At 46.0% G+C, this 288,358-nt stretch overlaps 3 protein-coding genes and 3 long non-coding RNA genes across 16 annotated transcripts; 3 read left to right on the top strand and 3 right to left on the bottom strand.

Annotated features, from left to right (window-relative positions):
- Window positions 1-12,919: 12,919 nt before the first annotated feature.
- On the bottom strand, window positions 12,920-14,362 carry LOC308579941. Its single transcript, XR_014004653.1, has 2 exons — window positions 14,024-14,362; window positions 12,920-13,589 (listed from the first exon to the last, which is right to left on the bottom strand). It is a non-coding gene; the product is annotated as an uncharacterized lncRNA (long non-coding RNA).
- Window positions 14,363-71,445: 57,083 nt separating this feature from the next.
- RPL38 (ribosomal protein L38) lies at window positions 71,446-77,786 on the top strand. Of its 2 annotated transcripts, none has more exons than XM_081181181.1 (5): window positions 71,446-71,550; window positions 71,755-71,782; window positions 72,952-73,012; window positions 76,522-76,644; window positions 77,708-77,786. In XM_081181181.1, exons 2-5 carry the CDS (start codon window positions 71,780-71,782, stop codon window positions 77,731-77,733), a joined length of 213 nt encoding a protein of 70 aa, XP_081037307.1. In that variant the 5' UTR covers window positions 71,446-71,550; window positions 71,755-71,779; the 3' UTR covers window positions 77,734-77,786. The 2 variants fall into 2 exon arrangements, with proteins under 2 accessions (XP_081037307.1, XP_081037308.1); XM_081181182.1 differs by having other exon boundaries at window positions 71,511-71,606.
- Window positions 77,787-108,151: 30,365 nt separating this feature from the next.
- On the top strand, window positions 108,152-191,475 carry TTYH2 (tweety family member 2). 3 transcript variants are annotated; one of them, XM_081180895.1, is made up of 14 exons: window positions 108,154-108,393; window positions 146,394-146,566; window positions 157,801-157,912; window positions 160,285-160,505; window positions 169,027-169,122; window positions 169,622-169,694; window positions 172,800-172,869; window positions 174,890-174,945; window positions 175,682-175,774; window positions 176,647-176,739; window positions 176,859-177,001; window positions 177,561-177,746; window positions 181,838-181,916; window positions 189,564-191,475. In XM_081180895.1, exons 1-14 carry the CDS (start codon window positions 108,262-108,264, stop codon window positions 189,642-189,644), a joined length of 1,608 nt encoding a protein of 535 aa, XP_081037021.1. In that variant the 5' UTR covers window positions 108,154-108,261; the 3' UTR covers window positions 189,645-191,475. The 3 variants fall into 3 exon arrangements, with proteins under 3 accessions (XP_081037023.1, XP_081037021.1, XP_081037022.1); XM_081180896.1 differs by lacking the exon at window positions 108,154-108,393 and adding an exon at window positions 109,588-109,702; XM_081180897.1 differs by lacking the exon at window positions 181,838-181,916 and having other exon boundaries at window positions 108,152-108,393.
- A 7,691-nt stretch (window positions 191,476-199,166) lies between these two features.
- Window positions 199,167-200,881, bottom strand: LOC308579903. 3 transcript variants are annotated; one of them, XR_014004620.1, is made up of 2 exons: window positions 200,728-200,881; window positions 199,167-199,569 (listed from the first exon to the last, which is right to left on the bottom strand). It is a non-coding gene; the product is annotated as an uncharacterized lncRNA (long non-coding RNA). The 3 variants fall into 3 exon arrangements; XR_014004621.1 differs by having other exon boundaries at window positions 200,738-200,881; XR_014004622.1 differs by having other exon boundaries at window positions 200,744-200,881.
- A 34-nt stretch (window positions 200,882-200,915) lies between these two features.
- Window positions 200,916-283,646, top strand: LOC308579856 (dynein axonemal intermediate chain 2-like). 6 transcript variants are annotated; one of them, XM_081180886.1, is made up of 32 exons: window positions 201,126-201,402; window positions 203,458-203,648; window positions 205,892-206,053; window positions 206,201-206,322; window positions 207,734-207,876; window positions 209,154-209,267; window positions 214,727-214,866; window positions 217,838-217,960; window positions 220,605-220,828; window positions 222,498-222,633; window positions 223,256-223,402; window positions 224,293-224,526; window positions 225,212-225,256; window positions 238,609-238,689; window positions 254,851-254,961; window positions 256,636-256,723; window positions 257,921-258,057; window positions 263,122-263,247; window positions 265,073-265,267; window positions 266,764-266,910; window positions 268,105-268,227; window positions 269,572-269,719; window positions 270,667-270,841; window positions 271,039-271,237; window positions 271,437-271,707; window positions 273,941-274,062; window positions 275,476-275,630; window positions 275,729-275,834; window positions 277,728-277,824; window positions 279,739-280,139; window positions 281,633-281,792; window positions 282,626-283,646. In XM_081180886.1, exons 2-32 carry the CDS (start codon window positions 203,466-203,468, stop codon window positions 282,778-282,780), a joined length of 4,770 nt encoding a protein of 1,589 aa, XP_081037012.1. In that variant the 5' UTR covers window positions 201,126-201,402; window positions 203,458-203,465; the 3' UTR covers window positions 282,781-283,646. The 6 variants fall into 6 exon arrangements, with proteins under 6 accessions (XP_081037011.1, XP_081037008.1, XP_081037007.1 ...); XM_081180885.1 differs by lacking the exons at window positions 201,126-201,402; window positions 238,609-238,689; window positions 254,851-254,961; ... (15 more) ...; window positions 281,633-281,792; window positions 282,626-283,646 and adding exons at window positions 200,916-201,015; window positions 232,767-232,827; XM_081180882.1 differs by lacking the exons at window positions 201,126-201,402; window positions 238,609-238,689; window positions 254,851-254,961; ... (15 more) ...; window positions 281,633-281,792; window positions 282,626-283,646 and adding exons at window positions 200,916-201,015; window positions 228,563-228,725.
- On the bottom strand, window positions 228,736-230,952 carry LOC308579909. Its single transcript, XR_014004628.1, has 2 exons — window positions 229,626-230,952; window positions 228,736-229,187 (listed from the first exon to the last, which is right to left on the bottom strand). It is a non-coding gene; the product is annotated as an uncharacterized lncRNA (long non-coding RNA).
- Window positions 283,647-288,358: the final 4,712 nt, after the last annotated feature.

Here is a 288,358-nt window from a genome sequence, read left to right as displayed (position 1 = left end):
AAAGTAGGAAGTTCCAGCTGGGGGACTGAGACAACCTTCATGTCTACTCTAGCAATGTTGTGTTTGACTGCACCTGATTCTTACATCCCACACATCTTATTTCAGGGTAAATCAGAAGCTGCCCAGCATGTGCAAGTCTACACTTTTTTTCCTTAGATCTATGATTCCTAGCCGTGATTGGTCAAGCTAAGGGGCGGGGTCAATTCATATGTCGTTTTCTTCCATTTTTCTCCTTTGTGGCGGTGGCGGGCTTTAAGCTTTCCAGCCAGACTTCTACCACTGTACCCACACATATTTGCGTGAGAGCCCTTCTGAGCCGCCCTAACCATCCACCTGAATTTAAGAGAGCAAGGGAGGCAGGGGCACATTTATTTGACTTGTGCCAGAACCAGGAGTGACTCCCAAACCAGCCTGATGTAGTTTTCAGCAGCTGCACAGGCGGTGAACGCAGCTGTTTTCAAACTGGCATTTGTTCAGGGCTGCCCTGCATTGCCCGGCAACTTACTGTAACAACTTCATTGTGAGTTCCATCATATTCCAGCATTACGAAAGGTTGGACTAGATGAGTCCCTTCCAACCCTTCAATTCTATTATTTATGAGCTATTTTTCTTGAAAAAAAGCACTGGCGTAACTACAGATCTACCCGGTACTCCTTAAAGAGTTTCTGATTCTGTGTTACTACTATCAAGGAGACATGAACATTTGTGCGCATTAAGGCTGTGTACATGTTGTCATTTCTCTGGGGCAAAAGGAGTCGCTTCATCCTTACCAGCTGCAATAGAAGCAATAACCCTAATATCAGTAGCTTAATATCTGAACCAACGTAGTGGATTAAAGGAGCGAGCCCTTCTGCAAGGAGAAAAGCCTGTTGATCGCTTTCTCTGCTTTCAAACTGCAGTGACTTCAACAAGCTGCTTCACCGTGACCCTTGCGAGTGGGTAGTAAGATGAGATCTGGAAGAGACCGGATTGAAAGTAGCCTCCAGTCTAGTTAATTTCACATACAAAAAGAACAAACACAGGAAGTTATGCATATTTTACTCCTACGGGTCTAGATAAAAGCGTATGTGGATATGCTCTCATCCCGCCTAACAGCCTTCCAAAGTAATTTTTAAAACCAGGTCCCAGCAGCACTCTGTTGAAAGGTTGCTCATGATGGAAACTGTCCAATAGGCCCACGAAAATGTACACACATTTGTTTCAGCAGCTCTGATCATAGTTCTGCAGAACTTCTTCCAGCTTTTGCAAAAGACAGTGGTACCTCGGGCTACATACACTTCAGGTTACATACCCTTCAGGTTACAGACTCCACTAACCCAGAAATAGTACCTCGGGTTAAGAACTTTGCTTCAGGATGAGAACAGAAATCGTGCCACAGCGGCACGGCGGCAGCGGGAGGCCCCATTAGCTAAAGTGGTGCTTCAGGATAAGAACAGTTTCAGGTTAAGAACGGACCTCCGGAACGAATTAAGTTCTTAACCCGAGGTACCACTGTATGTATTGAGACTCTGCAAAACCACTTTGCCTGGAGGTCAACATGCCTTATAATGTTATACACCTTTTCAGGGTATATACCCCATTTCTTTCAGCTCTCTGGGGGACAGTGATGCCGTAAGAAGAAGCAAGGAATTCTCGCTACAGTGGGAGGGGAGGGGTCAAGTTGGTTTAATTTTGCTGACCTTGCTGATTCAGCCCTAGGTGAGCTGCCCCTGGTCCCACCATATTACTACGTGCCTCCCAAACAAATGTCCCACATCACTGGAAATATTCCACAAAGGATCGTCTGAAGTCCTTAGGCACCCAAAACCTTTGGTAGTTCATCTGCTTCTAATTTTCAGCATAAGCTTCTCTTTCCTCCACCTAGTGCCTGACCTTCACATTAATCAGTATAATATTTTTTAAAGCACTCTGCAGATGAAAGTGATCTATAAGTAGCAGAATCTTTATTATTTTAACAGCCTTGGCAATATATCACAGATATACCCTCTATCTATGGACTCTGCCCAGGCACTGGGGATGTACTTGATGGCAGTTCTTAAGAATGAATTTTTTTTCCAGGGGGCTTTGAAATAAGGAGGAGACCTTTGGTTCAGGGGCTGTCAGGTACACGTCAGTGCTAAAGGCTCTGTTCCTCTCATACTGCTTCCCACAAAACAGGGGTCATATAGGATATAAATGAAGCATGCGCACAACGCACAGAAAAATCTGTGGCTATTGGCATATTAGGGCAATGCAGTGGCTGAAAGGTTTCATCGAAGCAGAATAGTGTCCAGATTGTGAGAAGTTATAGGACTCTCTTCTGCTTTGGTCAAAGCTCACCTGGAGCATGCTGTCCAGTTCTTTCCTTTTTAAAATTTATTTAATCAGTTTTTTCATACAAACATCAACCACAGAAGACACATACAACAAAAACCATAATAACAGTAATAACACAATTTGACAATTCAGATTTGGATACACTGATATACCTATGACTACACCTTTTTTAACAATATCTTCCCACCTCTCTCTCCTCCCTCTACTTCCCACCGCTATCCGCCTAATTGCTTAAACATTCATTCCAGATTTCTTCATATTTGCGTCGACATGCAATTCGTTCATATGTAGCTAATCTCTCCATATCATCAATCCATGTGCTCAATGGAATCTTTTTGCGGCTCTTCCAATTCATCAAAGCAAAATTTTTTGCTTCTAATATAGCACACTACATCCATATTTTTTTTTTTACCCATTGAAATCTCCCACATTTCCTGAATATAATTAGAATTAAATTCAGTTCCCCTAAATAACAATTTCTCTTTATTATTCTTGCTATAAATATCCTCACCTCTCACTAAAATGATCTTACCAGTTCTAGGCACCAAAATTTATGGATACTTGACCAACCGGAATGTGTCTGGAGCAGGGCAACAAAGGTGGTGGCACAGGGCCTTGTGTTCTGATGGTACAAGAGGGCCACATATCATGGATGTGTAACGGCAGGTTCCTGCATCAGCAGGTGATTGGACTGGATAATTTTATAATTATAAACCCTGCAGAATGGGATGCTGCAAAGAATCAGTTGTCATCCAAGGAAACGGGCCTATCCGTGATGCTCTCCAGTGGGGCTACTATCTGCTACAAAATTTGGAGTGCAAGAAACTGTACCTGGTGGAGGAATAAGAATAAGAATAGGGACACAGGTGGTGCTGTGGGTTAAACCACAGAGCCTAGGCCTTGCCGATCAGAAGGTCGGCGGTTCGAATCTCCGCAATGGGGTGAGCTCCCGTTGCTCGGTCCCTGCTCCTGCCAACCTAGCAGTTCGAAAGCACGTCAAAGTGCAAGTAGATAAATAGTTACCACTCCGGCGGGAAGGTAAACGGCATTTTCGTGCGCTGCTCTGGTTCGCCAGAAGCGGCTTAGTCATGCTGGCCACATGACCTGGAAGCTGTAGGCCGGCTCCCTCGGCCAATAAAGCAAGATGAGCGCCGCAACCCCAGAGTGGGTCACGACTGGACCTAATGATCAGGGGTCCCTTTACCTTTACCTTTTAAGAATAAAGAATATGCCACCTATTATAAGAATATGCCACCTATTTGACTGGTTTGCCCCACCCCCTCTGGGCAGCTTCCATAAAAGTTCAAAACTACCAATAGTTAGAGGTGCCCACCAAGAGAAGCAGGAAGGCAGGGGATCCAGGGAGGGTATTGGGCTCTGGGGAAATGAGGGGTGCTATGAGCTGCATTGTTACATAAAAAGGGTAACAATGATGGTCAGTTGCGTTTTCCTTTAAAAATGTCAACAATTTTGGGGGTGTCTGGATTTTTACTTTTTGAAATATGGTGAGCCTACTTGAAGGAGTCACAGGGTTAAGAGACTCGGGTTACAATCCTATGCTCACTTACCTGGGAGTAAGTCCTAATGAACTCAGCAGAACTCACATCAGAGGATACTATATATATAGGATTGCTCTTGAAAGCACCGCTCAGAGACACTTTAGCCTTTCAAATGTAATTTGCTCCACAAATATTTTTGAGAACTTAATGCGGGGGGGGGGGCGGATAACGTAGGCAGAATTTTTATTTGCAGTCTTGTATCATGCAAGAATTGGGATTTATCTGGCTAAATTAACAGGCAGTGAAATAAAATTAATTCTGTTAAGTGTAGTGAAGCTTCGCAAGTGAAGGCTTTGGTATGAACGGTTTCACCCATTGCACCACTAATCTACGGAACTAATTGCCATGAGGAGTTATTAATGCCAGCAGCCTAAACTAGATTTTTCTTTTTTTCTTTTTTAAAGGTTGGAAAAGCAGAGGTAGGAAGACCCATAAACAGCTGACAGGAGTAATGCCAGGTGCTGAAATGTCACATCCTGAGGCCTAAGCTGCATACCACTTTGAATATGCATTAAAGCATATTCAAAGCATGTTTTTCCCCTCAAAGGATTCTGGGCACTGTAGTTTATCCCCGACAGAGCTACAATTTCAAGCAACCCTTAACAAAGCCACTTCCGCCTTCAGAGGAGGTGGGATTGCAGGCTGCACGCCCCCACCACACGCGCGGTGGCTGGCTCTCAGCTTCTGCATGATTGAGGGAATCCCTGGCCGCGTAATCCCCTGGACAGGCAATCAGCTGGCTCAGGGTGTGTGGCCTGCCCAATTTAACGCAGGGATGGCCAGGTATCTCCCTCTTTTGCTGCTGCTCCAACTGCTCACATCTAATAAGCCTGGCATAGGCAAACTCGACCCTCCAGATGTTTTGGGACTACAACTCCCATCATCCCTAGCTAACAAGAACAGTGGTCAGGGATGATGGGAGTTGTAGTCCCAAGACATCTGGAGGGCTGAGTTTGCCTATGCCTGTAATAACCTAACATGGGCCATTTGTAGTCAGACCTCAGAGTCATTTGGAGGACAGAAGAGAAGTGAAATATCAGTGTCTCCGATTGGCCAGCTGTATGAAGCCTCTGGATTGGCTAGCTAGGCCTGGTATTAGAAGCAATTCTTTTGGTCAGCAGCCTTTCAAGCTCCACCTTCTATGACTCAAGCCTCCTGACAGACCTTGGAACGAAACTAGGGCTGAGCTAGGCTGGGATGCAGCTACTTTTGGCCTTGACTACCATCCAGTTTTGATCAATATTTCTTCTTTGCTGTCGTTGAGCTTCTGGCTGCTAGGGGCTACTGGTAGATAATTGGGGGGAATGAATGGATTGCTCTCTGGCTGCCCTGTGGCTTTCCATTCATTTACTGGGAGGCAGTGGCCACTATCTGAGAAAGGAAAATTGGCTAGACTGAGCCACCGGCCCACCCTGGCAGCTCTCAGGTTCTTACTCATTCTTCTGAGCGACTCCACCGGCAGGGAGAGACTTCATCGATATTGAACCTAAATCTAACTAATTGCCTCTTCAGCCCATTCCTTCTTGATGAGGCTGTGGTGTCCTCCAAAGTACACAGCAGCTGAACAGCAGGGAACGGGGCTTTTGCCGCCACCTCCCCCCATCCAATTTTCAGCAGCATCTGGACCCCAGCATGCCAGAGAAGCGATTCCACAACCCAACGCAAGCCCTAATTAAAAGCAATTTCTATGTCATATCCTGTTCGCCACCATATGCTGTCGCCATTTGCTAACTTTCACAACAGATAAGCTTCTGCTGCTCAGCTCCAGTGCGCGAGCCACCAGGAACAGGCTTGACTGCCACACTGCCGGTGGGGTCTTCGTAACGTTCCCTCTCATCTCCCTCTACCTCCACCTCCTGCCTGCCAAACTTGGGAGCATTAGTATTCAGTATCTCTTCTCTAATGGGCCCTTTTCATGCCGGTTTGATTTTATTATTATGCCAAGAAGCTCGCTTAATTCTCTGCTGTCTTTCTTCTGCACTGTTGATTTACACTGTTAGTGTTTTAATTATACAATTCAGCACTCCTTAAAACATGAAAAACTGCTCAACTTTTCGAGCAATTAAAAAGCAGCAGAGTATATCAGGCGATCTCAGACGAGATAAGTAAATCAAGCAATTAAAAAACTCGTTTAGTTATATAAAAAAAAGAAAAGCATCCTGCAAAATATACTCTCCTTTGTGTTTTTTTAAAAAAAGGAGAAAAGTGCTCACAAACAGCAAATTCGTTTCGTTTGGTGACCTTTTCAAAGTATCATTTTGGGTCCTCAACAGTAAACTGTAAAACATGCATTACTCCTCTGCAGTGCTATTTTTCTAGAAAAAGAGGTGCCAGAGCTCACCATGAACGTCTCCCTTGTTCTCTTGCAATGGCAATGGCGCCCACCTGAGAGGCGCTGGAGTTGAGTTCTGGTGAGCTCCAGCTGAAAAGAAAAAAAGCCCTGCTCCTCTGCCTATCCATACATAAGAGCACTTACAAAAACATGGCATGTTCTCACAAGCCAACACCCCCAAAACATGAGGCCATGGTCATTTACCACAGCAGCACATAGTTCATTAAGTGCCATCCTTGCGTGAGCTTGTATCCTCCGATTTATTTATTTTATAATTTTATTGAAATTTTCAACATAACAGGTTATCCAACACATATCATCCTCAATTTTTTATCCCCCCCCTATTTTTCCCTCCCACCTCCCCAGAAAAAAGAAATAACTGCCTCCCACTCACTCCTCCAGAGACTTCCCTCAGCCACCTGCAACCCCTTGAAAGTCTCTTTGGACGGTTGGGAACAGCTGGTTGATGTGAGATGGTGAGTAGGAGTCTGCTGGAGGAAGAGAGGATGGGAAGCTTTCCTTCCATGAACTTCCTTAAGATAACTCATCTTCAAATCCATGCTATCATCATGTACACCACAGACAGGGAGCCTGTGGTCCTCAACATGCTGTTGGATCAGCAACTCCCATCATCCCAGGTGTTATCTGCTGAAGTTCTCACCCTGGGCCAGCAGGGGGATACTGTAGATAGTTATGCAAATGAAGGATTGAAAATGACATTCAGTGATTGGATAGTTTTTATGCAAATGAAAGATCAAAAGTGACGTTCAGTGATTGGATAGTTTTAGAAAGTTGCTACAGTAACATTGTACAGTGGTGCCTCGCAAGACGAAAAGAATCCGTTCTGTGATTCTTTTCGTCTAGCGAAGCAAACCCATTGAAGGATTAATGCTATTAGCGCTATTAGCGGCTTTTAGCGGCTTTTAGCGGCTTATCTGCTGATCGGATCAGCTGATAAGCGGCTTAGTGGCTTAGAAAAGGGGGGGAGGGGGAAAAACCAGCAGGAACTTGCAAGACATTGTCGTCTTGCAAAGCAAGCCCATAGGAAATTCGTTTTGCAAAGCACCTCCAAAACGGAAAACTCTTTCGTCTAGCGAGTTTTCCGTCTTGCGAGGCATTCGTCTTGCGGGGCACCACTGTACTGGAGTTCTATATAAGCAGGCTGACTGAGCCCTTCAGTTCAGTTCATTTCTGTTCTGGCCTCTGAATAAACAAGAGCTGTTTGAAGAACTGCTGTGTCATCTGATATGTTCACCCACAACTTAACACCAGGTCATTGGCCACATGCTGGCTGGGGCTGATGGGAGTCTTAACAACATCTGGAGGGTTACTCATCCCTGGTGAGATATAGATGTAGGTGTGGAGATATGTGAACCACAATTTCAAAATCAGGAAGGTGGATTGGTTGTGGATTTTGCGCTTCTGCTTCTCACACCTCCTGATGGTCATATGTCATGCTCTAATGCAAATCTTATTCTCATAAGGATGAGGAACTACCACTATGGAGAGGAAATACTCAAGCATGCAAACCTCGTAATGAAGAGTCCTCCACACCATAAAGTTTACAGGCTAGATGGAAGCCTTCATTTACAGAAAGGAGATGAGTTTTAGCCACCCAGCGTAAGGAAAACGTATTAATACTAGCTGACAGAGGTAAAGAATGTGGATGGCACATGCTCCCCCCCAAAAAAAAATACATATCCAAAAATAAAAGAGGTACACCAGTTCATCACACACACATGAGGAAAATATTTAATTGGGCTAGAAAGGACTAATTTTATTCTCAGTCAGGGCAGGGGAGCCAGAAAAAAAGCAAAACTTTATTAAGTGGGCACCAGCAAAAAAATAAAAATAAATGTGCCAGGCTGGAAGATCACTGTTATCACTAGTATTGGAAAAACTTGTAAATATATATTTACATAAATTCAAAAATCTATCCATATTCCATGTGCATGAATCTGGATATAGGCAAATTGCCTCAGGACAGACAAAGTACTTCTTCATAGCAGGCATGTCAATTAACTTACAGAATTCCCTGCCACAAAATGTGGTGGTGAATAATGCAACTGGTTTTTGAAGAAGAAGTTGGACATTTCCTTGGAGGAGGGTAAAGCTTTCAACAGCTGATAGCCACGGCTACCATTTCAAATAAAGTTTTTGGGGGATTATATTATTATTACTCTCATCATCATCATCAACATCATCATTTACACTTTATACCTCTTTGGACTAATTCCATTAGATAGCAATGAAACCATTATGTTCTTCCAATGGTCATTGGCAGAGGCAACGCAAGGGTGTTTCTGTACACAGGAAAATGTCCTGTACAGAACGTGGGAAGCTAAGCACTCTCCATCCATCATGCTTACTGAACGAAAGGTCAATCTGCCACCTACACCGTGGGACAAGGCATTTTTGAGGAGTCTATTTAGCTACAAATGGAACATAATGTGAAGAAGACAGAAGCAGCAATCGTCTACCATGCGCTGTCAGAGGCCACAGAACCTGGACCAGGAGATGACCAGTTGAGGCACTGATTCTGCATTCTCAGCATCACTGGACTTGCAGGTCAGATGATGGTGTTCCACCTAAAATGCTAAAGCAGAATCCTCTTGGTCCTGGGCCTCAGGTGATCCTAGAGGGCCTGTCCCATAGTAGTACAGCATTCCATCAGCTTGAGTGACTGACAGGTGCCTCCAAGTTGCCTGCCTCATTTCCCTGCTTCTCCTCCAGGAAATTGTTGGGTCAGCTCAGAAACCAAGGCCTTCTGACATCCCTGTTCAGGTAGCAGATGTTTGGGAGTGGGTGCTATCTGGCCTGGCCCACAGGAGCAACTGTCAACAGAAATGCCCCATTCCCCATTGGTTGGGCAGGGCTTGCCTCCAGCTGGGCCAATTTGCCTGAACATTTTTCCTTGCAATGTTGCCCATGTTGTCATTAGCAAATGGATGTCCTGGTGAGTGAACGATAGCGCCAGAGGCTTATCAGGGGACACCCGGCAGGGTGGCGGGGCAGCTCAAAAGAGAGGGAAGGAAGCATTCTGCAGCTTTGTTTCCCCACCTTGGGGAATTTAAAGTCCAGCGGAGAGGGTAATTTGGCCCTTTATCCTTGCTTTTAAGCCTGCTTTAAATAATGCAGAGAGCTCTCCTCTCCCGAAAGCTCATTTACGCAATTGTAACAGGAACTATATTTAATGTAAATGGAACAAGCAAAACCAGAAGGATTTATGATAATAATAACCCAAGTGTAATAATGTGGAGTAGGTCACATACCCAAGGAGCAATGGATTAAAAGGGGAAAGAGAATTCAGCTGCAGGATAGGAGCCAAGAGCAGAAGCAGTCTGCAAGCTTATTAAACACAACGGCCATGCCTGTATTGTTGCAGTAGCTTGCAGTCCTTTAGAAGTGGCTGGAGGCTGTGAGAGTCAATGCATTTAGGTTTTCCATCCCCTACAAAGACAATCCACCAGCACTTCATTGTAGCATTTCAGGCTTCCTGAACCATAACCCCACTATAGTCGAATCATAGGGACTTTAAACTTTGCACCGCATGTATAAATGTCGCAAATGAAGTGTGCAAAGTTATTGCAAAAAAAGCATTCATTTATTGAACATAATTTTATAATATAAGCACTTACTAATCCCGTAACTGCTATTTTGTCAGCTTTCGATTGGTTGGCAGGGATCACATGATGAGAAGCACGTCAGCTGGCTGAGCAACGTTTAATATTCTAAAGACCAGGCTCTTCAAACTGTCCGACCAAATCATCCATAAGACTTGGCTTCATTATGAATCAAACTGACCCAATCTAATTATATCAGAGATCATAAACATCTTCAATTCATTTTCAAACCAAGATAGGTTTGTGTATAAATGCACATCCTGGAATCTGTGGCTGGGAAAAACATTATCTGAGTCAGTCACAGAGACACAAAGCAGACACCGATTACCTTTCCCTAAGGCCGTTAGTTCTCCGCCCATCCAGCTCTCCCTCCTTCTACCATTCTAATAATCTCTTTGGATAATTAGAAACCATCTTCTCAACCTCTGGCAGATGAAGGAGAGGAAAAATGATGGATCAGTGAAACTACCTTCACAGCACCACAACAGGCAGTGTTGTCTACTGCTCCTCATTCTCACCTGCGCCATCGTCTGGGCCAGTGTGAGAGTTGGGTAACCAGGGTCATTGCAGTGGTGGCGAGGAAGAAGAAGAAGAAGAAGAAGAAGAAGAAGAAGAAGAGGCCCAGCATAGTGCCTGTCAGTGCGCCCCCTACTGGACACTGGGGGGAAGCTTCAGTCATGTGGACTCTTGTTTCTGCCCCTGTATGGTTGTTTCACCTTTCAGACTGTCTTACAAGGCAGTTAACAAGAAGGAATACATACATACATACATACATACATACATACATACAAGAAAGGGGTAAAGAGACCCCTGACCGTTAAGTCCAGTTGCGGACGACTCTGGGGTTGCGGCACTCATCTCGCTTTACTGGCCGAGGGAGGCGGCGTTTGTCCGCAGACAGCTTCCGGGCCATGTGGCCAGCAAAACTAAGCCACTTCTGGTGAACCAGAGCAGCGCACAGAAATGACGTATACCTTCCCACCGGAGTGGTACCTATTTATCTACTTGCACTTGACATGCTTTTGAACTGCTAGGTTGGCAGGAGCAGGGACCAAGCAATGGGCGCTCACCCCATCGGGGGATTTGAACAGCCAACCGTCTGATCAGCAAGCCCTAGGCTCTGTGGTTTAGACCACAGTGCCACCCGCGTCCCACATACATACATACATACATACATACATCATTTTATTTGTTTGCCACCTTTTCCTACTTAAAGACATGCTCAAGGGGGCTTACATCATGAAAACATCATGTTAACTCTAAATATAACAAAAACAGTAATAAACAATAAATGAAACACTTTGAAAAAGTACACAACCCAAATGCAATGATCACCATGAGATCTAAAAATAAAGATACAAAAGTAATATCAATAACAGCAACAACCCACCCCCCTTAAAAAAACCCTAAACAATACTACAACCCAAAAGTCTGTTCAACAGCCTCAGCTTTTGTAGCTGGAGTCAGTCAGGGCCAAGTGTGAAAAGGCTAGCAAGGCAGGGAGCAGGTGTTCTGGGCAGTAGCATAGCATGGGTTGCCAGTGCCCAGAGCTATGCAGAGGGGTGGATGGAAGGGAGGGAAATGGACAGAGTATGCATGCGCATTTAACTGTCTTATGGTGTCTGCTTCACCCAGAAAATCACAGCTGCAGAGATGAGACAAGAAAAGTTGTTCCGTTATCTGGAGAGGTGACTTCCTGGTTCGCATGGAGAAGCTGTTTTCAACGGAGCCCAGCAAAGGAAGCATGCAGCTGTATTGAGGCAGCACCAGGTATTGAAATTTTGCACCCCCTAACCATTTTGTACCCAGGGCAACCGCCTCTGTGCATAGCTCTGGGCACTAGCAATCCACGCTATGCTACTGCCCATTCCCCCTTTACACTACGCTACTTCATCCGATACTCACAGCCAAGATGAAATAAAAACAACAAACTCTAACAGAATAGATGGGTAAAACAGAAAAGTTAATAATCTACTAAAAATGAATCAGCACGCATAAAGCTACTCACAACAGGCCTCCTTGAATCAAATATTTTCAACATGTATTTTAAAAATGCAGAGAGAGGGGTGGGTTTTGCTGAATATCCCCAAGGAAGAAATTCCATAAGCTTTGGGTATTGCTGCAGATGTCCAATTCTGCAAATCATGTTCAGGAAGGTTGTGAACAAGCCCACATGTTGGAGGGCTCACTCAAGCCAAAGTTTCTTGGGTGGACACAACGGCAAGCTGTGGGTTGATACAACTAGTAGTTCATTAAGCCAACTATGGTTTGAAGGGGCAGAAATGTTACATGTCAATGCAGCCAGTGGCTTCTCTTGGCTCAGCTTCTCTTGGCTGAAGTGTGTCAAGTTTGTGACCTTCAAAAAATTCTCTCCTTTCAATTGAGAAGGAAAGGAGGCAGTGCATGCACTCAAGAACGTGTACAGCAGCCACACCCTGCCCTGATATAATTTATTTCTGACACCCACGATGCACCGATCTGGTGACAACCTGATTCTGAGACCCATGTCTGCTGACATCAGATCTGGCTTGAGTAACTTTTGTTAGAATAAACAGCTCGACGGGCCTGCGGATGAGGCTTGCATGCCAAAGATGAAATCCCTTTGCTCACATTGACAGCTTTTAATGAGATAACGAGTTTTGACATAATGTATAAGCACGCCAAGCACCCTAAAGCACTTTATCAAAACCAACGCTAAATATTTTACGAGGCTTTCAACACTTTCCTACGATGCGTTGTTATTTACTTTCATTCATTTAAAACACTTCTATGCCACCTTTTCATTGAGAATCCCAAGGCTACTCACGATAGTGAAGTTAAACAATTCAGCAAAATCAACATGGAAACAAGAGGAGAACAATATCCAGAATAAAATATTGAAAGCGATGGCAGTAATTATCTTAAGATGCACAGACTGTTTCTGCCGCTTGATTGCGGTGATATACAGGAGGGAGACTTTAAACTTCCTAAGAATGCATATACAGAGAGAGAGAAATCTGAAATCCCACCAGCACTCACCACATTGCAACTAGATGGAGGCGGTGTGGGTCTTGTTAAGTTGTGGGCGAACATATCAGACAACACAGCGATTCTTCCAAAGCAGCTCTTTATTTGTAAGCTGGAACAGAACTGAACTGAGGAGCTCAGTCAGCCTGCTTATATAGAGCTCCACTAGAATGCAACAATAACCATTTTCTGTAACTAGCCAATCACTGAACGTCACTTTCGATCCTTCATTTGCATAACTATCTACAGTATCCCCCTGCTGGCCCAGGGTGAGAACTTCAGTACATAACAGGTCTCATGTCCAAGAAATCGGTCAGTTGCCTCCCCTGGATGGGATTGCACTGCCCCTGAAGGAGAAGGTTCACAGCGTGAAGGTGCTTCTGAATCCAGCTTTGTGTCCCGGGGCTAAAACTGCTGCAACTGGTACAAAGCAATGACCATTCCTGGACCAAGAAAGCTTGGCTGCAGTAGTTTGTGCATTGGTTACTTCACTATTGGATCCCTGTAACTCACTGCGCTTGACCCAGAAGCTGTAGATGATGCAGAATGCTGCAGTGCGGTTGCTGACAGGAGTGAGACCACATCAGCATATAAGCGCCTGTGCTCAGAGACCTGCGCTGCATGCCCATTTGCTACCGGGCCAAGTTCGAGGTGTCGCTATTGGTACAGCTTGGGACCCAGGTTTAAGGTGCTGATTTTAACTTTCAAAGCCCTATACGGCCTAGAACCCTCATACCTACGGGACCGCCTCCTCTGGTATGCCCCACGCAGCGGCGTAGCGTGAGTTGTAAGCACCCGGGGCAACGCAAGTAATTTGCGCCCCCTAACCCGGGGCAAGGCAAGTAATTTGCGCCCCCCGCTGCCGCCCAAACGACGCCGCTTGCCCGGAGGAGGAGGGGGGCAGAGAGGCGAGGAAAATTCAACGGCCCAGCTGCTGCAGCAGCAGCGGCGGAGGCGGGGCTGTGAAGAGGGGCTGCCTGGCGCGTCCTCCGCGGCGAGGGCTGAGAGCCGCTGCCTGCCGGGCGCCTTCAGCCCGGATGCGCGCACAGCTCGTCGGTTCCGCGAGACATGCGGCTCCGCTACAGCCTGCGCTCGAGGCTCTTCGGCGACTCCGGAGGCAGCGAGCGCGCCCCCCCCCCAGATGTTGCGCCCGGTGCGGCTGGCACCCCTGGCACCCCCCACGCTACGCCACTGGCCCCACGGAGGACCTTACAATCTGCAAACAATAACACTCTGAAGATCCCGGGCCTCAGGGAAATTAGACTGGCCTGGACCAGAGCCAGGGCCTTTTCGGCTATGGCCCCGGCCTGGTGGAACGGTCTCCCACAAGAGACTAGGGACCTGTGGGATTTGACATCTTTCCACAGGGCTTGCAAGACGGAGTTGTTCCGCCAGGCCCTTGGCCAGGGAGCAGTCTGACCTATTTTCCTTTGTATAAGAACAAGCGTGAATGAGCCTCCCATCCTGTTCACAGGTCCTTATATCAATGAATCATCAATGAATCAATGAAAACAGTTGGTCCTGGCAAGTATTAACCGCTCTCAGTCTTAAGCTGATAACTGCCATTTGTCAGGATTTTAATTTGTCTGAATTAATTTTAAGATGTGTTTTAATTAATTGATGCCAGTTTTTATGTATACTGTGTTATTTATATGAGGTTAGCTGCTCTGAGCCCGGCTCCGGCCGGGGAGGGCAGGGTACAAATAAATTTTATTATTGTTGTTGTTATTGTTGTTGTTATTAGCAAGGTCACCTTATCCCCGTATATGCCCAGTCAAGAGATTCAATCTGTGCAACCCATTCTTTTGGTGCACCCAGACTTTGAAACTCCCTGCTTATTCACATCAGGCCACTGCCTTTGCTGTACCCTTTTTTTCAGCACCTACTAAAAACATTTTCATTTAAGCAAGTCTATCTAGACATGTAGATTGTTGACATGTGGCTGTTCATCTGGATTTTAACTTACCATTGATTTTCGGAAGGTTTTAAATAGTTGTTTTCAACTGTATTTTACTGATTATTTTATTGCTTCATTTTTTTTTCATTGACCACATTGAGGTTTTATTACAATCATGGAGCGCATACATCTTGTGAAATACATAATAAGCTAGCCAAAGCTTAAAAGGGCCCTTTAAATGCCCTTGGGCTCATTTCTTGTAATTCTACACAATGCTCCTTTGAAAGAAGGTTGCTCCAACTGCCTTTCTTCTAGCACTGACAGGGATCCCCCTGATTTTTCTGCGACACTTTGCAAGCTTCTCCTTTTATATCCCTGATTTCCCAGCAGTGTGACATTTAATTTAAGTATAAACACGCCTAACCTCAGGCAATTTAAAAAGGGGGGGGGGAGAGAAGGAAGGAAAGAAGCACCCTTCCTACTGTTGCAAATTAAACCCCATCCCTTTCCTCAGCTTCATGTGTAAAGCCGGAAGATCACAGAGACTGAATTAAAATCAATAGCGTACAATTTCGCGAGCGATCCTCTTGGTGGCACATGATGTGGGGCTTGAGGGAGGGGGTCACTCTGCCGGTAGAGCGGCAGGGGGGAGGGAACAGAAAGAAAGAGTTGCGTCTCATCCTGGGAGCGGTAGGCTTTCTTAGGCAAATTGCACCTTTTAATCTAAATTTGATGAAACAAGTGTTGCCGCAGGGCACGGATGCGTAGCTGAGATGTTTGTGTGTGGCTTATATATATACTGAGCCCTTGTAGGAGAGAAACAGAGATCACGTGGCATGGGGGAAGGGGGGAGGAAGGAGCCTTCAAACACCAGGGGAAGAGTGCCAGCAGATTCTCCCTGGAGTGCAAAGTCTCTTGTTTTGAAATTTTTAATTTTCAAATATGTGTCGGAGCTGCCATGTGCAAGTAATGAAGAAGGAAGCTGTTGTTTTATTTAGAACCTGGGGTTATTTGCTTGCTGTAGATCCCTCTCTACCACCTCTTTGTTTCTTGCGGGCCTTGGCATAATTTAGAGGCAGGTTCGGGCTCAGGGAAAAATCTTTGGCTAGAACTCAGGCTAGGGGGAAAATATCTGGTTGAGTTTGCATTTGAAGCCAAATCTTTCAAATTCAACATGAGAATAAAATGTGAAGAGAGAAATACCGCCATCCTTCAAAATCCTCACTTTGTCCAAATGTTGCAATGCAGTTCAAGCTTTTTCAACTGAGAGCCAGTGTGGTGTAGTGGTTAAGAGCGGTAGTCTTGTAATCTGGTGAACCGGGTTCGCGTCTCCGCTCCTCCACATGCAGCTGCTGGGTGACCTTGGGCCAGTCACACTTCTCTGAAGTCTCTCAGCCCCACTCACCTCATAGAGTGTTTGTTGTGGGGAAGCAAGGGAAAGGAGAATGTTAGCCGCTTTGAGACTCCTGAAGGGTAGTGAAAGGCGGGATATCAAATCCAAACTCTTCTCTTCTTCTTCTTTTTAAAATAAAAAATAAAAAGGCTTCCTGGCCTGCGTCCTGGTCAAGTATGCACATAATTTCACTCCGTGTGATTGAGAGACCTGTTGTTTCGGCAGGTTTCCTGGTCTCGCATGCAGAACCTCTGTGCACACAAGCTATTTGCCCGCTGGCTCTGCCTAGACATTGATCCAAATCCACAAAGGTCAGCACTGGGGCTGTCGTCCCAATCTTGCTCTTCTCCACATACTCGGGGCATCCTGTTTGTTCTATGAATAAATATAGTAAGTCACATGCATGGGAAGTGCAGCTGGATTTTTGAAATTTGAAACTTTGGGGCTTAAGTCCTTTTGGATCATAAATGCTTTAGGGCAAGAATGTCAAGTGTTAGCCGCAAAAAATGGCTAGTTACTTCAAACCAATGAGAAATTCAACCTCCGGCCCCTTCACTGCTCCTTTCTGTCCCCTTGGAGACTGTAGAAACTATGTACATAAAGGGAGCAGTGATACTGTATTGGACACAGGGTATCAATATAATAGAGCAAATCACAGTATTTTAGACATTGCATGCTTTGCAACATGTATTTGAAGTAGAGGGGGATTTGTCTTGCTGGCTATGAATTTCAAATGGGGAATATCAACTTAAACGTGTGCACATAATGAATGAAGTCTCTGTAGAATTTCTCAGTTTTCAGTGAAATCTATCTTTTCTGACAAAGCCAATGTTCAAGCTGGGATATGGACACAGAACTGTGTCCTGAGCATACATGCCAAATTTCATTCCAATCTCAATATTCAAGGAAGGTTATTCTGCTTCATATAAATGGAGAATGACAAGCTGGTATTTCACTCAGCCAATAAATAAACTTAATATTTTGCATTGGGAACCTAAATACTTAAGATCAGCTCAAAGCGCATCTATCGGAAAGATGATGCTTTTGATAAGCCAGATTAACTATGACTCTCAGGTGTAGCTCCATAGCTGCACATGCCTGTGTGTTACCAGCAGCAAAGGATAGCAAACAAATCCTTCAATCAATTTATTTAATAAATGCCTGACTTCCAATTCACACCCCTTAAGAACTTTTTGCATAAGTTGCATAATACACTTTCCTCATCATCCTTCAATTGCACTGTGTGTGGATGTTTGATTAACTCCTAATGCGCTCGCAGCAGAAACATCCGTTATTCAGATATCACAGTGGCAAAGTATTATTCACAGAGTCCTAAAGTTACAAAATATTTTGCAGCTTGCAATGAATGACATTGATTTAGACTGCAGGTGGTCTCCTTGTACTGACCCTGAGGTCAGGACAATAAATTACTTTCCCTGATACTTCCTTTGGTGGTACCAGTATGTTGATTTTTTCCAACATAGGCTGTTTACTGTTGGAAAGGTAGGTACTGACTCTAGGGTTGCCATACGTCTGGAATACTCCTGTCTCTAGCAGTTCCCGGGAGGAAATCGGCAAAGTGCCCGGGAAAATCCAGATGTATGGATGTATGACAGCCCATGGCAGTAGTGTCATTTTTGCAAACAAGAACAGCTTTGCCAAAAAAGCTCAGCAACTTTTCTGTCCAGATTTTCACTGTTCGAAATATGGCAACCCTAAAACATGTGTTTTCTTTCATGTCTATTGCTGCTGTTTTGGTTTTGATTTTATTTTTCAGCTACAATTCTCTGAGTGGTTTAAAAGTCATTCCCTCTGGGAATTGTCACTCTGTGAAAGGAATAGGGGGCTCTCCTACCAACTCTCAGTGCCCTTAACCAACTAGACTTCCCAGAATTCTTTGGGAGAAGCCATGATGGTTTAAAGCAGTACTGCTTTAAATGTACAGTGTAAATGGGGCCATGCTGGCTGCAAATCTGAATGTTACAAATGTCACACAGAAGTTGCTGGAATGAAAGCAGCAGGAAGAGAAGACAAGAACTCAGGTTATCGTTAACTAATATTGCCAACTAATGCTAGGAACCAAACAGGAAATACTGTGAGATAAGGGGTAGTAACTTTTCATCTGAAAATGGCCTTGGAATGTTGCTTCCCCCCACTCCCCCAACCAGAAACGTGCCAATAATATCCTATCTAATACCCTTCTCTGATTACCTTCCTGCAATTTTACTGACTAATAATAGTTTTGAAAAGAAAATGTAAAGTACCTGCAGCTAAAAGGGGGGATTAGGTCCCAATGGGGGAATTAAAAATATGCTTAAATAACTTCCATTGAAAGCAAAAGGGCTTACAAGAGTTTATCTTTGGTTAGATTCTTGTCTGTGTGAGAGAGGGAGGAAGGCAAAAAAGAGGGGGGGTTGTAAGGGCTTTTTCTTTACTGGATTCCGTGTTAGTGAGGATTCATTTTGTTCTGCGCAGGGCAAACTAAACATAGAATCATAGAGTTGGAAGGGCCCCAAGGGTTATCTAGTCCAACCCCCTGCAGTGCAGGATACACCTCATCACATGCTTGAGAAGGGATACAGCAATATGTAAAATTTGGCTCTCTTAGTTTCTCCTTTTTCCGCATTTCTTCAAGGAGTTGTAGAATTTGTAAGATGTGAATTTAGTAGATTCGGTTTTAAATGCAAACAGGATCGAATTTCTCCTCCATCCCTAATCTTGAGTGAAGATCATATTTGTGTCTTCTGGATTTCTGGATTTTATGGTGGAGTAGTATTGTAAATGTTGTATCTAATCCCATTCCATCCTTGGAAGCTGTGAACTGTACTTCTGTGTGAGGGAGGCAGAGATCTCTGTTACAGATATTAATTTTGCACAGTTTGAAGCGACTGGAAGCATAAGAACTGACTCCTTTTGGAAATGAAGAATTGTCCAGACCCATTAAAAAATTGTTCAAACTTGTACAGGCATAACTCTTTAAAAACAGAACATAAGCATCAAAGATACATCCAAAATATCCATACAGTGTCTTGTGCTGTCCAGCACAGGCTCAGCATCTTAGAAAATATGAACTAATCCAAACAGACCTAGAAGCAGAGGTCTGTCTCTCCCCACAGCCTCCATGGGCCTTAGGAAGCTTAATTTACATCCTCACTCCATGGAGTTTGAGAGGCAAAGACTCAAAGGCAACTCACTTCAAAATGGAGATTTGCAACCCAATACTTTCATCACATGATCTAAGGTTACAACAATCAGTTAGTTAATTATCAACTCAGCAAGAGCTCAGAGTCCACTGTGGAAAAACCCCAATGTTAGCAACACACATTTAGCCATTTTCCATTTTAAACCTTCATTAATACACATACATTAATTAAACCAATTATACTTAACATCTCTAACACTTTTGCCCTTACCAAATTACATCTCCCAACATGCTTTGGAGGATGCCATGGCAAAAGTTATTTCAAAGGCATTCCAAAGATTTGCAGTGCATATAGCACCACCCTTCCTTATGGAGCATGAGGTGCCATATATCGTTTTATCCTCCCATCAGTCCTAACAGGTAAGTAGTGTATCAGAAAAAGAGAATGAGCAACCAAAGTCACCCAGTGAGCTTCATGCATCTGTGGGAATCTGAACCCAGGACTCCCCAGCCTTAGTCCAACACTCTAACCACTACACTGCACAGCTGACTGAAATATAGCTGAACTTCTTCTTTTTCTTCTTCTTCTTCTTCTTCTTCTTATTATTATTATTATTATTATTATTATTATTATTATTGCCTAAAATGAAAAATTTCAAAAAATATTTTTTAATCAAAAACTCACTACGAATAATGCTTTTTTTAAAAAAATGAAGAACTGAAATTCTGTTGATAAATCTGAAGGGAATCACATCATCAGTACATTAAACGCCACACCATCACCTTTGTTTCCTTGTCCTAAATTCAGCAACATCCATAACAGGGAACGTTAAGAGGAGGCAAACACATGAGAATATGAACTTTAATTTACAGCACAGTTTAAAATCCAGTGGTAAGCCATCCATTTGTTTGGACGCAGGTGTGAGTGACCAATATGAAGGAGAGGATTCCCCGGAACTCAGCAATGTCAAAAGTGAATCCATTAATCAGAAGGTAATTAGCAGATTGGCTTTGGCACAGAGTCAGTTTTCCCTGTGAAAAACATTTTCTCTTCATGGCGGATGGATAATATTTCTTTTCTAAACACACAAGTACGTGCACGCACAGAGGATTTTCTGGGTGTAAATTTGAGGCTCAGTCAATAGTTTTTTACTTCCAGAATGGCTAATTAATGGCTAATGACAACTTGTCAACCCCTCCGCCCATGTGCTGTATCCCCTCCTGCAGAAACACTAACAACAAGGCCGGTGGCTGCATCTGACAAGCTAGATAACCATTTCACAGTCCAATAAAGACACAGACAATGAAGAATCCCGACTCTAAGCCAGTGAAAAATAATCATAGTATTTACCGGTCGTGGTATGAGAGAGTGCCTTGCTCTTAAGCTTCCTCATAGTGATTAAAACAAGACATTTCTTTAACCAGGGGGACATTTTCAGTTAAAAGATGCATTTAACAATTGCGGCAGAGAGCAGATGCACTCACAGGCCAGACACAAACCCCTAATTCCAAGTCACCTCTTCAAAGATTAATGATACGAGTGACCATCAAGAAGGTTATTGCTGTTTCATTACAGCTACACCAAAGCAGGGGAACTGCCTCTTCCTTCCATTCACCGATAATGGAAGCAAGTTGTTCTAAGCTAAAAGCAGTATCAGTTGCTTGAACATCTATGATTTCAGAGCCTCCAAGTGTCCCTATTTTCCAGGGACAGTCCTGGTAATTTTACTACCTCAAAGGGTTATATCATAAACCAGGCATAGGCAAACTCCAGCCCTCCAGATGTTTGGGACTACAATTCCCATCATCCCTAGCTAACAGGACCAGTGGTCAGGGTTGATGGAAATTGTAGTCCCAAACATCTAGAGGGCAGGAGTTTGCCTATGCCTGTCATAAACTGAAATGAAACCTGTTGACTCTGATTCCATAAACTATACAAAATCGAAATCAACCAATTTAGCATCGGCTTTTATGTGCCCAATTTGATTTCTGATCTCCTGTCACTAGCATGATTCCTTATTTTAATTATCACATAATTTGTCTCTTTTATTACTTGTTTATGATATCAACCTGCTATCTCTACCACACAAATTGTGCTGAAGCGTTCATGGAACATTTTGTCAAAAAGAATATTTTAAAGGGAAGTGTTGTTGTTTTTAAAGCCTTAATGCGGTTTTAGTTGAAGCCTGCCCTTCTCGCTACGAATTCTTCTTTGAATAATATGACTATGAATTCATAAAGAATATGAATTAGAACAAGTCAAAATATGTAATTATCTGGGATTTGAGGGGAAATGCTTATGGTAGTGCCATCTGCCTGCTGGAACCAAGCTGGGAGCTGTTAACACCAGCCAAGGCAGCAGTGAATTTTTTCCTGTCCTAAAGAAAGGAACTAATTTTACAATCACTTAAGGGTTTCTTGGATAAAGTCCTTCCATAAAAGGGGATTACCCAACATTCCTCTGGAGCCCATGAGATCTGGGAACTGAAGTTGCAAGTTGCACTGTTGCTATGACATTGATCCCCAGAATTTAGGATTGGTGACTTTTGCCCCAATTCAAAGTTATCTTAAAAAAAGAAGCTTTGTGAACATTGTGTGCAATCTGATCTTCAGTTTTCCATGCATATTACCCCGTTATAAAAACAACTAAAGAGTTCTTAAGGCTGCAATTCTAAGCATACTTACCTGGAAGTAAATCCCACTGAACTTAAGGGGGCTAACTTCAAAAAGAACAAAACATTTCAACCCGGTGTCCTATAGATGTTTTGGACTACAACTCCCATCGTCCAGTGGCCATGGCAGCATCTGGCAGACACCATGTGAGGGAAGACTGATGTAAATGATTACACTGTTATATGCTTGACCTTCTAGCTCGCTCCATTGGACATTTTTGACCCTAAGGTTGGAAGCAAGGCCACCTCATCTTGAGGGATGATATTAAAATATGCCTTTAGCATCATGGCTCTACAATTGTGGCTCACCTTGTGTGAAAAGTATAGGCTCTTCTTTGCCTTAATGTACAACAAACTATGATCTAAGGGCCCATCCAGATGTGGTTTTTACTGTGCATTCATGATGATCTGTGCTCATGATGGTATCGGGGCAGTTATACCACTTTTAATACTATTTATGCCTGGATAAGTTTCAGGGCATGCATACTGCCTTGTTTCCTTTCAGTGCATGTCCCATAACATCTTGCTGAAATGCTATCACTTTTTATACCACAAGTGTTTCAGGTTAGTTTAGTTTTTATGTCCCACTTTTGTTGCGCTACAGTGCAAAAGTGCCCCTCTGGATAGCAATAATGCAGTAAAGCAAAATGATGTGTGGACAGTCCAGTACAGTGGAACTTTGTGTTACGGACTAGATCCATTCCGGAGACCCATTCAAAACACAGAACTGACGGAAGCTGAAGCGCTGCATATGCGCATGCGCATGGTGTGATTTAGCAATTCTGTGCATGTGCGAAGTGCGTTTTAACGCTTCTGCACATGCACAAACGGTGAAACCCAGAGGTAACCCATTCCGGTACTTCCAGGTTGCCGCGGGACGCAAGATAAAAATACGCAACCTGAAGCGGACGCAACATGAGGTATGACTGTATAAATCCGCCGCTAATGCACTATTACTGTGTCATATGACATATTGCAGAATCTCCTTGGGTGGTGGAAAACCCAGAGTGGAGGCACCCTAAGAAAGAAATATTTTTTGGATTGTCAAAACATATTCAAAATGAAGATGAACAGTAAAGCTGAAATATGTGATTTGTACAAATACGTTAGCTTCAGGGTAGCTAGATTTTTCAGTTGCAGCATATTTAGAAAGAATCAGGTGATTTATGGAAATCAGTGCCATAGAGTCTGTAAATTATCTTTCTCTTGAGCATTTGGTTACCACATTTCCTGTTTAGAAAGTTATTTTTTATTGCGACGCTGCTTTTAACAAAATGTTTTATGCTACCAGTTTTTCCGTGTTTTTTATAGTAATGTTATTGTTATAACCTCTCTGGCTAAACAGTATTGTTGATTGATTGCTATTTTCCATATGTAAAAGTGTGTGTGTGTGTGTGTGTTAGGTAAAAGTCTTTTTAAAAAAAAAAACAACTCACAACTTCTCTGAAAAGGCATAATTGCACTGAAAAACATACATACTGGGAGAAAGTCAAGCCAGAGGATCTTGCAACTTTGCTGGAAGAGAAATGCCACGTGAGTGTAGAGGAGCAAAGATCACATGCTGCGTGGCAGGTATTTCTGCAATCAGTTTATTGCTGCCCACACTCCTGGATTTGCCGCATCACATTTGTCATAAGAATGACACACCAAAGGCCTGGAAAAAAAGCCTGTCCCACTTTCTGATTGATGCATATGGCTGTCATAGCTGTCAAACCTGCATGTAAAGGATCATGGAGTCCCATGCCACTTTTAGTAGGGCGGGCACACACAAGGGACCAGGAGAGAGAACTGTCAAGGTATTTTTGACTGATGGATTCAAACTTGTCAAATGTTCGCACTGCTAAAAAGGTACAGGCAACAACAACACTGGTCCCAGGTTAAAGGAGGGGGGTCTTCTGAATCTCTTTGTGCAAATGGAGTTGCCCCTTCCTTTTAAATTCAGTAGTGGTGGTGTGAGAGTCCCGTGTGAAGAAAAGAGAGCCCCAAAGAAGGCTGCATTAGGACATAGGATTTTATCAGGCAAACTGCTTCTCTTTCCCCCACACCCTTTAATTAGGCATTTCTGGTACTTCTTGCATTGGCAAGAATGGACAACTGAGTTATCATCTCTGCATTTTCTTCCAGATGGGTAGCAACTGTACACACCATATAATTAAGGCACAGCCACCCCAAAGAATCTAGGGAACTGTATTTTATTAAGGGTGCTGAGAACTGTAACTCTGTCAGTTCCCAGGATGATGGAGGAGGAGCAGGGTAATGTGCTTACACAGCCTAATGCCATGAGAGGAGGTTTTGAGTTCCTTCCATGAAACTGTGGGGCATCTGTACAGCAATAGTAGTTGACGTTTGCTTTCCAGATGCTGGATCGCCACCCGTCTTCCAGTGGTTAGTCTACAGACCAGACCAGTGAAGGCTCTTCACTCGCCCACCAAGACTGCAGTGAAAGCCACACACACCACTCCCCATGCGGAACTAAGAGTCGTAGCATAGCATGGGTTGCCAGCACCCGGGGCCAGGATGGAGAGGATGGGTGGAAGGGAGGGAAATGGACGTAAGTACGCATGCGCATTCAACTGCCTAACACAGGATGCCTCAACTTTTCCCAAAGAGGGTCAGTTTTGATGAAGTGAACATGTGTGAGGGCCAACCAAAGTTGCTGAGCTTTTTTTACGATTTTACCCCAGGACATATACTACCACGGGGGCCAAATTAAATTGACCGGCAGGCCAGATTAGGCCCCCGAAACGGACTTTGGACATACCTGGCCTAACAGCATCTGCACTGCCCAGAATATCACAGCTGCAGAGATAAGAAAAGAAAATTCTCAATAAATATCTATTTAAAGAAAAGAAAAAAAGAAAAGAAGAGTCGTTCCATTGTCTGGAGAGGTCACTTCCTGGTTCTCATCAAGAAGCCATTTTCAACAGAGCCCAGAGACAGAAGTGATGCAGCACTGACTGTTGAAATTTTGTGCCCCTAACCATTTTGCACCTGGGGCAAGAGCCCCTGTGCCCCACCCCACGGTATGCCACTGGCTCAGAGCCATAGGGAGGAAAGTCCCTATTGGTGCCATTGAGTTGTTGTTGTTGTTATGGCTTTTCACTGAGGGGGTCTAGATTCATTTGGATCTTAAAGGACAATGGGGAGATCAGCCTCCCCTTCTCAGAAGCTTCATTTAGAGTCAGAATAGAGTTGATCCTTCCTTTTAAAACCAGTAGGGTAGCCTTGTGGTGTAAGAGACCCTTGTGAAGGAAAGAGAGCCCAAAAGAAGTCTGACACTATGAGAAAAACCAGGATGTGTGGCTGCCTGCCTGCTTTGTCTTCAAGCATGGGTCTAGTTTGGCGCTAAGAGGTGAAGCTCCTTGGGTTCAGCCCATAATTAAATGTTCTGTTTGCTCACTTGCTTGTAAATTCTGAGGACAGCCTTCCATCCAGATTGGTGTACAATGATCACAACTGCAAATTGCAGCCAAAGCAAAGCATAATCCATCATTATCATGTAAAATAGTTTTAGACAGCTTCACGTGGGAGGTCTATTAACTTTTATTAGTCTTTATAGCGGGGGGGGGATAAGAATCTCCATTTTCAGTGACAGAGTACCCCTGAGTACCAGATGTGGGAGGAGTAATAGAGAGGATGGCTCAGTAAGGCAAGTGGAATTTCCTTTACCTGGAAGTCAGAGTTGCATCCAACCATGTCATCTCGATCATGCAAATAATCCTGCTTGCGCAATGAAAATTTCCCTCCTCTCCCTCCACACGCCCCCCAAATCTGTTCTGAGGCTTTCCCCAAGTCTACAGAGCAGCCTGAGAAGAAGAAGAGGAGTTTGGATTTGATATCCTGCTTTATCACTACCCTAAGGAGTCTCAAAGCGGCTAACAATCTCCTTTCCCTACCTCCCCCACAACAAACACTCTGTGAAGTGAGTGGGGCTGAGAGACTTCAGAGAAGTGTGACTAGCCCAAGGTCACCCAGCAGCTGCATGTGGAGGAGTGGGGAAGCGAACCCTGTTCACCAGATTACGAGTCCACCGCTCTTAACCACTACACCACATTGGCTCATTGAGGGGGCATAGGGGGAGAGGAGAGGGAGGGGAAATTCCACCGTGGAAGTGGAACTCCTTGCACAATCAGGACAACATCATTGGATGTAGCCCCGCACCTTCACTATCTTAGAAAGGTCTATCCTACAGCTGGGACTTCTCACACTCATCTATATAAATCAGCCAAGCTGCAAGACACCCAACTTGGGCTTCATAGAGGCAACCCATTTCTGTAGGTGCCAGGTGCAAAGCAGAGCTGAGCTGAATTTTAGCTAAGGGAGGGCTGTGGTGATAGACCATGTCAAATGGTTATCTCAACATGCCACCTTCTTGGTTCTTGTCTAGCTACGTATTTGTATTGTATTGTTTGCCTGTTAGACGGCTTTCTTCTGGAAAGAGAACCAGCCTTCCTGACAAGCTTGGATTTAATTTAACATGTGGGGAGAGAAAGACTTTCTTCAAAGCAATGCATAAAGGAGGCTCAAGAGATCGCCTCCTTGTAAAATGTGGGGGTTTTTAATTAAAAAAACAGTAGCGATTTGCTAAACCCACTTACTGGGAAGTAAGATTCTTCAGCTCAAGGAGATGAATTTATTTGACCCTATCTATCTAAATCAGGCTATGCTCTATCTTTGTCACTAAACTCCGAGTATAAATTGCACACTGTATTAATTGACATTGTTTTTTTGATATATTAGTGGCCATGTGATGATTTTAGCTTATAAATTTTATTGTTTAATGTCTTGATTTGTATATTGGGGTACTTTTATAGCTCTGTTTAGAGTACGTAATGTTTTGATAATATAAATGTTTTAAGTCTTTTCTATCAATCCAGTATATTTTCTTTTAATTGTCGAATGACTCTGTGTACATTGCGGCAGCCTTTGGCTATGCGCAATAAAACCGACTGACAATGCAATGCAATGCATACAGCAAAAGGTAATCTGTAAAACTGTTTCCAGACCATGCTACTTCAGAGCTGAATTGTTCCCTGCATAGGGGGGAATTCTCTATGAACAAAAACTAGTATATCAATTATAGGGGAGAGCCAGTACAGTAGTAGAGCACATAGATTGTAACTAAAAGGTCCCGTGTTCAATTTCCAGGGGAAAGGACCAGGTAGCAGGTGTTGTGAGACCTCGGACAGCAGCTGTCAGTCATAGAATCATAGAATCATAGAGTTGGAAGAGACCACAAGGGCCATCGAGTCCAACCCCCTGCCAAGCAGGAAACACCATCAGAGCACTCCTGACATATGGTTGTCAAGCCTCTGCTTAAAGACCTCCAAAGAAGGAGACTCCACCACACTCCTTGGCAGCAAATTCCACTGTTGAACAGCAGTCAGAGCAGTGAATTCTTGGATGGTGGCTCAATGTTCTAACACCATATAATGCAGTTTTGTATGTTTAAGGATAAACTAGAACACTCTCCCCCAAGCTGTTTTAGACTGCAACTCCCATCAGCTCCAACCAGCTTGAGGATTGTAGTTCTGAATATCTGGAGGGCACCAGGTTGGGGAAAGTAGGGATAAAACCTTTTACTCCAGCATCTATTTTTCTAGAGACACTGGACTGTTTATATGGAGGAGCACTTAAGCATTCAAGTGCCTGTCTAGCAATCTGAAGTGATAGTAATTAACACACACCTGCACATGGAGAGCAGGAACCAAATAATTAAAGAATGGATTCAAATTATTGGCGTGCTTCGCTGGGCAGGAAGCAATTAAAGGCACAAGCTGTGAATGGGAAACTTCTAATTAAAAGCACAGCAGCCCTGAAAATCCTCAAGAGTATTCTGCCAGTCAACAGCAGAGAAGCCGACACTGCAATTGCACTTTATGTGGGGAGATAAATTAATTCACAAATTAGGTCTGGAAAAAAGACAGGAGAATGATAAAGAAAGCAAAGATGCCACAGGTCAGAGCAACCAAATCTAGATTCTCCATGAAAGCTGTTGCATGCCTCCAGTCAGTAGAGGGCAGCGTAGAGACAAACAGATTGTCTGGGAAAATATACTTTGTGGTTTTCCACTAAACGGCTGTGCTCCGACCTTTCCTTTCGCTCGCTCGCTCTTTCTTCTCCATCCTTCTTGCACAAGGATGCTGCAGAGGTAGCTCCAGTCATGTAGTGTAGAATCTGAAGCCGTCTTTGCGAATATGTAGTAGAGTGGTACCTTGGAAGTCAAACGGAATCTGTTCCGGAAGTCCATTCCCACTTCCAAAACGTTCGAAAACCAAATCGCAGCTTCTGATTGGCTGCAGGAAGCTCCTGCAGCCAATCAGAAGCCACGGAAGCCCTGTCGGATGTTCAGCTTCCAAACATAGTTCGCAAACCGGAACAGTCACTTCCGGATTTACGACGTTCAGGAACTAAGCTGTTTGAAAATCAAGGTACGACTGTGTCTGTAAGTAAAGAAGCTTTTTATTTCTTTTTTTCTTTCCCAGCATGAATCCTTTGTAGTTTATTTTATCTTTTTAAATGGTGATGTGTGAATGAAACAGACAATGGGTGATGGAGTAACTCCAACTTCCAAGCTTTTGAACTCTGCTACATATATATAGTATTCTATCTCTATTCTAAGACAACCAATTTTATTTCTGAAAAACCCATCACAGTCTGAGTAGATGGCCATTACAGTCTAACTGTCTAGTCTGAAATCAACCATGGGCAGCAAAATGGGGAAACTGTAAGACAAGAACAACTTGATGCTGCAAGCTGGAAATAACTTATGTGTCTGTGCGAGGAACTCAGGCCTGGGTGAGAACTAGGCTTCGGGCTAGACTTGAATTGCTGGAGCTCTTGAGCAATGCATCAGAGTTACATTTATGGGCATGGTAAATAAGATTATGCTAATCTGTCTCCTTTCCTGGTTATCATAAAAAAAATATGAGGAGAGAAAATGTCTGTTCATGCATGTGCTAACCTTGGCCTGACTTTCAGCTGAAGTGCGATACACACACACACACACACAGTCATACCTCGGGTTATAGACGCTTCAGGTTGCGCATTTTCGGGTTGCGCACTGTGCTGAACCCGGAAGTACCAGAATGGGTTACTTCCGGTTTCAGCGCTCATGCATGCGCACAAGTGCAAAATTGTGCCTTGCGCATGTGCAGAAGCACGGAATTGCGACCCGCGCATGCACAGACATGGTCTGCTTGTTGCGAACACTGCGGGTTGTGAACACTGCGAGTTGCGAACGTGTCTCCTGCATGGATTACATTCACAACCCGAGCGTCCACTGTATATATAACCCCCACATTGAGCAATGGTATGGTCACACAGTGCACTTGAAATTGCTGAGACAGCTTATTGAGCAATGCACTAGGAAGAAAGGAATGGACCAGATAGTTTATTTGGTTTTCTGGTTATCTTGGCAGAGCATTAGAAAGAGCAGCTGGAAATCTTCAGTTTACAAATGGCTTCCTTTCCTTTCTGCTTTAGTTCCCACATTTCAAAGCGCAAAAGCCAGCTGTCTCCAGCTGAGCAAGGACTTTGCAAGAGTCGGCCGGTGTGTGTAGGACTGAGCCCATGACAGTTCTTGAGATCCCAGCTGTGTGCCTCCCTGGGCCCTTCCCGGATAGCTCTGTGAAACATTCTGTGTTGCTCGCACATCAAACCAGCACTCCAGTATCAGAGGGGGGCTGGGCTCGCCATCTAAAGGGGAAAATGAGTGTTTTGAAACAAGGAGGCATTCACATTGGTATTGGTAGGGAGCAATCAGAACAACATCTGGTATGCCTTGGAGTGATGACATTGGCATCATCCAATAGGAGCTGTGCAAAACACATTCCACAGAGCATGAAAAGGACAAGAAGAGCAATGGATTTCGTGTTTGGATTACCAGGAAATTGCCATCCCTCCCAGAATGGAAGCACTAGTTGAGACAACATGATTTGGGTTGTTTAGTGGCCGCTGGGCTGCTATCTCTCGCCAGGAAAAGTCTCCCCAGACAGCTAGGCTAGTTCAGAAATGCTGGGGCAGCCAGGATCCATATCTCAGTGGCACAGAACAGCACACACCTTGCCTTCAGAAGATCCTAAGTCCACCCCTTGACGTTTCTGGTTAAAAGCATTTGCTACCTGATCCTTTTGGCTGGAGATGCTGGTGGCTGAATCGAAAGGATTCTGCCTGTAGTGCACACACTCTTCCCCTCCCCCCGCTCTATGGTCCCTCCCAGCTGGGATAGACAAGGGGAGCTAAATCTCTGCCTTAGATCCTGGAGAGCCACTGCCAGCCAGAGTAGCCAGTGCTGGCCTGAAGAGACCAATCATCTGATTCTCTATGGGCACTTCCAGGGGAGTCCATAGGGCTGCATACACACTACCAGCTGAAAACCAGCTAGCTTGTTCTTTTTCTCCATTCAGATCAATGCTGCCAAACGCTGTATTTGGTAAGAAACAGCAAGGTAGCTACAGTATAGGTATGAATACACCACTACGGTGTGCATACACCACTTCCCAAACCATTGGATGTACACACTGAATGTGTGCACAGCCTAGATCACCAGCTGACCTGGTTCGGTGACAGCTCTAAAATAGTTGAATGAATAACAATCACCCCTGCAGACAACATTACTGGGAGATGTTTGCAACCCACCTTTTCCTTTATTGCAGCACTTTAGTAACTTGCTGTAGCAACGTAGTATATGCATAGTCTAAAGCAGAGCCCTTTTTCTGGTGATGCAGTACTGTCACCTTTCCCCACCCCCCAAATCAGAGCCTCACACCTCCTTCCCAAAGCCCAGGAAGCTTCTTCCTGTTAGAATTCCTGCTCCATGATTGCAGTCATGGGATTTTTGTCTCATCACATGAAGGTATATGTTTTGACTCCACAAAGTGGGGAGTGACGGAGACAGGATGTTTGTGTTACTGTGTTCCATGAAGTGGGATTATTGTCCTTTGTTCTTTCTCTCTTTGCTGTCTGGTGTTAGAGAGAGAGGGAGCCATGTTGCAGTGCTCCGTGTGTGTTTATATGTAAATGAAGTAGATTAGCCAAAATGCTGAGTTGCTGAGGTCTGTTACGCAAACTGCGCAAACTCTGTGGATCCCTAAGTGTGCCAGTGTTGGTTGGCATCGGTTGCTTTGATGTTCGGGCAGAAGAAAGCTTATGAAGCTCCCGAACGATCAACCAGGAGGGAAGGAACATGCCAGTCGGGCATGTGTCTCTGCCAGGGTCCTACTCAAGTGTAGGCTGAACTCCTTACACTTCCCGGCTCAGGGAGGGAACTAAGCGTGATGCTCTGTCAGAATCTGAGAGTCCTTCCTTGCATGGTGAGCACTGGTCTAAAGAAATAATAAACATGTCACGATATGCTTTCAGCCACTGTCAAGTTCCTGTGAAATTGTGTCGTATCTCTGCTAAAGGTCAACTTATGCTCCCCTGGCATTGAACTGCTACTCCTTGTTGGCCGTGAATCGTGTTGTTAGAAACGTCGCCCCTGTGGAAATTCCCTCTTCTGCCCAGTGATTACAGGCAAGTACTGTATAGGAGACCTGGGCCTTGCTGAAATATGCCAGCCTAGATGTGTTTCGAATCAGCCCATGTGTACTATTTCGTAAGCAAGAGAGGGCAAGGACTCAAGAGAGATTTGGGAGACTGGAAGGCAGCACCAGAGACTGTGTGATGGCCTGGGATTCCGAGTCTGAGAGTGAACCGGAGGAATCCCAGCCGGCACAGGAGTCCCCGCCTCCAGGGCCGGCTGAACTGGGGCAAGGCCTAGATGCTGAGGAGCCTGCACCTGTGCCAGATCCTCAGGGGCAGGCACCAGGTGAGACCATTCTGGCCCCAGAGGTGCTGGAAGACTCAGTGGCTACAGGTGAGCCTCCCCCGGCAGCGGCGTAGCGTGGGTTATCAGCACCCGGGGCAAGGCAAGTAATTTGCGCCCCCTAACCCGGGGCAAGGCAATTAATTTGCGCCCCCTAACCCGGGGCAAGGCAAGTACAGTAATTTACTCTCCCAAGCAGCAGCAGCGAGGCTTCTCTTTCCCCCGCGCTCTCCTGGAGCTGCCTCTTTTCATTCCTTACCGCAGCGTTTCCTGGCTGCTCCCCCCCCTTCCCCTCTCTCTCCTCCTCGCTCTGCTTGCCTTGCCCTGCCCTGCCTTGCCCTGCCCTGCCTGAGGGCGCCCTGAGGAGACTCCGCTCTCTTTTTTGACCAGGCGAGGTGGAAAAGTCTCTTCCCGCCCCCTCGCCAGACTCCCTGCTCGGCTCGGCTCACTACTCAGGCGGCCAGTGGAGAGAGAGCCGCAATTACCATAAAGCTCCTCTCCCTCCGCTCGCCAAGCTGTCAAAGCCCCGGCAGCAGCGGCAAAGGCAGCAGCAGGCGCAGCCAGACCCCAGCCAGCCCGCCCGCCCGCCCGCCCGGCTTCCTCTCCTTTTTTTGCCCGCGGCAGAAGGCTTCGCTCTCCCCCTTCCGCGACCTCCTCGCCAAGCCGTGGATTTTAGTAGGGGCAGAGAGCTGCTAGTGCGAGCGCGCCCCTGCCCATGTTGCGCCCGGTGCGGCTGGCACCCCTGGCACCCCCCACGCTACGCCACTGTCCCCCGGGGCCCAGTAACCCTTCGGCCTCTCCTGAACTGCAGAGGCTTAGGGCAGAGAGGCGAAGGGAACTGGTTTCTCCCAGGAGGAGTGCTCGCCTTAAGGCCAGGAGAGGCGGGGCTCCTGGGGGCCGGGACCGCCCCCGGCCTTAGAAGAAGATAAAGGCCAGGCAGCCCGGTCCCAGATGGCGGGAGCAACGTCGTTGTGGAGTACCTGCTTTACCCAGACCTGGATCTGCACTCCCAGTGTGCCTGTTCCACGCCCGGCTTCCTGCTACTACTGTCCGGTGTTCCTGTTCCTCGCCCGGCTGCCCGCTGCTGACCTACCCGTGTTCCTGTTCCCCGCCTGGCTTCCTGCTGCTGCTCTACCAGCGTTCCTGTTCCCCTGCCTGGGTCCCTGTTTCGGACCTCGCGTCTCATCTAGTGTTCGTCTACCCTGCTAGTGACTCTGGACTGAACTTCGGCTACGGTATTAGTACCTCCCCCCCCCCCCCGGGACCAGCACAGACTGCCTGCAGATGCCTTTCTTGCTCCCAGATGAAACCTGAAAGAGAAATTGTGCTTCAGGGTGGATGAAGAGTGAAGCTTCTGAGAGGCACTGAGGTCTGGGGAATGACTGCTCAACCCTCTCTGTTTTTCCCCCCTTTTGAGTCACTTCTAACAAGGCTTTCATTAACTTATTCCTATAAGGCCAGGTGTCAAAGGCAGAGCTCTGCACAAACTAAAGAGAGAGTCCATTCCTGAAGGACTTGGCTATTGTCAGCCTGCTCACACGGAAGAAGCAGCTCAATTACTCTGCTGACAGGTGGCAAGCAAAGCCTGAGAGACAGACTGAAGGCCAGGCCTGGTGACAGAACCGTGGGGCTGCTAAGTAAGCAAGGCAGGAATAGGCAAATTTGTTGTGTGTGCGTGCATGTGCGTCTGTTCAGCTTGACACTCTCCCCATACTTTCAGGAATATCCCTTAATCTCAATGTCTTAAGTATCTGGCATTCTGGAAAATTGCATCTGGATTGATTTGAATAATAACTACAAGTGTCAATATTGTCTTCAATATTTTGAAAATCCCTAACCCAAACGTTGCTTTATGTAAACTGCAGCTTTGAAGTTGGTTTTTTGTTGGTGTGTGTGTGTTTACAATTAAGCAGATGTTTTATCGTGTTTTTAATATTATGTTGGGAGCCTCCCGGAGTGGCTGGGGAAACCCAGCCGGATGGGCGGGGTATAAATAATAAATTCTTAGATTATTATTAGATCATGTAATTCAATCAATATTTCTTCCCCGCATGGGGTTGATGGGTGGGCAGCCGAGGAAAGGACACACTACGATACCTTGCAAATGTCCTGGGGGGGGTGGGGAACAGGACATCCCATTTTTACCCCCCGCAAGAGCACAGTGGACATTTTGGCTGCCATGCTCTAGTGAGATTTCACGCCAATATCTCACCCCCAAAAAGCATGTCTTTGGGGCTCCGTGAGCTTGAATGGGAGCACGGACGGGAAGATATGTGCCCCAGTTTGGGGACTCAGCAAGTTGGAGGGTGTGCACCACTAGCCACAATGGCTGTGAGTCAATGTGCTCTTCCACAGTTCATAATGCTCTTGCATTCATGCTTCTCATAGGCATGGCTACTGTGGGAAAAGGATTCTGGAGGGTGGGCCACTGAATTGATCCAGAGGGGATCTTCTTATGTTCTGGGGCTGGGGTGTTGTTCATTGGGATGGGGTTATTGCTCTTGTTGATGCATCTTTTTGTATTTTATTTCGGGTCTTCTGATATATGTGGAAGTTGTTCAATTTGGTCATGTGCTTTTTGAAGTTCTGTTTGTTTGTTGAATTTAATACCGCCCTATACCTGGAGGTCTCAGGGCGGTTCACAGAAAAGATCACATTACAGTCATACCTCGGGTTGAATGTGCTTCAGGTTGAGCGCTTTCGGGTTGCGCTCCACAGCAACCCGGAAGTAACGTGTTGTGATGTGGGGTTTGTGATTTCAGCTCTCTTGATATAACATGCTGGAGACAGTTCTCTAGTAACACTTCTTTATTAAAGCAACAAGACTAAAGACTGGGGAGAGGAAAGCTACATTTATAGGGACAGGGGACTAGCAAGAAAGGATACATTTTGGAGGGAACAATATCAGGCAATCACAGTCCTGCCTTTTGGAGGGAACCAATAAGACAGAGGATCCAAATACAGCAGCTTAAATGGACCAATAGTAGCTGTACCCTCTGGAACCAAAAGGCAGTTACTTTACCCTAATGCAAATACAGACAATAATAATACAGATATAAAATCCTTTGACTCAATACACAACACCCCTCCCCCCCTAGTGAGCACAGCAGACGTAATCTCTCAGATACTGTGGGGTCCTACAACTTCTACTTGATCTCCTGACAACAGGTGTTGCAGGTTCTGGATTGGGTGTTACCTGTGGTAGAGGGGCTGCTCTAGGGGTTTCGTCAGGAACAGATGGAGTCCCAGACATCTCAGGGTCCCCTACCTGTACCTCGTCATCATGAGGACTAGCAGACCCTGGTTCATTTGCTGAAGCCCCTGGTGACTGCACCTCTGGGCCATTTTCACTCTGGTCTTGCAGCTCTGCGTCGTTAGCCAGGGATGAATTATCTGGCTCCTCCCTGCTGAGCGCCCGGCGCCTCAGCTGATCTATATGTCTCTTCCACACGTGCCCATTTTCCAAGGTCACATAATAGGACACAGGTCCACTAGCCCGGGTGACCACACCAGCCACCCACCGCGAACCTCGTGAATAGTTCCTCACCCAGACCAGATCTTCAGGGGCGAGATACCTTGTTGTGTCAGTCTCAGCCTGGGGGGTTGCTCTTGAATTACGGTTTGGCATTTTATCCGGGTGGACATAATCCAGCACCGTTACCAGTCTCCTACCCAAGAGCAGCTCAGCTGGCGACTGTCCCGTCGCGGTACACGGCGTCGCATGCTGCAAAAATAACATTCGCGCGATGCGAGCTGACCAGTTACCCTCCATTAAGCGCGCAATGGATTCTTTGGCTGTTCTTACCATGCGCTCAGCCTGCCCATTGGAGGATGGGTGAAAGGGCGCGGATGTGACCCCTCTTATGAAGTTATCAGCCAAGAATGCCCTGAATTCTTGGGATACAAAAGCTGCCCCATTATCTGATACAATGGTCTCAGGTAACCCGTGGGTTGCAAACAGCTGCCTCAACACCTTGATTACGGCAGCTGATGCCATGCTAGGGACCATCGCCACTTCTAACCATTTGGAATATGCATCAACGATAACCAAAAAGACCTTTCCTTGGAATGGCCCAGCAAAATCTAAGTGCAGCCGGCTCCAGGGAGATCTGGACTGCTCCCACCAGTGGACTGGTGCTCTGGCCACTTCTGGCCGCACCTCTTGGCATGCCTTGCATGTTCGTACCCATTGTTCTATGTTCTGGTCCATTCCAGGCCACCACACATAACATCGGGCTAGCGACTTCATCCTGACCATTCCCGGGTGTCCCATGTGAAGCGTCTCAAGAACCCTGTTTCTCAGTGGTGCTGGGATGATCACCCTCTCTCCCCACAACATAACGGAGCGCGTTACTTCCGGGTTTTGCCACTCGCGCATGCGTAGACGCTCAAAATGATGTCTCGCACATGCGTGGAAGCGGCAGAACTCGACCCGCGCACGCACAGACGCGGCGTCACGTCTTACGTTCCATTCAGGATGCGAACAGGGCTCCGGAATGGATCCCGTTCGCATCCCGAGGTACCATTGTATATAAAATAAAAACAATAACAATAACCCAATAACCCAATAACACCCCTCCCTCCCCAAAAAAGAGAGCCGCATTTTTAAAGGGTATAAGATGTTGATCAGGTCAACCAAAGGCCTGGTTTAAAAGGGACGTTTTTGCCCTGGCGCCTAAAGGTGCGTAATGAAGATGACAAGCAAACTTCCCTGGGGAGAGCATTTCACAGACGGGGAGCCACTGCAGAGAAGGCCCGTTCTCGTGTTGCCACCCTCTGGACCTCTCGAGGAGGTGGCACATGAAGAAGGGCCTCAGAGGGTGATCTCAGGGTCCGGGTAGGGTCCGGGCGGTCCTTGAGGTATTGGGGTCCTGAGCCGTTTAAGGCTTTATAGGTCAAAACCAGCACTTTGAATTGGGCCCAGAACCTAATTGGTAGCCAGTGCAGTCGGACCAGGATCGGCGTAATATGCTCAAACTGCCTTGCTCCGGTGAGCAACCTGGCCGCTGAATTCTGCACTAGCTGAAGTTTCTGAACCATCTTCACAGGCAGCCCTACGTATAATGCATTGCAGTAATCTATTGTTTATTGTTTATAACTGTTTTTCCTGTGTCTGTAGTTACATAATTTTCTGCCTGTTGCAAGCTGCCTTGAGATGGCTTTAACTTTAGAAAGGCAGCATACACATAAAATGACTGATTGATGTTCTCATGTGCTTCAGCCTGGGTTTCGCTCGGCTGCAGCCTTCCCCTACCTGAAAGCTTCCAGAATGACTGCTCCCCACATTAAATGGGGGCACCCTTTGCGTGGTCGCACACAGCCCCCTGGACCCTATGTGGCACCATTAGCACAGGCTTGGCTTCGCCTTCCCCAGGTGGGATACCTGGAGGTCTCCGCCTACCTCAGCCAGTTGCTCAATCCCGCCTGGGGAGGCTTTGCCAAGGGGAACAGGCCAGATAGGGGGAGGGACCACTTGACCACACAATAGGGGGAGGATCTTACCTGGGAATCGTCAGTTGGCTCCAGAGCTTCTCCCACTCTACCCACCATCAGTTGAGACTTCTTTTGCAGGTTAGCCTTTTCTCCATAGGTATGCGGGCGCTGCTACGTCAAGGTCGCTGTTGAAGGAATTCTCCTGCATTGGCAGGTTTGTCTTTCCCGTAGCAAAACATCACAACTTTGGCGGTATCAGGCCTTGGGCGGAATCCTTTAGTCTATCTTCCCTACATGGGGGAGGGCGTGCAGCGGTGACCCACGCCCCCTCCTCTTTGCGGTGGCGATACCAGGGTTCCCCTTTAAAGGGGTTGTTTTGAGAGGAGGCTTTGGCCATAGAGGTTGTCATTGCTCTCCCCCGCGATAGCGGTGTAACGAGGGCGGGCTCTCTCTGCTTGAACATATGTTCTCCAGAGCCAGCCAGCCCACCCACCCCCCAACACTGGATAACCCTGATGTTCCCCAGATCCCCGGCAGGGGACTGGGAGGGATAAACGCCCAATGCCTGAGCCAAGGTCTACCCACATATGAAACATAATAAAGTTGTGGCCAATTTTAATCCCATAGCACGTTGTCTTGAGTCGTTATTCCACATGGGGGCCTCCCTGGGTTTGGGGGACTCCGCCTGTCCACGCAATGTTGTTGGACTCCCAATTCGCATCATTCCCAGTGGTCAGGGTGACAGGATTTGTTGTTCAACGACATCTAGAGGGAGCTGGATTGGGAAAGGCTGTTCTGATGCGACGTAAACCACGTGAGAAATCTCTTACAAGGGCACATGCAAGGGGATTTCTTTCCCTAAAATAAACCTGGCTGGGAGGGGAGGGAACACACTTGGCAATGGCATTGCCGTGGTCAAAGCGGAACATGCAAACAGAGCCTCACAGCTTTTGCAGCGTTGTTGTGCAACTGAAAAACGAGCCAAGGATTTATTGGCGCCTCTGCCTTGAAACGCTTCACAAAGAGCAGGCGAAGGATGGTGAATGCCTGGCATCATCGCTGCTGGGCTTCAGAATTGCCTGGGCTTGTTGATGAATCTGCGCTCTTTCTCTTTCGCCAATTCTCTTCCTCTCTAACAAGGTAGAGAGAGAATAGCAGGCAGCTTTGAAGGCAAAGATGGACTCCGTGGGGAAGCTCATTGTAGCTTTCTTCATCTCTCCTTGCACCAGTAGCAGCCTGAGCATCAGGATACAGAAGGGTTGCTCAGAAGGGAAGACGGGCTTCTCAACAGAGCTGGTGTGAGTGATTGCTCACTTCTCTCTTTACACCACTTCTCTCACTTGAATCCTTCTGAGATTCATTCGCAAAGGCCTTCTTTGGAACGCGAGGTTGTCGCCCGGTGCAGATCCAGGGGCAAAGGAGATTTCGCAAATAGAAGTGTTTGCATGTCATCAGCGCACAACATAATACTAACGTTGCTTGTTATAATCCTGCATACAAATTAAGTAATTATTGGCACACTTGTATGTGTGTATATACACCATCTAAAATCACAAAAGTATAAAAATAAAAGGGAACCACACGACCCAGATATCTGTACCTTCATGCTTTGTATGAAGGAATATAAGCAGGAATGTTGCTAGAATATGGACAATTAAGATAACTGTAAATATGAGAGTGTTGCGAGTTTGGGCAGGGGGGTAGGCTGTATGCCTGAGCCCCTTCTAATTCCTGGATCCAGCATTAATTCCTTGGTGAATTAAAGGGACCCCTGACCATTAGGTCCAGTCGTGGCCGACTCTGGGGTTGCGGCGCTCATCTCGCTTTATGGGCCGAGGGAGCCGGCGTACAGCTTCCGGGTAATGTGGCCAGCATGACTAAGCCGCTTCTGGCGAACCAGAGCAGCGCACAGAAACGCCATTTACCTTCCCGCCGGAGCAGTACCTATTTATCTACTTGCACTTTGTCATGCTTTCGGCCTGCTAGGTTGGCAGGAGCAGGGACCGAGCGACGGGAGCTCACCCCATTGCGGGGATTCGAACCGCCGACCTTCTGATTGGCAAGCCCTAGGCTCTGTGGTTTAACCCACAGCGCCACCCACGTCCTGTATGGTGAATTAATGGCTCCCTAATATGGGTCATTAGGGTAACAAAGGAAGTGGCTTTGTGCCAGAGAGCAAATGGGTGGGCTCTTCTCCCTCGCCTGACTGTCGGTGAGAAGGACAAGGGCCAAAGGTGTGAGAGAGAGCTGGGCTAGAAGCAGGCTGCCGGCAGAAGCCTGAGAGGGAGAGACATGTTTGGTTTCTGCTTGAATCCAAGGCTGTGGCTATGGGAGGAGAAAGACTTTAATGCTGTGAGCCCCTCCATCAGAGGCTCAGATTGTATATACCATATTTTTTGCTCCATAAGACATACTTTTTTCTTCCTAAAAAGTAAGGGGAAATGTCTGTGCATCTTATGGAGCGAATGCGTGTTCGCTGGAGCCAAAGTGCCCAGGGGCTAAAAGCAGATCATGCTTTTGGGGGGGGGGGGAGGGAAGTGGGTGTTGAAACAAAGCCGCTGATCGGCAAGTGATCGGAAGCGAGATAAGGGACGCTAGCAATAAAGGAGGCTGCCTGGGAAGGGGGAGGTAAAGATAGTGAACTTGCAAGGAGAGGAGACAGGAAGACTAAAGCAATGAGGAGAGAAATTAGAAGAAAAGGAGGAGCAAAAAAAACGCTCCAGCTAAGGAAAAGACACTAAGGAAAAGACACAAGAGGGAAGGGAGTGTTGAAAGGAACCATATAAAGTGGTACCTCGGGTTACAAACACCTCGGGTTACAAACACTTCGGGTTACAGACTTCGCTAACCCGGAAGTAGTACCTTGGGTTAAGAACTTTACCTCAGGATGAGAACAGAAACTGGGGCACAGCAGGCCCCATTAGTTAAAGTGGTACCTCAGGTTAAGAACAGTTTCTGGTTAAGAACGGACCTCCGGAACGAATTAAGTTCATAACCAGAGGTACCACTACATCATAAAGACACCACTGTCTCCACTGTCCCTCATTCCAAGGAGACTGACCCCTGGAATCTTGCAGCTCTCGGAGACTGGGGTGGCATGCAGCAATATGTTTCGAGCTACGAGTTTGAAAGTGCCTTTCCTGTGTTCAGTATGAATGTAGCCTTTTCACCCCGATTGCTCTTGCAAGACACTTCTACAAGTTAGCAGTGTGGGCATTCTGGGCTGGGTGGAAAGGAACAGCTGAATTGGCTAGTACCTGTGACATCACAAACACATCTCCTTCACCCAGCCGCCCCAGCCAATCATCAAAGAGGTTCTGTCTCTTTTATGTCTGTTGATGCTTATCTATTTAGGTTTTTACAAGATGAATAACAGACCTGTAAACAAATAAACATACTAGTGCTGTTTTTATTTTTTAAAAATTGTAAAAAGGCAGACATTTTGTCCAATGCATGAAGGGAAAGGGATGAAGTGACAGCTGAAACACCCTACAATTCGTTGGAGTGTAGGTTTCTAATGCAATTTGCAAATCTGGGCTTAAACCACTTGCAAAGAACCTGCTGTGTTTGCTCTTAAAAGCCCTGGTTAAATCACCCTAAGTGATAAGTAATGATGCAAATTAGCTTTTGCCCCTTGACTAAGAGCTCTGCTCAAAACATGCAGGGGCGCCTAACTCCTGAATCAAGAAATTAAGAGTATTCTGTGGCCTTTGTCCTCCTGGAGCCATAGTGAAACCACATTCCATATACCATATCCACTCATTATTGTTGTGGTTTTCTCAGAATGTGTGCATCACACTTCACCATGCAATATAATGTTCCCTAAGTGGGGCAAGTGAGGGGGAATTTTCTTTTCATTTCACATTTAATTTGTATACCACCTTTCTATATTACTATATACAGTGGTACCTCGGGTTAAGTACTTAATTCGTTCCGGAGGTCCGTACTTAACCTGAAACTGAAGCACCACTTTAGCTAATGGGGCCTCCTGCTGCTACCTCGCCGCCGGAGCCCAATTTCTGTTCTCATCCTGAAGCAAAGTTCTTAACCTGAAGCACTATTTCTGGGTTAGTGGAGTCTGTAACCTGAAGTGTATGTAACCTGAAGTGTATGTGACCTGAGGTACCACTGTATAAGGCAGTTTACAAGCTGAAGAAACCACAAACTAGGCAGCAAAGATAATAACAATCTGATCCAATGCAAAAAAAGTCTCAATAACTTTAAAATAAACAACTTATATCAAATAAAACAATATTCAACAATCCATTAGAATATAAAACAGTAAAATTAAATATCAGCAAATAATCATTAAATGGTTTACACTTATCAGTTACAATAAAGAATTGCTAAGGTATAATCAATAAAAGTAATGGCAAGTTGCAGTGCATAAAATACCACAAAGCCATGTAAAAGGATCAAATGGAGAAACAAGGGCGCATAACTTATAATTTTTAAAAATAATAATACACCCCTGAACTCCTCTCTTCCCAGCTGCTTCTCAAAGTCTTGGTCTGGGAAAGGCTCCTAGGGCTGGATGTGTGTAATGTGATGCCTCTTTTTCAGAATAGATACCTTTAGGAAAAGCCTCTGGATGGCTTGCAGCAAATGAAAGCCAACAGGCTGACAAAACCCAAACCCAATAAAAATGATTATCAGGCGAGACTGAAAGTCACTTGGTGCTGGGCATGTTTTATCTGCCCAGATCCGTCCATCGTATGCCACAGCTCTTCCCCACATCAGCCACTTTAGCCTCCCTGATTTAATTATCCCCAATATAGAATTACTGTTCGTTTCATTCTGCATTTATTTTGCAAAGGGAAAATGCCTTCTGACCCCAAAACTCCTTCCCCAAACAAGGATATGCAGGAGCTCAGCTAGGACTTTAGCGATGCAAGGAGGTGACCCCATCTATGTTCAGAGGCACTCTTTTCATTGCTCCTTGGCTGGATCTACACTGATATGTAAAAACGTTATTAACTATAATGTTATATAACTCTCAGTGCAGTTTTTCCATCGTCGAAGGCTCACTGCTCTGCAGCTCCCTCTAGTGTCACATTTTTATAATGCATTTCTAATGTTCTAACCAACGAGTGTAGATGAGCCCTGACTCATGGTCTCAGGATGAACTGCACTCTCATGTCTAGACGTTATGTGATGCAGGAAGGCAGCCTGTAAAATATTGACCTGCAGTCCGCAACAGGTGCTGTTGGACTAGAATGCCCATCAGTTCCAACTGTCAGTCATGAGAGTTAATATACAGTTAAGAACTTAATTCATTCCGGAGGTCCGTTCTTAACCTGAAACTGTTCTTAACCTGAAACACCACTTTAGCTAACGGGGCCTCCTGCTGCCACTGCGCCGCTGCTGCACGATTTCTGTTCTCGTCCTGAAGCAAAGTTCTTAACCCGAGGTACTATTTCTGGGTTAGCAGAGTCTGTAACCTGAAGCATCTGTAACCTGAAGCATCTGTAACCCGAGGTACCACTGTATTATATTTATGCCTCACCCATCTGACTGGGTTGCCCCAGCCACTCTGGATGGCTTCCAACATATATAAAAACATAACAAAACATTGAAAAACTTCCCTATACAGTCGTACCTCAGAAGTCAAACAGCATCCGTTCCAGAAGTCCATTCGACTTCCAAAACGTTCGGAAACCAAAGCACAGCTTCTGATTGATTTCCAATTGCACAGGCTCGCCGGAAACAATAGCAGAAGCTGCACAGGACATTTGGCTTCCAAAAAAACATGTTCGAAAACCAGAACACTCACTTCTGGTTTTCAGTCGTTCGGGAGCCAGAACGTTTGACTCCCAAGGCATTCAGAAGCTGAGGTACAACTGTATAGGGCTGCCTTCAGATGTCTTCTAAAGGTTGCATAGTTCCTTATCGCCTTAGCTCGGCGGTCACATAACATATGCTCCAACATTTCTCAGATGAAAATAGGAATGCCTAAAGGAAAAGCAGGGCATTCTGGGATCCAATCAGAAACCGGGACGGCTTCTGTAAATCTGGGACTGTCCCAGGAAAATAGGAGGGTCTGCCATCTCAGTGTGTGCCAAATTGAGATGTGCATTGATTCCACCTTTGGTATCTGCAAAGTGGCCCAGAGCAGAGACTGCTTTGAGCATTTCACATGCCCCAAGCCCAGCACTCAAGCCACTGATCCAAGCTGCCCCCACTGTTTTGGCTACGTTTTCTTTTGGTCTACGTTTTTCCTCTGCTTGGGTCGCCCGACATTGGAAGGGCAATGTTGGATCTTATCACTCACAAAGGGGGCGGGCGTCTTTTATCTGTTTTCACAGCCAGAGCGCACAAATGGACCTCAGTTCTCCAGGGTACATTAATATCCTGAGACATTATTGACGTGCTCACATAGGCTTGTCCTGAGGAGCCTAATTTGGTTCCTTTCCCCATCCATTAATACACACTGCCACCTAGCGGCCACATGGAGGCTCAGCCTGTTGCCATCTGCTGTAGCCCACTTGAATTTCGGGATGCGGCGAAATATCCCAGTTCATCCTTGATCCTCTTAAAACTTTTCTGACCCTCTTTCTTAAAAAACAAAACAAGGACAGCAAACCTGCTAGCCCACTGGCATCCAGCCTCTTTGATTAAAGTAAGAAGCTTAGACAATGCTGGTGCCAATCACAGTCTCTAGGACCAGCAGGCCTCTGGCAGAAAACAGCATTCTACAGAGGCGTCATTCTAAAGCTGTGCACACACAAACATGAGATTTCCACTTACAAACTGGAGGCCACTGTATCTGAAGAAAAACTGAAGTACAATAGCATGACTATTCCTGCACTGCAGGGAGTTGGAGAAGATGAACTTTGTGGTCCCTTCCAGCTCTGCAATCCTATGACTAATCGTCTGTCATCCCAAAGGTAACATTAAAAAGAGTTATTTCCCACCTTGAGTAAGATGGGATAGGGATAGCCAGCATAATGCTCTCCAGACTAAAAATGTCATCATCCCTGACCACTGGCAATGCCATTGGGGGCTGATGGGAGTTTTAATCTGCAAGATCTGGAATAATAATAATAATAATAATAATAATAATAATAATAATAATAATTTATTATTTATATCCCGTCCATCTGGCTGAGTTTCCCCAGCTACTCTGGGAGGCTCCCAACATAATATTAAAAACACAATAAAACATCATGCCTTCAGATGCCTTCTAAAAGTCAGATAGTTGTGTATTTCCTTGACATCGGATGGGAGGGCGTTCCACAGGGCGGGTGCCACTATCAAGAAGGCCCTCTGCCTGGTTCCCTGTAACCTCTCTTCTTGCAATGAGGGAACCACCAGAAGGCCCTCAGAGCTGGACCTCAGTGTCCAGGTTGAACGATGGGGGTGGAGACGCTCCTTCAGGTATACTGGGCCGAGGCCATTTAGGGCTTTAAAGGTCAACACCAACACTTTGAGTTGTGCTCAGAAACACATTGGCTATCACCATCAAGGATGGGTTGTGATCTTCTGACAAGGCAGCAGCCCTATCAAAGCATAAGATTTTCCGCATGTGTGGAAGACTGCAGGCCACGAGGCAAGGGTGTGTCCTTTCTGCAACCAGCTAGCACCTCTATATTTGAGAAAACACATCTCTGGAACTTGTGGACAAGCCTTTGCCTTTTAAATACATGTGTGATCCATCTATGGAAAGAGAAATGACTACAAAACAGAAGAAGCTGAATTTCAACAACAACAACAACAACAAAATCTGTATTTTGCTTGGATGTTCCCCCACATTGTAAATGAGATTTTGAAGCCTTATTTACCTAGGGATCCATTAGCCACGCCATCCCCTGGACCTCGGAGGGAACAAAAGTACCAGGAAAGCAAAATCTTCTTTGGAGAAAAAGAGTTTATTAAGATCTGAGCACAGAGACGAGGTCTGTACTCAGAGACAGCCAACTCGATAGTTCCTAAAAATGTACTGGCTGTAAAGCAAGACATTTCAGCAGACTTTCTTATACCCGCAGACTTGCTTGCTAAACACATTTTTATTGCTTGCTAGACATTCCTGTCTTTCTGCTAAGCCAAGCACTCCCTCCCACCTCCTTGTACACGTGTCTTCTTTTGCTAGCTAAGCTTTCCCTTCGTATCTCTTCTTAAAAGCAGAAGTAAAGCAGGAAACATCTTGCTAGTGGTTTTTCGGTTAACAGCAGTTTCTGGCTAGGCAGGAAGCGACCTTCTGACCTGTAGCTAGCATCAGCAGTTTCAAGTAGCTGGTTTAGGCTTTTGCAAGCAACTGCAATTTTTGGGCTGTTTTTGACCCTCCTAGCAGAGTGCAGGAATTTACTATGTGTAGATAATATATGAGAGCAACAGAATAAAATATTGAGAGAAACTTTTCCCATCTCCCTTTACTCCGTCCTCTTCTTTTGAACAATCTATTACTTAGATTCGTTCTGGGGTAGGGGTCTATATTCTCTTATTACAGCAATCACGCGAGGTCCCATCATGCGAGACATCATCTTTCCCATCATATGTTGCAGGCATTGCATTAAGCAGGGTATACAGAAGCAGAAAAGCAATAGAAGCATTATTGGGCCTATTCTTCCCACAAATACGATACCGTTCATGCCAACAGAAATACGAGAGCATCCATATGACAAGGGCGGTACATATTACTCCTACCCACCAAACCCAATATCTCCATGGTTCCTCCCACCAATATTCAGGGGGTGTGCTCATTGTTGAAGAGCCCACTGATATTTATGCCCGACTACCTGTTGAGCCTCAAGGATGAGAGCCCACCGGTGAGCTGATGCTCCCACTATGTGGGTCAATTTTTCTATTAGCCCTGTTGGGTGGATTGAACTCTCGTGCTGCCTCCCTAGTGACCAAAGCATATGGAAGCTGAAATCCTGGGGTGGCAATTCTTACTGGCACTTGTTTAGTAATTTCAATGCACACCTGGCTAAGGCTCCCACCCCTGCAATACTTGCATTAAGATAGGTTCTGTCTCATCTATGACCTGGGTTAAGAGTAGGACCTGGTCTATCAAATGAGGTTGGTACAGTGCTTTACCTTCCAGATAACAGTTGACTACCCTCCCACAACAGCAAGAGCGGTACAGAACTAAATAGATTTCGATCGTCTCTGCAGCTTCCCGTAAGAGCACTGTCCACGCGTGCTGGTCAGTGGTGTGGGAGAGGAGCCACAACGGGGTAGTGGGGTGTCTCAATACGGTAATCTCATCAAACCCCAGTTTCCAATAGCCAAAGAGCACGCCATCTCTTACCACCGGCAAGACGAACCAGTCGTAGCAGAGGCCAGCAGGCCAATAGGGTTGGTATGGTTCGGTAGGGTCAGGGCAATAAGACATAGAGCAAGTCAATAAAGAAAATAAGAGAGAAAAGAGAAAGTCTTTGTAACTGTCCTTGTGATGATTAGTCGCAGGATCGCGTTGCCCGTGGCCTAACGCTTTTTCCTGGTAGCGTCAGACACAAGGTGATGATCAACTTCAGAGGGTCAGCAGGATTTCTCTTGCAAGTCCAGACACCCTTCTTCAGATGCGTGTGATGTACCCAGGGGATCACCTCGACTACTTTCACTGCAGTTGGGGATGAGGGGGTCGCCAGACGCTGTCACTCAGAGGGACTGGTGAACCGGCTCAGCGAGACTGCCGCGGGACTGCAGGTGTACGCTCGAGGGAATACCTGGAAAGAAAGCAAACACACACAACAAACACAGGGATTGCACTTGTTCTTGGGTGATGTGATCTCCCATCTGCCCCAAACTGGCGGGGATGTCTCGGACGAAAGGGGTTGGCCTGCCATATAGAAGTTCAAAGGGTGATAGTTCTCAGTCTCTTGGTTGGCGCACAGGGCACATTTTGGGATATAGCAGCAGTTAGATATAGCAGCAGTTAGTTGAGGTAGAATATTCACCCAAGGTGTGCTTTAGCAGCTGGGCCTCCCAAATGGGTGGACTCGTGGTAATTCTTTACAATTGTGCTGGCCAGATGTTGGGGCACAAAAACACGGCTGTCTGGTCCTTCCTGGAGCGTTGCTCCTTCTTGGCTGGTCCACTGCTGTTCATCAAGGGTGTAACGTGGTTCCACATCGTCTGGAGTGAGTTCTGGTACCAATATCAAAAGTCCTGGTGGTGCCTCTAAATTGGCTGGAGAACAAATGTCTACGTTGGGGGCGCTGCCTGCGGGCGCCCCTCCCATCCAATTCTTCACCGTGCGTAGAGATATCAGCCTCTGGAGTGATATCAGCAAGGCAGTCGTCACTGGAGGGGATCTTCAGGGTGCTGAAACACAGTCCAATCTGAAGCAGCTTTTTCCACTTGAATGTGGTGGACCCAAGGGGTGGTGCCAGCGATCTTCACAGCTGTGGGTGTGGAGAGCAGATGGGCCCTTCCAGCACGGTTGCAGTGGTGCCTGGGACCAGTCTTATCCACACCTCGTCACCTGGCTCAAACTGGTCACGCAAGGAGTTCGGGCCTGGGTTGAGAGAGAAAATCTCGAGAGAGAGACTGTACATAATTGTTCAATTCCACATCTTGAGCAGGGATAGGTGAAAGCATGCACACATAAGGAACCGGTCTTCCAAACATCACTTCAAAAGGATGACAAGTGAATACGTTTCAATGAGAGGCTACAAACTCTAAGCAAAGCCAAGGGCAACATGAACACCCAATTAGACCCTGTTTCTTGGGTCGGTGGTTTTTCAAAGTCCTGTTCTTCCTTTCCTTTTTTCCAGAACCTCGGGGCCTATATGCAGTACCCACCATCTTCCTTCTTCACTGGCAACAGTGGGGTGTTTCACTGTGATTGGCATTGTTTAAAGATTCCATGTTGAAGCAATCGCTTCAAATGCACCCACACTCCTTCAGCTGCCTGTCGTGGGATGGGGTATTGGTTTTTATCTTCCGCCCATAGTCCAGGGTCAACATCATGAAGCAGGCTAACAGGGAGGATTCCCTCCTCTTCTTTTACCATCATCAAGCATTAATGGTCTCTCAGGGGTATTTCTAAAGAAAACTCTCCTGCTGGTCCAGTTGTCATCATTACTTTCCCCCATTGGTTGGAAGGAAATCTGGGCTTGTAATTTTGTTAACAAGTCTCGGCCCAAGAAAGGAATGGGACATTCTGGTATATACAAAAATTTGTCTAGGCAGCAGGTAACAGACTGCAAAAACGGGGCCTTTTGTGATTTACCTGTGGCTCCAATTATATTAACCACTTGGTTTGTGGGTTTTGTTACAGGCACAGGTAAGACTGAGTGGGCAGCTCCCTTGTTCACCTTCTCCTACCTGTAATAAGGTAGCTAGGTTAAGGGCTGTGGCAACCTGAAACTTCAGGCGTGAATGTAATAACAGCATCTGGCACTTCCTCTTGGAGTTACACAGCTAGTGTCCTGTCCAAACGTGAATTTATTTGCCTTTGTGAGTAGGGTGGCCACTGCCACAATCACTCTCATAGAGGGGGGGGGCAATCTCTGTTCTGTTGGGGTTAGCTTCTCTGACAAATATGCAACGGGTTGCTGCCAATTTTTCCAGTTTCTGGCATGAGACTCCCTTGGCTACCCCCCTGGTCTTCATCTGTGAACAGGGTAAAAGGCTTCTCGGGGTTTGGATGCCAAGCACTGGGGTTTGTTGTAATGTCACTTTGAGATCCTGAATAGCCTGCTGCTATTCCCTGCCCCATATAAAAGGATCCTTCTCTATTCCCCTAGTTGACTCATGCAGGGGCCAAGCAATGCTTCTGTAGTTAGTAGTGAGTCCAGGGGATATTGTTCATCATCATAAGTGGGATTATAGGTTTAAAAAAAAAAATCCCTTCAAACAATTTTACAATCTTTGCTGGATTCTCCTCAAAAGAGGGGTTCTGATTTCTTCAATTACAAACATCTGCACTTGAAAGGGGTATATGCTGTCTGTGCCTCCGTTTGTCCAGCTGGGACAGGGGCTGGTGGATCATAAACCCTCTGAAGGGGCATTTCTCCAGCTGCCTGATCCTTCCTGGTTTTCTCATACTGTCTGTGAGACATAACTCTCTTCGCCGCCTGTCCCCACTTACGTTGCCATCTCTTCCTCTTTTCAGGGGTGCAGCATTCTGCTGCCTCAACTAACAAGGGGCTTACATCCAACTTCTCCCTCAAATGGCTTTGCAAACTCCTTTAGTCTCTTTTTCTGTTTTTCTGTCCACATTTTCTTTCCTTGATTCATATCATCTAGTGTCTTCCTAAATTCTTCCTCTTCTTTCGTCTCACTATCCTCCTTCGCAGGTCCTCCTCCCCCTACACCAGCACCTCCCTGTGCTTCTTGATCTTGGCCTGGGGGGGGGGTTGGAGGGGCTGTTGGTGGAGTGTAAGGTGGTGGCTTAATCACTCCCCTCTCCTCATCTTCTGGGTCTTCTAACACCAAAGGCTTCACTGTACAAATCCTGTTCTGTGTGTTGCTGTCACAGCAAGACTTTAGCCATGGTAGATTCTTTTTTTTTTACATTGGTCTTCCATGTAGAGATATAGGGGATCTGGTCTGGGTGGACATTTAATATATTTTGCCACAGGGGGTTGATTAATTGCAAATCAAAGCCACGCAGTTCCCTGGGTTGGCAAGTCCACCTCACATAAAGTTTTGAGTCTCTGTTTTTCAATTTGAATCATCACTCTTCGTGGCTGTTTTCCAGTTATTTAAAAAGCATTCCAGAGGAATACATTGGCTTGCTCCAGACCCTATTTTTTTCAGATACTACCGCTCCTAACTGGGTTTCAAAATTCTCTCACACTCCACATGCTACAGTTTGTCAGAAAATGCACAACCCTACAATCGCTCGGCCAAGGGGACACTAAGCCTTAGCCCTCATTCAACAATTCATCCACTGGAGTATCTGACACACAACATATCAACAAAACACTCAATTCCCTCTGCCCCATTCCCTTTCCCAAACCTTTACCAATTCCTTTCCTGGTGGCATTCTTACTGCCGGGCACCCTATTGCCAACTACCAGGTGAGGCTGATCAGGCCTCTGGCCCTTTCCCTCGGGCCCCTAGCCCTTTCCTTCGGGCCCCTAGCCCTTTCCTTCGGGCTTACCTTTTCCGCTGCGGACCTGTCCCCTCGGCGCCGTTCTGTCCTCTTATTCTCCCTCAACCAGATGTCTCCGCTCCAGGACGGTGTGGCAATCTCCCCCTACAAACTGGCAGGGTGTGCACTGGAAATGCGAACGCCGATCGGAGCTGTTCACCTTGGTTGAGCCTGGCCCTCCGGTCCGTATTTGGAGAGGGGGCTAATCCCGAGCGAGCCCCCAGAGAGATGAAGCCTTATTTACCTAGGGATCCATTAGCCACGCCATCCCCTGGACCTCGGAGGGAACAAAAGTACCAGGAAAGCAAAATCTTCTTTGGAGAAAAAGAGTTTATTAAGATCTGAGCACAGAGACGAGGTCTGTACTCAGAGACAGCCAACTCGATAGTTCCTAAAAATGTACTGGCTGTAAAGCAAGACATTTCAGCAGACTTTCTTATACCCGCAGACTTGCTTGCTAAACACATTTTTATTGCTTGCTAGACATTCCTGTCTTTCTGCTAAGCCAAGCACTCCCTCCCACCTCCTTGTACACGTGTCTTCTTTTGCTAGCTAAGCTTTCCCTTCGTATCTCTTCTTAAAAGCAGAAGTAAAGCAGGAAACATCTTGCTAGTGGTTTTTCGGTTAACAGCAGTTTCTGGCTAGGCAGGAAGCGACCTTCTGACCTGTAGCTAGCATCAGCAGTTTCAAGTAGCTGGTTTAGGCTTTTGCAAGCAACTGCAATTTTTGGGCTGTTTTTGACCCTCCTAGCAGAGTGCAGGAATTTACTATGTGTAGATAATATATGAGAGCAACAGAATAAAATATTGAGAGAAACTTTTCCCATCTCCCTTTAATTTCACTGTATCTAAATTTGAACCATTTAGTCTAAGTAATCATTAACCTATAGCAAAAACATGGTTTTTCTAAATCTGGAATTATTCGTGCTTTTCCCCAGCAAACTGCTTCCAATCTAGATATATTCTATATCCTGGCGTCTACAAGGTTGGGTGTAGCTGCTTATTATACTTTTGAAAACCCTCTCCTTGATTCACGCCTTTTCTTCCCTGCATGTGCCCTGGGTGAATGAAGAAGGAAGGGGTGGCTAACAAAGTTAGTATACACCCACCAACGACATTATCGGGCAGGGGTGGCTAGACCCCCTCCCTATTGCTGGGACCACCTACATCCATTTTCAGGTGGACACAATGCAAGGTCTCAAGAGTCACTTTTCAGGGGGCAAAAAATTATGTAATCCAATGCTCCGGTGCAGAGTGCTGGACCATAAGATGCTCATTTTCTGGCCTCGTGCTGTGGCGCAAATCAGCTGGCTCCCGCAAGAGATTGGAGGACCCCCCCTCCAAAAAAAAGACTATCCCAATTTTGATCAGCGGGACTTTGGAGATTATGTGTTCTGCAACCTACTGAATATGAGCAGTTGTTGCAAAAATTAACAACTTACGATACAATAATCTTTATTGTCATTGTCCCATACAGAACAACAAAATTGAAAAATCTACATCAGACATTCAAAAACCAACAAGCCTGCTATCCCAGCCTGGTCAGCCCCTAAAAACTCTGATACCCCATAAGTGAATACAATATACAGTAGTACCTCAGGTTAAGAACTAAATTCGTTCCGGAGGTCCGTTCTTAACCTGAAACTGTTCTTAACCTGAAGCACCACTTTAGCTAATGGGGCCTCCTGCTGCCACTGCGCCAACGCTGCACGATTTCTGTTCTCATCCTGAAGCAAAGTTCTTAACCCGAGGTACTATTTCTGAGTTAGCGGAGTCTGTAACCTGAAGCGTATGTAACCTGAAGCGTATGTAACCCAAGGTACTCACACAGAGACTACCTTACCCTGCGTTTAAAACCAAAATTGCATTTTGATAGAAACTGTTTTTCAGGTGGCTAGTCCTAGTCTTTATAACCCTGTACCTTCTTCCAGAGGGCAGAAGCTGAAAGAGATCATTTCCGGGGTGTGAACTATCCTGCACTATCTCTGCAGCTTTCTTATGTCACCTGGAAGCATAGATTTGATCCAAGGTGGGAAGAGTGCACCCAATTATTCTCTCTGCAGTCTTTACAACCTTGGACAGCATTTGAGACAACTTTGAGAAGAAGAGCGGCAGAGTGGAAATAGCCTGGATATTCTGCCTGGGAGAGTTGCACTTAGAGAGTAGCCCTCAGGTGGGGACTCACACAGTGTATCAAGAGCCCCAAGATATTTGGCTGGGGAACTTCTGGGAGCGTGTGCTAGGCTGCACACTCCAGGGATCAGGTTTCAGCCTTGAGGGATTGTTTTGCCCAGACCTCTTTTTCCCCAGGAATCCAAGACCTCTTCACCTTCCGAGCGGATTTTGGCTTTGCCTGAAGCACACAGTACCTCTGGATCTCCTTCATTGGGATAGACCAGGGGTCCCCAAACTAGGGCCCGTGGGCCGGATAAGGCCCGAGGGACTTGTTTATCCAGCCTGTGGCGACCCCCGCAGCCCGCTGCCACCACCCACTCTTACCGGCGCTACGCTATGTGGCTGCCCACTTCTGGGTCGGAGGAGCACTGGAAATAGCTTGTGCACATGCTCAAGCGTTATTTCCGCATGTGCAAGCATTATTTCCGGTGCACATCTGGGTCAGAGGAGGCCTGTGCGCATGTGCACCCGGAAGTGCGCTGGAAATAGTGTATGTGCACGCGTATAGGCACGCGCTCCCCCACCCTCTGGCCCGCCGTGCAATCGGTGCTGGAGACACCAGCCCAAGGTGCGGTAAGTTTGCTGACCCCTGGGATAGACTCTTGTGTGAGGTCAAGTAGAAAAGCCTCACTCAGGTGGGTGTTGTGCAGGCGTGTGTGTAGTCCAATGCATGTGGGGAGAGTGCGAGGGTCTGCCTACCTCTGTCTCCCGTTCCAGCCACATGGCCTGAATTATTCATCAAAAGCCACTCATTAGATTCCACCATGCAAAAGGAAAAGTTTCCTCTGGCTGGGAGGGCGCTTTTTTAATGTTTATTTTATTTCTTTTCATTTTGCTTATGAACCTTCCCAGGCTCTGATTTATAGCTTCTTTGTGCTAAAATCACATCCATTAGCGAGCATTTAAATGCAGTCTTAGCCAAGAAAATGTGCAGCGAGGCAAGGCAAGTACCAGTGTGTGTGTGCTTTTTGCGGGGTGGAGGGGAGCAAGGAAGCAGGGATATATGGGCTTTTTCCCCCATCTACCTCTGCATTACCAATATCCACAGATCCCTGGTGGCACCAGCGTGATAGGGTGGACTTTTGCAATTAGCTAAACTGAAAGGACAGGGTTACAAGCTGTGTATCTGTGTATACACACACACACACACACACAGCACAACCAGATTCTCCGCCCTCCCCACCCCAGCATACTTAGCCTCATCAAGAAGAAATTCTGAGCCATTAAAATACAATAAAAGATAAATTAAAGGTAATCGCTCTGTAAATTATAACTAATGGAAATATCAATTGTGGCTTTTATGATCAGCATGAGTGATATCCAGAACAGGGATCCACGGCTACAGGAGAGGCACCAGCAAGGCAAAGAACATAAACAAAGGCTAATCACCGGCAGATAACTGGCGCGAGCTGCCAGCCTCCTGGTTTATAATACCCAGAGCATCCAAAGAAGCTGCCAACGTCAGGCACTCAACCGCATTCACACATGCATAAAGGGTGGCAGGGGTGCCAACTTGAATAAAATATTTGAGGGAGGCAGGTAAGCCCCACCCTGCAAAATCAATTACAAGATGTGGCGCGCACACTCTGTTTGAGCCCCCTCAAATATTTAATGGGGGTCCTCGGTGCCTAGGAGTTCGCTACTATGAAATGAGGTATCTATGAGTGGACCAATAAAATGTGGTATCTATGAGTGGACCAATAAAAGACCAAACCTCTGGGTGTAAGTGAAATATACTCGGTGTGGATTTCATGCTCTTTATTCAGCTCATAGTAGAGAGGAATGCAATTTCACCCGAAATGACTGCTTTATATACATTATTTACACAATGGGCCCCACATGATTGGCTAATTCCAGGATTCTCCTGTGGGCCAATCAGGTTGCGAATTCACTTCCACCTGGAGTTGGATTGGGTGGCTCCTGAGGACCAATCAGACAGCTGCATTCTGGATCCTATTGTTCTAGGACCAATCAGACTGCTGCATTTTGGATCCTATTCAACTCAGTACATAACAGTAAGCAAAATAATTGCAGAGTCTCACACACACCGAAATGCTCGTGATCCAGTGTTGGCAGCAGAGAAGGCAGGAAGAGGTTGTTAGCAGGATGTGGAGAGGTAGAGCCAGCGTCTGAAAAGGCCAGAGCAGGGCTGGGTCTGAGGTCTGTGGCTGTGCAGTCTTTTATTCCCGCCCTCTTGAATACTCATGCTCAGGATGTTTGATCCATGAGGGCAAATGGGAAACTGTCCCACCAGCTTCAGTCTGCCCTTGGGAAGCCCCTTCTTGCTTTGCTTAGAGACAGTCAGTGTGTGGCACCACCTGTCACTGGCTGTGTCTCCACATAGATTCCAATGTATAGTTAGCAGAGTAAAAACTTAAAACACGTTGCAGGATTCCCAAAAATAGAGCACAGGCAATTAATATTTCATCCAGCAGAGCTTTACTGCTACAGAAGGCAAATGGGCATAATGGTCACATATCCAAATACATTCAGGATTGACACTGTCCATAAGAAATCCAGTTGCAGCAGACTTCTTCTTCTTCTTCCTCCTCCTCCTCCTCCTCCTCCTCCTCTTCTTATTATTATTATTACTATTATTATTATTATTATTATTATTATTATTATTATTATTATTAATACCCCGCCCATCTGGCTGGGTTTCCCCAGCCACTCCGGTGGCTTCCAACAAAAGATTAAAAGCACAATAAAACATCAAACAGGGCTGCCTTCAGATGTCTTCAAAAAGTGTGGTTCTTTATCTCCTTGACATCTGATGGGAGGGTGTTCCACAGGGCCGGTGCCACTACCGAGAAGGCCCTCTGCCTGGTTCCCTGTAACTTCACTTCTCGCAGTGAGGGAACCGCCAGAAGGCCCTCAGTGCTGGACCTCAGTGTCCAGGCAGACACTTACAATAACTTATAAACTTACAATAACTTATAATAAGTCTAAACCTTAACTATATACAGAACACCACACCAGAAGGAAAAAAGATAGAAAGAGAAAGAAAGTGAAACCCAGGCTTCTTCTGGCCTTACTTTTATAGTCAGCCTGACCTTGACAGAAGAGATACGTGAACCAGTTTAAGCCAGCTGTACTCAGCTTCTCTGAAGGTACAACCCAAGCATCATGAACCTACTGCTTGTTTCTTTCACACAGAGAAGCTTCCAGAACCCTCTTGAATTAAGTAGAATAGGAAAGATCTCTACACCTCAGATCAATACTTTCTGCACTAAGAAATGCAAACTGACACATGGATCTCCCTGCCCTTCCACCCTACCCAGTGGCATAGCGTGGGTTGCCCGCACCCGGGGCCACGCATGCAAATTTCAACTGCATAATGGCATCTGCGTCACCCAAGAGACTGCAGCTGCAGATATATGAAAAGAAGAGTTTTTTCCGTTATCTGGAGATGTTACTTCCCGGTTCTCATGGAGAAGCTGTTTTCAGCAGAGCCCAGCAATGGAAGTGTGCAGCTGTATTGAGGCAGAGCCAGGTGTTGAAATTTTGTGCCCCTAAGAATTTTTTGCCTGGGGCAACCACCCCCACGCAACACCACTGACCCTACCTGTCGCAGTGGACACCAGCCACCACTGTTCCGGAGACCCAAAGCTGAAGTTTGATTTACACTTAGTCCAAGACATCACCGCTGCTATTTACTCACTAGGGGGTTCTCATGTCAAATCAGTAAACATGACATTTTGTTGTCTTAATGATTGAAACTTGGAATGTACAGGGCGCATCGAAAAAGCACAAAACCAAGCCTTGCATGGGCTGAATGTGTATACACAACCAGAGTTCCCACATCATGTGCTTTGTCCACCCTCAGACTAGAGGATGGGAAATTGCAGTGGCAGCTCATAATGTTTACGGCGTAATACATGCCTGCCAAAGCAGTGCATGTAACGTAATGGAGGGTATGGGAGCACCCCCTTCACTCACTTTAATAAAATGTGGATTGAGAGAAGTGATCTCCAGCAGCAGTCAGGAATGATCTGTGCTTACAGAAAGCCAGCTGTGTATATATATAGCATATAACAGCCTTAAAAGTCACCTGTCTTAGCCATTGGCTGAGCTTCCATGATATCATGGAATGTTCATAAATATTCTAACTGCTCAAGATTGCTGATGCCAGGAACAGCTGTCTGGACTGGCAAGGGACTGGAGTCAAGAAGGAAGAGGGACTGGGAAAATCTCAAATTGGACCACAAAATAGGAGAGCCTGGGTTCTCTGAGAAGAAGAAAGTGGGTGACAAGGGAGATTTGGGATGTAAGGGGAATGCAGGTTGGGGAGCCATGGAGGCAATGAGAGCAAATGGGAGCATCTAAAACCCAGGTGCTGATCTAAACTCATCTTGGGCTAAAAGTCCTGAAGGAGCGTCTCCACCCCCATCGTTCAGCCCGGACACTGAGATCCAGCACCGAGGGCCTTCTGGCGGTTCCCTCACTGCGAGAAGTGAGGTTACAGGGAACCAGACAGAGGGCCTTCTCGGTAGTGGCACCCGCCCTGTGGAACGCCCTCCATTCAGATGTCAAAGAGATAAACAACTACCTGACATTCAGAAGACATCTGAAGGCAGCCCTGTTCAGGGAAGTTTTTAATGTATGACATTTCAATGTATTTTTGGTCTCTGTGGAAGCTGCCCAGAGTGGCTGGGGAAACCCAGCCAGATGGGCGGGGTACAAATAATAAATTATTATTATTAATTATTATTATTATTATTATTATTATTATTATTATTATTATTATTATTTAGAGCTGACAAACAGCACGGCAGAGCAGACACTTCACTTGCCAAACAGAGGCCACTGCTCATAGCTCCCTCAACACAAGTCACTCTATCGGTTGCTGAAGCAATGCATATTGATAGGATGAAGATGCCCATGTAGTGCTTAAAAAGAAGCTGTGAGCTGAGGCTCTGAAAAGCTGGAATTATATGGACTAACTGGAGAGATTTCTTGCCACTCCCCCAGCAAAGGAAACAAGGGAGTCAAGATCCAAAGGCTTTCCTGCCATACGAACAGCAAAACGGAAGGGTCCCAGAGGAGCTGTAATTCCTTGTTCTCTGTTAAACAGCTTTGTTTAATAGGTTTGCAACGACAACAAAAGGTAGATTTTAGTGAGTTATAAACGTCTCCCCCAGGTACACAGCCATAATTACTGCTGCACACCAGCAATCTGTCTTTCTGAGCATGCCCCTCCACAGATTACTCTGGGTGATGAGAAATTCGGGTTTTATATCCTGGGGGTGCTTTGGAATCTACAGCTGGGCCTTTAGAAAGTCGGGTCGCGCTGGTGGCCAAGGACACATCCGGCCACCCTAGCTGTGGCCCTCCCTAACTGATGAGGATCTGGCAATCATCATTCATGCTACTATCCCATCAAGACAAGACCATTGCGGTGCACTCACCTTGAGGCCACCCTAGAAAACTGTTCCAATAGTGCAGAAGATTGTGGCAGCCCTCTTCCCAATAAGCCACTCATAAACTTCCAGGCAGAGAGTGTTATGTACTGAAGTTCTCACCCTGGGCCAGCAGGGGGATACTGTAGATAGTTATGCAAATAAGGGATCGAAAGTGACGTTCAGTGATTGGATAGTTTTAGAAAATTGTTACAGTTACATTGTACTGGAGCTCTATATAAGCAGGCTGACTGAACCCTTGAGTTCAGTTCTGTCCTGGCCTGTGAATAAACAAGAGCTGTTTGAAGAATCGCTGTGTCGTCTGATATGTTCACCCACAACTTAACAGAGAGTTTTCTGAGCTTCTTTTGAAATCGCTTGGGATTCGAGGCAGTGGCAGAATCCGCAACCCTCCTGCAAAATTCCAAATGTGTCCATGGGCCCAAAAGGGTTGAGGACCTTTCCCTATGCTAACCTTTGACTTGAAAGACTCCCTATCACCTCATTAGTTTGCCAGAGTGTGGCTCAATTGCCCTGGCATTCCAGCATTCCATCATCACTCCTACTTTGAAAAAAAAGTTCTCGAATTGTGTGCGCGCACACACACATTCACCATCCACTGGCTATAGATATGACTACAGTTTAGGCTAAGCAATTGGCCTAAGATCACAAGCAGAAGTTATGGCAGGAGTAGCCTTTCGGATATGGTTGGACAGTACTTCCTGGCCATGATGGGAGAGGTAAGAGCCCACTGACCAGCAACAGTTGGAAGGTATCAAATTGGCTACCTCTGAAATGTAACATAGCTCAGGATAAAACCTAGATCAGTTCGGGAGTGCTACCCTCTTTCCCTTGGAAAGTGAAAACCATGTTTTGCATCTTCACAATATGTCACATTTGGATCTGTGTCTGGACCTATCAATTCCATGCGCCTAATCTGAGTACCAGAGTACTAGATGGCTGGTTTGATCTTCTTGCAGTCCATGGGACTCTCAAGAGTCTCCTCCAGCACCATAATTCAGAAGAATTGATGCTTTTGAATTATGGTGCTGGAGGAGACTCTTGAGAGTCCCATGAACTGCAAGAAGATCAAACCTCTCCATTCTGAAGGTAATCAGCCCTGAGTGCTCACTGGAAGGACAGATCGTGAAGCTGAGGCTCCAATACTTTGGCCACCTCATGAGAAGAGAAGACTCCCTGGAAAAGACCCTGATGTTGGGAAAGATGGAGGGCAAAAGGAGAAGGGGACGACAGAGGACGAGATGGTTGGACAGTGTTCTCGAAGCTACAAACATGAGTCTGACCAAACTGCGGGAGGCAGTGGAAGACAGGAGTGCCTGGCGTGCTCTGGTCCATGGGGTCACGAAGAGTTGGACACGACTAAACAACTAAACAACAACAATCTGAGTACCATGAAATCTGATGGTGCAGCAGTTTATATAATATGCAAGCGTGCTGGCTCTTTAAAAATTGTTGGTAGCACATGAGAATTTTCATCCCTCTCTAGAGCGATTCCCATGTCTTGGTCATTAAGATCTGTACAGGACAGGGGTCAGCAAACTTTTTCAGCAGGTGGCCGGTCCACTGTCTCTCAGACCTTGTGGGGGGCTGGACTATATGGGGGGGGGGGAATGAACGAATTCCTGTGCCCCACAAATAACCCAGAGATGCATTTTAAATAAAAGCACACATTCTACTCATGTAAAAACACGCTAATTCCCGCACCGTCTGTGGGCCGGATTGAGGAGGCGATTGGGCCGCATCCAGCCCACAGGCCTTAGGTTGCCTACCCCTGGTATAGGACAACTGCTAAAGCTTGGCAACTCCATGGAGAGACAGAGTGATGCATTAAACAGAGTGCAGACAGGCCTAGTGGCACAATGAAAAGCATTTAATGAGCCAATCTCATTAAAACTCTCTGCTCTCCCATTGAGCTTCCTTTGTAATCTTGGGCCAGTCACTATCTCTCAGCCAAACCTTCCTTACATGGTTATAGTGGTGACGGAATAGGGAAAGCCAATACGTACACTGCCCTCAATTCCTTGTAAGAAATGCGAGGTAGAAATGGAATAAGCTGTCCCTGATTACTTCTTCCATTTGCTGAGATTTTTTTTTTTCAATAAAAAAAAATCTTTTCAAACTTCGTGAATCATCCAATTTTCTCTATCTAACCCTTTTAATATCTGCTCTTGACTACGGGAACATCAAATCCAATTGCCTTCCGTAAGAACAGATCAGCTGAATGCACCGCACCCCCTCCCCCTTGTCTGGAATTGGATTTCAGTTAAAATTATCGCTCGTTTTATTAGGACACCTGACATCTCCCTCCCCCCCCCCCCAATTTATTGCAACGCAGTTTGGACGGACTGAGGCTTTCTCTCTGCTATTTCATCCAAAGTCCTTCGGTAATTACACTATTGGAGGCTTTCTGTGGAAAGCAATCGATAAAAAGGGAAACCAAAATACTTCTGTTTTGCAGAGATTACATTTGAAAAATCATTCCGTCTCTGCTTTTAATTTTCTCTTTTGCCTGAAGCTGAGAAACTGAGATCAAAAGCTAAATAGGGGAATAGATTGCATAGGTTCTTTGATGTGGGACCTATAAGCAGAAGCTGGACATCAATGATCAATAAATGCAGGGACAACCAAAATGATCAGATGGGTCAGCAATGGATCTTTCTCCCTACCGATTTTTGCGGGACATGGCCTTCAAACGGATCAAAGTTTGCCTTGTGGATTTTTGAAATTTGCATTTATGTTCTTGCACATATACGGTAATAAGATAAACTGGCTTCCACAGTTTAAAGACATTAACATCCCGGAAGGGATTCATGGAAGAGCTACAAAGATTTGGGGGGGGGGGGTTAGCTGTTTTCCCACTTGGACCATGCCCACTTCGACCACACCATTATTTACACTGGCCGTGCCCATTTTAATATGTGGCCTCAGGAAGGTTGATCAGGACTCAGTGCAGCACTCAACTCCAATAACATTGAGCTACCCCTAACCCAAATGATGGGTTAACCAGCCATGGCAGACTGGTTAAAAACCACTGGTCTAGAGAAAAGAAGAAGCATCTTAATTCTTTAAAAAGAAGAGAAAGGACCATTTGCACCCAGTCAACTGAGAACAGTGCCAACAGCAATTAATTTAAACTACAGATAAATGTTCTAAGTTGTGAGCGGAGCCCATGGAAGTGTTAGAATTCCTGCTCCATGACTGCAGTCATGGGATTTTTGTCTATCACATGACGGCGTATGTTTTGACTCCACAGAGTGGGAAGTGACGGAGACAGGATGTTTGTGTTACTGTGTTCTGTGAAGTAGGACTATTGTCCTTTGTTCTTTTTCTCTTTGCTGTCTGATGCTAGAGAGAGAGGGAGAGCCATGTTGCAATGCTCCGTGTGTGTTTCTATGTGTAAATAAAGTAGATTAGCCAAAATGCTGATTTGCTGAGGTCTGTTACGCAAGCTGCGAAGACTCTGCGGATCCCTAAGTGTGTCGATGTCGGTTGGCATCGGTCGCTGTGATGTTCGGGCAGAAGAAAGCTTTTGAAGCTCCCGAACGATCAACCAGGAGGGAGAGAACATGCCAGTCGGGCATCTTTCTCTGCCAGGGTCCTACTCGAGAGGAGGGTGAGCTCCTGACAGGAAGAAGATATACTGACTTGTGGAGAACATTTAAGAATCTCTTTTCTTGGATATTCAGAGTGGGATGTGTCAGGGATGTCTTCAGTGTGAGATATCCCATTTTTGGATAGGCGAACAAAGTCTAGGAGGGGTGGGAATGGCAATTTTACTGGCCACCACTAAAAAAAAACAAAAACAACTTGATAGGGTTTTAATTAGCTGGCTCCGTTCAAAGAATGCTTCGTGTCCTGCCCCAGCTAATAGCTTGGTATTAAGGCTGCCAACATCTGGGCTTAATTAAAGGATGCTCCTTCACTTTTAATAGCAGTGTGAAGCCACGGGAGTTATTTCTCTTTCACAGCACTATTTGTCATAGGAGAAGTTGCGCCCCTGAACTTTTCCCATGCAAAAAAAGCCCCTCAGTCATTTGCTATCAGAAGGTGGCCACTGATATCTAACCTTCTTTATGTTCCCTTTATGTTCTGCATCTGGAACCAGCTCAATGACTTCATTTCCTCCCCCCTACCAAGTTCCAATATGTATTACTGCATGGAAGAATTCCCCCCAAGAAAATCACTTTTATGTGGATGGCATATATCTGCTATTCCATTCCAGCTTCTGGAGCTGTTTACCCAGTCTGACTAAAGGAAGATGATTCACCCCACTGATCTCTGAGCATCTACTATGGTGGGTCTCATCATATGAAGCCACTGACATTCCCGGTGTCTGCCTTTAGATGGGATCTGGGTGCTCTTTGGGAACGCTGGCGTCCCGTAGCGATGGTCTCGGTGCCTTGCTTGCTCCCCTATAGCAGGTGATTTGCACAGCCTTGTCCTTATATTAAAGCAGGCTTTCATTTGAAAGCCAGCCACTATATATATAAAAAGATATTTTTAATCTCCTCACCTTGGGGACTGCACTGACGCTCCAGTAATTACTTTTGGAATATATGGCCATTGCTTTTAATTACTCGGACCTGTTGCCTGAGTCGGTTGTAATACACTGAAGACATCACTCTGTTAATCTCTTCCTGGGTTCTTTCTTTCTTTCTTTCTTTCTTTATTGAGAGGTGTGTGTTTGCACTGAGAAACAGGAATTCCGCCTGTGAGGAAGCAAACCAGAAGCCTAGGAAGATAGACTGCAGGGACACTAGCTGATTAGAGCTTCTTTTAGTTGATTAACTTTAAATGCTTAATCAATGGGGAAAGTCTACTAGGGGATCTATAAGAATAGCTCCAAGAGGGCTCTTTAATAGAATGCGGATGCCCCACAGTGGCCTTTAGCTCTTCACTCCTGGCCCTGGAGCAATCCATCAATGGCTTTTACAGGCAGCCCTACATATGGAGCTTTTTAATGTTTGTTGTTTTATTATGTTTTTATATGTGTTGGAAGCCACCCAGAGTGTGGCTGTGGCAATCCAGCCAGATGGGCGGGGTAGTAATAATTAATTAATTAATTAATTAATTAATTATTATTATTATTATTTTGAAGAGTGCAAACCTCATACCAAGAGGTTCCTGGGCAGACCTACAGAACTCTTGCCGCAAATCTCACATCCAGGGCTCAAGAAACGGGGAAACAACACATTTTGCTTGAGAGGCAACCTGTAAACTACTTTGCAGTGATAGTAGATTCCACACCAGATTCCTTTCCATACTGAACAAACATCATTTCTTTGGAGATACGTACTTTTGATAGATACGCACTATGAGATTTCAAGAAAGATTCCTCCAGTTTGCCGATCGTAGCAACAAAAGAGGCAAATAAATTGCTCCGTTGAGCTGTTCGACAGTGGAATTTGCTGCCAAGGAGTGTGGTGGAGTCTCCTTCTTTGGAGGTCTTTAAGCAGAGGCTTGACAACCATATGTCAGGAGTGCTCTGATGGTGTTTCCTGCTTGGCAGGGGGTTGGACTCGATGGCCCTTCTAGTCTATTCCAACTCTATGATTCTATTCTATGATAACTCAAACATTGAAAAGAACGTACTTCCTCTCAGCGATTGTAGCGCTCAAGCCTACATAATGGGGCAAATATAACCCGAAAATACAACAGCACACCAGCAAAAATACAAAAGCAATGCTCAACAGTAATTGTTTCATCTTGCGGCTGTCAAACACTCAACTTACGTGGAAGTGATGTTGCTAAATGCATATCTGAAGCAATCACCTATTTTCAGAACAATTCAAGGTGTGTACTACCTGTTCATTTCCAGTCCTAAGCAATGGGAATTACTACAAAAAAAAACACCTGTATTGGTTGTTCTCTTCATGGTATTTGTGAAACAAGATGGATAGGTTGTGTGATGGCACTAGGCTCAAGAGGGCAAGGCATCATGAAAACAGCATACCTGGTTGCAACTTGGAAGAAATGAATGGCAGAAATGATACTCCAAAAGAAGCCTACTTCAGAAAGTGTGTTTTATGTTTTGTGGACAATGTTATAGCAGGATTAACTGTCTGCTTCAATGCTGTTAGCAGCTGGGGGGGGGAGAGATTTCCTGTGGAAATATCTCACCATGTGGAGCAAATAGAAAAGCTTTGTCTATCAGAGCAATATCCTGCTGACCTTAATGGTGACGATTTCTAGAAAAGAAAAAGCAAATTTTGTAAATGCACAGTTAAAACCATTAGATTTGTTGAACTTGTTAACAGAGTACAGACTTGGTTGCCTGTTTCCAAATGTTTGTGTTAGCTTAAGAATGCTGTTAACAATTTCAGCTACAGTAGCTTCTGCAGACAGGTCCTTTAGCAAACTTAAGCTAAATAAGATTTTTTTTTTAAGGTCTACAATGTCTCAGGAATGCCTTCTGGATTCGGCCAGACTAAGTATTGAATCAAATATTGCGGGAACAATTGGTTTTCATGCTGTGAATTGTATTTTTTCACAAAAAAGGGCAGAAAAGCTCTGCTTTAAAAGTAAATAGTAAGTTTATCTAACTTTTTTTTTTTTTACTAATACTAATGTCTTCTGGTGATCTAATCTGCATTGCCCTATAAAAGGATGTTTCAGTGTGAATTTTTTCTCCTTATCTGTACTGTAGAATAAACAATGATGTTCAAATCAAATATGCTTCCTTATCTCTGATCCTCTTCTATTTTATTTGTATGTATTTATATTTATCATGGAGGAAGTATAAGAGCATAAGGCCTCAAATGCAGAAAACTGACAGAGCACTCTGCTCCATCCCTATCTCGTCTTCCATGCCCTTTTTGACCTGTCAGGCTACAGCATACTTTCAATATTTCTCCAATGAAAATAGGGACGTCCTATTCCATCATCATCGTCATCATACCCCACCCATTTGACTGGTAAAGGTAAAGGGACCCCTGACCATTAGGGCCAGTCATGACCGACTCTGGGGTTGCGGCGCTCATCTCGCTTTACTGGCCGAGGGAGCCGGCATACAGCTGCCGGGTCATATGGCCAGCATGACTAAGCCGCTTCTGGCGGACCAGAGCAGCTCACGGAAACGCCGTTTACCTTACCGCTGTAGTGGTACCTATTGATTTACTTGCACTTTGACGTGCTTTTGAACTGCTAGGTTGGCAGGAGCTGGGACTGAAGAACAGGAGCTCACCCCATTGCGGGGATTCGAACCGCTGACCTTCTGATCGGCAAGCTCTAGGCTCTGTGGTTTAACCCACAGTGCCACCCACGTCCCATATTTATCATGGAGGAAGTATAAAAGCATAAGGCCTCAAATGCAGAAAATTAACAGAGCACTCTGCTCCATCCCTATCTCGTCTTCCATGCCCTTTTTGACCTGTCAGGCTACAGCATACTTTCAACATTTCTCCAATGAAAATAGGGACGTCCTATTCCATCATCATACCCCACCCATTTGACTGGGTTGCCCCAATCACTCTGGATGGCTTCCAAGATATACAAAAACATAGCAAAGCATTAAACAACTTCCCTATACAGGGCTGCCTTCAGATGTCTTCTAAAGGTTGTATCTCCTTATCTCCTTGGCTTATCTCCTTGGCTCGGTGGTTGCATAACTCCATACCCTCCAAAATTTCTCCGATGAAAATAGGGACGTCCTAAGGGAAGTGGGACATTCAAGGATCAAATCCGAAACTGGGACAGCTTCTGTACATCCGGGACTGTCCATGGAAAACAGGGACACTTGGGTGGGTCTGCTGCAGCTCATGGCATGAAACTACGGTGGATAAAAACAGAATGACTAATGGAGAATGGAAGGGGCCCAAAAGGAACTTTGTACCCCCTGATAAATTCCCTCTGAAATCTCATGTGATGACTGGTGAACCTTTTCATACCCCTCAACCGTCCCGATTTAAGCTGTGTCAATAGATTCCCCAGAATAGCGGGTGGTAGGGGGAAAGGGAAGGTTGCTCCATCGGGCAAAGACAAATGCTTGTGCTAATGCAGCAATCCCCTCAGCTATGGTTGCCATCCATCCGGATTTTCCTGGACATGTCCTCTTTTTCAGAGGTAAAATCACCATCCGGGCAGATTTTTAAAATTTTGCAAAATGCCCGGGTTTATTATTACTTTGTACCATTGTTTATGACACCCGTAGCCAGCGGAGTGAGTGACACAGAGTGAGTGACTGGGGCGACCTTCCCGTGGCCACTCTAGGACTCATGCCTTCTCCAGAAGTGGTGAGGCCTCATGTGTCCTTCCAAGGGCCACTCCAGGGCTTGCGCTGTCCCCAGCGGCCACCAAGCCTGGTGTAGCCTTCCCAGGGCCACTCTAGGCTTTAGGTCCTCTTTTTTGCTCTTCAAAATATGGCAACCCTACCTTAAAAAGGTAAAGGGACCCCTGGGCATTAGGTCCAGTTTTGACCAACTGTGGGGTTGCGGCGCTCATATCGCTTTATTGGCCGAGGGAGCCGGCGTACAGCTTCCGGGTCATGTGGCCAGCATGACTAAGCCACTTCTGGCGAACCACAGCAGTGCACGGAAACGCCGTTTACCTTCCCGCCAGAGCGGTACCTATTTATCTACTTGCACTTTGACGTGCTTTCGAACTGCTAGGTTGGCAGGAGCAGGGACTGAGCAACAGGAGCTCACCCCGTCGCGGACATTCGAACCCCCAGCCTTCTGATCGGCAAGCCCTAGGCTCTGTGGTTTAACCCACAGCGCCACCTGCATCCCTGACCCTACCTTAGTGCTACTTTTAATTGCACCCGAACCTAGAGAAGTTAAGCACAATGTGCATGGTTTATTTTAGGCAGACTGTTTGGGTCTCCTTGGCACAAGCAAGTTCGGTTTGGTTTGAGTTCCCTGAGCCTTGCTGAGTATGGTGATGTCTGTCAGTAAACTATTCCAAAATAGCGGCTGTCATCCAATGGTCAGCTGGTGGGGGGAGGGGATGACTTCTCCCTGGCTCTGAATGGTCTCTCTGCTGCCTCCTCCTCAGCCTGGAGCCACCACTTCAAAATAGCCCTTTATGCTGACATGTAAGCCCCAGCAAAGCAGCGACAGCGACGCTAATGCAATCCCTCCCTCTTTTTTAAAAATTTAAAGGGACTGCTCTGTCAGTAACTTGTTCTGGATTTTGCGCAGGTCGCTGTGATTTATGGTCTTTAATTTTCTCCGGCACTTGCTCTTCTTCCTGTCTTCCCCCTCCAGCATGTCAGATGCTTATCTCCCCTTCTCTCTCTCTCTCTCTCTCTCTCTCTCTCTCTTTTTTTTAATTTGAAACATCCATCTGGCGATTGCCATGATTGGAGAGTTTGCCATACTGAATGCATTAATGGCCTGACAGCTCTATCGATTTCCTCTCTCCCGCCGCAGAATGCGAGATATATACAAGCCGATAGGCTGCCCCCTTGTCCCTTACTCTCTGAAGGGCTGGTACACTTCTCTGTAGCTAATGTTCCCTTTCTCCGTCACATTTTTGATAGATTGGGAGATGCCATCTCTCTTTTAGACCGAAGATGGATGCTTCCCTGCTCCAAAATCATTTCCCTAGATGCGCGGAAATGTCCTCATTTCCTTTCTCACGGCAGATATGGCATGGGTGGTTCGGAGCTTTGGAGTCTTGGGAGACAAGAGATATCTTTGCTGTCCCCTATTCAGAACTTGGTGGAACAGTTCCCATTTAGATCCCATTAAGATTAGTATTTTTGAAAAGAAGATTAATCTCCACTTTAAAGGTTGCAAGTGATGGCGTGCCTCCTGCCTCTGGTACCCTCTAGGTCAAAATTCATGTGCTCCAATTGCACAAAACAGGCGCTTCTTGCTCAAAGGTGAGGAACCTGCAGCACGTCAGACACTGTTGGACTCCAACTCCCATGATCCCTAGCCATTGGCTATACTGACTGAGGCTGATGGGAGTTGGAGTCCAACAACATCTGGAGGGCCACAGGCTTTCTAGCCCACTTGTAGCTGCACTTATTTTCAGGTGGTACTTGATACCCACACAGAAACTATAATAATGCCCACGTTGGTTCCTACTGGTCCAAACAGCAGACATGGGAATCAATGAGATCAACATGTGTAGCACACAGCCAAAGTGGAAAAATGTCCGGTCATTGTTGCACAAAGCCCTTTTGAAGCTTTGCACCTCTTTTTTTTTTCCCCTTTCCAGGCTACCTCCATTTCTGATTAAGCATTAGGTTGTTGAACTACTACTGAACTATTACACCGGTCTTGAAAGACCTACATTGGCTCCCAGTACGTTTCTGAGCACAATTCAAAGTGTTGGTGTTGACCTTTAAAGCCCTAAACAGCCTTGGCCCAGTATAACTGAAGTATCTCCACCCCCATCGTTCTGCCCGGACACTGAGGTCCAGTGTCGAGGGCCTTCTGGTGGTTCCCTTATTGCGAGAAGCAAAGCTACAGGGAACCAGGCAGAGGGCCTTCTCGGTAGTGGCGCCCGCCCTGTGGATAAACAACTACCTAACATTTAGAAGACATCTGAAGGCAGCCCTGTTCAGGGAAGTTTTTAATGTGTGACACTTTAATGTATTTTTAATCTTTGTTGTGACACTTTAATGTATTTTTAATCTTTGTTGGAAGCCGCCCAGAATGTCTGGGGAGGCCCAGCCAGATGGGTGGGGTACAAATAAGTTATTATAATAATTGCTCGCTTTTATGCAGCCAAAGAGCACTGCACATACATTTTACCACTCCTCCTTTGGAAGAAGCTATGCAGATTGCCATGGGTGAGATGCTGTGCAGCTGTTTATATGGGCACAAGCTGCTTTTGAGCCTGTATAATCACAGCAAAGACAGTATTTCTACATTGCTTTGCCAAGAACAGCTTTCAGGAATGACCCCAGATTTGATTTGATTTTTGGTCCCCATGATGCCAGTGGGTCCCATTCCCAGCTCCGCCCTCTCCCGTTTCCCAAAACCAATGTTATAAGAATTCTAAGGTCCAAATATAAAATAAGAGTTCATAAATGTACGAGGCAAACAATACATGTGTCTGAAATAGTACAGGAGAACAATCCTGAAGTCATCTTGACTCTCCCAGTGACCTCAAATATTTCTCTGCAAGGAGGAAGGAAATGGGGAAGCCTCTCCCTTGTTTTTTGCTTACCTGTCTTAAGGGCATACATGTGTATGAATAGGGTGAGTCTGTGACCTGGATTGAGGAATTAATTTACCATCGCAAAAGAATGGCCAGGCTGCCCAGGTAATGCAATCAGTGACCATTATCAAGTATCCTGGCAGACAGCATTTCTGCTGGAGACCGCTTCTTTCTGTGATGTATATATGATGTTTTTTTTGGGGGGGGGTTGAGCTACAGGGTGGGCAATTTCAAAAGTCTATTTAAGAGCTTGTACACCATTGTTCTGGGTTCCTCTCCTCCCTCTGTGGCAGTGAGCACCCTGTTGCAACAGTTAATAAAGATCAGGCTTACCAGCTGCCTTGCTTCTCAATATTCTCTGGTTGGCCTCTGTTATTTTCTCCTTCTAATAAGGTACCTACTTAAGGACTTTATATGGGCTCTTGGAAACCCCATAAGGGAAAAGGAGCTGTTTTTTCTTACAACAGTTTCTTATAACACCATCTACACTGCAGTCCAGTAGAAACTCTGGTGGTTGGACCACAGATAGGATTGTGTGTTGGTTTGTGTATGTTGGATCCTGAGTTCTAGCAGTTCCTGCTTCTCCTGTTGCAATAAATTGGAACCATTTTCTCTTTCAAGCAGATAATTGTTTGTACCAGTGAACCTACTGAAACCGTATCATAGCCAGAGAGTTGCCAAGGAAGGACTGTCTAACACCAACGTTATGGCTAACCGCCAACCTTCTGATCAGCAAGTCCTAGGCTCTGTGGTTTAACCCACAGCGCCACCCGCATCCCATAATGTCACACATACCTGGCTTCAAACACCGGTGGTGGGAGTGCACAGGAGCCAGAGTAAGCTGTCATGTATATGTAGCATATGTCTCTCAGTGTCTTTTGCAAATGATTTTACAGTGCACTAGCTCAAGTTCAATGAGGCTTACCCCTACATAATAGGTTTGCGGCTTTCATTCCATAAAACACCAGCTATGCCCCAGTCCATTTGTGGACACAGAATGTTCCTGATACCTAATGAGAGAGAGGGCCATAGCTGTGCTCTGCATGCAAGAAGTCGCACATTAAATTCCTGGCATCTCCCTACCAGTGTTTACAAAACTGAGGTGGGTGACTTAAGCATCTGACAAGGTACAAGGCAACTTCTTATGTTCCTAATAGGCAACTAACAGAATGAACCGTTTTCTGTGCAGACAGGGTGAACTACTCTACAGGTATGATTACTTTCGCTGCTGGGTGTGTTTGTTTGCTTTTTAATTTTCCCAGTTTATTTAAAAATTGTGATCGAACTGCCCTCTTGTGCCTTGCTTGTGTTATTACATACACTTCTAAAATGGAATAGGGCTACACATCAGTTGCACTCCTCTTTCTGCTCTGCTGCATAAATGAAGTACCCCATCACCACCACAATCTCCACCTGGGTCCCTGCTGTACTGTCTGGATGCAACTTTTTGAGGTGTCCCATTAACTGTTAAGAATGGATTTCTGTTTAATCTTGAAATGCTGATATTTAATATTCTATATTATTTTAATGAATGTTGAATGTTATTTTATTTGTATATTGTACTATGCATATTGTCTGATTTATATGATGTTAGCTGCTCTGAGCCTGACTTTGGCCGGGGAGGGCGGGATACAAATAAAAGTTATTATTATCATTATGGGTCACTCGAAACACAGCTATTGTTGAGAGCTAAGGTGTTGTAGTGGCTAGTGTGATGGGCCATGGGTTCAAATCCTCCCTGGATGATTATGGTTTTGGCTTTGGTTCTTTCAGCACAACCTGCTTTACAGGTTTAGGAGTACTGAAGGGAGAGAGGACGACAGACCATGCATATTGCCCTAAATAAGTTTTCCCAATGATTAGGACCTATTTAAGGGAAAGCTGGCATGATTTCTTAGTTAAAGCTATGTACACATTACCGGCTTAAAATGCATCTAGGGTGTTCTTACTCTCAATTTGGACCAAAAGTGGGCTTGAAGGTAAAATACATGAAAAACACGAAGTATTTGACAAGGAACAAGAAGAAACAACAGGATAGGTGTGGATTGTGGCTAATGTCGTGTGCACACTGCTTCCCTGGAGGTTGAGCAAACAGGTGTGTGTGCATAGCCTGAAAATGTGAACTGGCAAATTCCTGGTTCCAGCATCACCCCAACCATGCAGGTCACGGGTGGGGAACCTCTGGCCCTCCAGATGTTGCTAGACTCCAAACAGCTGGAGCTCATGGGGGCTCACTTTGGATGCCTCCCCCTCTGCTCGGCTAATTGGGTGGAGAAAAGCCAATTGTTTGGGATGCAGAGGGCTGCCAAACAGCGCCCTAAGAGCTGCCCTGCTGCTGTGAAATAAGCGGCAGATAACCAAACACCCCATCGATCCAAAGAACCGTGGTTGCCGGTGGAATAAGATTGCTGTTGCCATTGGAATCCTCAGGACTCCCATTCTAAAAAAAAACAACATCGCGGTCTGAGCCAGCTTTGCCCTCCTTTAACAATTCTGACCCTCTTCTGTTTCCGTAGCCCAGCCCACCCACCTCATGTAAGCTGGGTTCAATTACCCGGATGCGGAAGTGCTTGCTCTTTTCTTGCTCGGGTGCTGCGGCCGAGAAGTTCAGCATCTCGGTAAGAGGCGTTTGAGATCCGGCGCCATCCGCGGTAAAGCTAGATTTGGGGAGCCGGTAAGAGGGTGGTGATGGGGCGCGGGAGGTCTTGAGGGCCTGGCGGCGAGGTAATTGGGGGAGGGCCTAGCAGAGATCCGGCGGCCAAGACTGTTTAGCGCGCAGCGTCCGAGTAGCCTCTTCTGCCATTTTGATTTCTTTCTTGCAGGTAACCCTCGCCAGAAGCCGTCGCCATGGTGAGTGAAGCGGGAGAAGCGTCTCTCTCCTCCCCCCCCCCCCGTCTATTTCCCTCACGATTCGGGCGGAGGTATCGCGAGTTAAGGGGAAGGCAGCCGGTTGTAGAGAGACTTCTCTGTTTAATAGAGTTGGGGGGACACGTGTGTTTTGCAGCAAGCATGACTATCATTCATACGGAAGAGGGGACACAGTATGCGTGTCCTGGTAGCTGGACATGTTTGCTGTTGCCCTTTTTGAATAATAATAATTAATACATTAATTTGTTATTTATACCCAGCCCATCTGGCTGCTCTGGGCGGCTTCCAACAAAATATTAAAAATACATTAAAACATCAGTCATTAAAAACTTCCCTAAACATTGTTGTTGTTTAGTTGTGTCCAACTCTTCGTGACCCCATGGACCAGAGCACGCCAGGCACTCCTGTCTTCCACTGTCTCCCGCAGTTTGGTCAAACTTATGTTGGTAGCTTCGAGAACACTGTCCAACCATCTCATCTTCTGTCGTCCCCTTCTCCTTGTGCCCTCCATCTTTCCCAGCATCAGGGTCTTTTCCAGGGAGTCTTCTCTTCTCATGAGGTGGCCGAAGTATTGGAGCCTCAGCTTCACGATCTGTCCTTCCAGTGAGCACTCAGGGCTGATTTCCCTAAGAATGGATAGGTTTGATCTTCTTGCAGTCCATGGGACTCTCAAGAGTCTCCTCCAGCACCATAATTCAAAAGCATCAATTCTTCGGCGAACAGCCTTCTTTATGGTCCAGCTCTCACTTCCATTCTCTAAACATAGAGCCTGGCCTTTAGATAGTGTCCTCTTCAAAGGGCTTTGGAGCCCTTTTGAATGAAACCAAGAGTGCCTCTAGCCCAGCTTCTAATTCCTAGCAGTGGCCAGCCAAGTGCCCACCAGCAGGTCTCTGAAGATGTCTTTTTAGGGAGCCTTACTCCTCCCCAGTTCTTCTGCAGGCTTGAAATTGGGAAGGCTCTTGAAAAGAAAACAATTTGTGTTTGCAGTTCCTCAAATTCTGCACGCTTACAAGCTATTGTGGGTATTTGTTTGAGATGGGTTTAAGTGCCAAAGGAAAAGGTGTCTAGGCTGCAGAACTAAGAATTGAAGATACCGTATATTTGTGCAAGGCATCCAGCTCATATTTAACGTTGTATTTACTTAATTACAGCCTCGCAAAATTGAAGAGATCAAAGATTTTCTATTGACAGCCAGAAGGAAGGATGCAAAATGTAAGTAGCTGTTTATGACTTAACTGTTTTGTCCCTATTTCTTGATCTTTTCCTGGAGGGTTTCCCTGTCTAGATTCCTTCTTTATTTTGGCTGGTGCTAAAAATCTAGCACAAATTACTTGGAGTTGCATTATTTATTATGAAGTGGCAGCACTGCGCATTCTGCCCTTTACTTCCTACCATTTCCAAGTCTTGGGCAAAGATACTGTTCTTGCCCAAGACTTGGAAATGGTACAGAGGATTAAAGATTAAAGTTACTAGCCTGCAAGAAATAGTGCTATCTTGTTGGACTAGTAGAAAAGGGAGTCTCCCACCCCTTTCTGTGTTGGGCATGGAGAAGGAAGGTTCTCTCCACTGGCAGCTGTTTGGTTTTTATGCCAAGCATAGCGGAGGGTTGCAATACATAATAATAATAATAATAATAATAATAATAATAATAATAATAATAATAATAGCAGCATACTGACCTATATCCATAGGTCTCAGGGTGTTTCACAGGATAAAATTACAACATAAAAGCAAAATACATAATCAAAAGTGAAACACAAACAGCCCAATAACCCCCCAACACATTTTAAAGGGGCATTGGATGACAATCAACCAAAGGCCTGGTTAAAGGAGCATTTTTGCCTGGTGCCTAAAGGTGTATAATGAAGGCACCAGGCAAACTTCCCTGGGGGGAGCATTCCACAAGACTTCTCCAAGTCCACCATCCTGCTCACTCATATCCATTACTAGAAAAGGACTTTAAAATGCAAGGGTCATCTAAACCCTGCAGCTAATATACCTAGAATTTCCCAGTGTGGGTGTACCACATATACAAAGAGAAAAGAATATAGGGAGCATCCCAGCAGCAGGCTGGCTTACCAGATGCGCTACAGCTTGCCAGAAGAGGTGATATCTGCATGGTACAAACACACCGGTGGACCAAGTCTGGTGCTGTCACTGGTGCATTTGCAACTTGTCCTCTTCCAGTAAGCTGCACTGCAAACCAAAATACAGTGGTATCTCAGGTTAAGAACTTAATTCGTTCTGGAGGTCTGTTCTTAACCTGAAACTGTTCTTAACCTGAGGTACCACTTTAACTAATGGGGCCTCCCACGCTGCCGCCACGCGACTTCTGTTCTCATCCTGAAGCAAAGTTCTTAATCCGAGGTACTATTTCAGGGTTAGCGGAGTCTGTAACCTGAAGCGTCTGTAACCCGAGGTACCACTGTACCAGACAGACTCATAATATTACTATGTGCAATGATGAGGGTGGGAGAAAAGTAACATAAATCTGATCAAGTCAAACATTTTAATCTATTGTAATCTATTGTCATGTCATGTCGTGAATGCGCTTTCTGGATAGAATAATTCAAGTTCTAATTCAATACCTAAAATAGAGCATAACTTTGAACTTTTTAAAATGTAAAATGATTGGTAATATGAATGAGGGCGTATCTGTTCCATAAAAGCAAATTTTTTTGACATGGCTCCTCTAACTCCCCAGACTTGGAGGTGTTAGCCGGATTTGGGTTATGGTGGATTCGAGGTGCACAGTTTTTTTGAAGAAGAGAAACCAAGGTGTTTTTAAACAACAAACTTTTCTATAACATCATAATTGTAACATTTTTGCATTTTAAAAAATCCCAGTGATATTTGTGGTGAAGCCAATGGTAGTTGAAGTGCCTTTATACTAGCAATATTTTGAGTTTCTTAAAACAAACTCTTACAAACAGCTTACAGTATAAATTGTTTTTATTTTACCCATTCGTACCCATGAATGATTACAGTCTGGATTAACTGCTACATGACTAACTGAAGCAAGGGAAGTTAAATTCCAAGTTGTTAATGCACATAGAAAAAAAGTTTTTCTTCTCTAATAATCCTAGAACATCCAACGAGGCAGAACATTTGAAGATTCAGGACAGGCAAACAAAGATACTTCTTCACACAGAGCATAGTTAAACTATGGAATTTGATAGTGATGGCCACCAACTTTGATGGCCTCAAAAGAAATTGGACAAATTTGTGGAGGTTTATCAATGGCAACTAGCCATGATTGCTGTAGCCTTTCTCCCCTGTTGGAGGCAGTATGCCTCTGAATACCAGTTGCTCAGAATCACAAGTAGGGAAATGCTATTGTCCCCAGGTTCTTCTTGAGGGCCTCCCATAGGCTTCTGGTTGGCATTGTAAGATCAGGATGCTGGAGTAGATGGGCTATTCGCCTGATTCAGCAGACACTTCTATTGTTATGCTAGCTAGTTTATCCAAACTAGAGCCTTTAACCTGTGAGGTTTTCCCCAGTAGTCGATAATTGAAGTTCTAAATTATTGTAGCTATTATGGATTCTCTGTATTTCTCCTAATGCTGGCTCTGAAATCATGTGGCCTGATAATATATATAGTTTGCGCAGAACTGAGTTTTTAACTGTTCATCTTGCGCAAAAAAAAATCGGGAGTAATGTATGCAAAAGTGTTCCATTCTGATGGCATAGCACATTGCTTTGTATTCTGTTAAACTAATGCTTAGTAGTTTTTTGCTAAATAGCATCAAAAAGACTTTCATGTCAAGCTTAAAGAACAACACAATTTTCTAAAGTGTGTGTAACCTCTGGTTTTAAAAGCAGCACTTAACAATTACTTGAATTGCAAGCAAAGCAAGAAGGTTGTACAAGTGCCTAATTAACTATGAATGTGCTTCAGTTTTCACACTTCTGAAATTAATGTAAATTGGATTTTTCGCTGTTCAGGTGGGCTTTATATATGGCATGGAATTGAAAATAACCCCTCTGGTGTCAGTGCATAAGAGTCAGGTAGATAGATATCATTGCTTGTGAAAGATATGTGAGAATTATAAGCAGTTTATGCTTTTGGAAGTTTAATGAAACTTGACACCCTAGCCAATTTGCAAGATAGTTTTAGTTAGTATCTTTTGAAGTGATGCATTCAAACCCATACAACTTTATGTACCCAAAGAGCCGCTCAGGACACCGAAATCTGATTATAAATGTTCCATGAAGATCATTTCTAGAAAGAAACTTAAATTCACATTATGTCCAACTATGCACCTTTATACAATTACTCACACTGGTCTTGCTATCTACTTCTTTGTAATAGATTTGGAGAGCAGAAATAACAAAGCAAAGCTTTGTAAACATTAATAATTATTATCATTAAGTCAAAACTTAATGGATCAAATAATAGCACCAGTCTGGAATTTGGTTAGCTTTTGTGTATTTTTTATGTATGTGTCTTTTTAGAAAAGCTTTTCCCTGATAAACAAGTTCGTTTCAATATTAATATAGTGAGGGGCATTGTCGTGGCGGGAGACTACATGCATGGGAACAAAATAAATGGCAAAATGGCACTGATGTCACTTGCTTGTACTCATTATGGGATAAAGCAGGATTTAATCAAATTGTTTGTCTTTAAAGGAGAGTGTATCGTACTAGTCTCTGATTCTGGACAGCCTATTGCTTAATATATTGAGGGTATGTTGCTAACTTCGGTGATATTACATTGTAGCCGTCAAGATCAAGAAGAACAAAGATAACGTGAAGTTCAAGGTCCGTTGCAGCCGGTATCTGTATACGCTGGTCATCACAGACAAGGAAAAGGCTGAAAAACTGAAGCAGTCTCTTCCACCAGGTAATTGAACCATGCAGGAGATTGTTAGTCATGGGAGAAGACTTGGGTGGTGGCAGAGTAGCATCTGGTGCTTCCTGATAGTAACAGAAGGTGGTGGGTATTCTCATGTGTATTATATAAGAAGATCCCCCTTTGAAAGCAACCATGTATGTGATGGTATCCTGTAAAGCAGGGGTCAGGAACCTTTTCTGACCAGCAAGATAGAGATCTCCAACCCTGATGGGACAAATCTAACAGAGTAGGGCTGCCCACCTGTTAGTCACTATGATGTCAGGTGATGCTGTGCTTTGAAGTCCCAATAGTCACAACTTCAAAACGCAGCATGGGGCCTGGTCCAGCTCAGCCCCTCCCTGTCTCAAGAACCCTGTTTTGTAGTGTTATGGGTACCACCAATGTGGAACCCAGTGGTGGCACTTGCACCCATTTGGAAAATTCTGATACAGCTAGGTAAAGTAACATATTCAAACCCCTTTCCCCCTAGCCAGGTGTGAGAGGAGGGTTGAATCATTACTAATTCTGTTTCAGTTGTGCCCTGAATAGCTACGCTTTGTGGTTAACAAATCCACATTTTTCTTTGTGCCGCATTCTTGTACATGTAAAAACAAGCTGTAGTTTGAAGTGTTTGATAGACACGGATTCAAGAGTTGCATCAATTGGGGGCAGGAATTCAAAGTACAGAAAAGGGAACACCATTCCCTCAGTCGTGCATTCAGCAGGAAGTGTTGGCCTAATAAGGTTGGCTTTTAAAGACTTGTCTAAATGTCACTGGCTTACAAGGAAAACTACTGGACAGAGTAAAGACACTTTGGATATTCAGTGACATTTCATACTAAGCCACAGTAGCAGTTCACGTATGAAAAGCCCTGTGAGTGTTCAGGTCACCTGGTTCACAAGCCTGAAAGTCATGCTTCTTTGCACGCTCAGACCTGCTAATAAGCTTCGCCAGCTTGTATCTGGGATATAGATGAAAACCTCTGAGGGTTTGCCAGCCTGATGAGCAGAAGTAATGAGATCAGAATCTGTCTCTTCAGTTTCTCAGCCTCTTTTTCTCCCTTCTCTTCAGGTTTGGCTGTGAAAGAGCTGAAATGAACCAGTCATGCTTGAAATCTTGGCCGTGGATTGTAATAAAGGACTGAACTGTTCTTTCTTCTTGGTGTCCTCTTTTTTCCAAAGGGAAGCATGGGCAGGCTACTGTTTAAGCAGCATTGTTCCTTAGAGGGGAGCAGCTACCTGTCTTCTGCAGGGACTGTGTGCTCTTCTCGAGAGAGGAGGTGTTGTGATCTTCAGTCAGCTTGCTGGTCCCCTCTTCATCAATCTCAAATTGAATCCAAAAAAATAATGGGGTGCTTTCAGTAATCGCTAATAGCTATTCTGGATACCAGTAGAATATATGGCCAACAGTTTGAAGATTTAACAAGCTGATAAACTTGATGCACTGCTCTTTAAAATTCCAGAGTTAAAAGATCTGCAGAAAAACACAAGAACTAGCACCCAAATTCAATATGTTTCACAAAACAGGCCCCAGGACATTTGCAGAATCTCTAGTGTGAAATCCATGAGCTTAATGGAGGAAGAGAGAATGTTCATTGCTAACTTGGGAGTTGGGTTAATTGGGACTGTTCCATGTACAATCTGACCCTGCTGCTCTCATTACAGCGACAGAGTTGAAGAAACACTCTAATGCGGTTGACATGTTTTATCAAGCATATGGAATAGAGGCATCCTATGTAGATTCTGCTGGAATAAGTAGCATGTGATCCTTGGCATCACATACTGATTCTGATATCACACTCTATTTCAGTGGAGTCTGCTGTCTAAAGAGACTTGTGATCTACCAGGGAGGAAAACATTAAACTCTAACATGGCTCATTCTAAATGGCCAGAAAGTAAAAAGTGTTACTAAGACCACACTAAGGTTGATGTGGCTGGTTTTTGTTTTTTTAAAAGAGTTTTAAACGCTAATTTCATTGGCTCCAGTTCTCTTGCAAGCCCCTTTCGGGCCACATATCCGTTGCACCTGGGAACAGAGACAAAAGTAGCAGAGCAACAAGTAAATTTTACTTCTGTACAGTAGCCTAGTTTCTGCATACACTTGTACGCTCCTTTCTATTCTCCATCCAGGCAAAAATGAAGGGCATAGCATGGGGAAGATTGCATGACATCCAGAGGGCTAACGGTTTGTATACCTCCCCTCATCTGTAAATATCAGGGAGGTACACAACATAAAACTAAAATGGAAAAACCACAACATACTTAGTAAAAATAAGAACAACCACAACCAAATATAACAACGCCTTTCAAATGGCATTAGATGTCAATTAGCTAAAGGCCTGTTTTTGCTTGGCATCTAAAAATATATAACGAAGGCTCCAGTGGAACCCTGGGGAGAGCATTCCACAAAACGGGAGCCACTGCAGAAAAGGCCCCGTCTCAGGCTGCCACCCTCCCAACCTCTCATGGAGGAGGTACAAGAAGAAGGGCCTCGGAGGATGACCTCAGTTCCCGGGCTGCTTCATATGGGGAAAGGCAGTCCTGAGCCGTTTAAGGACTTACAGGTCAAAACTCAGATGTTGCATAGTGCCAAATACAATTTGCAGTAGAGTTTTGGTTTCTGTCTCATCTGCAGCTGGGGAACAGAACAGGCCTGTTTTAAGACTGGATTTATCATTTTGAAAGACCTAGTTAACCCTAGAAGTTGTTAATAGATAAGGACATCGATGCTCCAGAGCATATAAAAAAACATTTCCAGCAACTCTCCGGATGTGCAATTTGATGCCAGATCTCTGTTTACCAGGTGTGTGTTCTGAGTCATTGCTAGTGGGGAACCCTATTCACTCCAGGAGATACATTTCCTCATGGGTAATGGGGGGGGGGCCTGCATGCCAGGGGCAAAATGCTTTGGTCAGACTACACCATGCTTCATCCAAGCAAGCAAGTTGCCTCAGCTAAGGCCTCGCTCCAGCAAGGTAAAATCTCTAGAAGGCAAAAAGGAGGATGAGTGATGGGTATGGCAGGGGCAGGGAAGCGTTCTCAGCCAAGGAAAAAAAAATGAGAAGTAATTGGGCAGTTTATAAAGATCTATTGGAAGAAAAAGAAAACAACACTAAAAACAATTTGAAGAAATTAGGACACATCTGACTGACTGGTTGCAGTATTTTCAGCTAAATGAAACATTTCGAAAGAATAAACAGGATTCTCCAGGGAACTCTCAAGATTAGAAAAAGACAATACAAATAAAACACTCATATGTATAAACTTCTTGACTGGGAGGTCAAGGAGGAAGAAGTGAAATCTTATGGTGCAATGGACTAGAGACTTTGGCTACAACATCCAGATGGAATCATGGGAGAGGCTGTAGAGGGAGGACCTTAAATTTACAGCTTGCTACGATTTGAAGGAGAACTGCATGAAGATGCTTTACAGATGGTATTTAACGTCTGTAAAACTCGTTAAAATGTATAAAGCTAAATCAAACATCTGTTGGGAAGGCGGAAGGCACCATGATCCATATGTGGTGGAACTGTAAAAAAATTAGGGATTTTTGTGAAATAACTTGCAATGAACTTTTAAAAAAATGTTTAAATACTTCTTCCCAAAGAAGCCTGAAGGCTTCCTACTAGGCATAATGAATAATGAAATCCCAAAAAGATTAAGGAAAATATTCATGTATGCGACAGTAGCAGCTAGGGTAGTAATTGCTAAAATATGGAAAGGGGACTCCGCGCTCACAAAACTAGATGTTAGAATATGCTGAACTAGCAAGATTAAGAGCAAAATTCCAAGACCCTACAGATCAAATATTCAACAGAGAGTGGAATATTTATTTAATTTTTTATTTTAAAAGAGATTATTAAAAAGAGATTATTTAAAAGAACATTGTAATATTACCAGTTCTTTGGCAGGCTTGGATTGATTTTCTGCATGAAATAAGAGATTGTTATAGATTTGAAATGATAGAGAATTTAGGAGAGATAAAATTAAATGAGCAGTGAAAGGAAACTTAGGAACAGTGGGGAGACTAGAAGTCATATTAGAATTAGCGACGGATAGACTTAATTTTGTGTCTCTTTTGGGTACTTAATGAGTGTTAATTTTGAATTGAGCCAGTGTGGTGTACTGGTTAAGAGCGGTAGACTTGTAAGCTGGGGAACCGGGTTTGCATCTCCGCTCCTGCACATGCAGCTGCTGGGTGACCTTGGGCCAGTCACACTTCTTTGAAGTCTCTCAGCCCCACTCACCTCACAGAGTGTTTGTTGTGGGGGAGGAAGGGAAAGGAGAATGTTAGCTGCTTTGAGACTCCTTAAAGGGAGTGAAAGGCGGGATATCAAATCCAAACTCTTCTGAATTGCCTTTTGTTGATTGCTATATATTGTTTGATTTGGTCTTTTGTTATTTTTTTAAAACCAATAAAGCATTTTTTTAAAGGAATTCTTCCTTCCAAAAATTGTGTTAAACAAATTATTAGATTTACTGAGAAGCAAAAGAAAATACCTCATTTACAGCTCTGAATAAGAGATAACAATAGAATTTAAGGACATTTGTTAAAACTATTGATCAAGGAAGGCTCTAAGTGTCAATTTAAGAAGCATTACATAAAAACCATGTTATGCTCCAAGGTATTTGAAGAAAGTTAGGATTTTGCTTGTTACAGTAGAGGTTGTAGAATCTGATAAGATTCCATGTACAGTGGTACCTTGGTTCTCAAACTTAATCCATTCTGGACGTCTGTTCCAAAACCAAAGTGTTCTAAAACCAAGGCTCGCTTTCCCATAGAAAGTAATGCAAAATGGATTAATCCGTTCCAGACTTTTAAAAACAACCCCTAAAATAGCAATTTAACATGAATTTTACTATCTAACGAGACCATTGATCCATAAAATGAAAGCAATAAACAATGTACTGCAGTCACACAATCAATCAATCAATCAGTAGCTGAAGTGGGTTCCATACAGTCACGAAAACAAAACAAAAAAGCCGCAAAAACAAAAATGCAAAATAAATAGCAAAAACAGACAGACCTCAGTGTAACACTCAAAACGGAAATGTGGCACTCAAATTGGAAGCATAACACTCAAAACGGAGCACGTTCAGCTTCCGAAAAATGTTCGCAAACCAGAACACTTGCTTTCGGGTTTGCAGTGTATTAGTTCCAAGTTGTTTGAGAACCAAGGTACCACTGTATAGAATAAGCCTAGTATTCAGCCCTTTTTATTCCTCTTACCCACAAATATATGTGTGCAACTTAAAAGTTTTTGTATTGGTCATTTCCAATTGTACTCACCGTTTTTCTCCCTTATTTGGCAAATCCTCCATCCGGCGTAAAATGTTACGTGCAAAAGCTGCCAGCCAGGAAACCTCTGTGGTTGGAGAGTGATGGAACCATGTGGCTAAGGTGTGAAAGTTGCTGTTTCTGAAATAGCACAGAGCGAGTCACTCATTTTTATCTTTTTTTTTTCCAGACATCTTTATTGAAAGTTTAAAAGTACATAATTATATGTGCACTAAACACGGTGAGACGTAAAGAAAAGACAGAAAAGGAAAAAGAGAAACAGCACCCACGTAGAAGGGAAAATAAAGGGGGGAGGGGAAAACCCAAAACCATACTATACAAAGTTGTTACAGTGGTACCTCGGGTTAAGAACTTAATTCATTCTGGAGGTCCATTCTTAACCTGAAACTGTTCTTAACCTGACATACCACTTTAGCTAATGGGGCCTCCTGCTGCCGCATGATTTCTGTTCTCATCCTGAGGTAAAGTTCTTAACCCGAGGTACTATTTCTGGGTTAGCAGAGTCTGTAACCTGAAGCGTCTGTAACCAGAGGTACCACTGTATTGTACTTCACCAGATCTTAACCTGTTACAGTATTTGTAAGAAAATGGATTCCAAATATCATTGAATTTGTCCATGGTAAGTCTGTGTTTATATGCATGTTGTTCACATGTTGCGAGTTTGTATAAGTCTTCAATCCAATCGTAGAAGGGAGCCACATTTTTATTTTTCCAATTCATCAGTATCAGTCTTTTTGCTGTGGTAAGGGCATGGGGAGTCCACTCATATTGTCCTTTTGTAAGATTTCATATGCTGGGTGTTGTAAATAAAAAGATGCCCTTTTCCCTTATGGGGTATCCAAGAGCCCATATAGAGTCCTTACATAGGTTCCCTATTGGTAGGAGAAAATAACAGAGGCCAACCAGAGAATATTGAGAAGCAAAGCAGCTAGTAAGCTTGATCTTTATTGATCTGTTGCAACAGGGTACTCCCCTCACACGCAGGAGAGGAAGAGGACCCAGAACAATGGCCTGCAAGGCCTTATAAAGACTTTTGAAATTCCCCTTCTCTAGATCAGGACCACCCCCAGAAACATTATGCATACATCACAGAAGGGGTGTAACCTAAGACCACCCCTCAGATACATCCCACCTACATCACAGAAATTTAAATGTTGTTTTTCTCTTGTCCTTGTTTATCTCCTGTCTAGCAGGTAACTTGATTGGATTTTCTGGGGAGCCTGGCCATTCTTTTGTAGTGCTAAAATACTTATTTCCTGGGCCAGGTCACAGGCTCACACCTTATTCAAACACAGATTAAAGGAAGAGACAATGGGGAGGCTTTTCCATTTTTAACCTTGCAGAGAAAGGATTTGGTCAGTTTAGGAATCAAAATGGTTCCTGTGCTGATCTATGTATGTGCAGTTATGAACATTACTATATATCTAAAACCATAAAATTCCTATCACAATATTCCCCCCTTTGGGGCTAGAATTTTTCTTAAAAATTTTTGCCCCACAAATAATAACATCGTATGTTGTAAATGGATGTGTTTGTATAAATATATCATAAAAATAACACATGTTGCGTTTTGCTACTAAATTACTTGTGGCATTCTAACACTTTGGGAGAGACCATTTACTCAATAGTGTTCTATGCTTTACACCTAGCAGGAAGGTAAGGTCCACTAATGACTGAAAAGTGCAGTTTGCTTCCCCCCCCGCCATTTTAGTGTTCTCAGGTGTCAAGGTAGCTCTTCTGTGGTCTCACACTGACATAGTGCTACAGCAACACATCCCTTCTGTTGAATCCCCTCAGGGCTTTCATTTGACCATGTCGCCTGGCATTCACCATAGCTGGCACAGGTTTTGGGCATCTCGTGAGGGAGAGGTCTTCGCCTTGGCCTTTAGCTATGGGATTTTATTATAGGCTGTGGTCTTGCACTCGCACAATGGGAAGTTGCTCACTTGCACTTAAAGGACCAAAAGCTAATTGCAGCCTGGATACACTTGCCCAATTCGAACTGAGTCCAATTTGAATTTATCTTGCCCCATGGTTCTCAACTCTTCAAACCAATCTGTTAAAAGAAAACCATTCTTAACAAGGGCAGTTGTCCAAATAAGTCAATTTAAGTCTATAAGGGATCATTCCTGCTAAACCAAAGCATATCCACCTTCATGTTTCTTAGAAGCTTCTCCTTGGTAAAGCAAGTTTTAGCACATTTTTTTAAAATGGGTAGGGAAGGTTGGCATAGTGCCAGGTGGGACAACGAATTGTGGTTATCTAAACATTGGACTACACAATAGTGTGAGCTATTGGAAAGTATAAAATGCATGAGAATTCTCCACTGGTGTGTAAGGAATAAGACATTAAACATAAAAACAGTTACACACAAAAATTGCCCCCCCCCTTTGTGGAAATCACACTGTCAGACTCATTTCAACATTCTTACATAATAACACATAATACAAAACAAAATAATTAAATATCTGTTGCATATCTGGACACAATTGTGATCTTTTACGTATGTATCTTTTGAATCCTGGAGCAGAGGCTTGAGGTTCAAGTGAAAAAATGTCCTTGCAATTTAACTCCTCCCCCCTTTGTCAGGTCCACTCCCCCCTTTGGCAGTCTATATCCTTTGAAAGAGATAACTGTGGGCACTTTGAAAACTCTGGTGTTGCAGGTCTTGTGAGTTGAGGGGTTGTTGCTGCTTTTCATCATTGCACATCTGTAGAAGTGATATCCTGTAAGGGGGCAGGGTTTTGGGAAGACTTAAAAACACAGTTACACAAGAAAGGGGCAAAAGGCAAAAAGGATGTCCTCCAGTTTCCATGGGAAGCTGCAAATATCACATTTCCATATAATTACAGTTATTATCTGCTAAGTTTGTTTGCTTTCCTTCACTTAATTTTTGTTGTTGTTGTTCTTTTCATATTATAAAATAAAAAATTACTCCACATGTATAGAAAGAGGACTGTAAAAAATACAAAGGTTAAAAAATAAAAAGGAAAGCAAAAAATTAGATTACCAGTTAGATGAAAACAAACTTGACACAAAAACATCAGATTCAGAAAAGAACTATTATTAAATATATTATCAAAACCACGCAGATTACTACTAGACTGAAAAAAAATACAAAGGTTAAAAAATACAAAAGAAAGCAAAAAATTAGAATACCAGTTAGATGAAAACAGACTTGACACAAAGACATCAGATTTAGAAAAGAATTATTATTAAATAATACAAAGATATTATCAAAAACCGCACAGATTACTACTGGACTGAAAAAATGGGAAAACAATGGGGAAAAACTTAAAATTCACCATATGCTATCTGATAAAAGAACTTCATGAAACTGACTTTCAACATGTGATGAACATGTCCCCAAAGTAAAACACACACACACAAAATGAGCTATGAGGAACCAAAAATAAATAAATGCTAAGACACACAATTAATAAGCAACCTGAAGTAACCTGAAGTAATCTGTTTTGGCATTCTAACATCCCAAATGAAAATAAAAGTGTTTCTTGATGTGACATCATCAGCTGTAATGTTAATACTGGGAAATGAGTTAATACCAAGAAAAATGAATGGCAATTTAAAGTTGTGCAGGTACCTTGCACTAGCCAAAATGACAGAATTAATAAGAAATGCTCAGGCAAAAAAGGTAAACAAATACCATTCCGCAAACAATGTTTGGTTGTGCTTCGATTAATTTCATATATATAATGGAAGAACTGATAAAACGAACTTAATAAACGAAAACAGATTATTTGTAACCTAAAAAAAATGTCAAAGCCACAAAGAGAAAGAAATCAACCAATATAGCAGGGATTCAGACTTGTTTTGCTGAACAGAAAGAAAGTGACTGTTTGGCTTTAAGTGAAGAAAGACAAAAGGAAAAACAAATGCATTTACTTTTTATAGAGTATTTAAATCACTGTTTGCATCCCTTCATTATCATTTGTGCTGTGGGAGAAAAGAAAGGTCACTCTGTTAAAAGGGAAAATTATTTCATGTGAGAGGTCTGTCAGGAAATGCTGTTCCTAAAATGCATAGGCATATACACACCTGTTGAAAGGGAAAATTATTTCATGTGAGAGGTCTGTCAGGAAATGCTGTTCCTAAAATGCATAGGCATATACACATACACACACACACACACACACAAAAAAAAAAAACTTATGAAATTTAAATCCCATTGGGGGGGGGGGAGAAACTACTCAAGAGAGGAACTCACAGTGGGAGTGCTTTGATATTTACCTGTGAAAAGAATTTGGCATGTCCAGTACTTAACTATTGTCTTCCTGGAGCAAAACACATTAAGGATGATTTCCCTTAATGGTTCCAAGTTTTACATTTGAAAGAAACCTCCTCTCCCCCCTTACAGTTCCCCCCTTCCTCTTTCTCTCTTCTTTAGCTGATCTAGCCTCTGTGCATGTGCAGAGTTCATGTCTCAGCAAACCTTTTATACCATTGAAAATGTTGCATCTTTTGGCTCAATTAGAATAAGGAAGGGAAAGGTAAGGAGTAGATTTTAAAAATAGGGTTAGATTTTAAAACAAAAAAGAGAAACTCAGCAATTCAAGTATTCACCATTCAGCCCAAGCAAACTGAGACTGCTTCCTTTATGTACAGGAAAGGGCTAATATCCCTCTGGCCATTCGCGGAACAATCAACCGCTCTCTTATTTATGAGTAAAAATGGCCAGGCAAGGAGTAGATTTTAAAAATAGGGTTAGATTTTAAAACAAAAAAGAGAAACTCAAAGCTAGCAATTTCAGCCCAAGCAAACTGAGACTGCTTCCTTTATGTACAGGAAAGGGCTAATATCCCTCTGGCCATTCGCGGAACAATCAACCGCTCTCTTATTTATGAGTAAAAATGGCCAGAGAGTTAGAATTCATAGGATTTTTTATTTTTTTATTTTTTAACATTCTCAGTCATGGTCAAGGCTAATTCTACTTAACTATATGAATTTTTATGTGCTTAAACTTTTAATAGACTTTTAAGTTTGATTTTTTTTTTTTAATAGTAGACAAAATGATAAATACTGTAATCACTCAACTGCCTGATATCACCAGTTCTGCTTCAAACATCATGGCTTCACCTCACACCTTTTAAAAAAACAAAGAGCAAATCTGGGCTGAATTTCAACTCATCAGCCACAAATTGGGAAAGTTGAAAGGGACCTGGGGTCATCTAGTCCAACCCTAAAATACAGGTTTCATAGCAAGATTTGAGCAAATCTGGGCTGAATTTCAACTCATCAGCCACAAATTGGGAAAGTTGAAAGGGACCTGGGGTCATCTAGTCCAACCCTAAAATACAGGGTTCATAGCAAGATTTGTACTACCAGAAACACACACATTCACCTCTCACCTTTAAAAACAAAGAGCAAATCTAGGCTGGATTTCAACTCATCAGCCACAAATTGGGAAAGTTGAAAGGGACCTGGGGTCATCTAGTCCAACCCTAAAATACAGGGTTCATAGCAAGATTTGTACTACCAGAAACACACACATTCACCTCTCACCTTTAAAAACAAAGAGCAAATCTAGGCTGGATTTCAACTCATCAGCCACAAATTGGGAAAGTTGAAAGGGACCTGGGGTCATCTAGTCCAACCCTAAAATACAGGGTTCATAGCAAGATTTGTACTACCAGAAACACACACATTCACCTCTCACCTTTAAAAACAAAGAGCAAATCTAGGCTGGATTTCAACTCATCAGCCACAAATTGGGAAAGTTGAAAGGGACCTGGGGTCATCTAGTCCAACCCTAAAATACAGGGTTCATAGCAAGATTTGTACTACCAGAGAGACACACACATACTTATGTACACAGACACAACTGGGGAAGAGACCACAAGCCATGCGCCTATCATGTACTAAGGAAGAGGAAAATAAAAGTACCCAACCCTTTTAGCAGATCTTGAAGCTAGTTTGAGTGAGTGTTTACTTCCTTAGACTAAAGAGTGAAAGTTCCTAGATAAATTATCTTTAAAGACTGAAGTGAACATTTTTCCTAAGATAGGGAGAGGATCTCTTATAAAGCATAGTTAAAACAGCCATAGATTTGATTTAAAAGGAATACAAAAGTGGCAATTTTTCCTGAACTTGCAGAGGAATAGTAAGCCTAATCTATGCCCCCCCCCTTTGCAGTTTCCTTTAAAGGAAGCTTACTCGGGAGTAAATTTACCTGGCACAGAATAAGAAGGAGAAGGGGAAAAAAACAAAAAAAAAACCTGAAAGAGACAGAATGAAACTAGGGGGGGCATTTTCTAAGAAAAGAGGCCAGGACGTATCAGGAGCCTTACAATAACTCTTCTGTCCAACCAAATCAAAGTTAAAACTGGACTCACATATTTTTCTTAGAAGGAACACCATACTTTCATAGGCATATGCTTAATGAAGTACATACAAGGAGGAAGACTCTTTTGAGCCTCTCTCAAATAACAAACATTTGCACACTTCATTCTCATTTTTTGTCTTTTTTAAGATTGATAAGGCCCAACATGGCTTTCTTAGATTTAAAATTTTGAAGCAAGCTTGCATTTTTATTTTAGATGGCACATTTAAGATAAGCAGCTGCTGGATGTTACCTAAGTACAATTTAAACACTGGAAAAACGCTTCTTAAACACAAATTGAAGGGGACTGTCAGAGTCCAGGCGGGAAGTAAGCACCAACTGGGCTTCTTTCCCATCAGGAGTCTGTGGGTTCATTTCTTTTGATTGAGGTGCACCCATTTTAAGAATTTTTTTTAATAGCGCTAGCTTTTACTGCAGTCAGGGTTTTATCCCCACTTTTCAGGAAACACAATAAATAACCCACAGTACACTCAATTTGGACAACTCCGAGAATTAGTACTGTGACACACCGCCGTTCGTCTGGCCTGACTTACTAGGCTGGTACAGCTGTTGGCCTTTCCTGGCTACTAAGCTAACAGTGCGGTCAGCGATCTCAACCCCCCCCCTTTGGTCATTACTCAGCCAGGGAGCCCACAGCAACCTCCTGCCTTTTACAATCTAACCTGAGAGTTCCCTACTGGACGCTTGCGTAGCGCAGTGCCAGATTGGGACTCAGAAATGACAAAGAAGGAAAGGAATCAGGTGCCCTTGCTTTCTCTGCTCACAGGTCATCTCTAACAAAGATCGCCATGGCAGAGGTGCGGCTGCACCTGGGAGTTATAGTTTTGGGAATTATAGTTTTCAGTGCAGAAGAAATTGCACAACCTTTCTGGGCAAAACTCCGAAGGAATAGGTTGGCATACAGAATTAAGTGGAAGAAATCACACACAACCTTTGCCTGGGCATACTCCGAAGGGCTAGGGCTGGTGTTGAGATCGAGGGGACAGAAAGAAGAAGGCAATTTTTAGATGAGGAAAAAAGTAGAAATTTTAGATTTGAAGGGAAAAGGAAGAATTAAAGAATTTTGGTTGCTGTGGTTTAGAGACCCCAACCCACTACCCGTGTTTCCTACTTAATACTCACTTCCGCATGCGCTGTTCCTGGTGATCCCACGATGTCTTGACTGGTTGTTTAAGGCCGGCCTGATCAAGATTTGCTTCCTCTGGTTAGCCCCGCTGACTCCAAGTTATTGCCAGACCCTGGGACCGATGGAAGACTGGTTATTCCTCCTGGCAAACTGCCTGGTGCGCGCTGGATAACCAGTCCTTCCTCGCTTCCAGAATCCGGGTAACCAAAAGTCCCTTCGTGCGTGGTCGCCATCTGTTGTAAATAAAAAGATGCCCTTTTCCCTTATGGGGTATCCAAGAGCCCATATAGAGTCCTTACATAGGTTCCCTATTGGTAGGAGAAAATAACAGAGGCCAACCAGAGAATATTGAGAAGCAAAGCAGCTAGTAAGCTTGATCTTTATTGATCTGTTGCAACAGGGTACTCCCCTCACACGCAGGAGAGGAAGAGGACCCAGAACAATGGCCTGCAAGGCCTTATAAAGACTTTTGAAATTCCCCTTCTCTAGATCAGGACCACCCCCAGAAACATTATGCATACATCACAGAAGGGGTGTAACCTAAGACCACCCCTCAGATACATCCCACCTACATCACAGAAATTTAAATGTTGTTTTTCTCTTGTCCTTGTTTATCTCCTGTCTAGCAGGTAACTTGATTGGATTTTCTGGGGAGCCTGGCCATTCTTTTGTAGTGCTAAAATACTTATTTCCTGGGCCAGGTCACAGGCTCACACCTTATTCAAACACAGATTAAAGGAAGAGACAATGGGGAGGCTTTTCCATTTTTAACCTTGCAGAGAAAGGATTTGGTCAGTTTAGGAATCAAAATGGTTCCTGTGCTGATCTATGTATGTGCAGTTATGAACATTACTATATATCTAAAACCATAAAATTCCTATCACATGGGTATATAATTCAAAAGGATATTTTGCTCTGTAAATGTAAGCTTGTTCCATAGTTGATAGCTTGTTGATAGTTTCAGTTACCTTCTGCCAAAAAACTTTCAATATAGGACAATGAAAAACATACATTTTAGAGAAGCACTATCCCTATTGCATCTCCAACAGTTAGATACCTTAGATAGCCTTTTTTAAAACAAACATAATGGGGTCTAGTATATTCTAAATATTTTGTTTGTTTGTTTGTTTGAGCTTCAATTTAAGGTCCTGAAACACCTTTGTTATGGCACTTAAAACAGTTTCCCACTGTGTGGTTGAAACTGAGATATCTAATTCTTTATTCCATTCCTCTCTCATTACCTGTATATCAAATAGATTTGCTAGTAACAAATCACTGCAGATGGTGACAGCAGTCACGAAATTAAAAGACGCCTGCTCCTTGGGAGAAAGGCGATGGCAAACCTAGACAGCATCTTAAAAAGCAGAGACATCACCTTGCCAACAAAGGTCCGTATAGTTAAAGCTATGGTTTTCCCGGTAGTGATGTATGGAAGTGAGAGCTGGACCATAAAGAAGGCTGATCGCCGAAGAATTGATGCTTTTGAATTATGGTGCTGGAGGAGACTCTTGAGAGTCCCATGAACTGCAAGAAGATCAAACGTATCCATTCTGAAGGAAATCAGCCCTGAGTGCTCACTGGAAGGACAGATCGTGAAGCTGAGGCTCCAATACTTTGGCCACCTCATGAGAAGAGAAGACTCCCTGGAAAAGACCCTGATGTTAGGAAAGATTGAGGGCACATGGAGAAGGGGACGACAGAGGACGAAATGGTTGGACAGTGTCCTCCAAGCTACAAACGTGAGTCTGACCAAACTGCGGGAGGCAGTGGAAGACAGGAGTGCATGGCGTGTTCTGGTTCATGGGGTCACGAAGAGTCGGACATGACTAAACGACTAAACAACAACAACAGTAACAAAGGTGTATATATATTGATGGCCGGTTTTTTTGTTGTGTAAGAATTAATTAACTGCTTCAATATCTCTGGGGCCTCTGAGGTTGTAAAAGCTGATGGTCTGTAGATAGTGGTTAGCAAGTATTTTATCTGGAGTCACCTATTTTTAAGCTTCTTGTGGAAATTCCCCACCAAATATTTACTCACTGGAAGCGTATAGCAGCTTTCCCAAAATGGCAGCTACTTGTCTGTGGCTTCAGCCAATACCTTCTCAAGGCATTCAAATTAGTCACTAATGATTATTTGAACAGAAGGCAGATAGGGACTCTATTGATTGCACGAAGAACCAAGTTGCACTATTAAATACAGTACTGTAAACTCACAGTGAATGCTATTCAAAATCGTGCCTTTAGATGGTGCTGTATGTTAAGAAGAATGTTTGATTTATATCATAGAACCACATAGGACCAAAAGGATCGTCTAGTTCAGTGTTTCCCCAACTTGGGTCTCCAGCTGGTTTTGGACTACAACTCCCATCAGCTGTTGCTAGCAGAACCTGTATCATGGGATCATGGGAACTGTAGTGTGAGACAATAGATGAAAAGTTGTGTTGGTTATAATGGGTTTCGGGGTGGGATGGGAGAATCAAATTTGCCAAATCACAATGCATGCTTGGGTTTTGCTTGCCTTTTGCTGGATATAGCTGAACATTAACTGCAATGGAAGGAGAGGCAATCTGTGTGAAGCTCTAGCTTAAACTACTGTTTCATATCCCAAAATGTTTCACACTGATATCTAATAATAGACGCCTAGCTCTTCCTCTGGCACAAAGCAGGCCTTCCCATTGTGTATTGTTTCACGCTGGGGAAACATTTGCTAGATCAGTGTTTCCCAACCTTTTTTGGGCAAAGGCACACTTGTTTGATGAAAAAAATCTCGAGGCACACCACCATTACAGCCCCGTGACGTCAGCGCGCAGCGTCACGCCGGGAGGGACGCACGAAAGTGTAAGTTTCAATTTTTTTCCCTCCCCCTTGCCGGGGAACCTCCAAGCTTTGGGGGTGGGGGGGGAGGAGGCAGCAAAGCGAGGCAGGAAGGAGAGCGCGGCTTGGCTGGGTGAGCTTTGGCAGGGGCAGGGAATGAGAGCCGCGAGGCGGGCGCTGCGGACGGAGGCGCTGCCCGGCGAGCTCGCAGGCAGCCAGGCAGGCAGACGGCGAGAGCCCCGCGCTGGGCGGCCTCTCCTCGCCGCCGCCGCCCCGCCTCTCGCCGCCCGCCTCGCCCGCCTCCCTCCAGGCAACATCTCGCGGCACACCAGGTAACATCTCGCGGCACACTAGTGTGCCGCGGAACAGTGGTTGGGAAACACTGTGCTAGATAACATTTGCTCCAGAGGCTTTTTAATTCGCCTGCAGGAATTAATGCTTATTGTTTCTGTTCATTGTGCCGCTTGTGGAAATGAAGGAGCATAAGCAAATTCTGCATGAGAGAAAAGCAAAAGCAGAGTGTGACCCTGGGGTTCACCAGCAGCACATGAGAGATTTTAATCCAAATGTGAACTTTGCCTCTCATTTCCTCTAGAATGGTGCTTTTAAATATAGCTTGATTCACATCATAGAAAACCATCCTCTCCCCCCTTGTGTTTTCCAGTACACTCTGCTATACATAATACTGGTGGGTTTTTTTGGGGGGTTGCAATAGCCATGAATCTCATTCGCTAACTAGCAGTTAATCATTCCCGTCTACTGAGTGTGGGAACAGCTTTTGTAGGATTGAGCTGCCTTGCAGTGGTAAATGGGTGGTTTCTTAATCATTTCCGAAAGCAGGATCCTGTTTGCCTCCAAAAATCACAGCACCAGATCACCATAGATTGTGAGTGTGTGTGTGCACATGTTTGTATTTTTTCCAATTTCGGTTGATTCTCATAAAATCTTATACCTTTCTGAAATTTGACTCCTACCTCCCCCCTGGCTGTAGTTACTGCTACAGGTTGTTAACACATGCTTGGAAGAAATTCTGTTTGCACTTGAGGAATGAATACAAACAGGAAGCGATAATACAGAAACAAAAGACATTGTGCTGCTGAGAAGTCAAACTATTTTTCATAAGCTATCTCAGGTGTACAGACGATGGCTTGGATCCAGACTTGTTCTTGCGTGTGGTGGTAAGAGCTCCTTCCAACCACAGAAAAGTACAGTATCTGATTGAGCAGGGGACTCTGTAAGTGGAAGGGAATTTTCAGAGATTTCACCCTGCAACATCACCTGGTGTTGGGTGATGTACATTTGCAGGGTGCTGCAGTGGAGGGGGGAAATAGTAAATATAATCAGCCGTCTCAACAGCAGAGGCACTGCATATGTGCCCTTCAGCTCACAAGATATCTGGACCCAAGTTTATGTTGATAAAACCAGGAAGCCCAAATCTTTTGAAACATTTCATGGGGAAGTTCAACATGCTTAGGAAGTTGTCCAGGTATATCATAAATACACGCTATTCTTAAGAGAACATCTGGTTTTGCTAGGATAACTCAGGCTGATGGGTCAAGGTAAAGGTAAAGGAACCCCTGACCGTTAGGTCCAGTCGCGGATTACTGGGGTTGCGGCTCTCATCTCGCTTTACTGGCCGAGGGAGCCGACGTACAACTTCTGGGTTATGTAGCCAGCATGACTAAGCCGCTTCTGGTGAACCAGAGCAGCACACGGAAACACCATTTACTTTCCCACCAGAGCAGTACCTATTTATCTACTTGCACTTTGACGTGCTTTTGAACTGCTAGGTCGGCAGGAGCAGGGACCGAGCCACGGGAGCTCACCCCGTCGCAGGGATTCGAACTACTGACCTTCTGATCGGCAAGCCCTTGGCTCTGTGGTTTTACCCACAGCGCCACCCACATCCCAATGGGCCAATGTAGCCATTACCTTTTCATCACAGATTCTAGGATTCCATGTGGTTGTGTATATAAGGTCTGGAAATTGCTTGGCTAGTTCCATATGGCTTGGCAGGAACACAGTAATAAAAAATGTATTGAAACAGGTGACCTTTTATGGTAGGCTTGTGAAGGCAGCGTAAGTGGTATAAGAAGATTAGTGAAAATAAACAAGTTGATCCTCTGAAGTATGTCTATATCTGTTATAAAGGTACCATCAAGACCATTGGTAGTTTAATAAGGGGCATTTAGATGTAGCATGAAAACATCTGATGCCTAGTCTTCGAAGTAGGGAAAGATTGTTGTTTATTCATGCAAATATCACTTGCGTTTTACACAATCCTGGAGTTGTCGAGAGGGCCATCTCAATGGCAGTGTGATAATTACCATTCCCTATAAAGAAGCCTTGAGTTGGGAGAGTGTGAAAGATTCATTGCATCAGGCTGGAGGTCATGACATCATGCTGAAAAAGCTTTGGGATTTATACACTCTATTAACCAAAGGCGTAGGAAGCTATAAATACAGCTCACGGCTACTGTGATTCATAGAGGCTACAAAGCCGGATGGGCTATTATGTAGTCTGGCTAATTTCCTGCTGAGCCACTGCTCAATATTTTCCTCCAAATGTAGGTTTTTCAAGAGCTTCTTCACAAATACAGCTTGTTTCAAGGAAGTGTTTAAATGTCAGGTAAAGTTCAATCCTCAAGTGAGCTGTGTGCAGAGATGGAACAGATTGTCACAACATTAGGGGAAAGAAACAAGGGCGGAACTGCAGCCATCACTCAGTGGCAGAGTGTCTCTTTCGCAAGCTGAAAATCCCAAGCTTCAATTCCCAGCATCTCTAGGTAGAGTTGAGACATCCTTTGTCTGAAATCCTGGAGAGCTGTTGCTAAGTGTAGATAATATTGAACTTGATGGACCAGTGGTCTGACCCACTTAAGACAGGCAGTTCTTTTTGTGATGTTGGAGGGGGAAGCATGTGGCAAGGTTGCAAAATAAATGCTTTTCCTCCTTAAGACTGGGTGAAGTATCAGGTATGGCTACAACTGGGTCTGAAATGATGTCAGAAGAAGCAAATGGTTGTTAAAATACTGGAAGCATTTTATTGGGATCGGGGCAAAAACATTTATTTGTATTAAACATTATATACACACACAACACACACACACATTATACAAAACATCAAAGCCTTAAACTGTGCAGTCACTATATGTACTGAAGTCTTACATTTTAAAAGGAGTCGAATCTTATTATTTTTAAGTGAACTAAAATGTGTGATTCCACAGCTTACTTCTAAAACAGTAGAACTTGTAGTACCATCCAACATCATAAGTGCTCTAGGTACATATTTTCAGTTTTCCCTTTACACTTTATAGAATAGATGAGCACTGCATTCCACAAGTGTGTTTTAACAAATATAAAAACAGAAACCAATATTGTTAGGGACTAGTAAAAGGTAAAGGGGCCCCTGACCGTTAGGTCCAGTTGCGGACGACTCTGGGGTTGTGGCGCTCATCTCGCTTTACTGGCCGAGGGAGCCGGCATACAGCTTCCGGGTCATGTGGCCAGCATGACTAAGCTGCTTCTGGTGAACCAGAGCAGTGCACGGAAACACCGATTACCTTCCCACCGGATTTATCTACTTACACTTTGACGTGCTTTCAAACTGCTAGGTGGACAGCAGCCGGGACTGAACAACAGGAGCTCACCCCGTCGAGGGGATTCGAACCGCCAACCTTCTGATCGGCAAGCACTAGGCTCTGTGGTTTAGACCACAGCGCCACCCGCGTCCTATGGACTAGTATCTCCAGGCAAATGTTCTGTGTTGGCAATCCAAGAAAATCAAATAATTGAGAATTCGCTTTGTTCTTTTTCTGGTATCAACTAGATGGTCTTACTAGTTTTTCTGCAGTTGATTAATGCAGCTACCCTCTAGAATCAGTGAGAAGAGTAACTAAAGATGGTTTTCTGCAGGCAGTATTCCCCAGTGATGGACATTTTGTGTTCTAGAATGATTCAGAGAGAGAACATGTATCCCTCTGTCTGCCCAAGAATTTGTGCTGCTAGAAAGTGAAAAATGGCTCTTCTCCCTTTCCTTTGACTAGCAGCTCAGATCTGGTTTAATTAACTTTTTTTCTTATTGATTTGCTAGGGGGCCTGCCCATTTCTGCACTACATTGATAAAAATGTCGATTCACAATATGTAGCCCAAGGTCTCGCTAACTCCCAAGAGAATTCCAGAGGCTGGCAAGATGATCTGAGATCATTAGGTACTAAGTGCTGTATGGCAAAGCCACTTCCGGGCCTGCCCCAGGAGGTGGGGTTGCGGGCATCACGCCCTTCCCCACGTGAGCGGGGGCTGGTCTCAGCCCCCGCGAGAGCAGGGGAATCCCATCCGGCCACGCCTCCCGGCCAGCCAATCGGCTGGCTGGAGGGGCGTGGCTTGCCCTATTTAGGGCCGGAGCGGAGGGGGCTCGCCCTCTCTTCTCCGGCTAGCCCCACGTTTCCAGCTGATCCTTTCGTCGTTGGAGCCTTCTTTCTTCGGACACGTGGAGCTTCAGCGCAACAGGAGCGGATCTTTCTAAGCTTAGCTGCCGATCGATAGGCGCCCCGTGGTCATTTTGTAGGAGCACTGAGGAGCGCTCCTCTACCTCTGAGCTGAAATCACTTGCAGGGTATTTTCTCCCTGCCGGCTGGCGTGCTCCGTTTCAACGCGAGCCAGCCAAAAGAGCTGAAATCACTTAAGGTTTAGCTGGGGGGGCTTATTCTCGTAGGTCTTCAGCAGCGGAGGAAGGATCGCGCATCGCGTCCGCAGACCACGTGCGGCAGCGGCACCTCCGAGAGCTGCTGGGCTCCGGCAGCCGCCAGCCAGCTGATTACCTTCCTCCTTCGCTCCAGCCACGAGGCTCTGCATTTGGGCTCCGGCAGCCGCCAGCCAGCTGATTACTCCTGAACAGCCTCCCTACGGCACCTTCCTCCTTCGCTCCAGCCACAAGGCTCTGCAGGGATTACCCTCACACCGCCGGGAACAGGTTGTATCGGGTTAAAGGGATTGAACTTGGCGGGAGGTTGAGCCACTGGTCCTGGGAGCGCGCTGTTTCCCTGCTTGCCGTGTGGGCGCTTTTCCTGGCTGTTGCGGGCCGTTTCTCTTGCGGGGTTTGGCTTCGCCTACAGGCTGCCCTTCAGTTCGATCTCGGGTTTCGGCAGACCTTGCCTTTTCAGGGCCAATCTACGCCGTCGCTAGGCAACGGGATAGCTTTGCGGCCGCCATTTTGGGTGACCACGTGGCCCTTTGGCGGCGGCCATTTTGGCAGAGGCAAGCCACGTGGGAAATAAGCCTCCTTTGTGCGTAATAGCTAATTCAAAGTTGGCAAGGCTTTGGGAGAAGGGCTGGCCTGCTAGCTCCATTGCTTTAGAGCAACAGTCTGTTATTATTGAACATCAGGCATTTTGCTGACTGCTACCACGTTTAAACGAAAAGTTTTATTAAGCGACAGTACTATTCAAAGTGCTTTAATTGGGAAAACAATTTATCTGAGGTATTTGGTTTTGTGTTATTATTATCGTTATTATTATTTTCTTCAGTTCTGATTGGTTTTTCCAGCATTTCATTCCCAAGGCACCTCATCTCCATTAAATAATAATTTAATAGTTTAATTCAACTCAGACGAGCCACCTCCGTTCTTTTATTGATAGTCTAATTTTATTCTAATTTAGCGCAGAGGGATTTCATTAGCAAGTTAAAGAGTGTATTAATTTGGCTGGTTGGTTTTAAATTCGGAAGGACTCAGGGGATTTAATTGCATAACGGAATTAATGCTGGGGATTTTAACTGCATAAGGTGCTGCATAAATTAAGGTTCTGCTTAAGGTAGGGGCCATTGTAAGTACGTAAATTGCTTCTTTAAGGTCAGTCAGGTTAACTTGGTGATTGCTTGAAATTCATTTGGTGAATCAGGCGCAACAGCAGTTTAGTTAAAGTGCTTTAGCATCTCACGGTTATACTTAACATATAGATATAATTAATTGATTAGGCTTGCATTGAAAATCAACTCATTTGCCTTTCACAAGACAATTTACCTACCTGCTCCAATTTAAATTGAAGTCAATGATATAAGAAGCAGGAGCCTTAAGTTCCAATACATTTTATTGCTTTACTTGATCTAAACGAATTTTAATTGCGACATAGTTGCAATCAATCTATTCGGCAATACATAGAAAAACAAATAATTAAATAGTATACATATATAATAAAGCGCTCTTTGGTGGGTATCCAGGGAAGACAATTCTGAGCAACTGGGTCGAGTGCGGACAATACTGAGCTAAAGTCATTGTCTGGTGTTACTGGTGCACAGTATTGAACAGGAGTGGTTGGGTGTGTTAACTATCATTCCATTAAGGTTTGCTAGTGCTGACGATACCGAGCTACACACATTAGCCGTACTACGTGGTTGGTTTTCTCACTGATCAAGATAAGCAAGCATCTAGATCACATCATGTCCGGCCAAGGTAACCAAGTAAACTCCACCGCGGCTGGAGGGCCTCAGGGGAATCTCGAGGAGCCCCAACCTTTTGTAATCCCAAGTAACCCTCAAGCCTTGGCAGAATTTTTCACAGCATTTCAAGATTTCTATAGGCATAGATCTTCAGGACAAGGGGCGGCGACACCGGCAGCGCAAGTGACAGCGCCACCAGGACTGGCGCCAGGGGCACCATCGACAGCGGCACCAGTGGTGGCGGTACCTGTGGCGGAGGCACCAAGAGCGTTCACACAGGATTTCATTCCAGACACACAACTTAACGAGGTGCAACTTCCCGGCACTTCTGCAGCCGCGGTGGCAGCGCTGACAGCAGCCAAGGAGTCAGCACCACGGCCCAAAAGGAATACCCGGGCACAGTCAACCGGCCCAGGCAGGGCAAGAGGGGCCCCGAGGGGAGGCAGAAAGGGTAAGGCTTGCGTTCATTGTCCTGGGTCTACTAATCTGCAAAAGGATCCAGGTGTTCCAAGTCTCTTTCAGAACCCACCACTGCAGACAGCACCAGCCGAGGGTGCCTCAAGTTCTTCTTCCGACGAGGAAGCCCAGGGGACGCAAGCGGCGCAGGCGGTAGCCGTTCCGGATCAAGCCATTCCTGAGAGCCAATCGGGGAAGAGGAAAGAGAAGAGGAAGCACACCTCAAAGAAGAAGAAGAAGTGCAGGCATTCGGATTCAGAGGATGATTCAGGTACCTCTTCTTCTTCCGATTCAGATAGCGATGCTCCTAGGGAGGAGTACTGGGGCCACGGGGAGGACGTTGTGGGTCTCCCTTTATGGGTGCATGAGAGGAGGGCCAACTCCTACAGGAAATCCTTTAACGGGACCCTCGAGTGGAAGGATGGCGCATTGCTGCAGGATGTTAAAACGTCCACTAATCTCTCTACGGATTTCATTGTAGGCTCTCACTTATCTCCGAGAAAGAGGAATAAGATCCTCAATGGGGACTTTATAGATATTTTCAAACTGATACCTCCAGCAAAGCTTATGGGTAAAGGGGAGAAGAAACGCAAGTATGGTAATCGCAAGTACAGGACACCCAGACCCGAACGTACTTTTGACAACTGGCTGGACGGGTTCCAGGTGTTTATGGGCGTCGTCAGCGCGGCTTATCCAAAGCGGGCGATGCATTTGGTTGCGTACTTGGCTCATGTCAGGAGGGCGCGGGATTTAGCGGGGGATATTGCTGCCCTAAATTATGATGAAGATTTCCGCAGAAATGCATCACAGTTGTCTTCCACGCGCTGGGACCTGAAGGACCAGAATTACTGGTCAGAACACGTGGGTCCCTTCGTTGAAAAGAAGCCCCAGGATTCGTCAAGATCTTGGAAGACCGCTCCAAAGCAGAGGCGGCTGTGCTGGGAGTACAACAAGGGGGTTTGTGCACGGGCTGTCTGTAAGTACAGCCACGAGTGCGAAAAATGCCTCGGTAACCACCCTGCCACTGCCTGCACCAAAGGGAGGCAGCCCTTTCGGGGTGGGAGAGGCGCCTATAACTTGGGACCGAGAGGGGGCCATGGGGCGCCATTTGGACCCCAAGGTGGCAGACAGTAATTTCAGCCTGGGCTTAGCCTGGTCCCCCATCAAGTTGCCCCCGCTAAAAAACCTCTTAGACCTTTACCCTAACAAGACGGCAGCACAATACCTATGGGAGGGCTTTAGTAACGGTTTCAGGATCCCAGTAGCCTATCCCCCCAATTCAAGTGATCCTCCAAACCAAAAATCGGTGAGGGAGATGCCCGAGGTTGCCCAGAAGAAAATTAGTAAGGAAATAAAAGCAGGAAGGGTAGCCGGCCCCTTCTTAGTCCCCCCAATTGAAGGCCTCCATATATCCCCGCTAGGCATAGTCCCCAAAAAAACGCCCGGTGAGTATCGCATGATCCACAACCTCTCCTACCCAAAAGGGGGGTCCGTCAACGATGCAATACCACAGGAACTCTGCACAGTTAGATATGCCACTTTTGACCAAGCGGTACAGCTCATACGCAAGTTCGGTAAGGGTGCGCTGCTGGCAAAATGTGACATTGAGTCGGCCTTTAGACTCTTGCCGGTTCATCCGGAAGATTTCCGGTGGCTTGGCTTCAAATTTGAGGGGGCGTATTTTGTAGACAAAGCAATGCCCATGGGCTGCTCTGTGGCCTGCGCAGCCTTTGAGGCATTCAGCACCTTCCTGGACTGGGCGCTTCGCTTTAGAACCGGCGCCGAGGGCGTGTCGCACTACCTGGATGACTTTATCCTCGTGGCCAATAGCAGGGTTAAGTGCTCAGAGCTCCTTGAAGCCTTCATATCACTAGCAGGGGAATTGGGGGTTCCTTTAGCCGCCGACAAAACTGAGGGTCCGGCTACGACCATGGTTTACTTAGGTATCGAGCTGGACACTGTCGCTCAGACCTCAAAACTTCCCAAGGAAAAACTCATCGCGCTTGGCGACCTGATTCGGCAGCTGCTCCCCCTAAGAAAAGTTACACTCAGGCAAATCCAGTCACTGTTAGGCCACTTAAATTTTGCTTGCCGCGTGGTTTCCCCCGGCCGCCCATTTTGTGGCCGCCTTGCGAAGTTGTCAGCAGGGCTACGTTCCCCTCACCATAGGGTGCGGCTATCCAAGGAAGTGAAATCCGACCTGGAAGTCTGGTTGAAGTTCTTGCAGAACTACAACGGCATTTCTCTATGGCAGGACAACCTGTCACTGCAGGTTGACTTCCAGGTCCATTCGGATGCGTCGGGCTCTCAGGGGTTTGGCGTTTACTTTAGGGGCCAATGGTGTGCTCAGCGCTGGCCCGCCGACTGGCAAGGGGGCCCCATTACCAGAGATTTAACATTCCTGGAATTCTTCCCGATAGTAGTGGCGGTGCACCTGTGGCCGGAAACCTTTAGCAACCATAGGGTGTGCTTCCACACCGACAATCAGGCCGTGGTGGCAGTACTTTCTAGGCAGGCCGCGCGGTCACCAAGGGTAGGCGTCCTCCTGCGTTCCTTCGTTCTCCGGTGTTTAGAGCTCAACATCCACTTCTCTGCAAAATTTGTGCCTGGTGTAAATAATGACATCGCGGACGCCCTATCTCGCTTTCAGATGGACCGCTTCCGCTCGTTGGCACCGGATGCACAGCTTCTGCCGCAGCCGTTCCCGGAACATCTGTGGAGTCTTGGGGACCTGAGGCATGGGGACCAGAGGCCTGGGAGCCAGAAGTGATTCAGGGAGTAATGGCCTCATTGGCACCTTCCACTTTGAGATCGTATAAGAAGGCTTGGTCAGATTTTTTACAATTTCGTGACAAAACCCGAACCATCAAGAGCAATGCCCCTCCCGTCAAGCCTGAGGTGCTATCTTACCTAGTTTACCTAAGACGATTGGGCCGCGCCCCCAGAACCCTCAACCTTCAAGCCGCAGCAATTTCATTCTTTTGCAAGGCGGTATTTTCCACTGACCCTTGTGACGATTTTGTTATACGAAGGACGTTAGAGGGTTGGCGCAGGCTACAGCCCCCAAACTGCGATACAAGAAGGCCGATATCATTCGACATCCTTTCCCAAATCCATAAAAAATTGCGGGCATTATGCTGGTCAAAGTACGAGGCCCGCCTATTTTCAGCGGCGTATTCCATTGCCTTTTTTGGAGCTCTGCGCGTGGGGGAGGTAGTTTATGAAGCAGGTTGGCACGGTTCCTCCCGGGGCTTGCTTTTAAGTGATGTTACCCTGTCACGGGAGGACCTGGTAATACGAATACGTAGCTCCAAAACAGACCAGCACGGGAGGGGGGCTCTCGTTCAGCTGATGGCCACCGGCAGGCCTGGCCCATGTCCAGTAAAAGACACGAGGCGCTTCTTATCCCTGAGAGTCACCTCGGCAGGGCCTCTATTGATTCACGCAGATGGTTTACCTTTGACGCGTCACCAGTTCACGCGGGTCATGCGCTTAGCGCTAGCGGCATGCGGCATCCCCGCAGCAGATTTTGCAGCACACTCCTTCAGGATTGGAGCAGCCACCACGGCAATGCACCTGGGTCTTACAACAGAAAGGATTAGGGACTTAGGTCGTTGGAAGTCTGATGCGTACAAACGTTATTTGAGAAAGAATCTGTGATGGTGATTGACCGTGGCCTTTTTTCTCTCAATTTCTTACAGGTGACAGGGGGGTGCGCGTCTGGATTATCGGGCACAGTATTGTGCATTGGGCCAGGGTCCGCGCCATTAATTCCGGTCTCGGGCCAGGCCTGGGCTTTCCACCTAACATCACCATTTCCTGGGTCTCCCGGAGGGGAATGCGCTGGGCCGAGATGCTTCCGGCAGTTAAGGCCAGAGCGGCAGTAGAGGGGCCCCCAGACGCTTTACTTATACAATTAGGGGAAAACGACCTAGCCTACAGGAAGGCTATTGATTTGCAGTGGCACATTTTTAGCGACTTCGAGGAGCTGAAGGCAGCTTACCCGAATATCACAATTATTTGGGCCTCGCTGATGGAGAGGCGGGTTTGGAGAGATTGCAGGTGCCCGATAGCTATAAATAGGGCTAGGAAAGCCTTGGATCGGGCGGTGGTGCGTAGAGTGGCAGCCCTGGGGGGGTTGGTCATTGGTCACCCAGGCATTCGTTTCAATCTTGGGGCCCTCTACCGTTATGATGGCGTGCATCTTTCGGATGCTGGTAACGATGTTTGGCTGATGGATATTGCTAAGGGGATAAGGGAGTGGATTCAGGCATGAGAGTATTGGCGGCGAGCGGCTGCTCGGTGGCGGTAGGCATTGGTAAGAAGGGGTTAAGAGGATGTGTGGGGGGGAGGAACGCCATCACCTCCCCCCAGTGAACGAAGGGTGGTCCGTTAAAGGACTCCGGGGGGCGTGGCCCTGTCCGAAGCCTATGGAGGTGTGGGCCAAAGGCACGCCCCAGAGCGGTGACCCGGGGGAGCTCTTAGCCGACGTGCCTCAGCGGGAGACTCCCCCGATCAGTGTTAACCCTTCACCGTGTCTCCAGCAAATGGGCTGGAGCCGGATAGTCGTTAGGACCAATGCCTAAGCCAATGCCTCTCATTCCTGAATTCAATAAAGTTGTGGCCTAATTCGCCCAATTAACCTTATTTATGGTGTTTCGTGTGTTTATTTATCTTGGTGGGGGGCGGGAACTCGCCACGCAAAGCCACTTCCGGGCCTGCCCCAGGAGGTGGGGTTGCGGGCATCACGCCCTTCCCCACGTGAGCGGGGGCTGGTCTCAGCCCCCGCGAGAGCAGGGGAATCCCATCCGGCCACGCCTCCCGGCCAGCCAATCGGCTGGCTGGAGGGGCGTGGCTTGCCCTATTTAGGGCCGGAGCGGAGGGGGCTCGCCCTCTCTTCTCCGGCTAGCCCCACGTTTCCCCACCCTCCCTCCCTTTAGTTGGGCTTTAGGTAGGTCTGACTTTGCTATGGGCTTCGGCCTGTCGCCGCAGGGGGCATGGTAGGAATTTTTCCCAATTGGCAATTTCCAGCCTTTTGGTTTTTCGCCTACCTCGTAGCAACTCGTCACAACTCTTCGGCATTGGCGGTAGGCATTGGTAAGAAGGGGTTAAGAGGATGTGTGGGGGGGAGGAACGCCATCACCTCCCCCCAGTGAACGAAGGGTGGTCCGTTAAAGGACTCCGGGGGGCGTGGCCCTGTCCGAAGCCTATGGAGGTGTGGGCCAAAGGCACGCCCCAGAGCGGTGACCCGGGGGAGCTCTTAGCCGACGTGCCTCAGCGGGAGACTCCCCCGATCAGTGTTAACCCTTCACCGTGTCTCCAGCAAATGGGCTGGAGCCGGATAGTCGTTAGGACCAATGCCTAAGCCAATGCCTCTCATTCCTGAATTCAATAAAGTTGTGGCCTAATTCGCCCAATTAACCTTATTTATGGTGTTTCGTGTGTTTATTTATCTTGGTGGGGGGCGGGAACTCGCCACGCAAATGACTAACTGAGATCTGGGGTAGATGCTGCTTTCTCTTCCTCAGCAGCCTCCTCCAAATGTCAGAAAGAGGATTTCTACAGGGAAGAAAATGGTGCTGAAATAAGCTGAGCTAGCACTGCTGCATTCCTTAAATAACAGCTGCTGTTTGGGGTCTGTATGATTTCCCCATCCATTGTTTCTGCTGATGCTGAGACCTTGAAGTGAGGTGGAGATACAGTGTCATTGCAGAAGCTGGGTTTAATCTATGTCATTTCCTCAAACTCCAGCCCTCCATGCCTCTCATTCAGATATTTAAAAACTGCTGTCACACTGATGTTTGAGGATAATTGGCCCTGCCAGATTTCCATGGAACTGACAAAGCTCAAGTTCTGGTAATGGGTAACACTACCCTTCCCATGTTGCTGCTGATCTGTCGCTTCCTGAAAGCATGGACACGGTCTTGAATGGAAAGCATGAAACAAAACAACTCTGTCCCTATACACTTTCTTCCTGCTTCTTGAGTTAACCTAGTACAGTGGTACTTCGAAAGACGAATGCCTCGCAAGACGAAAAACGTGCAAGACGAAAGAGTTTTCCGTTTTTTGAGTCGTTCCGCAAGACGAATTTCCCTATGGGCTTGCTTCGCAAGACGAAACGTCTTGCGAGTTCTTGTGAGTTTGTTTCCTTTTTCTTAAAGCCGCTAAGCCGTTAATAGCCACTAAGCCGTTAATAGCCACTAAGCCGCTAAGCCGTTAATAGCCACTAAGCCGCTAATAGCCGCTAAGCCGCTAATAGCCATGCTTCGCAAGACGAAAAAACCGCAAGACGAAGAGACTCGCGGAACGGATTAATTTCGTCTTGCGAGGCACCACTGTAAAGTCAAAAAGGCAGCATGCTTTGGCCTGCCTGAGAGGGTCTGATGAACAGTCTGGGATACAAAGGCTTGCTTCTCTACTGCCCTTAAATAAGTTATAAAAATAAGGTTTATTGATCCTTCTCTATAACACAGGATATCCCACCCACCCACATGAAAGTGTGTAGACAACTGAGGCACTACAACTTCCATATAGACTTTAATTCATATATTGAAGGCATTATAAAAGTAATACTGGCAATAATCCAGAGGCCAGTCAGGGTTGGGTTAATAATCAGTGAGGGAGAGGTTTTTTATGAAAGTATGCATTAAATCGCACCCAAGTGTTTCAAGTCCTGCACAGAAGGCTAAAGGTGGGGATAACTGTCATGTAGACACTACCATTCAATGAACACATGAATGAAGAGTTGCATGTGGCTGAATTTTGTGGCAGGGGGGTTGGTGTGGTTTTTTGGGAGGGTGGAGTCAACAGCCCTTTCTGAGTAGAGAATTAGCAGTTGCTGGTGTAGAGACAGGGATCAGAATGGCCATTACCATCTTGCACTGATTGGATCTCTGAACATAAATTATGTGTGTGTAGGTTTCCAGTACATGATATGTCCCTTGCAGAATGCACCCAGTGCTTGACTTTGTGAGGTTTATGCTTTACAGTGGTACCTCGGGTTACAGACGCTTCAGGTTACAGATGCTTCAGGTTACAGATTCTGCTAACCCAGAAAAAGTACCTCGGGTTAAGAACTTTGCTTCAGGATGAGAACTGAAATCGCACGGCGGCAGCGGGAAGCCCCATTAGTTAAAGTGGTACCTCAGGTTAAGAACAGTTTCAGGTTAAGAACGGACCTCCAGAACAAATTAAATTCTTAACCCGAGGTACCACTGTATTTTTAAAAAAATGGGAAGAGAAACTGCAAATTAGTGCTTTTGCGACATAGCAGGCAGCAGTATGTCAAAGTAGTGATTTTCTGTAAGTTAGGAAGCAGTTAGGCTCTGTAAGTTAAGCAATCCCTAGGCCAATTCAGAACTTCCTCATTACTAACTGAGAAACGACAGAGAATTCCTATTTGTGGTCATAAGACATAAGGCAAGTTTCAAATGCAGGCGTTGGGACCTTTAATGTCTCTCTTCTTGGAACGGTTTCTACCAATGTTGCTGGTGACCAATGTTTTAGTTGGTTAGTTTTAGTCGTGGCTAGTAGCGTTTGATAGCCTCATCCTCCCATTAATTTGTCCCATCTTTAATTAAAACCATCCAAAATGGTGGCTGTCGCTACATCTAGTGAGGGCAAAATCCATGCTTTGTTGTGTGAAGAAGTCTCTTGCCTATCCTGAATCTTCCAGCTTCCCCTCACACATTTCTCCCTGCTGACATGCCTCTTCAGTTACTCCTTGAGGCAAGGTGTGTGCTTTACAAGTTGGATTGAGGGCAAAGGCTTTGTGGGAAAGGTGTGGGGGTTTGTTTGTTTTTAAAGAGAGAACTATATTTAAAACATTTGTGTGCTGCATTTTGCTAATGATTTCCAAGGAGGGTTATAAAAATAAAGAATAAACAGTACATGCAGGAAATACAAAGCACAATAGACAGTAGGAGAGTTTGAAATATTTAATATAGTAAACATGTTTTGAAATGTCTGAGTGATTGAGTGAAATGACTGTGTGAAAAATGAGTGAAGATAATAGATAGATGATAGATAGATAGATAGATAGATAGATAGATAGATAGATAGATGGTGTTATGTACTGAAGTTCTCACCCTGGGCCAGCAGGGGGATACTGTAGATAGTTTTCACTCAGGTCCACATATGCAAATAAAGGATTGAAAGTGACGTTCAGTGATTGGATAGTTACAGAAAGTTGTTACAGTTGCATGGTACTGGAGCTCTATATAAGCAGGCTGGCTGAACCCTTCAGTTCAGGTCTGTTCCGGCCTGTGAATAAACAAGAGCTGTTTGAAGAATCGCTGTGTCGTCTGATATGTTCACACACAACTTAACAGATAGATAGATAGGTACAGCTATGGCCCAGTGACTAAAAGACAATGAAGTTTGTGCCAGGTGTATTTTCTTGGGAGAGGATATTCCATAGTTGGGGCAGTCTCTCCCTTGTAGATGTTTCGCTTCCCCTCACTTGGAGATGACATTAAGAGGAAGAACACAGGATTATGTTTGCATGAGAGTCAGAGATGCACACCCCGCCCCACCATAGCCAGGGGGACAGTTGCCCCCATCCAAAAAAAATCAAGTAAATTAATAAAAATACTTTTTTTAAAAAAAAAGGAGGAAGATTCGGACAGATTTTTCTCAGCACTTGAGGTCAAAAGAAATCCCTAACATGCTAGACGGAGTCAGACAGAGGATGATGACAGGTGGGTGTCCTGCACCCCCCCCCCCCATATAGCATAAATCCTGCTGCGACCATGCGCCCCACATAAGGATTGAAACAAACAAAAAAATCACTTGCGGGGGGGGGAGAGAAGGAAGACGGAGTGCTGCTGTGAACTTCTTTGCAAGCATCGCCCCCGCCAGTCGGGCGGATCCCGCAGGGGGCGTCCGCTCCCTCACAGAATGGCCCGGCTTGCGCCCCCCGCCCCGTCCCCGCCCTGCCCCGCCTCCCCATCGCGGAGAATAGAAGGGGCGGCGCTTGGCGAGCGCGCTCCGCGACTGCGAAGGAGGCCGGGCCGCGATCGGCGTGCGGAGAGCGGACGCGGCACGAGAAGCGGCAGCAGCGGCAGGAGGAGCGGGTGCCTGTCCGGGGAGGCGGCGAGCGGCTGCAGCATCTGCAGCCGGCAGGCCCGGGGTCGCGATGTTGCCTGCGGCGCGGGCCGACTACCTGGCGCCCTGGTGGGCGTCGTGGCTGCACGGGCTGCCCCACTTGAGCCTCCGCCTGCAGCCGGTCTCCAGCGCCTTCCGCCCGAGGGACGCCGACTACCAGCAGGTGCGCTGCCCGCCCGCCCGGTGCATGATCCCCTTCCCCCGTAGGGTAGAATGAATGGAGCGCCCTCCATGCAAAACCCCACTCCAAACCCACTGCGGCGCTTGGCTGGGCCTCCCGCGCTTCCCAGCGCGACCTTCAGCTCTGGGGTGGTTGCCAGGTCCTGCGGTGGGAGCCCCCCGGACTGGATCTCTCGGCCTACCGAAGAGGGAGGGAGAGAGATCCGGAGTGCCCCCCCCCGTCGGTTTCCCACAAAATGCCTGCCCTCGACAAAACGCCTCCTCTAATGGAAGGGGCTTGCAACTCCGTCAAGTGCCGTCCTCGCTGCCCCGCTTTGTTTCTACCCCAACTCCTAGGGGCCGAGGTCCGTTCGCCCCCCCCCCCAAAAAAATTTGAGCCCCCCAAGTTGATGGGCATTGTTCAAATAGTGTGGGTGCCCCACGTCTTGTGATGGATGTATGGATTATTGGGGGCGGAGCTTGCCTCCCCCCCCCCTATTTTATTCAAGTTAGCACCCCTGCGCTCATTCATCCGCACCCCCGATGGCTATTCTGAGCGTGGTGGTCTCGTGAAATCCTCGTGGGCGGTTGTTGCCTTGCGCACCTTCTTATATTCTCCTGTGCGTATCCGATCAGGACGCAAATGACTCGTGGCCGCCGGTCCTGTACTCCTTTGGAGTAAAGCAGACCAGCATCCAGTCTCCCGCAGTGCCTCTTTTGACCCCTTTTTGCGGCATCCCAGCCAATCGCCTGGGGGGGGGGGCAGCCTGGGGGAAAAAACCCAAACATGCCAGGTCCTGTGTCCTCTGTGCTGTGGGCAAGATTCAGTGGCTCTGATTTTAAATATTAAGCTGTGTAGCATTTTATCCCCTCCATCCGTCACCCACCCCACCCTTTTGGGGGAAATTGACCTGAATTGCAAATTAAAATAGACGCGCGCATCCGATGATGAGAGTTGTCATTTGAATTTTGCAAATCTTTTTAAAGAAGCAGGCGTCTCTGTGTTAATAAGGCATCTTTCTGAGTCCTGCCTGAAGGTTATGTTTCGCTCGGCTCTTGCACATGCAAAGGCAGTTACATTTTCCATTGGCTTCCCCAAAACTGGATTCTGCCCCCTTCTCCCCATCTCCCTCAGGCCCACAAAATATAACACTCTCCCCCCCCCCGCAACCCCCCCCCCGGCAAAACTAACCCTCTCTCTTATTTGCATGTGTGATATGCTAGCAACCCTCCTTGTCTGCTCTTCAGATAGCTGGATCCTTTATCTTCCCCCTCAGTTCCCTGTGCATCCTTGTTTGGGTGGAAATCTATTTGTAAGTAGCGATCCCATTAACTTCCGTTGATTAGCTGAACGCTTCAGATACGCTGCTATCCATTCTGGATGCACAGTGTTTGCTGTATTTTGTCATCTCCGTATTTGGAGCCAGTTCTGTTGTGTTTCCTTTGCTGTCCGTATACTGGTTTGCCTTGGTAATGATGTGGCAGAGTTCTTCATTGCTCTGGGTCTTCATTGATTGCATTTCTGTTTTTTCTCCCACCCCCCTTCCACTGCCAATTTCAAGATGGCATACATTTTATCCTCACACCAAGCCTGTTAGGTTAGGCTGAGAGATGGTGACTTGATCATCTGAGGGTCACTCAGTGAGAACTTCATGGCTAAGTGGGTCTTCTTAGGCTGATAGTCAAGAACAGTGTTTCCTAACCTGTGGGTTTTGACCCAGAAGTGTAGATGGGTTGCGGGCTTTATAAGTAAATCCCAAATATCACTTGCAGCTTTTAACTGGCATGAAGGAGTACCTCTTACAGCTGTTTTACAGTGGTGCCCCGCAAGACGAATGCCTCGCAAGACGAAAAACTCGCTAGACGAAAGGGTTTTGCGGTTTTTGAGCTGCTTCGCAAGACGAATTTCCCTATGGGCTTGCTTCGCAAGACGAAAACGTCTTGCATTTTTTGCAAGTTTGTTTCCTTTTTTTTAACACCGTTAATACAGTTGTGACTTGACTTCGAGGAGCAACTCATAGAACGCGGTGTGGTAGCCTTTTTTGAGGTTTTTGGCGATTTTTGAAGCTTTTCCAAAACTTTTCCGACAGCGTGCTTCGCAAGACAAAAAATTTGCTAGACGAAAAAACTCGCGGAACGAATTAATTTCGTCTTGCAAGGCACCACTGTATTGGCTTATTATAATGCTGTGTTGATGCTTGTAACCGCATGTCTGAAAGATTCTGGTAGAGCATGACACTGCTTAATCTCTGGGTCGTGAGTCCCGTGTTGGGTGAAAGATTCCTGCCTTGCAGGGGGTTGGACTAGATGACCCTTGTGGTCCCTTCCAGCTCTTCAATTTTATGATTCTGTGATTCTCATTGGCCAGTTCTCTGCTGGCTGGTGATGCTTCTGGGGACGGTTTCCCACAAAGTGCTAACAGAGCTTGCATCAGAGGCAAGCTGTAATACTCAAAAAACTCCCTGTATGAGCACTTTCTGGTGAACCATCTCAGAACCCGTTAATAGTCAAGGGTAATTTGTAGTTTGCTTAGAAACAAAGACGTTTGAGTGTATGTGAAGCCCATTTGCAACCAGATCTCACCACTTGTGCAGAAAGAACAATGGCTCATTGAACTATCATGTGACAGGACCCTCAAAGACAACAGCATTTCCAAAAATTGTCAGAATGTTGGTTTCATGTTGCCATTGAGTAGCCTGAACTTGTTGATGAAGAAGTAGTATCTGCGCTGCTGCCATTTGGTAGCCCATACCTTTGGGAGGCAGGATTTTCAGCAACGACTGCTATGAAGACTGAAATGCAGAAGCAGGCTATGTTTCGGGAAGGATCTGAGACTGTGTCTGACAACCAATAAACCCTGCACTCACCTGCTCTTTAGCAAAATGCAAGCTCTGTCATCCCATTGATACCTGCCAAAGTGAACTTCATCATGAAAAAATTATAAGATATAATGAACTACAAATATTTTTAACAGGCCTTGTGTAACTGCGTTTGTGGAATGAATTTATAAAGTTGTTGCAATCTCTCTGTCTCGAGACAATGGAGTGTGCCTCTAGAGGTCAAGCACCAAATTTATATTACTTACCAATCAGGTGTTGGTTGTTTTTACACTCCCATGAGCACAACAATGATTATCTTTGTAAGCCCTATAAATATTTCATCAAATTCTGTATGTTGCATATACGTCTCACATAATGGTTGTAAAATAGGCAGACTTGCATTTTAAATGCACAAAACCAATGGCCACTGAAGACCTGTGGTCCAAAATTCATGTGACAATATAGCGATGGGTTACTGCACAAAGTAAATTTGGGCTTATGGGTTGCCGTACAAAAAAAGACTTGAAATCACTGCTTTAGGAAACGAACATTTCTTTTGGGTGGCTGTGTGCTTGTTCCAAACATGGAAAAGTGGAAAAGTAGTGTCCGTAGAAACTATCTGTAGAAAGAGGCTTTGTCCAATGTAAAAATAAATCGAGTAGCTTTGTGTCCTTAACCATCCCTTAGGCCTGCTTAGGTCACTTCTATGCTCTCTTGGAAATTATGGAGTGTGATACAGTGGTACCTCGGGTTACAGACGCTTCAGGTTACAGACTCCGCTAACCTAGAAATAGTACCTCGGGTTAAGAACTTTGCTTCAGGATGAGAACAGAAATCATGCTCCAGCAGCGGCAGCAGGAGACCCCATTAGCTAAAGTGGTGCTTCAGGTTAAGAACAGTTTCAGGTTAAGAATGGACCTCCAGAACGAATTAAGTTCCACTGTATGTGTTTAGCTGGTATCGCTTTGTCGGCAGGAAGTTGTGTACATGTGTGCTGCTCCAAGTTCCAACTGGGACTTGACCCTCACTGTGGGACTTGTCTCAAAGTTTCCCTGTGTGATTACTTAACCTGTGATAACAATGTTTAGTGCTCACTTTGCCTTTTGATGTATTTGGGAGTCTCTTTCCCTGCTGGCAGTTCCTCAAAATTACTATTAATAACCAAGGGTCCTGCAGTTATGTAAATGTGCCCTTAATTAGTTCAGAAAGCCGCAAAGGTGAGAACCATTCCCTTTCCCTCTCTAATAGAGGCTGTCTGATTCTCATCATTCTTTCAGAGCCTGGTGGTATGTAGGCCAGCTCATTGCAATTGCTATGAAGATGTCAGTGACTTTTTTTACAACTACCTTATTGCTGTCAATTTGTTAGAATATGGGCCAGGAAAAGCAGAGTACTTAGGCTTTGTATGGAAGATGCTCCATTCATGAGTACCAGAGGAAAGGTCACTCAAGTTCATTCCCTGGAAACTGTGGGAACCTCAAGCTTGAAGTTCGCCTCTGGCTGAGATGCTTTTCTGCCTGAAGGCGCCTTCTGTGCAACTTAAAGCCTACTAAACCTTCTCTAACATAGTTGGCTCAATAAAAGTTATTTTCTTAAAGATTCAAGTCAGGTTCGGCATAGTATTTACCTAGGTTGTTTTTTTACCCCTCTGGTAAAAAACTAGTTGGAAAGAATCTTAATTCACGAGTCTGTGTAGGTCAGGCAATAACACTTCCTTTACTTTATAGTCCTTTATGAATTCATATATTCAGTTCAGATTACATAAAGCAATAGATTTATCTATGGATTGTACATAGCTGGCAGGAGTTTGAATACTGAGCACTTAACACCTGCTGGGCTAGATATACTTTCGTTTTCCTTTTGAAGGAAGCATACACTACTGCAAAGCCTTGTGAAAGATCTAAGAATTCGTGCTGCTAGGCAACGCAGTATTGCCTCTGCTGTCACTTTAAGAATTGTATTGGCAAACCCTTTAGTAGAGATCATCAGAAATTCTGTTTTCTATTCCTTCTGCTGCGTTTTGCACACGCACCCACACGCATATGGCTTGCCTTATTCACTTTTTATTTCACAATTTCTGCATCTAATAATAGCAGCCTACATGCTGGTTAAAAGCTAGACATCTGATGTGTGTGTGTGTGTGTTAGTATAAAGGGTGAGCACATTTTCCCATTAAAAAAACACAAATCTTGCAGGCCAGGTCTCAGCACCCAATCCGTTTCCACTCAGTGCACACATGTATTTTAAGGGGAAACTAGACTTTTCTTATGTCCAATACATGTACAGTGGTACCTCGGATTACATACACTTCAGGTTACATACGCTTCAGGTTACAGACTCCGCTAACCCAGAAATAGTACCTTGGGTTAAGAACTTTGCTTCAGGATGAGAACAGAAATTGTGTGGTGGCAGCGCGGTGGCAGCAGGAGGCCCCATTAGCTAAAGTGGTATCTCCGGTTAAGAACAGTTTCAGGTTAAGAACAGACCTCCAGAACGAATTAAGTTCTTAACCCAAGGTACCACTGTATAGGACTGGCACAAAGTACAAAGAGTAGTTTAAGCAGTAGCTCTTTTCTTTTTTCCTAATTAATTACCTCAGCGTGGTGATTCTAATGTAGAGGAACTACTGTTTGTTCCTTTGGAAGTTGCTACCTACCTAGTTGAATGCCCACGTGAGTTCTTCTCGTACGCTGCACTGGTCAGATGTTACCTTCTACCTTGGCAGGTGGTTGTGTTTCATTGCGGCACTGCCGTAGTTAATTTTTTATTCACGGTGTAGTGCAAGTCGTACTACCTCTGGTTGCACGTCTCAAAATATTCTGTCCACGGAAGGTTTGGCAGCTTGCGGGTGAAACCTTGTTTCCTGCTTGGCAGGGGATTGGACTTGATGGCCCTTGTGGTCTCTTCCAACTCTATGATTCTATGAAAGCTTTCCAATTCCGTTGGCAGGAATGCTGAATCCAAACTGGGCTAATTGAATCCAGGACTTCAAGTCATTCCCCGTGTGGCTGAGGCATGTGATTGGCTGCGATTCTAGCTTGAGGCATAAGTTGGTAATGGCATTGGCAGATCCGTAGCAGGAAAAGGCGGATAATGGCATTGAACTGGATATGACGGCAGCCAGTCTTTAGGTGTTTTCCTGGAAAAGAAATGAATGGGGCTTGGGTTCAGGAAGCAAAGCCCCAACATTGTTTACATAAAGTAGACCATGGGTATTCCATAGGCACAAGTACAGTGGTACCTTGGTTCCCGAACAGCTTGGCTCCCAAACGCCACAAAGTGAGTATTTCGGTTTGTGAACTTTTTTTGGAAGCTGAATGTCTGCGGCTTCCGATTGAGTGCAGGAAGCTCCTGCAGCCAATCGGAAGCCACACCTTGGTTTTCGAACTGTTTCAGGAGTCGAACGGACTCCCAGGATGGGTTAAGTTCGAGAACCAAGGTACCACTGTATTCTTCGCTATACTTTTATTCCACAGAGAAGAGTCAATCCAAAGGGCAGCTGCAGGCTACAGTGGTACCTTGGGTTACATACGCTTCAGGTTACAGACTCCGCTAACCCAGAAATAGTACCTCAGGTTAAGAACTTTGCTTCAGGATGAGAACAGAAATCGTGCTCCGGCGGTGCGGCAGCAGCGGGAGGCCCCATTAGCTAAAGTGGTGCTTCAGGTTAAGAACGGACCTCTGGAATGAATTAAGTTCTTAACCAGAGGTACCACTGTAGTCCCTTCAAGGCAGGAATATGCAGCTGCCCCATGCGGCAGCTAGACTGGCGACTGGGAGTGGCCGCCGAGACCATATAACACAGGTCCTGAAAGACCTACATTGGCTCCCAGTACTGAGGTTTTTCAGCCCCACTGCTTTCTCACTGCAGTCCCTCACATCCCCCGCAAAAAAAACTCCACGTGCTCCTGAAGGTTTGAAGGCCCTTGTGGAGCAGTAAATGTAAAGGTACCTCTGCCCGTATGGGCCAGTCGTGTCCGACTCTAGGGTTGTGCGCCCATCTCACTTAAGAGGCCGGGGGCCAGCGCTGCCCAGAGACACTTCCGGGTCACGTGGCCAGCGTGACGAAGCTGCTCTGGCGAGCCGGCACCAGCGCAGCACACGGAAACGCCGTTTACCTTCCCCTAGAAAGCGGTCCCTATTTATCTACTTACACTTTAGGGGTGCTTTCGAACTGCTAGGTGGGCAGGAGCTGGGACCGAAGACGGGAGCTCACCCCGCCGCAGGGATTCGAACCGCCGACCAAGCGATCGGCAAGCCCTAGGCGCTGAGGTTTTACCCACAGCGCCACCTGCATCCCTGTGGAGCCGTATCAGAGGTGAAAGAGAGGGTCTGCAACTCGATTGGAGAACAGCTTGCAGTGCATGATTCCAGCCTTAATATCTTGAACTGTGAGTTGGCACTCACAATGACAAGATACAGTTCAGTTGGTTGGAGCGTGGTGCTGATGGCGCCACAGTTGCAGCTTCATCAATCCCCATGTGAGACAGCTGCACATTCCTGCACTGCAAGGAGTTGGACTCTAGATGATCCCCAGAGTCCCTTACAAGTCTATGATTCTGTGATTTGGCTTTTATCTCTCCACATTAAGGACTGATGTAGATAAGCAATCGCCAGCTAAACATTACGGATGTGGTATGTTTTGTGGTGGTTTCTGCTGCCCTAAGATAGGGCGTGCTCAACCTAAAAGAGAATGCAGCCTCCTAATGTGTGCCCTAGTTGTTAACAGATTCGCTGCAAGCTTGTTGTCACAAGACGGATAGCTGGTAAACATCTCTTTTGCAACCTGAAACAGGGTTTCAAGATACAGCTACAAGGCATTGCTGGTAATAGAGAATTCAGATCACAACATGTGTGGGTCAGGAATGGCACAATTAAACTAACACATTCTCTCGATTTTAACTAGAGTTAATCGACCCTTGGGTATTATATTTGACCTCTCTGAATCCCAATCTGTTTGAATTTGCAGAAAGCCCCAATTAAGAATAAGCATAATTGCCTGTAGAAAATAAATGTGCTTGGTCCAGAGGCTCCAGCATTGGTCAAATATTAGGAACGGAAAAAAGAATCTGCTCTCTCATAAGTTAGTATTCAAGGAGGGTTGGATCTCTCTAAAAATAAGGCTTCCCTTAATTCACTACAAAATTGCTTGAAACGGCAATGCGGTTGAGATCTGAGTTGGCCTTTCAGAAGGCCATTCAGAAGCTGGAGAAAGCAACATGGGATGGGGATGAGGTCTCTACCTCTGCCACCATCATCCCTGTCCCATGAGTATGACTGTCTGAAGCAGTGAGCCTGCTTCTCCCAGTATGGGCTCCCCTTTCAATAGAGAACCCTGATTTCCCTTGGTTCCCCATCTTGCGGACACCTGCACATGTACTGGAGGCTTTCTTGCTTCAGATAATCATCCTGCAATTTACGGAGGAGGACAGGGGTGCATGTGGGTTGAGCTAGTGTGTTCTCTCCAGCTGCTAAACACATGACGACCGCTGGAAGGATGCTGCTACAGGAAAGCCAGCAAATGCAGTGCAAGGAAGACGTTGTATTAAAATGCTATGCAGAGCATGTGCAAAAGAGATCCAGTTGAGAGTAGAAGTGCCAAACAAGGTGGGAGTAGCCTGCTCCTGGCTGCTAATGAATTTGCAAAGTGAGATGAATAGCTTCTTCCCTGTATGCTAAAGAGGGGCAGTTGCGTTCAGTAGTGAACCTGTCACTCCCAGTCCTTCTTGAGCCCAAGTCTGATAGGATAGAATGAGCACATGAATTCCAGCTTGGCAGCTTTAATCTCCCTTTGAAACCTTTTTGCTGAAGTCTGGCAAGTGTCTTGCTGAATGCCCAGGAAAACCTGAGTTGCTTCTGTGCTGATTTCTGAGTGTTAGCTGTTTTTAATGTCTGATTTGGGTACATCCATTCTCTTGTACAGGTAGCCCGGCAACCTACATGGCAGGAGGGCATTGCTGGCACACATCGTCTTAGGAAAGTAGTGGTGGCATATATCATGTTCAAACATGTAAGGGTGAAAGGGCCCTTGGTGGTAAGGTTGAGGCCACATGATAAGTGTATCTTGAGTAGATATGAGGGCCAGACTTGGCATTGGGGTTGTTTTAGGGTGGGGGATGCTAGTTCCTGGGTTATATTCCTGATGAATGATGTAGTGCTACTAGTGAGCCATTGCATGTGAAGTGTGTGTGTGTGTGTGTGTGTGTGTGTGTGTGTGTGTGTGTGTGTTTGGGGGGGAGTCTGTAAACCAGGCATAGGCAAACTTGACCCGCCAGATGTTTTGGGACTACAACTCCCATCATCCCTAGCTAACAGGACCAGTGGTCAGGGATGATGGGAATTGTAGTCTCAAAACATTTGGAGGGCCAAGTTTGCCTATGCCTGTTGTAAACAGTCCCAGACCCTTTCATCTGCATAGTGGAAGACTCCTCCCTCAGAGTTGGCTTGTAGATCCTTGATAATGCATTTGACAAAGCCTTATTTGGGAGCAGTAGCTGGTGATTTGTGATGGGACTATGTGATTTATTTATTTTTTACTATTATTTATTAAATTTCTATATAACACAGACTTTTAGATTTACTGCATAATAACCTCTCTCCCCCTCCCCCCCCCCATTCCATCTCTGCATACGAGGGCTGGGCAATATCTGGTTTTCAACATTGCAATATATCACCAGCTAAAAACATCACAATATACCGAGCTATCACGATGTCTGAAATGAAGATGGAGCTATGTAGAGGAATTGGCTGGCTTCACGTTTCCCCCCGCATGGTGGTTTATGCATAGCGCGCGCACACACAGCATGATATGTGATATATTGCCAGGTCAAAAATTATGAAACCGATATCACAATGTGGACTTGAAACCAGTTTTGCCCAGCCCTACTGTACACTCAAACACACACGGACAGTAACATGGTGTGTATCTGAAGTGACCCCTGGCCCTGTAAAACTTCTGCTAAGATTCATTTGTTTAGTCTTTTAAGTTGCCACCAGACTGTTCAGCTTCTAGCTGCCCCAGATAAATACAAAGTTGTCTGTTGTTTAGAGGGGATGTTCCTGTTCTGATTCATTTCACCACTCTGAAATGCCCTTCTTTAGGGCCGTGCTGTCATTTCTAGGGAGTGAAAGCCAGGCTGGTAGGATGTAGTTTGGGACTTCTTGCAGTTGCGGGGTCAGAGTGCTTTGCCCAGAAGAAAATAAGTGGGAAGCTTGTTTTTGCTGGCTAAGGGAGGGAGGAGCTGGGCTTCCCCAGACTCATAGTGCTGAAGGGGCATTTGGAATCATGACCTCTTGCAGATTGCGGCGTGAAACTTGTTTGTGTGGGACAGAATTACTTACCAGCATCCCAGGAGAGAGATGCTCTGTGCTTCGTCTAATTGCTGCTGAAGGTAATGTTGGTTGTTTATCAGCAGAAAGTGGGAGATACTTATGTCTCCATTAAGCGGCTAATGTGAAACCTCTGTGGGATAAGTACCAATGGCTCCTGCAGTTCTATCAGATGCACGGGCTGGTTTTATAAAAACAGGCCGTGAAATAATGCAAGGTAGTCAGCATTTAACAGCCAGCAATGATGCCTTTCAGAGGTTGTTGGACTCCCATTGTCCTAATCCACATGATCAGGGGCTGATGGGAGTTGGAGTCCAGCAACATCTGCAAGGCACCAGGTCGGATACTTCTGATACTTGTAAGAATTGTTGCCTGCAAAACCACAACAAAAAGAATGGAGGACAATGTTGCAAATCTTTCACTGAGCAAACAGGGATAGAAGGTGAGAATGCAAACTCCCGGTTTAACTCTACTGTGATGTTTGGCGCTTTTTGTGTCTTGACTACAATTCTAGCAATGCCCCCTCTTTGCCTTCACGTGTGCATACAGTACATGTGCAGAAGGAGGCAAGTTGTAATTTGGAAACGTCTGCAAGACCAAAGCTTTTATGCATCAGTTTGCAAGAGAGCTTTCTGCGCCACTATTCACATCATAGATGGAATCCGACATAATGCTAAGTCTCTTGTTCTATCATTGAAAGGATTTCCCTTTGCACAAAAAAATGTTTCCCCTCCCCTAATGCGCCCTCTAAATTTGTTTTTAGGGGTTTTCCCAACCTTCTGGAGCAGATTTTAGGAGGGTGCATGGGAGCAGGGAGCCCTGTTACGTGCTGACAGGTTGCAGTTGGTGAATGTCACTCAGTGTCTTTGAGTCTTCTCTTATTATTTTCATTAATTACGGTAAACTGTTTGGGGTACTGTGACTGTAGGGCAGACCGTGGGACATTAGGCTAAGCAACCAACACCTTTGTTAAAGCTTGTAGTTCCTATAAAGTTCCATGTGCAACCAGATTGCTATGCCTGAAGAATGCTTTTAAAAGTCACTGATAGTGTCCTTATGTCCTTCTGATGGCAGACGTAAGAGTGTTCCAGAGTGGATGTTATATTTTATGAAGTCAACTGCATTGTCATAAATCAAAAGTGTATCACCCAGTATTGGGATTAAATCCTTCACACTTATTGCTTGAGAGCTGCTCAGTTCTTTCTCACTTTGGACGAGAGAAGTTATCTGACAGATGCTATTAAATAAATGACAGTTTTTTATGCCACATTTTGGACCAGCGTGATGGACAAAAGCCTACAAAAAAACTTCATGTACACTGTGTGTGATGTGTGTTTGTGCATGCAGATAACATCCAGGTTGCTGGGATTGCTGCAAAATATTGTATTGGAAATTTCACTGGTGATTGGTGTGCTGGTTTCAGCTGCATGTGTTAGGAGTGGGGGGTATGTGGAAGAGTAGTAGTATTGTACTAAAGCATATTGACAGGAAGGAAGCACTTAGACAATGCACAGTTGTATTGGGCTTCTTGCTTGGCACTTCTGACCTCTGATTCACAGGCAAAGCTAGGAGAGCTTCTGGTTTTTGTAGATTAGTGTAAGACTTCTTTGCTTTTGCACTGGTAAGTCATTGTGCTGCTAGAGGGGTACAGTCTCAAAGTGCACCAAACGTAGGCATAAAACAACAACCAGTGAGGATCACCTCATTCCTATTGAAAACTATGTCATTTGTAATTATGTCACCCAACTTCTACAGGGATAACTTATCCTCAGAACCCCAACTTTAACTTGTTCCAACTTTGCACACCATTCACTGTGCAGATGCATTTGAAAGGTTGGTTAAGGACATGGAATCCAAGAGAGTTCGTGCTAGGGCTTCCAGGAGAGAACTGCAAGTCCCAATCTTAAAGTGGGGAGGCTTGCAAAAGCCTTTGTGAGCCTCTCTCTCCCCCCACTTTATAATCGGAGGAAGATTGGGAACTTGGGAGGGGACTTGCGAAAGCTTTTCTCCTTCCAAGTCCAGTCTAAAAGGCTTCTTTCTCCAGCTTTAAGATCTGAGCAAACAGGATTGTGGCTGTCAACCAAAATAATGTCACATGATTGCCAGGTGAGTGGCTCCTTCCACCTGTTAATTTTGGCTGGATAGTCAGGTCCTGATAAGGATCTGGGCCGTGGAGCCAAAACTGTTTCCCACCCTCTGGGTTATCTGAACCCGGGTTTGTGGTTTAGCTCTCCCCAAACAAACTGTGAGCTGCAACTATGGTTTGTCCTTTGGAGAATGAAACCCCTAGCATAGGTTGGGACAACAAGGTAAGCCAAACGGTGACTTAGCACAGCAGCAGAATGACCAGGCAAGATCAAAGCAGCTTCAAGTCTCTCTTCCAGAATCCCATACAGTAGAGTCATAGAATTGTAGAGTTGGAAGAGAACAATACAGGAATCTTAGCTAAAGTATCCATGCATGACTTAGAATTATATACGAATGACAACTGTGTGTTCATGAAGGAACTTGGGTGAGTGACATTGTGAAATTAGCCGCCCTTTCAGTTTCCCCAGTGCCATTGTGGTTGACTTTTCGGGATAACTATAGAGTTGTTCTGATTCTTCTCCTTCTGCCATTCCTGCAGCAGACATGAGCTGCAGAAAAGCTAAAGGCAAGAGTTTGGTGGCGTTTGAAGAATAAGGTGACAATTGAGATTGGGAGTAGTAAGTAAGGGGTCAAAGAGAGGGAAAGGTGATGGTTCACGATGGCTGAGGATATCAAGTGAGCTCACCTCAGGGGTCAGCAAACTTTTTCAGCAGGGGGCTGGTCCACTGTCCTTCAGACCATGTGGTAGAGCAGACTATATTTTTTGGGGTGGGGAATGAACGAATTCCTATGCTCCACAAATAACCCAGAGATGCATTTTAAATAAAAGGACACATTCTACTCATGTAAAAGCACACTGATTCCTGGACCGTCCGCGGGCCGGATTGAGAAGGCGACTAGGCCCCCGGGCCTTAGGTGGCCTACCCGTGGCTCAGCTCATCCTTGCCTTGCTATGATGGGGAGGTAACAAACTGGGGAAGGGCTGTGATAGAACATCTGCTTTGCATGCAGAAGCGCCCAGGTCCAATCCCCAGCTTCTTCAGATAGGGCTGAGAGCAGCGTTTGAAATTCGCCAGGCACATTTTGCACTTGGGTATCAGCCACTTGTGTCCACGTGAAGATGCCTTGGTGCCAGGATGACGCCTGGCGTCTCCACCATCTGGTGGTGCATGCCTGGGGACCCTTGAATCTTGCCTGTTTTCACATACTAATACCACATTTTTAGAGTTCTATCAGTGATATTTTATCTGCACAATCAGAATGAATTTCACGAACCAAAAAGTCATAATGGGAAAATACGACTTTCGAGCCGCCTGGCCCCAAAATGGCAAATAGACATCCCGTTTTGGCGGGTGGTGCTGTGGTCTAATCCACAGAGCCCTAGGGCTTGCTGATCAGAAGGTCAGCGGTTCGAATCCCCATGACGGGGTGAGCTCCTGTTTCTCGGTCCCTGCTCCTGCCTACCTAGCAGTTTGAAAGCACGTCAAAGTGCAAGTAGATAAATAGGTACCGTTCCAGCGGGAAGGTAAACAGCGTTTCCGTGCACTGCTCTGGTTCGCCAGAAGCGACTTAGTCATGCTGGCCACATGACCCGGAAGCTGTACGCCGGCTCCCTCGGCCAATAAAGCGAGATGAGCGCTGCAACCCCAGAGTTGTCTGTGGCTGGACCTAATGGTCAGGGGTCCTTTTACCTTTACCTTTAACCCTGCTTTAAGGAACCAGTGGGCTCCAGGCTTATATATTTGAATTTCTAACACCGGCTGAGAGAGACTCCTGCCGGAAACCCTCAGAGCTGCTGCCAGTCAGTGTAAACAATATTGAATGAGAACCAGCATGCCAAGGTTACTGTGATTTGGGATGTTTTAACAAAAACTGCCCTTCTTCCCTTATGGGGTATCCAAGAGCCCATATAGAGTCCTTACGTGGGTTCCCTATTGGTAGGAGAAAATAACAGAGGCCAACCAGAGAATATTGAGAAGCAAAGCAGCTAGTAAGCCTGATCTTTATTGATCTGTTGCAGCTCACATACAGGAAAGGAGGAGGACCCAGAACAAAGGTGTGCCTGCCCTTATATAAAGGTAAAGGTACCCCTGACCATTAGGTGCAGTCACAGACGACTCTGGGGTTGCGTGCTCATCTCACTGTGTAGGCCTAGGGAGCTGGCATTTGTCCACAGGCACCTTCCAGGTCATGTGGCCAGCATGACTAAGCCGCTTCTGGCAGACATTTTAAATTCCCTGCCTTGGAGCTCAAGACCACACATCCATACATCATACATACATTGCAGAAGGGGTGTAACCCAAGACCTCCCTCCACAAACATCATACCCACATCACAGAAAAGGCGGTCTACAGCAGAAATTTGAGTGTTGTTGTTTTTCCTGTCTGGCAGGTTTTCTGATAATGCCTTAACTGATTGCCTTTCCTGGTGGTCTGCCCATTCCTTTGAAATGGTGATTACCCACTTCCTGAAATAATGGGAAAGTTCCCTCACCCCCTCCCTTTTTGCAGAGAAAACATTTGGTCACTTTGGGAGTCAAAATGGTTTCAGGAAAGTCTTCCTGTGCTACTCCAGACATTGATACATTTATGAACATTTATTATATACATATATATGACCTTAAAATTCTTATAACAGGCACTATGTGTGATGACCATTCTAAATACAAAGGTTTCTACAGAGTCCCATGTGGAGGCATGCCTTTTGCAAGACCACAGAGTTTTCCCTGCTTGGTGATATTAGGCCACATTGGAGAGGACTTTTGGGGGCTGAGTGCGCGGGGCGCCGTGCCAGGATGAAACTGAGCGGCCATTTATCAGCCCTGTAGCTGGCGGTTGGGGAAAGGAAGCGGGCAGAGTTATTTCTTCCTTCTCTTGTTTCTCCTCCCACACACCCACCCCTTTGTGAAACGCTGCTCTGAGCTCAGGATTGGAAGAGGCCCAAGTGGGAGCAGATACAGGCCAGGCTGCGGACCGTTGCCTCTTGCAAACTTGGCACAGCTTGGGATTATTGGTGCCAGCAGGGAAGCGGGCTTTGGAGCGTGGCACAGCAGCTGCCCACTCTGGGGGATCCCTGATGGTAATTCTTCCCTTCCCAAGGGCACTTGGTGGTGTGAGTGTTGGCGATGAAACGTGCACTGAATGCTTCTCTTCGCAGGCAGAGAATAAACCGGCGGCGGGGGTCTGCTGCCAATCAAAGCCATGTGACTGCAGCATCCTTGTCATTCTGTTCTGCCTGTGGCAGGTGACTGCATACTGTGTCTTGAGCTTTGTCCTCCAGTGCACCATAACTCAGTACTTCACCAACTGCTGTGCAGTCAAATATAGTATTGGATCCTTCCAAAACGCAGGTCTCTGTAATCACAGAATTGTAGAGTTGGAAAAGGACCCTAAGGATTCTCTAGTCCAACCCCCTGCAATGGAGGGATCTCCAGGATAGATGACCATCCAACCTCTGCTATAAAATTTCAACTGTCTTATCCCATGTGCGTTCATCCATCAGGTCCCCACCTCTGCCAGTTGCTGTTTCTCATTGAACTATACACAGAGGTCAAAATTGCCAGTTACCGTATTTTTCGCTCTATAAGACGCACCTTTTCCCTCCTAAAAGGTAAGGGGAAATGTGTATGTGTGTCTTATGGAGTGAATGCAGGCTGCTATCCCAGAAGCTAGAACAGCAAGAGGGAGCACTGCGCGGTGATCCCTCTTGCTGTTCTAGCTTCTGGCTTAGCTGCGCAAATCCTCTTCAGGGCACGGGGAGCCTTCATCCCACTGCCCTGAGGAGGCTTCACACGGCTATCCCAGAAACCAGAACAGGGAGAGGGATCACTGCGCAGCGCTCCCTCTTGCTGTTTTAGCTTCTGGCTTAACCCATCAGTCCCTTCCCCCACCTCCTGGAAAAGCCCCCAAGAGCCACGCGAAGCGTGTGTGCGGCTCCCCGAGGAGGGAGAAAAGCCTGCAAGCACCACACACATGCTCCACACGGCTCGTGAAAGGGAGCACTGAGCAGAGCCAGTGTGGTGTAGTGGTTAAGAGCGGTGACTAAGGAGCCTCAAAGCAGCTAACATTCTCCTTTCCTTTCCTCCCCCACAACAAACACTCTGTGAGGTGAGTGAGGCTGAGAGACTTAAGAGAAGTGTGACTAGCCCAAGGTTACCCAGCAGCTGCATGTGGAGGAGCGGGGAATCGAACCCGGTTCACCAGATTACAAGGCTACCGCTCTTAACCACTACACCACACTACACCACATATTTCTATCATATTTTGACCACTGCTTCAGTATAGACTAAGCCAGTGTTTTTCAACCACTGTTCCGCGGCACACTAGTGTGCCGCGAGATGTTGCTTGGTGTGCCGCGGCGGCGGCGAGGAGAGGCCGCCCAGCGCGGGGCTCTCGCCGTCTGCCTGCCTGGCTGCCTGCGAGCTCGGCGGGCAGCGCCTCCATCCGCAGCGCCCGCCTCGCGGCTCTCATCTGTTTAACCTTGAAGTCCCCCCCCCGGCGCGCTCTCCTTCCTCGGCGCTCCAAGCGGCGCTCTGGCTCCGGGGGGCGGAGGAAGAAGCTCCCGGGCTCCGGCGTGTCTTTCCGGGCGAGCGCCACTCGAGAGCCGCGAGGCGGGCGCTGCGGACGGAGGCGCTGCCCGCCGAGCTCGCAGGCAGCCAGGCAGGCAGACGGTGAGAGCCCTGCGCTGGGCGGCCTCTCCGGGGAGCGAGAGGCGCCGAGGAAGGAGAGCGCGCGGGGGGGGGGGGACTTCAAGGTTAAACAGATGGACGTTGTGACCACAATCAGTTTGAATCCCTCTTTTTTTTCTAAGAAAATAAACATTTTACTGTTTTTAGGTATTCTCGTCTTATACCCATTCATGCAGTCCAGTGTGTTTAAAGAATAATTGGGTAAACAGGGTGGGAGCAAAACACCCCTTTGGAATTATCCTGTGAGAGGATGTTATTTTAAAGCACCTGTGTGCCAATTTGGGATGTCTGTAGAGTTTATTTTTCCACATTATAAAAATATGATACTCTCTCTTCTCAAAGGCAGATGTAATATTTTTAACAAATATTGTCATGAGTAAAAATAAGCCTAAGGTTTTTTTTTTAAAAAAGTCAAATTTTCGCCCACTAGGCGGGCGCCGGACTGTGTCCACCCTATTTTCCATCCGTCCTGGGTGGGGATCAGATCGGATGGGATCGGATGAGAGCGGACAGGCGGTCTGCTCTCATCCGATTCCCCATAGAGAGCAGCGGGGCTCTGACATCTCCCTCTCCGCACACAGTGGTGGTGTGCCTCGTGATTTTTTTCATGAAACAAGTGTGCCTTTGCCCAAAAAAGGTTGAAAAACACTGGACTAAGCAACCTCTCCTGCACAGAGAGCATGGGTTAAAAGATGGTGCTGGTACATTTTATATTTGGTTCATTACCAAATTTAAAGTGTGATCAAAAGGCTCTGTGTGTTTCTGCCCCTCGCTCTTCAAAATACCTTTCATCAAAACTTTTTCACAATGCTGTATTAATTCATGTTTTTATTCTAAATTGCATACTCTAGATTGTCAGTTACTAGGCTATGGAATAATCATTGTCTCCTTGAAATGCTTTTTACAGAAGCAGATAAACTCACCCCTTAATATATATTTTTAAAAAACCTACCACTGAGATTGGATCCTTTTCTCTTTTTTTAAGGCTATTCAAACTGGTGGAGGGAGAGGAAGTGAATTGTGCGGTTTAGATCAGAGGAAGCTATGACAAGATTACAGGTTCTTGGTGTCTGCTGTAGATAGCTTGGAGGGTTGTTGTTTAATTTTTGCTCCCGAAGCATGAAAATATCACACTGAGCAAGGCCTGCCTTTGTTCTTCTGTCCTTTCAAGTTAAAGGTCTCGCTTGCCACAGAAGGCTCTCTCTGTTAACAAACACTTGCTGTTTGTTTGCCATTGGACTTATGGGTCTTGTGGGGGGGGGCCTTTTATTCCCCTGTGTGACCTTGCAAACCTTACAGCCTCTCATTTGACTTTCCACATAATCAGAGCTAGGCCTTTTTTGCTGTCAAGTGACATTGTATGGCTATGTGCTTTGATGGTCTGCGCCTCTCTTCACCCCTGTGTTCCAGCGCTGGTTTGAACCTGCTGATGGGAGCCTCTGATCTTAACCCAGTCTGACAAAGCATCCTTCTATCCCGTGGGTGGAAGAGAGGCCTCTTGACAGCGGCTAGGAATAGGCCTGGAAAAACTGTTCTGTGCCTGAAGCACTCCTTGCAACTCTTTAAAAAACAAAAACCCTCTTCTATTTTTTTTTGGGGGGGGTGTTTCGTGTTTGGCCCCTCTCCTCCACAAGACCCTTACTGTTTCCAGGCTGGGTTGAGGAAAAGCAGCCCCACACAGCCAGCCTCTGAAGTGAGTGGGCTCAATAAAGCTTTATTGAGGGAAACAGCGTGGGAGACTGCATTGATGTGTCAGTTCATACATTTCCCCTTCTCTGCCATCATAATTCCGTACAGCTTATATGTGTGTAGCCATTTGTGTATGTATAAAAGGTAAAGGACCCCTGACCATTATGTCCAGTCGTGACCGACTCTGGAGTTGCGGTGCTCATCTCGCTTTATTGGCTGAGGGAGCCGGCATACAGCTTCCGGGTCATGTGGCCAGCATGACTAAGCCGCCTCTGGCGAACCAGAGCAGCACACGGAAACGCCGTTTACCTTCCCACTGGAGCGGTACCTATTTATCTACTTGCACTTTGACGTGCTTTCAAACTGCTAGGTTGGCAGGAGCTGGGACCGAGCAACGGGAGATCGCCCCGTCGTGGTGATTCGAACCGCCGACCTTCCAATCGGCAAGTCCTAGGCTCTGTGGTTTAACCCACAGCGCCACCCGTGTCTCTTGTGTATGTATACGTATGCAAAATATTTCTTCCTGGGTTTACTGTTCTCTTATAACTGCCCAGAATTTCAATGAATTCCATACACCGTAGTCAGGGATTGAAATTAGCCAGGAGCCAGGCACATTTTGAGACCAAGTGAAGATGTCTGGGCGCTAGGATGGAGCCTGACATCTCCGCCACCTGGAGGTGGATGGGGATCATTGGATCTTGCCTGTTTTCACACACCAATACCACATCCTGTACAATTCTATCCGTTATCTTTTTTCTCTGCAACATCAGAATTAATTCCTGGAACCAAAATGCTTTTTCTGTGCAGCCTGAGCAGGAGCAGTTATAACAACGTTATAATTAATGGTTGTAGCTTGTCTCCACTTACCCCACCCCAGAGCCCTGCTCACGGTTGTGAAGAATATTATTACATTATGAATCATCTGTGTCAACATTAAGAAAAAGAGCTTGGTATATGCCAATATCTATGTGGACTGTCCCTGGGGATCAAGTGACTTTTCTTCTTTTAAGTTCTCAAAGTTCTTAACCTAGCTCAAGGTTGTTATCTGAACCAGCCAGGTGTTTAACTGATAATCAGTCACAGTCCATCATTTGAAAAATAAGGCTTGAGAGCTGGCGACTGTGGCCTTGGTTTAAGGAGCCATTTGGCACCTAGCTTATAGATATGAGTTTCTAATACTGAATGTAGTTAACCACTTCACAGGCTGTTACACTTATGAGTTGTGAATTGGGAAGTCTCCCTTCAAATCTCTGGTCAGCTTTCATGTTCTGATGTGAACCTTCGTTTTCTCTGCCTCAGTCCCTTCCGCCTCCCATCTGGAGTAAGGAAGAAAATAATAATAATGGTGTACATTAGAAAGTGGTGGTTATAAGAATTGCTGATCATAGAATCATAGAATCATAGAATCATAGAGTTGGAAGAGACCACAAGGGCCATCGAGTCCAACCCCCTGCCAAGCAGGAAACACCATCAGAGCACTCCTGACATATGGTTGTCAAGCCTCTGCTTAAAGACCTCCAAAGTAGGAGACTCCACCACACTCCTTGGCAGCAAATTCCACTGTCGAACAGCTCTTACTGTCAGGAAGTTCTTCCTAATGTTTAGGTGGAATCTTCTTTCTTGTAGTTTGGATCCATTGCTCCGTGTCCGCTTCTCTGGAGCAGCAGAAAACAACCTTTCTCCCTCCTCTATGTGACATCCTTTTATATATTTGAACATGGCTATCATATCACCCCTTAACCTCCTCTTCTCCAGGCTAAACATGCCCAGCTCCCTTAGCCGTTCCTCATAAGGCATCGTTTCCAGGCCTTTGACCATTTTGGTTGCCCTCCTCTGGACACGTTCCAGTTTGTCAGTGTCCTTCTTGAATTGTGGTGCCCAGAACTGGACACAGTACTCCAGGTGTGGTCTGACCAGAGCAGAATACAGTGGCACTATTACTTCCCTTGATCTAGATGCTATACTCCTATTGATGCAGCCCAGAATTGCATTGGCTTTTTTAGCTGCCGCGTCACACTGTTGGCTCATGTCAAGTTTGTGGTCAACCAAGACTCCTAGATCCTTTTCACATGTACTGCTCTCAAGCCAGGTGTCACCCATCTTGTATTTGTGCCTCTCATTTTTTTTGCCCAAGTGCAATACTTTACATTTCTCCCTGTTAAAATTCATTTTGTTTGTTTTTGCCCAGTTCTCTAATCTGTCAAGGTCGTTTTGAAGTGTGATCCTGTCCTCTGGGGTGTTAGCCACCCCTCCCAGTTTGGTGTCATCTGCAAATTTGATCAGGATGCCCTTGAGTCCATCATCCAAGTCGTTGATAAAGATGTTAAATAAGACCGGGCCCAAGACAGAACCCTGTGGCACCCCACTAGTCACTCTTCTCCAGGATGAAGAGGAACCATTGATGAGCACCCTTTGGGTTCGGTCAGTCAGCCAGTTACAAATCCACTGAGTGGTAGCAGAGTCAAGACCGCATTTTACCAGCTTCTTTACAAGAATATCATGGGGCACCTTGTCAAATGCCTTACTGAAATCAAGGTAGGCTATATCCACTGAGTTCCCTTCATCTACCAGGCTTGTAATTCTGTCAAAAAATGAGATCAGGTTAGTCTGACATGACTTATTTTTCAGATAGCGAATGCAAGTGAGTTTTGGTGAGAGCGTTGGTTATGGGGTCGTCTAGAAGCACTGGGAGTAAATATGTGAAGAGCTTTGTACATTTTGTGGAGGGGAGAGACTGCTTTGCAAATCAAATTGTTTTGTTAAAAAGTATGTCAGGCAGCCCCTTGGGGGAGCATACTCCAGAAGTTCCGGCATAAATATTAAACTGATGACGAGATGAGAAATACAAGGATTTCCTGCAAGCACCTGTAGGGAGAAGAAGCACTAGCCTAGAAATGGAAGGAATTAGTACCACCAGGAAGGGGGTAAAAAAGGTAAAGGACCCCTGACAGTTAAGTCCAGTTGCGAACGGCTCTGGGTTTGCGGCACTCATCTCGCTTTACTGGCCGAGGGAGCCGCCGTTTGTCCGCAGACAGTTTTTCCGGGTCATGTGGCCAGCATGACTAAGCCGCTTCTGGCAAAACCAGAGCAGCACACAGAAACGCCGTTTATTGGTCTACTTGCACTTTGACGTGCTTTCGAACTGCTAGGTTGGTAGGAGCAGGGACCAAGCAACAGGAACTCACTCCGTCACGGGGATTCGAACCACCAACCTTCTGATCGGCAAGCCCTAGGCTCAGTGGTTTAGACACCAGCTGCTTTACAAGGTGGCCTAGGGAAAAATGTTAAGCAATGGAAGAATCATATGAGCTATATAAATCTCACAATGATAAAAAACCAAGGCTAAAAGGCCTTTTAAAAAAAATCAGCATTCATTAATTCATAATTGTATTTGTATGCCACTTTTCCATGCCAAAATAAAAATAAAAATCATGCACAAAGTGGCTTACAACAGAGAACAGGGATGCAACTGCAAAAACAGAACAAAAAAATTATTAACAACATAGTGAAACAACAAAATTGCAAGTATAACATACAGAAAACAATGTTTCAGTACTATAAATAACAGCAAAGATTACTTTAACAACAAAATAGCAAAAAATAACAAATGGCAAAATAACAAAGGAGCGTGTTGGTTTCACCTTGGTCCTAGAAATGTTGCTTACGGTCCCTCTCCTGCAGCAACTTGCAAGCCTTCCAAAGACAGGGGGTGGGAGCTGGAAATCCCCTTCCCATGGTGTTATTATGCCAGCAAATGAAGATAAAATAATAATAATAATAATCCAAATCAAAAGCATGTTCAAAGCATGCTTGAACATGCAGAGAGAAGTATTTGTTGAGTTTCTTCAGGGAGAGAGGTCTGTAGTCCAGGGGCCACTGCAAAGTAGGTCCTGTCTCTGGTGCTCTCCAAATCGGTCTGCTTCAGCAGGAGACGAGAGGCGGGCTTGGGAGGAAGGTCTTTAATACTACAAAGGTTAATATAGGTGTAGGCAGTAGTTAATGGGGTCCTAGGTCAAGCAGAGTGCGGTTGGGGGAGCTGTGGCTTATCAGATGTTGTTGGCATACAAATCACCTTGTCTCTGACCACTAGACATGCTGGCTTGGAGCTGGGAGTCCAACAACATCTGGAGAGCCACAGATTCCCCACACCTAGTTTAGGACTTCAACAACAGCATCTTAAAATGAGCACAGAAGCAAATCTCTTAACAGTGAGCACATTCGGATGTGGGTGTTATTTGAGTTCATTTTCCCGGTGAGAAACTGGGGCAGAAGCGCTGGCATTATAATGTTCTTTTTAATGGCGAAGTACCTGTTGCATTACAGAACTGCGGCTTTTGGATTGATGCAGCGCCGTGTTACAGTAAATTTCATTTGCACCAGCAGGCGTGGTGTAAGATACAACAGAAGGTATCATCAGCACCCTTCTTATGCCTGTGCAATTAATTCTGTCCATGCCCCCTCCCCAAAAATACCCAGGGGGAGAAACTTGCATACCTGGAGTGCTGCCCCAAATTTCGTCCTGTGATTTTCTGGGTTAACAGGGTTGCCACATGGATTTTTTTCTTCTTCCTGGAAGCAATTTACATGGAAATGAGTGCTGAACTTCCGCTAGAGTTCCAGAAATGGTTTGTATGTTGTGTGAAAGATCACATGGAAAGTATCATATAGGCAGACACCAGGAAAACGGAAGAAATGTCTGAATCCAACCATTGTCACTTGTGCAGGGTGAGTGAGTGTTTTATGATCGAAGTCCGCAACCCCAGAGTTGTCCACGACTGGACCTTACGGTCAGGGATCCCTTTACCTTTACCTTGTTTCTACTGACATCCTACTGCATTTGTCCCTAGGATGGCTGTCTCGCTGTGTCATGTGCTGTGCTCCTGAGGTGTTTGTTGCCAGCTAGAAATAATCACACATGGGTGGCGCTGTGGGTTAAACCACAGAGCCTAGGACTTGCCGATCTGAAGGTCGGCGGTTCAAATCCCCGCGACGGGGTGAGCTCCCGTTGCTCGGTCCCTGCTCCTGCCAACCTAGCAGTTCGAAAGCACTCAGTGCAAATAAATAAATAGGTACCGCTCTGGTGGGAAGGTAAACGCCAGAAGCGGCTTAGTCATGCTGGCCACATGACCCAGAAGCTGTACGCCAGCTCCCTTGGCCAGTAAAGCGAGATGAGCGCCGCAACCCCAGAGTCTGTCACGACTGGACCTAATGGTCAGGGGTCCCTTTACCTTTAGGGCAAAAATAATCAGACAGGACTTTGCCGCTTTCCCTAGGAAGCTAGTGGGAGAGGCAGGGTGCTCCAAATTCCATCACTCACAGTCCTTGCAGAACTCTCCATTTTGGAATAGCCCTCAATGAGCTCCCCCACTTTCTCCAGACTCCCTCCTAGTTTCTCTACGGTTATCTCTTTGCTTCTGGCCGAATTGCCATCCGGCTCTGGAACCAGCTAGTACCACGTTTCCACCCTGTTGTGGTGTGTGGCAAGGAGGGGAGAAAGAGAACTGGGCATTTGGCCGTCTCGCTTTGTTTCAGAAGTTATCTGCACGGAAGGTTAAGGCTGTTCAGACCTAAACTTGGCCACTTGCAGGGAGCAGGGGTGAAATGAGAAGCAGCATTCATGGGTTTCTGAGTCATGGGCCATGAGACAGTTCTGACCCCTTTCTCCAGGAAATGGTTTGTTTGCTATTTAGGAGGCTATTGCTGGCCTGAACCGCTGCACAGCTGTGTTTTATCACGACCGAGAATCTTAAACAGAGAGCAGGGGCAGCGTATTGGCAAAGTGCTCATCGAGCATATATCTCAGTCTTTGGCTGCCCACATTAAATCACATTACCCAAAATTTATGTTTCAGATGTGCATTTTTCTGTATGATGTGGGGCGCTGAGTCTAAGCTGCCCTGAGTATTTGTTCTGCTGAGGAGCTTTTTGGGGCTGGGTGGCTATAGAACAGGGGTCAGCAAACTTTTTCAGCAGGGGGCCGGTCCACTGTCCCTCAGACCTTGTGGGGGGCCAGACGAATTCCAATGCCCCACAAATAACACAGAGATGCATTTTAAATAACAGGACACCTTCTACTCGTGTAAAAACGCCAGGCAGACCCCACAAATAACCCACAGATACATTTTAAATAAAAGGACACATTCTACTCTTGTGAAAACACTCTGACTGTCCACAAGCTGGATTTAGAAGGCGATTGGGCCGGATCTGGCCCCCGGGCCTTAGTTTGCCTACCCATGCTATAGAAGCTGAGTGAATTAGCATGCTTGCTTGCCATCTCCCTTTATGCTCAATTCAAGTGCAATCTTTGGGATTTTCACAGATTTTGGATGCGTTAAGCAATTATTGTAGCAATAGATAAGACTGTGCAAGCTTCAAACGAAGTAGGAAAAGTAGAGGCAAGAAGTGATTTTTTTTTTACCTGCTGAAATGTTTCTGTTTCAAAAAAATGCATTGTTGCACAAAATTAATTTGTGGCATTATGGATGTATACAACACCAGTCAAGCTAGGAAATTTCAATGCTACAAATTAGTATATATATTTTTCAGGTGACTCTTCCATGGAAGCATTCTTTCATATATCATCTGAATGCTCACTTTTGGGGGCATGCAGAAATTAATTTTCAGGGCCTCATTTTTCTCCTTGAAAATCCGAACAATTTAAAGGACGCATAAGCTGTTTGTTTGTTGTGTATTAAAAGGTTTTACATTGGGCGGGGATTAAATCCAGCTAAGTTGTTGCATGTGTGAAACGAGGTCCGCTTGCACAATAGGGGTTTCCCTCCCTCTCCTTCCCCTGTGCCCCCAAATCTACTCCGGAGGGTTGGGGGATAACAGATTAGAATAGATTTAGGGGATACGTGGGGAAAGAGAACATGAAAAGTCTCATTGTATGCCTGGACTTCATTCCCCATTCACATACCCCACTTAAAATTATGTCAAATTCCACCCGTTTCAGCAAAAAGCAGTTTGCATGACATGCTTTTAAAAGGTTATGTTTGTGAAATACAAGTTGGCTCAGTCTGCAGAGCAGGAGACTCTTAATCTCGGGGTTGTGAGTTCAATCCCCATGTCGGGCAAAAGATCCCTGCATTGCTAGATAGCCATTGTGGTCCTATTGAACTCTTATGATTCTTAAGTCAAGTATGCTGAATCAGTTTACAGTCACTGGAAAATTTTCTGGAAAAGCTTCTGCTTTCAACATTTCCCAGAAAAATCAACATCACTGGTGAGAGGTATGAAGGTCCAGAGCAGGCATGGGGAGAACTTTGGCCCTCCAGATTTTGCTGGACTAAAACCCTTTTTTAAAAAAAAGTTATGGATGTGTTTGCCGCCCTGGGCTCCTCTGGGAGGAAGGGCGGGATATAACTTGAATAAATAAAACTCCCATTGTCCCTGGCCATTGGCCATGCTTGCTGGGGCCGATGGGAATTGTGGTTTAGCAATATCTGGAGGGCCAAAGGTTCCCCTCAAGTGGTCTACAGTTCATGCTGCAGATGCCATGGGATAATGCCTAATATCATGGGTAGGCAAACTAAGGCCCGGGGGCCGGATCCGGCCCAGTCGCCTTCTAAATCCGGCCCACGGACGGTCCAGGAATCAGCATGTTTTTACCTGAGTAGAATGTGTGCTTTTATTTAAAATGCATCTCTAGGTTATTTGTGGAGCATAGGAATTCGTTCATTTCCCCGCCCAAAAAATATAGTCTGGCCCCTCACAAGGTCTGAGGGACAGTGGACCGTCCCCCTGCTGGAAAAGTTTGCTGACCCCTGCTTAATATGGTCCTAAGGCAAGTGTCAAAGTTCTTATTACTGAAGCTAAGCATTGAGCTACCTAGATGGAGAACTATAAGGTGTGCTTTGGAGGAAGAATATTGGTGTAAATGCAATTATAATAATAGCTTTATTGGGGCAATTGGAAGAGGGCAAGGGAAGCAATGAGGCTCCCAACATATATGGAGAAGGGGGGATTTTCCTTTCGCCTTTCCAAGCAGCTTGGCAGATGGGAGAAGGGGAGCCGAGTGTATTAGCTTCCGCCTGCTAAGCAGCTGTGCCCTGGACAGCTGCAATCCATTTGACATGAACTATAGGTCCACCTCTTAAAGCCAGCGAACTCTGGGGGTTTGCCTGTCAGGTTGTGCCCTTCCACAACAACCGTTTTGTATTGCAAATTGGCGTTTGTTGCACAAGTGGACTACTGAGCAATTAAAACGCACGCATAGAATTGCATCCGGAGTGTGTGCTGCTGCAGAATATGTACAAGAAGTTTGCAACCTGTATAGTAATCACTCCTAGTCAGTTATGGCATCACTCTCTCCATTCTGACTTCAGGGGGGTCTGCCTTGAAATATAATCTGCATTGCATAGAGAAGAAAACACACAGGGTACATGAAGTGCTAAAGGGAGACTCTGAGTGGAATTCTGAGCAGCTTTCTCTTGAGTAATTCTGTGTCATCATACATGGTGGCTGCAGTTTCGTGCCATCTTTACAAGGTGGTCAGGAAAGAAAAACCTCTAGTAAATAAGGGTTATTGGCATCCTGATATGATGCAGTTATCCTGGATTTTTGGCCACAGTTATTTTGCAAACCACTAGGCTATAGCTCCCGTCCAGTCTTTCAATCTGCAGGTGTCCTCAGAGGCTAGCTATGCCATGCCAATTGTCGTACCCACCAATATTTCGTGGCAAAATGTGTCTGTTCTACACTTTTATGTTGTGCCAAACGCATCTTCTCTTTCATGCATGAGAAACCTCTTTTCGGATGTATTTTATAGGCAAACGGCCTATAAATTGAAAACTGCCCTGAGGTTGCCCTGAGCGTGTGTTGCATTAGTCTTAACCTAGGAAATGGCAAATATGCCCAGGGGATTCATGTCCCTCACCTGTTGTCTCTGAAGTCACAATGCACTTCCTTCCACATGGATAAATCCCAGTTAAGTGGCAATCAATCATGACCCATCACAATAGATCTCATTATAATGTGCACAATGTGTGCACATAGTTTGCTTGTTATGTTCAGGTTCTAGATTGTGTCTATATTTTCTGAATGTAACCACCAAGTAAAAAATTATTATTAAAATAAACCAAACACCTGACATTTAATTCCTGATTGGCCAAGAGAGACCCAAAGGAAAATACAGTGGTACCTCAGGTTAAGTACTTAATTTGTTCTGGAGGTCCATTCTTAACCTGAAGCACCACTTTAGCTAATGGGGCCTCCTGCTGCTGCCACGCCACTGGAACACGATTTCCGTTTTCATCCTGACGCAAAGTTCTTAACCCGAGGTAATATTTCTGGGTTAGCGGAGTCTGTAACCTGAAGCGTATGTAACCTGAAGCGTATGTAACCTGAGGTACCACTGTATCACTTTTCATTGTCTCTTTTTGGAAAGGAGAATATTTCTCTCTCTCTCTCTCTCTCTCTCTGTGTGTATATGTGTGTGTGTGTGTGTGTGTGTGTGTGTGTGTGTGTTAGAAATCACCCATCTGGGGGAAAATGCTGTCTATCATGGACCAATCCAGTTGTGGATATATGAATGCTGATTCATACATTCTAGAAACTTTACAGCTGGTTCAGCAAATGACCATCAATGTAGAGACAAAGCAGAAAATTAGAATTTATATGCCTCGCTTGCTCTGCTTTCTTTCCTAAGCTGTGTTCATTGATGTCTGTCTGTCTGTCTGTCCATCTCCATGTTTACCAATACAAATATCTCTTTCAGCTAAAAGCTTGAGACGAGTGTAACACTGCAATTTCAACTCCTAACCCCACATGGTAAAATAAATAAACTGGCCTGGAAAGCAAGGACCACAACAGTAGAGAGTGAAGGCTGTTGGTATGGGGGCCCTTCTGAATTATTTCTTCCAAAGGAAATTCATACACTGGAAGCTACATTGTAATAGCCATTTAGAGATCTAATTCTATTTGCGGCATATTACAGAGGATTAGATTAGTCAATACCTACCAACCACAGAAGCCTGAAACTTTCAGGTGAGGAGGTTTGTGATGGAAGAAGCTACATTTGTCTATATAAGTTCTCAGAAGTTGCCTGCCAGCCCACACGTCTTCAAAAAATAGTCATTTATAGCACATCAAAATTGCCTGCAAGGGAAGAGAACAGCCAAGTCTCCTTTTTCTGCTTGGTTGCTTGGAAACAATTCTTATTTCCTACAGACAATTGGGGGATTGGCTGTTTATAAACATGGCGTAATGATTTTAATGCTTGACTGCTAAGACACAGAAAGGCTGTAGTTCTCTGTGCTGTTTAGTTATTCCAAAAGCTGCTGGTGTATTTAGAAGATTGTTTTAACCACTTCCATCAGATAATGGTAGGCTTCCACTCAACACCCCCTCTCCACCCCCAACATACTCATTTTTAGAAGGGGTCAGATTCTGTGTTGGTGAGTGTGAGGGAGCTTTAGCTGGCTAGTACAGAAATAAATAGCGTATGTTAATTTGCATAGGTTATTTTCACTTTTGCCACCCTTCCACTAAGGAATATTAAACATGAGGATTATCCTACTTTATCTTCACAACAGGTGAGGTGAGGTAGGCTAGGCTAGGCTAGGCTATGCAATTGTGATTGGTGCCCACGAACCCTCAGCAACTTTAATGGTAGAGTAGAAATGCAAAGCCAGGCTGCAGATGAAAAGTCAAGAGAAAGAAAGAGTGAGCTTGATGCTTGTTCTTAGGTACTTGAATGGAGTCACCCTTGACATACCATTTTCATTTTCATAATTTGCATTATTTACCCACCCGCCCCCATCCCAAATCCTGAGTATATTCCTGGCATCCTCCTAACTGAGGGTACTTCCTGGCAGTGGGTGTCTAGAGATAATGAAGATTAATTCACTGGGCTTTGGACCAAGCACCCTCAATTTATACCAGGCTCCTGGGTGCATGATTTAAACATTCACAGTTCAGAAGAAAATGCTCTGCCTAATATGCTTTTGTTCCAAGAATCTAGGAACCAAAGTATCAAAAGATGTTTGTTCAGGCAGATATCCTAATATGTGGCAGGTTCAATGTGCAAAGCCCACTGTGTTCCTGGAAGGTTGGAAAACAAGAGGGCTTCAATGCTGTTGAGGAAGCAATGGAAACTAAAAGTTTCAAAGACCAGCCTCCCCCCCAGGTCTGTTGCTTAGGCACATAGCTTGTCAATAGCTTTGCCGTTCATAATTTTATTTAGTCAACCTTGAGCAGGTTGAAGTCTGTTCCAGGCAGTGCTGCGGATAATTTCTCAGAAAGCGCCTTTGGGGGAAGAAAGAGGCATTGGCAGCTGTGTTCACATCCTCCTAACTGAGGGTACTTCCATTCATCCCTTGACCTCAGAGTGATCTTTGACCAAGTAACTTAATTAACTCTGTGCCTTAGTTGTTCCCCTTTCAAATGCATTGCCCTACTTTATGAAGATAATGCAGGAGGATATGCATGTTTTCAGATGCAGGGTGCAGAAAGTGTGGTCTGGAGAAGAAACTAAGGTGCTATAGACAAGATTGGCAGTGGGAACTACAGTTTTCAAAACACCACTTTGAAAACGTAAGCCGAGAGTGTTCTCTAACCTGCACAATTCCTCCTAGATTGGTTCACTGTGTGTAAATCGGAGAAGACAGAGCTGCTTACTTGCACAGAGCTTCTTCGTCATGGGAATCACTTGAAAAGTTGAGAGTATCTATTGTTTTGTTAATTGTATGAGTAATTCAGCTTGGTAATATCCTGTTCACACTTTTCCACCTGCCGAGCATTGATATGGTGGCGAATGGCATGCTACTCATTAAAGTGTGTTGGATTTTGATGTTGACTGAAAATAGCAATCTGCCACCACATTTACCATTTGTTCCTTTGCTCATTGGTTAGCAGTCTTTTTGGAACATGATAGAAAGACATGGCTTCACTGATCCTGTGAACTGCCTAATGTCATCCCTGGTGTTTTGTGATCCTTTTCATCATATGGAAGCACACAACTGCCCAATTGTATCATTTCCTCTTTTAGGAACCACAAAGGAGTAAGATGAGGTCAACAGGGTTTTGTGCCGAAATCTTAAACACCAGGAGATACCACCCCTCTACCCAAATTGTTCCTTAATCCTAAGGTGATTGTGGGTGTTGCACAACAACTGGGAATTTAGTTTATGTGGATCAAAGCACACCTTTCTTATTTACTCTCAGAGGCCTTGTGAAACTGTTCCAAGCATCCCTTCCTGAAGTGCCGATTCAGTAGACTAGTGATTGCTAGCACCAGTATGGAATGTTCTGCAATAGCCAAAACCAGGCGCTGCAACCTTCAAACAGCTTGACTTCACCCTCAAAGGCACACTCTTCCATTGTCTCCTGAGACAGACGGATGCTCCAAGCCAACGGATGCCCAGGTGATCTCCACCAGTGCCATACATGGCATAAGTTAATGCTTCATGTTTAGGAACCGGCTGAGTATCTCATCCAGGTCTGCAAGCAGCAAATGTGTGGTAAGGGACCGAGATATTGCCCCATCTGCATGATGTTGGGCCTTCAACTATTACAACAACGCCATGGATTGTAACCACAGGAAAACTCCTCTCACACCATGGTTTTAAAAGGAATGTGGGTCTGGGAGGTGGGGAGGGCAGGATCCTGTTGGAGGGAGGAAATGAGAACAAAAGGGAGAACCAAACAGCTCTGTGGAGATGTAGAGAAGGCAGGGGGAAGCTTTGCTTCATGGTTCCAAGGCATGAGCAGGCATTCGGTCATCCTAATGAAAAGGCCACTGTGTGCTCTGGGATGGGATAGGAGAGGCTAAATAACAAAGCAGCTCTCTGAGGAAAATATGGCTTGTGTTTTATTCTTTGAGCTCACTTAGCACGGAAGCCTTGCATATGCAACACATTAAGATGAGGCAAGCTCTGCACCATATTGAGAGCAGTCCATAGTTTGAATTACCCGATAAAAAATACTTTCCCGTTGAGAATATTGATATATTTGCTATGGCTATATCAAATAAAACTGAGCTTGCAATGTGCCTTCTAACAGAGTGGTCAGACTTAGATTCCCATATCCATACTGTGCAGAGTGTTTTGCAGTCCTTGTTCCACATTCTAATTGATGTATATGGTAAGTGGCCTTGGTTTCTCATAACTGGATTCTTATTTTATAGGTGTTCTATCTTGTGAGTAAAATAAAGCTGTGGTGTAATTTGAATCCATGTCTTAAGTACTTGTAGCTTTCTCCATAGCTCATGGCTCATATGTTCAACTCTTGCCTGTTAAAAGCTTTTTATACACATGAGGCTTAGCTCATAATGGAAATGTAAAACCTACACTCACTGCCCCAAATGTACACCTGCTTTTTAACATGGTCCTCATGCTTTCTGCCCTTTCTGAATAATGCTTGCATTAGGCATCGAGGGCCCTGTCAGAAACTCAAACGTGCTTCTTAAATGTTGGTTGTGAAATATGGTTTGAAGGGATAGCTGAACATTGGTTGTTTGAAGGAAAACATCATAGAATAGGTTTGTTCAGCTTCTCCTTCAAACAATAATGCTGTGATATGTGGCAAGATTCTCCAGGGATTTCTGATATACAGATCTGAGAACAAACGTTTGGAAAACCAAACCACTTCTGTTTGACAAGAAGTTGTTGTGGAGGAAAGACAGGTGACAATTTTTTACATGTGCAATAGTTGTGCACGTGTAAAAAGTACATGCACATGGTACACCAACAAGCTCATGATTACTACATGTCTTTGGCCACATGAAGTGGGCAGCATTTTCAGGGGAGTGTTACACACTGTCTGCCAGTGTCCCCCAACCCCCAGGCCTGCCCACTGTGGTTGTGCACTGGCTGGTGGTGGGGGAACAGAGCTGGGGGGAAGGGGGCTGCAGAAGAATAGTTAATTGTCCCTCTCATCCTACCCAATAACCATTCTCTGCAAATGTAGCTCCCCCCCTCTACTTAGAAAGCAGATAGTTGGGAACACCTATCTCTGTCCTTACAAACAAACCCCTGCCTAGCTAGATACCATATTTTTCGCTCTATAAGACGCACTTTTCCCCTCCTAAAAAGTAAGGGGAAATGTGTGTGCGTCTTATGGAGCGAATGCAGGCTGCACAGCTATCCCTGAAGCCAGAAAAGCAAGAGGTATCGGTGTGCAGCGATCCCTCTTGCTCTTCTGGCTTCAGGGGTAGCCACGCAAAGCCTCTTGAGCGCAGTGGGAGCACTTCTCCCTCTTCGCTCAAGAGGCTTTGCGTTGCTTTCTTGTTTCTTGTTTTCCTCCTCTAAAAACTAGGTGCGTCTTATGGTCGGGTGCAACTTATAGAGCAAAAAATATTGGTAGCTTCTTTCCTCTATTTCCTAAAAAAAGAGAGTAAAAATGTTAGACAATTGTGAACCCTGGCAAGGAACCAGGAAGTGCAATACAGTGGTACCTCAGGTTAAGTACTTAATTCATTCCGGAGGTCTGTTCTTAACCTGAAAGTGTTCTTAACCAGAAGCACCACTTTAGCTAATGGGGCCTCCTGCTGCCGCCATGTGATTTCTGTTCTCATCCTAAAGCAAAGTTTTTAACCCAAGGTACTATTTCTGGGTTAGCAGAGTCTGTAACCTGAGGTGCATGTAACCCGAGGTACCACTGTATGTCTCTTACAGTCCTTCATTCTGCAGCTCAACTTTCCTAGGCTTCCATGTAAAATCTGCCTTGCCTCTCCTCTCTTTCTGTGTTCCCTGCTGCCAGATGTTCCTCGAATGCTGGTAGGGACTGTTTTTTGCTTGGAGTAAAATACGTTCACCGGTACGAGAACGCCTCGTGCTACATCCCATTCCCAGGACCTCACTTTGCTTGACTGGAAACGTAGCCTTGCCCACAGGTCACGTGGCGAGCTGGAGATCACGTGATTTGCAAGCCTGCCCTTAGCCAGGCGGGTGTTAAGCTTTTCTTCCTTGCTTCTGAATGTGTTTAATCAGAGCAACCCTGTGCTGCTTCTCTGCTTAATTCCTGACCTCCTTTGGATTTTAGCACCGGGCCTCCCCGGAACGCTTAAGCTGTTCAGATGTTTCAAACGCAGTGTGGCTGTGGCTACAAAAAAAACAACAACTGTTTTGTATGTTGGAATGTTTGACTGGCTGCAGACGTTCCAAATTTGATGTTTCAGCCGCGAGAAGCAGGTGCATGCTCTTGGGAACGACTGATAAAACAGTAAATAAAAAGCAGGGGTTTTTAGTGTTGTGTCAGAAGGGAGCTTTGAGAGAATCCACACCAGTAAGACTAAGGTACTTTCGAGAATGTATAACTTGCTGCTTAAATGGAACACGCAAGATGAGACAGTTAAATCAGCCATGATAAAATGGGCTCAGGACATTGGGTATAACATCATGTTTGAGGACTGGGAAAGGTTATGGACCACCGGAATGAAATTCACGGCATGTAATGCCTTGAAGGAAAATATTATGAAAATGATATATAGGTGGTACATGACCCCAGTCAAGCTTGCGAAAATATATCACCTGTCTGATAATAAATGTTGGAAATGTAAGGAGGCTGAAGGGACATTTTTTCACCTCTGGTGGACTTGCCCTAAAGTGAAGGCCTTCTGGGAAATGATCTATAATGAGTTAAAAAAGGTATTTAAGTATACCTTTACCAAGAAACCGGAGGCCTTCCTCTTGGGCATTGTCGGCCAGAAAGTGTTAAAGAAGGACAGAACCTTTTTTATGTACGCGACCACAGCAGCAAGAATACTCATCGCAAAATATTGGAAGACACAAGATTTGCTCACACTGGAAGAATGGCAGATGCAATTGATGGACTACATGGAACTGGCTGAAATGACTGGCAGAATCCGAGATATGGGAGAAGAAACAGTGGAAGAGGACTGGAAAAAATTTAAGAACTATTTACAAAAACAATATAAGTTATATGAATGTTAAAAATTTTCACGATTCGGAAACTATAGCTTCAGCAACTAAAGTTGTGAATTAGGAAATTATATTTTAAGTAAGAAAAGGTTAAATTTTAAGGTAATATGTTTAATTTAGGATATAGGTAATTGATAGAAAGTATGAAAAATTTGAGGTATAGTATTTGAAAAGTACAAAATAAGGTACGAAACAAGGTAATAATTTGCTGATACTTTATTATAAAGAATGCAGGGTAAGGGAGATGCGAGGAAGTCCAGTTAGTTATTCAAAAATGTGTTGAAAGGTTGGTTTTTCTTTCTTATTTCTTTCTTCTTTTTCTTGTTTCTCTATGTTTACAATCTCTGTATCTGAAAAATTGAATAAAATATTAAAAAAAAGAGAGAGAGAGAGAGAGAGAATCCACACCAGCAACTTCATTTTAGCAATGGTGGCAAAGTCTAGTGAATGGACTCTGTTTACATTATATTTGGCTCGTAAAAAGCCACTTAACTTGGTTGCCTGTGGCAAGTATGAATTCTTGGCAATCAAGCAGGGGTGTTTTTGCAAGATGAAAATCAACATGTGGCGCTTGGTTTTTCTTTGCTTTTGACCCTTTGTGGCACTAATATATTGTATCTAATACAGTGGTACCTCAGGTTACATACGCTTCAGGGTACAGACGCTTCAGGTTACAGACTCCGCTAACCCAGAAATAGTACCTTGGGGTAAGAACTTTACCTCAGGATGAGAGCAGAAATCGCACAGCGGCAGCGTGGTGGCAGTGGGAGGCCCCATTAGCTAAAGCGGCGCTTCAGGTTAAGAACAGTTTCAGGTTAAGAACGGACCTCCAGTACTTAACCCGAGGTACCACTGTATAGGTACGTCTCGGCACACCTAGTATCTGTGGGCTACTAACGTTTGTGACTTTATTTGCAAGGCTGAAGTAGTCACTGGGACTATGGATCTCCACGGTTTTTATCCTCCATGGATGAAATTGGCTAGTTTTTCACGCTTCGTGCGGAAGCTTTCTGTGTCCCCACGCAGTATGCATGTTTCAGATCCGCTTCCATGTCTTCGCAGATTTATGACTTCCTCCATTTTACATAATTTGTCCGTATTCCATGTGGTGTATTTGCAAATCTAATGTAGCTTGTTGTCTGGCGCTGAGACTAGGCTGCAAAAATGCATTCTTGGAAAATGAACATCATTTGCATACTGTGATGCTTCCTCCCATAGGCTGATTTTTAACCCCCTGCCCTTTAAATAAAGAAACCTTTATTTACCTTGTTTGTTCAACAGCTCCCTGGATGATGCGATGCTTTGCACTGTAAATAAATAGCTATGGAGATGCTGTGGCAGAACTAACAGCTTGCTTTGAGTTAGCGAGGTTTTTCTGTGCCGCTGTTCTGAGGCTGATTCTTTTCTGCGGCACTGGGCTGCCTTGATTAGCTTATCTGCAGAAGGAGAAGGAGAAGGAGAAGAAGAAGAGGAGGAGGAGGAAGAGGAAGAAGAAAGAATTGGGCACAGCTGTTGCTCACAGATACAGATGGGGTTTTTTGCTAAATTAGGATGCTAACTTTGATTAGAATGGAAGAGAAGTAAAGCACCCATGGAAGTGGGATGATCTTGTGCTCTAACTTGGGAAATATTTCCCAAGGCTATTGGAAGTGAGGAGCACACAATAGACTGCATGACAGACTTGCCTGATACATCTGTACATGCTAGCAGAATCCTTCCCTTAGTGACTGTCTAAGTAGGGCCGCTTCTTCCCGAGGATGCAACTTTCGGCCAATGTAGCTGCTTTGTCTGTTGATGTCTCCTAGAATAGAAAGGGTACAGCAAAGGAGTCCCTGTTGTAGGTGCTGCCAATGGGTGCTGCCTAGTGACTCCTTGTTTATGAAATGTCCTCCCTTGTGTGGTGTGTCTTATCTCCCTCATTATTAAAATCTATGTGGAATTTTGGGACACGGGTGGTGCTGTGGGTTAAACCACAGAGCCTAGGACTTGCCGAACAGAAGGCTGGCGGTTCGAATCCCGCGACGGGGTGAGCTCCCGTTGCTAGGTCCCTGCTCCTGCCAACCTAGCAGTTCGAAAGCACATCAAAGTGCAAGTATATAAATAGGTACCACTCCGACGGGAAGGTAAACAACATTTCCGTGCGCTGCTCTGGTTTCGCCAGAAGCGGCTTAGTCATTCTGGCCACATGACCCGGAAGCTGTCTGAGGACAAACGCCGGCTCCCTTGGCCAATAAAGCGAGACGAGCGCCGCAACCCCAGAGTCAGCCACGACTGGACCTAATGGTCAGGGGTCCCTTTACCTTTGCCTATGTGGAATTTTAAAACATTTCTGCCCACCCAGGTCTTAGATAACTGAAACTGGCTTTGAAATCCCCCAGGCGTATTCTGCACCTGGCTATCGGCCACTTGTGACCAAGCAAAGATGCCCAGGCATCAGGATGGGGCCAGATGTCTCCATCACCTGGAGGTGCACACCTGGGGGTCCTCGGATCTTGACTGTTTTCACACACTAGCAACACATCCTGTAGAATCATATCCATTATATTTTATCTACACAATCAGAGTGAATTTCAGGAACCAAAAAGTCTTATTGAAAAAATACAACTTTCGAGCCTTCTGGCCACCAAAATGGCAACTAGGCATTTTGTTTTGGTGACTGTTAAGCCTGGTTTAATTAGCCATTGGCACCTAACTTACATATCTGATTTTCTAACACTGAGCTGCACCTAGACCTTATTTAGCTGGGAGGATGTTTTTAAATGTTTGTGTTGTTTTGCTGTTTTTATTGTTTGCTGCCCTAGATTTCTTTGGGAAGGAAGGGCGGGATTGTTATTTTGAAAAATAATATAGAGGTGTCCTACATTGTGGCTATTGGAATATATAGGGAGACACCTCCTTCTCCTTTCCTGCGTCATATACTATACCTTGAAAGCACATTCAAAGCAAATCCTTTCCCTCAAAGAATTCTGGGCATTGTAGTTTTTCCCCTCGCAGAGTTACGAATACCCTCGGCCATTAACAACCTGCAGTGCCCAGAATCCTTTGAAGGGGAAAATTGTCCTTCACATGTGCTTTATAGTGTGTACACAACCGCAGAACGGCACAGGCGCTTCAGGAGATAAAGTGTGTTTGCTTTGCAGAAAACAAGCCTTAGATACACAGAAGGCAAAAATCTCCTCCTCCAGAAGCTTCTCATTCCACTGGTGGTGAGCAGTCACTAGTTCTGCTGCTTTGGGTTAGTGCTTGGCTGAGTATGTCAGTGCTGCAATCTTTTTACAAAAGGGCCCTTTTCTAACCGGAGAAAGACAAACGACGGCCACTTTGCTTGCTAAGGGTTATTAATAGATGGAACTGGGGAGGAAATAGTGTTCTGAAGCAACGGGCTTTTCATTGGTTATCTTTTGCAGCCTCAAATGTAAGTTTCTGAAAAGTGGAATGAGGGGATACAACTTGTTCTCTGTTGGCATAAGCAGATGCTCATCATCTCTCTCTCCCTTTTTCTCCTTTCCTAGTCCCTGTTGCTCTTGGCTCTCGTGGGAGCTGTCTTTCTGGGCCTCAACCTGGTATTCCTTGGTATTTATCTGATCTGTGTGTGCTGCTGCAAGAGGGAGGAGGAGTCAGAGACGAAGAGGCCCAATTCGTGCTGCATCACCTGGACTGCTGTGGTAGCCGGCCTCATCTGTTGGTGAGTTCATTTGGAGCCTAGAGAGCAGAAGGCCCATGGGTGATGGAGCGGGTGGGTGGTGTCTGAAAGCTTGGGTTCACGGGTAGGGTTGCCACCTTTGTACTGACAAAATACAGTCTGGGGCCTTCCCCCCCCCCCCTCCAAATCTTGTACTGCAGTGACTTCAAAGTAACCTATTGCAATCTATTGCAGCCTAACAAGATGGCTCCTCTGGAATTTGTCACACATGCACGTGCTCATGAATGTGTAAATCTGTCTGTGCTTGGCTACCCAGAGCTTAAATATATGACCTTTCACACAAGCAAGGAGCCACCGCGGAAAAGGCCTTGTTCTCACGTTGCCACTCTTAGGATTTGAGGCACCTGAAGAAGGGCCTCAAATCATGACCGCAGGGTCCAGGTTGGTTGACATGGAGAGAGGACATCCTCGAGGCATTGTGGTCCCGAGCCATTCAAGGCTTTATAGGTAAAAACCAGCTCTTTGAATTGGGCCCGGAACTTAATTGGCCACCGGGATCGGTGTACAGTGCTCCCTCTGGTTACGAACTTAATTTGTTCTGGAGGTCCGTTCTTAACCTGAAACTGTTCTTAACCTGAGGTACCACTTTACCTAATGGGGCTTCCCTCTGCCGCCGTGCTGCCGGTGTGCAATGTCTGTTCTCATCCTGAGGTAAAGTTCTTAACCCGAGGTACTACTTCCAGATTAGTGGAGTCTGTAACCCGAAGTGTTTGTGACCCGAGGTGTTTGTAACCTGAGGTACCACTGTAATATGCTCAGAGGTCAAGTTCCATCTTGGAAAACTGCCTGTAGGCCATAATGCGTGGCGCATGCCTCTGTTTTGTTGCATGCATGCATGGCAACTCGCACTCAGTTTGTCCTATTGCGTTTCTCTCACCCTTAAAGAAACAAAGGGTCCACAAGGGAAAGGGAGACAGTTCAGCTACTGTTTCAGTGCCTGTTTTGCTAAAGGGCATGGTTTGACAGCTTCCTATTCCTTGATCCAAAGACTCGTGTTTCATCTTCCACCACCAGTCCCCTAGTTTGGACATTGCAATTCAGTGCTCTTGAAGGCCCTTCCCTATCTCTCTCAAGAGCAGCAAGCATGCTGTGCGCATTTGCAGATGCTCCTGGGTCCCACGGCCTCACTTTAATCGCTGTTTCCTCGAGAGGGCTTCTTTGCTCCAGTATTCATTCCTCTTTTGGCTAATCCCAAGAGGGGGAGGGAGATTGGGGTGTGGAGGAGTCCTTTAGCTTTTAATCCCACCCCTAAGCAGATGGCACAGCTGGCTGTCCGGGGTCACGTGAGGCTTGAGGTTAATTGTGTATGGAGTCTGACTCAATTAAAGGAGGGAGAGCAGGGTTGGCGGTCCCAGGAAAGGGAAAGCCCTAGGTTCTGGTCTATTGCTTTCTCTCCATCACCTATACCTCTCCAGGATGAAGAATACTTTCCATCTAGAGCAGTGGTTCTCAACCTGTGGGTCCCCAGATCTTTGTTGGACTACAACTCCCATCATCCCTGAGCTCTGGCCTTGCTAGCTAGGGATGATGGGAATTGTAGTTCAACAACATCTGGGGACCCACAGGTCGAGAAAGGATGATCTAGAGGCTTCCTGAATGTCTAGGGTGTTATTTCATCTCTCAGTTGGTTGAGCAAGTCCAGAGGTAGATACTGCATGTGGCAAGGAATCGTAACGTCATCTTTTCATAGAAGAACGGAGGCCACTGGTGGACTATCTGTCAAATTGTAATTATTGTATGAAATCACGTGCAGAATTTGATATGGGGGGAAGAATGTAGAGAACGGATTTGGGGGGCTTAGAAAATAAGTGTAGATGTGTTTTAAAGCAGCTATTAAGGGGGAATTAAAAAAAATCAGGGAAGGAGGGATGGGAAGTCAAGAAGGGGGGGGGACCCTAATAAATACAACTGGAGTTATGTAATAAATTGGAAGATTCAATAAAAACCATTAAAGAAAGAAATCGTCACTTCACCCTAAGTTAAAGCAACTGATAATAAGCCCAGCCCACTTCTCACCCCACCTGACCCCAGTGATGTAGGCAAGTGATGTTAGCAAAGGTCATAGCTACATCACAGATTTGCAAAGTCCAGGGGCAGAAACCTGCAACCCTGCGATGTCATAGTTGGTGCCAGACTATAGCTCCCATTTTCCCTGACATTTGGCCATGCTAACTGGGGCTAATGGGAGTTGGAGTCCCTCAACGTGTAGAGCGCCACAGGTTCTCCATCCTGCATCAAGTCTACCCACTGCAGAATCTTCCAAAAAAAATCTAATGGTTGAACATGTTTACGATATAAGGCACCATCCAAGGAGTTATGCGGCTGGTAGTGCCGCTGCTGCAAGTTGTTGGAGGCCATTGCGCTTCACTAGTGTTGCGTGTTGCATGCAATCATTGGCAGGATCATCATTGGTTGTTGCCTGAATTGATGGAGCTCATTGGATGCAACAAGAAACTGAGCCTTTAGTTTCAGGGGTTCTCAAAGGGTGTGGCAGGAGAGGATGGCAAGTGTGGCAGGAGGATCCAAGCACAACCAAAGAAATATTTAAACATTTCAGTGTAGTGTTGCATAGAACAGTATCAAAATAAAATAAACAATAATTTGCAGAATATGGATAAATATCTTTTCAAAATGCAGCTCTGCCAAGAGTTGTTTCTTTGTATTTCTTACCAATAAAAAAATTGGTACGACCTGAGCAACTTTTTATTCTGAAAAGTGTGGCCCAGAGGGGAAGAAACCTGCTTTGGTGTCACCAGCCCAATACTCTGCCAAATACTCTTGTGGAATACTCTGCCAAAAAAGATCAATCAGTTGCTTTCTGTTTCAACTTTTAAATGCCTTCTAGATTCTCCCCCCCCCCCCCCCCCGCTGCCTTTCTGTCAGGCTTATGCAGGCAATAAATAATGCATCTTTCCATTAATAGTTTGCTGGTTTCTGTTTTTAACTTTTTGTATGTGTGGTGGTTTTTTTTTTTTAATTGGATGGTTTCATATATAATTGCTGTATACACTCTTGAATTTTTATGAATGTAAAATTCATAAATATGTAAATATGTATGTAAATATTTTTTTATATAAATACGTAAAACAGAAAGACAAGGAGTGCTTTGACTTGATCAAGCCATACCAGCATCTCTTGTGGTGTGTGTGTACACACACACACACACACGCACAGCACAGCACAGTTGCCAGTTAATTTAGCTTTTTGGGGGCGGGGGATTGTATCTTGGTAAAATAATCAGTGCAAGTGAAACTCATCAATTTCCCCTGAGATGGGGGAAATGTTTAGTTGCTGAAATGCCGCCTTGCCTTCAAAGGGGTCCCCTTTCTCTCTGCTCCCCCAATTTAGGGCTGGGGTGCCCACCTGCCTTCCTAATTGCAGCTACAATTTGTTGTGTCCCTGTGCTGGCTGCTCCCTTCCCACCGTTACACAAGTTACCCGACTGCACCACCTACAGAAAATGAATTCTCTTGCTCACAACTGCCAAGCCACCCCTTTGTGGAAATGGAATGCAGAATTTTGCTAGTGCGTTACGTGTGAGTTAAGTGCCACAGACGAAAGGGGAAAACATTTGTACCACAAGTGGAGCAGTTTGTGAGCGCATATTCTCATTTCGCTTCCTGTTCGTCTTTTTCCTTCAGTGTGGCTTGTGTTGGGCAGCTGCAGCTGTGAGGCGAGGAGAGCCGTCCATTTTGGGCACTGATGGGTTCTGCCTCTTTCGCGTCGCCATTGCGCAAATCACTCGGGTTAGATAGGGGGGTTCATACGCAGGTTGGGAGGTGGTTGGGATGGCAATCCTGGGCGTACTGGAGAAAACAAAGCCTCTTCCCCCATTTTTTTACACTCTTAACTCTGGCCTCTGCCTGAGACACGTGGTTTCATCCCAGGTGGCAGATCTGCGCTCAATTCACCTTGCTTCTTGCAAGGCAGAGTGATCAGATGAACTCGGTTGCCTGAGGCTTTCACAGTTGGGTTACTTCTGGCTGTAAGGATGAAGTTGGGAGTGGGGGTTGCCCATCTTCAGGCCCTGATCTTCCTTCTACTTTCTCAGAGATTAGAAATAGTAGAACTAAGCACATGGTTTCGACATCTGGCCACCCATAGCTGCAAACGCAGAGGAAATAACACCGCTGTACAGTGGTACCTCGGGTTAAGAACTTAATTTGTTCTGGAGGTCTATTCTTAACCTGAAACTGTTCTTAACTTGAGGTACCACTTTAGCTAATGGGGCCTCCTGCTGCCGCCACCCCGCCGAAGCACGATTTCTGTTCTCATCCTAAAGCAAAGTTCTCAACCCGAGGTACTATTTCTGGGTTAGTGGAGTCTGTAACCTGTAGCGTCTGTAACCTGAAACGTCTGTATTAGATCTCCCCAATTCGTACATCTGCTAGGAATGCAGGGTGGCGTGGTCTAACCGCGCCTCTTGGGCTTGCCGATCAAAAGGTCGGCGGTTCGCCTCTTGGGCTTGCCGATCAAAAGGTCGGCGGTTCGAATCCCTGCAACGGGGTGAGCTCCTGTTGCTCTGTCCCAGCTCCTGGCAACCTAGCAATTCAAAAGCATGCCAGTGTGAGTAGATAAATAGGTACCGCTCTGGCGGGAAGGTAAGCGGTGTTTCCGTGCACTCTGGTTTCCGTCATGGCGTCCCATTGCGCCAGAAGCAGTTTAGTCATGCTGGCCACATGACCCAGAAAAGCTCTCTGTGGACAAATGCCAGCTCCCTTGGCCTGAAAGCAATAAGAGCGCCACACCCCATAGTTGCCTTTGACTGGACTTAACTGTCCAGGGGTCCTTTTACCTTTTACCTACATCTGCTGGAAGGTTTTCATGGCACTCTTTTGGCTTCAGCCATTTACTGCACAAGCCCTTCTCAATCAGCTCATTCAATTCTACGTTCCAGGAACTTCCAAAGGGCTTTAGTGCTTAATAGTTTGAGGGTGATCTTTTATTCGCTGAATGGAAGTATCTGTATCTGGGAGTAAACATGCTGATTAAACCGGCGTGCTGTTCCCATGACTTGCCTTCTTCCCTAACCCAAACACATGATCCCCCCCCACCCCACCCCTGGGGCTTTAGGCTTGTTGAAATTCTGGCTATATTGTCTCCTATCCATAAGCTTTGGATGAGTGAGATGAGGGGTAGGCAGAGTAATAAATATCCTAAGTGCTTTTCAGGTCCCCAGGGCGCTTTGATTGCGAGTGCAACAATATAGAGCAGCTCTTGCACTGACTGCTGGGCATCTGGTTCTTCGAATCTTAAATGCGTAGCGAGAGCATCGATCAGAGCGAAGCTCCCCGCCTGTTACGCTACACCTAGCAGACTTCTATTTTCTGCTTGCTGTATGCTATAAAATGGATGATTTAGGGAAATCTGTGGGAATGGAGAATCCTGAGTTTCAGGTTCGTTCTTGCTCTTCAAACCTATTACTTTAGATCAGTCAAGCTTGCCTTTCCAGGCTGGAGCTCCTTCCTTATATAAGCAGACCCTCTTTGTGCTTACAGTCATTTCACGCTGCATTCTCCCCTATCCCCCCCACCCAAAAGAATCTTCTTTAGTACTAAAGGCATCAGTGAAGCCATACAAAAACAAAAAAAACCACCCACCTGCAGAAGAACAGGGGAAGTATGTAGACAAATACAGTGGTACCTTGGGTTACATATGCTTCAGGTTACATACGCTTCAGGTTACAGACTCCACTAACCCAGAAATAGTGCTTTCAGGTTAAGAACTTTGCTTCAGGATGAGAACAGAAATTGTGCTCCGGCGGCGCGGCGGCAGCAGGAGGCCCCATTAGCTAGAGTGGTGCTTCAGGTTAAGAACAGTTTCAGGTTAAGTACGGACCTCTGGAACAAATTAAGTACTTAACCCGAGGTACCATTGTATTCCTCTTCTGCCAGCGAAGCTTACAGGTTTCCTCAAATAGCCATCTAGCACCCGCACTCAGGGCTGGTTCTCACTGTACACATCTCACGGTAGATAAATCTAATTAATTCATTCATTAATTAAAATGCTGGAATAGGTAGGTCTTTTGCTCTGATCCCAAAGGGCTGCCATTATAATCAGAAGGGCTTCCCACCCGCTTCTCTTTAAGGGAAAAGTAACTGTTTTATTACATTACAATTTGCAAGCGTGCACACTTCATATCTGATGGGAGTGTGGCAGCATCTCACTTCTCTCCCCCCCCCCACCCCGCACTTGGTATTGGCGTGCAAATACCAGCAACCGTGCAAGAAGTAGCCTTTAGATGCAGAAATGGCAAAGGAAAATGGAATGGGGAGGCAAGCCTAATTGGGGGGGGGGGGGTTGGATTTTTTTGCAACACGCGCCATTATTAAAAAGAGCAGAACCTCTCAAGGCTTCTGCTAAGCATTTGCAAACAGAGTCCTAAAAGTGACAGCAGAGAGACCCGCTTACACTGCCCAGTAGTTTGAATTTTTAGATCTATCGCAAGCATTCCCAGCAATGTAAACGCACACAACTCAAATCCAGGTATTCAGGTGTATTCAGGCTGGCTTTCAGTTGTGTGTGCGTGCACCCCTGAGGTTTGCGCAATTTGAAGTGTAGCTAAAGCTGGATTGTAACTCACAGTAATGTGACATGTGCGAATAAGAGTTATATTAAAATAGGAGCTGTTAGTGCCTCTCCAGGTGGGAGAACCTATTTTTCTCTTGGTTAAAAATGGTGCCTTGCTAAGAACCATGCCATCCCTGACCACTGGAAACAGTTCCCCTGCGTCAGAAGCTCTGCTTTGATGCCATTACTTCTGAGGTGCATCAACCACATGAATTTAAGCTACAGGGAATTTCCATGCCGGTGGAGCACATTCTTATCCACTAAAGCACGAGTTTTCATGGTGCAGTTGTGCTGCAGCCTCCCCATGGAAGCAGCATCAGCAGGCTTCCATAGGGAGGCCATAATTTCGGAGCTAACCTTCAACGTTCAGTGAACAGCGGAAGCAGCAGAGAGAAGCTTAGCCATAGCCGAGCATCGCTTTTGTTGTTATTTACAGCCAGAGATATGCTGTAGCCAAACAGCAGGGGCCCATTTGAAATAGGGAGCTCATTCAAAGGCTAATAGGGGAGAAATGGCCAGGATGAATCATTTTTATTGCCAATGCAGCAAGGAGAGTCATGAGTCGGAGTCAACCAGCCTTCCTTATTGGCTGCTTCTGCTGAGCAGTTAGGAATGGGTGCGTTTCACGAACCTACGTTTCCAGCGCCCATTTCAGGAATCTAAAAACCTGATTGTAAAACTAGAGTGTGTTAGCTGTTCTGAATGAATGTGAATTGTAGTATTCTGCATGTGTTGGTGTTAAATTTATATACAGTGGTACCTCGGGTTAAGAACTTAATTTGTTCTGGAGGTCTGTTCTTAACCTGAAACTGTTCTTAACTTGAGGTACTGCCTTTCATCAAGGTGGTTCACAGAATAAAATACAAGTAAATAACTAACCAAAACAACAAAACAGTAATGCCCCCGGGGCCCTTCCCATAGATATAATGTGATTTATCTGGAAGAAGGGGGTTTGCCAAAGGCATCTTTTTCCCCCACACCCATCTCCCTTCCATAAATAAAAGAGCCATCAATTTACTGTCCTGATCTCTGACTCCGGGTCCTTGGCATTTACCCTGGCATAGAGGAATTGTTTCTGGCTGGAGTTTTCCAGAGACCCTAGAATTCTTTCTTGAAGGTTAAACCAAGGAGCGGCTGTAATCCAGAGGAACATTTCTTTCAACAGATTCTGATAATCTGCTTAGGGGCGGGGGCGAGGTTGGAGGGGTTCCCCCCGCTGCAGCCGCCGCTGCCTTTTGGCCTAAATCTCTTGGGAGAGAACTCGCTTACAGCTCAGTGTGTCGCAGGCTTGTAGCATCCTTTTTAAGCCCCAGAGTTGGAGGGAGTGATTCTGGTTGGCAGTGCTCTGTTGTCAATTGGCAGGGGACCACTAATGTCTTAAAAGGCCAAGAGAGGAGACAGTTTCTACTGGCACCTTCTCAGCACTTCCGTTCTCCTCTCCCTCCAGAACTGGCGCATCTCCCCCCCCCCCCCCGCTAAATCATGGTCATTCTCTGGCCTCTCTCTGACCCCAGTCCTGCTTATCTAATGTAAATTGTAAGCTCTCTCCAAAAGAAGCTGTTTTAGCTGCAAACTGGCAAGGTTCTTACATTATTACAAATGTGAAACAATTATTTCCTATTTGGCTGCTACCGGCGGCTTAAAAACATCTCTCTGTTTGGGTTAAACACTGTGGGTTGTAACAAGACACCTGAAATATGTGAGCAAGTTCTCTCTGGCTTTCTTCCATTTCCAGTATTGACTGTCTTGCAGCAATTGCTCTTTTGCGCCGATACATAAAGCACACTTCATAGTGGGACTCATCCAGACATCCTACGATCCTGCCGTCAGAACGTTTGGTTGTTTCTGGGGCAAGTTGAGCGAAAAGGGCTTGGCTTAGCTCAGCATTTATTAAAAAAATGGAACCTCAAGACCACCCAGCCACCTCCTCAAATTGTACACAGGAACCTGTTATGGGGGGGGGGGGCGGACTGCTCCTTTTCCCTTATGGGGTATCCAAGAGCCCATATAGAATCCTTAAGTAGGTCCCCTGTCGGAAGGAGAAAATTACAGAGGCCAGCCAGAGAATATTGAGAAGCAAAGCAGCTAATAAGCATGATCTTTATTAAACTGTTGCAACAGGGTTCCCCGCTCCCCCCACGCAGAGAGGGAGGAGAGGAACCCAGAACAATGGCGTGCAAGCTCTTACTTTTGAAATTGCCTAGCCTTTGGCTCAAGGTAAAGGTAAAGGACCCCTGGCAGTAAAGTCCAGTCGTGAACAACTTTCGGGTTGCGGCGCTCATCTCGCTTCACAGGCCGAGGGAGCCGACATTTGTCCCCGGACAGTTTTTCCGGGTCATGTGGCCAGCATGACTAAGCCGCTTCTGGCGAAACCAGAGCAGCACACGGAAACGCTGTTTACCTTCCTGCCGGAGCGGTACCTATTTATCTACTTGCACATCATACATACATCACAGAAAGAGGTGGTCCCCAGGAGAAATATGTCACGGGGGCAGTCTACCACAGAAATACATCACAGGGGCGAGGTCTACAGCAGAAAACCTGTCTGTCAGGATACCTGATAATGATCAATCATTGCTCTACCTGGGCAGCCTGGCGAATATTTTGTGATTGTAAATACTTAGTTCCTGAATCCAGGTCACAGGCTCACCCTTACACAGGATTTGTGAGCAAAGGGGAGAATATTTGAGGTTACTGGAAGAGTCAAAATGGCTTTAGGATTGTTCTCCTGTACTATTTCAGACACGTGGTTTATATACTTATGTGTGTGTTTGCCTTGTGCATTTATGAATGTTTATTTTATATATATACACAGGACCTTAGGATTCCTATAACAAACCTACTCCAGGTGTTTCCTAGTTCTTACAAATCACACCCATTATACAGTTGCAGTTCTGAGTTTGGAGGGGTTTCTGCATTTCCTCTTTGGGCAGATTGGCTATCCTGGTGAATATCTTATGAAGCCACTTTAAATCTGTTGCGGGGCGGGGGGGGGGGGGAGAGAAATTTCACTCCCTCCCTTCCACTGCTGTCAGTCTAGGTAGGCCATTCCCCTTGACTCCTAGATGAGAAGGCTTTCCAGGGGTGCAAAGCAAATAATTGCAATGGGAATCAAAGAGAGCATTTATCTTGCCTGCCTCCCGGACTGCTTTATGATACAATGCAATACGATACGATACAATACAATAATCTTTATTGTCATTGTCCCATACAGAACAACGAAATTGAAAACATCTACATCAGACATTCAAAAACCCACAAGCCTGCTATCCCAGCCTGGTCAGCCCCTAAAAACTCTGATACCCCATAAGTGAATACAATATACAGTGGTACCTCAGGTTAAGTACTTAATTCGTTCCGGAGGTCCGTTCTTAACCTGAAACTGTTCTTAACCTGAAGCACCACTTTAGCTAATGGGGCCTCCCGCTGCTGCCGCGCCGCCGGAGCACGATTTCTGTTCTCATCCTGAAGCAAAGTTCTTAACCCGAGGTACTATTTCTGGGTTAGCGGAGTCTGTAACCTGAAGCATATGTAACCCGAGGTACCACTGTACTCAAAGACCTTACACTGCGTTTTAAAACCAAAATCTCATTTGGATAGAAACTGTTTCTCAGGCGGCTAGTCCTAGTCTTTATAAGCCTGTGCCTTCTTCCAGAAGGCAGAAGCTGAAAGAGATCATTTTCGGGGTGCACACTATCCTGCACTACCTTTGCAGCTTTCTTATGGCACCTGGAAACATAAAAAAAATTAAAAGAGGATTAGTCAACTTCACGGAGGAGAGGACTATAGAGGACTGCCACTCTGCCTCCACAGCTGGAGACAGTAATGGTTCTGAATATGCATTGCTGGAAACCACAGCAGGGGAGGGTTCTTTTTTGCTCAAATCCTGTTTGTGGATTTCCCACAAGCATCTGGCTGGCCACTGTGAGAACAGAATGCTAGACTAGATGGGCCATTGGCCTGATCCAGCAGACTCTTATATTCTTGTGTCTCTCCCCAGATACCAGCGTAGTTTGATTTCTCTGTCACTACACACACACACACACACACACACACACACACACACACACACACACACCATGACTCAAGTTGATCTGGGCGTCTGAGGGGGAACTTACCTTTGAGTCTGGCAGAAATGCACCCCAAACTCCAACATGAAGTTGATTCAGAATAAAAGGACTGGAGGACAAAGCTAAAAGCAGAACGGTGCTTCTAAAAGAAAGAAAATGTTTCAATTCAAGCCTGTCCTCTCGCAGCTGCTTACAAACATGCACTTGGTCTCCTCATGTGTAATGCAGCAATGTTGATAGTCCAGCTGAGGGGCTTAGAGGGACAAAGGACTGTTTGGCAAGGGCCATATTTTCAGTTTCGTGATTGACAGGTGGCTCTGTCAGGGAAAGTGTTTTTGACACCTTTTGGAAATCGGAAGATGGGCTATCCTCCATCTCCCTGCCAGACAAAACCAATTATGTGCTTTGTATATTCAAGGGGAGGTGTAACTTCTCTGTTTGTGGGGAATTGAGAGTGGTATCTTAAAGTGACGCGTTGGCCTCAATGAGGCCTTTGTTTCAGCCCTTACCCTAAATAACACTGATTTTTATTCTCTCCTCTTCTAACCCATATTTCTGTGTTTCTTTCATTCCCAGTGCTGCTGTTGGCATTGGTTTCTATGGCAACAGCGAAACCAACGATGGGGTTTATCAACTGATCTACGCCCTAAATAATGCTAATCGCACTCTTTCGGAGATTGATTCGCTGGTAAGAAATCTGATGGGTTGAGCCGATATTATTATTCTCCCCCCCCACCCCCACCCCTTTTCATCTAATGCAAGCGCTCCGGTCCTGATGAATTATCTGGAATGCCTGAGATTGAGAGCAGCTGTCTGAGAACAACAATGTCTCTTCCTAGGGAGAGCACAGAGGCTGGTGCAAACAAGCCAAACATTGTGTTAAAGCCTCCTTCATCTATCTCCATTTTAATCCGGAGGAGAGCATGTGCTCTCTGCTGTCAGAATTCACAGCCTGACCCTACTTTCTGCGTTTCCCAGAGGCGAAAATGGAGACAATTTTGTTTCAGAAATTGAGACAGGGATGGGAAGCACAAAGCGGTTCTACTCCCCTCGGTCAGTGTTGGGTGCAGATCATAGCTTTTTCCTGATAACCTTTGGAAACCCAGTGTCTAGAAAAGGCAGAACTTGAGATCTGTTGGACCCCAGAATCACAGAAGACTGGAGAGTCCAGTGCTGAAAGCACAGGGTTGGTGGGTGGGGGCTATAGTTTAAGCTGGTGGTAGTAGTAAATTAGAGTATTAAAGCCTGGTGCCTCCTTTGCAAAGCCCTGGAAGCTTCTGCCCAGCTTAGGGGGGCCGGCGTGATGCTCACAAGCATGGCATCCCCCTCCCCTTCCAGTAGCCATCGCAAGCTGCCCCCCCTCTATCCCTAACTCTTCCCTTGCCAAAAATGTTGCCGCACGCCTCTGATTCTGGTGCTGTTGAGAACACAGCTCTAGAGCAATTCAGATGGCACCGTGCCCAGGGAGAACCAGTAGCGTATCACCTGGGAGTCTGTTGGGTCCATGCTTCTCATGACTTCTGCAGGAATTCCTGGCAGAAAGCCACAGCTGAAAAAAGACAGCAGCGGTGCTTAAGACCTGAGATGGAAACTCCCAACTGCAAAATGACAACAACAGCAAACTACTACCAAAAGGTGACCGGTTTGGGAATGAAACCTCTCTCTCCATCTAGGGGACTAATGGTACTCCTAGCATCTTGGTTTCATTTGTGTTTCTCCTGGGTTTACTTCACATATACACGCACTGGGTTTTCTGTTTCTGAGTGGTGGTGGTGGTAATCCAAAAAGCCTAGCGATATTTAAGTACTAGGCAGTGAACACAATGTATTCAAATGATGCCCTCAGTTTCAATATATATCCATGCCCTGTAGTTGGCTTGCTTTCACTGGTTCTTGGAGCGCCTGATCGTTTTAGCGTGCCAAGCTCCTGTTTATGCCTAATAATAATAGCAATATGTACCAACCTTTCACCCTAATGACTCCAGGTGGGTTACTCACTTTTAAAAACTACTATGAAAATGTCAATTATGGATTTTCTGACTTCGCAGAATATCTTGAAGGGAGGAGGCTCTGCTGTGTAAAGCTTTGTCCTTGCTTCCTTGCTGCTTTGACTTCTGTGTGGCCAGAAGGAGGCCTATAAATAGATTCCATAGCAGCTTTTGTATTGGAAAAGAGTTCCTTTTTGTGGGTGCCAGTGCAACACCAGTAAACAGGGAGATTATTTGGAGCAGACTTTAGCCATCTTCGTTGCTCACGTAATGGAGGCCATTCAAGTGGTTAAACTGGGATATAAACTGGGATAGCTCAGTCGCTGGAGAATAATCTCAGGGTTCCCACATTGGGTAAAAGATTCCTGCATTCCAGGGGGTTGGAGTAGATCAGGGGTAGACAACCTAAGGCCCATGGGCCACAAGCAGACCACGGGGTTGTTTAACCAGCCCACAAGCCGCCCCCTAACCGAGCCGCCCTCTCTGCAAGTCCCCACACATTGCGCTAAACCGCAGTGCAACCTAGGGACTCGCTTCTGTGGTGCCTGAAATTGGGTCTGCGCATGCTCAGACGCTGAAAATGCGTTTGCACAGATGCAGACACCGGAAATCGCATCTGCACAGACGCAGACACCAGAAATTGCATCCGTGCATGCGCGCGCGCGCACACACACACACACACACACACACACGATCCAGCCCATGGAGGGATCTCCACTGGAATGAACCAGCCCAGGTGAAGTAAACCTTGCCAACTCTACAGTTCCATTATTAGGGTAGAGTTTTTTTGGTCTGTTCTTCTAGTGCATGCATATGTAATTTCACCAATCTGCTTTTGGGATTTGGGCTATAGAAACTGAGGTGGTGGTGATTATTCTGGTTTCAGCGGATCTTTTCCTTGAGTATTTGAAGAGATTTGGTCAAAGTCCTGTTTGTGCACGTGATGGAAGCCGAAGGAAACTCTTTGACTTTGAGCTGTTCTTGGCCGTCCCTTCTACCCATAGAAAACATGACTGGTTCAGAAAGAAACCAGCTTGCTGGTTCTGAATGGTCTGTCTGCTGACTTTTCCCAGGTCTCAAACACCTCTGTGCAGATGAAGGTGGCTCTGGAGCAGCACCTGGCGCGGCTGAACGAGATCTTTGCCACCCGAGGCGACTACGTGCAGACGCTCAAGTTCCTGCAGCAGATGGCTGGCAATATTGTGCTGCAGCTCTCGGGGCTCCCTGTCTGGAACGACGTCACTGTAGACCTGTCTCAAGTCGCTGGTGAAGTTGGTTACGTGGAATATTACAGGTAAGTTGAGAGGGGATATTGTGGAGGGCGGGGTTCATGGCCCATTGGGAGACTTCATGGAGTTTGCTATGCAGCCTTGCATTTCCTGTCAAAAGCAGAGCATCTCAAAGACAAAGGTAAAGGTACCCCTGACCGTTAGGTCCAGTCGCGGATGACTCTGGGGTTGCAGCGCTCATCTCGCTCTTTAGGCCGAGGGAGCTGGCGTTTGTCTGCAGACAGCTTCTGGGTCATGTGGCCAGCATGACTAAGCCCCTTCTGGTGAAACCAGAGCAGCACACGGAAACGCCGTTTAGCTTCCTGCCGGAGCGGTACCTATTTATCTACTTGCAGGAGCTGGGACCGAACAACAGGAGCTCACCCCGTTATGGGGATTCGAACTGCCGACCTTCTGATCGCCAAGCCCTAGGCTCAGTGGTTTAGACTACAGCACCACCTGCTTCCTGTAAGAAAATGGAGGGGTGTTTAATCTTAGACTTATGGAAACTGTTACATCATCACGGAGTCAGGAGGCGGGGATCCCCTTGTTCATCTCTCTCCTCCGCTTTGGAATCCCTCCCCTAGGATGGGGTGGGGGCCTTCCAAAAATTGTTGGACTCCCAATTCCCAGCAGCCGCAGCCAACATGGCTGGTGGCCATGGTAAGAGTTGCAATCCAATCATATTTGTAGGTTCCCTGTTCTTGGTGGTGCCTTGTAGGAAAGTGGTTGGGAAGATAACAGGAGGAACATGGGCAAGAGAAAGGGGCTGCAATCCACTCAGCCATTCTGTAATAGCAGGGGCATGGGGCAGTAAATAAGGCCACTTTTTGGGGATCACTCACTTTGCACCATGAGGAGGTGATTTGCTCAAAGCGCTATAACGTTTTCATCACATCAGTGCATCGTAGCAACAGTCTTAATCCGCACTGGTAATGCTGAATACAGAATTGAAAGACTGTGATTATTTCAGCAGCAGAAGTCAGTCTCACAATAGGGAAAGAGCTGCAACACTAGTTTCCAGCTGCAGGGTCATGGCTGAGGTCAGCATGGTGTGGGCACACGGGCAGAGCCTGTATCCAGCAACTCCCACTGATGCAATCTCCCTGCCACCTCACCTCTCATTCTCCCACTGAGTGTCAGCAGCGCCTCCGCTGTTGGGAAGCTAGCATTACATCTCCACTCCCACCAGGTGAGCCACTTCTGTACAGCCATAAAATGGGGAGGAAGAGTCGTGAGTTACTGTCCCCATCCTTCAATGGTCCTTTTGGGCAGAATAAATGGAAGCAGGATTATGTCTGAATGGGATGCCCACATGTTAGTCGAAGGGTGAGGATGATGGCTCAACTCGAGGACATCTTTCCTGTTGTGCGAACCCTCGGGGCATTTGTTAAGGCAGTGAGGGCACCAGGAAAATATCTGTGGCGTTGAGCAACTGTGGGTCTTGCAAGCACACTGTCCTAACCTTGTTCTCAGTCAAACTCTGCCGCCGCCCCCTCCTCTCACTGCCTCCAGGGTTTTGCCAAAGCAAATATGTTTTGAGTTATGTATCCCTCTCAGCGCTTAGCGGCACCCTTTAAACGGAAGGTGTTTCTTCTTAAGAGGCAAACCTAGCAGCCCGTCATGATGCTGGCACTTGTGACATTTCTGCTCAGGAGGAAACGTTAGCATTGCATAAAGGCAGATGGCACCTCTTTGCATGGGCTCTGGGTAAAGGAGCCTGTGGTGCTTGGGGAAAATAACTTTTGGTGGGGATTCTACTGTACTCAGATGTAAGGGTAAGTTGTGTAAGTATGATTCGAAGGTAGAAACTGAGTATGCCTCTACAGTTGAGGGAGAAGGCAGGCATCAGAAAGATCTCTGGATTCAAAAATGCTCATGTGGCTGTTGCACAAGTTTGAATGCCTCTGTGCACTTGGGGTTTGGGTAGAGCTTGAATGCCTGGGTAGCTCAGTTGGTTGGAGCGTGGTGCTGATAATGGTAAGGGACCCCTGACCATTAGGTCCAGTTGTGGCCGACTCTGGGGTTGCGGCGCTCATCTCGCTTTATTGGCCGAGGGAGCCGGAGTACAGCTTCCGGGTCATGTGGCCAGCATGACTAAGCCGCTTCTGGCGAACCAGAGCAGCGCACAGAAAAGCCATTTACCTTCCCGCCGGAGCAGTACCTATTTATCTACTTGCACTTCGACGTATGTGTGTGTGTGTGTGACGTGCTTTCAAACTGTTAGGTTGGCAGGAGCAGGGACCGAGCAACGGGAGCTCACCCCATTACGGGGATTCGAACCGCCAACCTTCTGATCGGCAAGTCCTAGGTTTAACCCACAGCGCCACCCATGTCCCAATCCCTGTATAGGACAACTGCATATTCCTGCATTGCAGGGGGTTGGACCAAATGATCCTCAGGGTCCCTTCCAGTTCTGTGACTCTATGAATTGTTAGTGAGGGGAAGAGTCTGTTGAATGAGTGGTCTTCTGAGCCGGTCATGTGGTGCAGCAGCAGGTTGTGGCCGCCAGATCCAAGGTCTTTGATTCGGGCTTGAATGACTGGCAGTTGCACAGCTTTGTTTATCTGAAAGGCCGTCAGAATGTCTAGAATGATGCTTGCTTAGTAAAAGACTGACGTAGCTAAAAGGGCTTCCTAATTAAAAGAGGCATGGCTTAATGTGAAGGGGAAATACGAGCAGGCTTTTTAAGCTTCCTGTAAACTACATTTGTATAAAAGGTTTACTAGATGGCTGGGCTGTTGGTAGATACGTCTAGACGGCTTTCTCTTCCGGGGATCTGTTTAGGTAGTCCTGATGGTAGCCCAGGTGCTTAGGGGAGCTGCGCTACTACAGTGCTGTGCAGGTATCAGCAGAGAGCTGGCATGGGTTTGTGCAGTCCACATGAATGGTTTTCCATTTTCACGGGTCAGTTGCCCACATGCCATTCGCCTAGGAGTTCATCCAAGTGCACAACAACCTTAAATATTGAACAAAATACTGTGGGAACCTTGTTGCCACGTCTGCCGTTTGGCAGTTGCAAACCTTCCTATTTTGTATGTTTAAAAGAAGAAGAAAAATGTGCAGAGTATTCATGAACTGGGGAAAGCTCTCTGGCCTTAATAAACGCTGAAAGCGACCTTCCTAAGGAGAATGTGCATTCAAGAGCTCAGAAGTGGCAAGGCTGTCTTGACCATGTGTGCTATTTCCGCCTGCATAAAGGCTGATAAAGGCAAGTACCATACATGTCACACGTGGCGGCAGAGGGAAGCGGTCACTTGGTAGTTCTGCAGTGCTGGCAGATGTCTTTCCAAACACAGGAAGCTGCTTTTTACCAGGTCAGAGTGTTTGTCTGTCTAGCACAGGGGTAGGCAACCTAAGGCCCGGGGGCCAGATGTGGCCCAATCGCCTTCTAAATCCGGCCTGTGGACGGTCCAGGAATCAGATTGTTTTTACATGAGTAGAATGTGCCCTTTTATTTAAAATGCATCTCTGGGTTATTTGTGGGGCATAGGAAATCGTTCATTCCCCCCCAAAAAATGTAGTCCGGCCCACCACATGGTTTGAGGGACGGTGGACCGGCCCACAGCTGAAAAAGGTTGCTGACCCCTGGTCTAGCACACTCTTGTCTGCTGGCAGCAGCTCTCTTATGGCAGGCGTAGAGAATTTCAGGACTCCTGCCCAGGTCACACATACCCTGCAATTATCTCCATCACATCTTCCTTGGCAGTTTTCGCCTGGCTGGAAAGTGTCCTTGAACCCCCATAATACTTTTTTGCTTGCCTGGATGGAAGAGAGAGGGCTCCTCCAAATAACTCCTTTATTCAGTGTACACTCTCAGTTTGTTTATGGGGACAGCTATATGACTATGCACGTTCATTCTGGTTTGCTTGCAGAGTGCTTGCGCTTCTCTTCCCATTTAATCATTTGTTTTCCCCCACTGTATCGCCCCGTCACTTTGCAAACCACAAACTCTGTTGCCTTTTTTAAAAATATAAAGTAGATTTGATGTGCTAGGGTGACAGTTCTCCAGTCCAATTTATCTGTGCAAACCTTACGTTCCAGTATGCGCTTGAATGCCTCGCACAAATTGGTAGCAGTCTCTTAAGCACCCAGGAGGGTGAATGAATGTGCGTAGAAATTAGCCCACTGCACAGAGGTAACATTTGCATTAATTGCCCTCCTCACCTTTGCCTCCAGCCCCTCCCACCACTGGCATGTGGCTGCCCAGAAGGATAGCTCAGTTCGCTAGAGCATGGTGCTGATAACGCCAAGGTTGCAGGTTCGATCCCCTTATGGGGCAGTTGCTTATTCCTGCATTGCGTGGGCTTGAACCAGATGATCCTCAGGGTCTCTTCCAACTCTACAGTTCCATGACATGCAATCCTCTAGCTGGAAGAGGTTCCCCACCACCAGCCCACTGCACACTTTAGGATCTCAGATCTTCCCCATCATCTGCTCCTCTGATCCTTTTAATGGGCAACACCAGGGTTCGAACCTGATTCCATTTGCATGTAAAACATGTGCTTCCCCACTTAGTCAAGGCCTCTCCTCTGCTAACTTCCCATCCTGTGTTGTCCTAAGGCTCTTATAATCAAACCGACTGTGCGGCAGAAATTCTAAACACCTGCTTTATTGTGTGGCCAGCTTTTAATGTACATTGAATTCAGCACAGAAGTTCTGTGTTTTTGGTGACTTAACCCCTCCGGTTTATAGTTTGTGCCTTCTTATTGTAAGCTACCTTCTGGAGGCAGCAAGTGTTAAACAGCATGGCAGCAGAGGCCACAAATGAGGCTGGAGCTCCCCGCCGACGGTTCCCGCTTTCCAAATTTAGCATCCGCCTTGGGAGCTGTGACAGTGGACCCCAAGCTACTAGCTTGTGCCCAGCTCCTGACCAGAGCAGAGGAATTTTAATTGGGTCTCTCCTGACTCCAGGCAGTGATTAAAACAGAGGAAGAACCCACTGATCTTGCTCCTCCTTCTCTCCTCTGTAGTGTTAATGAGGCAAAAAGCCACTGGCTGTGAATAAAGACAGAGCAGAGCAGCATAGGCAGGGTAGGAGAGATCAAAAGCCCATCTTTTGCCACCAAGAAGAGAACTTATTTGTTTGCCCTGGAAGGCTGGGGAGAGAAGCTGCTGCATGGCACTGCTGCATGCGCACACATACACGTACAGCACTGTACAAGCTGCAGTGTGTTGCAGTGGCATCCCTCCCTTCAGAGCATCTTGCATTAGGGAGCTAGAAATATCACCAAATCTAGCTAGTGGCTATAGCCAAACCTGTGTGTACAGTCATACCTCGGGCTGGATGTGCTTCAGGTTGAGCGCTTTCGGGTTGCACTCCGTGGCAACCCGGAAGTAACAGAGTGCATTACTTCCGGGTTTCGCCACTCGCACCTGCGCAGATGCTCAAAATGACGTCATGCGCGGAAGCAGCAAAACACAACCCGCGCAGACCTGCTGTCACATCTTACGCTCCATTCAGGATGCAAACGGGGCTCCAGAACGGATCCCGTTTGCATCCCGAGGTACCACTGTATATTCTTTGTGCATATATACACAGTGGTACCTCGGCTTAAGAACTTAATTTGTTCTGGAGGTCTGTTCTTAACCTGAAACTGTTCTTAACCTGAAGCACCACTTTAGCTAATGGGGCCTCCTGCTGCTGCCGTGCCGTCGGAGCATGATTTCTATTCTCATCCTGAAGCAAAGTTCTTAACCCGAGGTACTATTTCTGGGTTAGCGGAGTCTGTAACCTGAAGCGTCTGTAACCCGAGGTACCACTGTACATATATTTAAACCTGCACCCTTGTGGGACATCTGTGGGAGAAGAAAGGGCTAAGGAGTAAACCTTACACAAATCTGGCGTGGAGTCCTTAAGACAGTTTGATGGTGCCTTGTACGCCTCCTTCCGGCAACGCCTGCAGCCAAGCTGATACCAAATGTATTGCTCTGATTTCCTTTGGACCACATCAGTGAGGCTGAGAAGGGGGTCATGTCTGGGCAGCCCAAGACCTCTATATACATTTGCCCAGGCTTCCACCCTGGAGAGGTCCCTACGCAGTTTGACTTCATCCCTGGAGGGACACTCTCTCTCAAGACAGACAGATGCCAACAACATTTTTTTAAAAAATGAGAACTCCCTGCCAGAGAATAGTGAATTCTGCAACCCGAATAAATTATTCGAACGAAGCAAATCTGCATCCTTCCACTTTCCTTTTCGGAGAAGGGCAAAGAACCGTTCAAGGTGCTGAAGCCCTCTTGCCCCTTGAGTGCTCAGCACACCCTGCCCCACTCAACAGCTTCTGAGATTTCCCCATGCTTTTCCCAATGCACACACAAGCACATCTTCACAACCGTGTAGGCTGGAAATTGCAACGATTCTCAGAACCGCCGAGGGGGCTGGGAACTGAAGCTGGAATATCACGGACAGCAACTCAGAAATGGCTTTGTCAGATGACTAGAGTTTTTCAGGCCCTGCTTCTGGTTGTCCTAGAACGGGTCTGCAACCCGCGGCTCCGGAGCCGCATGTGGCTCTTTTACACCTTTGCCGCGGCTCCAGGGCGGATACTAGCGAGGGGAGGAGGCGCATTGTGCGCCCCGACACTCCCCACTGTGGCAGGCGCTGTACTGGCTGTGACGTCGCATGGGGGCGGTGCATGTGTTAGTCATGCACCGTCCCGACGTCACCTTCCCGCTCTCCCACCTGCCCGCTACATTGTAAGGGGCATGTACGCTGGTCACTGCATTGAAAGGGGGCATGTACGCTGGTCGCTGTTTTGAAGGGGAGTGAAGGTAACATGTTAATTTAACGTTTATTTCTATGAGGAGGAGTAATTCTGAGGGGTCAAACAAAGAAATAATAAAAAAGTGACAAAAAAGTTATTTTTATAATGACGAGTTTTGCAGCTCCCAGTTATTTTTCTTCGGAAACGGGTCCAAGTGGCTCTTTTTGTCTTAAAGGTTGCAGACCCCTGTCCTAGAAGCATTTGTCTGGTCTCCAGGGATGTTTGCTAGATCCAGGGCATGGGGCCGTGATGCAAATGATGATGATAATAATAATAATAGTAATAGTAATGGTAATAATAATTTATTTATACCCCGCCAATCTGGCTGAGTTTCCCCAGCCACTCTGGGTGGCTCCCAATTGAGTGTTAAAAACAATACAGCATTAAATATTTAAAACTTCCCTGCCTTCAGATGTCTTTTAAAAATAGGATAGCTGCTTATTTCCTTGACATATGATGGGAGGGCGTTCCACAGGGCGGGTGCCACTACCGAGAAGGCCCTCTGCCTGGTTCCCTGTAACCTCACTTCTTGCAATGAGGGAACCGCCAGTAGGCCCTCGGAGCTGGATCTCAGGTAAAAAGCTGCATATGATATGCTAATTTTTATATGTAGTTGCAGATTTCATTTACCTCTTGAAAAGAAAACCACCTTGTAAGCAAAGGGTTAAAAAGAAACTTTAAAAAGGGAGAAAGGGCAGGAGATCCAACCTGTCCTTGTCGATCCCTGCAAGGAAATATGCTGCACTGGGCCCTGAGGCTGATAGAGTGAAGCTGCTGTCAAAATCTCTCAGTCCTAGACTTCTTCTGCAGGGAAGCTGTCTTGGACCATCTTCTGACTTGGACACTGAAAAGCCCTAGCCTCAACAAGGAAATACGCTTTTCAAGTATGCGGAAAGGACAGTTGTCACCTTTCTTTTCAGTCATTTGCAGGGCTGAGTTCACGCTTCAATTTCAGACGTAGCCATGGCAGTGTTCCCTTCTGTGTTTTGATGCCTACCCACCCAGAGAGAGTGCGCACGGCCCAAAGTCAAAGTCCTGCTTCTCTGTGCGGAGAACATGGTTCTTCATAACGATGCCAATAAAAATCAAAGAAGCCGTTGCACAACTGCATTATTTTAAGTCCCTCACCCCCTACTGCCACAATAACGAGGAATAGGGCCATATAGCGTCCATAAATATATTTGTCGGGGAGTGGGGGGAGGGGAACTACACAGAAAATTTAGGAGAGCCTATGCCATGAAATTTCACATTCGCTGTGTTGGCATCCCACAAAAATATAACGCCCCCCCCCCCCCAAGAAAACAGTGACGCAGCTGCCTGTGATTTCTCCTGCAAAATGTTGAGTAATACGTGAAAGGAGGAAAGGGGTTGGGAGAGAGGGATTGGGCTGTTGCTCACGTCCATTCCATGCCACAGCCAGTCTTAACGGATGTCAAAAGAGTTTGGCTGGGGGTGGCTTGGTGCAAGCTGGCTGGGCCTGATGAAAGTTGTATTCCAAAATATGTGGGAGAGTTTCCAGCTTGGAGAAGGCTGCTTCTGAGGTACTGCAGTCCCTACATTTAATATCGGTGGTCTTGCTTGCGTTTCACCTTTTCCAGCCCGGATCACAACTGAATAGCTCAGCTGGTTAGAGCGTGGTGCTGATAACGCCAAGGTTGCAGGTTCGATCCCCGTATGGGGCAGCTGCCTATATTCCTGGGGGTTTGGACTCCATGATCCACGGGGTCCCTTCCAACTCTGCAATTCTGTGATTCTATATCCAGCCTCCCTCTCTCCGCAGATGGCTCTCCTACCTCTTGCTCTTCATCCTGGACTTGGTGATCTGCCTTATTGCCTGCCTGGGCCTAGCAAAGCACTCCAAATGTCTGCTTATTGTGTGAGTACAGGACTCCTGCACTTGGGTTAGTTGACCGGAGCAGGCATTTTGTCGCTCTCACGCTTCCTTAATGCAATCTATAGTTTCTTGTTTGTTAGGGTTCATATTTTGTCTCGGGTCATTTTTATTTCATTATGTATTGTATTGTTTCATGTTGGGACCCTGCTCTGGGATTGATTTTACTGGAGAGTTGGGCTATAAATCACCGGAATGAATATATAAACCATCACACGGCACGTTAAGTCTCCATAGTTGTCCCTAGGCTCATTTTGGGCGCTGTATCCACAGTCCTTCCCTGCTGTGCCTCCATTCTGCGTCTGTAAAATAGGTGCAGTCGCAACCTGCTTTACAGGTACACTGTAAGGCTGCGGGCAGCGAGGACCAGAAGCCGCTCATTGCGCTAAGCGCTGTGTACATAAGTGGTGGGGGGGTTCCTGTCTCGACACCTTCTCAGCGAGCCCCGCTTCTGTCCACTGACTGTTTTGCCTTTTGTCCACAGGATTCTGTGCTGTGGGCTTTTCACACTCATTCTCAGCTGGTCTTCCTTTGCAGCAGATGTTTCAGGAGCGGTGGTAAGCACAAAACCTGGGACGTGGCTTCCCACTTCTTCTCTCCTCCCTTGTGTTATATCTGAGGTTGCTTTAAGAGCTGGAACGATATCTGTGTGCCTTATGATGGCTTGTGTTTTGTTTTTGTGCTCCCTTCCTGGATAAACTGGCAGCTCTGGCTGGTGAAACCCTGCCTAACCCGAGCTTCCCAGCATGTGAGCTGCTGAAGCCTTCTGATTTCTGGATGCATATACCGTATTTTTCGCTCTATAGGACGTACCCGACCATAGGAAGCACCTTGTTTTAGAGGGGGAGAACAAGGGGGGGGGGAAATCTCCCCCTCTCTGCGCTGCGCCTTAGCTGAAGGGGCACCTGCCCTTCAGCGAAAGGAACCCGAAGCCTCCAGAGCAGAACCCGAAGTCTCAGGCGGCTATCCTTGAAGCCTGGAGAGCGAGAGGGGTCGGTGCACACCAACCCCTCTCGCTCTCCAGACTTCAGCGAAAGCAACCAGAAGCCTCCGGAGCGCGGTGGGAGCACTCCCACTGCGCTTCAGAGGCTTCGCATTGCTATCGCTGAAGCCAAGGAGCCTGAATTCGCTCCATATGACGCACACACATTTCCCCTTAATTCTTGGAGGGGGAAATGTGTGTCTTATAGAGCGAAAAATACGGTAAGCCAGGGCAAACATTTTGGTCCTCTCGCTATGCCTACTGCTGTCCTTTTTGTAGTTTTGTTTCATTTTGTTTCCAGAGGAACGACACCTCTTAACAGCAACAGCATCCTTTTATTTGTATGCTGCTTTTCCATACTTAAAAATGATGCTTGAGGCCGCTGACAGCATAAAAAGATTCACATCATTAAAAACGTAAGAGTAGCCATAAACAATAAACAAAACAAATCAAAAAGTACGCTAACTACCAAATAGAAATTGTCATGTAAAACGTAAGATTTAAATATAAAGATCCAAAGAATTCATACCCACAACAGCAACAAAAACCCCTAAACAAGACCCCAGCCCAAGAGTGTGTGCAGCAGCCCCAGTTTTTTGTAGCTGGAGTCAGTCAGGGCCCCTTTTTTGTAGCTGGAGTCAGTCAGGCCAGGTGGGGAAAGGCCTGCAAGTCAGGGAGCAGCTCTTCCAGGACTCACAGCCAAGATGCTCTTAGTTCCATTTTCATTTATCACAAACGTGTACTGGGATTCCCACTGCCAGCCTGATAGGGAGTACGAAGTTATTAAAGTGCAATAAGTGATTTTGAGTAAGCTTCCCTAAGTTGTCCAACTGCTCAGATTCAGTCTGCATGATTCCGTTTTGATTTGGCACAGGGCAGTCATTGCTGTCAGGCTCATGGGTTTGCCAGTCCCCTTTCAAAAGCTCTCATTATGTGTTGTTCAGGTAGGACTTGGGTTTAGCATATCTTCTGCTGGTGGTTCAGGGGAGGCTGGTACCCGGTTCCTTTTCTGTTATTTACAAACTGGTTTTTACTTTTAAATTTGTGTGTGTGTGTGTGTGTGTGTGTTACTGTTACTGCTACTGCTGCTGCTGGCTCCCCCCTTTTTTGGGTGTTTCAGATTTGCTTTGTGAGTGCAATATGAACGAAAGGCAAGGTGGAAATGCCTTAAATTTAAAAAGTCAAAAATAGTTCCATTTTTCTCCAGCACTGGAGGCAGGAGATGTTTTACAAGCCTCTTTGTTGATCTGCTCTTGTTAACCACCCCGAAAGGTTTGTTTTGTGGCTGAGAGACCACCAGAAGCACCTCACACTTCCGTGCGCACACACACACACATATTTGCACATTTGTATGAATGCTGTAGATAACAGAAGAGGAATTGGAAGGGTAATATAAAAATCAAATGTACCTTCATAGAAAGTGCTAAAGTCTTAAAAGCAGTTGCCTGTTCTATGGGGTGGGTGGATAAAAAAAATCAATGATTTTTTAAAATATTTTTTTTTAAAAAATGGATTTTTTAAATTTAAATTGGATTTTTAAAATAAAATGCTTTTGGAGGAAAAATCTTTCTAAAGATAGTTTTCTATTTAAGTTGCATTATAGTCCAAAGGATATTCATCAGGAAATAAGGATTTAAGTTTTTCATGTGTGCTAAAACTCAGTCTAAATTTTTTTTTAAAAAAAATGTTTAACCACATCAGTTAACAAACATGTATACATATGCTGTAATGTTCTTGTTTTAGTTAAATAAATTGTTCAAATTGTTATTAGGGAAATGATTATTTTTCTCCTTCCAATAAAAGCACAGCGGAAAAGTTGTCCAAATATAAACAGTTAACTTATTAAACCTGCACAATAATTTCATAATTATCTGTCTATTTGTTTCCAATAGTATAACCATATCAGTAGTTTTTGATATAACTGTAAAAACTACTCTGAAAATTTATTGTTCCGAAAGTGAAACCTTTACCTGGTTGTAAATATTAAGATTATACCAGCAAGAATGAGCCTTTTTGTAAAAATAAAAATGATTTAAATCATGATTTTAATCAAATCCACCCTGTCTACGCGTGTGGTTTTTAGACACACATACCTGTAATGAAAATTGCATTCTCTACACCAGGATGTACTGGTTGATGGCAGAATGTCCCTTGTTGATCCTGGTCGATCGCGGGATCCTGATTCCTCCCCACCCCCCAAAAAAGCAAAAAGGGAAAAAAGTTCAACAACTTTGATGACGCTTTCCCCCCAAAAATTCTGGTCAATCCAATCGGTAGATCACTTCCAGTTTTTTTTATAGTGGGAGTAGATCGCAATCTCTTGGAAGTTGGACGTGCCTTCTCTACACTAACTGACAGCAGCCCTGCAGGGTTTCAGACAGGGAGTCTTGGCCTTACCTGCAGATTCCAGGAACTGGATCATGTAGATCAGTGGTTCTCAACCTGTGGGTCTTCAGATGTTGTTGGACTACAACTCCCATCATCCCTGAGCTCTGGCCTTGCTAGCTAGGGGTGATGGGAGTTGTAGTTCAACAACATCTGGGGACCCAAGAAAGGCTGATGTAGATGTTCTTCCACTGAGCTACAACCCTTCCTCCCCACCCAACCAGGTGTATGACCTCCTCAAGTCATACTTCCAGCCATCACAGTGCCCCCCTTTTTAAAACTCTGTCTCTCATAGGGTACCAGTGACTTCTGCATGGCTCCAGATAAGTTCATCATGAACATGACGCAAAGCGACCTCAGTGCAGGTGAGATTCCTATTCCGTTTGGGTGGCGTGGGCAATGCCTCGATTGGGACAGAAGTTGGGTAAAGCGCAACAAACATTGCCGTTTGTCTCGCCTGACCCTGTTCCTGCTCTCAGATAGGCATTGCTGTCCACGGGGTATCCTTAGGGTGTACAGCTGCAGACTCGGATCGAGGGAGGCCGCCATACCTGTCTGAACAAAGGGCACCCAAGGTCACACTTGTGCTTGCATTGGAACAGACTTTTGGCTTTTAAAATATTCATAATAATAAAAATAATTTATTATTTATACCCTGCCCAACTGGCTGGGTTTCCCCAGCCACTCTGGGCGGCTTCCAACAGAATATTAAAATACAATAACCTATTAAACATTAAAAGCTTCCCTAAACAGGGCTGCCTTCAGATGTCTTCTAAAAGTCTGGTAGTTGTTTTTCTCTTTGACATCTGGTGGGAGGGCGTTCCACAGGGCGGGTGCCACTACCGAGAAGGCCCTCTGCCTGGTTCCCTGTAACTTGGCTTCTCGCAGTGAGGGAACCGCCAGAAGGCCCTCGGCGCTGGACCTCAGCGTCCGGGCAGAACGATGGAGGTGGAGACGCTCCTTCAGGTATACTGGACCGAGGCCATTTAGGGCTTTAAAGGTCAGCACCAACACTTTTAATTGTGCTCGGAAACGTACTGGGAGCCAGTGTAGGTCTTTCAGACTGGTGTTGTGGTCTCGGCAGCTGCTCCCAGTCACCAGTCTAGCTTTTAAAATATTCAGCTTAGTTCAGGAAGGAAGCTCCAATCCCTGGACCTCCAGGTTCATAGTAGCTTTATTTTCGTAGCTGATAAAACATGCCAGGGCTGTCAAAACCTCCCCAGTTGCCTCTGGCCCACAATAAATGCAGAATCTGTCTCTTTGCAATCAGAAGTGGACATGAAACGAGAACCAAGGAGCATGTTGTGGCCTGTCAACACTTCTAAGACTCTCAATGCATCTGTCACTCTCCTTGGTGGTTGGGATATTTTGAAACAAGTTCCTTTCATGTAAAATCCAAATAATAAATTACCCAGTTTGGGCAGTTTTGAATAAACCTGAGCTTTGATTGCAGTGTTTGGAAGTTTTGTTGGGATTTTGCTTAAATGTTTTGCATAAATTTGGAGTGATGAAGAAGAGGTGGAATGATGGTCTGTTCCGTAGCGGTACAGAAACGTTGTATAGACCATTTATTGCTCTTGGACACTGTGTCAAAAGCTCTCTTGTGTTGTATTTGCTGAAGACTTGTTTTTCAGAAATTGTGGGCACAACTTCACTCCAATCCCCCCGCTTTTTTAGGACAAAACTACACATGCGGGGGGGGGGGCATTTACATGGGAAAATCAGTGCAAGAAGCATTAACATCCCACCCCCACCCCTTTGCCAATTATGCTCTGCAAATGACACAGTCACACTGATAGGTAGACAGGCATTCAGGGAACTACATTTGTTAGCATAATGTTCAGTATAACTGTTTTTTAACTGTTACACTTTTTAATTTGCTTGTTTTATTACATATTTTAATTAAGGGCGTGTTAATGCCCCAGTGGATTTGTTGCTGTGTATTTTAATTACGCATTGATTTTTATAGTTGTAAACTGCTTAGAAGCCATTTTGGCATATTAAGCAGTATACAAACTAATAAACAGTAAGAAATAATAGTCGCCTGTAATTAAAGCTGGAATTCTTACAGAATCATGCCTCCATAGCAAATTCTGTGCTGTGGGGCACCAGGAATATGCACATCCTGGCCTTGTTTTCTTTTGTATCCTGGGCTTGGCAGCTCTTTAGTCAGACCCAAGGCTTTCCTGCAGCACCTCCCTTCGAAACAGTATTATGCATAGTCAGTGTTGTGAAAGGGAGACAATCCTTTATGGCGCTATCCGAGCCACAAGAGGGTTTGTTGCATTCCAAGCAGGCAGATTCCCAGATAGGAGATGTGCTCAAGTTGGGTTGGGCTAATAGGGGTGCCACTGTCCCATTGACCTATGACCCTCTTCCTTGCAGAGATTGTACAGTACTACCTGTATTGCAGCCAGAGTCTGACCAACCCCTTCCAGCAGGTAAGAAATGTGGGTATCCTGATGATAGGAACTTCCCAATAGTATGTCTTCAGTCTACCTGTACTGGAAAGATCTAACAGGCTTAAATTACAGGAAGGTGGACCGTAGTTGAACATTGGAAGGAAACTTCCTTGGCAGTAAGAGCAGTTTGGCAATGGAACCAATTATCTAGAGGGGTAACCATGCCGATGGTTTCCATGCAGAGGCTGTTTGAGGACGCTCTTAACTCTAGATTTATTGCATTGAGCTAGATAGCCCACAGGGCTTCCTTCCAACTTTGCAAGAGATAGCTGCACCTTCATTCTATGAATGAACTTCCCATCACATCGGAAGCTAAGTTTTGCAGAGTGGGGAGTTAGATTTATGGGTGCCAGACCTCTCCAATAAAAGGAGTTTTCCTTGCCTGAACTTAGGAATTGCCTCACAAGTTCAATCCCTGTTGTGGAGCTTATCCCAAGGGCTTCCCTAAATCTGGTAATCTTCATGGAGAAGAGGAAAAGGAGAAGCCATAAAATGCTTCTAAGAGCCCATAGGTCGAACCACCCAGGCTTCGCAGCGGGTTGGGGGGCGGGAGAGAGAGGCTAAAGTTTTGCCATGTAAGGAGTGGGGCTGACTGGCTCCCAGGATTTGAAAGAGGCTGGTTGTGTCGACTTGTAAAGCGGTGAAGACTTAGAACTTGTGGCCCTTTGTGTGAAAGCTTGGCTCATGCATTTTGTACTACGTTCCCTCTTTGCAGGCCTTGACCATCTACCAGCGTTCTCTCACGACCATGCAGATCCAGATCCAAGGCCTCATGCAGTTTGCTCTCCCTCTTTTCCCTACAGCCGAGGTAAACAGCACAGTGCTGGGTTGTCTTAACGAATCAGGGCTGCGCTAAGCCATTTTGTGGAGCCTTCCATGTCAACGTATATTGCGTAGAACTGGGCTGAAGCAGATTTGTACTTCTTTCCGTGTGCGAGATTAGTTCTTGGCAAGGACCGGGCTGGCAATGTGGGAAGGAGGGGGGGAGACACAAATTGAACATGGAGGTTGTTAGGTTCTCTCCTGGAGAGGCTCGAGGGTATGGCAAGCGACAGAAAAGATGTTGAATGTAAGGCAAAGAGGTTGAGGCAAGAGACGAGCGGTCTGGGCAGCTACTGGAAGCCAATTTCAGAACACAGAGGAACTGCAGAGCAGCAAGAATCAGTCAAGCTAGGAGCAACCCGATCACTGCTCAGCACCTCTTGAACAAGTCATAATCAGGGGTATACATTTAGGAACTAATTGTTGGCAGTTTGGTTCCTGAACCAGGTAAACTTCCTAGTTGCCTTCCAGACCAGGGTTCCAGCCTGATGGTTTTTGACACAAGACACAAGCCCTGTTCAAGCATTTCCCCTCACACAAATAAGTTGCGTGAAAAGGAGAGCGGGGGCTGTGCCTACCGGCCCCATTCACCCACCCACGGTCCATCTGTTATGGAGGTGTAGGTGTGTGTGTGTGTGTGTGTGTGTGTGTGTGTGTGTGTGTGTAGAAAGGAGCCTTGCACACAGTTAGAAGGGACCAGTTTGGGGCTCCCCCTTCCGGCCCTGCATTTTGGGAAGTTTATCCAGCTTCATAGGGCTGCTATGCCATGTTGCAGCTTCACGGTACCCATGCTCCTTTTCCTGCCGCAAATATGTCTTCCTCCTCCTCCTCACCAACCCCCACCCCCCCTTGCTGCAGAGAGATCTGCTAGGCATACAGCAGCTACTGAACAAATCAGAGGGCAGCCTCCACCAGCTGACCGCCATGTTGGACTGCCGGGGCTTACACAAGGTGAGCAGCGCAAGGCACGGCTTGCTGGGAGGTGTGGAGGAGGCAGTGTTGTGTGGATTGGGGCCTGTTGGCACACAAGGAATTGAGACGTTTCCCCTCCCTTTCCCATTAAATTAAAGGACTACCTGGATGCCTTGATTGGGATCTGCTACGATGGGGTGGAAGGCTTGCTGTACCTCATTCTTTTCTCCCTCTTGGCTGCCGTGTCCTTCTCCACCGTCATCTGTGCCATGCCGCGTGCCTGGAAGCATTTAGCCAGCAGGTAAAATGGAAGAGGGTCTGCCAGGAGCACACATGGGTATGCTGGAGACAAAATTGCTCGTTGCAGATGGTGATTTTAAATGGGGATGAATGCAGTGGCAACAATGGGTGCTGTCACTCTGTATGCTTTCTGCCTCTAAGCCAGGAACTGTATAACCAGGATCATGGGCTTTGTTCTGTCCCTCGCCACAAGTTGGAGCTGTGCAGATTTGATGGTTCCTGTCAAAGAGCCTGCAGAGGTATCCCAGGTACCACCCGATGAAGCAGCAGTAGAGAACCTGTGGGGATTTCCAGATGTTGCTAGACTGCAATTCATATCTTCTTGACCATTGGCCAGTTTGAATGGGTCTGGTGTGAGCCCAGCAACATCTGAAGGTCCACAGGTGTCTACAACTCATGTCTTCTTGACCATTGGCCAGTTTGAATGGGTCTGGTGTGAGCCCAGCAACATCTGAAGGTCCACAGGTGTCTACAACTCATGTCTTCTTGACCATTGGCCAGTAGAGGTTGGGTTGGTGCCTCAGTCCAGTGTTAATTTATTCCCTTTTCATTCTGACTAGGGACCAGGATTATGACGACATAGATGAAGAAGACCCCTTCAATCCGCAGGCCCGACGAATTGCTGCCCACAACCCCAGCCGGGGGCAGCTTCGTAGTTTCTGTAGCTACAGTAGCAGCCTGGGTAGCCAGACCAGCCTCCAGCCTCCAGCACAGACCATCTCCAACGCGCCAGTATCAGAGTACATGTGAGTACAAGATGCCTGGGGTACCAAACATCAGCACTGAGGCTCCTGCCTGGGTCTGTAGAATTCTCCAGGTGACAACAGGGATTGGCTAACCTTTTCAGGTGGACCAGTATGCTCAGGAGTGCCTTCCATCCTCTGTTCTCCATCCTTCGATACCATCTGTCCCTGCTGGGATTCATGCTGACTTTTCATATTGCTTCCATCTTTCCATCCCTCTTTTGAGAACCGCTGTGTTTCTCCATCCCACCCTCTCGACAGCTGGCAACCCAGTAGCCCTTCTATACTTGATCCCTTGGACAGATGTTCCCAACCGCCCAATGGGTGAGCCGTCTCTGGCTCACTGAAAGATACAGAGAAACAAAAGCCTTGCTTTTTGGAAGAAGTGTTTTTAAAGAGAAGCCTATAGACACACACCCTGAAATGCTAATGCAGTCATACCTTGGATCATAAATGCCTTGGTACTTGGACGTTTTGGCTCCCAAATACCGCAAACCCAGAACTGATTGTTCCGGTTTGCGAACGTTCTTTGGAACCCGAATGTCTGACGGGGCTTCCGCAGCTTCCAATTGGCTGCAGGAACTTCCTGCAGCCATTCAGAAGCCGCGCTTTGGTTTCCAAATGTTTAGGACAGGCACCCCCAAACTCGGCCCTCCAGATGTTTTGGGACTACAACTCCCATCATCCCTAGCTAACAGGACCAGGGGTCAGGGACGGTGGGAGTTGTAGTCCCAAAACATCTGGAGTGCCGAGTTTGGGGGTGCCTGGTTTAGGAAGTCAAATGGACTTCTGAAACTGATTCCGTTCAACTTCCAAGGTACGACTGTATCTAGAGAAGGTTTGATTTAACACAGTCTCTTGTCTTCTGTACTGTGTTAGCGTCTAAATTTGCATCCTCTTTTACCACGATACGGTCTTTTTCCCCACTTGCTTTTATTTTTGGAAGTTAGTCATCCAGCAATCGAGAAACATGTGGCTTCTCTGTTTCAAAACAGCTCAATTTGATGTGAGGAGCCTTGCCCACTTAGCTCCTCCTTGCTTCCTCCGCCTGATTCATTTGTTTTCCTCAGTTTTCATTCCTGGTAGATTGGAAGGAGATGATGAAGGAATGGCAATAAACGAGGTTCAGGTTCATACTTTGCAAAAGGAGGCACGCATGGCTACTCCCAGCCTTTCCATGCACCTCTGGTAATGTTTAGTTAAAACAACATGTATCCTGGTACCATTTTTCTGTCCTCAGAGGGCAGTAGCCAGCGAAGTGTTGTTTGGGTGGAGGAACCCTGAGGACATCTTTAGCTAAACATTACAAAGAGGGAAGGCATCGGTTGGCAGTCATTTGGACCTCCAGTCAGCTGTTGAAGCTTTATTATTAGAGTTGTATACTGGCAATCTTTCCCCATCATTAGACAGATCTAACACTGGATTGCCTTAACCTGAGTTGCTCTTGATTGATTGTTTTGAAGGAGGGGGAAAGCAGTCCTGCTAGAATGGCTATTTGAAAAGTTTTAGAAGAGTGTCTGTTTTCCTAGATGGAAGAGTATGTGTTACCTGCATTTTCCACCATGTCTCAAAACACGCATTGCATCCAGTATATATATCTTATTCTTTTCTAAATCATGAATGATGTCACGTGACTGAAGAAGCCTCCATCGCTCTTTCCTACAGGAAAGGGTAGCAGGGAGATCAGCTGTTTGGCCACTTCCTTGGTCTTGGCACTCAAAAGTGCCTGAGCCAGAGTGTTGCCACAGCGGGGAGCAAAGGCCCAGAATGATTTTGAGATAGAATGAATTGGTAGGGTGATCTGGGTTCACTAGGCAGGATAAGAATTTAAGTAACCTTAAATTATTTTGGGAGGCAATGAATGGGAGCAGTTGATGGGTAATTCAGCTGATACCGAGCACGATCTGTTGCGAAGTTAATTGAGGGTAAATGAATTGAAGAGGAACTAATTTGGGGTGATCTGGGGTGGGGTGAAAATTAATTGGAAAGATTTGCCTGGAAGGGCAAATTTGCTTGCCCTCTGTGACATTTAATTCTACATTTGCATCTGTGCATATAAATTAGCTTACACAAATTTGTAGCTTTCGGCCCGTGCCTTAAATCTTTTAAGTGCCTAGCAATGCCCCAGGCCTGAGATGAACAGCACCCAAATGAGCCACAACTTTCGAGCCAACATTGGAGCCTGGCAGGGGAGGTCATTGTACAAACCCTGGAAAGACCCCCACTCATTTTCATAGCTCCAAGGTTAGGAGGAAGGCTGAGGCTTGTCTCTGCTCACCAGATGACGGCAACACACTTGTCGCGACGAGTGCAGTGAGTGAAAAGGTGGAAAGATCATTAAAGTCCAGTTGAAGTTGCAGGATTTGAATCTTTAATTTAAAATAAAGTACACGTTTCAGAACAACGTTTTAAGTGTTTGCTAGTTTTGAAACAATTGTGCCAAAACGCTTCCTTGCTGCATTCGCCCAGTGCTTCTTGAGAGGGGGGTGGGGAGTAAGAGATTTTTTATTTCCTGCACATGTGTCCCAAATAAGAACCCCAATAAGCAGTCCTTAGCCAGCTGTTCCACATCTGGGACAAGTGGGAGCTGATTCACGCGCCCTGTTTCTAGCATGCAACAACACTAAGTCCTTGCACGGAACATTCCCTCCTAAGACTTACCTTACCTCTTGTAAGTCTCCATGTACAAGGAGATTGGAACCAGGGGACAAGGTTTTCAAACAAGTAGTTTCCCTATGGACGTGCAGAGATCTGTACAGTCTCGTGAATGGATTGTGGCACAATAGTGCATGCATAGCTGCATGTGGTAGAATCGCTCGTGTACTGCCTCCTGAGCTGCTGGCTTGTTTTGATTAAATCTTCATCAGGTTAGCACAGAGTTACCATTCCTTCTCTTTGCTTGGATAAGATTTGAGAATTGCTAGGCCCAGAGGTGGGCAGGAAGTGGATTGCATCCCATTCTTATCTATCGCTGGCTGACTTCTAGTAGACCCAACGGAAGTGTGTTTCCTCCTGTCATGTGGAGCGAAAACCACACACACCCCTTAATTCATTGCTCTAGTCTCGCAGCTCTTGCTAGCCTGCTCCTCACCTCTGCCAGCATCCCTCACTGAGGTAAACGGGTACCTCTAGAAAATGGAGGAGCTGCTTGCCAGCGTGACTCCTTTCTGCTTCATCAGTTCCACCTATAAAGGGCAGAGCTGTGGAACGATCCATGTATTGTGTCGGCTGGTACATTCCTCTATTCCTCACTCCTTGTTGTGGCGTGAGGTAAAGTAAAAGGGAAGATATTAGTCTTCTAGAAATCATAGAGGTCAACCGACTGAAATTCCCAGGTGTCAAAAAGTGTTATTTAAGTTTGCCACAACTGCAGCCCATGTTTTCTAGGCCAAAAATGGAAAACAAGTGAGGTCCCAAACAAAGAAGAGTGGCAACTTCAGTTGACAGAATATGTGAAGCTTGCAGACTTAACATATAGAATAAGAGAACACAGAAGAACATACGTTTAGAGAAGATTGGAAAATGCTTATTGAGTATATGGGAAATAACTGTGTGCCGCTGAAAATGCAGGCAGCATTAAGATAAAGTCAACAGTGCAAATAAGTTACGGTGGATGCAATAATGGAATACTGAATGGTATAGTTTCTGTAAAATATGCAGGGATTTATGAGATGTAAAATGAACCGTGGAAAGAGAAGATGGGAAGTCACTGATATTTTAAGGATGTAAAAACGAGTAGTTTAAATTGTAAAACAGAAAATTTAATAAAAATTTATGTACAATAAAGAAAGAAAGAAATCATAGAGGTCAACCCAACGGACTGTGGCTGACGTTCTGCCACCTCTGCACCAGGCCAGCAACATTTTTTAGTTGAATAGATTGTCTCTGCTTCAAAGAACAGGATTGGCATTATTAAAACTAGCATTATTAAATTGGCGTCTCTTCTTTCCCTTCTTCCTCCTCTGTCCCCTACCCACAACTCGAGTCCGTTGCTTGTGTAGGAATGTAACAGGGGTTGTTTCCTAGCCACAGGCTCAGAACGGAGTTCATTTCAACATACTGCCCTCCTGATCTTAACTCCTCTCTACCTGCAGGAACCAAGCTGTGCTCTTTGGTGGGAACCCACGCTATGAAAACGTCCCACTGATTGGAAGAGGATCGCCTCCCCCCACGGTACGGTGGGCGTCGGAGGCCAAATCATTTTTATAACAGACCCTCTTTTTTATTATCATTTCCTCTGCTTTTACTAACCTCTCTATATTAAAATGCATTTTTGAAAAATATTTTTTTAAAATAAAAAAAACCCGGGACGAGAAAGCCTCCTGCTTTTTGTCAAACGCCAAAATAGTTTTGTTTCTGATGCTAGAGATGAGGAAAAGAAACCCAGGGGGGAAACCTCCCCTGAATGCACACCTTTCACGGGAAAAAGACGGTCCTTAACCCAGAGATTCATATCTGCTGGAAGGTGAAAACTGCTGCAAGAAGTCCTGCTTTTTTGAGTCCGGCATTTCTTGTTCCCACAGCCGTTTTAGTGCTCTCACCTTTTGGAAACACAGGGTGCAGTCCATTGAGACTCCATCCTTGCAGGCTAAGCTATGGGCAGCTTTGTAGCAATAGGGCAGAGAGCAACTCTGTGTTATAGTACTGGTACTTCGCAGCCCATGGTGTGAGGTTATATTCTGCAAATGTTTGCCGGTTTTGCCAATAGATGTCTATGACTTTGCATTACCTTTTCTATGTGTTGTATATATTAGCATGTGACACAGTGCCATAAAAAAAAAATCCCTGTGTGCATTTAAAATTGTGTTCAACTGCTCAAGTTCTAACCATCTAGATCAGGCATCCCCAACCTGTGGCCTTCCAGATGTTTTGGCCTACAACTCCCATGATCCCTAGCTAACAGGACCAGTGGTCAGGGATGATGGGAATTGTAGTCCAAAATATCTGGAGGGCCAACGGTTGGGGATGCCTGATCTAGAAGATGAGTATATACTCTTTGCTTGCTTTTTTCCTCCTTTTTTGTTTTTTAATAATCCTTCCATGTTTTTCTGCAAACTTGCTTCACTCTTAAGCAAAAGCTCTTTATTAAGTTTGGCATAACGTTCCTTTGAAACACATCTTGCCTGCTAACTTTTGCTTTGTTTTTGCATCTCCTGTTTTGGAGCTATGTTGCCCTTCAAGAGTAAGTTGCTTATCTGTTTTCTGTTTTTTCTTGGTTTTGGGGCTGGAGTTGGCTTATTTTCCCTCCCTGGTGATTTCCCGTCACTTCCCTGTGTGCTGTACGTTTCCCCTGACCCTCATAAACATGGGAACCTCCAGAATTCAAAGTGTTCCTGTAGTCTTTTGATTTGCAGTAGGGGTGCTTAGTTTAGTGGATTCCATTGGATGAAACTGGAGGTTTTCCCCAGAATGGGATAATGCAAAAATCAAAGCTTGGTAGGCACCCAGAATTTCAAGCTGCTAGGGTTGAGATTTCGCATTACTGAGGCCTGCTGCATACCATACTTTTCTGTCTATAAGACGCCCCCATGTATAAGACGCGCCCATATTTTTGGAGACTCAAATTTAAGAAAATGGGGGGAGATGGCACAGAGTTGTTGAGCTTTTTGGGCGGGGATTACCCACGGTGGTTGAGCTTTTTTTAGGGAGGATTGCCTCAACTGCACACACGGCGAAATACACCTCCTGTCTGTCCCATCATCGGCAGAAGCTGCCAATCACCTGCCCAACTGCTGGAGCGTCAGCCAATCAACACCACCCATTGATGCAGCAACCAATAACATGCACAATAGCCGCTGACACCCGTGGCAGCAACCAATCAAACATCCATCCTGTGCACTATCTATGTATAAGATGACCCCCACTTTTTAGCGTGGTTTTTAAAGAAAAAAAACATAGTCTTATACACGGAAAAGTACAGTATATTTTGGGAGTGGTGTAGTAATTAGAGCAGGCATAGGCAAACTCAGCCCTCCAGATGTTTTGGGGACTATAACTCCCATCTTCCCTAGCTAACAGGACCAGTGGTCAGGGATGATGGGAGTTGTAGTCCCAAAACATCTGGAGGGCCGAGTTTGCCTGTGCCTGAATTAGAGCAATTTAAAATAAAACAAAATCCTTTGATTAGTTTACAGGTCAAATGATCCCCAATTCTCAGCATGCTGAGAACCTGTAAAGTGAATAGGGTTGGTTGTTGTTGTTTTGGAATAAACATTTGCCCAAGCAAATGCTGCTTTGAATAGACAATTACTAGAAGCTCTTCAAATATGGTACAATGAAACATCAGTGCTGCAGTTTCATTCTGCTTTACCCAGCTAGGGATTTCCCCCTGTTCTTCGTAGACCAATTCCCATGGAGTTTACTCATGATAATCTATTGCACACAAAAAAGGGGGGGGGAAGAGTCGTAACACCTTAAAAGACTAAAAGATTTACCATGGTTTAAGTTGTTTGCAGACAAAAGTGGGGTAGAAGGGATTAAAAATGTTAAAAGGCAGGTTCTTGCATGAAGCTGCCATGTTGGAGTTCATTGGCAGGTTTGATGGCAGCAGAACGGGGCTCAATGGGGATTGGGAATGGCTTGCTCACTTACAGAAAGCAATAATCTTTCCTTACGTGTTTTATGTGCATTATTCATCATCACTTAAGAGTCGATCCTCCTTACTCTGCATCTTGGACTCCTTTGACTGAATTTCTTTTGCAACTCATGCTCATAATGTGGCACTCGCATTGCATGCATGCCTTGGGCGTCTCTGGCTGCACTTTGCAATAACAACTTTCCACCACCACCACCCTCCACCTGCCAAATGAGGACAGAACTTTGTGCATGTGATAAAGCGGGCTCTGTCCCACGAGGGCTTTTGCCACTGGGAATCTGTTGACCTTGAAGGTGCTGCAAGACACACTCTTTTTTGCCTTGTGCAAACAGGGCCCTGCCTCTTTCTGAGTTAAAGAGCTCAATTTAGAACAGAAAGGGAGGGGGAAGTCCCATTTTCAAGCAAAGCAAAAGGCACCTGAGGGCACCAAACACCTGCTCTTATGCTATCTAGACAACTTGGGTCTCCAGCTGTTTTTGCACTACAGTTCCCATCATCCCTGACCACTGGTCCTGCTACCTAGTGATGATGGGAGTTGTAGTCTAAAAACAGCTGGAGACCCAACTTGGGAAACTATGAATTAGATGTACATATTGGCCAATTAGAGAAGGAATTGCATTCTAACTATAAAATCTCCACTGGAATAACTCCAAAGTAACAAAAAAAAAAAAAATATGCATCAGTAAAAGAAGTTTGCCTTCATTTAACAAAATTACACAATTACCCATTGGGCTTATTTTGCATCATCCAGTAACTCAGTTTAGAGCATTGCTGCAAATTATATTTTTGATGCAAGCAGGACACTGAGCCTCTTTGATAAGAGGTGTTCAACCAGCCACTCCAGAACATCATTCTTTCATTCACCCCAAATCAGTGATGGGGGACCGGCGGCTCTCCCATTTCATTTCATTTTTTCATTTCACTTTTAATCTGTATACCGCCTTTCTATATTACTATACACCAGGTGGTTTACAAGCTGAAGAAACAACAAAGATCACATGCACCTTATAACAATCTGATCCAATACGAAATTGTCACGATAGAAACATAACTTTCAAATAAACAACTTGTTTCAAATAAAGTAATGTTCAACCAGCCATCAGAATATAACAGTGCAAAATAAAATAAAATATCAGGAAGTAATAATTAAACAAACTCACTCTTAACAATTGCAATAAATAATTTCTAAACCGTAATCAGTAAAAAATAACAGCAAGTCACAGTGCATAAAATAACACCGTTCAAACTGAGAAGCAAAGACACAAAACTTATTGAAAAAATATCCCTGAACTCCTTTCTTCACAACTGCTTCTGCTGTTCCTAAAGTCTTGGTCTGGGAAAGCTCCATGTGTAGCTTCATCAGTAGGTAGGAACTGAGACCCTGGGCTATGCATCAGGACTGCCCCCCTGATGGTAATTCAAAAAGAGCAGAAGAGCTGTACTTAGAATACAAGCGTCCGCAACATCCATTTTTTTAATCCTAAGTGACAATTCTTCCTTCTTTTTACGGGAACTATTTTTAAATCGGGTGTTTAAACATTGGGACTCTGCTGTTGCAGAGGCTGGAGCTGCAAAAGCTCAAGGGTGATGATGAAACTATAAGTGCAGTCGGATTAATTCAACCCCCTCCCCCCCACACACACACTCTGAACAGCCCAATTTAAATGGAATTTAAATCCCCCAAGGAAAGGCTTTTGAGCTTTTTTAAGCTGCAGAAAAATAAGACTGTGAATCATTTTCCTTAATGCTGTGATTTGGAAGACGCTCTTTTCCCTCAACACACATTTTTCAGACCTGACACCTAAAACGAAAAACAAAAAAACCCCACCTAGCTGTTTTCCTTAGCCTTATATTTCCAATAATACCAGAAGTGCAGGAACCTTGTCCCACAAAATAGATGGGTGAGATGCCCATATTGGTTTATCCTGTTTATTAAACAAAACTTAATCGTGTGGCTCTGGAGCTGCCTTTGCAAAGTTCTTGAGAGGGGGTTTTTTTCATAGGAAAGTTCAAAATGTGGCTTTATACACTGAAGACTGGTGAGGTGTCATGAGTTTTCTGCTTTTCAAGCTTTAAAAACCAAAATATTTAAATGAAGGCCTAGCCTCCCTAAACAACCACTAGTGCATTAAGAATAAATGCACGAGTGGTTGTATTGGGTTATAAACATCAGCTACAAAGCTGGGAAAGCACTAGTGGCTAGCCCAAAAAAGAAAAATGGTGGGTAAAAGTGGGACTCTAGAAACAAAAAGCTTTCAGAAAATAATCCTTAGGTTCCTCAGTTAAATTAAACTGGATCTCACTGCATTTTCCTGTCCATTGGGTGAGAATGGCTGCTTCAAGAACCTGGAGGTTTTGTCCTCCTTTTTTTTTTTTTTTTTGCCACCATAAATTTGCCCAAAACATTCTCTTCAGGAATATTTAGAAATAGACATTTTTTTAAACAAGAGGAGTGTGGGAAGAGGGAGAAGTTATGGATGCTGCTTGCCTAACCAGTGGCAATTTGCCTCTTGACTTTTAACCACATTCCAGAAGCTAATAGCAGTGGATACTGTAGATAAGAGAAGAAATCCGCTGCAGGCCCTTGCGGTTTATTTGCATTTGTGTATCCTCCACTCCTTCGAGCAGCTGAGGGGTCCTCTGTTCATGGTTCTCTCTCCTCACCCCACAAATAAAAAAAAATATGTTGCGGTTTTATCCTTGCAACAACAACCTTGTGAGCTAGGCTTTGAAAGAGAAGAATACTTGCCTGTGTCTTTTTATGGGACTGCTTCCTAGCAGTTTGAGCCCGGGTCTTCCTGATCCAAACCCATCATTTGATTCGCTAAAACCACACTGTCTGCTGGGTACTAACATCCCTGCAACAGAACCAGCATCTTGGGAGTACATGGAGGGCTCACCCAACGCACATGGAACTGCAGCATATTTATTGGGGGGGACTGAGGTTCAGTTCTCTGGAAATGACCATAGAATAGTTTCTACCTGTAATAAGCTTATATAGGATGGGGTAGACCAGCGGTTCTCAACCTGTGGGTCCCCAGATGTTGTTAGATTACAACTCCCATCATCCCTGAGCTCTGACCTTGCTAGCTAAGGGTGATGGGAGTTGTAGTTCAACAACATCTGGGAACCCACAGGTTGAGAAAAGCTGGGGTAGACAGAAGGCTTCAGGCCATCAGTGGACTACTGACCGATGCCCATCAGGCTGTCTTGTCACCTACTGGTTGCTAAGTACTGTATTTTTCCGTGTATAACATGACCCCTCCTTTTGGGTACTCCAGTTTTAGAAAAGGGGTGCAGATGGCGGAGAGTTGTTGAGCTTTTTGGGAAGAGAATTGCCCCCAGAGTGGTCAAGCTTTTTGGGGGGAGGATTGCCCCCAGTTACAAAGGTATTTTTAGGGGAGTGCCGAAAAACACTCACCCGGCTGATGATAAACGCTACCAAACGCACGCACAGAAGAAGCCACAGAGCATCTGCCAGCAAGCCAACAACAGCCAGCATTCACACACCCAAATGCCGCAGCAACAGCCAGTCCACAGCATCCCTTGCAGCAGACTCCATTCTCAAACACAATTGCAAATGACAAGCTACAGCTTGCATCTGCAACCAGTCGCCAGCCCCCAAAAAATCACTACCCGTGTATAAGACTACCCACCCATTTTTAACATTCTTTGACAGTTAAAAAAAACACCTTGTCTAATACACGGAAAAGTACAGTATCTTGAGCTAGGTAGACCTTGGTCCAAAACACAAAGGCAGCACTCCTTCTCTTAAGCAAGAGTGCATACTGGCACTCACCTGGCACAGGTTACTTATGCCTTAACTATTAAAAGATCCTGAGTATGCAGCCTTGCTTTTTAATTTTGACATACGTTGACAGACTACTGGGATTCTAGTTAAACAAAGTAGGAGGCCTCAGTTTGTACTACACAGAGTACAAGCCTGAATCTTAATGGGGGTTGTATCCAGCGAAGTCGTCCTGCTAACAGCGGAAGGACTTCTACCTGTGGAACAGGACTTCCTGTCTTCACTCCCATGTCCCTGCCCTGCCACCACCCGATCTGCTCCAGAGGGTTGGAAGAACTCACAGGAAAGATTTTAAGATTAGGGGGCATCATTTTCATCTGTAGTTGGAGGAAGGAATTCACTGTGATGGTTTAAAAAAAGGGGGGGGTGTCAGTAGCAGGAATTTACCCAAACAAAATAAAACCGGTATAGTGAGCAGATGAATTTTGTTTGTTTTTTAATATAATATTTATTCAAAGTTTAAGGTTTCAAAAAGAAAAAAGAACAATACATAATATAAAAAAGAATACAACAGTAACAGAAAAAGAGAGAAAAAGGATATAAAAATACATTCAATTAAAAAAAGTTTTTTAAAAAAAAAGAAAAGAAAAAAGAACAGATTAAGCCTTTACATAGCTTTCTTCCTTTGCTTATTTCCTTGACCTCCTCGCACCTCCCAATTTTGTATTCTAATTCAAATCGTTTTTTCAGCAAATCCTTCCAACCTTATTTTCATTTAAATAATTTAATTTAAAATAATATAATTTAACGTCAACTCTTTCATCACATTCATCAACTCATTTTTGCTTAATCCTTTATCTCATATCTACCAAAACTACCTAATTTTCTTTTTCCAACACATTTCTAACAGTCCTTAATTTTACAATATTTTTGAAGATATATATATATATATATAATGGCAGGTGAATTTTGTTCCATGTCTCTAAAAACTTGACACTTTCAGAACAGATGGTGGTCCTCTCTGCCCCCTGTTTTGCCTGTAACTCTTGGGTGGAGAAAACATAGGTCCTTATTTTAAGCGGGATGTTTTGTGTACTTCCACTTCCCCCAACTCTCCTGCTTTCTTTTCCAAATAACACCGGGTCCATTCCCCCTTGCCAGCATTTCGCTCTTTTTTTCTGGGTGCCTTTCTATTGCCTCCTCATTTCACTCCACCCGCTGCCAATGGTTGGGTTGTTGTTTTATAGCCACAGGAGACCTAGCGTGAAGCACGACGTAGCTTCCAAGAGCTGAGTCCTGGGCTGTTTTTGCAGCACCCCCTGTTCTTTCTGCAGGACTTCTTATTAAAATAAAAAACATTTAATGGTGGAGGTTGGGGAGGATGGTCGTCTCATAGTCTTTGTCAGTAAGATCCTAAGCCGGTGTTGAGAACTGCAAGATGCATAATTCCTGTCCCCCTTCTCTCTCCTCTCCCTAGTATTCTCCAAGTATGCGAGCCACCTATCTATCGGTTAATGATGATCACAGGCGACAGCACGGCCCCCAATTTCCAGCCTAGCACTCACCTTGTAGACAAAAGCCCACAACATACGATGTTGCTATAGTGGAAAACCCAGTGACAACTTGAAGGCGCACGGACTGCAGGGAAATAGAATTGCCTCCGCAGGGATGCAGAAGGGCTCTCTGAGAGGGAGTCGGCTGAAGAAGACACCCGCTGGCACTACGGATATAACCTTCCAGGGATTATCCCAGGTGCTCGACCGGCAGCCTTTTCTCTCTCACAACGTTTAGTCTTCCTCTCTCGCACACACAGGATGGTACCCGGTGCTTCCATCCTTCGAGCAAACTGCTCCGAAGTCTCCTCCTCGACTCGCCATTTCCTCCTGATCCCTTCCTGCCACCAGTGCATTGCCCTCCCCAAACCTATTTTTTTGGGGGGGGCAGGGGAAAAATGGGGTGAAATTAGGGTTTGGACTGTCGGAAGTTTATGCACAGGCTTTCTCTCTGCACTGACTTGAGGGCTGGGTTTTCCCCACCATCATTGATGGTGTGGTTCGGGCTTCCTATTTGATTTTGTTTGTTTGTTTTATTAGGAGCAAATAACAAAGACCAGTTCACTGTACAAGTAAAACAGAACACTGATTCGCTGTGTACAGTGACCTAAGGGAAGTGGGCTGCTTTCCACAAAAGAAAAACGCACCCTGCTTTTTGGAGTCAAATGCAATACCAACCGCTAGAGTGAATTTTCTTTTTTCCTCTAGAGAGGTCTCTGCACAAAAAAAAGCCTATTTCTGGCTGCTACTTCATCATCTTCATCATTGCCCTTTTCATAGCACCTGTTTGGTGTAGAATGGTACGAGATCCACACTCAGTATTTTCTCCCTTTGTCATCGGTTATTAGAATTAACATGCAGTTCAGCCAACATTGCTTCAATGGCCTCAGGTATTATTTAGAACAAACTGGGTTTGTTTTGTTCTTTTATGCATTTTGTTTGTTCTTCGTATTACAATAATTATTGTTATTCTTTCCAGTGTTTTTATATCGGCTATCCAAAGAGCATAACCTCTTTTTATCTCTCTCTCTTTTTTTTTGTCTTTTAAAAGGTTTTCTTTATTAATTACACGTGAGGTGAGTTATTTTTTAATATGTTGAATAATTTACAAATTTCTGTTTTTAGCACTGATTTTTCTTAATCAAATGCCATTGCCCGTGCAGGGGAAAACTTTGACATATTCAAGCATTCTTTTCTCTCCGTATGCTGGGGCGGGGCAAGGTGGGTAAAAATAACAATGAAAATTGGGTTGGTATGTAATAGGGAGAAAATGCTCTAACCATTGCCATGAAGGTGCTGCTGACAGACAGTGTCTTAGTACAATTTCCCTTGAGAGTAATATCTCCTCTGTTTTTCTCCAGTCGTGGACTGTGGTACACCTACTGTCTTTAGAGACTCTTGAAAGCTATCAATGCTAATCGAGGGAGTCCTTTTAAACTAGAACTGGTGCTCATCACTGCAGCGATTGTAGCACAACTTTGGCTGCCAATAGAAATGAAACATGGTTTTCCATTTCCACCCAGTACTGAAGAGAAGAATTCTCTTCTACCCTTCTTCTGTGTCTGTGTGTGTGTCTCTGAGTTAAGTCCAGCTCATGGGCGTAGCCAGGATTTATGTTGGGGCAGGCAGGACACCCACCTCTGTCTAGCAGATTTCAGAATGAAATGTCTCAACAACAGCTGTTTTAAATTGCTTTCTTTTTGACCTCAAGTGCTCAGAAAAATCTGTCAAAAATCTTCAGTCATTTGAAAAGTAGGAATTTAAATGAAAAATTATCGTCAGGGAGTGCTTTTCATGCGGTATATTTTGCAAAATTACAAAGGGCCCATCTTTTTTCATCCTTTTAAAAAAATTAAACTAAAACAAGTTTCCTTGGACTGGCTGAAAACCTTTTCACCACTTCCTTCTCAAATTTCTTCTTCCCCCCCACCAACACAGTTTTTCTGTGCACGCTCAGTAAGCCCAGCCCATTGAGATACTCCCCTGTCCATTGTTGACCTTAACCAGGTCTTTACTCTCCACAGGGTACTGGATGAGTGGCTGAGCAAGAGCCTTTTTCATGGTAAAAAAGATTTCCACCTCTTTTACTAGGTCCGCTGTGTTCAGCTCTTTTAACTGCTCTTTGCTGAGTTTCTTCTCCTTCCGCATGGTGTACCACAGCTCAGCTTCGGAGTCGAAATCTTGCAACTTATAAAAACTAAAACTTACTGTACTTTTCCGTGTATAAGACGCCCCCATGTATAAGAGCCAGTGTGGTGTAGTGGTTAAGAGCGGTAGTCACGTAATCTGGGTAACCGGGTTCGCGTCTCTGCTCCTCCACATGCAGCTGCTGGGTGACCTTGGGCCAGTCACACTTCTGTGAAGTCTCTCAGCCCCACTCACCTCACAGAGTGTTTGTTGTGGGGGAGGAAGGGAAAGGAGATTGTTAGCTGCTTTGAGACTCCTGAAGGGGAGTGAAAGGCGGGATATCAAATCCAAACTCTTCTTCTTCTTCTATTTTGGGGGACTCAAATTTAAGAAAATAGGGGGGGAGATGGGGAAAAGTTGTTGAGCTTTTTTGGAGGGGATTTTGGAGCGCAGGTGGCGCTGTGGGTTGAACCACAGAGCCTAGGACTCGCTGATCAGAAGGTTGGCGGTTTGAATCCCCGCGACGGGGGAGCTCCCGTTGCTTGGTCCCTGCTCCTGCCAACCTAGCAGTTCAAAAGCACATCAAAGTGCAAGTAGATAAATAGGTACCGCTCCAACGGGAAGGTAAACGGCTTTTCCGTGCGCTGCTCTGGTTCGACAGAAGTGGCTTAGTCATGCTGGCCACGACCCGGAAGCTATACACCGACTTCCTTGGCCAATAAAGAGAGATGAGCACTGCAACCCCAGAGTTGGCCACGAGTGGACTTAATAGTCAGGGGTCCCTTTACCTTTACCCAAGGTTGTTGAGCTTTTTTTAGGAGGGAATGCCAAAAATCGCTCACACGCAGCAAAATCTGCCTCTCGTCTGTCCACCCTATGCACTACCTATGTATAAGACGACACCCCCCCACACACACTTTTTAGCATGATTTTTAAAGAAAAAAACTAGTCTTATACACGGAAAAGTACAGTACTTTTAGCTAAGTATTTTTATTTACTTACTTGATTCGGGGCTAGCCCCCCTGGCTATGCCCATGGTCCAGCTGGCAATGGAGGAATTTCTGGGGGGTGAGAAGAGAATCCAAGTAAGTCTAAATGGATGAGTAGAATGTCATTTCATTTCCAGGGCATCCTTTTACTCAGGGGTAGTCAGTGTGTTGCCCTCTTGATGCTGTTGGAATTCTATCTCCCACCACCCTTGTGGATTCTCCTTCCTTGAAGGTTTTTAAGCAGAGGTTGGGTGGCCATCTGCCAGAGATGCTTTAGCTGAGATTCCTGCATAGCAGGGGGTTGGGCTAGAGGACCCTTGGGCGTCTCTTCCAACTCTTACACTTCTATGATTCTATCCCTGACCCATGGGCCAATCTCACTGGGGCTGGTGGGAGCTGATTTCAACAACGTCTGGGAGATACTACGTTGGCCACTCCTGCCTTACAGGTCTGGTTTCAGCTTTCCCAAAATCCCTTTTAACTCTCCCCTCCCTCCTTCCGTTGGCGGGGTCGGATTTGCTTAGGCAGATTTCCCAACGAACTGCTCCGCGTTTTGTACCTTGGTGTCGCAGGGACAGAAAGCAATACATAAAACCCTTCTCGTGGGTAAACACAAATGTGCAACAGTTAACCCACCAAAGCACAACAACTAAAAATGAAAAAAGAAAAAAAAAGGCCAGAAAGCATTTGTCAAACCTGGACACTTCACATGATTTCCCTTGAGTAATGCCTTGTCCACTTCTCTTCAGCAATGGGCAGGATTGCAAGGGAGACTTTTCAAGCAACATTAGTCTGGCTGAGTAGCATTTGGGCTGCAGAAATGCTTCTGCCCAATCACTGCCCACGATCTAAGAGTGCTAAAAACTGCAGAGGTACAAAAAGTTGCCCTCCTAAGCATACACGGAGGTTTTAATTACTTGACAGCAACGACTCACTGTGTCTTTTATCAAGGATAACTTGTACATATCATGTATGGCAACATAATTTATACATTCATCTTATATGTGGCTGTGTACAACTTAAGGCATGTGGGGCGGGGAGAACCCTGGTTTTACGCTGTTAATCGTCTCATTGTAACGATGCCGTTCAGTGCTTTTTTAAATAAAAAAGAACGCATGCGAGCTAACCTCATCTCGGGCTCCTTTTGGAGCTATGCCTGATTTGTATGTACTGACTGGGAAACGAATAATAAACACTTGTACTAAAATAAAAATAAAAAAGACCTTCAGCTGCCTGTGTTCTCAACAGAGTCCTTTGCCCCTCCGGTACAGAGCCATGCGCCTGCAATTAGCTGTTATTAGATTTGTCTCTGGCAGGGACAATTTCATGGGTTCAAAGGCCTGAGTAAATTGGGTACCATTTGGCTTCATGAAACTCGCCCATGTTCTCAAACTTGACAAGCTCCGGGGGGGAGATTCCGTTCAAGGTCACGGGGAAATACAATGAGAGCCTGTGGTTGTGCAGATTACCGGAGATTGAGGGTTGAATTCTACAGCAAACAACAGAATATAGCTCTTTCTTTCGCACAATCTAGTGGTGTTTGCACACCCTCCGACATTTCTCCGATGAAAATAGAGGCATCTCCTCCAACATTTCTCCAGTGAAAATAGGCTCGCCCTAAGGAAAAGCGGGACATTCTGGGATCAAATCAGAAACCAGGATGGCTTCTGTAAATCTGGGACTGTCCCTGGAAAATAGGGGCACTTATAGGGTCTGGATTTGGTGACTTTCATCCATGCCTTTGTAATAGTGAGGCTTTGCAGTTTTGCTTCACATAGGATGAGTTGCTGCAGAACGCAGCCAGTGGCACAGCTAGGTAATTTAAGACCCTGGACTTAATGGTCTTACGGGGGAGGCAGAGGATTTAGACAGTATTATTTCAGTTGTGGAGCACACAATTTACATAGCTCTTCCCCGCTCCACATTCCATGCTTTACATCTTTTTTTAAACTGCTTTTTATTGAATTTTAAATTGGTTATTCATATACATATTCCATTCACTCTTTAACATGTATTGTACACATATAAAAGCCAAGCAATAACAATATTTTTGCACAAGGGACTTCCCACCACCTTCTGTCTTCTTTCTCTTTTCAAATGTGTTGTTTTTACTTATTGCCTTTCTAATACATAATAATATATCTTCTCTATCTGATCTTTACTTTGCAAAATTTAGTCGAAACATATCAAGGGTTTTATTTGAGAACAATGTTTTCCCAGATAATCTTCTACACATTCCCACTCCTTTTCAAGTTTGGCGCCTCTGTCACTCTTGCTAATTCCAAATACTCATACAATTTAGTTCCTTTGTTGGTGTCCTGTCCCCCTTTCAATTTCTAGTGATTAACATTTTTGCTGTTGTTGCAGCATAGAGGAACATCCTTTATTTATCTTTTGAAATATCAGTTGCCATAATGCCTAGAAGAAAAGCTTCAGGTTTCTCCTCAAAAGTTTGTCTGAACATTTTTTAAAATTCATCATAGACAGTGTTCGAGAATTTTTTCATTTTGCCACAACCCCACCACATGTGATACATCATTCCTTCCCCTTGATTACACCTCCAGCATAGATTTGACTTTGATTTATATATTTTGGCAAATTTGCTGGGGGTCATGTACCACCTATATAGCATTTTTATGAAGTTTTTATTTTATTATTGTGTAACAGGCAGTGAATTTTAAATCTTTTTGCTATAGTGTTTCCCAATTCTCCATCTGTATGGAGTTCCATGCTTTACATCTGTGTCTGCCTTCATGATATATGAGAGCAAAAAACCAAATAGAACAATTTCCCGCCCCTGACTTCAAAAAAATGAAATAAATGTGTTGAGCATGTGCAGCTTGGCATTTTAAATTCATAGCTCGAACCGTTATGGCTACAGAAATGGAAGGAAATGTTCTTCTGCTGCCCCAATGCTAAAAATCATTTACTTGGAGTAAGTACCATTTTGCCGCAGAAAAGGTTAATGCATTTTTATAGTAAAAAATAAGAAAATGAGCATCTGTAAACATGTACATACTCAGCAGCCACCCCCTGACTATAAAATGTGTTGTTTTAAAAAGTGCCACGTGTCACATCCAACTTCCAAAAAGTGTTCGAAAACCGATGCAGTTACTTCTGGGTTTTCGGCGTTCGAAGATCAAAACCTTCCAACTTCCAAGACGTTCGAGAACCGAGGTACCACTGTAATCAATTTGTAATCAATATCTGTTTCCATTGTCTCTTTCATGGGCTTGGTATGTTATACAGTTGGCAGCGTCCCATGAATTTTTATTTTTATTTTCTGGATTATTCCATTTCAGGTTGTGAGGAAGCATGCATCTTTTGAATGCTTCTCCAAGAGAAAAAAATAACTGTGCATCAGTTAGAATTTGGAGAAAAATCATTCTACCGAAGGAATGAGGGACAGCAGCAGGAGGGTATTGTAGGAGTCGGGCAAGTGTTCAATTTAAATCCATTGTGCAATAACCGTGGCAGTCACAGTGCCTAGCTGCTGTCTTCAGAACTACTGGAAAATGTTATGGGAAACACTTGGACACATTCCAAGGTTTGCCTCTGAGATTTAGAGAAGAGTGCCACCTCACGGCCAGAGCTGCCCTTGCAACAAACAAGTACCGTATTTTTCGCTCTATAACACGCACCCGACCATAACACGCACGTAGTTTTTAGAGGAGGAAAATCCATAGGCATGCCACCCGTAGGCATTTCCTCCATAACACGCACAGACATTTCCCCTTACTTTCTAGGAGGAAAAAAGTGAGTGTTATGGTGCAAAAAATACGGTAAATCACAGTGCATGTATCCTATAAGACAGCATCCATGATGGCACAGTGTAATAATAATAATAATAATAATTTTATTAGTTCTACCATGCCCATCTGCCTGGGTTTCCCCAGCCACTCCGGGCGGCTTCCAACAGAATATTAAAAGCAAAATAAAACTTCAAACATTAAACACTTCCCTAAACAGGGCTGCCTTCAGATGTCTTCTTAACGTCAGATGGTTGTTTATTTCTTTGACATCTGATGGGAGGGCGTTCCACAGGGTGGGCACCACTACCAAGAAGGCCCTCTGCCTGGTTCCATGTAACTTCACTTCTCACAGTGAGGGAACCACCAGAAGGCCCTTGGAAGCTGGATCTCAGTGTCTGGGCAGAATGATGGGGGTGGAGACGCTCCTTCAGGTATACTGGGCCCAGGCCATTTAGAGCTTTAAAGGTCAGCACCAACATTTTGAATTGTGTTCGGAAACGTGCTGGGAGCCGATGAAGATCCTTTAGGACCTGTGTTATATTTTCTCAGCAGCCACTCCCAGTTACCACTCTAGCTGCCGCAATTCATCTGCTCTTTCAATGGCTCTTGGATCTTAGCTCACAGCTGGAACATGTTGAAGCATTACAAATGTTAATCACAAGAGGTTTAAAGGGCATTAAACATCAACAAATCTAAAGCCACCAACTGGTGATGCATATTTCAGACTGCTGGTGAAGCCAAATTATTATAATTTCTTTTTCGGGGGGGGGTCTGATAAATGCTGCTTCCCAGGGCCTGGTAGCAAAACCAGGAGCCAAAAAAACAACTACAAGCTGCCTCTGTCACCTATTAATATCCTTTCAACTGTGCAATGCTTTGCTTGCTGTTTCCTAGGATTTTTTCCTACATTGCTGCTGCATGGAACATAGTCCTCTTCATTCATGTCTACTTTAAGGTTACTGCACTTCCCCAGCACTCAAATCTCAAATTGTTTTTGTTGAGCACACATCTCTCTCCTCTCTCCAGGGCCCATTGTGACTTGAAAGCATTTTCTGGAATGTGATTCTGCCTGTGTCATAGACATGAATTTGGTCGTACTAGTGACATCACCAATAAGCGACCCAACTCTACTCCATCAGGCTTCTGCCATGCTGTGACCCTTAACACCAGCACATAGTACCAAACTAGACACTATGAGTTGTATCCAATGCTAGTCCTATGCAGAGTAGACCCACTGAAGTTAATGGAACTGAATGGTTTAGGTTTCAATGAGTTTACTCTTGAGTAGGATGAGCATTGGCTACAACCCTATGGTGCTCATGCTTTTTAAAAACCTTGCTTAAATTGACAATTTATTTTGAAGAAAAAACAGCTGCATGGCCCCCATAGGGAACGTACTGTATTCATGGATTGCGGCTGAGCACCAGTTTCCTGCTGAAAATCCGCTCCTGATATCTCCTGAGGTGGTGTTTAGTGCAAAACATGTTTTGGAGCAAATAGGAGCAATTGTTGGCACAACATCCCATTCCGGGCCAGGAACAGGTCTATTGAGGCTCCACATCTGCTCTCTTCACAATAAATATGGCCATCCAAGGAATGTTGGAGGGTGTCATAGATTTGTAGAGTTGGAAGGGACCCTGAGGGTCATCTAGTCCAACCCCCTGCAATGTAGGAATCTCAACTAAGCATCCATGGCAAATGGACACCTAACCACTGTGAAGGAGATTCCACAACCTCCCAAGGGAATCAGTTCCACTATCAAACTGCTCTTACTGTCAGAAAGTTCTGCCTGGTGTTTAGTTGGAATCTCCTTTCTTGAATTTTCTTAAATTGAAACCATTAGTATGAATCCTACCCAACCCCCAGAGCAGGAGAAAACAAACTTGCTCCATCTTCCATGTGACGGTCCTTTAGACATTTGAAGATGACTATCATGTCTCCTCTCAGTCTCCTCTTTTCCAGGCTAAACATACTTAGCTCCCTCAACTGTTCCTCATAAGGCTTGGTTTCCAGACCCTTGATCATCCTGGTTGCCCTCCTCTGCGCATGTTCCAGCTTGTCAATATCTTTCTTAAATTGTGGCACCCAGAACTGGTCACAGTGTTCCAGGTGTGGTCTGACCAAGGCAGGATAGAGTGGTACTATTACTTCCCTTGAGCTGGACACTATACCTCTGTTGATGAAGCCTTGCACAGTGGTACCTTGGGTTACATACGCTTCAGGGTACATACGCTTCAGGTTACACACTCCGCTAAGCCAGAAATAGTGCTTCAGGTTAAGAACTTTGCTTCAGGATAAGAACAGAAATCGGGCACTGCGGCAGCAGGAGGCCACATTAGCTAAAGTGGTGCTTCAGGTTAAGAATAGTTTCAGGTTAAGAACGGACCTCCGGAATGAATTAAGTACTTAACCCGAGGTACCACTGTATAGCATTAACTTTTTTGCTTGCTGCATCACACTAAAGACCCTCAGATCATTTTATTCACATGTACTATTGGTAAGCCATCTTATATTTATGCAGCTGGTTATTCCTGCCTTACACTTAAGGTTCTAATCTAACCCATATCTCTGAATATGGAAAGTTGTTCCTTTTTTAGTCGTCTTTCTCCCCTTCAGTGACTCACCCTTTTTTTCTGAATAGCTTTCAGAAGCGGCACACTTTCACAAGGAGCCTTTATTATGCATTCTGTTCTGTTCTCCCAGGGTGTTTGCAGCAGTGTCTGGAAATAGGCCACTTGTAGATAACTGTTTTGATACTGAGTGGCACTGCTTATGATTGTTGGCAGCAGTGCACAGCTGTTGGGTCATTCAGCGCTGTAATAAATCATTAAGGTAATACAAAAAAACAGCCTTTTTTGTCTGATTTTCTATTTTTAAAAGCATGTCCTCACGCGCTTGTGTGAAGCAGCTGGGTTAAGATGAGAGCTGCTCCCTTGCGAGGCCTGCTCTTAAAAGCTGTTCTATTCAATCAAAATGCTCTTCTTTCACAAAGAGAAGGGTTTTGTTTTGTGTGAAGCTTTTCCCAGCTCTCCAGAAGATCTTTGAATTTCTGGCTGGTGAGGCTGTTAGAAAAAGCAGTGGCACTTATTACATGGATGGAAATACAATGAGAGATTCTATCGGTGAATGGGATGGCAGCTCATTGAAAACCCTGCATATAATAAAACATAAGTGCAGTCCTAACCATATCCACGAAGAAGCAAGTCATTGAGTTATCTGAGAGAGAAATGTGCTTCAAATATACTTTATGGTGTGTACACATTTGTTCCAGTGTAATTGGACAGCAACTTGCATTTAAAGGATTTACAATATGCATTTCTTACACTCCAGTAAAGGGGGGAGGGAGCTTGGAGTGGTATCCAGGAATAAACTATTATGAGGCAAACCCAGAATCCGAAGGCAATGCTGTTAAATTTCAGAATATTCTACCACAAGATGTAAAAGTCACCAACTCAGATGGCCCTGAAACGGGGTTGCAGAAACCAGTTGGAGAACATTTTAATTCCTCAACATCCTCAACACAGCCTGCTGCTGACCTGATGGTTGCTGTTTTCCAGAAAGGGAATTTGAAAGGAAGGCTCCCAGCGAGAGGCAAGACAGGCTTTGGGATTAGCTGTGTTTATTTTGTCTTTAATTGAGACAATGGTTTTCTGTCCCCGCACAGCTGTTAATTAACATTGCAAAGCTTGGGTGTTTGTTTTACTGCTATCTGAAGCTTAACTGGAATTGCACCTTTGTTCCCCTTTCATTGTCATTTGGCCCTCTGAATTTCTTTGTGTGCAACGCACACACACACACACCTGCCAGGTGAGTGGGATAACACCTAATCGTTATAGCATCTGATGAAGTGGGGTGGACTCTAGTTCACGAAAGTTCATGCTGCAATCAAACCAGCAGATTTGAACTGGCTTGGAAATCTTAAGACTATATTATAGAGTTGGAAGGAACTCTGAGGGTCATCTATAGTCCAATCCCCTACAATGCAGCTGTCCCATACGGAGATCAAACCTGCTACCTTGGCATTATGAGCGCCACGCTCTAACCAACTGAGCTATCTAGCCTAAATCCTCCCTATAATCCTGAGGTGGGGCTCTAGATGATATGGTGCTATGCACTCTGCACATGCCCAGAGGCACGCTTTCTACACCCTGAGGTCCGGACTCAACCCCACACCACACCCCCTCCACGCTGGCTCAGATTAAACCCTGTAAGGTGACAACCGCATCCTACATGAACCTTTCTCCATCCTCCTCCTTCCCCTTTAAACGGGAGGCGCCATATTCGCGGACGACGGGGGACTTCTCGGCTTCCTTCTTTAGTTCCCCCCTACGAGTATCCGCACATGGTCTCGTCCCACCTCCGCCCTTTAATCGGCAATGCGAATTTCTCTCTTCGGCTTTCTCCTTTAGCCCGGCCCCGCCCGGGACGCAACACTCGCGAGCAGTTGCTAGGAGACGGGTAAACGCTACTCCAATCGGCGGGATCCGCTTGGCGGAGAGAAGAGCCGGGTAAGGAGGAGGCGCGGGGAAACGGGGGGGGGGGGAAATCCAGGGGTGCTTTTTATTATCTCGGCGTATGGAACACGCGCGCTCTCCCTCCAGCGCCGCACTTCCCACCCTCCCACCGTGGAATGGTACAGACCACCCCTCCCCGGCTCCTTCCTCGGGCTCGAGGCCGCCGGTGGAAGCTCCCATTGGTTAGCGGCACGACCTGCTTCCCGGCCCCGGATGCGAGGGATGCTGACTATGGTTACCTAAGCATGGTTCAGGGAAAGGGCCGCCGGGGAATCTGCACGTGCTCAGAGGCACTCTTGTTCTTTATATTTTCTCTTTGCAAGCCCTAGGGGTTTAAGTTCTTCTGACACTGGAAGGAAAAGCACCCAGAAGTCAGCTCAGGTGAGCCCGGGGCTGCCACCTTTGGGCAAAATACGGGACAGGTCAGGCAAAATAAAGGGCAGGTGGGGGTTGTTGCGGGGTAAGGGGGCTAAACATGACTTTGCCTGGCGCAGGAGTGACTTCAAAGCAATCCATTACAATGATCAAATGGAAGCTATCCATCCCTGCAAACATTCCAGCAACAGTATCGAAAGGAAACCCTCCCCACCTTCTAAATTTCTGTCTGCCAGAAGGGTGATAAATGTAGAAAACCAGCCAAAAAAGAAAAAGAGAGAGGGGTGGGGAAGAGATAGCAATTCTGCTTCTCTTCCTCACAGAGATTTGCCTCCCAACATCCTAACATGGTTTGTGTAACCCCTCCACCCCTCCAACGACACCTTTATGAATCCCTGTTTACACACACACACAAAAGCACCTTTCGAGTTTAATACCAGCGTCACTGCTACCTGTGGGTTTCCAGATCGAGGGTGGGCAAGCTGTTTCTTGGACTCCAACCCCCATCAGCACTAGCTGTGTGGCTGATAGTCATTGATGATGGGATTTGTAGTGCAGCAGCGCCGAAAGAACCAGAGGTTCATCTCCCATTTAGATGTTTGATGCAAATAATACAGGGACAGCCAACATGGTGCCCAAAGCCGAGGTGGCTGGACGACTCTTCTTCTTTGGACTACAAAGCCCACCATCCCAGATCATTGGCCATGCTGGCTGGGGCAGATGGGAGTTGGAGTCCGATGATACCTGGAGGGCATTACCTTGAGGTAATGCATTATGCCTAAAAGCTACGTATGATAGCTAGCTAAGTTGGTGACCCTCTCTGATATTTGCTGCCTGAAGCAAATTGCTGCCTGATGACCAGCCTTCCCCAAAGACCTTCTTTTCCAGGGCTTATGCTGCTTTCAGCTGCTTCCCTCCATTATTGGGGAGCTTTACTCCTTTTCAACTGATTTCCTTCACGATTGTTTGACTAGTAAATAAGACCTACATTGTCAAGTATATAAGACAGTTAAGGTTGCTTTGGTTATTGCTGCTCTGCCTGTTTTCTTTCATATTGGACTCTGTCAGGCTCAATAATTATTTCATTATTATTATTATTATTAGTTTATTTAGATTTATATACCACCATTCATCAGGGGATGCGGGTGACGCTGTGGATTAAACCACAGAGCCTAGGACTTGCCGATCAGAAGGTCGGCGGTTTGAATCCCTGCGATGGGGTGAGCTCCCGTTGCTTGATCCCTGCTCCTGCCAACCTAGCTGTCAAAGTGCAAGCAGATAAATAGGTACCACTCCGGCAGGAAGGTAAACGGCGTTTCCGTGCGCTGCTCTGGTTCGCCAGAAGCAGCTTAGTCATGCTGGCCACATGACCCAGAAGCTGTCTGGAGACAATCGCTAGCTCCCTCCGCCAATAAAGCAAGATGAGCGCCGCAACCCCAGAGTCGGCCATGACTGGACCTTTACCACATTCATCAAAAGATCTCAAGGCAGTTCACAATATAAAAGGAATAATAATTTTAGGCTTGCACAGATGCTTTTAAAAATCCATAATTTCCCACTACTAAATATGTAAGGTTACAACATGGAGCCGACATGGGAATATTGCATCATTCTTCATCAATGATGTCATAGTCTCTAACCAATTAGTGCCCTGTGACACTCATGTAAACGCAATCCCCATGGAAATTGCAAGGTTAATTGATTCCCTAGCTAGTTTCCCAGTGACAAAATATTGTGGCTTTGTATTCTGGAACGAGGTAATATCCCCATAATAGAAGTCCTATCTTGAAAAATTATGTCTGGAGTGCTGTGACAATTTCACTTCCACAGCCTCACAAAAATTCAATATAAGGTGATCAGTTTGGCTTTATTGATCTCCCCTTGTTACCTGCCCTTTAGTTAGTTAGAGTCTACTTGTTCCAGTCTTTTCAAGGTCCTTAAGGCCTTGCAACAGACTCGTGTTTCCCCAGTAAGGGTCAGGTGTGAATTATGCACTAAAATAGCAACAGTTAAAAAGTGGTGCTGAAGGAATAACAGGATCTTTTTCTCTCCCATTTGCAGTGAGCACCATGGAGATTGTCTACGTTTATGTGAAGACGCGCAGTGAGTTCGGTCGACAATGCACCTTTTCCGACCGGATGGCAGAGGTCAATGTGGACATTCAGCCAGATCCACTGCAAGCTACAAATTTTATTGAAAGAGACCCCATTGATACTGGAGTACAGTGTGCCAGTGATATGTCAGAGCATGAGGTAGAGTGTCTGATCTTGAAATACTACTTTCTACTTTTCTGCCTTTAGGCAGAATGCTGAAAGAAAAATGTATGGCTGATTGTGCAGGATTTCCAAACTGCACATAATTCAGCTGGACAAGAAAAAGAGAGTTCTGTTTACAGAACCTTGGCATTAGAAAAAGAACATAAATAAGGGATCTAGATTTCTGTACTGTTCAGAAACCATTCTAAAATCTTCATCCAGTGCTATGTGGCTTTATGGTGGCTATTGCTTTGGTGGCAGAGGGATGCAGGTGGTGCTGTGGTCTAAACCACTGAGCCTCTTGGGCTTGCCGATCAGAAGGTCAGTGGTTCAAATCCACACTATGGGGTGAGCTCCTGTTGCTCTATCCCAGCTTCTGCCAATCTAGCAGTTCTAAAACATACCAGTACAAGTAGTTAAATAGATACCGCTGCGGCGGGAAGTTAAACAGCACTTCCGTGGGCTCTGGCTTCTGTCACGGTGTTCTGTTGCACCAGAAGCAGTTTAGTCATGCTGGCCACATGACCCGGAAAGCTGTCTGTGGGCAAACGCTGGCTCCCTCAGCTGGAAGTGAGATGAGCACTGCAGCCCCATAGTGACTGGACTTAACCATCCAGGGGTCCTTTACCTTTACGTACCTGTTTTGGTGGCTGTTTTAAAACAAAGTGCTTTTTGTTTTTGTTTTCCAAACTGAAGCTGGAAAACCCAAGCCCTTAAAAAAGAAACGAATCCATGAATTTCCTTAATGAACGGCAACTTCTGGATTTTGTTTGATATGATTGCAGATATGCAGATTTTTTGGCATCTACTATATGAAAACGCAAGTCTGTCTATGGAGGTATAAGAATGATGCATAGCCTGCAGTTGGACATTGCAGGGGAGGCATGGCTTTTACCAAAATCAGCAACCTGTTCCTGCAGTACAAAACGCATGTAGCAACACCCCCATGTTGTGAGTTTCCCCGTTGCTACAAACAGCAGCCTGTGAAGTTACAAAGGGACAGGGAACTTGCAATGCAGGGACATTGCATCACATACTTAGTATTTGTAGGCATTCCAGATGGTGAAGCCATGGGGCCGTTGCTTCGGTTAGAAAGACACGTATCCTGTGTCAGGGTAGGGAAGAGCTCTCCACCGGGTGAACTTTTGCCTGCCTGCCAACTCAGCTGCAGAAGGCACAGAAGCCATGAAATGGCAAACAAAATCAACGAGTCCGGTGTGTTTTGAGTGTTGATGGGTTGTTGTTGTTTGGCAAAATATACAGTCCACTCCTGCTTCATGCCTAGGACTGTGGGAGCTAGAATAATGTAGCAGAACACATACTTGACATATGAACACAGGCCCCAGGCTCCATCCCTGCCATTTCCAGTTGAAGGATCTCAGGGAGCAGGAGAAATATGAATTACCTTTGCTTGGGGCCCTGTACAGCTGCTGCCAGCTCAAGTAGAAAATGCTGAGTTAGTGGCCAGTATAAGAAAGTGTCATTTATGCAGGAAGTATCTTTGTACAAGGAACGCGGGTGGCACTGTGGGTTAAACCACAGAGCCTAGGACTGGCCGATCAGAAGGTCGGCGGTTCGAATCCCCGCAACGGGGTGAGCTCCCGTTGCTCGGTCCCTGCTCCTGCCAACCTAGCAGTTCGAAAGCACGTCAAAGTGCAAGTAGATAAATAGGTACCACTCCGGCGGAAAGGAAAACGGCGGTTCCGTGCACTGCTCTGCTTTGCCAGAAGCGGCTTAGTCATGCTGGCCACATGACCCGGAAGCTGTATGCCGGCTCCCTCGGCCAGTAAAGCGAGTTGAGCGCTGCAACCCCAGAGTCGGTCATGACTGGACCTAATGGTCAGGGGTCCCTTTGCCTTTATCTTTGTACAGCATGGTTCTTATTGGAATTTCTGTGCACAATTTCTGTATATTCGGAAGAAAATAAACAACTGTTTCTCATGTGCAAACCAGCCTGCGGGTAGTAAGACTGTCAATGCTGGTAATCAGAAGTTTTGGATGGACTCTGTAATGTGGATTAACGTCATCTGTGGTACTATGTGCTTGGCAATTGGTTGTGTTCTTCGTGTTATCCCTTTACATGCAACCCAATTGGTCGCCAAAACGTTCTCCTCTATGGCCTCCTGCATTTCTTACGTATGACCCTTGAGAATCATGGTCTTGTCTGAGGCCACTGCTGCTGCTGTTTAAAAAGAAAGGGGGGGAAGACTGAAGGCAGCTGTGGTTTTCCTTTACACCAGGTCAACACAGAAAGGTTTGAAATGGAAACCCGGGGCATCAACCACGTGGAAGGTGGCTGGCCTAAAGATGTCAACCCCTTGGAAATGGAACAGACCATTCGCTTCCGCAAGAAAGTTGAGAAGGATGAGAACTACATCAACGTCATTACTCAGCTGGGCAGTGTAAGTCCCTTTGGCCTCACCCTTTCAGCAGCCTATGTCAGAGCTTCGCAACCTGCTTTCCTTATTCCTTTTTCTTTGTTTTCTGCGTGACCTCCCCAGGTTTGTTCTGTGGCCATCCACTGACTGATTCCATTACTTCTTTTGTAGCAAATGGATCACTGCATCAAGCAGAACAATGCCATCAATATCTATGAGGAGTACTTTGAGGAAGAGGAGTTGGCGGGAGTTACAGATGAGGCTCCATCAGCAAAAACTATCAATGTCTTCAGGTAGCTCTTGAGCAGCCAGAAACCTCTGTCCTCTCTTCGAATCTGGCTTGAGATGATCTTTGGTTTTGCTGTAATGACTGAAATATTGCTGATGCTGCTGTCCTGCAAGGTGTATTGATCGTTAGGTAAAGGGACCCCTGACCATTAAATCCAGACGTGGCCGGCTCTGGGGTTGCGGCACTCATCTCGCTTTACTGGCCAAGGGAGCCGGCGTAAAGTTTCCGGGTCATGTGGCCAGTATGACTAAGCCACTTCTGGCGAACCAGAGCAGCACACAGAAACGTTTACCTTCCCGCCGGAGCGGTACCTATTTATCTACTTGCACTTGACGTGCTTTCGAACTGCTAGGTTGGCAGGAGCAGGGACCGAGCTACGGGAGCTCACCCCGTCGCGAGGATTCAAACCGCCAACCTTCTGCTTGGCAAGTCGTAGGCTCTGTGGTTTAACCCACAGTGCCACCCGTATTGATCGTTATTAACCCTAAATTATTCGGGCAGTCTGTATTTGAAGAATTGGATGGTCTTTCTTATCTATTATTTCCCTATCTGTCTCCAAGATGCTCCCAGCTGACATTCACTGACTGTCCCTGAAACCAAGCATTGTCTATGAACATATCCCTGCTGTTTTCAGTTAACTTGACAGGGCGGGGTAGGATATATTATTATGGCACTTTTTCCTTCCATCTCCCCCTAAATGGAGACTAAATATAGGACTAAATGTAGTGGCAGACATCATGTCCATACAGTTAAAATAAAAGCCTAGAGTGATGAACAACTATCTCTTTTGACTCCTTCTGATGATTTGTTTATTGAGCCCTCTTCCTGATTTGCTTGCACAAAGTTTATGCAGAGGTTAGATTGTGCTTGGTATTTATTGAGCATTTGCGCTGATTTGTTTATAGGGCACTTGCAGGGCTTGAAAGGTCAGCACCAACACTTTGAATTGTGCCCGGAAATGTACTGGAAGCCAATGTAGGTCTTTCAGGATTGTCTTATAACCACCCCATAAACAAATCAGGACAAATGCTCAATAAAGACCAGACTTTAGCCTAAGCTCTGTGCAAACTTTGCGCAAGTGAATTAGGATGGATGCTGGAGAAGCAGGTCATCTGGTGGAAACCTTGGTAGGCTAAATGAAGAAGAAACTGAGAAACCATATATTATTCAGGCAATAGTTATGACTTCTGGAAAAACTGAACTGGGCGCATTTGGGACTGGAAATAGACTCCCACCCCAGTGAAGGATTTCTGCAGCACCTTCTTCAAAATTCTCAGTGTTGTAACAGATGCACATAAAACTCACTTGCCTGTGAGATATATATTTTATTTTTTATTCTTTGTGAGATTTGATGTCACAACCTGTTGCTTACGAGCAAATGAAATGCCATTGTCTTCTTCTTTATTATCGAAAAGGGACCCAAACCCAATCAAAAGAACAGCCACACATCTCTCCTGGCACCCCGACAGAAGCCGGAAGCTGGCAGTCTCTTATGCCAGCCTAGAATTCCAACGGAGTTCAAAAGACATGAGCTATGATTCATACATATGGGATCTTGGTAAGAATTGAAACACTTTGTCACTTGTACAACTTGTATACAGTGAGATTACACAAGCACCCCCCACTCAGCTCTCTTAGTCTTAATTCCCCTCGTTTACTGACGCACACCCACCAAACCCGAAAGTCAGTTGCCCGGTTGTTATCTTTTCATTCAGCAGCCTAACAGCCCATGGATAGAAGCTGTTCTTTACCCTGTTGGTGCGACGAATCATGCTTCTATATCTTCTGCCTGAGGGCAGGAGATCAAGAAAGTGCCGGCCAGGGTGTGAATCATCCCTGAGAATTTTCCTCACTCTCCTGAGGCAACGTTCTTCCGCTATTTCATCCAGCGGATTCATGGGACAGCCCATAATATCTTGTGCTGTATTAACCACCCTCTGTAGGCACTTCCTATCAGTTGATGTCAAACCAGAGTACCACACTGTGATGCAGTATGAAAGGGCACTTTCTATTGTTGACCAGTAGAAGGAGATCATCAAATATTTATTGACATTGTTCTTCCACAATACTCTGAGGAGATGGAGTCTCTGTTGGGCTTTCTTAACCACCTGGGTTGTATTGATTTTCCAAGTAAGGTCTTCACTGAGATAAACTCCTAGGAATTTAAAGGAAGAGACTCTCTCCACGCAGCCCTCCCCGATGTACAAAGGGGCTAGTTCTCCTCTCTTCCTCCGAAAGTCCTTTGTCTTGCTGATATTAAGGTGCAAGTTGTTCCCTAGGCACCATGTAGATATTTTTTGGACCTCCCCTCTATATGCTGATTTGTCTCTACCTGTTATTAAACCCATTATGGTGGTGTCATCTGCAAACTTAATAATTGCAGTAGACGGGTCAGAAGGGGGGAAGGCGGCGATTATGGTTTCTGCATAATTTCCCCTAGACTGGGCCTGAGCGCTGGCAGATCCATCTCTTGGCTGGGATCTGTGGGAAACGCCTCCTGCCATGTCCGCCCTCTGCAGAATAGAGGAAGCAGAAAGGGTCTCTGACCTGGATTTTGCCCAACTCTAAAGGGTAGTCCCGTTATTAGTTCTGCCTCCCATTTCCTTGTTCTGCTCCTCACTTTAGTTTTTCTACTGCCTGCACCTTCAGGTGACTTTGCGCCCAGTTCATTCATATTCAGGAGCAGAAATGTTGCTTATGGCAGCCATGGGGTGCAGTGGGACGAGAGATAAGGGAATAAAACAGATAATTTTTTTACCGTTCACTTTAGAATTGTGAAGTCTGATAGTTATTTTCTTCTGTATGGTAATTCTGCCCCCCCCCTCTTTTTTTTAGAAACCCCCAACAAACCAGAACTTGTTATCCGGCCATCCTCACCTTTGGTGTGCTTAGAGTACAACCCAAAAGACTCGCATATCCTGATTGGAGGATGCTACAACGGGCAGATAGGTAAGGGAAATGGTTAGCACACGGTAAAAAGTAGTGGGGAATTCGGGGCCCTCATTGTGTACCTTGAAGTCTATTCTTGTTTGCCTTTATCTATAATTGCCACTGGCAAGCCTTCACTCCAATAGTGCCGGAAAAGGAAATGGAGGAAGGGGGCTGGCAAACCATGTACTTTCAAATATTTATCTTTTTTGTTGCACTGACTCCAGTTTTTGAAAATATTTGCTGCTTTCGAAGTGTACATGAACTTTTTATTTTTTCAAAAATCTGACAGCAACAGGCATCTAAAGCCAAAAATAAAAATAAATGGAAGCCAGGTTCAGTGTCCAGGGTTAGTGGAAACTGATAACTGGTCTTAAGAGCAAAGAAAATCCATAGCGGAGGTTTCAAGGTTTCAAATTCTGCTTGCTCGGTCATATCCACTTCTGCACCCACTGCTTTGAATGAAAACACAGTTATGAACTATGATGGGAGTGCTTGTGTTCGATTTGCGTAACTCAGAGTTTGGCATTTCTTGGAATAGAATTTGAATTGTGGAAAGCAGAATGCATGCAGCTGTTTTTATTCATGTGTTTAATCAGCTTCTATCCTGCCCTCCAAACTTACACAACTCTGAATTAAAATAACGTGGCAAAAACAACATTACAATAAGAAAAACGGAACAGCAAAGAAAAATTCATTTGTTCTTTAGAAGCCTGGAAAAATGAAAAAGACAGTATAGCAGCAAAGATCCCAGGTGAGCCTTCTAAGGAACAGCATTCCATAGGCAGGGTGCCACCACCGAGAAGGCTCTGGGGGATCCAGTGTACTACTTTGGGTTAACAGTTACCTGTTCTCTTCCATTCCCCGTGCCTTAGGTTCTCATTGCCAGATGTTTTGTCTAGTCCTCATTGCCGTCCTCAGGCTGCTGCTTGGTTTTATACCTCTTTGAACGTGGGCTTTGAACGTAGAGAGGCATACCTGAATGCCCTGCCACAGCTTGCCTTCCATCGCTGCTCTATAGTTTAAAAAGAGAGCATCGGATGTGCCCTGTATGCTCTGTCTCTTCCTAACTGCTGTGCAGATGGACCAGGATGAGTGTATTCACATGGTGAATTGTGGCTACTTGCCTTGTTTTCAGAGAAGAGTCTGTGAACTCTCATGCTTGAAAGAGCAGGCTGTGTGCAGCTGGAATTTCGCCTCCCTACTTCCTTTGCAGAAGTTCTCATGCCAAAGACGTCACCCGTCACATTCCTCTTTTTCTTTTTTAATACATGAACAGCAGCATGTCTTTCTAGTAGTAGTAGGAACCTCTCCAAAGAAAACAGGAAGCAGAGCTCTGACTGCACACAGTTATCTCCCATGCCCTTCCATGTACCATCAGATACCACGACTGTTGGAAACAGGAAATTGGGGGAGAGGACTCAGAGCATTCCTTATTTTCCTGTGTTTCCCACAAATACCATTTGGAACTCTTGCTCTCCACTATGGCTGGGTAATACCATATTTTTTGCTCCATAAGACTCACTTTTTCCCTCCTAAAAAGTAAGGGGAAATGTGTGTGCATCTTATGGAGCGAATGCAGGCTGCACAGCTATCCCAGAAGCCAGAACACCAAGAGGGATTGCTGCTTTCACTGCACAGCAATCCCTCTTCCTGTTCTGGCTTCTGAGATTCAGAATATTTTTTTTTCTTGTTTTCCTCCTCCAAAAACTAGGTGCGTCTTGTGGTCTGGTGCGTCTTATAGAGCGAAAAATATGGTATATTGATATATCGCCCAAAACCGGTTTCAACTCCATATTGTGATAGCGGTTTCGTAATTGTTGACTGAGCAATATATCGCAAATCATGATGCGTGTTAGGGCTAGTTGATATATCATCCAAAACTGGTTTCAAGTCCATATCATGACAATGGTTTCATAATTTTTGACCGGGCAGTATATTGTGAATCGTGTGTGTGTGTGTTATGCAAAAATCACAATGTGGGGAAAACCGTGAAGCCAGCCAGTGCCTCTACATAGCTCCATCCTTATTACAGACGTCATGATAGATCAGTATATCCAAGGCTGGATTTAGTTTTGATGAGGCCCTAAGCTACTGAAGGTAATGGGGCCCTTTATATGTCCAGCTGTCTTTTGTCAACAACAAATTGTCACTGTTTTTTGTGTTGAATATATGCTATATGGTAATTTATGGACCTAATAGGTATCTAAAGCCATTTGAACATAATAAAATATGTATTTTATCCAAGTAATTGCTGAACAGAAATACAATTAAGAAGTATATTAATAGTGAAGTAATTATTAAGCTCTAACTTAAAATGATTTTTTATTCATAACAAACTTAGTAATGCAAATACTTCGGCATTTGGCAATAACACAATTTACAACAACTCATAATCTATTCCCCTTTGCCCCCCCCAAGAGAGTGGGGCCCTAAGCTATAGCTTGTTTAGCTTATACGTAAATCTGGCACTGAGTACAGTGGACGCTCACGCGAATGTTGCGATTTGGTGCTTCTGTGCATGTGCAAAGCGCAATTTAGCGCTTCTGTGCATGCACGACCACCGAAACCCAGAAGTAACCTGTTCCAGTACTTCCAAGTTTCGGCTTTCCACAATCCGAAAAAAACGTAGCCTGAAGTGGTTGGAACCTGAGGTATGACTGTATATCGCAATGTTCAGCTGGTGATATATCACAAAGTTGAAAACCAGCTCTGCTCTTATTCCAGACATTGTGATATATCGCAATGTTGTAAACCAGATATCGCCCAGCCCTACTCCCCCCAGAAAATCATCTTACCGTTTTCTGCTAAGGCTGACCCTTACCAAATAGGGTGTTTTCCGGCTTTGCACACCCCAGCCTGTCTTTTGGCTGACTTCACCAGGGTGCTGTGTGGATGTGTAGTCACATTTTCATCGACAAGGCTGCCCTGGGGATCCTGTTCAGATTGGTGCATGACATAGCTGCCGCCGTGAAGTGTTACCCAAGGAGCTCACAACCCCGTTATTCCTAATTGTCCCTGTTTGATTAACAAGAACGGTTGTCTGCCATGGTTATCGGAGTTCCACCAAGCACAGATTTGCCAGGTCCATTTATGATCGTATTGCCTTTTTCATTCACATGTGCCCTTTGAGTTAATTATACTCCCTTTTATGTTTCTTTTGCCATTTTCATCAGCAATCAGATCTGACAGGGTCTCTATTACAGGGACGTTATTAAGCACTTCATAGGTGATGGAAGAGGGAGTTGATTCCACTTTGTCCTTCACAGGCCTCCTGAGGCAGGCAGTAATGGCCCCGTGAAACACACTCTGTCACCTCCAATGGCTTAATTATAACTGAACCATAGACAGCAAAAGCAATTCCCTGCTGCGTCTGCAAAAATCCAGCCCATCTGTGTGCTTTAAAAAGGAGAAGCTTAAAAGAAGCCACTGATAATGAAGCAGTTTTGAATTAGGTCTAAGGGTTAAAGCACACGCCAGAGACATCTGGTGAATTTTTGCTTCTGCCACAGACCACATACGATTTTTTTTTTTTTTTGGGGGGGGGGGTTCCAGTCCAAATAACAGTCACCTCCTGTATCATTTTGGGGTACATTTGGATGAAGACATAGGGCACTTTGTGGCAATCCTTAATTTTCTGTGTTAGTCCAGTACAGTGATGTAAATTCTCGAGAATAATCTTTTGGAGAATATTCTTGAGAATATTCTCGATTAATGAGAATATTAGAGAATTTTCATTTAAAATAGGAGAATATTCATTTTAATGAGTTGAAAATGATATAAAAGACAGCTTGATAAACAAAACTATATGCAAAGAAGCCATTAACATTAAATATATTATCATTATATGATAATATATTTCAGTATGCCAATCTCTGGTAAATGGCACCTTGTACCATTGAATGGCACTGCAAAAACCAGCTACTGGCACTAAATAAAAATAAAGAAATGTCAACTGTTTAAATGAAGGCCACCTCACATGCTGTTACACATAATTGTATAGGCCTAGGTACTTTAAGTGTATAGAGCATTAAAGCTACTTTCTGTAAAAAAAAAATTCACACTGTGTGGCCAAGGGTATAGAATTGCTAAGAATAAGGTCACACCAAAATAGAAAAAAAGGCTATTACATATAGTAGAAATACATACAAATTCAAATTTTCATCAAATTAAGTGAATAGCATTTTTAAAACTAAAAAAAAAAAAATGTTTTCTGTAGTTCACATTTCAGAACTGCCAGTGGCGAATGATACAATGCCCAGTAATATAACTGGATTTTTTTTAAAAAAATCATTATTCATTACTTACACTGGCAATATCAGAGCTTGACTTATTATTTACTGGATTTTTAAAATGTGCATTGTAAAACTGGTTCTTACATTAGACTTTACAGTTTGTGGAGAATATTCTCCAGAGAATTTTCTAGCAGAGAATATTCTCACCTCACATCACTAGAGTGTGGCATTTACATTGGCGCTTCCATTTCTGGATCTGAAAATGACCGTATTTTTTGCTCTATAAGATGCACCAGACCATAAAACGCGCCTAGTTTTTGGAAGAGGAAAATAAGGGGAAAAAATTCTGAATCCCAGAAGCCAGGACAGCAAGCGGGATTGCTGCACAGCGATCTCGGTTGCTGTCCTGGTTTATGGGATAGCCGCGCGCAGCCTCTCCCGGGCAACGGGAGCCTTCACCCCCTGCCCGGGAGAGGCTGTGCGCGGCTAAGGCTCCCCCAACAGCCGTGCTCCCTTTAAAGAGCGTGCGGAGTGTGTGCGTGGCTCTTGGGGGCTTTTCCCCAAGGAGGGAGAAGGGCAGCCCTTCTCCTTCCTTGGTGAAAAGCCCCCAAGAGCCGTATACATGCTCCACACGGTTCTTTAAAGGGAGCGCTGAGCAGAGCCTCCCGCCTGCATTTGCTCCATAAGACGCATACACATTTCCCCCTACTTTTTAGGAGGGGAAAAGTGCGTCTTATAGAGTGAAAGATACGGTAAATGCAAATGCTGCAAAGCTATGATGTGTACTTGATTTTTAAAGAATTGCTCAATATATATTCCTGAAATCTAATTAATTGGGGAGATTTATTCAAAATAAAAGCAGTTTATGTTAACATTTTGAGGACGAGCTGTAGACTGGAACAGTGTGGGTGGCGAAAAGAAGCTAGATTAACTTTTTGGAGCGGTTTCCCGATTACCATAGAATTGTAGAGTTGGAAGGGACCACGAGGGCCATCTAGTCCAACCCCCTGCAATGCAGGAATCTTTTGCCCGACGTGGGACTCAAGCCCACCAACCTGAGATTAAGAGACTCATATTCTACCAACTGAGCTAACCATAACCAAGGACCTTGATGCATGTTGAACAACTTCAAGCTAGGACCCTCAAGTAATCCTATAGCCAAAAGATGCTCTTAACCTTGTTTGTGGAAGGAGAACCTGAGCATCTTTCAAGCGACCCACAATTCCTGTTTTCACTGCCCCTCAGCTTACTGGGACACTCGAAAAGGAGGCCTGCCAGTGGAACTGACCACAGTCGAGCTTAGCCACCGGGATCCTGTGTATAATGCTATCTGGCTGCAGTCAAAGACTGGGACCGATTGCTTCTCCGGATCCACCGATGGGCAGGTAAAAGACAGATACTGCAGTTTGCTATCTATAGGAATAGATAGATACTCAGGAAAAGGGGTGCAGTAGCTGCACCAGACCTACGGAGGAACTAGAGACGTCTTCGTGCTCCTGCAGCTTTGCTCCAGGCTCTGTTGTTTTAAAAAAATGACTTGAGCTTCTCGCTGCTTCTGTACCCTTGGCTGGTTCAAACGATGAACTGCATTTATCAGCTAAGCCACAGCACTGAATGCGGGCGGTACTTGTATCCTAGATGGTGCATCTAGCCGATGGTGTGTATCTCTGAAGAGCAGCCAATAAGGCTTCTGGGTCAGTGCCCGTCAAATAATCATTCAGCCATAGAGCAATGGACGCTCATGGAAAGATCTGTAGCTGGGAGCGCTATAGCAGAATTCAGAAGTAGACAGAAAAAAGTAAGAAGGGCTTGTGAGAAGAGTAAGAAGAGAGCCAGTGCGGTGTAGTGGTTAAGAGCGGTAGTCTCGTAATCTGGGGAACCGGGTTCGCGTCTCCGCTCCTCCACATGCAGCTGCTGGATGACCTTGGGCTAGTCACACTTCTCTGAAGTCTCTCAGCCCCACTCACCTCACAGAGTGTTTGTTGTGGGGGAGGAAGGGAAAGGAGAATGTTAGCCGCTTTGAGACTCCATAGGGTAGTGATAAAGCGGGATATCAAATCCAAACTACTCTTCTTCTTCTTCTTGGTGCTATGAGAATTCTACACTGTTCAGGAAGGAGAAGAAAGGGGAGAGGAGTCATTGGGTTGTTTCTAAGCAGGGGTCAGCAAACTTTTTCAGCAGGCGGCCGGTCCACTGTCCCTCAGACCTTGTGGGGGGCCGGACTATATGGGGGGGGGGAATGAACAAATTCCTGTGCCCCACAAATAACCCAGAGATGCATTTTAAATAAAAGGACACATCCTACTCATGTAAAAATGCACTGATTCCCGGACCATCCGCTGGCTGGATTTAGAAGGCGATTGGGCTGGATCCGGGACGCGGGTGGCGCTGTGGGTAAAACCTCAGCACCTAGGACTTGCCGATCGTTTGGTCGGTGGTTCGAATCCCCGCGGCAGGGTGCGCTCCCGTTGCTCGGTCCCAGCGCCTGCCAACCTAGCAGTTCAAAAGCACCCTCGGGTGCAAGTAGATAAATAGGGACCGCTTACTAGTGGGAAGGTACACGGCGTTTCCGTGTGCGGCTATGGCTCGCCAGAGTAGCTTCGTCACGCTGGCCACGTGACCCGGAAGTGTCTCCAGACGGCGCTGGCCCCCGGCCTATAGAGTAAGATGGGTGTGCAACCCTAGAGTCTGTCAAGACTGGCCCGTACGGGCAGGGTTACCTTTACCTTTACCTTTGGGCTGGATCCAGCCCCTGGGCCTTAGTTTGCCTACCCATGAACTAATGAAAGTCTAAAACTCTCAGATGCCATAGAACCAGGGAATCCAACTTGAGTAAAATATTGGGGAGGGGGCAGGTAAGTCCTGCCCCACATAATCACATGACACGGCACACACACACTGTTTGAATCGCAATGCCCATTAACTTGGGAGGGTGTGGCCCCCTCAAAAATTGTATTGGGGTTGCAAAGACCCCTCTGCCCCTGGGAGTTGGCTCCTGTGGATAGAACATAGAGTTGGAGCTTTGAAGCGGGGTGGGGGGTTGTAGAATAATTTAAACTGAATTTCACAGGGAGCTTCAGCTAGTATAATAAAAAAGATTATTGTCCTCTAAATTGGGGGGGGGGGTGCCTTTATGAACCACTGCTGATTACCACCAATGGAGGAGGGGGGGGGGAATGTGCTGTCCAGCTAATAAAAACTTTTATCTTGGAGAGGCTCTGGGAATAGAATCCATCTCATCCTGACGACAATCTTCTAGGTTGGCAGGTAAATTCCTTGCAGACCTGATGGTCCAGGAACTTTGAGTTCCTTTTTCTCTTCTTCCTTCCCTCCTAAGTATCTAACGCAGCTTGCTTTCTGGAGCCATCTGGATGACTTCTGTCTGTGATGCCCCTTGGGCCCCTTTCTTTGCTCTTGTTCTCTGCTTTCACAGCACAGAATAATCTGAATGATTTGAACTAATCTGATAGGAATGTTTCGGGTACAGCAAGTCCTGGGCTCTGCACAAAGGATTCAATTAAGGTATTAGTGTGCCACTTCCAGCCCTCCAGACCGAAGATTCGGTGAACAAGTTGACAAGCAGCAACGCTGAAGGCCAAGGGTGTGGATATTGGGGGTGAAAGGCTGGTGCCTAGAGCAGTTCAGGAGACAAGAGCCCTAGGAAAGAGCATACATACTTGGTCACATTCTGCTTCGCTTGGAAACAATCCCTAGTGGGGAAACAGAGCCTGTAGATGGAATGAGCATAGAAGGTTCTTCAGTACTATGCTGTTGATCAGAGATTAGACATTTTGATATTAGATCTTGCAGTTCATGATGGGAGCCGATTCAGATAACTAAGTTGGCCACATGATAGTTAAAATTAGCAATAGCCTGCTCACCTGAAGCTGTCGTTAGATGGTTTCTCATCTCTTAAAATCAGCTAGTAAGATGTGCAAAACAGTGTTGCAGCATGGAGAGTTCCTTAACAAGGTGCCAGCCATGTTTTCTCAGATACCCCATTCCATTCCCCATGGTTTTCCATTGTTTTTCCCAACTCATTCCATGGGCAGTGATCATTTGCAGTCTTCACTGTGTTGTGTGTATATATTTTGGGGAAGGGTCACTTCCTTAGCCCCCCCCCAAACTTTGGGGTTCTCCCAAGCATGCTGATACCACCCCTCTTGTGTGTGGATGGTGCTGTTTGGGTTGTATAAGGATCAGCAAACAGACCATCAAGTTTACTAATAGTGTGGCAGAAACCTTTCATCCAATGAAATTGCCACCATTTCAGCGAGTTGTAAATTAGCCATCTGAACCCACCCATAATGTGGGGCCCCCTCAAAAAGCATCAGTAATGGCATTTCTTTTTTCCAGGTCCTGTGGTGGGACATTCGGAAACTAGCTGAACCAACTGAAACACTAGTGATGGACATCAGTAGGAAAGGGATCTTGGAAAATGCTTTAGGAGCCATTGCCCTGGAATTTGAGCCAACCATGGTGAGTCTGCTCTGAATTCTCTCCTGTGTATCTGAGTTCTAGAGAAGGCTTTCATCTTCTTTCCCCACCTTTTAGTTTTTGGGTGCCACTAAAACCCTGTCTTCAGTTCCTAAGTGATACTATGTGGGGAGGGGACTAAAGGAGAGAAAACACATGAGATTTTTTTTTTGAAAAAGTATCCGGGAAAAAGCTTAAGAGTGAAATGGCAATAGAGATGTTCCTAGAGAAACACATTTTAAAACCAGGACATTCTGAGTGCACCAGGAGCACAGGAGAGGGCATCATTTATATATATATATTTTATAGTACACAAGTCTGCACACCGGCATTTTCTTTTGCAGAAATTTGACTAGGCATTGGAGAGGTAAAAAGGTAAAGGACCCCTGACAGTTAAGTTCAGTTGCAAACGACTCTGGGGTTGCGGCGCTCATCTTGCTTTACAGGCCGAGGGAGCCGGCGTTTGTCCGCAGTTTTTCCAGGTCATGTGGCCAGCATGGCTAAGCCGCTTCGGGTGCAACGGAACACCGAAACCAGAGCAGTGCACGGAAACACCGTTTACCTTCCCACCAGAGTGATACCTATTTATCTACTTGCACTTTTTGGTGTGCTTTTAAATTGCTAGGTTGGCAGGAGCTGGGACTGAGCAACGGGCTCATCCCGTCATGGGGATTCGAACTGCCGACCTTCTGATCGGCAAGCCCAAGAGGCTCAGTGGTTTAGACCACAGCGCCACCCACATCCCTTATTGGAGAGGTACAAGGGAACAAACTGGACTTTTGAGGATATAACATGTAAACTGCAAGAGAGCTGAGTAAGGGGAGCAGCGATGGAAGGCGAGCTAGATGGACCGGCCAGTGGTCTGACTTGGTGTATGGCATCTATGTTCCTAAAACACCCGACTTCCTTCTTTTCAGTCTTGGTATAAAGTCTGAGGTATCCATTGTTATTTCTGGATAAGCTAGCAAGTGGGTAAGAACAACCAGCATTTACTGAGGAACTGTGCAACTTTTAAAATATGGCTCACCTCCATGTTGGCGGTGGTGCATGAGGGAACACATCGACTAACATTGTTGTTAAATCTTCTCGCTCTGAAATGGCCGCTTCTGAGATTGGGGGTGTGGGAATCGGCTTGCGAAGGGATCTAATCTCTGCAGCCAGCAGGAGCTGAATCTCAATAAGCATCTTTATCTCTTTGTTAGGTGGCCAAGCAAGCCCCTAATCACTGAGGCTGCAGGTTTTCTGAGAACCAGCGGGGAAGCTAAATTGTGCATCACACATCCCAACAAGCCTACGAGCCTAACTTTGAAAGTTGTGCGGGGCGTGGGAAGAGAGACACACACAAGTCCACAAAGTCTAAAGAACATAATATTTAATGTTGTCATTGCAAAGGTATTTTTCTCCCCCGCCAGCTAGTGAATCGTACTCTACACTCTGAAGGTGGAGGAACTGCCTTTTTCTGTGGTTTTCTGTGGTGTGTGGTCTTATCTTTTAATTTGTCAGAAGCAGCGCAGAGTGGCTGGGGCAACCCAGTCAGACGTATAGATAATAATTTTTTGTTGTTGTTGTTGTCAAGTTATGAGGCCAAGACATGGGACATCCTTAGGCCAGGTGTGGTGATATCACCCCTTTAAGACTGGTTTATAGGCATGGGTTAAAGATAAAGGGACCCCTGACCATTAGGTCCAGTCGTGGCCAACTCTAGGGTTGCAGTGCTCACCTCACTTTATTGGCTGAGGGAGCCGGCGTACAGCTTCCGGGTCATGTGGCCAGCATGACTAAGCCGCTTCTGGCGAACCAGAGCAGCGCACGGAAACGCCGTTTACCTTCCCGACGGAGCAGTACCTATTTATCTACTTGCACTTTGACGTGCTTTCGAACTGCTAGGTTGGCAGGAGCAGGGACCGAACAATGGGAGCTCACCTCGTCGCGGGGATTTGAACCGCCGACCTTCTGATCGGCAAGCCCTAGGCTCTGTGGTTTAACCCACAGCGCTACCCGCATCCCTAGGAATGGGTTAGAACCTCATAAAGAATGTGCTTACATATAGCTGTCTCCCATTAAGGCTTCGAGGCCAGGGTCACAAGGTAATTGGGTGGAAGAGGTCCCATGGTCTAAGTTCCCATAAAACCTGGGTTTTTGAGAGCTCTCAGCAGCCAGCTAAGCTGAGGTCAGCGTCTGTTTGGGCTTTTGACAGCAGGTTCTTCCGTTGCTCAGCCCAACGGCTACCCCAAACTCACTGTCAGATCACATGTCTGAACCACAAAAATCATACATCCACTGTTTCATTTAGAATATTTTTTGTTTGTTTGTTTTCCTCCTCTAAAAACTATGTGTGTTTTATGGTCGGGTGCGTGTTATAGAGCGAAAAATACGGTATCTACAGATTCCACTTGTCCATCCTTTGGCGGCCAACCTCTCTCTGTCTCTCCTTCCAGTGAATATTGTAAGTGCTGAGTTCCATCTTTGGGCTTCGTTGCTCTTGTCTCCTCAAACTTTGCAGCAATATTTATAAAAAAATAACCAATCCACCATCACTTGCCTTTCTACTCCACGTGAGTCCTTTCGTGAGCTCTGCTCTTTGGTCCAGGAAAAGAGAACCCACCACTCTGAAGCGTAACAATAGCGTTCCATTGTGTTTCCATAGCCAACCAAGTTCATGGTGGGAACAGAGCAAGGGGTTGTGATTTCCTGTAACCGCAAAGCCAAGACTGCTGCTGAGAAGATTGTCTGCACGTTCAGTGGGCACCACGGCCCAATCTATGCCCTGACGAGGAATCCTTTCTACCCCAAGAACTTTTTGACCGTTGGGGATTGGACTGCACGCATTTGGTCAGAAGAGAGCAGAGAATCGTCCATCATGTGGACTAAGTAGGTAACACATTGTGTTGCCCATATCTTGTTGTTTTTAAAATTGCATACATGTCAGCTGGCCATAACAGTGGGTGCTGTCAGGGGTTACAATGTGGCCACAACTTTTTCACCTTGAGGGTGCTCCAAGGTCAATTTCTAGCATGCCTACCAACAAAGTCTTAGCTCAGTTGGTTGGAGCGTGGTGCTGATAATGCCAAGGTTGCAGGTTCGATCCCCGTATAGGACAGCTGCATATTCCTTTTCATTGCAGGGGGTTGGACTAGATCAGTGTTTCACAGACTTGGGGCTCCAGCTGTTTTGGACTACAACTCCCATCATCCTTAGCTAGCAGGACCAGTGGTCAGGGATGATGGGAACTGTAGTCCCCCAAAAAGCTGGAGACCCCTAGTTTGGGAAACACTGGACTGGATTGTCATCATTTTATTATTTGTACCTTGCCCATCTGATTGGGTTGCCCCAGCCACTTAATAAAACATTACACATTAAAAAGCTTTCCTAAACAGGGCTGCCTGAAGATGTCTTTTAAAGGTTGTATAGTTGCTCATCTCCTTGACTTCTGACGGGAGAGTGCTCCACAGGGTGGGTGCCACTACCAAAAAGGCCCTCTCTAGATGATCCTCAGGGTTCCTTCCATCTCTACAGTTCTATGATTCTATGAAGTCCATGTCAACGTAGCAATCTAAACAACCCTTTGTGTTTGTCTTCATCCTTTCCACCTTGGATAGCTGTTACACCTTATGCTTGTTTTGTGGTTTGGGGAGGCGGCATGCTTTAAGCAATTAATTGGTTGAAAGCACACGGAATACAGAATGTCACGTCAGTGCTCCTCTGTGTGCAACTTACAGCACGATTCTCGCCAACAGAGAAAAGCAGTAAACTAGGAGATCCCTTCTGCTCTTAAACCAGCTGCCTCTCCCAAGTGTCTCAGAGCATAGCCAAGGCAATTGTGAAGAGTCAATGCAGCATGTTGGATTTCTTGAACTCGGGAAGGGTTGTAGGAAGGGTGTTAAGGAATCTTGTGGAAATATGGAACCTTGAGGTTTATACAAATTCCAGCCCTCAAGTGGACTGTGGAAGTGGTTTTGACTAACCATGTACATTCCAGTGCCCAAGATATTTACATCACAAACACAGGGAATTAATAGCAGACCCTCCATGTGTCCCTTTTTTCCAGGGACAGTCTCCGATTTATAGAAGCTGTCCCAGTTTCTGATTTGATCCTGGAATGTCCCGCTTTTCCTTAGGATGGCCCTATTTCCATTGGATAAATGTTGGAGGGTATGGAGTTATGCAACCCCCTGAGCCAAGGAGATAAGTAACTATACAACCTTTAGAAGACCTCTGAAGGCAGCCCTTTATAGGGAAGTTTTTAAGTGATTTAAGTTTTGTCATGTTTTTTATATATGTTGGAAGCTGCCCAGAGTGGCTGGAGCCCAGTCAGACAGGGCATTATTATTTTTATTATTAATTGGATGTTCCTATTTTCATCAGAGAAATACTGGAGGTATGCAATAGGTTTCTGTTTCCTCTGTGGTTCAGTAGATACACTTTTCCCTCCTTTGAAATACACTGTTGCATGCCAAGCTTCACTTTTAATAAGCAGCTGGAGTAAGAAGTCTTTTAAATGGATCCTTTGAAACACAAGAAATGCTGCGTTCTTTGGCAGATACCATATGGCATACCTCACAGATGGCTGCTGGAGCACCACTCGGCCAGCTGTCTTCTTCACCACCAAGATGGATGGCACCCTTGATGTCTGGGACTTCCTCTTCAAACAGAATGACCCTACACTCAACTTGAAGGTGATTCCAGAGGGAACAAACATATCCACATTTCAGATTCTTCTGTTGCAGTCTTCCTGTTCTGAGACTTCCACTCTCTAGAGGCAAAACGTTAACTTGGAAGATCTCTAGCTTGGTGCCCATTTGAAATTAAGTAGTGGTTTTTGTCACTTCTGCCGGGCTTTGCAGTAGCTCTGGGTGACTCTGGTGCTGCAACGGTAGCCAAATAGTTAAGTATGGGCTCCAGCAGGTAGCCACTTTCTCGGAAGGGGAAAGTTTGTTCATCTGTGTGCCTTGTCCTGTTTGAAAATGGCTGCATTTTTGCCGCAGTTAAATTTGTTTGAAGGCCTCTGCATGAAACAGCTTCCAAACATGCATAATTTCTGCAGGCTAAATGCCAATTTACACACATATGGCCGGCCCACTTTTCTTATATGGAGAAAACCTCTGTGCAAGGAAAATGTGGGGAGCATCCCCCAAAAGGTGGCAAAATGGGGCAACAGAATGGCATTTGAATAAAACCCTGAAAAATCTGTTCTGCTGTTGATCCTTTTAATCTGAGCTAAGCACTCAGTCCTTGAAAATGTACTGGCATTGAAATGCCAGCAATCCCTTCACTCCTGAATGGGTCTTTCTTCAACAGGTCTGTGATGATCCTCTCTTCAGCCTGCGTTTACAGGACAACGGGCGTTTTATTGGCTGTGGCTCCAAACTGGGTACGGTGACACTGCTGGAATTTTCCTCTGGCCTATGTACCTTGCAACGGAATGAGAAGAACCTGGCTTCCGCAGTGAGTGTCTCTTGCTTCCTAGGGGGCAGATTGGGGGGCAAGGCAAACAGACCTCCTTGCAGGAATGTGTGCATGTGTTTTGTTCCTCTAGTTCAGGGGTAGGGGACCTCCAGCCCAGGTGCTGCGAATGTGGCCTGTGGACCTCTCCTTCTAGCCCTCAGACTTCTGCCAAGGCCATGGCCCTGTTACACACCCTCCTCAAGTGTTTTGGCTTCCTCAGCCTGGATAGCTCAGTTGGTTAGAACATGGTACTGATAACGCCAAGGTTGCAGGTTCGATTCCAATATGAGACAGCTGCATATTCCTACATTGTACTAGAAGATCCTCAGGGTCTCTTCAAACTCTATGATTCTATGACTCGAATGTGTCCTTGAATTGTGTGAATGCCTCTTGATAGCCTGATTAATATAGGTTAATACCTTAGTTTATTGTAAACTTTTTTAAAAAATAAACTTGTAGAAAAATGATGGGATCTGCCATATATCTTTAAAATGAGACAGGTCTGCATCTCTCTAATAGGAAGGTTAATGAACTATCACAGGACCCCAACACAGGGCTCAGAAATCCCATACAGTGGTACCTCGGGTAACAGACGTTTCAGGTTACAGACTCCGCTAACCCTGAAATAGTACCTCAGGTTAATAACTTTGCCTCAGGATGAGAACAGAAATTGCGCGGCAGCGGGAGGCCCCATTAGCTAAAGTGGTACCTCAGTTTAAGAACAGTTTCAGGTTAAGAACAGACCTCCAGAACGAATTAAGTTCTTAACTTGAGGTACCACAGTAGTCCAAAGCATGACTGATTTAGCCTCCGTGAGGTAGGCCGCTTCAGTTCCACCTACGGGGCTCCCTTGAATCCTTTTCAGCCTGTAATCCTTCTGTGCACCTCAGATGTTTGAGCGGGAGACGAAACGAGAGAAGATTCTGGAGGCCCGCCACCGCGAAATGCGTCTTAAGGAGAGGACCAAGACAGAGAGCAAGGAGGACCGGGGGAAAGAGGACGTGGAAGAGGAGAAGCCGGAGGAGATCCTGGCACGGGTGCAGAAGGAGTTCTTTGATGTCATCGAGGGAGAGCTCAAGCGCAGGGAGCGAGCGAAAGCCAAGCCCAAAACTGGCGACGACCAGGTAACAGGGCCGCTGAGAAAGATGCAAAGGCTGACTCTGCAAGCACAGCACAAAGTCCAGGGAGGTTGATGAGTCTTAAAATAGCTGCCAGGTATCATTTACGGAAATGTATGTAACCCTGGGGTTGTCTGGCGATGAACGACAGGATAGGAATTACATGCAGGAGGAGACAAATAAATTGTTGTTTAGTCATTTAGTCATGTCCGACTCTTCGTGACCCCATGGACCAGAGCACGCCAGGCACTCCTGTCTTCCACTGCCTCCCACAGTTTGGTCAAACTCATGTTGGTAGCTTCGAGAACACTGTCCAACCATCTCGTCCTCTGTTGTCTCCTTCTCCTTGTACCCTCCATCTTTCCCAACATCAGGGTCTTTTCCAGGGAGTCTTCTCTTCTCATGAGGTGGCCAAAGTCTTGGAGCCTCAGCTTCAGGATCTGTCCTTCCAGTGAGCACTCAGGGCTGATTTCCTTCAGAATGGATAGGTTTGATCTTCTTGCAGTCCATGGGACTCTCAAGAGTCTCCTCCAGCACCATAATTCAAAAGATAAATAAATAAAGTAGAAGAAATAGCCTCCAAGATTGTGACATCATGGTACAGGGGCACTTAATGCATAGCAAGAGAAGGAATGTTCCAGGAAGATGTTTCAGATGGCCACATGTCTTATAACATCCTTCCATATTTCAGGAGCGGACATTTGACGAAGAAGACGATGAACCAATCCTTCCTAAGGTCAGTATTCCTGATCCCACTCCCAAATATCATTTAATGCATGGGTAAGCAAACTAAGGCCCAGGGGCCGGATCCGGTCCAATCGTTTTCTAAATCCAGCCCACAGATGGTCTGGAAATCAGCGTGTTTTTACATGAGTAGAATGTGTCCTGTTATTTAAAATGCATCTCTGGGTTATTTGTGGGACCTGCCTGGTGTTTTTACATGAGTAGAATGTGTGCCTTTATTTAAAATGCATCTCTGGGTTATTTGTGGGGCATAGGAATTCGTTCATTTTTTCCCCCTTCAAAATATAGTCTGCCCCCCCCCCCAGGGTCCACAGAGACAGTGGACCGGCCCCCTGCTGAAAAAGTTTGCTGACCCCTGATTTAATGTGTGGAGTATCCTTGATCTGCAAGATATCCAAGAAACTCTGGACCCGTCCCAACCTCCTTAAAATAGAAGAACACTCTTGTTAATGGAGCTTGCCCACTGACCCAAGCGAACTTGTCACACTAGCCAACAAGAATGACCATAAAACAGGAGCATGGATGGGATTGGTTGATCCGTATGTGGTATTTGCCACAGCTATGAACATAAGAATAGTGTGCCGCATCAGGCTAGAACAGTGCTTCCTAAACTTTGGCCTCCAGCTGTTTTTGGGCTACAACTCCCATCATCCCTAGCTGGAAAGACCTGAACCAGGGGTGATGGGAATTGCAGTCCAACAAACAGGTGGGCACCCAGGTTTGGGAAACACTGGGCTAGAAGATTTAACAACAACATTAGTAAATGTGTTCCCACCACCACTGCCAACATGGAGGCGAACAAACGGTTGCCATTCCTCAATAAATTCTCTAATTTACAATGCATGGTTGCTCGGCGTTTTTACCCAGATATGACCATGGATCCCTCAGACTTTATACCAAGACTGAAAAGAAGGTTCTAGGGTATTTTAGGAACATAGTTGTCATCATCAGAGCCAGCTCCTAGGTCCCTTCGCTTCCCCCAATCAAATATCTGAGAAGGCCTGCCATCCTCCCAAGGTGATGGGCATTGCCATTCAAATGGCATACGTGTGCTGTGTCCTGTGATCGATTATGTGAGGCTGGGCTTACCTGCCCCCCCAAAAAATATTCAATTTGGCAAACCTGGCTGCCATATACCTAAGTCAGACCATTGGTCCATCCGGTTCAGAACTGTCCACACTGACTGGTGGCGGCAGCAGCTCTCCTAAGAACATAGGAAGAGCCTGTTAGATCAGGCCCATGTCCCATCTAGCCCTGAAGGAGCGTCTCCACCCCCATTGTTCAGCCCGGACACTGAGGTCCAGCTCCAAGGGCCTTCTGGTGGTTCCCTCACTGCGAGAAGTGAGATTACAGGGAACCAGGCAGAGGGCCTTCTCGGTAGTGGCACCTGCCCTATGGAATGCCCTCCCACCAGTTGTCAAGGAAATAAACCATTATCTGACTTTTATAATAATAATAATAATAATAATAATAATAATAATAATAATAATAATAATAATAATAATTAATAATAATTAATTTTTATTTATACCTGGCCAGAGCCAGGTTCAGGGGGCTAACACCAGTAAAATTACAATAAAAAAATAAAATAAATAAAAAACCAATTTAAAATACAGGTTAAAATATAATTTAAAATGCAGCCTCATTTTAATAGTAGCCCATAGATCAAAACCATGAGGGGAGGGAAACAATAAGGGTCAGACTGAGTCCAAACCAAAGGCCAGGCAGAACAGCTCTGTCTTGCAGGCCCTGCAGAAAGATGTCAAGTCCCGCAGGGCCCTAGTCTCTTGTGACAGAGCGTTCCTCCAAGTCGGGGCCAGTACTGAAAAGGCCCCGGCCCTAGTTGAGACCAATCTAACCACCTTGTGGCTTGGGACCTCCAAAGTGTTGTCATTTGTGGACCTTAAGGTCCTCTGCGGGGCATACCAGGAGAGGCGGTCCCGTAGGTACGTGGGTCCTAGGCCGCATAGGGCTTTAAAGGTCAAAACCAGCACCTTAAACCTGACCCTGTACTCCACCAGGAGCCAGTGCAGAAGACATCTGAAGGCAGCCCTGTAGCGGGAAATTTTAAATGTCTAATGTTTTGGGGGGGGGGATTATGTTCTGTAAGCCACTTAGAGTGGCTGGGAAAGCCCAGCCAGATGGGCAGGGTATAAATAATAAAATTATGATGATTATAGTCCAGCATCCTGCTCTCACAGTGGCTTAACAGTTGCCTGCAGAGAAACCAGCAAGCGGGATTCAAGCATGAGAGCATTCTCCTCTCCTGGGATTTCCAGCAACTCTTTTCAGAAGCATTTGTTGTTGTTTAGTCGGTTAGTCACGTGACCCCATGGACCAGAGCACGCCAGGCACTCCTGTCTTCCACTGCCTCCTGCAGTTTGGTCAAACTCATGCTGGTAGCTTCGAGAACACTGTCCAACCATCTCGTCCTCTGTCGTCCCCTTCTCCTTATGCCCTCCATCTTTCCCAACATCAGGGTCCTTTCCAGGGAGTCTTCTCTTCTCATGAGGTGGCCAAAGTATTGGAGCCTCAGCTTCAGGACCTGTCTTTCCAGTGAGCACTCAGGGCTGATTTCCTTCAGAATGGATAGGTTTGATCATCCATGGGACTCTCAAGAGTCTCCTTCAGCACCATAATTCAAAAGCATCAATTCTTCAGCGATCAGCCTTCTTTATGGTCCAGTTCTCACTTCCATACATCACTACTGGGAAAACCATAGCTTTAACTATACGGACCTTTGTTGGCAAGGTGGTAAAACATAGCCGTCCTAGCTAGTTGCCTTTGATAGCCCTCTCCATGAATTTGTGCAATCCTATCTGAAGTTGGGGGGCAATCCCTGCCTCCTGCAAGAATGAGTTCCTTACTCTTCTTAGCATTATTTCTGCCCCAGCCAATTTGCACGGCTACAGGGACCACGTAACGCTCAGGGCTGACCTGTGGCCTTCAGCAGAATCGTATGGCAGAGTTCCTCAGGGGCTGCGTTACCTCAGACTGCAGGTGGGGTTTCCAAATTTATGTGTGTAGGAACTAGTACACCAGGGAAAACATTTAAGTTGAAAACCCTTTCCCCTGAATTTCTCGTTTTCTATGTGCAGTGGGTTGGGGTTTTTTGGTTGTTTATTTTAAAAAAATGCAATTCCTCACCTGTCTGAAGTGGTTTCCAATTCATTATGGTAACTTTTAATCCAGAAGAGATAAGGATATACCTCTCCCAGAGACTGATTTTGAGGGGAGATCACTTGTTAGTGGAAACTTGCAAAGACATATTCCTGGTTTTTGTTTTTTGCAGGAGGAGGAGGAAGAAGAAGAGGAAGAGGAGGAAGAAGAAGAAGAAGAAGAAGAAGAGTGAATGGGGAACCCTGAAATTCCTGCATGGAATTTATATGCCTTCCTGTTTGCTCTTCCTATCATTTTTTTTATACAACAGACTCTATCAATAAATGTAGCAACATTTTTTTTGCACTCACCCCCCCTGCTCTATCCTAACCCGAACGAGTGTCCAGCTGAGTTCTGAGTGCCTTTGCCATGGAAACTTGCAATAACTCTCAGTGCCTGAGGGACAGAAATAAAATTTGAGATCGCCGTGATGAATTGATAGCAATACAGGGCTGAAAACAAGAAAAGGAACTTCCGCATAGAGGACGCTTTAATATTCTGCACAGGAGAGAGAAATCCATAAATGCCAACAAGGGGAAATTAGTCCTTTTGCAGCGCCTCTGCCACAGGGGAGGGAGCAAGATGCTTTTGTTGCTGCCATCTGAAGGTGTGGTACAGTACTGTGACAGTTTATAGTGTTGAGTGGCATTAATAAATCACTTTAGGCAAGTCAGCCAAGCGACATAGGAGATAACAGAGTGATTTCAGATGGGGGCTTAAATTGCAAAAAGGTCATCAAGATATTATAAGCAGGTCATTGTTACCTGTAATGAGTGTGGGGTTGCTCGTGCGTAAGTTACCGCCACTCCTGGCTGTGTTGCCTTGTTAAACCTTTCTGTCTGGACAGCCCTTCACTTCGTGGCTGCCTCAGTCGCTAGCAGAATCCGTCAGTGGGCGTTTCTTAAACCTTTTCCAACATAAAAGTTGTTTGACGCCGGGTCTCCTCCTACTCTCCCTGCGCGGAAGTCTTCTGCGCAGGGAGGGCGTGGGTAGTGGAGGACCCGTGCTCTCCCCGCTGGTGTCCAGTGAAGAGTCCTGGAGCCCTCTCTCCGATTCCCCCATCTGCCCCCCTTTATCCCTGGTGTTGCGCTGATTTGCTTCCCCATCTGCTGAGCTGCTTCTCTCCCTGCTGGGCCCTTCTCCAGCATCATTTGAGAGCCTTCCCTCCGCCTCTAGCTCCGATGTCAGTTCCCTGACATTACCCATATGGAGTTCCCTGCCCCAATTTCTCCCAGAAACACATCTAGATTAAATAGGGGGGAAATAAAGATTGATATATATGTGGAGCCCTGATCCCATAATAAATACCTGTGTGGAAGCATTCAGAGACATATAATAAGGGCTCATCCACACTTCTGCTTGTTCTGTACTTAGAAAGTACGGGTCTGAGTGGCTGTCTGCTTTTCCAAGTGGTTTTGCCTTTTGCCCTGCTGCTTTCTCCGGGAAAACCCACTCTTTGGCAATAAATCAGAGGAAACATCAGTCTGGGGAAAAACCCAATAGTGGGGTAGGAGAGCTGAAGAAAATTTCACATCTGGCAACCTATGTGTGCCTTTGGTTTCAGATCGTACATGGGTAGATGACTCTTAAAAGCATGGGACATACATTTTCACTGTGGCCCAATAAATGTAGTTGGACTCCAACTCCCATCATCCCCAGTGGTCAGGGATGATGGGAGCTGTAGTCCAACAATACTTGGAGAGCCACAGGTCTCTGTCTCCACCCCACCCCACCCCACGCTCTGTATTTTTCCCTTGGGGTGACTAGTTCTGCAGGTCAAATTGTGAAGAAGAAGAAGAAGAATACTTTATCTAGAAATACTGAACCCTTTGAGCCTTGGCACCTAAATATATTTCCACAAAGGGTGGGTTTTCTTTTCAGTGTCACCCACTCACTTTTCCGAGAGAGAGGTGTAAAATTTCCTCTTCACCAGCCCAGCACAGTTGCAAAGTAGCATCCATCTCCTCCTCTCAAAGCCCTCCTTAATGAGATGTCAGATCCTAGAATAGGCCATCGCTGCCCTATAATCACTTTCTGTAATACAATGGAAAGATGGTATCTGATCTTTTCCCCCCCAATATTTTTTATTGATTTTCCAAAAAAAAAATTAACAAACATAAATCTCAACCGTATTTAAACCAAACTTAGTAACATTGTTAAGTGACTTCCTCGTATCCCCCTGGTTGAATTTCAGTGGATATCATTCTAACAGTTTTCCAAAACCAATATTCTAATAAAATTAACTTAATCACTTAACATCTTTCTTTCTTTCACATTCCGCATTAAACATATTAATTCATCACATTACCTATTTCAATCCTAAGCCTATCTGTTTTTTGCAAGCATCTCCAATTAATTTAACTTAACATGTTTAACTAAATAGTCTTTAAATTTCGTCCATTCTTCCTGATATTCCTCCTCCTTCTGGTCGCGGACTCTTCCGGTCAGATCGGCCAGCTCCGAAAAATCCATCATTTTCATCTGCCAGTCTTCCACTGTTGGTACTTCTTGTGTTTTTCAATTCTTAGCTAATAAAATTTGAGCAGCAGTTGTGGCATATAAAAATAAGTTAACATCTTACTTGGGCAATTCCCAACCTGTTATTCCAGGTATCTGATCTTAAAGCTGTTGCCTTCCTGCTCCTTTTAATGTCTGAGCCAAAGGAATCTTTGCATTTGCTGCCTCCAACGCGACAAGAGAAAACTCCCACTGTCGCTTCTCAAATCCACAGTGCTTCAAATGGCAAAGGACACAGAGAGAGACACAGACACAAAGACAGTTGAGCTACAATAACCAGAAGCATTGGCGCCAGGAACCACGCAACAGAGAGCAAAGGCCAGTTATTGCAGCAAAGTCAACATATTCAGGCCTTACTATTGCAGGGCAGCAGCTCCACCATTCCCTGTTGGTTAAATTATTAATGGGATGCTCATCTTGCAGCTCATGCAAAACACTTTCTCCTCGAGGTAGAAGCAGAGGGTGAGAGTAATGGAGAAGAGCTGCTTCCAATGGAGTCTTGTTACAGTCTTTATTATTATTTTTTCCTTCCTGATGTGCACACGGCATCTGGCTAATGCACAAAATGCACTTGAAAACGCACAGTCTCTGCTGTTAGTTACTTAGCAAGTTACTACTCAAAGGTTGAGATCTCCCTTTGGTAAACTTGTTTGAAAGTGCTCACAATTTTGCATGCCAAGAGCAGTTCCAAACATATTGAAATCCTAAGTTTCTAGCTCTCATGATCTTTCTTTTGCACCCTGTGCGATCCCACCACGCTTCGTATCATTGCTGCTGCATAAACTGGATGCCCTTCCCATGGAGCATTGTGTCTGTCTCATGAAGGTCCCCATGATATATAAAGGTAAAGGGACCCCTGACCATTAGGTCCAGTCGTGGCTGACTCTGGGGTTATGGCGCTCATCTCGCTTCATTGGCCAAGGGAGCTGGCGTACAGCTTCCGGGTCATGTGGCCAGCATGACTAAGCCGCTTCTGGCGAACCAGAGCAGCACACGGAAACACCGTTTACCTTCCCGCTGGAGTGGTACCGATTTATCTACTTGCACTTTGATGTGCTTTCGAACTGCTAGGTTGGCAGGAGCAGGGACCGAGCAACAGGAGCTCACCCTGTCGCGGGGATTCGAACCACCAACCTTATGATCGGCAAGTCCTAGTCTCTGTGGTTTAACCCACAGTGCCACCCACGTCCCTCATGATATATAGGGGCTTTATATATAGGAGGGTTTAAAAAACAACACTCTCCTTGCAGCTAATAAATAGACAGCTGGGGGAGGGGAGGGAAAAAGAAAAGGGGACGCAAGCAAGCCCAGGCACTATTTCTTCACAAATGATCTGCTTTTGCTGTGTCTCTTCTTAAGCCTTACTCTAGGCAACCTCACAGCAATATGGTCCTTAGTTTAGCTCAGGGGTCAGCAAACTTTTTCAGCAGGGGGGCCGGTCCACTGTCCCTCAGACTTTGTGGGGGGCCAGACTATATTTTTTGGGGGGGATGAATGAATTCCTATGCCCCACAAATAACCCAGAGATGCATTTTAAATAAAAGGACACATTCTACTCATGTAAAAACATGCTGATTCCCGGACTGTCCGTGGGCCGCATTTAGAAGGTGATTGGGCTGGATCTGGCCCCCGGGCCTCAGTTTGCCTACCCATGGTTTAGCTCTTCAGCGGTAGCTGGAGGAGAGGGAGAGGCCAAGTGTAGCATTCGTGACATTGTCCTTGAATAGTATTATGAGTTTGTGGTGTTCAGCTGAGTGCCAGACCTCTCCAATCCCTGCATTGAGCACGTGTTAAAATCTAATCAAGGCTTCTAATTTTTGGAATAGCCAGGTGAGCCACCAAGTGATGTGTAAAGAGAACAAAGGAAGGGGCTCTGTGGAAGAAACCAGCGAAGAGAACAGGTAAGTTACAAGAGGTGCTACAGATAACCCCGCAATTGCTTATTCCTGCTTTGTCCCATGCAAAGTGGTACAGATAAATGGATATTATGGCTACTTTGAATACTATAATTGTCCTGCTAATATCTTCTTCTTGAAGCCTGGTGCTGCCCTCCCCCCCCCCGAAAATCCCTTCCACCTCAGTCCCAGATCATACAGTGGGGGAAATGGCCTGCGAGTGTTGGGTGCCAGGGTGCCAATTTGAATAAAATATTTGAGGGAAACCCCCCTCAAATATTTTATTAGGGGGAGGCGAAGGGACCACGGCCCCTAGGAGTTGGCTCCTATGTTCGGTGATGAAGCAAAGCCACTCTGCACATGTTCTGGGGCGAAGCTGTTTGATGGCTTACTTCGGGACATCCTCCAGGACGAATGCCAGAATCTCTGGAAACCGGCTGAGTTCTCTGGCTGCAGCCACCGCAGGTCCTCCTCTATCTGGCCATCTGCCATGGATGCTTCTCAGCCGAGATTCCTGCATTGCAGGAGGGTTGGACTAGATGAAATTGGGGGGGGGATCCCTTCCAACTCTACGATCCCATGATTCTATCCTTCCGTGGCACCCGCCCCCCACTCCCTCTTCGGTACTAGGCGCCAGAGGGCGACGCGGAGCAGGACAAGACCGCGCAGCCCAGCCAATCGCGCGCCTCTGTGTCACCAGGAGGAAGCCTCCCGCGCGCCCGGTTGTTGTGTACACTTTGGAAAGATCTCCAGGGGACCCGAAACACCAGGAGGCAGAGAGAGAGAGAGAGAGAGAGAGAGAGAGAGAGAGAGAGAGAGAGAGAGAGAGAGAGAGAGAGAGAGAGAGAGAGAGAGAGGCGCGAGACGGCGGGGGCAGAGAAAAGGCTGAGCCTCTGCAGATCCCAGATGGGGAACGGCAGAGTCCCCCAAGGCGAGGCGCTGGCGGAGCTGCAGCTTGCGGCAGCTCTCCAAAAAGGGAAGGCGCGCGCGTAATTTGGCAAGGTGCGGGCGCCCGTCGAATGGCGACGCCTCCCAAGTCTTGCCTCGGATTGAGAAACGCCCGCTTGGCTTTTCCCGGTCGGAATGAACTGAGCCTGAAACGGACCAGCCTCGGGTAAAGAAGAGAGAAAGAGGTGAAATCGAGAAGTCAAAAGGAGGGACCCGCACGTGGCTGACGCCTGTTTGTTAGTTCCCACCCAGGAGCCCCCGGCTTTCCACCCACCCTCCTCGCCTTCTGGGTGCGCACCTGTCATGATCATGAAGGAGACGGGCGACTCCAAGGACCAGCAGCTCACGGTGAGTGAAAGGGGCTCCTTGTTTCTAAGTCCTCTCCAGGGGTGAAAAGGAAGGGAAGCGGGCGGTGAAGTCCATCAGCAGGACGAGAAACAAAAGTTGGCTAGCGCTTTTTGAAATGGTATACACGCACGGACACGCGCACGCAATTGGCAAAGAAACCCGAATACAATGGCATGGGGATCGAGTTGATTAATAGCTGAGTTGGTTGTGTTAGACGGTAAGTATATGAAAGGTCAAAGGAGGTGTCCTAAGAGTGCCCCTTGGTGATCAGCTTTCTCCCTTATCAAAATGGGATCCAGAGAGAGCTTCGCTGACTCTATCAGCGCAGCCTGTCTGGCAGGTTAGAATAGCTGTAGTTATGCAGTGAAATAAATCCTCTTATCTTATGCCCCAGACCTAAGAGGTCAAGCCCTGTAAACATATTTAGCTGCAAACAGTGACCTGGGATAGCGAAGTATGTGTCAGTTCTCCTGTCCACTAGTTTTATTCCCTAGGTGCAGATAAAACTTCAGGCTGGCTAAGCATTTTCTTTATAGTATAAGTTATTTTAAATATTGTTTTTAACGCTGTAACCCACCCTGGGAGCTTAGGGTGAACAACAAAGTGTTGCTAAATAAAATGTTGTCTCCAATGATGGTTAGGCAGGCTGCATCTTGGTGTAGAATCTTGTCTACCTGTTTCTTAAGGAGTCGGGGTGCATTGTGGCTGTTGCCTCTGGTGCACGCATAGAGAAAAGCTCCTGTGTATTTTGCTGTGTGCATTGCATCACATCGGACCTGTGTAGCCTTGTGTATCTGAATCGATATTTGGATAAGGAGTGGATAGGGGCTACCCTGGGATGAAAATAATGAAAACTGACATGATGATAACCAGGAGTCAATTGTTGTGTGTTCATGGCATAGAGTGGCAATTGTCGTGCACAATGGGATCATTTTGGCAATCAACATTCAGATAATTCAATTCCGTGGAAATGAAGCAAGCTAGGCCGCCACTAGATCTGCCGCCCTTTAGAGATGGAGAGGCAGGCAGGTAGTGGCAGTTATACCCATTGAGAAATATGGGATCATTCTGCCATGTCTCCTGAAAGAAGATGATGTCAAATTGCTTAAGGTAGCACAAAAATTGTTGGTTATTTTTCTTGGCGTGCCAACCCGCGATATTCCAAGACAGCACTTTTAGGCCCCGGGCCCTTCGAGGAGCTGGATCTATGTCACCACCACGTCCAGCAGTTCTTTGGTGTCTAAAAAAACACACCCGTTGGCTCTTTTCGAGGATGACTGCTTGGAGAGAGTGTAGTGATCCTCTCTTCTTGGTGACTTGGGGCTAGGTTTTGGATTAGGGGGGGAAGCTAATTCATTCGGAGACAGTTTAAGGTAGCTATGCCAGGAGCTTTGAGATTTCACACATTGATTTGGTTTTACTTTATTATACATCACAGGGGGCTCAGATTGTAATTCCACGTCTACACATTTAAAGGTGCCTCCCACTGTCTTCTTATCCACTAGACATTTGGGAGATATGGGCTGCACATAAGGGTCCTTCGTTGTCTCACCTTGGTCATCCTTTTTTACTAATCTGCTTCGAAGTATATCAAGTCTTTTCAGGATCTCAGTTTGGGCTGGAGAATGCAGTGACCAGAAACGCTTTATCAGCGAGAGTTCTTCCTCCCAAGCGGAGTCCTCACTATCACACGTGAGAGGCCATGCACCAGTTGGATGTGTGGCTTCCTTTTTTTCGTTTGGTACTGTTTGATGGAGCTGATCCTGCTGGAACTTAAGCTTTCTATTTTGATGGATTTGATGGTTGGTTTTTTCCCTTTTGTGAACTTCCATTCCTATACCCTTGGTCCCCAGATGGGATGTTCTTCCCTCAGCTGTACTCGAAGGTCGTTACCAAAAGACTCCATTTGAAAAACGACTCTGCCCATGTAGAGATGGCAACACGGAAACAGTGTCCCACGTCCTCCTATCCTGCCCCCTTTATAAAGACCTAAGGAATGAGATTATTACTCCACTCATTCTCCCCAACCCCGGCCGTCCACAAGATATTATGCTGTTCTTTCTCTTATCTGATACGGATAGTCAGACAACAGAGAAGGTCGCAAGGTACATCGAGAGAGCTGTGAAACTGAGGGCCACCATCTGAGTGACAGACTTGTTCATCCGACGGACCTCCTTTTGTTTGTTTCTATCCCCTTTTCATGTTTATCCTATTTTATTTTTAATTCTTGTATAGCTGTGGCCTGTTGGCTTTGCTAATAAAGTTCTGATTGATTGATTGATAATTCAATTCCGGTTGCAATGTATGTGCAGCCTGCTGTGTTTTCCTACACAATTATGCTAATTCAGGCATAGGCAGACTCAGCCCTCCAGGTGTTTTGGGACTACAACTCCCATCATCCCTAGTTAACAGGACCAGTGGTCAGGGATGATGGGAGTTGTAGTCCCAAAACATCTGGAGGGCCAAGTCTGCCTAGGCCTGTGCTAATTGGAGCATCCTCAGTGCAAAGGCATGGGCCACATAAGTATGAAGTGAAAACAGGCTCCTGCCTCATGGATCTTGCAATGCAAAAGGAAATGATGGAGAGAAAAAGCACAGAGAAGGATGGGGCTAAGGGGGAGAGGGTAATAGGGGAAGGGGCTGTGGCTTAGTGGTAGAGCACATGATGTCTCAGGTGTCTGTCTCAGTATAAGGCAGATTTCTATATTCCTATGTAGGAGCCTGGGGACGCGGGTGGCGCTGTGGGTTAAACCACAGAGCCTAGGACTTGCCGATCAGAAGGTCGGCGGTTCGAATCCCCGCGACGGGGTGAGCTCCCATTGCTCGGTCCCTGCTCCTGCCAAACTAGCAGTTCAAAAGCACGTCAAAGTGCAAATAGATAAATAGGTACCGCTCCGGCGGGAAGGTAAACGGTGTTTCTGTGCACTGCTCTGGTTTGCCAGAAGCATCTTAGTCATGGAAGCCTGGAAGCTGTACGCTGGCTCCCTTGGCCAATAAAGCGAGATGAGCTCCACAACCCCAGAGTCGGTCACAACTGGACCTAATGGTCAGGGGTCCCTTTACCTTTACCTATATAGGAGCCTAGACCAGAAGGCATATATGTGGAGCCACCCCTACTGAGAATGTAACCAACTTTATTCAAGAACGTTTGTAAGCCAACATTGTACTGTGTAAAGTGCTTCGATAACTTTTATTGAAAAGCAGTACAGTATATCCATATTCTAACTAACCAGCTAATTAAATAAGCCGTTATACCTGTTGCACAAGAGAGTGTGCTTTATCTAAACTCTGGTAATATAAAATTCTAATTCCTAGGTATACAGTCATTTGTAAATTGTATCTCAGTTATGCAGACTTTTTTTAAAAAAAAACCACACATAATTTTTTTAATCTAGATGTTCAAGATAGCCTACAAGAGAAAACCATAAAACAGATCAGAAACAAAAGCAGTTGTCGTAGCAACAGTAAAAATGCAAAAAGCAGTAGATACAGAATTGCATTTCAGTTATGCAGACTTCGATTTCCTCTCTGCTTTTTTTGAGTGATGCTCCAGCTTAAGATAGGTGAAGTTCTACTGTGTCCGTACGACAAAGTGACATTAAACAGATGGGCAGGTATAAGTAAATTATTATTATCATTATTATTATTAAGGGTTTAGAGGGGTGGTTTAGAAACTGCAACGAGTTTCTTAACGGCAGCCCATGTGATGCTGTATAAAATGGTGTGGGGGTTTTTGAGGGGAAAAACCTTTCAAGGGCATTTCTGTTGGAGGAAGAATAAGAAACAAGCGGATCTTTCAGACTGAACCCAACATAAGAATAAGGCCTGTTTTTTTCAGGAGCTGCTGTGTTTGATTTAAAACCAGCTGTGTTTTAACTTCTCAAATGCCAAGGTACAGTCTTGCCTAGAAAGTATGCCCTCTAGATTGTGTCCTGAAAGCCTTTCTTCCAAATTCTGGACCTCATGTGATGAGAAAGTGGGCATTTTGGTAAACAAACAGCTCCAGTGATGGAACATCTTGCAGCTCTGGGCTGTTGTCTTTAGAGGGCGAGTGGGGAAAAGAAATGAACCTTGCTGGCTCACGTGGCTGCAGCAGCTTCTGATGGCTCAGCGGTGTCTGAAGCCAGAGATGCTGCTTTCTGGACAGTGTTTCCTTTCATCCAGGGAAAAAGACTGTAATTGTCTGTGTGTGGCTGCCTGCCAAGGCCTCTGAGAGACGCAGGTTCTCTCTCTAGACAGGTGATGCTCAGGTGAAGCACACTGGGCAGGGTGGTGGTGGAAGAAACTGACCGAAGAAAGTTCGGAAGTGGAAGGAACTTCCTTCATGCTTTTTGTCTCTGGACTGCCATGACTCCCATGAAGGTGCTAAGCGTCTCTCTCTCTCCCCACCCCACCCCCTTCTCCTCCTCATCTTCCTTGAATCAGTAAGGGTGGAATCCCTCTGTAGCTCATAATCCATCTCCTCTTTGTATTCTAGGTGGCTCTTCGCATACGGCCGGTCAGCTTGGCAGAGCTGGAAGAAGGAGCCACGCTCATAGCTCACAAAGTGGACGATCAGGTACCATGGGGTCCTCCTTCCTGATGCCTTGCAAAGTGGTGGGAAGGGGACTGGGGATGGTGCCGGATGAGTTCTTGAGATGGGACTTTGAAATCCAGCATCGAGGATGAGCTATGCGGATGTGTTTCAATAATTTAAACACAAACACACGCATAATGCAGCACAGGTCACTGAAATAATAGTAATAATAATAATAATACAGTGGTACCTCGGGTTAAGTACTTAATTCGTTCCAGAGGTCTGTTCTTAACCTGAAACTGTTCTTAACCTGAAGCACCACTTTAGCTAATGGGGCCTCCTCCTGCTGCTGCGCTGCCGGAGCACGATTTCTATTCTCATCCTGAAGCAAAGTTATTAATCTGAAGCACTATTTCTGGGTTAGTGGAGTCTGTAACCTGAAGCGTCTGTAACCTGAAGCGTCTGTAACCCGAGGTACCACTGTAATAATAATAAATTATTTGTACCCTGCCCATCTGGCTGGGTCTCCCCAGCCACTCTGGCCGGCTTCCAACAAAGATTAAAAATACATTAAAATGTCACACATTAAAAACTTCCCTGAACAGGGCTGCCTTCAGATGTCTTCTAAATGTCAGGTAGTTGTTTATCTCTTTGACATCTGATGGGAGGGCGTTCCACAGGGCGGGCGCCACTACCGAGAAGGCCCTCTGCCTGGTTCCCTGTAACTTGGCTTCTCACAGTGAGGGAACCACCAGAAGGCCCACGGCGCTGGACCTCAGTGTCCGGGCAGAACGATGGGGGTGTAGAGGCTCCTTCAGGTATACTGGGCTGAGGCCATTTAGGGCTTTAAAGGTCAACACCAACACTTTGGTGGTGCAATATCCACCAAGAGTTCAGGGCTGCTGAAGGGAGTAATCTGTTGCATAAAGAGGGTCCCTGAGGCTCCAAGCTGCCTGGGCAACGCGACCTCTGATCCAGAAGGTCTGGTGCATCATCTCGAAGGCTGGAAGATGCATCCCACATAGGAAGTAGAGGAAGCTTCTTTGCCTGTTGGTTATCCTGTTGGTTCATTTAGCTTGGTAGTAGCCAACACAGTGCCCTCCGGACTACACTTGGACTACAGTTCCCGTCATCCCTGGCCATTGACCATGTTGGCTGAGATTCTTGGGAATTGTAGTCCAGCAACATCTGACTGTCACCATGCTTGCTACCATTGATGTAGTCCAGCCTTTCTCAACCTGTGGGTCCCCAGATGTTGTTGAACTACAACTCCTGTCACCCCTAGCTAGCAAGGCCAGAGCTCAGGGATGATGGGAGTTGTAGTTCAACAACATCTGGGGACCCACAGGTTGAGAACCGCTGATCTAGTTCATGATTGGATACCAGGAAGTCTCCAGTGACTCAGGCAGTGGCCGTCCTCCATCCCCTCCTATCTAGGCTTCTTAACTCAGTTGCCTGAGACTGATCATGGGATCTGTTGAATGCAGGCACGTCTTCTGAGCTGCTTCCTGGAGGGATAGTTTAGTTGGTAGAGTGTGAGACTCTTAATCTCAGGGTTGTGGGTTCCAGACCCACGTTGGACAAAAGATTCCTGCATTCCGGGGGGGGGGGTTAGACTAGATGGTCCTCATGGTCCCTTCCAACTCTACAATTTTATGATTCCTGCTAAGCAGGTGCTACGGACATCAGCCCCTCTAAAGACGATGGGGCCATGACCTTGCTTTCCTCATCGTGGGCCTTGGACTCACTTTCTTGTTTCCTGACCTGCCTTGTCAGCTACTGAAGGTTACAAATTAATTCTCCTCTTTATTCTTAAGGTTAGGCACAGTGGCACGGAAATCAGGCTTGGCCTGTCTTCAAATGAAGCCCTGACAGTGTGGGAACACTGGTAAATGTTAAAGTGAATGAGAAAGGGGGGATCCTAGTGACTTGCCACTGAAGATTATCAATCCAGGGGAAAGAGATTGCTGAGAAATCAAGTAATAGTGGGCTTTGGACTAATAATATTACAGTGGTACCTTGGGTTAAGAACTTAATTCGTTCTGGAGGTCCGTTCTTAACCTGAAACTGTTCTTAACCTGAAGCACCACTTTAGCTAATGGGGCCTCCTGCTGCTGCCGCTGCGGGATTTCTGTTCTCATCCTGAAGCAAAGTTATTAACCCGAGGTACTATTTCTGGGTTAGCAGAGTCTGTAACCTGAAGCGTCTGTAACCCGAGGTACCACTGTATTTTTAAAAGCTGTGTACATGCTTGAGCCCAGGTAGCAGGGATGACATAGACCAGACTTTATATCTGCAGAGATCCCTTTCCCAATTGGCTTGCTTGCTGAGGAATTGCTGCATCTTGCAGTGGATTTTGGGGTATAATATAATAACACACTCTGGGTTCACCCTGGGCTTGGATGCTGCCCCTCTCTTGAGCTGATGAACTGAGCGTCTTTGCTTTTTTCAGGGACGCTTGTTCACAGTAACTGGTTTCCAAATGAGGAATCTAAAAGTTCCCATGAGCACAGTTGTGGAAACGGTCACTATGCATTTGGGGATTAAACTGTTTTCTGCGCAAGGCCAACTCTGCCATGTGGCACAAATAATAATAATAATAATAATAATAATAATAATAATAATAATAATAATTTTATTTATTTATACCCCGCCCATCTGGCTGGGTTTCCCCAGCCACTCTGGGCAGCTTCCAACAGAACACTAAAAACAGAATAAAACTTCAAACATTAAAAACTTCCCTAAACAGGGCTGCCTTCAGATGTATTCTAAAAGTCAGATAGTTGTTTAGTTCCTTGACATCTGATGGGAGGGCGTTCCACAGGGCGGGTGCCACTACCAAGAAGGCCCTCTGTCTGGTTCCCTGTAACTTGGCTTCTCGCAGCGAGGGAACCGCCAGAAGGCCCTCGGTGCTGGACCTCAGTGTCCGAGTGGAACGATGGGGGTGGAGATGCTCCTTCAGGTATACTGGGCTGAGGCCGTTTAGGGCTTTAAAGGTCAACACCAGCACTTTGAATTGTGCTCGGAAACGTACTGGGAGCCAATGTAGGTCTTTCAAGACCGGTGTTATGTGGGCTCGGCGGCCGCTCCCTGTCACCAGTCTAGCTGCCGCATTCTGGATTAGTTGTAGTTTCTGGGTCACCTTCAAAGGTAGCCCCACGTAGAGCGCATTGCAGTAGTCCAAGTGGGAGATAACCAGAGCATGCACCACTCTGATGAGACAGTCTACAGGCAGGTAGGGTCTCAGCCTGCGTACCAGATGGAGGCAATCGCCCAAGGCCCCAGATGCTGAACTATTGGTTGGCTACTTCAGTTGCACACCAATGTTCACATTGCCCCAGTGGCTCCTTCACTGACTTCTGCAGGGTCTCCTCCTTCCTAGGTTTCCTCTTTTTCTACCTGCTCTCTCTGTTTCGTCTGCTTCTTCCATCTTCACTTCCTAATAGTTGCCATTTGGAGCTGCACTGTGCTGGACTTGCTATTCACAAGTGTGTGGGGGCCTGCTCTGTTACTCCTGAGCTGAATGTTTTCCGTAGCGTTTCTCATGGGTGTGCTGGTGTCTTTCATCATAACCCTTTATCATCCTATGGTTCCTCGGAGCACAGAAGGTAAGCTGAGATTCCCAGTTCTCTGCAACACCATCTCTGGACTTGGTCTATGCCATTGAACATTCTCATTAGCAGCTGCTAAGGAGCCCAGCTTGACTCCCTGTTTGCGGGAGTCAGGAGAGAAATTAGGTCTGCTGATTAGAAGGATATTCTTGGACTCCCCTTGAGAGTTGCTGGGAAATGCTGGCTGCAATTGACTCTGCAAGCTTGGCTCCTGAGACTCAGACAGTCCCCGGGGGGAGCCAAGCTGTTGCGTCCGTGTGCTACATTTGCTTTGGTTTGAGGAATTGCATCATGTCTGGGCGATGCAGAGCCTTCCTGGATCTTCTCGGAACTGTAGGCAGATTATTGTGTGTGTGTGTGTGTGTGTGTGTGTGTGTGTGTGTGTGTGTGTGTGTGTTTTCCAAGACAGATGAAGGCAGCTTTAAAGAGGGATTAATCCTCATTATACTGTTACACTCAGCCCACTTTTCTGAATTATAAGATGCTCCAGGAGTGCTGGATTTGGATATGTTAGGTTGCCTCTGAAAGAAGGTCATTTAGGACTTCTTGACATTTTGTAATATTTGAGTTCATTTGCAAATACATACAAGTTGAGAATACAGTAGTACCTTGGTTTTCGAACAGAATGTGTCCCGGAAGTCCATTCAACTTCCGAAATGTTCGGAAACCAAGGCTTGGCTTCTGATTACACGGGCATGCCGGAAACAATAGCAGAAACTGCATCCAAAAAAAGTTCAAAAACTAGAACACTCACTTGCGGGTTTCCATCATTCGGGAGCCTAAACGTACAAGTACCAAAACATTTGACAACAAATGTACGACTGCAGGTGAAAGCACAGCTCATTCACTTCAATGGACAGCTGAAGTCTACAACTCCCACACCAAACTCTTAAGAGGCTTACAAAGCCCAAATTCCAATCTCTGTGCTTCTCTCAATCCTTGTGTAGACGTGCAGTGCAGTCTGTTCCTTTCCTTAACAGACAGAGTTTTCTGCACCTAGTACGGTACATGTGGCAGGAACTCTGGCATATTAAGATGGCAAGAAATTGAGGTTAGACTGGCATAGTGCTTTGCTCAGCTGCTTTGTAAAGATTTTTTTTTTAAAAAAAACCTGCTGTTTTTAAAGTGGGTCTGGGGAAGATCTGGGTCCTATCCAAGTGACCTGTAGCTCATGTCCCCTAGGCTACCCCAGAAAAATGCCCCTGTTTGCAGCTGTATGCTTCTGTCTTATCCCTCTGAGTTTTGGCTCCAATAATATACCGTATTTTTCGCTCTATAAGACGCACCAGACCATAAGACGCACCTAGTTTTTGGAGGAGGAAAACAAGAAAAAAAATATTCTGAATCCCAGAAGCCAGAACAGCAAGAGGGATCGCTGTGCAGTGAAAGCAGCCATCCCTCTTGCTGTTCTGGCTTCTGGGATAGCTGTGCAGCCTGCATTCGCTCCATAAGACGCACACACATTTCCCCTTACTTTTTAGGAGGGAAAAAGTGAGTCTTATAGTGCAAAAAATACGGTAATTTTAATGCTACCCGAATGAAAAGTCCTAATCAGAATGTTGCTGGGGCATTAGGAAAACAGGTGTGTTTTTTAAAAAGAAAGAAAGAAAGAAAGAAAGAAAGAAAGAAAGAAAGAAAGAAAGAAAGAAAGAAAGAAAGAAAGAAAGAACAAGTATAGCTTGGGGAATTTATAAATTGGTTGGTTTTTCACCTTTCCTACATTTGTGAGAAACAAGCTAAGGATGGAAGGGGGCAGTAGGCAATTTGAGAGTACAGTGGTACCTCGGTTTATGAACTTAATCTGTTCCGGAAGTCCGTTCTAAAACCAAAACCGTTCTTAAACCAAGGCGCGCTTTCCCTAATGAGGCTTCCCATCGCCGGTGCCCTTCCACCGTTCAGAGTCCGTTCTTAGACCGAGGTAAAGTTCGCTAACCGGAACACTATTTCCGGTTTTGCGGAGTTTGTAAACCGAATCGTTCTTAAACTGGACTGTTCTTAAACCGAGGTACCACTGTAGTGGGTTTGTAGGTTAGATGGAATCAAGTAGGACAGGCAATGAAGAAGGAAGAACATGAGACTTGTCTTGAAAGGATAGCAAAACTGGGAAGGAGGAAATGGAAATCCAAAATTTGCTGAGCTGAATATTACAGGTTGTATATAAGAGGGGGTATTTAGTCCAACAGGTTCAGGATAGGATAATGGCTGGCAAATGTCTACACCCAGAATATTGAGTCTGGGATAATGGAGCTGTTTACAGCCAAACTATTATTTCTGCCTGCCTGTGGGGAATCCATGTTTGTTTTAAAATAACAAAGAGTCCCATAACCCACCAAACTATAAACTAAAAACTAGAGGCTAGTAAGCTTTGAAGATGTCGCAGGACCCATCCTCGCCTTTGCTGCTGCAGACAAACACCGCTACCCCTGTGGGAATCAAGTGTACATAGTTATCTGTCTGTTTCACTGCATGTATATATGGCAGAAAGTCCACAGTAGCTGTGACAAAAGCAGGCCTGGTGATAATATGCAGTAGAACAGCATGCAGCCGCTGTAGATTTCCTCCACGGAAGGGGCATGCATCTAAGAAATCACTACATGTGAGCGTGTTATAAATGGATACGAGTCTCGTGTGGCCAGGGTTAGGATGCTGATGATCATAAATGGCCAAAGGGCTTAATAATAATAATAATATTTTTTATTTATTCTCCGCCCTCCCCAGGGCGGCTAACAACCAATAATAAAAACAAGTTGATTGAAATATAACTTAAAAAACAAGATTAAAATACAGCATTAAAATATTAAAACATTAAAACGCAGCCTTGCAACTCCTCCTTGTGCAACTCCTCCTTGTGCCTCGCTGTTTCCGTTGCTTTGACCTACAGCTGCTTCTCCTGCCTCCCCCACCCCCACCCCCCATTTTGGCAACAGTAGGCATTGAAATGGTTCAAATGAAGAAGGTTCCTTTGGAGAAAGGGAACTGGCTGCCCACTTGTGAGGAGATGCAAGTTTCTGTTGATCCCTATCGTGGTTATTCCTGCTCTCCCAGTGATACGGAATGGAGGGCTCCCTCCCCCCCTTCTCCTATAAAAGGGGTTGCCTTGGAGACAGCCTCCCTTATCGGGCCATGCCAGCCCATTGTTTATGGGAGTGACTTGTCGTCATGGCAACAATACTCTGGAGTCAAAAAGTGGGGGTTAAGCAGGGAGGAGGAACCACGCCAGAACTGTTTCCGGGGACTAATGCAGGGGTTACTAGAGACCCCTTTGAGAAATATAAGCCCCACTCCTGCCTCAAGCCTGTGACTGGCAATAGCTTCATCATAAGCCCCTCGCTGTGGCCAGGGCTTACTTAGTACGTTTTAAATTTTAGTCAAAGCTGGGAGCGGCTGCCGAGACCATATAACACCGGTCTTGAAAGACCTACACTGGTTCCCAGTACGTTTCTGAGCACAATTCAAAGTGTTGGTGCTGGCCTTTAAAGCCCTAAACGGCCTCTGCCCAGTATACCTGAAGGAGCGTCTCCACCCCATCGTTCTGCCCGGACACTGAGGTCCAGCGCAGAGGGCCTTCTGGCAGTTCCCTCGCTGCGAGAAGCCAAGTTACAGGGTACCAGGCAGAGGGCCTTCTCGGTAGTGGCACCCGCCCTGTGGAATGCCCTCCCACCAGATGTCAAAGAGAAAAATAACTACCAAACTTTTAGAAGACATCTGAAGGCAGCCCTGTTTAGGGAAGCTTTTAATGTTTAATAGGTTATTGTATTTTACTGTTCTGTTGGAAACCGCCCAGAGTGGCTGGGGAAACCCAGCCAGATGGGCAGGGTATAAATAAATTATTATTATTATTATTATTATTATTATTATTATTATTATTATTATATGATTGCCCAACTTTCCTCTAAGGAGCTCAAGGGGGCATACATTGCTCCCCCACCTCTACATGTCACACAACAACCGTGTGAGGTAGGTTTAGCTGAGAGAGGGTGACTGGCCCAAGGTCACCCTACTCTAAGGCTTCGCGGCTGGGTCAGGATTTGCACCCTGGTCTCCTAGGCCCAGCTCTCTAACCACTCCACGGAGCTTGCAAGAGAAAAAGAAAGAGAGCTTTCATTCTTTCAGCCTGCCCAATCCCTGGCGGTCCAGGTCTCAGAATGTATGTTATTTCTCATATCTGTCTATCCCTGTTTACCGAAAAGCATTTAATTTTCAAAAAAAACCAGAAACAAAACCTGTTCCACTTCTGTCCCAGAAGAAAGTTTTCACCAGGAAGGTGTCTAGTCTAGGTCAAGAATGTACACCCCCCCCCCACACACACACCAACACCTGATACCCTCCATTTTCAAGACACTGCCATGACTGTGGTGCTGGTGCTTCCGGGATCCCATTTCTAAATTTTAATTTATTTAATCATTTTTTCAATACAAGCAACAACCGCAAAAGACACATACAACAAAAACCATAATAACAATAATAACACAATTTGACAATTCAGATTTGAATGCACTGATATACCTATGACTACACCTTTTTTAACAATATTTCCCCACCTCTCTCTCCTCCCCCTACTTCCCACCACTATCCGCCTTATTGCTTAAATATTCGTCCTGGATCCCATTTCTCTCTTCCGTCACCCAAGAGGAACCCTTTTGTTTCCAGAGGCCACTTCTCCTCCCGTGGTTTTCCATCCAGAAAGGGTGGCAGAGTATGTTATTCCTTTGTGTTTGCTTATTAATTTAAATACACACACATTTTGATTTGCCTGTCGACCAGCAGTGAGATAAAACCTGTAGGTGGAAAAACAAAAACAAAAAACCGAGTAAACAACACACCCACCCGCAAGCTGAGCTGCTTTCTAAAAGCGTCACATGTGGAAAGCAAGTCTCGCATCTCCACCCACACACCAGGACTGTCTGTTTTCATCAGAGAAATGTTGGAAGGGGATGCCCTGCCTCAAAGGAGAGATTCTTTTAGATTATTCCGTATCTCGGCTGTGTACAGTCTTGAGAAAATGCTTCCTTCGACTGAAGGTCCTGCGTTCTCCATCCCCACAGCAATATTTGTAGAAGTCATTTGTAGTGTTCTGTAATTTCTGATGTGTCTGTCCAGAAGCGGCCAGGAGAGATTTGACAGCAACACAAACAAACCATTTCCTAGCTTTCCCCCTCAAAACTCCTGATAGCTGAGCAGAATTCAATTGGGAGGAACACTTCGTTCTGATTGATGCCCAAAGGTTTACTTTCAGAGATGTTAAAGAGTCAGAATTACACACTGTAAGAGGAGTCCATACCCTGCAGTTACTGATCTGTGTTAGTCCTTGTCTTTCTTCTTCCTTGTAACCTTATGGCTGCAGTTATTTTCTGATACATCCCCTGTTCGGGTATTTCAGCTCGGTTTAATTTCTCTTGTTTTGGCCATCTGTGTGAGACAATGCTGCCAGCGTTGCAGCCTATAGAGGACAAAACCTATGAACACGATTGTTGTTGTTTGTATTTAAAAAGATCTCGTATTTTAGCAAGACTTGCTGTTCTGAGAGTGCCTCCCCAAAAGAAAGGTGACAAGATTAGAGAAATGGGTTGTGCAGAGATGCAGCCTCCTCTAAGGCTGAATAATACATAAAATCACAGAATGGTAGAGTTGGAGGGGACCCTGAGGATCATTTAGTCCGGCCACCCTGCAATGCAAGAATATGCAGCTGTCCGATACGGGGATTGAACCTGCCACCTTGGTGTTATCAGCACCAGGGCTGTCTTAAGCATATGAGATGCTGAGGTGCAAACATCCGCCCAGTGGCGTAGCGTGGGGGGTGCCAGGGGTGCCAGCCGCACCGGGCGCAACATTTTGGGGGGCGCGTTTGGCCGGCCCCCCTCAAGGAAGCGGGAACCTCTCCAAGGCACAGCGTGCCGTCGGTAGAGGAAAAAAGCCGAGCAGCAGCAGCAGCAAAGTCGGGAGGAGGAGGAGGTGGAGCGAGCCTGCTAAGAATTCCTCGCAGCTGGCCATCCAACCTCCAGCGAAGGAGGGCCCCGCTCCACCTTCCGAGGGAGCCTGCTAGGACCCCCGGCTCCCTGCAGGTGGCTCACAACCCCCGCTAGCCCGGCCGGGGCTCGGGGAGGATGGGAGCCGCCTGCTGGGCTGGCACAGCTGCGTGTGAAGGCGCGGAGGGAGGCGCTCCCAGGGCTGCCGGCGGCCTTTCCCCGCACGCGAAGGAGCAAGGGCGGCGGCGGCGGCGAGGCTGCGCAACAGCCGCTGCGTGAGAACGAGCCCTTGCCCAGCCCGGGGGACGATCCGGAGGCCCTCTCCGAGCGCGTCGCGTGTAGCCAGCCTGCCAGCCTGCCTGCCAGGGTGGAGCAAAGCGGCGGAGTGGGGAGAGGTTGCCCTTCTTCGCACGCACACCCCCCCCCGTCACGCCTTAAATCCACCCTCCCACAAACTAGGAGCGAGCAGCTGAGAGGGAACAGCTGAGAGCCACGAGCAGCTTTTTCTGAAAATGCCCTTTAAAAAAAAAAAATCCTAAAATTTATAAACCGCTTGACAGCTACAAAAGCGGTTTGCCAAGAGAATAAAACTGCCAGGAAACAGTGGTGTAGCGTGGGGGGTGCAGGGGGGGCCGGCCGCACCGGGAGCAACATCTGGGGGTTAGGGTTAGGGGGCGCAAATCCACGGGTTAGGGGGCGCAAATTACTTGCCTTGCCCCGGGTGCTGACAAGCCACGCTACGCCACTGCATCCGCCCGTCACCCCCCCGGTTGCCCAGTCCCAGGCGTGCAGGGGGGCAGAGCCGACCGGCTGCCTTAGCGTCTCGCTGGCTCGGTCACCTCCTAATTCGTGGCGCAGAGCCGCCCGCAGCAGAAGAGCCCGCCACGGCACTCCGACCAACGGGTGGGCTCTTCCCCGGACTCAACTGTCGGGCTCTGGACTCTTGGCCTGGTGCCCCTGAGAGCCTGGTGCCCGGGTGCCCCACACCCCTAGCGCCTATGGGTAAGACAGCCCTGATCTGCACCACGCTCTAACCAACTGAGGCTGACATGTTATGTCCTTGCACTGGGAGTGGTTGGGTGATCCAACTGCACCGAAAGCAAAGATGTAGCAGAATTAGCTGCCCCTGGAGAAAGCTTACTGGGAGGAAACTTAATCGGAGCAAATAATCATGCAGAGATTCACAGTTTCCTCTCAGTCAGCTTTTCCTGTCTCTCATTACTGTGCTTTTAACAACTCTCATTATACAGTATAGGCAGAAATCAACTGGCGAGGTTGTTTCCTAGCATGGATATGCATTAGTGGGAGTAAAGATTTTCCTGTTGAATTGTTACCGGTTGTCAAAGATAGGGGATGTAACCTCTGTTGCAGTAGTGATGGGGGAGTTTTGTCTGTTGGTTTTAAAGGGGATGAAGAGGAGGAAGAAACCATCCTATTTGTCAGTGTTCCTCTCCCTAGAAGGTCACCTTCCCTCTCTCTTCCTTCAGATCCTCTGCACAAACCTCAGGACAGAATCGCACAGAGGCCCATTTGTCCAAGCGAAGTTATGAGGCCGGCCAATTGAATTTTTGGCGTTGCTCACCAAGTGCCCATGAATGGCCCCTGAAACAATGCCCTGCTTCTTCGGGCACAATGGGCAAGAGAGCTGCCAACAGCACAGGCTGTTCTTGTTGCTGAGAGTTACCTGTGGCTCCACCTGAAAGAGAGAAACCATTCAAATCCCAGTCCTGAGAGGAAGGAGGGAGAGGGAGACAACACATCCCTAACCTCAGTGACATTTATTTAAAATTGTGATGGTGATATGTCCCAGGGTGCGTCACAACAACATTAAAAACAGTTTTAAACAAATTTCAAACACAAGAATAGGGTGGCTCCTAAACGCAGGGCTTTTTTTATCAGCCAAACAGTTCTGGCACCTCTCAGGTTGGCGCCATTGCCATTGTAAGAGAACAAGAAGGCATTCGTGGTGAGTTCTGGCACCTCTTCTTCTGGAAAAATATCACTGCTTTAAAGTATCTGTTATGTATTCAGTGGTCTGTGTTTGTCTGAGCTTGAGTCTGTACTAAGGATTCTGAGCCCCTGTGTTCTGATTCGACACATGATTTCTGGTCACAGAACATTTCAGGATTTGGGCCTCTGCCTTTGGCCCTAAAACTCTGAGTCATGATTTGCAGCGTATAAGTTTACACAACCAATCACGTTGGGAGTGGGAGTGGCCCAGGCCTCCAGAAATGTATATAAGCGGAGCTATTTGTGCCCCATTTCTTCCTGATTAATGTAAGAGAATGGTAAAAGGTAAAGGACCCCTGGGCCGTTACGTCCAGTCAAAGGTGACTATGGGGTTGCGGTGCTCATCTCGCTTTCAGGCCAAGGGAGCCAGCATTTGCCCACAGACATGACAGGGTCATGTGGCCAGCATGACTAAACTGCTTCTGGTGCAAAAGTACTCTGTGATGGAAACCAGAGCACACAGAAACGCCGTTTACCTTCCTGCCGGTGCGGTACCTATTTATCTACTTGCACTGGCATGCTTTCGAACAGCAAGGTTGGCAGGAGCTGGGACAGAGCGATGGGAGCTCAATTGGTTGCGGGGATTTGTACTACTGACCAAGAGGCTCAGTGGTTTAGACCACAGCGGTAATGTCAGAGAATGGTAATGCAGTGGCATTGAAGGACAGGGAAATCCTTTTACATGGCTCTTGCTGTAAATGCTCGCAATGGGAGCTACTGATTGACATAAACTCAGTGATAAGAAGAAGAAGAGTTTGGATTTTATATCCTGTTTTATCACTCCCCGAAGGAGTCTCAAAGCGGCTAACATTCTCCTTTCCCTTCCTCCCCCACAACCAACACTCTGTGAGGTGAGTGGGGCTGAGAGACTTCAGGGAAGTGTGACTGGCCCAAGGTCACCCAGCAGCTGCATGTGGAGGAGTAGGGAAGCGAACCCTGTTCACTAGATTACAAGTCCATTGCTCTTAACCACTACACCACACTGGCATAATATTGGTGGAAGATTCTGACATACTGGGGAATCCCCAAGATATGTTCCTTAAGTTATTTATTTACCACACTCAATTTCCCATTCTTCCTCCAATGAGCTTAAGGCACTGCTTAGGCGTTTCTTTCCATCTTCATTTCATCCTCACAACAACCATGCGGGGTTGGTAATTAAGGCTGACTCTGGCTCAAAGTAACACTGGCTGAGTGGGGATCTGTTGGTTAAAGTGTGGTGCTGATCATGCCAAGGTTGCAGGTTCGATCCCCATACGGGACAGCTGCATATTCCTGCACTGCAGGGGGTTGGACTATATGATCCTCGTGGGTCCCTTCCAACTCTACGATTCTGCGATATGGCAATACCACGCTGGTTAATTTATCCCAGGCCGCCCTTTCCTTTTTATCTGCTGGCTGCCTACTATGGCGATTGCCTTACACACAGGCCCCTTTTAAGGCCTCTTGGAGATGGTGAAACCCAACCTAACGTTGCCGTCTAGGGCAATCTGATCTCTGCACACGCAAGGATGACAAGCTGCTCTCACAGGGGGACAGATGCTGACATCTACTGTGCCATCGGTAGCTACTTTTGTAGCAGGTATCCAGTTCTGTCTCTGAACGGTTGAACTGGGAAAAGGAGAGGCTTCCCATCATCGGTGAAAGCTCTTAAGTGCCAGAGGTCTCAGGCAGAGGGGCTGGCATTTGGCATTACATAACCATCCCCAAGCCGAGAGACAAATCTTGTGAGGTGAAGCCTTAGCAGTCGTTCCCGGAAGGCCAAGCTGCAGCACTGAGGTAAAATCTCTCTGGGGTTCAAGTTCATTTAGCCAGGTTAGCTCCAAAGAGAATAAGGCTGTGTACACAGTATGCATTTAAAGCACATTCAAAGCACATTCGTTCCCCTTAAAGAATTGTGGGCACTGTAGTTTGTCCCTCACAGTTACAGTTCCCATTAACGCTCAGCATAAACTACAGTGCCCAGAATTCTTTGCGAGGGATGGATGTCCTTTAATGGTATAGTGTGTACTTAGCCGTAGCCTCATTTCCGCCCAAAGAAAGCAAATCCTTAAATACAAATCCAATAGTTTCATTCCCCTTTCCAGGATCTGGCAAAAAAAATAATTCCCCAAATACACTGCAACCCATAGCAGATACATACTTTACAACATTTCTCCAAGGAAAATACAGGTGTCCTATAATGACAACAATAATAATGTTATTAGTTATATCCCATCCATCTGTCTGGGTTGCCCCAGCCACCATAAAAAAACAACAACAAAACATTAAAAGACTTCCCTACACAGGGCTGCCTTCAGGTGTCTTCTAAAGGTTGTGTAGTTGCATAACTCCATACCCTCCAACATTTCTCCCATGAAAATAGGGACGTCCTAAGGAAAAGTGGGACATTCCAGGATCAAATCAGAATTTGGGACGGCTTCTGTAAATCTGGAAAATAGGGGCACTTGGAGGGTCTGCAATTGTAGGTGCTATTAAGGAACCAAGGCTGAATCCCCTCCCAACCCTGCTGACTGCATAGCACAACAGTTCAGCCATGCATACATACACACCCACACCCTTTCCCACCCACCCCCATATCCCTTAGTGGCTACCGATCAGCTTGGGATTAAGCCTAGCAAACAGACACTTGATCTAAGACCAGCAATGGCATCCGCACGGCTAGTATGGACCTGTCCCCTTTGTCATATCAGATTAGGGTTAGAAGGGATCAGAGACAAGCACAAAGGAAGATTAATGATCCACAGGCAGGTGGGTGGAACTCCTGCATTCAGGATAATAGCCAGTGTGGAAGCTCTAATACAGTGACGTCCAAACGTTTTCCCAAAGAGGGCCAGATTTGATGAAGTGAAGGGCTGTGAGGGCCAAACGACCAAAGGGCCAACCAAGGTTGTTGACCTTTTTTTTAGAATTGAAGTTGTTTTTTAGGATTTTACCCTAGAAAATAGACTGCCACAGGGACCAGATTTGGCCAAATTAGGCCCCCGTAACAGACTTTGGACATGCCTGCTCTAATAGCTATTGTATTTCTCTCTCTCTCTCTCTCTCTCTCTCTCTCTCTCTCTCTCTCTGCTACTTCCATTCTGCTTTATTTCACTGTCTAACAGTCTTCTCTTCCATCCTCCCAGTTTTCCTGATGCCCTTTAGGTCAGATCTACCTGCTTTGTGGGAGGGACCACCAGTGGCGTAGCGTGGGGGGTGCAGGGGGGGGCCGGGCGCACCGGGCGCAACATCTGGGGGTTAGGGGGCGCAAATCCACGGGTTAGGGGGCGCAAATCCATGGGTTAGGGGGCGCAAATTACTTGCCTTGCCCCGGGTACTGACAACCCACGCTACGCCACTGAGGACCACAGCTCAATGGGAAAGAGAGCAACCTTTGCATGCAGAAAGTCTGAGTGTTACATCACTGGTGCACCCAGTTAAAAGGGTCTGGTAGCAGTTGACTAAGACCCTTTGAGGATATCTGCTCCTCCACTGGGTGACAGGCTTGTGAACACACCATTGGGCTAGTGTGATGATATATAAGTTAGCACTGAGGCAGCCCAGAAGGCTCCCCCACATCAGATCCTAACCCTCCTCCTAGCAGATTTTTATTCTGCTGGGCATTTCCCAGCTTATTACCACTGTGCAGTCTAATTAGTTAGAAGCCAGTTCACAGTTGCAGTCTTAGTGCTCAGGGGATCCTGGTGTGCTATGCAGCTTATTAAAAGCTTCTGTACCTTGAGGGACATGATTTCGGAGACGGGGAGGGAGAAACAGGCAGAGAAGCTTTAGTTGGTGCAGCTACCTTGGGCAGAACTTCAATATTTCATTGGCTATGGGCTGTAGGTGGTTCCTAAGTTTGGAAACCACTGCTCTAAGGGATGGCAGCATGATGGCACTTTATTGCTTCCTTCTAGCAGGGGAAAAAAATTCTTGTTATAGTGGTACCTTGGTTCTCAAACTTAATCTGTTCCGGAAGTCCGTCCAATACCAAAGCGTTCCAAAACCAAGGCACGCTTTCCCATAGAAAGTAATGCAAAATGGATTAATCCGTTCCATACTTTTAAAAACAACCCCTAAAATAGCAATTTAACATGAATTTTACTAACGAGACCATTGATCCATAAAATGAAAGCAATAAACAATGCACAGTCAGTCATCAGTAGCTGAACTGGGTTCCACACAGTCACAAAAACAAACAGAAAAGAGCTGCAAAAACAAAATAAAAAAAATAAATAGCAAAAACAGACAGATCTCAGTATAACACTCAAAACGGAAGTGTGGCACTCAAATCGGAAGCGTAACGCTCAAAACAGAGCACGTTTGGCTTCTGAAAAAAGTTCGCAAATCGGAACACTTGCTTCCGGGTTTGCAGTGTTTGGGTTCCAAGTTGTTTGAGTACCAAGGTGTTTGAGAACCAAGGTGTTTGAGAACCAAGGTACCACTGTACTCTGGAAAGATTTGGGATTTGGAAACAGTGGCTAGCCATGGCAGCAGGGTGACTCTCCTCTGGGCCAAATAAGAACTAGTGCCCACATTTTCTCTTCCACTTTCCAGCTGCTTCCTTGCGGTTTGCTTCCAGTTCTCCAGTGTCATGTGTATCAAAAAGATCCCGTCACTTTTTTCTTTTGCAGATGGTCGTTCTGATGGACCCAATGGAGGATCCTGATGATGTGCTCCGCGCCAACCGCTCACGAGAGAAGTCCTATATGTTTGATGTAGCCTTTGATTTTGCTGCTACCCAGGTAAATAAGTCGGACGAACATGCATACCTAGTTACCCAGGGACCTGAGCCCAAAGTACATGTGATGTGGCAATAGGCACATGCATTGGTTTCCTGGCTGATCCAAGAGATGCTGGGGTGGAAGAGCTAAATATTTCCCTGGGGTGTGGTTTTTTCTGTTCTGTATCACCCTCGCCTTTTTCACCCAATGGAAGAAATGTAAAGTACCCTTATCTTTTCCCCGGCACAACTAAAAAACCAGCTGCGAAGCTTAGAGTGGGGAAATTCCCAGAGGAAAAAGGGTTAATCAATTCCTCCCTGTTCCTCAGTTCCCAATCACAACCTCCCCAGAGCTGCTTTTGATTAGGAAAGATAACTGGGGGAGTGTTACACGGATCTGCGGATCTGCCGTAAAACGTATGGTCCCAGATCTAAGGCACCTCTGACATCCCAGCTTTGCCTTCCAACCCTGTCTCAGGTGTGGTGGCAGGTGGCATGCCTGGGCCAAACCACAAGCTCCCCTTTCAGCAGGCTCCATTTCAAGCTAATTTGCAAGTTGCCGTGAAACTGGAGCTCCTTGAGTGAGATCTGCCATTCATCTTGCCAGTTCTTGCTCCTTGAGTGAGAGGTGGTAAGGGGCTGAGATGGAGAAGGAGCAGTGAGTAAGGAGAGAACATTGTGGAACGGAAGTGACTGAGAGCACACGACTACAAGGCCACCTCCACGCCATCAATTAGAGCGCTCTTATTCCACCTTAAGAGTCAATGTTTATTCCACTTTAAGAGTCAACGCTTCCCCCAAAGAATCCTGGGAACTTTAGTCTTAAGTGTTCCCTTAAACAGAGCCTGGTAATGCCAGCCCATGCTATTGTGCAGTTGCACTGTGTGATCTGAGGGCTGCATCCAGCCTCCTCGCTGAGCTTGGAAGCACCCCTGGGCATTCCTTTTCAGTTACCACAATACTCCTTCAGGACATACCCCCAAAAATGGATGCACCAAGAGATCACTTGTGTTGTCTCCAATTGGGCTGGCTCTGGATCCCAGTTTGTTTGATTATTAAGAATAATAATTTTATTATTTATACACCGCCCATCTGGCTGGGTTGCCCCAGCCGCTCTGGGCAGCTTCCAATGCATATGAAAACATAACCAAACATCAGACATTAAAAACTGCCTTCAGATGCCTTCTAAAAGTTGTGTCGTTCTTTATCTCCTTGACATCTGGTGGGAAGGCATTCCAGAGGGAGGGTGCCACTGCTAAGAAGGCCCTCTGCCTGGCTCCTTGTAACTTCTCTTACCACAATGAGGGAACCACCAGAGGGCCCTTGGAGCTGGACCTCAGTGTCCAGGCTGAGCGATGGGGGTGGAGACGCTCCTTCAGACATACAGGACTGAGGCCGTTTACTCAGTAAATTTAAACAGCATCATAAGCTTTATTTTAAAAAGACGATGATAAAGGCTAAACCACATAAAACGAACTCAGATTCATGGCTAAATAGCTGTCTTAAGGAATGCAGTTTCTTCTTGCCTTTGGAGGGCTCTGTTATACTATTCTGGAAGCAGCAAAGAGTAGGTGGTGTTAGAGAAAAGTCAAAGTCATTGCCACCTGCTGCCTCATATTGAGCTATTTGTTTCCACTGCCTTCCTGGAAACAGGATGTTTTTTTTGCTACCCTCTTCTGTTCCCCTCCTCTTTCAGGATATGGTCTACCGTGCCACCACCAAAGGCCTCATTGAAGGTGTCATCTCTGGCTACAACGCTACTGTTTTTGCCTATGGCCCCACTGGTAAGAAAACAGACTCATATGGGAACGTGAGACACTGTCTCTTCTCACTGTAGCAGGGGTCTGCAACCCGCGGCTCCGGAGCCGCATGTGGCTCTTTTACACCTTTGCTGCGGCTCCGGGGCGGATACTAGCGAGGGGAGGAGGCACATTGTGCGCCCCGACACTCCCCACTGTGGCGGGCGCTGTACTGGCTGTGACGTCGCATGGGGGCGGTGCATGCGTTAGTCACGCACTGTCCCGACGTCACCTTCCCGCCCGCTGTCAGATCGCGGCTCCGGAGATATATTTGTTTTAAATGTCGCAGTGGTTTTGCGGCTCCCAGTTTTTTTCCCCCTTCGGAAACGGGTCCAAGTGGCTCTTTTTGTCTTAAAGGTTGCAGACCCCTGCACTGTAGGAACCAAGGTCTATAGGCTGCTCTAGGCATGGACTGTTTTAGTTCTGAAAGCAATGGGACAAGCCTCAGAACTGCTCCCTCTCTCATGGGGCCCCAGGCTCTATTCTGCATGTGTGAGGAAGGGTCAAAATAAGCCATTTCTGGACCCAGGGCTGAATTTGAAGTAATGGCTGTCAGGATCTAGACAGGGAAGAGGGAGTCAGAGGGAGGGAGCCTGAGAGCAGATTTGTGTGAGCACCCTAAAAACCAAATAAAAGACATGACCTCTGATCTCAAGCCTGCAAGCCCTCTATGTTAATGGAACAAGGGCCTTGTCCACTTCTGTGTGGTGGTTTTTCAAGCGCACCACGTTACCGATAGAAAACAAACCATCCTTTGGCTAACAGTAGAGCAAATCCAAAGCACAAAAGTAGTGTAAACGCCCTTGCACATCCTTGAGCAAAGTCATGTTTGTACTATCTTCTCATCTTAATTCCAGCACACCATATTCGTTCCAGATAAGACCAGTCCCTGTTCCATAAAAGACATGTTAGCCTCCATTGTCTTGTCCCTGTGCTTTTCTGAACACAGAAGGTGAGGAGCTGGACATCAAGAAAGCCATTTATTATGCAGGTTGATACAGTTCATCTTGACCAGTGGCTTTTAGTATATTGAAAATGACCTTTGTTAGGAAGGAAAGAGCTTAAGGAGCAAAGTGTTCCTTTCAAGAAGAAACCTAGTAAGATGGAGATCCAACTTTGGGTGGCCCTAAACTGGAAACATGTTACCAATTCATCCTTTCCCTACTTTCCTCTCACCTCCAGGCTGTGGAAAGACCTATACCATGCTTGGCACAGACAATGAACCTGGCATTTATGTGCGAACGCTCAACGACCTCTTCCGTGCTATCGAGGAGACCAGTGATGACATGGACTACAAGGTGTCTATGTCCTATTTGGAGGTGGGTCACCTTGGAAGCAGGGTGGGGGTGCGAAAGACGGCCTATCTCTGGAGTTGTCAGCATGGCGCCCATGGGCACAAGGGCACCATTGAAGTCTTCTCCTGGTCCCCACAAATCTCTCCCCTACGCCAGTTGTCACCCTATGTAAAAATTATGTTGATCTTGGGTCAGTATTTTTATGGTGCCGGCAAGGACCACATCTATTTATTTATTTTCACTGCATGGTCTACCATGGTAATTTATATTTTGATGGGGACTGGGTGAGGGCTGAGCGAAATAAGGCAAATGAAGGAAGATCAGTTTTAATCATACAGGATCCAGCTTTTACCTAGACTGCATGGGAAATCAAAGAATATGTGTGTGCACAGATATTTTCTGTTTTTCTATCTGCCCAGGGCAAGGAGGGAAGAGACTTGGGGAAAGGGGGGGGTGAGTAACACCAGAGTGGGGGTGCCCATGGCGCTCTGTCCAAATTCCAAAGGTGCCCACAGAAAGCTTGATGAGCTAGCCATCGTGGCCCAGACCTGGAGGGGAATCGCTGCCCGATAAGGCTGTTTCATTTCCCATTTCCTGTGCGCTGAGTCACACAGCTGTTTTTGAGGTGCGTCCTGAGTTAAAGCTACTTCCCACATAGTTGTTCCTTGCTTACAGGGGAATGTGCAAGTAACAAGCTGGAGATTTTGCTGAAGCACATCCTTGCAAAATGTACACAAGCAGCAGAGCTACACTGAAGCTGGGTGGCAAAAGCATACAGTGGTACCTTGGGTTACAGACACTTCAGGTTATAGACTCCACTAACCGCCTAGGGCTTGCCGTTCGGAAGGTCAGCGGTTCGAATCCCTGCGACAGGGTGAGCTCCTGTTGTTCGGTCCCTGCTCCTGCCCACCTAGCAGTTTGAAAGCACATCAAAATGCAAGTAGATAAATAGGTACTGCTCGAGCGGAAGGTAAACGGCGTTTCCGTGTGCTGCTCTGGTTCACCAGAAGCGGCTTCGTCATGCTGGCTACATGACCTGGAAGCTGTATGCCGGCTCCCTCAGCCAATAAAGCGAGATGAGCGCCGCAACCCCAGAGTCGGTCACGACCGGACCTAATGGTCAGGGGTCCCTTTACCTTTTTTAACCGAGAAATAGTACCTCGGGTTAAGAACTTTACCTCAGAATGAGAACAGAAATCGTGCTCCGGCGGCGGAAGGCCCCATTACCTAAAGTAGTACCTCAGGTTAAGAACGGTTTCAGGTTAAGAACGGACCTCCAGAATGAATTAAGTTCTTAACTAGAGGTACCACTGTACTTACTTTCACATTGTTGTGATGATGCACATGCCTTCCGCCTTAAACACTTGCGTGGGAAAGATTGCCTTCACAACCGAAGCACACACACACACCCGCCTTGAAATCTTGATGTTGTCTCAAGTGTTCCTACCCCTTCCTATACCCCATAACTTGACTCTTCTCTAGCAGCTCCCCCCCCAACATCCTTCTGCCTTTATGGCTGGTGTGCACAAGGTCCTGGGTGCAGATAATCGCCTTGGCAACACACCAGGACTCAGGCTAGTATAATATTGACACTCATTAGCAGCGTGGAACAACCAGCAATAAAGCGAAGGAAGGAAGCAACGGGAAAAGCACCACTGGGACATGAGCAGTGCAGTCCCTTTGTGCTTCTTTCCAACTTTAAGAGAAAACTGGGGTTTGGCAGTTGTGGGGGAGAAGGGAAGAGAAGGCGAAGGAAATTAGCCATCATCTGCCCGTCCTTGCTTCTGTCATCCCCTCTATGCAAGAACCCAGCTCTCAGTAGCCTCTGTTCCTCAAATCAATTCACTCTCTCTCTCTCTCTCTCTCTCTTTTAAAAAAGAAAAGAATATTTTATCTTTTCACATATAGAAAGTTACATTTGTTACTCAACAGTTATATTCCAAATTCAACCCATATGGTCTTTGCATATGGAAATAACTTTTTATATACACTAGAAATGGTTTTCAGTCTTCTTTAAAAGATTCTAAATTTGTGTCTTTTATCAGTGCCATCAATTTTGCCATCTCTGCGTATTCCAATATTTTTTTATCAGCCGTTCTTCCTTTGAGGGTGTTCTCTCTCCTCCTTCCATTTCTGAGCATAAGAGAATCCTTGTCACTGTAGTCACATACCTAAATACCATTGAGGCTTTCTTTGGGATTTCGCTGTCTAGTGTCCCCAGGCAGGAAGGATTCTGGCCTCTTGGGAAAAGCAGGGTTGCCATACACCCGGAATTTCCTGGACATATCCAGAATATTGCAGTTGGAAGCAGTGTCTGGGTAGAAATCAGCAAAATGTCCAGGAAATTCACATTTCAGTAGTTTCATTTTTGCTGATTTTCCATAAAACAACATAAAAACAACAATTTTCCATGAAAACAACAAAACTCAACAACTTTGGCAAAATTATTATTACTACTACTACTACTACTACTACTACTACTACAGTGGTACCTCAGGTTAAGTACTTAATTCATTCCGGAGGTCTGTTCTTAACCTGAAACTGTTCTTAACCTGAAGCACCACTTTAGCTAATGGGGCCTCCTGCTGCCACTCTCCGCCGCTGCACGATTTCTGTTCTCATCCTGAAGCAAAGTTCTTAACCCAAGGTACTATTTCTGGGTTAGCGGAGTCTGTAACCTGAAGCGTATGTAACCTGAAGCGTATGTAACCCAAGGTACCAATGTATTATTATTATTACTATTCTTCAACAACTTTTGAAATATGGCAACTCTAGGGAAAAGTCACTTGAATTTTTTTCTTAATTTCATTATACAGTGGAACCTTGGTTGTCAAACGAAATCCATTCCGGAAGGCCATTCGACTTCCGAAATGTTTGACAACCAAGGTGCAATTGCCGGTCGCCAAATTCCTTTTTAAAAATGGAGAAGCTCACCTCAGAAGCCATTCAACTTCCGAGGCGCGTCCGAAAACTGAAGCATTCACTTCCAGATTGTCAGTGTTTGGGTTTCGAATTGTTTGGCTTCCAAAGCATTCGACAACTGAGGTTTCATTGTATACCATGTCTTGAAAGGCTCACTCTCTCTCTCTTTTTAATAACATTTTTTTATTTTTCAAAAATAACAAAAGGAAAAAAAGGGGGTGGATCATTACCAAATTTTTAAACCACAATTTTTTTTGGGTTGACTTCACTCCCCCTCTTGGTTCCTTTATAATATACTTGTTCATGCACGCCCATAAAACCTTATATACGTAACAATCCAATTTTAAAACCTTTTTCATCTTATTACAAGTGATTTTTAAAAGTTATACTGATGTAAAAATCTATACACAAAGCTTTAAAAAAATGCATTAAACAGTTACCCTTTTTGTAATAATTTGTCCTGCATAATTCAGTAATTTATTTTGCCAGTCTTCTTCTTTATCTTCTTTGGCTAAGGCTTCTTCCTTCCTCAGGGGCTTTGAAAGGCTCACTCTCAATGCTTATTCAGAATATTGAACCCATGGAAACCATAGGGTCTTGTTTTGTTTGCAGACATTGAGTGGGGCACCTGTACGTGTCTGTTGTCCACTGCCTTTAGCCCAAACCTCTCCCAAGTTGATCCAAACTGACTTCGATACATGGCAGAAGTATCTGTGCTACTGCCTTGCTACAGGCTATAGGCAGAACAATAATGTGAATAAGGTCTTAGACTGCATCCTTAACTTTCTAGAGCAAATTGGATACCAGCAGGAGAGAGACCTCTAATGCAGTCCTTATTGACACTTCTGGTATTGAATTTATTGATTGCCTGACGCATTAATGGCCAATGCCAGGAATCCTGACATTTACTGTAGGTTTGACGGGAGGTATCCGCAAGGACTCATGGCCAGCAGTGGTTTTCAGGGTTGTTTCCTTGCTTGCTTTTAAGCTAACGCAGCAATTCAGGTGGAGTGTCATTTTGAATGGATCCTTCTATGGCCCAACAAGCAATTGCAGCTATGATTCCAGGGTCCCTGTTGGGGAGAGAATGTGGGGAGCAGAGTTTGAAGCAGTCCTCAAATGTGGCTCTGAGATCCAGCTTCTCAGTGACCTTGTGTCCAATTCTAATAGCCAGTGCTGCAGCCATAGGCAGACCCTTGTGGGAGACAAGAGTGACATCTTACCTGCTTGTGAGGTGCATGCAAGGGGAAGAAGGTTCTAATAAACATTTCTTTTGCCAACGTATATAGTTCATTTGTTCCTCTCTTGCACCAAAAAGAGAAAATACTGCCAGATGCTCTGGGCAGAACAAGGAAGTAATAAATCAGCAAACTTGCATCGTAGTCTAGGCCACGGCATAGATAGATAGATATCAACACTGCAAATCATCCCATCTGTTTCTGATGCTCTTGCTTATGAAGCCAAATTGGGAGCACTCACAAACAAGAGCGAGGTATCATCGGGCATGGGGAATTCCTGTGGCTTGCAAAAGTACAGAAAATATTTTGGGGGGCGGGACTTTAAGGGGCAGGGCTGTTGACATTTCTAATCCACCTTAAGGAACAGGCATGGGATTGTTTCGTGTCACATGTCTGTTTACATTCCAGCACAGTATGCTGGGAACTTCTGTTTGTGTATAGCTTTTGCTTTTAGCTGTTCTCTCTGAGACGACATGAGAGAGAGACGACATGTTTCTTTGTCCTGATTTATGATTAATAAATCTGTAGTTGTAGTATGCTTCCACAAGCCTCACGCCTATTCTGTGTGCACAGTTCGATCTGCTGATAGTGTGCCCTGGCTGAGTAAGCCCAGGTCGCCGATTTATGTCAGAGCAGAGGTGATGGTCTTTGCACTGGGCCACTGAAAGGAGACGGCCCAGCCGGGGCTAGCCTGCTGGCCTCCCGGCCCTCTGCATGCCAACAAGGTTGGCAGGAGCAGGGACCGAGCACCGGGAGCTCACCCCGTTGCGGGGATTCGAACCGCCAACCTTCTGATCGGCAAGTCCTAGGCTCTGTAGTTTAACCCACAGCGCCACCGGCATCCCATATCGGTGCCTTCTAGAACCTGCTAAAAGATAGCTAAGCTGCTTGCAATGGTACTTCAGCCCCTCTTACTTCCCCCCTCTAGATCTACAATGAGATGATCCGGGACCTGCTGAACCCCTCCCTGGGCTACCTGGATTTGCGTGAAGATTCCAAAGGGATAATCCAAGTGGCTGGCATCACGGAAGTGTCCACCATCAACGCTAAGGAGGTGAATGGGAATAAACCAATTATACAACGGGGGAGGAGCAGGAAGCCATAAATTTCGCTGCTGCCAAATGCAGTTTTACAGGATAGTGATCCCGGTTATGAATTTTATGTTCTGAAAGAGCCTGCCATAATTGTGTACCTATCTCTACGGCAAGCTGGAGATAATTCTAACTGAAGATCCCGATACTGAATAGCCCTACAGTACTGAATGACATTGCCAACAATGGATAGCCTTGGACAAGACCATTGGTACATCTATCTCAGCTTCTTCATTCCTTCTGTGACCAGGATTGCATGTTTTGCCCTTGTTGTTAGGGACGCTGTCAGTGCAGCATCCCCACATAGCATCGTGGTTAATGGCCCACAAATAATCCGACCCTCACCCCCTCCCCTTTTTTAAATTATTCTGTATTTGTGTTTTTGTTGCTAGAGAGTAAAACCATATTAGTCAACCCAATTGTTTGATCTGCTGCTTATGAAGAGGTGAGACAAGCATTAAGGCTGAGTTTGAAAAGGTTATTCTTATTTGCATTTGGATTTAGTTTTTTGAGGCAGGAGGGGAGAAACGTTAGCAGTGATGGAACAAGAAATTCAATATTCTTTCCTGGATATTGTTTAAGAGGAGAAAGAGATCAGCCCATTACTTCCTGGCAACAGCAGATGCTGTGGTTTTGAGGAATGGACCGGCATGTTTACCTGAAAGTCTTGCTGTGTTCAATTGGGCGTACTTCCAGATAAATGAGCATAGGACTGCAGCCTTAGAAGACTTGGGCTACGTACACATGACAGAATTAAAACAGATTTCCCCAAAAAATCCTGGGAATTGTAGTTTACTCTTTACAGACCTATAACACCATTAAAAAACTACAGTTCTGAGAATCCTTTGATGGGTGCTTTAAAAGTGTGGTATTGCTGCTTTTCCCCCCACCTGAGGAAAACGACTGTTTAGGTTTTGGCCAACCAGAAACAGATCCATTTCTCAGAGTTGTTGGGGTGTCCCCTTCCCCCTTCTGTTTCCCAGAATATTCCTCCTTTTCTTTGGTCCTCGGCCCCCCCAAATCCCCATAACAATTCTCATGAGCTTTACCTCCTTATGTCTTTCCCTGATGACTCCATTTTGTGCTCTCACCACCTGTGGGGCATCTTCTCATCATCCAACAGGTAATGGCTTCGCTCTAACAAAACCTTTAATATTTTCAGTTTCTTCACTTTTCTGAGTTGAGGGAAGAGGAGAGAAGAGGAGTATAGACTCCTTTTCCTATAGACTCCTATTCCTGAAGTGTATGTTCATGTAAATATTGCTATGAAATATTACTGCCTCTGGTCCACTCAGGAGAGAGCAGAAAGCAGAAAGAAAGGAGAAACTCTGGGATATTGTCTTATGACTTCAATGAAAATAATTTCCCACAATGAGAGAAGTTGCGGATCTTGTAAGTCTGATATGGGAACAATATGGAGGAGGTAGGATGGACATTTCTAAAGAATGCCTACAGACACGTCCAGCTGAATATTGGCCTTTGTTTGTGTGAACAGTGACCAAGAACTTGTTCTTTTATCTGCGGTTCCTTAATCCTCTCTATTTCCAGTGTCGCAGAACGGCCAGAGTTTAAGTAAGCCTCCTGTCAACAATATCCATGGCTCAATTTAACATTGAGGTGGCAAAACTTTGGAACGCCAGGTGTTCCTAGACTACAGCTCCCATCATCCCTGACCATTGGCCATGCTGGCTGGGGTTGATGGGAGTCGGAGTCCAAAATGGGCCACAGGTTCCCTGCCCATTTTAAGAAGGATGCCTTTGTGCCTTCCACTGTTTCCCTTCCCTGCAGATCATGCAGCTGTTGATGAAAGGCAATAAGCAGCGTACCCAGGAGCCCACGGCGGCCAACCGGACTTCCTCGCGCTCCCATGCTGTGCTACAGGTCACCGTGCGCCAGAAGAGCCGCGTCAAGAATATTATGCAGGAGGTGCGCGTGGGGCGGCTCTTCATGATTGACTTAGCTGGCTCGGAGCGGGCCTCTCAGGTACGAGCAGAAAGGGGCAGGCTTCTCATCAGGAGGAGTTAGTCTAGGGCAGGGGTCAGGTCAGCAACCTTTTTCAGCTGTGGGCCAGTCCACCGTCCCTCAGACCATGAGGTGGGCCGGATAAATAAAAGCACACATTCTGCTTCCTGGACCTTCCGCAGGTCGGATTGAGAAGGCAATTGGGCTGCATCTGGCCCCCGGGCCTTAGGTTGCCTAACCCTGGTCTAGGGCAATGTTTCCCAAACTTGGGTCTCCAGCTGTTTTTGGACTACAATTCCCATCATCCCTAGCTAGCAAGGTCAAGGATGATGGGACTTGTAGTCCAAAAACAGCTGGAAATCCAAGTTTGGGAAACACTGGCCTACGGGGTTGTTCTGGAGGCTATGTATTTCCTGAGCACTGTCATTGAAGCCCTCTGGTGCTCAGCCTGAACATGTGAGGCCCAAAGTGTGTAGAGGAATGGGCACATCGGCCCCACCCCCAAATCTTTTTGTGTGTGTGCCAGGTTTGCCTGCTCCACTCCCAAGTGTCACATGTTTAGTGCGAAGAGCTGAAGGGGCTTTTTTCTGTTTGCCTGAATGAACTTAACGGGCCACCTCTCAATCGGGAACCAAGATAAGGCAGGCTCTGAAGGGGGAACGCTTAAAAAGTCCGCTTAAGACCTTAAGACCCACGTACCTACGGGACCGCCTCTCCTGGTATGCCCCGTGGAGGACCTTAAGGTCCACAAATAACAATACTCTGGAGGTCCCGAGCCTCAAGGAGGTTAGATTGGTTTCAACCAGAGCCAGGGCCTTTTCAGCACTGGCCCTGATGTGGTGGAACGCTCTGTCACAAGAAACTAGAGGCCTGTGGGACTTGACATCTTTCCGCAGGGCCTGCAAGACAGAGCTGTTCCACCTGGCCTTTGGTTTGGACTCGGTCTGACTCTTATGTTTCCCTCCCCTTATGGTCTTGATTTATCGGCTACTTTGAAATGAGGCTGCATTTTAAATTGCATTTTTAACCTGTATTTAAAATTGGTGTTTTTCCCGCCCCCTCTCTTTTCCCCCTGTTACGTTTTTACTGTGAGTTTATTGGTGTTAGCCGCCCTGAGCCGCTCTGGCTGGGGACGGCGGGGTATAAATAAAAATTATTATTATTATTATTATTGCTATTGCTAAATATGTGAAGGCCGGTGTGAGGAGGGGTACAGCCAGCAATGGGCCTGGGGCCACTGAGTTCATTCTGGTCCCTCTACACACTATGGGTGTCCTGTCTGAAGGGGTTAAAATGAGGAGAAGAGTGGCATTCTTTCCTTCCTGCGACTGCTGCTTTGGAAGAAGCTTGAAAGCTGGAGTCGAGGGCACAAGAGAGCGCAGCGAAGACGAGGGCAAGAGATTCCAACCCACTCTCAAAATTGCAGCCGAAGAAAAGGTCTCAGCATGCCCCCTGCTTGGTTTTTCTCGGAACAACGATTCCATTCTTGTGTCCCTCCTACTCTCCTTCTCCCACAGACGCAGAACCGCGGGAAGCGAATGAAGGAAGGGGCTCACATCAACCGCTCCTTGCTGGCCCTTGGCAACTGCATCAATGCGCTCAGTGACAGGGCAGGGGTCAAATATGTCAATTACCGGGATAGCAAGCTCACCCGCCTCTTAAAGGTAGGTCTGCCTGCGGGGTGCGGCTGGCAAGGAAGGTGCCTAATCATACAAGGTGGGCATAGCCTGAATTAAATGATATCTTCTCTCTCACACGTTCACGAGGCAAGGTTGGCTTGCGGGGAAGGATTTCATGCCAGTGTGCATTGAATTGTAGTCCTTCTGCTTAACAACAGCAACAAAATGGCGGCAGTCTGGTTCTCGCTACCCACCACCCCACACCACAGAGCTTTCTTTTGTCTCCTGTGGGATGGGGAAGAAAAAAGCATATTTGGTGGCTGTGGTCAAGGAAACAAAGGGACAGTGGTGTTGTTCTTAAGGTGACAGAGGTGGGAGGAAGTGGAGAAATTCAAGGTGGGTTTGGTATTGTTGATAGCCTCATATTCGCCACAACATTTAGTTCCTTCCCTAGTCCTCTCATATTAGGAACCAAACGTCCCTCAAAGTAGGCTGGGTGGGATGACAGGACCACAGGGCCCAATCTTGCCCTTGAGTGGAGGCCGTGACATGTGATCAACACCCGAGGGTGCCATGGCAAGTAGGGTCAGGTTGGAGTTGCAAGGCTTTATATCACTCCAAGCAAACAACTTGCACTTACAAGATTTGGAACTCAAATGAAACCTTTCATTCCTCTTAGGCCAGACTTCCATGTATCAGGCTCTGTACCCTTCCTGAAGAGTTAAGAGACAAAGGCATAGTCCCATGTTTCCCAAACTTGGGTCTCCGGCTGCCTTGGGACTACAACTCCCATCATCCCTTGCTAGCAAGACCATTGGTCAGGAATGATGGGAATTGTAGTTGAAAAAACAGATGGAGACCCAAGCTTGGGAAACACTGGGTTAGTCCTTTGTCCAGGACATCCTGTAGCCTCTCACTCAGTTACCATCTTGAGTATTCCTTATATTAGTAAGCAGACATTGGGGAGATGAGGCCCCTGATGTCAATGGAGCCAGGGGAAAGGGAATATGGCTCTGGGGGCCCTGTTCTGTGGTGCATGCATCTCAATCTAGGGGGGCTTTGGCTTAGAAGGTTCTTGGCTGTCCAGCTCAGGTTTAGTGTGGGGCTCAGTTTTTTGCTCTGCCATTTGCTCCTCTGCTCTTCCTGATCTGGCTGGTTTGTCCTCTTCTGTGTCAAGAATCCTGGCTGCTGCTCAGCAGCTCTTATGTTAAGACCTACAACTTTGCTCCCTAATCCTAGGATTCACTAGGCGGGAACAGCCGAACAGTAATGATTGCTCACATCAGCCCTGCCAGCAGTTCCTTTGAGGAGTCACGCAGCACCCTGACCTATGCAGAGCGTGCCAAGAGCATCCGCACCACGGTAGGATCCCCCAGACCCCACACCCTTTCTCTAAAAGTTCTTCCACTTCCTAGATTTCTAACTTCTCTCTTTTGTGGGCGCAGTGGCATAGCGTGGGTTCCCAGAGCCCGGGGCTGTGCAGAGCGTGAATGGGAAATGACATCTGTGTCACCCAGGGGACTGCAGCCACAGAGATAAGAAGAGTTGTTCCATTGTCTGGAGTGCTCACTTCTTGGTTTGCCTGGAGAATCCATTTTCAGTGGAGCCCAGTGATGGAAGTGTGCACCTGTATTGAGGCAGCGCCGGGTGTTGCAATTTTGCACCCCTAACAATTTTGTGCCCGGGGCAAAACGCTACGCCACTGGATGGACATTCTAGTTGTTCCACCAGAGCCAAACCAATCCTTTAGTCCTCCAGTCCTGAGCATCCTAAATGCTGGAACCATTCTCAGATTGACACACAATTGTAGGGAACAAGACTTGCTCCAGGAAATGACAGTTTTATATCATACAGGACATCTCTTTTCAGAGCATGGCAGCTATATGATTGACAGGTTGGTAGACTAGATGGACCACTGGTTTCATCTGATGGTGTTGTACTTATGTCCTAGAAAAATGGGGGGAAAGTAGAACAACACCAGTCTCCTGCATTTCCAGTCTAGCAACCTTCTAACTGTTCTCCCCTCACAAAATATGAACCAGACTTTCATCAAGGTTCCCTACATACCGGTATGTTTTCACACCACCACTGATGTCTCCAGTCTTCCCATTAAGTATCCTACCACATAACATTTATATAATATATAGTAGTACGTTTCCGAGCACAATTCAAAGTGTTGGTGCTGACCTTTAAAGCCCTAAACGGCCTCGGTCCTGTATACCTGAAGGAGCATCTCCACCCCCATCGTTCTACCCGGACACTGAGGTCCAGCACCGAGGGCCTTCTGGCGGTTCCCTCACTGCGAGAAGCCAAGTTATAGGGAACCAGGCAGAGGGCCTTCTCGGTAGTGGCGCCCTCCCTGTGGAACGCCCTCCCACCAGATGTCAAAGAGAACAACAACTACCAGACTTTTAGAAGACATCTGAAGGCAGCCCTGTTTAGGGAAGCTTTTAATGTTTGATGTATCATAGTATTTTAATATTCTTTTGGAAGCCGCCCAGAGTGGCTGGGGAAGCCCAGCCAGATGGGCGGGGTATAAATAATAAAGTAGTAGTAGTAGTAGTAGTAGTAGTAGTAGTAGTAGTAGTAATGTTGGTGGAATGTCCTTAAGTTTTCCTCCCACATCTAGCAATTTAAGAGAACTTAAATTGGATGCCACAGTGTCCATGGATTTCCAGTACTCATTCCCTCTCTCCACCTTGGCAGGTAAAGCGTAACCTTCTTAATGTCTCATATCACATCGCCCAATACACAAGTATCATTGCCGACCTACGTAGTGAGATTCAGCGGTTGCAGCGCAAGATTGAACAGCAAGAGCCGCGCCCAATGCGGTCCGACATCCGCAGTATACAAGGTAGGAAGAGTGAGGGATGTTTCTGCCAGGACATGGACACTTAACATTCCTGCCTCTAGCCTTCCTATGCCTGTGGTAGCTTCATGCCTCACCGAGTGACACCTGTACAAAGGGAACAGGTGCCATGGGATGGGTGGGCAAGATGTTCCTGTGGCCCTCAAACGTAGCTGAAAGGCTGCAGTTCCTTCAGCTTTTACACATCACCCAAAAAGTATAGGCTCGGCGGTGTGTTGAAGGTTTGGGAGAGTGTTGGTGCTGACCTTTAAAGCCCTAAATGACTTTGTCCTTGTATACCTTAAAGAGCGTCTCCACCCCAATCATTCAGGCCGGACACACCAAGGGAATGAAAGACCTACATTGGCTACCAGTACGTTTCCGAGCACGATTCAAAGTGTTGGTGCTGACCTTTAAAGCCCTAAACGGCCTCGGCTCAGTATACCAGAAGGAGCGTCTCCACCCTCATCATTCAGCCCGGACACTGAGGTCCAGCTCTGAGGGCCTTCTGGCGGTTCCCTCACTGCGAGAAGTGAGGTTGCAGGGAACCAGGCAGAGGGGTTTTTTTGGTAGTGGCACCCTCCCTGTGGAACGCCCTCCCACCAGATGTCAAAGAGACAAGTAACTATAACCTTTAAAAGACACCTGAAGCCCCACATAGGGAAGTTTGTAATGTTTATGGTTGCATTATGTTTTTATATATTCTGGAAGCTGCCCAGTGTGGCTGGGGCAACCCAGTCATATGGGCGGGGTGCAAATAATAAATTTGTTGTTGTTGTTGTGTATCTAACAACAACAACAACAGCAAGTTGTGCAGTGGAGAGCTTGGTTGCCCTCATAGCACAACATGAGGGAAGGGAGAAATAACAGGGGTGTTTGGTAGCATCTCCTTCTTGCCATTTTGACCAGACTCCTTGCATTGGTTCTTTTTCCCTACCTGCTGTTCATCGCAGCTGAAGTGCAACTCCAGGGCAACCCCTTTGAGAGGCAGGAGATGGACCAGCTGAGGCAGCAGCTGATCAGCACCTTCCGGGAACAAATGGACGTGCGGCGCCACCTCATGGAGCTAGAGAACAATTACATGGAGATCCAGATTGAGAGCTCTCGCCACCTCCTTGCCATTGCTGAGTAAGTAGAGAGCTGAGAGCTGGCAGGGCACCATCCCACGTTCTTTGGGGTTCCTAGTTTGAATTCTCTGCGAGTCTGTGCTCTGATCCTAGGCTGCCATGTCTGAGTAAGGGCGGGGAAATAACACTGCTGGGTTTACCAACGCTTGGGCCCTGATGCATCTTCCTTCCTCCTTCCCCACTCGCCTCGCCCTACAGCTGGGAGCAGGAGAAGGCACGGCGGGCCCAGAAGTGGCGAGAGGAGCAGAGGAAGGAGAGCTACAGCAAAGATGAAAGCGAGAAGGACTCCGACACTGGCGATGACCTGTCGGATGTGCCGGAGCCGCAGGAAGTGACGTTAGCCCGGGAACACATTGCCGCTCTCCTGAGGGAGCAGGATAAACTTCACAAGCAGAAGGTATTCAAGCTCAAAGGAGCTAAGCGATAGCCACTCCGAGGGAAGAGAGGGATGAGGGCCCAGGGTTGCGGCCGCAGGGGAACTGCAGCATCTGTTGAGGCTGAGCTGTTTGCAGCCGGCAGGAGTCTCTTGGTCAGCCCTTCTGCTTGCTTTTGCTGGCCCCCTGTGACCCCGGCGTGTGACTTCCCCCCTGTGCCAGACAGAGCTGGAGAGGCGGTTCTGGGAGGTCCGTCAGCGTGGGCACCGGCTGGAAGAGGCTCTGCCCTGGCGCATCAGCTCCGAAGAGCAGCGGGAGGTTCTGAGCCTGCTCTGCAAGGTCCACGAGCTGGAGGTAGAGAACACGGCCATACAGTCGGGGGCCCTGCTGAAGGACAGCCTCATCCGCCACCAGGAGCGGACCGTGCGCCGCTTCGAGCGCCACCGCAGCCTTTGCCACCGCATCATCCACGAACAGCGGCAGATCATCCATGGTACGGCCGCAACCACTGTTCAGTGCAGACGTAGGGGATCCGCTGCACCTTGCATTCCTAGGGCATGCGATCCAGGACAGGCAGAAAACCACATTTCCCACCTTTTGCACTAATTGAGAATGGGGTGTTGTGTGTAAGGTTTCGGGGAATCAGATCCCTCCCACGGGGTCAGCCAGGAATCAGAGAAAGGATAAAAGCTCTTACCGTGCAATTTATTCAATCATTCACAGAAAGTGGTGAAGGAATGCAGCCAGTATGGTGTAGTGGTTAAGAGCAGTGGACTCGTAATCTGGGGAACCAGGTTCGCTTCCCCACTCCTCCACATGCAGCTGCTGGGTGACCTTGGGCTAGTCAAACTTCTTTGAAGTCTCTCAGCTCCACTCACCTTACAGAGTGTTTGTTGTGGGGGAGGAAGGGAAAGGAGAATGTTAGGCGCTTTGAGACTCCTTCGGGTAGTGATAAAGAGGGATATCAAATCCAAACTCCTCTTCTTCTTCTTCCCTATATAATGGCGTTGCTCCAAGTAAAGTCCCACCCCTCTGCGTCTCCCCAATTCTACGTCACTCCTAAGTTGGCTAATCTGAGCTTTCTGCTGCCGAGTTCTCTGTTCTAATACCCTCAATGCCTGCCTGGTCCTGGGAGAGGGGTGTGCCAGGAATGCTTTTCAGAGACACTGAGTCTGTCAGCTGTCTCTCCCCTGGGGCTTCTCTCAGAGGCGGAGCTAAGTGCTCCGGTACCCGGAGCGGTGCACATCTTGTGCACCCAGGGGCGGGGCTAGCCACGAGCAGCGAGCATCCCAGGGGGGCGGGGCAGTGATGTCACCCGGGGCAGGTCGCACCTACCGCACCTCCCTTCCTCCGCCAGTGGCTTCTCCTTCTTCCTGCTGTTCCTCTTTCCCAGCTTCTGCAGCCTCTGAACTCTGGCCTTCTGCAAACCACTGTTCTAAATCTATACTGCCCTCCTATTGTCGGGAAGGTTCAGGGAGGGGGGGCGGCCTCTACCATTCCTCCTCAGTCTAGCCCCTGACAGTGTGTGTGTGAGTGAGAAAGGTACATCAGTGTGGAAATGTTCCTGAGATGTTTTAAAGCACAGCATGGGTTCACATTTTGTTCCCTCTCCACTCTTTCTTTCAATCTGATATAGACTGCCTATGTTCATAGACCATTTTGAACCCATGGTATAATGTAGTGCTGTTCTATGTATCATTCAGGAGGAGTTAAAAAAAAACACCTTTACAGTTTACCCAAACATTGAGAGCTGAACAACAGGGCCGGATTACCAAATAGGCAGCGTATGCACCAGTTTATGAGCCCCACAACAATGTATCAAAAATAATATTGGAAGAAAATTACAAAAACATATTAGGAAATTATTTGCAAGGCCCAAGATTTTGACTGCCTAAGGGCCTCCACGGAGTTTAATCCGGCACTGCTGAAGAATGTGGTTCTGTTAACCTTGAAATTATTGGCTGTGTCAGGAGATACGACTGTGTTTCTTTTTAGATATTTTCATTGATTTATTTGTATTCTATTTTTTTTAATTTCAAATTTTTATTAAGTTTGTTTTACAACACATACACACACACAGAACTAAACATAAAAGTAATAATACACAATCGGGGGAAACACAAAAAAACAAAGAAATACAAATAAAACATAATAACGTATGGAAACTTACACAGATCAAACTATATATATATATAATATTTCAATTCTTCTTTTCTTCCAATTGACTTCCTTCATCCTCAACACGGTTCTCTTTTTGTTTTTGATAAACTGTCTCCTTCTTAGTTCATTATTACCCCATTTTCTTTCTGTTTTTAACTTTTATACCATTATTTTGCAGAAGTTAATAGAAACAAGTCCAAATATTAATTTGAGGGCACTGCTTTTTAAGGTAATCTCTATATTTTCCCCATTCTTTTTGAAATTTTTGCTTGGGCTGACCCCTAATGGCTTCTGTCAATCTAGCCAATTCAATATAATCAAATAATTTATATTGCCACTCATTTTTTGTCTGTATTGTTTGTTTTTCCCAATTTTTGGCAATTAGTGTTCTCGCAGTCCCTGTGGCATAAAGGAATATCCATTCCATTCCATTCCTTTATTTGTATTCTGCCTTATCCATTTATAATAGGGGTCATGGTCGCTGTTGCAGACTAGACCTGAAACATGTGTGGAGCATTGACTTGTCCATTGTGCAACCCTTTCCCCATCCTCTCTCTTCTTGCCAGAGTCTCAGCTGTCGGTGCCATCCCACCTAGAAGAACTGTATCAAGCCTACTTGCATGAACTGGACGAGGGAGGCTTGGACCGTGTTGCTGCCATTGACCGAGCGGCCGCCCGGGCCCTCAAGGTACCATGCTGCCACCGTCTCTGGTCCTAATCCACAGCAACAACTCATTGGTGGCACCAGCCTTCATATATAATGACCACGCTGTCTGACCTATTATGAGTCCCATTCTAAAGGAAATGCCTGGCTTGGCATGGCCCTTGTAAGGCAACTTTGGGGCTCTACAGACCTAGCCAGAATCCTGTTTCTCACTAGGCTTTCTGCGCAAGCCTAAACAACGAAGCAGAAGGCTTTTTGAACCTAACCACCTACAGCCAAGTCCAAATCAGAGGCAGCCAAACTCACCCCAGTGTTTATCCTTGGGCTCATTGTTGCATCTGCGTTAAATAATCAGAAAGATAAATTAGCAGGCAAAACCCAGAGAAACCAAGCGGCTGAGCATATTACACCAATCCCGGCCCAACTGCACTGGCTGCCAGTTAGTATCCGGGCCCAATTCAAAGTGCTGGTTTTGACCTATAAAGCCTTAAAAAGCTCAGGACCCCAATACCTCAAGGACCGCCTCTTCCCATATAAACCATCCCAGACTGCAGTCATCATCTGAGGCCCTTCTTCATGTGCCTCCTCCATGTGAGGTCCAGAGGGTGGCAACATGAGAATAGGGCCTTCTCTGTAGTGGCTCCCCGTTGGTGAAGTGCTCTTGCCAAGGAGGTTTGCCTGGCACCTTCATTATATATATTTTAGGTGCCAGGTAGAAAGTTCATTTTCAACCAGGCCGTGGGCTGATTAATATACTACAGCCTTTTAACTGTGTCTGTGGGAAGGGAGGGATATCGTTTTGCTCTTTCGTTTTACTTCTTTGCGTGTTTTTATCCTGTATTTTTTTCTGTGAACTGCCCTGAGGTCTTATGATGTAGGGTGGTGTATCAAGCAAACAAAGTTGATCCAACGAGACGGCAAAGCTAATAACTTGTTTCCTAATGCCACCGGGACACGGGTGGCACTGTAGGTTAAACCACAGAGCCTAGGGCTTGCTGATCAGAAGGTTAGCGGTTCGAATTCCCACAACGGGGTGAGCTCCCATTGCTTGGTCCCTGCTCCTGCCCACCTAGCAGTTTGAAAGCACGTCAAGTGCAAGTAGATAAATAGGTACCGCTCTGGCGGGAAGGTAAATGGCGTTTCTGTGCGCTGCTCTGGTTCGCCAGAAGCGGCTTAGTCATGCTGGCTACATGACCCGGAAGCTGTACGCCGGCTCCCTCAGCCAATAAAGTGAGATGAGCGCCACAGCCCCAGAGTTGGCCATGACTGGACCTAATGGTCAGGGGTCCCCTTTACCCCTTAATGCCACAGGTGGTGTTGCCCCTTCTTGGGCCATCAACTTCAGCTACGAACTATAGGTGGAGAATGCAAGGTTGCAGTTGCTTTTGGCTCTACCTGCAGGGCTTTCAGAGCATCCATGTTCTGTTTTCCCTGCAGGACACCTCTGTGCCAAAGCTCCCCCCGCTCCCGGTGGAAAGTATCCTGGACTCTGACCAAGAGAGTGTAAGGACACTGGGCTCCGAGTACCAGCAGCCGCCACGGAGGGATTCCCGAAGGGGCACTCTCCCACCCCTTGTCCCTGAGCCAGACAGGTAAGATTAACTTGATACCTTTTTGTGGAACGTATCTCGTGCAGCCCCCATCTCAAGATCTGATACGAACACGTTATCTTTCTTTCTCTTCTCAGCAGTGAAGCAAGCCAGGTGTTCAAGGCTAGTCCTCGGGCCCGGCAGATCAAGAATTCAGCAGTAGTGACACCGCCTCCTATCCATGTGAATGGCATGATCACTCAAGAGGTGTGAATCGACAGGGGTGGGGGGAGTGATTAATAATAATAATAATAATAATAATAATAATAATAATAATAATAATAATTTATTTCTAACACGCCCATTTCTGCCCCAGCCACTCTGGGCAGCTTCCAACAGAATATTAAAAACAATACAGCATCAGACATTAAAAACTTCCCTAAACAGGGCCACCTTCAGTTGTCTTTTAAAAGTGAAATAGTTGTTTATTGCCTTGACATCTGGTGGGAGGGTGTTCCACAGGGCAGGCGCCACTACCGAGAAGGCCCTCTGCCTGGTTCGCTGTAACCTCACTTCTTGCAGCGAAGGAACCGCCAGAAGGCCCTCGGTGCTGGACCTCAGTGTCCAGGCTGGATGATGGGTGTGGAGACGCTCCTTCAGGTATACAGGACCAAGGCTGTTTAGGGCTTTAAAGGTCAGCACCAACACTTTGAATTGTGCTCGGAAATGTACTGGAAGCCAATGAAGATCTTTCTGGACCGGTGTTATATGGTCTCGGCGGCCACTCCCAGTCACCAGTCTAGCTGCCGCATTCTGGATTAATTGCAGTTTCCGAGTCACCTTCAAAGGTAGCCCCATGTAGAGCGCATTGCAGTAGTCCAAGCGGGAGAGAACCAGAGCATTCACCACTCTGGCAGGACAGTCTGCAGACAGATAGGGCCTCAGCCTATGTACCAGATGGAGCTGGTAAACAGCTGCCCTGGACACAGATCTGGCCTGCACCTCCATGGACAGCTGTGAGTCCAAAATGACTCCCAGGCTGCGCACCTGGTCCTTCAGGGGCACAGTTGCCCCATTCAGGATCAGGGAGTCCTCCACACCAGCCTGCCCCCTGGCCCCCAAGAACAGTACTTCTGGCTTGTCAGGATTCAACCTCAATCCGTTAGCTGCCTTCTGTCCTCCAACCGCCTCCAGACACTCACACAGGACCTTCACCGCCTTCACTGGTTCTGATTTAAATGCATACTGATGAACACCCAGCCCAAACCCCCGATGATCTCTCCCAGCGGCTGCATGTAGATGTTAAAAAGCATGGGAGAGAGGACAGAACCCTGACTTGATATGCAGAGGATTTGTGCCTTCGTTTCAAGAATGCACGGGCATTCCTCTGTAACAAGAGACATTTCTACATGCAGTGGTACCTTGGTAGTCGGAAGCCTTAGTTGTTGAACAAATCACCTCCCAAACATCGCAAACCGAGAAGTGAGTGTTCCGGTTTGAGTACATTTTTTGGAAGCCGAACGTCCAACGTGGCTTCCGCGGCTTACAATTGGCTGCAGGAAGCTCCTGCAGTGAATCGGGAGCCGCACCTATTTCCGAACCTTTTCGGGAGTCGAATGGACTCCCGGAACTGATTAAATTCAAGAACCAAGGTACGACTCCTGCTTTGGAGATCTTTAAGCAGAGGCTTGACAACCATATGTCAGGAGTGCTCTGATGGTGTTTCCTGCTTGGTAGGGGGTTGGACTCGATGCCCCTTGTGGTCTCTTCCAACTCTATGATTCTATGATTCTATGACTGTAGTTGGTAGCGTTCTGCAAAGACCTGCAATTTCGTAGCACAGCTGCTTTACAGAAGATCACGCCAAACAGAAAGAGGAGGTGTTTCACTGGCAACCATTTTGTGCATGTTCGATGAGCACGCAACTGCCGGTGCACATGTTGATTTGGGCCTCGAAAGGGGGCAGGGATGGAATGGGGCAGGCTTCCACACCCCCCACCACCACCCCATGAGTTGCCTGTATATATCTGAAAAATTGTACTGGTGGAGCCATGATGGGGGAGGCTGCAAAAAAACAAAACCAAACCACATGTGGCTCCAGAGTTCATGAGATGTGAGTTGCTCTGTCTTGACTTTCCCTGCCTCTGTTCTTCTCCACAGTATGTGCCTCGAGAGAGTTTGGTAAGCCTCAGTAGCCAACGAAATTCCTCCCCTGACAGCAGCGACCACTGCTCTGACGGCATCCTGCCACGCGGAGGTAACTATAACCCAGATATTTTAAAGATTACAGTGGTACCTCTGGTTTTGTACTTAATTTGTTCCATAGGTCCGTCCTTAACCTGAAACTGTTCTTAACCTGAGGCACCACTTTAGCTAATGGGGCCTCCTACTGCCGCCGCACCGCCGGAGCACGATTTCTGTTCTCATCCTGAGGTAAAGTTCTTAACCCCACCAGTCTTGAAAGACCTACACTGGCTCCCAGTACGTTTCCGAGCACAATTCAAAGTGCTGGTGTTGACCTTTAAAGCCCTAAACGGCCTCAGCCCAGTATACCTGAAGGAGCGTCTCCACCTCCATCGTTCTGCCCGGACGCTGAGGTCCAGCGCCGAGGGCCTTCTGGCGGTTCCCTCATTGCGAGAAGCAAAGCTACAGGGAACCAGGCAGAGGGCCTTCTCGGTAGTGGCGCCCGCCCTGTGGAACGCCCTCCCATCAGATGTCAAAACGATAAACAACTACCTGACATTCAGAAGACATCTTAAGGCAGCCCTGTTCAGGGAAGTTTTTAATGTATGATATTTTAGTGTTTTTTGGTTTCTATGGAGGCCGCCCAGAGTGGCTGGGGAAGCCCAGCCAGATGGGCGGGGTACAAATAATAAATTATTATTATATTATTATTATTAACCCGAGGTAGTACTTCCGGGTTAGCAGAGTCTGTAACCCAAAGCGTTTGTAACCCAAGGTGTTTGTAACCCAAGGTACCACTGTAAATGTGCCTTCTCCCTACTCTCAGTTATGTCGCAAACTGGCAACAGCCGGGTTGAACGGTATCAGCCTCGGTGTGGGGAGGCTTCCTCAAAATTTAGGAGCCCAGCGACTCCTTTGTATTGGAGGAATTCTTCTACTCATCAGAGCCAACTCCTAGGGGCCAAGGTCCCCCAAGTGAAATATTTAAAGGGGCCTCCCCCCCCCCCCCCCCGTTAATGGGCATTGCTCATGGTGTGCATGCACTGCATCTTATGATGGAGCAGGGCTTACCTGGGCCCCCCGAATTTTTATTACAAGTTGGCATCCCTGTTTGCAGCCAGGTCCTTCACCTTCCCCCTTCTCCCACTTTGTGCGATTGCAACGGCAACTCTTTGTTGTGTTTTTGCATTTGTGTACTCTGGCCATTGTACCTGAAAGCTAGGCCAAGGAAAATGTGCATATTATATATGAGGAGTTAGGGGGGAAATATGTTTAAGCAAACCTTCATAAAGAAACCAGAAGCTTTCCTTTTGGGTAGTTTAGATTCAGATATCCCAAATGAAAAAAGGAGAATATTCTTATATGCTACAAGTGCAGCAAGAATATTAATAGCTAGAAATACGAAAAGTGAATTATTACCAACGAAAAATGAATGGCAGGATAAATTATTTGAATATCTCGAATTGGCAAAAATGACGGAGAAAAATAGGAGACGGCCTAACCAAAAGTTCCAAAAGGAATGGGAAATTTATAGAGATTACTTTAAAAAAACAACAACAACCTGTGCCCCAAGTCAAAACCTGGATTTGCTTTGATTAATTTTCTCAAACCATAATATGGATTATAAGTATAGTATTTGGGAAACTGTAGAAATGATGAAATGATAAAAGAAGCAGTTTAACAAATAGACAAAACAGACCTGCTTTGAGGAAGACGGAAGTCTGTCAGAGAAGAGAAGGAATCAGGAATAAAGAATATGGTGACGTAAGTCCATGTGTAAGAATTTACGGATTTATGGTTGTATGTATGTTTCTTGTTCCTTGTTTTTCTGTTGTTGTTGTTGTTGCCGCTGTCGTCTTCTTATTTTGGTTACTTTATTGTATGTGTTTATCAAGTAAGAAAACTAATAAAAAGCAGGGGGGAGAGGGAAATGCACAGTGCAATAAAAAAATATGCTTTTTTTGGCACACGCACCCTCCGTTGGCAGAGCGCAAAGAGATAGCGAGCGGCACCAAGAGCATCGCGGTGAAGGCTGCCCGGCGCCGCTCCCGGGTGCTGGAGTACGACCGGAGAAACCTGCTGGAGCCGACCAAGGAACACACTAGCCTCTCCCTCCACTCTCTGAGCGAGAGCGAGGACCCCCTGTGCCGAGAGACCCCAGCCCTCTGCCAGCCTGCCAGCCCAGGCCTGCAGCACGCCGTCAGCGAGGACAACTTGTCCAGCAGCACTGGCGAGACTGTGCCAGGAAGGAATGGCCCCAGACGCTCCCCTGGGCCATGGCTCCGGGTCAGCAAAAAGGGAAACAAGAAGCTGGAGAAGAGGGAAGAATCGCTAGAGGCCAAGAGGAGGAAGCGAAGGTCTCGGTCCTTTGAGGTCACCGGCCACAGGGTACGTCTTCAGCATCTCACAGCTACCCAATTATGCTTTGTTAATTTCAACATTTTTGACATATACAGTGGTACCTCAGGTTACATACACTTCAGGTTACATACACTTCAGGTTACAGACTCCGCTAACCCAGAAATAGTACCTCGGGTTAAGAACTTTGCTTCAGGATGAGAACAGAAATCGTGCAGCGGCAGTACAGTGGCAGCAGGAGGCCCCATTAGCTAAAGTGGTGCTTCAGGTTAAGAACAGTTTCAGGTTAAGAACAGACCTCCAGAACGAATTAAGTTCTTAACCCGAGGTACCACTGTACACAGTTTCGCCTTTTCTCTTATTTTTGCCGATGTCCCGTCCCATTTCCCACAGAGTAGTTGTTATCTCTCCCCTTCCGCTGCCACCCCTATCTTGTATCTATCAAATCCTAACCACAATACTGTTAGCTGGTTGCTTCTGTTGCTCGTAGCTCCAATCCTGTTCACGAGTTCGTCCTACTGTGATATTTCTTCAAACCGTCTGAAAAAGGCATCCATTTGTCCGTAAAAACCCTCATCATGAGAGTCTCTTAATTTTGCCGCTTTTGCAACCTCCATTGCATCCCCAGGAATCCCCAACCTTTGGCCCTCCAGATGTTTTGGACTACAATTCCCATCATCCCTGACCACTGGTCCTGTTAGCTAGGGATCATGGGAGTTGTAGGCCAAAGCATCTGGAGGGCCGCAGGTTGGGGATGCCTGATCTTACTTGTCCATTTTCCTTTGATTGGAACTTCTTCTTTCTCTCGTTTCTGCGCATATAGTATCCTAGCTGCTGTTGTTACATACATAAACAACTTTAACATTTTTTGGGGGGGGGGTAATTTCTGCCCCTCTAATCCCTAACAGAAATGCTTCATGCTTTTTTAATATATATACTCATTTAAAACTTCTTTTTTTATCTCATCGTGTATCATTTCCCAAAATACCTTTGCTTTCTTGCAAGTCCACCACATATATAAAAAAGATACAAAAAGATATAAAAGATACAAAAAAGATAAAAATGTATAAACTTGAAAAGTATAAATAAAAACTTTTCTTTTTTAAAAAAAAGGAAGACTCACATGAGACCTTCTGACAGAGCCTGGTTGCAATCTAAAAAAAAATACCCGGCCAGGTTAAATAGCCCCTTACTTGTCTCCAGTCTCCATTTTGTGCATGGCAGATTTGCATGTTTCCAACTTAGCATTCAAATGCTAAACCAAAAGCACAGAAAAAGTGTGGTCCTTCCGTTAAAAGGGGAACCGTTCCCCCCTGCCCCTGGCATGTTCCCAACCAGAAAGCTGTTTTTTTGTAGAATGAATAGCGCAGATTAAAGTTATGTAGACTGACCTTATCTCCTCCCCCTTCATATCTCCCTTGCAAATGCTCCTTCATAAGAAATGGTGGAATGGTAAAAGAGATCCGCACCCCCTGTTCACAAAGCACCTTCTCAGCCTGTGCGTCTGCCTCTTTCCCTTGCAGCTCCCGTGTCCGAAGAACAATGTTGCCCGCCGTCATCCGCTGGAAAGCAGTTCTGAACACAAGATAACGGCCGCTGGAGGGACTCACAACACCCGGGGAATTGGGAGGGCAGCCGTGCAGTTGTCCAGAGTGAGACTTCTACAGGCCCAGCCATCCTCAGGTAGGGGTGCCTAAGCAAGTGCAAGTAAAGCCTTGCTGCTGTTAACAGCCGTCCTCCACTGTAGTAAAGTTAACCATGGGTCACAGCAAGGAATTTGGGTGCCAGAGCTTAAGGAAAGCATCTTGTCCTCCAGTGCACATGCAGGATCCCACATTTTCACTTTGGAGTAATAAAAACCATCCCAGACTCTGCAGTCATCATCTGAGGCCCTTCTTTGTTTGCTTTCTCCATGTGAGGTCCAAAGGGTGGCAACATGAGAACAGGGTCTTCTCTGTAGTGGCTCCCTGTTTGTGTAACCTTCTCCCCGGGAAGGTTCGCCTGGTGCCTTCTTTATATATTTTTAGGTGCCAGGCAGAAAAAATCCTCTGCAACCAGGCCTTTTGGCTGATTAATATTCTACAGCCTTTTAAATGTGACCACAAGAAGGGGGAGCTATTGTTTTGCTGTTTCGTTGGAATAATTTACTTGTTTTATCCTGTACTTTATTGTGTGGGATCTTATGTTGAAGGTCAGTACGGTATATAAATCTAATAAATAAAATAATTAATGAATTAATGAAATAGCTTACATAGAATAAATGCCACCTCATGCTTAAGGGTTTTGAAGGTTTACAGAGATGGCAGAATTGTACTGAAGGCTATTGGACTAACACAAAGGTCAGTGTAATTAATTATATCATGAAGCAATATGAGGGACTGGGGGGGGTGGTTGTGTCAGGCAAAGACTGGTTAGGGTTCAGTTATGATGCAAACGCCTATGAAATTTAATCAGAGTCATCTTCCTTCCTCCTCCTCCTCCTCCTCCTCCTTCCTCTTCTTCTTCTTCCCCTTTAGGTCCTACTGAGGCCTCCTCTCTCTCAGTCCCCTCCAACCAAGGTGGCATCTCCAAGAAAAACTTCCAGCCCAGCCAGCGTCCTCCACGGCTGAACTATATCACAGTTAATGGTACCAACCCTCACTGCAAAGATGGCAGGAACCGGCGATGCTGAGGATTGAGGGGACAGAAGTGGGTTGAGAAGCCCCAGGGAGCTGCCTCTGGCGCTCAGTCGGATGGCAAAGTGGCCAAAGACATTGTGGGAAGGTGGCTTATGCAGAAAGGATGACCCAAAGGAAGACTCCACCCAATTGGTTGTGGGTGCTCCTGCCAGGGATTCAGTTTGCCCGAAAAGTCTTTACAGCTCCAAGACTGGATGCCCCAGACTCAAATAAGTAACTCTATGGATGGGCATAAATACATCTATCTATCTGGCACAGTAACTGAGAGGAGCCAGATGTCTCCTCCCTCCACAAGCACAGATATCTGCTTTAAATGGAAGTGCCTTTATGCTAGAAGAGAACACACAAACCGGGCAACCCTATAGGGAGATGGGTTGCTGTTAGTGCTGTGTGCATGCTATATTTCTGCATAGTCAAGTACAGTTCGGTAAGTTTCAGTCTTCTAAAACTTTCCAGAACATCCCTCTGGGGGTAGGAACACAAAGGGAGTGACACTTGGAAGCCACACAGCTTCAGGTCATGACCATGCGGGTGGGAAGCTATGGTAAACGCCTGATGTGTTTGGCTGTCTTCCAACAAGGGGCAACAAGACTGTTCGCCAACCAGAAACCATCGCTGAATACGTGGAGGAATGATACAGACCTTTGAGATCACACACAGAATTTCTGGCGAGTCTCCCATTGGGTTGGATACTCTATGACTCTTCCTTCATGAGAACTGGCAACTGGTTTTGAAAAATGTGTACATTGGAGTTGACAAATGTTGACTTTTGTATATCCCGTGAACTGTGGCAAGGTAGCGTGGGGAAGAAAATAGAACCGTGCATTATCCAATACCAACCCCAAGCCATTTCCAGAGACCTCTTTAGCCTCGTGTATTTTTTGCTGCCTACTCCGGGTTGCAGTTTCTACCAAACACATGCTGCAGTCTTGAAGGCCAAGACTTCCACACAGTCATGGGCTTACAGCAGACCTGCATTGGTTTCAATGCACTCTTGGGTATATTCTGCATAGTAATGGTAAAGGGACCCCTGACCATTAGGTCCAGTCATGAGCGACTCTGGGGTTGCAGTGCTCATCTCGCTTTATTGGCCGAGGGAGCCGGCGTACAGCTTCTGGGTCATGTGGCCAGCATGACTAAGCCATTTCTGGCGAACCAGAGCAGCGCACAGAAATGCCGTTTACCTTCCTGCCAGAGTGTACCTATTTATCTACTTGCACTTTGACGTGCTTTCGAACTGCTAGGTTGGCAGGAGCTGGGACCGAACAACGGGAGCTCACCCCGTCACGGGGATTCGAACCACCGACCTTCTGATCGGCAAGTCCTAGGCTCTGTGGTTTAACCCACAGTGCCACCCGCATCCCATATTCTGCATAGTTAGTATTAAAATAGCTTTTCAGAATAGAAATCCTTCCAAAGCAGTACACAAGAAAGATCCGACTATATTTCAATATCAGCGTCTAAGAAAGACCTGTCAGGATCATTCACATTTGGCAGTTGGTGGTAGAATGACCCACACTGTGTGTGTGTGTGTGTGTGTGTGTGTGTGTGTATGTGCGAGAGAGAGAGAGAGAGAGAGAGAGAGAGAGAGAGAGAGAGAGAGAGAGAGAGATCCAGTTGGAGCAGACTGAGGTAGCCTTCAAACCATAGAAGGGAGGTGAAAAGATAGAAAATCGGGGAAAATACAACATGACAAAGGCTGCCTACTAGCATCATGTGGGAGCTTCTAAAGATTGACTAACTTGAAGCAAGGCAGTTCCATAGTAAATGTCAAAGCACCCTGGCATTTAGACGTACTGTCTTTGATCCTATAGCTGTTGTGACTAGCGGCCATTGGCAGCCAAGCTTAGTACATAACACTTACCCTTTTTAAGTTCATTTAGTGCTCACCATCATCAGATCTTGAAGCAGTCTAAAGAAAAATCCAAATTCATCAAATTTCAAATAATTTACCTCAAAGAGGTAAAGGGACCCCTGACCGTTAGGTCCAGTCGCGGATGACTCTGGGGTTGCGGCGCTCATCTCACTTTACTGGCCGAGGGAGCCAGCGTACAGCTTCCAGGTCATGTGGCCAGCATGACTAAGCTGCTTCTGGAGAACCAGAGCAGCTCACAGAAACACCATTTACCTTCCCGCCAGAGCAGTACCTATTTATCTACTTGCACTTTGATGTGCTTTCAAACTGCTAGGTTGGCAGGAGCAGGGAACGAGCAACGGGAGCTCACCCCATCGCGGGGATTCGAACCACCAACCTTCTGATCGGCAAGCCCTAGGCTCTGTGGTTTAACCCACAGCGCCACCCGCGTCCCTTCACCTCAAAGAGTATCCAGATACATTATCATGCATCTCCTCCCATCTTGTCTGGTTGGCGAATATGTGGCCAAAGCAATGTGAGGTCACTATGTTCTTTAAGAGATTATGGAGCATGGTTAAAGGACTCAATTATACATACATTCCATGTATGGCTATGGAATTATTATTATTATTATTATTATTATTATTATTATTATTATTATTATTATTATTACTATGGATGGGTTTCCCCATCCATGCTGGGCAGCTTACAGCATATAAGGCAAGGATTCCTGATTTGTAAAACCCAACAGCTGGATGCAGAGGTGCAGAACATTTCCAGCCTGCCACGCTTGGTGCTGTCTTCAAGCTCTGCTTTTGGCTGGGGTCAGTTATGCTTGAAAGAATCTCCTTTAAGAAACACCCAATTGATGGTATTGTTTTGGGGGCGAGGGATCAGTATAGGCTTTGAACTATGGCTGATCGGGATGACTGGTTTAATAAACTGGCAAGGGCTGCTCAGCTAATATGGGCAGTGGCGGCAGCAGCAGCAGCTCCTATGGGATCTTGTTGGGCCTCCCTCAAAATGGCGGCACCGGCACCACGCGGGACCTTTCGCCAGCCTCTCTTGCTGTTTGTGTCAACCCCGATTTGCAAGGAGGGAGCTGTGTGCAGGTCACCTGCACAGCCGAACCTGCAAAGTCTCCCTGCCACATTTGTAGATGAAAAGGGATACCAGCAAGCTTGAGGGTGTCTTTGGTGCAGACCTGTTCTCCTCCTCCCCGCCTTGTGTTCTAATCAACTCTCAATATGACACAAGGAAAAGGCTGCTATCATCGACTACGCGAGCAGAGGGCAATCCAACGGGGGTTAGAGTAGGTGCCCCTGGGGATGTGCAGAGCGCTCCTGGGAGCTCACTGGCTATCTCCACTGTGATGTCCATGAGGCACGTGCAGGCCACCCGCTGCTGGCCATTAGGGGCTTGGTGGGCACCAAAAAGAGCCAGTGTGGTGTAGTGGTTAAGAGCAGTGGACTTGTAATCTGGTGAACTGGGTTCGCGTCTCCGCTCCTCCACATGCAGCTGCTGGGTGACCTTGGGCCAGTCACACTTCTTTGAAGTCTCTCAGCCCCACTCACCTCACAGAGTATTTGTTGTGGGGGAGGAAGGGAAAGGAGAATGTTAGCCGCTTTGAGACTCCTTCGGGTAGTGATAAAGCGAGATATCAAATCCAAATTCTTCTTCTTCTTCAAAAAGAGGATCTGGCTGCCGGGGAACCATCAGCAGAAGCTGTACATCATGACAATGACCACCAGCACCTAGCAGCATTCTTCTATGTGCCCACCCGGTGGAAACACCTGCCTGTTGTTGTTGCCACCTCTCGCTTCAACTCCCAGAGCTGTCTTTCCCATTGGTGTTAGTGGTTCATTGCGCCAGGGCGCTGGCCTCTCAGGGGCGTCCTAGTGAGTGGGGGAGCTGTGCGGATTTGCCGGCAGCCTCCCCTTTCCCTGCATGCACGCCAGCTGCACCCCACCCACTATATGGCTGGCGGGTGCTCAGCTTCCTTCCCAAGCCGCAGGAGGAGAGTGATCCTCGCAGAGGCTTAGGATAATAATAATAACAATAACAATAACAACAACAACAACAACAACAATAATAATAATAATAATAATAATAATAATAATAATAATAATTATTATTATTATTATTATTATTATTATTATTATTATTATTAATACCCCGCCCATCTGGCTGGGTTTCCCCAGCCACTCTGGGCGGCTCCCAATCGAGTGTTAAAAATAATACAGCATTAAATATTAAAAACTTCCCTAAACAGGGCTGCCTTCAGATGTCTTTTAAAGATAGGATAGCTGCTTATTTCCTTGACATCTGAAGGGAGGGCGTTCCACAGGGCGGGCGCCACTACCGAGATGGCCCTCTGTCTGGTTCCCTATAACCTCACAATGAGGGAACCGCCAGAAGGCCCTCAGCACTGGATCTCAGTGTCTGGGCTGAATGATGGGGGTGGAGACGCTCCTTCAGGTATACAGGACCGAGGCCGTTTAGGGCTTTAAAGGTCAGCACCAGCACTTTGAATTGTGCTCAGAAACATATTGGGAGCCAATGCAGATCTCTCAGGACCGGTATTATGTGGTCCCGGCGGCCACTCCCAGTCACCAGTCTAGCTGCCACATTCTGGATTAATTGCAGTTTCCAGGTCACCTTCAAAGGTAGCCCCACGTAGAGCGCATTGCAGTAATCCAAGCGGAAGATAACCAGAGCATGGTGAGACAGTCTGCGGGCAGGTGGGGTCTCAGCCTGCGTACCAGATGGAGCTGATAAACAGCTGCCGTGGACACAGAATTGACCTGTGCCTCCATGGACAGCTGTGAGTCCAGAATGACTCCCAGGCTGCGCATCTGATCCTTCAGGGGAACAGTTACCCCATTCAGGACCAGGGAGTCCCCCACACCCGCCCGCCCGCCCCCTGTCCCCCCAAAACAGTACTTCTGTCTTGTCAGGATTCAACCTCAATCTGTTAGCCAGCATCCATCCTCCAACCGCCTCCAGACACTCACACAGGACCTTCACCGCCTTCACTGGACTGCGCAGTTTCCCTCCCAAGCCTCTGCATCTGCTGAAGACAGCCCTGCTCCTCGTCATTGTCCCTCCTCCTGCTTCCTGGCAAAAGGCAGCGTGCAGCCTTCCGGGGCTGCCTTCTCGGGCTCTCCATGTCGGCCAGCACATTTTCCTGCTTGATCGCCACCACCACGCTGGGGATCAGGGCGGTGGGGGATAGAATCATAGAATCATAGAATCATAGAGTTGGAAGAGACCACAAGGGGAGACAGAAGACATTTTCTATCGCCCCCTCCCTTGTTTTTGAGTTGCTGGGGGAGCGCCAGAGGGATCTTTGCACCACGGCGCCGGATATGCTTAAGACGGCCCTGTCAACACCCCCTCGGTGACTGGTCACACCACCCTGACATGGTGACCAAGCCACCATAGAACAGAATCGTAGAGTTGGAAGGGACTTTCGGGATCATTTAGTCCAAGCCTCTGCAATGCAGGGCTATGCAGCTGTCCCATACGGGGATCGAACCTGCAACCTTGGTGTTACCAGCACCATTCTCTAACCAATTGAAAAGGCCCAGAACCTACATGCATTCACTGGGAGAAGAAGGAAACATGGGAGACTGGGGCCTTGACTTCCCTTGTGTGCATCAAAATAGTTTTCAGGATTTCAAGAGTTTGAGGGGTGCGAAAGGCTTGGAAGCCCT

The sequence above is a fragment of the Podarcis bocagei genome, assembly GCF_964188305.1.
Source record: "Podarcis bocagei genome assembly, chromosome: 2".
In the NCBI taxonomy this organism is placed as follows: Eukaryota; Metazoa; Chordata; class Lepidosauria; order Squamata; family Lacertidae; genus Podarcis; species Podarcis bocagei.
Note: the sequence above shows the minus strand (reverse complement) of the source record. Positions and strands in the feature narration are given on the sequence as shown.

What these genes read in the sequence shown, in the direction of transcription:
- RPL38 (XM_081181181.1), top strand. An exon ending in CAGAAGGAAGGATGCAAAAT is followed by an intron (nt 73,013 to 76,521) that starts GTAAGTAGCTGT and finishes ATTACATTGTAG; the next exon opens with CCGTCAAGATCAAGAAGAAC. An exon ending in GAAGCAGTCTCTTCCACCAG is followed by an intron (nt 76,645 to 77,707) that starts GTAATTGAACCA and finishes CCTTCTCTTCAG; the next exon opens with GTTTGGCTGTGAAAGAGCTG.
- TTYH2 (XM_081180895.1), top strand. Translation starts at nt 108,262, where the DNA reads ATGTTGCCTGCGGCGCGGGCCGACTACCTGGCGCCCTGGTGGGCGTCG. An exon ending in GCAAAGCGACCTCAGTGCAG is followed by an intron (nt 172,870 to 174,889) that starts GTGAGATTCCTA and finishes TCTTCCTTGCAG; the next exon opens with AGATTGTACAGTACTACCTG. An exon ending in TGGAAGCATTTAGCCAGCAG is followed by an intron (nt 177,002 to 177,560) that starts GTAAAATGGAAG and finishes CATTCTGACTAG; the next exon opens with GGACCAGGATTATGACGACA.
- LOC308579856 (XM_081180886.1), top strand. Translation starts at nt 203,466, where the DNA reads ATGGAGATTGTCTACGTTTATGTGAAGACGCGCAGTGAGTTCGGTCGA. An exon ending in CACCTCCTTGCCATTGCTGA is followed by an intron (nt 270,842 to 271,038) that starts GTAAGTAGAGAG and finishes CTCGCCCTACAG; the next exon opens with CTGGGAGCAGGAGAAGGCAC. An exon ending in ACAGGCCCAGCCATCCTCAG is followed by an intron (nt 281,793 to 282,625) that starts GTAGGGGTGCCT and finishes CTTCCCCTTTAG; the next exon opens with GTCCTACTGAGGCCTCCTCT.